The sequence below is a fragment of the Symphodus melops genome (genome assembly GCF_947650265.1).
Source record: "Symphodus melops genome assembly, chromosome: 1".
In the NCBI taxonomy this organism is placed as follows: domain Eukaryota; kingdom Metazoa; phylum Chordata; class Actinopteri; order Labriformes; family Labridae; genus Symphodus; species Symphodus melops.
This window is the reverse complement of record NC_136691.1, coordinates 10,638,419-10,926,776: the sequence shown is the minus strand read 5'-3', so window position 1 is coordinate 10,926,776 and position 288,358 is coordinate 10,638,419. Positions and strand designations below refer to the sequence as shown.

Sequence of the window (288,358 nt, the reverse complement as noted above, 5' to 3'; positions counted from 1 at the left end):
ACTATGTTATTCATTGTGCAATTCAACTCACAGGACTGGAAACGCAGCTTGTATTTACTGATGTTTTGATTGGTTTACTATTTTCACCAGAGCTGTCTCATGTTTAAATTTATGTTCTAAACCAGCATGTTTCATGAAATATGTACAGAGAGTGCATTTCATAAATGCATAACAGTCATTCTTAGTGACTGTCTTCGTTGTGCATACAAAATGCAAGCAGGGTAACCAAAGAAAAACACAAACACTAAAGATGTGGTATCATTGCCATTTTTAGGTCAGATCAAAAATTAATGTCATTTTTAATTTTTCTCACTGCAGCAAAACAAATCAGATCATGAAAAGTAAGAGAAGAAGAGAATCTCGTGTAAATCAGTGACAACGTTTCGAAAGCCAGAAGACGGTAGATTGCATTGTTAAGGGGTCTTTTTGAAATCTTATTCTTTAACATGCTTACTTTAAAACAACTCTTAACATCTGTTGAACTGTCCACTGATTTCAAACCTGTCGTCAAAATCTCATTTTTAAAGCAAACCAAAGGTCTGAAAAAATAAACCTTGACTTAGAGTTGTACTCCTTACCATGCATTGTATTACATGATAAATGGCCTAATTTATTGAAAGTACTTTCATCATTTCAATTGCTGTCATGTTTAACTGTTTTGCCCTGATTATTTATAGTTTCAGATGTTTATTAAGAGAAAAGTCATTCAAACAATATATTTTAAAGATGGGCTGTTTGATCAGGCAGAGGAGGCTGAAAAACAGAAGCTATTTTTCCCTCTTGTTTCAAACAAAAATGTAATTTATCTTTTCAATGAAGACATTAAAAACCTTTTCTTCAATCCAATGCTTGATCACGGTTCAGATGTGTAACCAGCTGGCTCAGCGTGGTGTGGACTAGTCTCGCTCAGGTCACTATTTAATGAGTGAGAGTGTGAGGTGTGACGTGTCTCAGCCGAGTGTGACATGTTTTCCCTCTCAGAGCTGCACTCTGGGAGGGAAAACCTGCCATTTACTACATGAAACATGAAAGGTAAGTAGCTCAGCAGTACCTGCAGAAGTTGGCTAACTTAGTCATTACCAACTAGTACGCTATTTAAGTATATAATGTTACAAGATATAGTGAACCCTTTTCAAGACTAGCATCAGATTCTAGTAAGCCAAGCATAATACAGACATCACATGGACAACAGTTTAAGCTGGCAAATCAATAGTATAGGAGCATAGGAGGCCAAAACTTAACAGTCAACTTACACTATCCTGTCTCTAACATAGGGGCACAGTTGTGTGACTGAATTTAAAAACTTTAAGTGGGACAATTTTACCAAATGTTTAGTGTTTGACAAAATATATCAAGTATGTTAGGTTAAAGCTTAGTTGAAAACAAACAACAACTTTCGGATGAAAGGCTTAAACTATTTTTTATGCTTACTGCAGCTAAATTTATTCCTGCTGTTTAACTGTCTCTGTCAGCTGCAGTACAACAAAAGGCCCAAGCAGAGACAAATACAGTACAAGAGAAATGCTTTGGGACCTCAGGGGAAGGTCGATGCTTATTAATTGTGGAGGAATGCTTTCTTGAACTAAAGCTTTATTCCCCTAAGGCATATTCATTTTGCGATCCTGAGCAATACAATTCATTTTACACTTGTGTCGTGCAAGATAATAAATGTTAGAGTCATTCCTGAGCAGCAGTAACTCTTTTAGTTGATCTCCATTGTTGCAGGTTATACCCATGAACCTTCAGACAAAGCATTAAGGCTACAGCTATGATGAAGAGCCTACATTATCAATGCCTACAGTCCTCCTGAACCAGCATTGTCAGCTTTTTCACAGCTTGCACATGAACACATACAGTTCACAGGTACGGGTCACTGCAATGTCAATTGCTGCTCTTTTGTCAGTCTTGGTGAAACTGGGAGAGCTATCATTAACCTGCGGCTGTTCAGTGTTATAAAGCAATAAAGATCAAGGCTATGAAAGCTGAAATGAATGAATAATGAATTAGAGACTAAAAGAAAACGGCACTAAAGGAATGACACGGTTAACGTGACATCCTGGGACACAAAGTAAAGTGATACGATATGTGGTGAAGGCAGTCAGTGTTTCTGAAATGAAGCTTACAAGGAACTGTGCGCTCAAAAGGTAGCTCGAAGGATTTGTTACATCGAATAACATGACACCAAACATCTTCTCAATTCCTCAATTCAGTATCCCGGGAATAACATACTTAGCATTTTTGCAGTTCAAAATTTGCCAACATTGTTTAAAGGGGAAGAAAATAGTGTTCCTTATGTATAGAATTTCAAAAGTGAATATTAATTTCTTTTAACTACCCTAATCTTTTTTTGATAACCATAAATGTTATTTTTTATGTTTGAGAAAATGTCATTAGAGCTGCATTGAACATAGTTCAGTGTTTAGCAGGTATCATCCTATCTTCATATATTTGCTTATTACCTGCAACCCATCTAACAAAAACACCAACAAATACATCAGATCTACACCAATGTAGGTTTGTTCGCAGCACTCTGGGACAGACCTCGAGCAGTTCTTTCAAAAAAAGATAACAAATTAAAAGGAATACATACTATATGACACTTGAATAATATAATGTCAGTAAAAGCAGAAAGAGGGATATGAAAATATAACTAATCTAAGAAGGCAGAAGAGAATCAAAAGTACAAAAAGCAGCAGTTAAAAAGGGTAGAAAATTGAAACTGAAAAGTTGCAGAAAGCACTCAGATAAACTGGCACTGTGAAAGGGGGAGGCAGGACTTAATATCCCAGGAAAGAGATCAGGTAAGGAAACAGACATGGACAGGAAATAAAGTGTTCTAAATCAGGACAGTATAAAATAATACAAGAAATGAGCTGAATGAAACACAGTCACTAAAACTCAGCGCTCTCTGATACATGTATGCTTCTTTAAGCCCATTGTTTTGGCTTTAGCTCTGATAACTTACACCTTGTTTTAAGCTGCACCAGGTAACAAAACATCTTTAGATATGATGCAATATGCTGGGGCCCATGCAGAAAACAAAGTTAACGACTGTCAGGTAAACATTTAGAATAAAGGCAGGGCTAAAAATCATAAAACGTCAAAACTGCAGTACTTAATTCCTATGATCCTTAAGCAATTTAAAATGTCCCTTTTTTTTTTTTTAAACCAACTGCTGGCTTTTTAAAACAAATTTTTTTAACTTTTTTGGTTTAAAAAACAGTCACCAGCCCACAGTTGACTCCCTGCCCCTCCCTGGCAGCAATGCAGCAGTTCAGTCCAAGCAACAGCCATGCAAAAGGTATTATTAGGAGGATAGAAGCTGTGACGTTATCCCTTAATATTAGTGTGTGTGTGTGTGTGTGTGTGTGTGTGTGTGTGTGTGTGTGTGTGTGTGTGTGTGTGTTTTACAGTCTATGGTGTGTTCACTCTAACTAGCGTGCACTGGGCCCATCAAAAGATCTTGCACTGGGGCCTGTCGTGACTACCTTACACCATTGACACACACAGACACACAACAGATACATAGAACATCACTGTGACTGAGGAAATATAGATCGATAGATAGATAGATAGATAGATAGATAGATAGATAGATAGATAGATAGATAGATAGATAGATAGATAGATAGATAGATAGATAGATAGATAGATAGATAGATAGATAGATAGATAGATACTTTAATGATCCTGAGGGAAATTCAAGGTATACGTTGTAGGCTGTTACAGGTCCCGTCTGTATGACATTATTACAAATAATACAAAAAAAAGGTTTTTAATGTCCAAGATATATGTGCAGCTTCCTAGTGCACAGCAGATTTTGAAAGAAGCTGCCGTTTGAAAAACAAATGGGAAATGTATTATGAATCAGGATCAATTTGAAACATAAATCTTTTTTTCTCCATCAAATCGCGACCTCAAGAATCAAAATTGATTCGACTTACGAGATATTGAAAAATTCACATGTCAAGAGCCAGAGGTTTCCCTGAGGACTGTGGGGAGACCAAAAGCAGAGCTAAACAAAATTGTAATAAACCTAAAGTTCATTCAAAAGGTGGGCACAAACATGACTCAAAGTGATTAAACCATCATGTTTCATGAAGTGATTAAGTCAAATCGATCACTTAAGATGATAGGCTATAATAGAGTCCCAAGTTAAAAAAGAAAAACAACAAAAACTATTCATGTTCAAATAGATAAAGGAGACGGTTCAAAGATAAAATCCTAAAAACCCATACCATACATCCACTGTGCCTCTAAAACCATCATTTAGCAAATCACACAATCAAAGCAGCTTGGCTCATTCAGTCCCTTTGTGTGTCAGCCAAAGCCTTCATTCTAAGTCAGTGTCCTGGCACTCAGCCGTTTGCATATTTACTATGGCCATGGGGAATAATAAGACAGGATCATTTATAGACCACATTGGCGTTCTCCAAGCTGAGCCAAACAGGCACGAGAGATTGAATCGTCTTGAGCTTTCTGACAGCACTCACTTTTTTAATTACTCCCTTTGAGAGCACATCTCTCCTCAATCCTCTGCTGACTGCCTTTTGATCTGCAGGAGTCTACAGAGGTGGATGTGTGTGCGTTTGTGTATCCATAATTAATTAAAAGTGAGTGGGGGACACCTGTATTGAAGCTGTTTATCAATAAATCATCAGAAGAGAGAGAGTTGCCTGAAAGGCTACAGAGCTCGCTGGGTGACTGTGGGATGAATGATGAGAAGAGGTGTTCGGTTAGACTGCGATCTAGCAAAAACAAAAATTAAGCACCATTTGTAGTGCATATTCTCTATAAAATGAGTGAAAAAGAACCTGACAGGATTAGAAAAAAACAGTTTTTTGTGGTCTTCTCCAGGCAAATTGCTCAGTTTTTTGTGAGCTTAAAATCTGAAACAAATTATTCATTCATTCTTCAGTTTGTTTTTAAAGCTCTAGTACTTTCTTTGACTGACATGAGTACAGACTGACAGAGGGCAAAAAAGGGTTTCTGACAGAGGGAGTTATTTTTTGCCTGAGAATAAACATTTAATAAGCAACAAAAAAGTAGAGGAATATTTACCCTAAATTATATTTGGGTGAATAAAGGACATGGAACACTGTTTTTGACGTGCATAGGATTGATTCAGTTTTAAACAGGTTGTCTTGCTTCACATTAACCATAAAATATCTATATCACTAGAATCGTTCAGTTTTCAGTATTTATGACCAAATAGCCCAGGAGTCATAGGCCAGAATCTTAAGCCAAATGTTAACACCAGCATAGTTTGATACTCACAATCAAGGTGCGGAAATCTTGCATAAATAGGTTTCATATTTACCATATTATCTTATTCCCTTATCTCATTATTTATTGAGACAAGATACTGTTTACCTCAGTTGATCAATATCTGTGTGTAGTATGTGTTGGTTAGGACAAAATAGTTTGCACCAGATTTGAACTAAAGGCTAACATCTTTCAAAGTGCTCAACAACAAAAAAGTAAAGCTGATGTCCCAGAGGTTTGTCTGGTTGGATACACTTCCTGGTTGGGTTTAAACTGACTCTGAAACCACTTGCTGGAGTGGAGAAGAAGAAAAGATAGCAGATAATGCACAGTCTCCCAGTGGGAATGTGGTTTGAGATGGACTGAGAAGCACAAAGAAATTAGTGGTATGCATCAGATATCTCTGTAACAACAGCTGAGATAAACATCCAACCAAAGACAATTAAGAGTTCACATCTGCCTGTTATTCATTGTGCAATTCCACTCACAGGACTGGAAACGCAGCTTGTATTTACTGATGTTTTGATTGGTTTACTATTTTCACCAGAGCTTTCTCATGTTTAAATTTATGTTCTAAACCAGCATGTTTCATGAAATATGTACAGAGAGTGCATTTCATGAATGCATAACAGTCATTCTTAGTGACTGTCTTCGTTGTGCATACAAAATGCAAGCAGGGTAACCAAAGAAAAACACAAACACTAAAGATGTGGTATCATTGCCATTTTTAGGTCAGATCAAAAATTAACGTCATTTTTAATTTTCCTCACTGCAGCAAAACAAATCAGATCATGAAAAGTAAGAGAAGAAGAGAATCTCGTGTAAATCAGTGACAACGTTTAGAAAGCCAGAAGAAGGTAGATTGTATTGTGAAGTTTTTTATCTAATCGTTGAGCAGGCTAGTTTGAAAACATTTGGTAATAAAGTGCATCTTACTCAGTGAAAGAACACAACAGCCTTTTTTCTTATGCTAGGCTACGCTTGCTACAGTAAGATAGGGCTATAAGTGCTTAAAGGAAGGCTTGGCTGAGCACTTCATTTTTATTCAACAGTATTTTTATATTCATATGATGTGGACGGTCTTATCCCGTTGTAAGTCATAAGACAGTTTTTAATTATAATAAGATGCTTTTTAATGATAATGATAAAATCTGCACATTTGTACATAACATAAACAATACAAATGTTAGCATTTGGTATTTGTCATATATATCTCTTGTTTTGAGCCTTTAGGACATTGGGAGGCCCTTTTTGACCTGAACAGAATCAGGAAAATGGTTCAGCAAGGGGCCAAAATAAGCATGGGTGGACAAATCAGCTTCCCTCGGGATTTAAAGACCTTTCAGCTCTGGTACATTAGAGAAGTAATCATCATTCACAACTCTGACACACCAGCTAGATTCCCCAAGAGAAAATGCTTTTCATCAGCCCTGACAAGTTGGGTTGGTGGTGAGATCCACTAATCCATACTGAGTAGTGAACTCAGTTACGTCTGTTTTTAGAAAACTGGCTGAAGGGAGCATTTTTTGTTGCCAGAAAATGTAGAAGTGGGGTCATAAAATTTGAAGGTGGAGTTGTTTACAGCAGGGGTACTTAACTGGTGGGTCCGGACCCAAAAGTTGGTCACAGAACTTTTTCAGTGGGTCGCAAATGTATGTCTGGAAAAATGTGTTCTGTCAAAGAGTTTATGGAGATCTTTTTAAAACATGATTGTGATACTCTGTGTTTTTGTTCTATCATGTTTAGGAGCATCATGGTCCGAACCGCCACTTTCTTTAATTAAATAAATCTAATCTGAAATTTGTGTCCCGATTTATCAATAATGAGTTGGTGGTGTGCCCTTAAGCTAGACCAGTTGAGAATGACTGGTATACTGTACAGCATGTTAGAAAAGCACAAAAAAGTGAGAGGCATATTTCTACCAGTCAAGCCAAGCAAGAAGCCCACACAGGTGCACAATTTAGTCAATAAACTAAACCGAAAACAAAGACACAGTGACACCGCCTATGCTGTGGGAGCACCATAATAAAAATAATAATGTCCTCCTTAATAAAACCGGGCTCCACCCTCAGTGCAATCTTTAGCCAAACCAGGAAGTGGAGCAAAGCCACCAGGTAACTCAACGTTATTCTGATTTAATGTATGTGGTTTTGGCGAATCACTGAGACTTTCTTTACAGTCTATTGTGTCTTAAAGTTTTGGTGATGTATTGGAAAAGGCAATTTTACCACAAAGCAGAACCACCAATACTGTTCAGTTTATTTCGTTATAAAAGCACATGCTGCATGTGCTGTCAATAGCTGGAAACTCCATTCACATTTACAAACATGTTGAAAGACAATAAATAAAGTGCATTGGCTGTTATTATTGTTGGTTGGTTTATTTGGTTTTTTTTGATCATATCCTTCACATAAAATGAATTTTCCTTGATGGGACCTTCATCAGTAGAGGTCCATTTTCTTGAGAGTAATTGTGATAAATCAAAAGGGAAAATGTGTTAATATTTCTCAACAAACACTAATGAAAGAAAAAACCTACCAGACTTTCCACATGCTTCTCTGCTAGTACTGTAGGGGAATTTCAACACTTACTAATGTTACTGTGACCTCACAGAAAGAAGGTTATGGGTACAAAGCTGGCTGTCACGTGAGGCCTTTTATTGTAGGTTATCTCTGGGTATGCTGGTTTCCATCCAGTGGAAGAGTGGTGTCCATCTCCATAGCAACCATTAATTTTGGAACATACAGCGAAATGAGATGAGCTATTAACTGCAGCTTTAAACACATGAGCAGACTTTCTGTCTGTGTGTAGTGTTTCTACTATACAGCTCTCTGTTCCTTTGGCAGGATTCATTGCTCTTTTTCATCAATTCTGGATCTCTCTCTCCCTCTCTCTGCCCTAAGCTTGACCTATAGGCCTACTTCAAAACCTTTATAGACATACTCTATTTACTTACATACATACAGTACATTCTTACTTGCTTACGTACCACCTCAGCGAACCTTGGATTTGTTTTAAATTCAAAAGTCATTGAACATCAAGAGCTTTGATTTAAAAGCCTTCTGCAGAAAGATTAGCCTGAGGAACTTGATCTCTGTTTTTTCTTCTTCAACTCGTCCATCATGTTCACATTGTGAACATGCTCTTAATAACCACATTTATCTTTGATGCTCCTCTTTCTTGGTCAGTGTTGAGGTGAAGATTTTGTATTCAATTAGCATAGTGAACTCTATGGTACATTTTAGACAGCCGATGACTAAAATAGTAAATGTGGTGAAGGTAAGGAACATGACTGCAGAGATGTTGAAAAAGTTGCAGAAGTTAAAGTATATAAGTTTGAAAAAAACATGGAAACTGTAAGTACACTCTTGCTATGCTCACAATAATCTGGTCTTCAACCAGCCACAAACCATGTCACTTGAAACCTTAAGAATAATAAATATTAATGCATGAATCTACAGTTTAAGAAAGTATATGTACACAGTGTTAGATTCAGTCCTTAGCGAGGTCTTGCAGAAGAGAAAAGGTTTGAATTGATGTTGATGCCTGCACCTACCTTGACCAAATCCTCCAGCTCAGACGAGTTCACGCAGGCGTGCATGATCAGGAAGTCAAGTTTTTTCCGAAGAATGGCATTCTTCTGCTCTGTCTCATCAGGTTGCTCCAGTGCTTTGAATACTGTTGCCCCAATAATCAAGTAAAGCACCACCAAGAAGAAGATGGCTGACACAGTTTTCCACCTCATGACGGTAGTCCGGGTGTCGCACTCGTCATCATCTGGAGTGTTCAGAACAGCTGGAATGGCCGAGAAGGACAGGCGAGGTTTGGAGTTGTGGGCGGCCGACTTCGGGTCAAGAAGGTCAGGTGCGGCCACTGGGAGGAAGGAAGCCAATTCTGTAAATCATTCATTTTTAGTCCCCACACTTTTATTACAAATAGGCTACATGAAGGTCCAAAGTGATGACTTAAATGTTCAGTTTAGTATTTGAAACAGTTTATCTAACAATCCGGTTTTAACAGAGAGAGCAGCAGAGAGAACTCCCATGATTCCCCGCCAGCAACAATGTCAGCTTTTGTTATGGTAGTTTTGATTGAGAATTTCACATCATGAAACTTTTTGCTTTATAATGATTATGACTTATGATTTATTTCAGTATTTAAGATGTATCACTTGTATGAGGTTATACACTAACCACAAAAATATCTGTATGTATGTATAATCACTATAATAACCCCCCCCACACACACACTTAAAAAAAAAAGCATCTAAAACACTTTAGCTAACACTCCTGTTTGAGATTAGATTAGTTAAGCTAATGGTTTGGTTATAGGAAACAAGTTTGGATAACAGTACAGGCAGGTATTTTTTTTTTTTTTTTACCTAATGGTTTAAGGTGTATTTTACTTCTCAAAACATGTATGCTTTAACCAAATGGTTAAGTTGGTGTAGTGTAACCCTAACAATTTAGTTTTATTCTGAAATAGTTTTCAATTTGGGTCATTTTCTGAACAACAACTATTATTTTACCTTCATGACGGCTTAATGCAGGCCTACAGTAGCCTACACCCATCTGAATTAACACTGTGCACTACAATAAAATATCTCCACAGGTTGGCTATTTTTTAACACAAATTATTGAAGAAAATTGATAACAATTGACTTTTGTGGCTCCTTAGGATCAAATGTGGGTTGCTGTTTTTTTTATCTCATTGGGGATCTTGGGGATAAAATACTCAAACTTATTATGAAATAACAATAATAATAATAATAATAATAATAATAATAATAATATCAATACATTATAAAAGAATAAATAACGTATACGAAAAACGAGAGTTATCCTCATAGAAAAGAGCACAATGACTGAATGAAAGCTCATTAAAAATTTAAAACTTCTTGTCACAATCCTATTTCCACTGAAGCTTGCTTCAGTTGATGCAATTACATAAGCCCCATGAGGTCCAAACATTTAACAGTAAACAACTTACAGAGAGGGTTGCCCAAAAGAAAATGACATAAATCCAGAAGCATGTTTTCCTATGTCTGTATACCTAACTGCACGAGCAATTTCGTAAAGGCTATCTGTCCAGTGTTCCTAAAGTCACATGCAAAAGTGTCGCAATTCTATAATAAAAGATCTACATGCAGCACTAAAAAATATAACAAGACAAAAGAAGAGATGCCACGATAAAATGAACGAGAAAGTACCCAGAAACCAATTTACAAATACAATTCTTGCCTTTTTTTTATTATCACAAATGGATGATAGTTAAGAGCTATAATACAACCCTTGCAACATTGCCATCTTTTTTATCACTGGGATTCTAAACTGAAACAAGTTGTGAGCGCACTTACTTCTCTACCATCTCCCCTGTCTTTGTTTCCTCATTGGCGGATCTTTTTGTCCAAATGAAAGGCGCAAAATATTGTCCCCCTCTCAATGTCGTGTTTCGCCCGCGGTACTCCCAACAAGGGATGTGTCCCTCCTCCACATGGCTCCAGCTAACTGCGCTTCCCTCCACTTTCACACTCTCCGGAGAAAATACATCCAGGACATTTCGTTCCAACGTCGAGATTCGCTACGACGGGGCATACATGGAAGAAGGGGGGGAAATCGCCTCCGTCAAATTGGTGTGTTCATTCGCAGACATGGCTCAGGTTTGGGTGCCTTTGTGGACGGACGCAGATGTGAGTATGTTGTGGTGGAGGTCAGTGGAGCGTCTTCTCCGCCTGCTGCTGTGCACAGCGTGCGCTCCTCTCCTACTGGAGAGAGAGAGAGGGAGATGGTGACAGAGAGAGAGAGAGCGTTCGAGAGAGAGATAGCTTCTTTGCTGCTCAACACCTGCAGCACATTTTCACCTAATAAAGGATGGACATATATGGGGCTCCAACCGCCCTCACATCAAGATGTTTAGGATGCTTTAGATGCACGCTGGTAATATCATGACTCACTCTTGTTCTTTAAGCATCATCCAAGTAGATTTTGCGATTGAGTACTACCTTTCCCTCATCGCCAATAAGGCTCAAAGTGCTTTGTTCGAGATCACATTTCCATATTCACTCATATTTTTTAGTAACAAAGTTACTTAATTTTAAGTTTTAATGATATGACTTTACTGAAGTCAACGCACATAAATGATAAATGATTCTGTAGGTATGTAGGCCTACATTTAACTTAAGATATCTGATAAAGTGTATTCAATATGCGTCCTTGATTTTGTGGCAAAGTAACTTTCAAACAAAACAGTTTGAGATAGTATTTGCTTATTTTGGTTGCATTAATCTTTGTGTTTATGTAACTAAATTAAGAGATTTTTAATGAATCCATGACACCGAATAGAATTAGCTAGTTTCTATTTGAGCACTTTTGTCTGGTCACAAGACAAAGAAAATTTGATTGACAAAGGTAAGGAGAGTTATTTTATACTGTAATGACAACTTGTGGGTGTATGCTATGCGTAATATTTACATATTTAAGTCTGTGATGCTACATTACAAAACGAAATTAGCAAGCAAAGTAATACAGAGAGACAGGGACACAGGAGTGGCAGAAAGGTAAATTATGCATGTTATGTTAATGTAGGCTATGGTGTGATGGTATTACACCAGGACAGAAAAATATCCCAAGTATTTGCACTAAGAAAACAATAAGCTTATTGCCACTGTCATCCTTCGACTGGTTGACATCTTTTATCCAGATGAAGACAAATGCAAGATATATTTGTGGCGTCTCTGCTACCAGCTCTTCACCGTGATATCTACTTAGTATTTTTGTTTAAATTTGGTTCATTTCTTTGTGTGCTTTATTTGAATCTACTCAATTTAAACAGGTTATTCTTTATCAACTGATTTTAGTTACTGTACATTAGCTCAGCTTTAAACAAAAGTTAGATTTAATTGCTAATAAGTAGTAATAAGAAGACTAGTCAAGCTCATGACTGAGAATGTGTATCTCTTTTTACAGTGCATTGCCTTTTTTCATTGTTTGATTACTGTATGCAAAAAGCGAAAGTAAAGCACTGACAATAACTAAATAACTGTATTTTATTGCGTATGAACAAAGCGTTTTCGCCCCTAGCTTCCTGTTGAGCATTGAAGTTTTAGTGTTTGATCTATAAAAGTACATCACATTCACACCAATTCTTAGACTGACATTAGCTCTTTGGAAAGTGTCTGAGTGACCCTCAGACAGGGATGGAATCGTCAGCTTTATGAATAAAACAACAACCTGCTATAGAACGAATGTGATGCACAGAGCCAAAACCAATGGTTCAATAACACACATGCTGCAATTATGCACACTTGGTGACCACTATATTCTTCCTCAAGGGCGTCTTTATATTTGAAGGGGAAAAGAGAGCCTTTTACCTGCAGGATCATTGATTTATACTGGTGACATCCAGTAACAAGCTCACATGTCACAGCCAGGCAGCAGCCAGCTTATCATAAAGAAGGAGCAGACTTCAGGCAGCGGTGGTTCCATCCCCTGAAGGTCGACTGTCAGTTCACTGACTAAATTCATATGAATGGGTGAGACAGTGTGTGTGGTTAATGTCCCTGATAAAACTTATCCTCCACCTTGGCATACAGGTATGACAAATCCCAGACTGACAGAGATTTTCAATTAAACGATTGTCAGCTGTTGTTCAGCCCATTTTTATCTGCTTTGTGTGTGTGTGTGTGTGTGTGTGTGTGTGTGTGTGTGTGTGTGTGTGTGTGTGTGTGTGTGTGTATCCGTGCGGTGGGGGGGGGGGGGGGGGTCCACAATATTGATTTGCATGAGCTCTGCTAATTGAATTGTGAAAGCCTTACACAGCTGTGGTGTAAGTCTGTAGTTCTCTGACACACACATGCACACACTCTGACCCTCCTTGTGTCAATAAATAAAAAATTAGAAAATGTGTCCAAGTGTGACACGAAAGATTTTGGTCAGAAAAGCACATAATCCCCACTTTTGCTGACAATTCAGTCCATTAGAAGCTGTGTGTGCTGGAAAAAAATACAAGACAAATAGATTGTAGTCTGCCAGTTGACACTAATAAAACCATAAACTGCTTTTACAAACACAATGTGCTTCTCCTTTTAAATTGCTTTCAGGGGAATTCATCCAGATTCATACAATAGCTGATTTATCAGTAAGTTTGCACTGACATTTTCCTTTCCTGTATTCACTTCCTACCATCCTTTCCTTTCCAAAGTTGCCCATCTCTTCCTCATTTCAAATTGACAGTGAAGCCTCCAGCCACATAGATTCATTCTATCCTCCACCATGCTAAAAGTGGAATGGGTTCTGCTTTATGGTTAAACCCATTCCCCATAAAAAGTTAAATTTGAAGCTATTTCTTAACCTGCCATGTGATCCAGTAGTTACACGACGACACTAAATAATTTCTGTTGTCAGTTTTGAATTGTAATCAGACACAAGTATAAAAAGAGGCTCTGTTGTGTCATCCATCAGCTCTTCTGTGTCCTATCCTCTCATAACACTGTTGGCCAAGAGATAGAAACTCTTCATTTGTGCACTATTAACTTTAATTTCAACCAAAGACTTTGGATTAGTTCTTTCTAGATGTTGCTATGGTAACAGTGATGCAGTAATGCTCACAATGGATGAGGCTGTTTGATGTCCTGCAAAGCTTTTGGTGTTGGCTTATAGTGTTCTCCCCTCATCAGCAAAACAAAAGTTTAAAGTAAGACAAAAGGACTTTAAAAACACACTGGAGCACTATTTTTTTCCCCTAAGTTAGTGCCTTATATATGTTTTTATTCTAATTTCAGGTCCATTCACATGTTGCAGTTGTTGTTTCTGAATAAACATCTTTTGTACATTATCTGCATTGTTTTGGAGAGAAGTGTTTTTCGTTTTGTCTGTATGTCTAGCACATATGGCAAACAATGACAATGAAGATGACTTTGATATATATTCACATATTAACCTTAAAAAAGGCTCCTTACCTTTGATGTTGTCATACTTTGCAAGTAGTGCTAAATCATTTTGCCATGTGAACTTCATGAATAAAATGATTAAATCATAAAAATGCTCTCATTTTTAGCAATTTTCTCTTCTTACTTTCATGATTATTTCCAAGCGCTGATGAAATTGACTGTCAGACAACACAGTGATAATTCTGAGCAAGGTGAGGAGAGGGAAATATCCATTCAAAAGCACACTTCCATTAAAGAAGCCATTATTGCCTCAGCCATATAGGGTACATACTGTAATCACAGAGGAGGTTTATCTCTAAACTGTCTGCCTGCTCAAGTTTGTTTGCTATCAGTTATTACACTATGTGGTGAGGTTACACACAAGGAAAGAGTTTGATTTGTCAACATAATTATTCGTTAAATAACCTGAATTTTCATTATCTTATAAACCATCTTTTCTTAGCTTGTAATTAAGCCGCTCCTATAAAGATACTTAACTGGACTTTGCCAGAGAAACAGTTTCCATTGCAGATAATGCTAATCTGCATTTTTGTCTTAATGGGAAGTAAACTGGTTATGTCATGTGTTGTGTTGTACTGTCAGTATGAATTTTATGGATGTGTTTTACATCATTTAATGAAATATTGTCAATGAAGATATAGGAAGGGTAGCTATTGTTTAACACAGAATCTAATGGGGATTATAGATAAACAAGTCTTAATTGCGTGGTACTGAATTAAGTGAATTTCGGAGTTTCAATTAAGTTTCCTGTAATGGAAATCTAGGCATTTGTCTAGCTGTCATCTCACTCATAGTTTCATGGTGAAGTAGATCCTGCTCAAGCATGTCTTGTCTAAATCTGTTGACAGTGTCCTTCAAACATGGCAGCACCTGTACTGTAACAAGATCATGTTGCTACATGAAAGTTATCTTATTATCAGTGTCAGGTTTGTATCGATGGACCCATTAGCATAGTCGTGTCCTCTAAAGTGCCAGACGAATGTGTAGTCAACCATTTAAAAAGGTACCTGTAAAATGTTTGACAATAAGGTGCTTACAAAGGGTTTGATTGTTTACCTTTGAAGCTCGGCAAGGCAAGACAATTACCCCGAATCGCTCCCCCTGCTCCGTCAGGGTGTATGCTGTTCGCTGTTCCTGTGGTATATTGCCCCATGGGGATAGAGTTTTTAAAAAAAATGTTTTTAATTATTGGCTTGTCTTCCATTTAGTGGCTACATATTTATATTGAATCTTGTGAACAGAAAGTTAGGGACCAGTTTCTAAACCCTTTAATCTGAGTCATAGACTGAACTGTATAAACTGATGAAGTGACTTATTTGGGACATAAGGTTAGTACTGATCCCTTTAGAATGTGCAACATAACAGCAAGGTAAACATGTGTTGCTCCTTAAGGTACACAGAAAGACAAATCTAAGAGGGGTCCATGTGTCCAGAGAATTTACAAGGAGAGCAGGATGTACGGGAAGGTGTTGACCTGAGTACCAACTGTTGACCTGGGTAATAATTAAAGAAACAGATGTCCTTATATTGCTTTAAGCAATGCTGTATAAATATCAGTCCTTCTGTGCTTGTGAGGGATCACTATAGCCTTGTGACTCTGCACCATGGCAAGCCTGGTTGATGCTGTTCTACTTTGTTATTAAACTCATCATTATACAAGCAAGTCAGTGTCAATGGAGATTTCTTCATCATCTGCACATCCTCTAAGACTAAGAAACTGAACTGACCAATTGGTTTACTGACTATTGTATTTAATCTGCAAGTAAAAGTTTTTGACCTTCAAGGGGTTTGTCTAGAGTCAAAAGTTACATAAAAAAACAGCAAGGAAAACGTCCTTTTTAGAGGCAAAAAGCTTCAGTAAAAAACAGACTCATGATAAACAACAGCCATCTGCTCAAACGGTGTTGGGCTTGTAAAGTGGGATAGAGGGAGATGCAGAACAAACGACATGGATAGAGCTAAACAAAGCAACAACAACCAATAAATAGATTTATAGCTACAATATCAGTGATAATGGTAAGATATGTTTAGTATTGAGTGACAGCTAGGTATGATAATAGACTGATCAGACTAATCTTTACATAGCAACTGTAATGATGTTTAAACAGGGAGTCTGGGTTATGTTAATTATAGAGGTTAAAGTTGAGCAGCTCTAAGATTCACTTTAACATTTAGATAAAGTTAAAAGATATCAGTGATGTTTCCTGGGTTCATTGGGTGTTTCGAGTCATGCAACCTCATACACCTTCGCTCAGGTGACCCAGCCGGGGTTGGTCAAGCCCCGACTTGCATCCCAGCAGCAATAGGCCACAAATCCCTCCTTTTTATCCACAGTCCTCTGGAGGCTTTCTCTGCTGCCTCCATTGCTGTCCTGATGGCTGTTCTCCTTAGTGACCTTCTCAAACCCAGCACGGTGTAGACTCTGTGGAGAGAGCGTCCCGCAAAGCCTCTGCAGGCTACCTCAAGTGGATAACCATTTGCCCTTTACCCTCGTCCTCAAGGAGTCCCTGATATTTGGCCAGCTTCCTTTCAAAAGCCTCCTGAAATGCACAGTGAATTCTATCAGTATTATATATCAGTCTATAGTAATAGTGACAACATATCATACCATAAACACAATAGAAAAAGGTTCAACAACATAAACAATATTAAAAGTTGGGTCACTCTGTCTTAGACTTTATCAATCTGGACTGCCTGTGCCAGCACTGACTTTTCCCCCTGCTGCCTGTAAGAAACATTGCAGATTAAAGGCTTCAGTTTCAGGCTCAAAGGCAAACTCAGTATACAGTCTCAGCTCTCCTTCCAGTTACTAGTCTCTCATGCCGCATTGACAGCAGTGTTGAAAAAAAGTGTTGCAACATCACCAAACAAAAATGCTGAAACTTTTCAAACTTTGTATCGATTACTAGACATACATATTTGATACTCTTGCCTGCAAGCTTGCAAAGTGAGTGTCCAATGTACGACAAATGAAAGCATCTCGACCACAAATCCTGCTGAACCTACCTGGAACATTTCAACTGAGGTTGCAGTTTCCTCACCCTCAGAGAAATACAAGCAGTGCTTTTTTGCCCAATTAAAAAAAAAAGCTTTTAGATGTATCTACCACCTGCACTATAGTGTGCAATTCAGCCCCCCTTGACACTTTGACAAAAGTTTGCCAAAGAGAACACTTTATTGTGAGATTAGTGAATGTTTCTTCAGGCATAAAAAAAGTCTCAATTAATCATATTAGTAAAGAGAGAATCATACTTTTTGTCTTACAGATGTTGGGTCCAGCCAGGATGACAAAGTTCAGGCTGTGTCTCTTTGGAGAACCATGACAAAATACTCTTTATCCCAGCATGCCTTGCAGGTACTCCCAGAAGGCTTTGCCACACAACCAGCCAGGACAACCAGTGTTCTCTCTCTTTCATACGTCGTCTGGCAACGTCCGAGGATATCCCTCTGCTTCCTGTTTCACAGCACGCTTCTCTTTGTTCAAAAGTTTTGGCGCGCAGCTAACCCAAGGCCTTGAAGCATACCGACATCCTGAATTCCGAGCTTAGATCATCCATTTGAACGCATCTCTAAGAAGAGCGTCTTATTTCTCCCGTATTAAAACGGTATTGAGAGAGATTGTAAGGATTACGTCTCATTCCGTCCTGTAAAGAAAGGACATCCACGGAGATCACCTCGCTCGACGGAGGACACCACGGCCCTGCTCAACCCCTTGGACGCGCCACCATCACCATACAACTGCAGGGAGACGGCTAGAGACCGTCCCAGCGAAGGACCCTTTTGTTGCTTCTTTCATCAACCGTGGACAAAACGGTTACAAGTGAGGCTTAGCTAGGTCTGGGCAGTTAGATATAGAGAGTGTGTTTAATAACTGAGTTATTTTTGTGAAACGGTGATAATATTTGCTTGGTGTTTGACCACTGTGTCTTAGGTTTTACCAGAGTAAAATCTCTTTTGTTTCCTTTATTTGGGCCGCTGCATCCCGTGGGTTTCTCTGTGAACTCTTGCGTCATAACCGGGTAATAGACTCACTATCAGAAAGACTAGTGTGAACGCCGTCTGATACAAATTCGGCCACTGGCTTCTGGTAGTGAAGAAAACTATGCTCTGAGTTGTGCGTGAGTTCTAGGCTGCGATTGAGTTTCTGAGGTGCGCTTTTTTTTTCTCTCTCTCTCTCCCCACCTTTTACACGCTCACACAAGCACCTTTCGGCAGACGCACACACATAGATATCTGTGGCTTTCCAGACGCTGCAGAAACATAGATCAGGTAGACAATAGACCAGGTTAGGAGACCTGTATTCAGTGTCCGCCATCACGTGATCACGCGGGGTCACGCTGCCATTTTGATCTCTCTCTCTCTCTCTCTCTCTCTCTCACTCACACACACACACACACACACACACACACACACACACACACACACACTCACACACACACACACACACACACACACACACACACACACACACACACACGTGCCACGCTTGTTTGTTACCTGTAGTTTAGTTTATAATAGTTGTTTGTTTGATTGAGTTTCATTCATTAACTTGATGTTTCTTTGTTAAATAAATTCTGTTATAATTTAAAGAGCAGTTGTTTGTGATTACTGTGTATCTGCTTTGTGACTTAGGCTGGGTGAAAGGGCTTTGTGTTCGGATTTCACACCTTCAATTAAATACAGATTATTAATTATTGATGATATTGGTATTTAATTAAGTATTTTGAGACTGATATTTGTAATATTTTGGTTGTTCCCTGTGTACAGGGTGGTGCTCTGAGGTTCTATTAAACTCAGTTTAATAACAATTATTTATTTATATTAATAATTAAATAAACTTAATTATTAAAATTATTTTGACAACTAAATTTTACATTATAAAATCCAACCTAACCGTTGGTCAGGTATTCGCTCCTGAAAACCCCAACATAATGTTGCCGCCGTGGGAGGTCCCTATACAGAGTAAATAAACAAAGCATTTTGAAGAGTGATTTCTGCCATTAAAATCAATGAATCTGAATGAAATGAGAGCCGATGACAGTTTTATACACTGTTTGCACTTAAATGAGCAGATATCAGATGTTTGTCTGAAGCTTATCTTTTAATATGGTGCATTTGCCAAGGCATTGCATTGCTCTTGAAAAAGTGAAGAAAAGGAACTCAAGCGGCGGAGCACCTGCAAATGCACACACATGCACACAGAACATGAACTCACCCTGGTGCCTGCGATGCTTTGAAGTATAAATGCCTGGGGAGCAGGGGCGAAAATCTTAGAGCAGTTTGTGCTGAAATAGTAAAAACTTGACAGTATTGGATCTGTATCCATCGGGCAACAGAGCCAATTATGATTGTATAAGATAATGATTGAGTTATAGTGAAGGTCAACTGTATTGCTTTTGCATACACAGAATAGTTTCAGGTCATGTCTGATATCCTTCTGACCGCCTGGATTTAATGCATGTAGGTCGTTTCAACTTCAGGGTATGACAGGCAGTATGTAAAGGAAAGCAGCTACTGGCCTTCACATTCAGATTTAATGATTGCCTGTTTGACTTCTGTCTCTGGTGATTCTTATTTTCACTGTAAAAAAATAAGTCACACTGACAGGCTGCACTCCTTACTGCAGCAGAATGAACCAAAATATAAAAGATCTTTTACACCCTTCATATGGTCTGTCTGTATGTGTACGAAAATAAACTTGTTTTATGTTTGCTTTTTTAAAGGAATGAAGTTTGGCTTGATGCTTTCTACTACATTCAATGAAGTCAGAGAAACATTGATTGGCTTTCACAACTTAATCCAAAGCAAAGTTGTAGCTTTATTTTGAACATTTGTTTTTAACCCAATCAAAATGAGGATAACCCAGATTTGACATGTTGTTGTCTTTCGTTGAAAATGCATGTCACCCACTGCAAATTCCTGTCATTCATGTTGACATTGTAGACTTTTGTGATAAATATACTGAAAAATCAATCAACAGTGTGATCTCTGTCTTGACTGATCAAACAGAGATCTCAGAATTTACTGAGAACATAATTCCATTAGAATTTCATTTGAAATAACAAACTTTGATTATTTAAAGTCACTTAAAATGTCAAATTAAAATGTTCCATTAAATTAATGTATGTTTGATCTGTGTTTATGTGCACCTTTTTTTTATTGATTATTTTTGTAATTGTCTGGTCTGAATCAAACAACCAATCAGAGTTAGCGTGCACTTAACTGGACTGTCACAGTAACCCTGTACAAACTTGCATCATCATGCTTTAGGTTTTCATGTAGAACTCCCGTTTTACCTCACGTGCTTTCCCCTCATCTCGGTGGTGCTGAAGGCAACACACTTATTGTTACTTCTTCACTTATTTGAAGTGATTGACTGTCAATGTGTCTGTCATCTGAGTCTGACATAAGTAGACAAGTGAAACAGATAGTTTAGAGTGACAGTGGTTGACATGCATCATTCAGTGGGAGAAGGTTGGTGGTTGGAGAGAAAGAGAGAGATGTGGGACGCTTTATCCATAGAATTCCCATGTTGTTTACTTCCACTTATATCAATCACATATACACTGTACATATTAGCCTTTTAGGCATCACTGTGATATTTGCTTCTATTGTTTCATGCTAATCAAATGAAACTTATAGAGAGGCAAGTATATCTGCATAATATTTGTCGTGGCCAGTCCCATATTTGGACCATAATCAGCAGAAATGTCTAAAAATCTATTAGCAGTAACCCCTTTTCCAAGGTATTTTCTAAAATCATACTAATAAAAAAAAGCTGTGCATTTACGATATTGAACATAAACATATTTCAAAAGTAGAAAATTGACAATAGAAAGTATCTGGGTGTGATCTCAGAAGTGATACCTGCAAAGGCAGGAAAAAGCAGTCAGAGCATGTTTTAACATCAATGATCACACATTTGTTATATTTATGTGTTACTTTCTCGTGGATTCAGTTTGATTCAGAGAGCAGTATCTTGAGTCTCTAAGAAAGAGAAAGAGAGAGAGAGTGCAACACCATCAATGTGTTTTCTGTAGAAATGCTGCAGTGCTTGAAGGGAATAGAATGGATCAAATATTCTACCCAGTCCCACATACTGAAACTTATAAAAGTAAGGGTTACTTCTCTGCTCAATCACTGGATTGGATGTTTTCTTTGTGCTTAGACTCACATTTTCTTTATTCTCCTTTTGCTGTATCAGAATTCAGACTTTAATGTGGAGCACACCACTTTTTTGGTCCCCGAGTTCTTTACCACCTACTGAGATGTCAGTGTCACCCATCCCACCATGTTCTTTCAGACCAGTACGCGACAGCAACAGGAGGCTAATTAAGATTAATGTAGGACCTGCCAAGGATTTTATTGTGCTGACACACATACACACTTTCCTGTCCAAGCTGGTGAGAGGAAACAGACAATAGTTTGTGAGTTGATGCAGAATATAATGATATATATGCATGAGAGAACAATTAAGGGACATTAAAATAAAGTTTAAGTGTAAGATTTCAGAAACTTTCTTTTCATGACTTTGTAGAAAAGGGGTGGTAATTAAAGGCAAGCTAGGTACATTAGACCCATATATAATTGAACTTTGTATTATGTATGAACGCTTTAATTAATGAAATGTTTTTCATCAAATGTCAGTGATGAACGTTTTTCTATAGCTTTGCTCCATGATACACTGCAGTGATACATGTAGGTAAAATTTGCCTGCCATACTAAATGTTAAAATATGTTTCTGTGCAATTTAGCTAATGGGTTATCTCATATGTATTTGTAATTTTCATCAAATTATCTCGACTCATGCTCTTTTCAGTTGCTGAATGACTTGCCAAGGCCTGCCTGAACAGGCGACAGTAGGAACTCTTGACTCTTGTCTTACTCTGTGTTATATTCTGTCTTCTGTGTAAGTGGGACCTGTCTGTTTGGACAGTAAGCTGTGCTGTGAGAAACAATTTCACCATGGGGACAAAAAAGTCAATTCATTCATTCAAATAGCCTGAATTTAAATATTTTGTAACACTGAAATCCTTTTACCAAAGCTTTTGAGCTCATCATGAATATATGATATATAGATATACAGATATAGATGGATGCCATCTTAATATTGTCAATTACCTGATATTTTCCTGTGTGTATATATATATATTTATATATATATATTTATTTATTTTACTATCTTCTTTATTGTCGTTATGGTGTTTGCTTTTTAACTCATACTTTATGCCTTGGCTGTTTTAGGAGTCATTGGGCAAAAGTCATACATTACTCAAAACGTTACTGAACCTGGACTGTGTCTACTATTTTTTAAATAAACACAAGGTAATTGTTCCATGATGAAAGGATAAGCACTCAGTGAAGACACCCCTTAACCCAATCATGCCCCTGTACCCACTGATAAGTTTCATAACCAACCCTATGGCACTTAGTTGCCACAGCAACCCAAACAGCAGTGCCACCTTCAACAGACCCTGGCTCTGTTCATACAAGCTCTAGGTAGTGACAATACAGATACAACCTACCCAAGCACATGGCCCCTTCTGCCCCCCACAACTCAACCATGTAGACTGATGGGCAACAGAAGCCAGTACATCACTGCGGTTGTTTGGGAACCTCCTTTAACCGGTGTTTTTTCCACAACACCTCCGGAGGGCTGGACATGACACTTAGCTCAAACGTCTGAGAGTGAAGCTCTAAAGTAATATTCACCAGACAGCGTAAGACTCCTACCTATTTTAACCAATGACTTTGCTCTTTTCAGCCTTCTCTTCCTACAGCTGAATGCAAGATTATTATGGGATCAGCACTACCTCCTGTCACGAAGAAAATAAGGAGTTTTTCCTCAGGGCTTGTTTGTTTGACAGGTTGGTTTGCAAAATGCCAGCTTTCATATAAACACACACACACACACACACACACACACACACACACAACACACACACACACACACACACACACACACACACACACACACACACACACACACACACACACACACACACACACAGTGCATGTAAGTGCAGAAAACGATGACAGCAGCAGTGATAACAACACAAGCTGAGCTTTAGTACTCTGGGTGGGAGTGAGGCTATTCATAAAACTGACAAAATATCATTACTCTCTAATGGTTTAAATTACTCTTCTGACAGTAAATTATAAGATAAGATAAGATAATCCTTTATTCATCTCCCGAGCGGAGAAATTTACAGTGTTACAGCAGCAAAGCAGGATAGCAGAAGAAAATATATAAAAATATAAGTGTAGAAAAAAAATATGCATCAAAAACAGTAGTCAAGAGCTTGTACGTAAAAGAAATGTGCATCAATTAAAGAGCTATTAAACAACATGCCTCAGAAAGGAACAGTTGAAATGCCAGTTAAAGATGTAAGTCTGTATAAACAGTATGAACACGATCATGCACACAGTGCGTATAAGGATGGAATGTTATTGCACAAATTGTCCCATAAATAAATATTGCAATGCAATCAAATTTAAATAATATCGTAAACTAAGACAGTGTCTTTGGAGCTTAAAAGTGATGGGTTTAATAAGGGTCTGATTTTCTCCAGCTCTTTGACTGACAACTAGATGCTCTACACACTTACACATGGAAGCATTTTGCTTTGCTTATCGTGCACACCTGCCTGAGAACTCAACTCAGTCTTCACAGGCGAGAGAGACAGTGGGATGAGACAGTGACAGACGAATCAATACACCTTGGAGAGATGAATCGGAGGATCCATACAAGGGGATTGGGTTCTCATACTTAACTCTCTCAGCGTTGTTCCCTGGAGACTAAACCACTAAACAATGACAACATCAGCAACCTGCAAGAGATCTTTTGATTACTTCAGACGTGATGTTGCCGTAGAAACAGATAGCTAATGCATATTGGCAAATACTCTTTTTCAATTTCAGGGCAAACCGTTCGGGTTTTTTCCCCTTTTTTAAGGGGAGAGCAAGAGCTTGTTTGAGCTCTTGCCTAAAGACATTAGTATATATGGTGGACTTTGATAAGAAAGCAGAACCCATAAAAGTCCTTCCCTCTCTTCCTATCGCATTGACTTTGTGGTTTTCCATTTCCCAGTTGGAGACTTCAACCAACAGCAGCGGAAAAGCTCATTATCTGTTGGATAACACACTCATCTACTATACATGGAGAACAGTATTCTTATTCATTTATGTGCAATTTTGTTTCATCCTTTCTCGAACCACACCGCATCTTAGAAGATGATGTTTTAAGATGAGCTGAGAGAGTTGCGCAATTCCAACTTGTACTGCAGCAAAGACCAGACAGTTTTATTGTTGCTTTTTAAAACATGCACTTTAAAGAGTCATTGAGCTGCACATCAGTGAGATGCTGTGGGTGTTGGGTCACAGAGCTCCCTGCAATGCACGTCACAACAGATAGCTTACTGTGTCACACAGCCAGAAACAATGAACAAGCTCAAGGGCAGTGTTTGCAGTTAGTCTCCAGGCGTGGTCCTGTGTTGTTGTGTACTCACTCTTATCTCGTTTGAAACAGGTGCCGTCTGTGTGGAAATTATATTGGTATGGTACATGGTGTAAATGTATGCCTGAGGCAGACATCCAAATGTATGCTGATGATGCAATCATTTATACACATGCAACAACAGAACAACAAGCTGTATCTAACTAACAGCAGTTGTGACCGATGTCACACAGTAGCTTGATAAGAGAAGAGTTAGCATTTGTATCTGATTCTAAATGTGTTGGTGTTACACTGGACTCTAATCTCATATTGAAAAACAAACTAAGATGGTGAACAACATATAGTGAAGTTTAATTTTTCAATTTCGCCCCTATCAGAAACGGTCTATTTACTGTAGTAGCAACATTGTACATCCTGTCTGACGAGCTGGACACAGGCCTCCTGCAAATCATTAAAACCAGTGCAGTCAGTATGTCACCAGACTCTTAAAGTGCTCGACAAGAAACCAAGCACTTATCACTATTGTCACTGCCACAGAAATGAAAAGCTACTGAGCTGGAACAATCTCATTACATTTTTAGATGCCTGCCTGGTCTATAACATTCTGCATCTCCTCTGCCTCAAAGGAAGAGAAATATTGTTACCTCTGATTACTGTCCTTGCTTTTAAGTGCCCTATATGTGTTTTGCTTATGTTGAGCTGCTCTTTTGTAACGTATACTTTGTGTGTCCGTGCCAAGGGACTATACAGATGAAAATTAGCCATGATGGCTAAACGTGCACATTACAGAAATGTTATGAATGTGCATTGTCCCTGTAACTGTATTTTTTTTTACTTAATAGGAAGGGAAATTAACCATATGTTACCTTCTATTTACATGAAACAATAATAAATATCAAATTGGACAACAGTCATCTCTTTTTTAACAGCTATAGGAACATACACGATATTAAAGGATGAAGAAACTTCAACAAATCCAGTGAAAACCAAAATTGTTTCTGCACATATTCTGCTCCTAATGCTTGCGTCTGAAAGGAGAACATTTGGGTTGCAGACAGGTTTCAGTGATGATTGGCTAGGATCCATTGCAGTGTCTCCTTGCTTGCATCAAGCAACAGTAGTGTCTTCTGTCTTTACATTAAATGTCAAAGTTTTGGTGCAAAAAACCCCCAAAACCTCAAAGAGATAAGCAATGAAGTCTATCTTTAAGTAGTTTAACTGACTTAATAAAAAAAGAATGATCAAAACAAACGTGAAATAAACCCTGTTGAAAGAGGGCTTACGGAGGTTTGCCTGTTGAGCCCTGTCTCCAAAGAACTAGGCTGTCACATTGCTTTGACTCTGCCTTTTGCAGCATCATAGTCACCATTATGTTTGGTTAGGGTTAGGTTTAGAGCAGGGTCAGAGCTGCTGCTGTTCAGCAATAAAATTTATAGTAACAATGATCGGATTGTAAGAGAGAAAAATATCTAAGCCAAGGCATAAAGCTTATATCTCACAATCCCTTTTTTCTCCTCATGGTATGACTTCTGTTGCACTGCTGAGTTCTTTCAAGTGTTTTGTTTTCTGATGTGAAGCTGATTTAAAGAGCGGGGAAAGGCAGGTTAAGTGTTTAAACCTTACTGTCTGACCTGCGTTTCCTCCATGATGACTGGGACTCAGGCATGAAAGCAAGAAGAAAGCAACTCAATTAGTATATGGCCACTGAGAGCCACCTCTCGCTTCTTCATTACACAAACACACATCATAAGAGTTATCCATGGGAGAAAGGCTTTGACACCGGATCTGTTTACACTTTCAAAGTATTTCTGCATGGTATTATCCACCTGCTGAGGAAGAAGAAGGGATATTACTACTGAGCCTTTCCAGTGGCTGATCTAGAAGCGTGACACTGGAATCCCAACATTTTTGGCAGGTAGCCAAAAACTCAGATTTCCGGAAATGAATGCACCACAAAATTACGCTTCCTGTACTTTTCTGTGATCTCAGTTCCATTCAGCGTCTCTGTTACCACCCTCTCTCTCTCTTTCATTAAATTACACTCCTGTAACCCTGACAGAAGAATCAGCAGCAGGGGAAGGTTGAAGTCTGAATATTTTGCTCTTCTTCAACATGATTGTAGGTGCTGTCGTTAGTGCACCTTTGTTGTATTTTCACACAGCATGCTTTTATTTGCTACAGACAGACAGATGCAAATGAAACACTGAGGAGAGAGAAACACCAACTGAAGACAAAAAAACTATCAAGGAAGAGACTATAGCAGCAGACTGTAACAGGTAAAAACTGCAGACACTGCAGTGCATTACCTTCAGGCTATTTGAAAAATGTATTGGAATAGGCATTTCATAATAGACCCAGTATTGCTTTGCATCAAATATGAGATAGATGTCAAATGATCTTTATAGATGATTACATTTATGTAAATTGCTGCTCAATTCAAAATGCCAATAAAGTGAGCATAGGAACCATACATTTCATTGATAAGTTAAAGCTGGCCGAAAGACATGTTAGGTGACTTTGAGTTGTTTCTTCAAAGATCGACTGTTGGGTATATGTGGGTGATAATTATTATAATTAATAATAATGTACAGTTGGTAATAGTTCTGTTGTTTTGTTAACTGAAAAGAGACACCTTCAAAAATGTGGTTCACAAGCTGTTCTTTCCTTTAAAAAAAATGGGCCAGGGTCTTATGTCGGTCTTTACAGTACCTGGCTCCTCCAAATGACTAAAACCTCTTCTGCCTACGTCGAGGTGTTTACCAGCTAAGTGGCTGAAGGCTTAAGTGAGGTCTTTTCCCCCCATTGTTGAAGTGTGACATGATTGCTGTTTTGAGGGCCTGTCTCCCATAGATTGTGTGTGGGTTTCTGACTTGAACAAACAGCAGAAATAGAAGGCGAACACTTCACGTCATTTCGTTGCAGTTGGTGTGTTTGCATCACAAAGGGTTTCCAGTTTGAATAGCTTAAACACTAAACAATTTTCTCTAAAGATTGGACAATTTATCTTCGACTGTTGCCCATCAGCAAACAGACATTTTGTTTCATGTGTTTCTGAACTAGCAGTGTCTGTAAAGAGGATGGACTGCTTTCTCTCACAATCTCTTCTCGGCACTGTGAAGCAGAAGGGCTGATGTGGGCAAGTGAGTTCTTTTGTTTAAGTTTTCAATTAGGATCCAATGTCCACATTTTAAACAGCAGATTTTCAATATATTGTACACAAAATGATTATTGATTTGAGATTAAATACTGTTGAAAAGTAAAAGACATGAAATTCTATTTTAGCTTTTAAAAGTCCCACAAATTAACAGACTCCCGTTAAAAAAACAAAAACAATATACATTATTCCTGTTGACCAGAGATCTCTTTCATTCATCAGTATTAATGACCTACACCGTTTGAGACTGTTTGCACTGAAGATACCATGAACCATAGACTCAATTAATAGTTGGCCACTGTAATGACGCCCATCTGTTTATCCACTAAACAACAAGGTAAATAGGTTGATAAACAATGTAATGTACTTAGACACATTGTCCATCTATCTTTGTTGGAGTTGTTTATTTTTAAACACTCCTTAAGGTTGTATCAGAGGGAAGAGCAGGTTGTGGTTGTACTGTTGGAAGATTTTCTGCATTGTAAGTGTTTTCCCCCTCTGCACCATTATCATGGCAATCATTCAAATACACAGTTTACTAGTTTTCTGTCATTGAAGTTGAAAGCCACGTGGCAAGCTATTTATGGAAAGTGGCAATTAATCAGACCATCAAAATATTAGAAAAGGTAAGCAATGAAAGGAAGATCAGAGTGCAGCATCAGCAGGCAAACTGATGCATATTAAGAGAGAAAGAGAGAGAAAGGGAAAATAGAGTTAGATGTTTAAATTATGAACACAATCTCATGACTTTAAAGGCTGAAGCATTGGATTCAGGTAGCTTGACTAACAACACACACTGTGGTACATACTGATGAAAGGAACATGCAGTTGCTGCAATAAAAAATGCAACTTTCCATTATTTATGTTACGTAATCCTCTCTCCATATGCACAGTGTTCACATGACAGCCTCTGTAATGAAGAAGACAGAAAGCCTTTCTCACTGACAGTTTATCAATATTAACAAGCTCTGGCTATTCTTAATTAAAAACAGACGCAGAGCACTTATCATTCTTTTATCTGTTATCCCAGCATCTACTAACACATTAGAGCAGCTACGAGTCTACGGGGAGGTAAGAGACTTGCCCTGAGCAGAGATTTCCTGTATTTGTTACCACAAATAACCCCTGTAAATGGATAAATTAAATAACACTTCTCATATGGCTGAAATATATTCCTTGATTTAATTCACAAATGCAATTTTCATTATTTTTGCTCAGGCTTTCAGACGAGGAGGGAGACTCACTGTCTTATAACATTTGATGAAAGCAGAATGAGCACGAACTCTGAGACTTAATGACAACACGCATTATGTGAATCTTTGTCTCCATGGTGGCCTTTGATATCTTCCTGTATAACTGCAGGCTAATCACCAAATACTGCCACAGTGTAAGTTTAAACGCTACCTGCCCAAATGTTGTTCCACATAGTAAAGTATATGTCAACTCTGTGACTAATATATAATCATTTTGTGAAACCTCATCTGGAATATTATGTTTGATGATTACACATCAAAGAACAGAAGATGGGAACATATTCAAAAGCTTTTTAGCTTTAGCATGTACATGATAAATAAATATCCATTAAACAATCCCGTCTTCAAAGAGCTCAGTGACCACAAAGCAGTGAATTAAAACTTTTCATCAATCATTTGACTTTAGTACAAACTTACAGCTCAGCTTAAGCCCTGCACATGGCTTCTTAGCTTTTGTTGTAGATCATGAGAAAAACACGGATTTCAGGATGTTATGTTGCAATCGGCATATTCTCCATAACCATGACCTTAGCTATTTGAGTTTCTGAATTTGGTAAACTACATTTTCCTTGATGTTTTTTAAGGAATTGAAGAGGCATGGAATAATGCAATATGTGGCTTTGATAATCCATCAGTTTGGCAGTTTATATATATATATATATATATATATATATATATATATATATATATATATATACATACATACATACATACATATACTCACTCTGACATGTCAGAGTGTGGCAGCTGCCCCGACTGCAAGTTTTCCCCTGAGCTGGTGGGGGTTTGGTGCCTTTCTCAATGGCACCTTGAGAGGTGGTTTGGCACATGTACAACTACCCGACCAACTTCCATACATTTTTTTTGGGTCCGCATTGGGACTTGAACTGGTTTAATGCTGGTTTTCACTGTACCGGCTGTGTGTACTTTGACTTGCCTGGCTTAATTTTGTGTGGGCATTGCTGGAGAAATGTTTAATCTTTGATTTAGTACTTGGTTCGACTCTGAGACAAATATATCGAGGTGCGGGAAGAAAGTGGATGATGAAATAAATGATAGCATCAGAAGTAGCACTCACCTCTCCTGATGGTTAACAATATCCGTTTGGGTCTAGGCGACTCCTGTTTGACGTCTCTTTCAGCGCTGATATTAACATTATGCTCGTCAACGTCCTTGTCTGTGCAGTTAACACAAATTGAGTCATTAACATCCACTTCATCGAGTAGTGGTACTTTCTCTTCCTCTTATACCATGTCATCTCTATCTGTGGATCTTTGTACAAACTCTCCTTCTGTGTGTGTAGAGAGCGATGTAACAATTCATTATCATAGCTTGGATTAAATTAGCACCTACTTGTTAATAATGATTGCTACAATGTGGACAGTGTGGCGCTGTAAACTGATGCAAATAACCCATTTTAAACCGACAATAAGGTAGATCGAAGTTTGTCTGAAATTGAACAACTGCTTGATTCAGAGCTCATTTTCCATGTTGGAAACTTACATTAAGTATGTATAGGAATATGTATGGGTAATTATTTGATGTAATTTATGTGTTACCTTATTCTCTGCATGTGTAAAAAGCTTCTTTAAAACCTGCACTGACCCGTATGAAAAAGAGGTGAGAGAGGCACTGAACCAAGTGAAGGGATTTATTAACGTAAGCGTCACAAGATACTCACTACATTTGATTATGGTGTTCAGCCACAGTTTGCCCCCTGTCTATGTTTACATGTACTATACCCAATGACCTGAAAAAGTAACAAGCTCATGAGTCACCGAACACCTTCAGGAGATTTTCTCAACTTGAACTGATCCCTTAGTGTATCTGTAAAAACTGTGGGAGTATGTGTGAATTGAGCAGAAAATGTGCCATGGGGCTGATAATATTCAACTCATCACATTTGTTTCCATATGCCAGCTGCACCTACAGAAGCTGAAAATAAACAGATATCCATAGATCATATTTCATGCTTTCACTATAAAAAGAAATGTGTGCTACTCAAACTCAAAAGCTCCCAGCACAAGAAGATTTTTTTTTTCCTTTTTGGAACTCAGAGAATATCCCCCTCAAAGAATAAAACATGGAAAATAATGACCACTGCAAAGAAGAAAATGATAGAAGTGACCTTGCTAGACACAGGACAAGCTCTGATTTAAGATATTAAAAAGCCATTAAGAACAGTTGGACCAAAAGTCTTTGACTGATACTAAATTGATAAATTCATGGCTTCAAGAGAACTTGTTCGTTTAAATCACTTTATCATGAGACGTAAAATAACAGACAAGATCTATGTTTAGATATATTCCTTACAAATCCAATGTGTAGGACGGCAGAGAGCTATGACCTGGCTGACCAGGCGACGAACTTGCTCTCACCTTAGCCTTTCGTCATCCAAAGAATCGTGTTGCACCATGTTTTCATTATGTTCATGCTGGTGGTTGAGTGACAGTGAGAGTCTTAGCAGCTATTGGTTTTGTTGCCATGAAATCCGAGACAGACATTCCTATCTTTTTTAAATAGAGCTTTGATAACTTTTGAAATACCTTCACATTTATCCAAGGTCATCAGAGTCAAACCCTTTACTAGAATGTTTGAATAAATACGTGTAAAAATCCAGCATTTCCGAGCACACTTATCTGCCCTTTGTGTTCAGTGCCAATTGTTGCCTGTTAAAAGCACTAAATCTTTTCAACGTGAGCATATCAAGAGTGCCATTGGCATTCAGTACAAAGCACATCTTGCCTGAGTGCAGCATCAGAGCGCTTAGTATGGTTGCAGAGTATTTGACTTTGTTTTGTTTGTTCATTCTTTAAAAGTTCTGTTCATGATTTGTGTTGGTGGTTGTATTGACTTCTGTGGAATTGGACCTGAACCAAATAAAACAAACTCCTCTCAAGGAAAGGCTTCAAATATTAAAATGATATTTTAATCTTTTATGTAAAACCTTGTTTATTTGTTCTCTTAGTTAGAGATGTTTTAGGATTACCACAGGGAGGATGAGCTCATTTATTTATTTTCACTTACAACATTGCATAATGAATCAGTGGATTTAATGAATGATGAGTCATTCATAGGATTTCTAGCTTTAATTAAGTAAGTAATCCCTCATTGCTTAAAACAGGGAAACCCAGCCTGCTAAATGCATTATTCTCATTAACATAATTCAAATTCAAATGCAAAAAAAGAGGTCATCCCCTTCTGATTAGCACACAAGGTAGGCAGAAAGAGTTCTGAGGTGAAAGGCCAGAGTGGGAGTCTGTCGTTATGGTTCGATATATAGTCTAGGGGATTATGCAAATTCATCAGTAATAAAAGCAGAAAGCTAACATCCATACTTTGTCTTTTCATTTTGTATCCCTTATTTTTTCACCCTCATCTTACTTGGAATGAGACTCTGTTCCTCTCCACAAATGTCTATGCTTTGTTGCCATGGTTACCATGTTAAGTAAGAAAAAAAATGTAATAAGTTGCTTGATATTGCATTTATGAACTGGTAGCACAAGTCTTCTGACAGATTTTGCATTGTGTGTCATATTAGTATATTTTCTGTGTGACTGCAACTATGCATAACGTATTATTAGATGAAATATGTGGCGTGGTCTATTTTTCTGGGTCAGATTGTTTTACATGCTTCTTATAAAAACACCTACATTGGTGATGGACTATCTTATCATGGACAAAATAATACAGTGAACTGGACTGAACATTTGATGATGAAGCTTTTTTGAAAGTCTGCAGAATGTAAAACTATTCTTATTAGGGGCTTTTTAGAGTGTGTGTAGAAAGCAAGATATTGAGAGCCATGACCTTGTTGCTGCAGAACTACAGGTTTGTTCAGTGATTTGAGTTCCGTGAGTGGACACAGTTACAGTGGTGATAGCTGTACCCATGTGCATGCTGTTACTTTTTATTATTATTATTATTTATTTTTTTAAAGAGGAGAATTCCCCAACTGTTCAAAAAGCCACAACATAAATTTCCCACTGGTCATTCTGAACCTCTCTCAGGACAGTAAATCTGACATCTGCTGTCTGCAATTAGCAGTTTACAGTATTTGGCCCATAGAGATTCAACTGTGGTAATTGTGTAAGTAAGTGTGATAAAGCGCTTTCAGTGTGTGATTAAATGCATGATTAAGCATTTTCATTCAGAGTACAAACAAGAACATGACACATGATAACATAAGGCTCTTCGAGTTTGCATTATTGTGGCACATTTGCCTGGATGACTCAAAAACAAAACAAAAAAATGGATTAAACAAATCAAGTGTTGTTTGGGGATTTCACTGAGTTAAAAACACAAAATAGGGAGAGATCTTGAAACTACTGAAAAGCAGAGCTAAGCAGATAAGTGATAGACGAAAAACTATCAATTTTACAGATCCTGTGAGGAGCTTACCTGTTTTCACACATGCACTCCTGAATATATCTCGTCATAACTTTAGGAAGACTTTTTCGGATATTCTCCTGATGTGGCTGCTCACGTATGCATCACACAGCACACAGGAGTGGGGCGGGGGGTCTCATGATGTGAGATGTGACAGAGAAAAAACAATGGGGAAGTAGTGAACGATGCTATAATGAGAATATTTGCCCTAATATCTATGCTACGTGTAGTTCCAATCACAATGCCAACAAAAGAGCAAAGAACAACATACTGACATGTGAGGCAGCGGTTTAATTTCATGCAGCAGTCGCATGCATACACTTTATTCACCGCCTCCAATCACTGGATATAAACGTCATCACTCCCTCCTGCTGGCTCCAGGTAAATTATCTGGACAATATTCTGTGGCATCCTCAAATCAGCTCACTCGGACTGGTGATAGCTGATTGCCAACTTGAATATTTTCTGAGTATATACTTCAAACTTTAACTTATTATTTGCTTTTGAAAATACTCCGGTGCATATAAATGTTTGTGTATTTAATTTATCTGTGAAAATGATAAAGAACACCCTGTACATTATCCCTCCTATTACACTGCTACTCACAACATATTTAATTGGATTAAACTGGTTAAATATAGAAGGGTGGTGATGATCTAGCAGTTAGGTTGGTTCCACATACATGTAAGTTTAAAGCTGGCAGACCTGGTTCAAGTCTGTTCATGCGTGTCATTTCCTCCCTATGTCCCCTATCCACTGTCCTATCTTAATACAGATAAAGCCACAAAATAAACCTTTTTCCGTCACATTTCTTCAGTTTAAGAAATAGTCCAAACCGCTTTGATTTGAAGGGTAAACACTGCAGCATTATTAAATTAAATCACATCTTTTCAGTGGAAACTGTGACATATATTTCATGACAGTTATTAGTGGAGTGTGTCTACTCTCATTGGAGCTCTTTGTTAACATTGAAGCCCCCCTCTCCTCCAGTTTCCTTCCTCTTGCCTCTCTTTCCCCCGGCAGCAGCGAATCTTTGTGTGCAATGCTGGGATGGAGGCAGCCTTTCCCTATCTCAACCATCAGGAGCGGCAGGCGCTGAAAGAGTCAGAATGGATAATGCAATTGTCGGAAAACCACAGTCCCTTTTTACGTCATCAGCAGAGACAGAGGAGGAACACAAAGACTCACACATTCATAAAAAATTGATTCAGCGCGTCACTCTGCTGGAGAGTGGCCACATGCTACGAATGAAGATGTCAGAGACAGATTATGGGGTTAGTAGGGCTACAAAATTATTCATATCAGGTAACTTATTCTGAGTTTAGCTAAATTCAAACACAAAGAAGGATCAACTTTTACGACATTAGATCACTAATGTTTTGTGACTCACTGATTTGATCGCTGTCATTAAGACCTTGAGGGCTCCAGTTTTACATGAAGCTCACATATCAATAACCTCAGTTGTGCTTTAAGTCAATCTGTTTTGGCGTCTTTTGCTGGCAGGGTCTTTGTTCACAGTTGTTTTCGATTATAGTGTTGCCCTTGCGATAATGTTGTTACTTTACAGTATGCCTGCTGGCCCCGGGGCACGTGGACAGACTGAGACAAAAACAACAGCCACCTTATTTAATCAGGAGTCTTAATCCTATTCTCGAAAGGAGCAAAAAATAACGAGAGTAAACATAACCGACTTCTAAGAAATGTAGAAGTTGGGTTGTTCATGTGTTGTTGTTATCGCTAAGCTAACCACGTGGCTATTAAGATGGAGATGAAATATAGCCTACCATATGAACAAGTAATACAGTAAACTGATCTTCAGAAGATTAACTTCAATATATTTGTTGACACATTAACACAGACAGCTTATTCTGATTTTGATACCGTTTATTACACGTCAAGTTTTTGTGTATATCCCATATAATATCCCAATTTCAGAAACGGTGATTAGCCCTTATCCTGATTTAGAGAACTCATCAAAAAAAACTGGATATTTTTGCTTGCATAACCAATAATCTGGTTTCTGAGAGCTGCCAACTACCCGTGCCACCTCAGCAAAGTGAGGTGTAAATTTGAAAAAAGAATTAAATATATTAAAAATGTTTAGATAGCGAAAGCATTATTTAAGTCTGTGATGAATGAAGAAATATTAAGTACGCAATAAGACCCATTGATCTCATTTTCTCAGATTTAAACCTCAGGCGCCTGAGCAAAAAATAATCAGAAACTGTGATAATAGTACTAAACATGTACACCTAGGTATATAAAAAACAAGTATCTCTGTGTGCATGTAAACACCATATTCCGAATATGATCAATATTCAAGTCCATGTAAACACACTCATTGATGGTTCCCAGTGAATGTATCCCACTAACTTTAGTCTGGGTGAGCATGTTAGCATCATTATACCTGCACAGCCTTTGGGTGTGTAGCAGTGGCATCCTGGGTTGCTAGCCTTAATCAAGGTGCTTAGTTCTGTTTCTGATTTTATTTTGTAACTGTTTTCTGTCTCTGTTTCTGTGCTGATCTTTATTTGATCATTTTTTTAACATGTCTTCCAGATGTCTCCCTTGAAAAAACAAAAGCACTTATTGAAGCGATACATTGCAACAGACTCAAGAGCTGCATTTAACAAGACAGGCCAGTTGTTGTGCTTGGGTGCATGTAGAACCAAATATTAAGCCTTCAGAGAAACTTGAAAATGAACATCTGGATTATAGTTCAAACAACAGATGGTCCTCCGCTTGCTTCTGTTTTCTGAAAAGTTAGCAAGCTTGCTGAGTCACTGAACACATTAGGATGAAATGAGACAAAGAGTCTACCAAATATGATTTTGGATTTTAGAACTGTCTTTGAGATAATAATGTATGAAATTAAAATCATTCACATCAAGTGCCTTTATGGCGTATTATCTTTGTTAAGGAAAAGCATCATATCATTTACAGTATTTGAGTGTACCTGTTCATGAACCATTATAGCCTTTATTGAGTGTGCTAGCATAAATCCAGTGTTGCTTCAATGGCGGAAGCACTTATGTTTTCACACTGACGGTCCTGCTGGTGTGCATCATGTTAACACACTCCCCCATTGGCCTGCTGTCCTGTCAGCTGAGTAAGATTACAACTGCATGTGTGAAAAGCTGTTGTTGCCTTGTCAAGTAGAGATGAGGCCAGGTGGTCCTCATGACACAAACAGCATAACCAGATTCAAAGGGAAGATGGATACATCAAGAAAGAGATCTGTTGGGTGTATGATGGGTCTTTATGTGTAAAACACACATAAAAACCACTTATAGCTACAAGAATAAGAAAGAGGGGGGAGGAGTGCACAGATACACATGTACAGCTCAAAAGCAAACAAAAGCAGGTCATTTTTAATTAGAAAGCCTAGAATATTATTACTCCTGTGATGTCAATGAAGCACACTTCAGTCAGCAGTGTCTGTTCAGAGTGACAGATGTCTCATATGAACAAGTCCTGACCAGGTTCAGAATGTTTTGGCAGATCTGCGCAGATGGGCACCTCATGTCAACGCTGCTGATATATGAGCTTGTTTGTGTCGCTTTCTGCATGGCATCTAAAATTTAAATCAGCGCAGAACCAGATATTTTTGGGAGGATCAGCCAGTCACAAATCATAGCCAAACAGGTTTGAATTCAGATTGGTGTTGAATGAATTTCTACACCAGAGAATGCATTTACCAGTTTCCAGTTTTACTCTAATTACTCGAATTAATGCAAAGCGCCAAATGACTCAGCAAAAACAGTTTATTAGCATAGTGAAAAATGAAGCCTTAGAGTTGGTGGAGACCAAAACTGAGCTGAAGGGTTGACTATTAACTTTAATTTAGAAGTATTTCAATCAAACCAGAAATCCACACGCTTTATTTAATGAATTATAAACCTCTGCTTTCTTTAACAGCATGATTATGACCTCATGACGGGGAACAGATTCTGCAAACCTGAAGTTTTCTGGGAATTTGTTCCAGGTATAAGAAACATAGAAGCTGAACGCTGCTTCTTCTTGTTTGGTTCTGACTCTGAGGACAGAGAGCAGACAATGAGTGCTGTGGGTGATGGTGGATACTGCACCAGAAATAGGGGTTTGCATTCTATATTGCTTTAGTGGTCACAGGTATAAAGTACATGTTTTAGAAAAATGTGTAATTTACGGAATTATCCTCTGCAAACAATAGAGAAATGACATTATTAGTACATTACAATAATTATTGTAGGTTTCAATTTGTCTCTATCTTTAACATTTTGTATGCAATCATTTGCATTATTCAAAATACATGATAAAATAACTTTGTGATTTAAAGCTGTCAAATTCGGTAGTCAGAGCACGAAGGATTTCAGCATTTTATAAACACAGAAAAGAAAACATAGTGACTATATCAGATTCCAAAGAAGGGATGGAAAAGTATTCAGATAAAACTCAACAGAACAACAAGGTCCAGCAAAAGGGTAAAAACACAACGTGAAACAATGTAGAAATATCTGCTCAAGAAGCAAGGGCTTAGAAAACAAATTGGCTCATTTTGGGGGGGTTAATTTGAGAAAGGGGAGACAACAGGAGGCGCGGTAAAACAAAAAACAAAAACACAGTTTTGGGAATACAATCAAACAAGTGAGAAGACAGGAATAGCAGCAACAGGTGAGGGAAGAATTAATGACAGAATAAAACATATTTTTACTGAACAGCATCAATATAGATAAGCTTAAACATGACAAAAGCTTACTTTGTAATAATTTAGAGTTTATCCTGTTTGGAATCAAAATTGTTTTGAATTATAATTATAATATACTACTAAACTATAATATTAGTTTCTAATGGAAATAGCTCGTTATAGGGAAAAAACTGTTTTCTTAATGAAAGACATGAATTAACAACATCCTTGTCTCTGCTGTGAGGAAGATTATAGATTAAGTCTCACTACAAGCGAGCCACTGAGACTAATGCAGTGTTGTAATTGATGAATCTGCTAACACGTGACACTGTGCCATGCTAAATGAGGGTCAGAGATGTTTCTGAAGTGCTCTGTAATTAGAGCTAGCTGCAGAGGAAGGTGAAGGCTTCAGGTTGTCCTGATAAATCATTCATACAGAATGTAGCAGAAAATATACTAATGAGAAATGGTATATAAGTTTAAAGCACCTCAATTCATTTCGTTTCAATGCAGTTAGACCGGCCTTCTACTTACTTACATACTCATTTTAGATCAAGTCTGATGTGCCCCTCTAGTGCATTACTGTAGTAAAGGTGACATGATGCATGAAACCAAAGGGAACCAGTGACAAATAGAGCAGATTAACTCTGGTGTCTCCTAAATTTATTAAAGCCAAAAGGCTAAGCGAGACCTTGAAATCTCTATGTGTGCATGTGTGTGTGTGTGTGTGTGTGTGTGTGTGTGTGTGTGTGTGTGTGTGTGTTTGCAGTATGAAGGAAACTGAGGGAGAAATTCGATTGATATGGTTGCAAAGGGATGAGTAACAGCCTAGTGTAATGGCATGCTGCCAGGATAAATATCCTTGCAGAGAATGGTGCTGACGAGTGAGGCATACTGATTGGTATTGACATATTGATTAATACAGATACTCCGAGACTCTCCCTGCTTTCATTGCATTAAAAAACAGGTGAGCGAACCTGTGATCTGCGTTTGAAGGGAAGCTATAACCTAAAGGACTCATATTGGACATCAATAGCTTTAAGTGCAGGTCACAGTATGGGTGGTTCATGGAAACATTCCATCTGTGTGTAAGCAAGGAATTAGTGTTCTTCAATGCTGAATTGCATTCACAAAGACTCCTTCCCCCTCTCTCTTACTGTGTGTGTGTGTGTGTGTGTGTGTGTGTGTGTGTGTGTGTGTGTGTGTGTGTGTTTCTAATTAGTACCTTTATCCATTGTTCCTTTAAAGAAATTGCCACCCACTCAACCAGTCCATTATTCAGCCAGAGAGAAATAAACCAACTGTATACACACACACACACACACACACACACACACACACACACACACACACACACACACATGTTTGAAAGACATACAGCAACATTGAGGTTAAAAAAGCGGTATGAAACAATTATACCAATGCTTCCACGAAGGTGACTGGTATCGTACAGTACAGAGATGAGGATTTGTCGGCAGCATAATGACATAATTTTGAGAATCATTCAGGTGGCAGATAATTTATTATATATTATTATGCTGATAAATATATGGGTCTTAACATATTTGTCAATCAAACATGCTTTCAGGTTTAATTTGTGTTCTTTTTAAGTTGCAGGTTTAATAGTTTAATTAGATGTTACAGTCAGCATGCAAGGCATTCAACTGAAACTATCCACAATGAAATTGATTTATTGGGTCTGTTTTTTTTAAGTGATTAATTTGGCCACTTTAATTAAAACACATACAAATCACATACATCAATCACAACCAATTATCTGCCATTGTAAACATGTCTAGTCAGATTTAAGTATTCTACATGTGTTCCTATAGGCAAATATTACTCACTCGTTTTTAACTTGATACTATTTCCAAGAAAAGCCCTCTCTTAACTGATGCGAAAATAACCTTCTATTATTTAGACTCTTGAAACAAGAAAGTACATGACTTAGAGAAGGGGTGTCCAAAGTGCGGCCCGGGGGCCATTTGTGGCCCTTGAGTGGATTTTTTGTGGCCCTTGACTTCAAATCGAAGAATCAGAAGATTTTGGCCCCAGATGGCATATTTCGTTCTTTTTTTTCTTTTTCATGTTAGCGAGGGAGACCTATAAAAGCCTGACTATTCTTTCCAAAAAATTATGTATATTATTGAATAATTTTGAAGAGGTCAAAATACAAAAGTTCCTTCCAATATTTAAAAAAAACCCCCAAAAAAAAAACCTGTGGCCCGTGAGCGATTCTAACGCAACAATTTTGGCCCGCAAGAAAAAAAGTTTGGACACCACTGACTTAGAGGATGTATAATATGTACAGGGAAATAAAGGAATATTGCACACACAAATGTAAAACACACGGGTAACAAATAATGATAAGCCTATTTATCAAACAGCATGTTGGACCACCAAGGACTGAAAGAGCAGCATTAATGCTAAAGCAGGTATCCTTCCGCCCCATGAAATGCTTCACAGGGGAAGAAACACCATCCTTACAAAATGAAATTCCTTCATTAGGTGTTTTTAAGAAGGATGTTCAGAATGCTGGTCAAATATTTGGGTCCAAAATCTCCCAAAGGCTTATGATCACATGACTGCGAGGGGCATATTTTAATTCATATCACATTTTCAAATAATCCAAATGTACTATAATTTACTCATTTTAGCATTAAATAAAAAGTCATTTACTGAAGCTCTGAATGTTTCTGGTGGTAAAAAGTTTCTGGGATTTTTGAAAAGTCCTATTTCATGCAAAAAATACAGAGCGAACTGTGCCAGATGTAATGAGCGCCATGCTGTGTTCCATTTTGGTAACTTCTTTGTCACTCAACGACACTTTCTTTCCAGGAACAGGCATTTCTTTGAGCCAATTTACATAAAGCCCACAGTCTCAGTAAGTACAAAGTCTTCGTTCTAAATCAGTGCAGAGCAACAGCTGCTTCCTCCTTGGAAACCGTTACATTTCCACTCATACGATGGACATTCAGTCCCTGGTTGAACAGTTCAGCATGTATATGCAAAAACACGCCTTGAGAATGGTGGACTTTAACAACTTCTGTTGTGATAAGGGCACTAATAAGAAAAAAGATTATAGTTCTTGCAGGTATAGTTAGACTTTCAATAAAAGGTACTATTGTTATGAAATCAAACTATGTACACGCGTCATTTTGCCAACACAGGAAATGAAATACCTCCCACTCTGAACTCCTCTCATCCACCTCCTCCTTAAAAGCCTCGCCGTCTGTCCTTCATCCTGTCAATGTGTCACATCACTCAGCCTTAGCTTTTGCTGCATGTCAACATGCTGAACAAGCCATAACATCATGAGAAATGTCACCCTTTCTTTAAAATGATGAATAATTCAGCAAGATGAATTGTTTCAAATCAGAAGAATTAAAGCTTGTGCAGTATTCCACACATAGGCGGGCTGCTCAGGCATATTTGCAAACTATTTTTGCATTTTTCTGTCTTTTACCTGTGTGAGCCATTTACTACATGACCAAAGAGCTGGTGGACAATTGATATTACTCACTCTGCACCCCTATATACATGTAACACAACTGTATGTTCTGCAAGTGAGAGGAGAGAGAGAGAAAGAGAGAGAGAGAGAGAGAGAGAGAGAGAGAGAGGTCCACTGTTAAGTCTTGTGATGCATTGGTTGTAGTGCAATGTCTCTGTTTTAATAATACAGTAGACCACTGATTTAAAATAATGATAATTTAGCATACACATTATGTTACAGTGTCAAAATGATAATTAGAATTAGACCACACTTCATACAGTAGCCTAGCTCATGTTAAGTGTAGATGATACTGACTCAATATCTGTCTGCATTATTTTTTCTTTGTTGGTTACTTTAAAATGGTGTGCACTTTTCCCGCTTCATTATCTTTGATCAATTCCTCTTTTCTGCTTCTCTCAATAAGTTCAGCAGAGGGAGGGCCAATTAATAATTAAGTGGTTACATGCTGCCACCATGTGGTCTATCTCATAAACTTACTCACACAAGTATTCAGCACAGCATCAGGGACCACCGCGGAGCTTTCCTGTGAGGTACAGTTTAAATCCCTGATAGTAAATCTGTGAAATCCAGTTTGCATGCATTAAATAAGGCACGCTTATGCACTCTGTGGTCTTCTGTGTGATGTTGATCCTTTCACATAGTGGATATATTGCTGCAAGGCTTTTATATGCGCAGAGTTCAGTATGAAATAGATACCTCAGGCAGTGTTTTAAATACAGGACACACCGTGAGCTTCAAGAAAGCTCTTTAAAAAAAACTCTGTAAGTGTATTGTAAGTTACATACAAACAAGTAATTAGGTCTTCATTATAGTGTTTTTTATTTACAAGGATCCATGCAAGCTGAGCCAGAGTGGAGGGTATAAAGATGTAAAAAGCAGCTTTGCAACTGTAATAGGATCAGCCCCCCTTGTACTTCCACTCACATTGGGCTTCATTACTGCTTCCTGTGAGCAGGATTACCCTGTTTGTAGATGATGCATATATGTTTTGCTGACGCATGTAATGCCAGTGCATTCAATAACATGCCCCATTTCTACAAATCTGACTTACCTATAGCTGTGTTATTTTGTTTTATTTCTATGATAAATCCTTCCCATGATCAAATTTCTTATTCAAAATATGCAACAAAAGCTTTCTGTCAGTAATTGCAGTATCATCAATATAGGTACCAAAGACAGCAGCAAAATGTAACCATGAACATTTTTTGTAATTAATTAATGTAAGTAACTCAAGACCATTTTTTTTGCACCTTTATTCCTCCCACCTCCTTGATAATTTCATTATTGCTTCCCTAACGGTGTACCTCCCTCCATCCCTCAGTTGTTGTGAATCCTCTTAGAGGTGGATTATGGGACTAAGATGTCTGCAATGAGAGCGAGAGCGAGGGAAAGAGAGAGCATGAGGCATACAGACTGAACGAGGGAGCCAGAAAGGAAAAAGGAGAAGGAGAAGGAGAAAATGGAGGGAACCCCTCAGCCTGAAATGGGCCAGCAACGGGGTAGAAGATGGTCTTCAATCAGGGTGAGTACATGAGGATAAAAATGTAAAAGCAGAGCAACAAGTGCATAGTTCAATTTTTTTATGGTTTTAAAGATACTAAAAACAGTTTATTGCATATTTATTGGTTTCTGTTGAATGTTCATGTGACTTCGTTACAAAGTTAGAAACAAGAGATCTTCTTCCTCATTACGTAAGCTTTGTTCAAGTCAAAATCTGAGTTTGGCACATTTCACTTGAGCACGTTTGTTTGTGTGTTTATTCAGTTACCTGAAGACAAACTAGACTAATGTGATAGACTGAGGTCGTCACCTTCTTCCTAATTAATCTCACTTCCCAAATATTGTGTCAGGTTTGACAGGGTGAACAAGCATGACAGTGTGGGTGAAAAGGTGTCAATGTTTCTCTCTTTTTCCCAGGGAGAAGCAGCAGAGCCTCACATGGTGAAGCACACACTCCTGTGTCCCACCACCTCTCTCACTGACACAGCAGGAAGAGAGTAACCAGGCTGCAGCAGCAGATATGTCTCTCCTCTCTCAAGGCAGCCCTCCCAGACGGGCCTTGTGCTCTGCTCTTTGTTTCCTCATCGTGTTCCTGCCAGAAGCCAAAGCTGACATCCAGAACACGACCACGCAGCGCAACGGTGGGGGAGCTCAGTGTGGGGAGTATACTAACCAGGTGATCATACCCTGAATACTCAACAAAGTCTTAACTTCCTGATGTTTTCACTTTTAACTCCAGAAATGGGACAGCTCTTTGACAGAGCATCTCAGCCCTGCAGAAACCAAGTTCATAAAATTAAAAAAAAAAAAAGGCCTTTACGAATATCGTCAAATATATGTTAAACTATATATAACCAGAGTACAGAATTAATTTGGGTATGTCCACCTATATGCTTATACTACACAAATATATTAAATATATTATAATATATATTAAAAATATAATATTATTCTAAATAATCAAATAACATTTATAATAAACATTTGGTCAAGTTGCAACTAGAAGTATTTCTGATATAGTTTGTTGGTTCAGTCCAATGGATACAAACCTAAATGTCTAGCCCTTCCCCTTAAGCCCTTTTGGCCTTCAACTGTAACTTTTGGTTGGTTGAAACTATTTCATGGCATCGTTCATCAATTTGTTCATGGATAATTTACTAAATCTTCAGAATAATAAATGACTTCCTTTTGCTATGTATTACAGCAGTACAGAAGCAGCACACTGAAATGACAGCCTACCAGTAAGTTAAACTGCAATACAGTATCTAACTAAATGTAATAATTTCCTAAAAATCCAACAAAAAATCAGGTCCTCTGCAACTGTAACAGAAGAACCACCACACAAAATGCACGATTAAAAAATGTGAACATTTAGAATATGCACATTTTTAGACAAGTGTGCAGAGACACAGAATAAGCAGCTATAAGAAGTGTTTGTATCACATCACTTTTTGTGTTTAAATCAACAATGGTGCCCAACGACCGTCGACTGGAGCTATTAGCTGTAGAGTTTACGTACTATATTCTTACTGTCAAAGAACATTAGTGATACTGGAAACTAAACGTCTGTTTGAAATGTAACTGCCGTCTCTGGAGTCTTTCCACTTAATTAGAACATCCAATATTCATTCATGAATGAATTGTATCCACACTTGTCCATGTTGAAAATAAAGAGTTTGACCTACTAAAGTCTTCTCTGTATGTCACGTAAGAGGATGAGGTCAGTTTGGGCCTGTTTTGTAAGGACATGACATTGAAGAACTTTTTTACAAAATGTGCCTTCAGTGGGTAAAATGACATGCAATTAAACTTTCCACTAAAAGTTTATTCCTGAATCTCCTCCAGGTGATGGATGATGGGATGTGTCGCCTGGTGGCCACGCTGCCACAGCTGAACGAGCAGAAGTGCCCTGACATGTTCCGTTGCTCTGACGAAGTTTCCTACTGGCTGAATGAAAACGAGGAACGGAAGCAGCAGATTGTGACCCTCAAGGAGACCATCTCTGAGCTGCAGGAGGAGCTGAGAAACCATCGCCACCGCATCAAGGTCCTCGAGCTGCAGGTGATACTTTACATATCGACTTAGCAGACCTGGGTCAACTTTCAGCAACAATCCTTTCAACTACTTTGAGTGCTTGCTTTAGGGCTCACTGGGTGTTGTGGCTATGTGACAGCTACAGCTACAGACTGTACATGAAAACAGCTCACTTATTTGGACAGTAAACATGCTGTTTTCTGTGTCAGTATCACTAAATCTGTCCTTTCGGGGGCAGACTTTTGATAATTATTTTACTTTCCCTGGCCCATATTTTTTGAGTTTAAAACCAGTGAAACATTACATTAATTCAAAGTGTAATTTGATTTATTTAAGGAACGTTTATTAGGGGTAAACTCTGAATTTCCTGTTTGCAATTTGGTACTATGATTTAGTAGAGAAACACACATTACATTAGTTGTGCACAGTTCTGCAGTTTTAACGTCATGCCTGGTCATCAAGCTGGCTTCCCTCCAACATGTCCTTGACCTCAGTTGCTAACAGGATTAGCCTGCTACTCCTCCACGTGTTGCCTCATACATCTCAGGCAGTGATCTATATGCAAAACACACTCAGCTGGACCAAAGTTGGTTGGTGGAAAGGATTGATGTGTTGCACACAAGATCAGGAAGTGCTCCGGGGTTTGTGTGTTAATGGGAGTTAATGTTATCCTCAATGTCCAGGCTAGGAATAGAGCAAACACTGAAGAGTCTGGCTTTAAGTTTGAGAAGAGAGGGCCTCAGGAGAAGTTGCATATTGTATTTGTATGCATTAAAAAAGACAGTCAGTGTTCATTTTTATTTGTATTGAGGTCAATGTTAAAAAGACAAATAGCACACACTTGGCTCATCCAGATAAACTCAGATGGAGGTGAACGGCAGCACAGTGTGAGTGTGCTCAAATATACTGTACAAGTCAACCATTAAAATGTTTTAATAATAGGTCAACGTTCCACATCATTTGATCATCTGGAGCATCATAACAACACTGCAGAATATGCTGTTATCAATCAATCAATCAATCAATCAATCAATCAATCAATCAAAGTGTATTTCTATAGCACATTTAAAACAACCTTGGTTGACCAAAGTGCTGTGCAGGCAGAAATCACACGATAAAAAAAACCCCAGTAAAAACAATAAAGATACTATAAATAGGAGAATTATATATATTCTTGTAGTCTTCTTCGGACATTTTGGCCCATCTATTAAGTGATATTTTAAAAAAAGGAACAACAAAAAACTCATTCTCACGTTGTTTTTCTATTTTGTTGTGCTTGGGTGCTTCCAGAGTGAAGAGAGGAGCCACTTGAATATTTCTTTGGAGCAGCGTTTTCATGACCTGGAGATTCACCATGTTGAAGCAACCACACTGCTGCATCTGCAGGGCACTTTGATCCTAGACCTCCAGGTAAGAATCACTGTTACTCTGTTTTGGGCCTTTAATGCTGTCGCAACAGTTTTATTTCTCAGATATTTATTTTACAGCAACCTACATTTGAAAACAAAAAACGTTGTTGCTAACAGTTAATGAATTATGAAGGAAGACAAACTTCAAAGTGTATGTGCACTGGTTGGTATTCAACAACTTCACTGCATTTTACTTTAGAGCCAGCTCCAAAATCTGACACTATTAGTGGATAGAGTGAAGAGAAGCCCTGGTTGCATGATCAACATCGTCCGACCTAACTCTCTGATGAATGCTCAAGAAGCATCGCGTCCAGGTATGCTCACATACACATGCACATCACATACTATAAACATCCAGCAGAGGGCGCCAAGCTACAATTTCCTCCTACTCATTCTTGACGTTTCCTTCCTTCCTTCCTTCCTTCCTTCCTTCCTTCCCTCATTCAGAGCATCAGCATGTGCGGAACTGTCCCATTGACTGTGCTTCCATCTACTACAACGGAGTGAGGAGGTCAGGGCTTTACACAGTGGTGCCATCACTGGCAGGCATGCCTGTGGAGGTCTACTGTGATATGGACACAGAAGGTGAGTCACATGGTAGAAAGTTGGTTAAGTATTGACTGAATTTTAACAGGATATTCCAAAGCTAGAGCTAATGTGTTGGTAAGAATTCATCAATCAAGTTTGATGTTATTGGAAAAAAACAAACAAACAAAACAAAACAAAAAACAAACTCTCCAGGTGTGCTGTTCTGCCTTGGCCAAATGGAAACAATCTGATCGGATACAAGAAAAACATTCTTTATGTGAAGGAAAAATACAATACAGTAGGAAAAAAAACATGAAAAATAATGGCACATGAAAGAAAGATATACTAAACACGTAACACTATCCAAAACAATGCAATATGGTAAGCTAGGCACTATGAGATAGGATTAGTTAGATAGATAGATAGATAGATAGATAGATAGATAGATACTTTATTGATCCCGAGGGAAATTCAATATACTCTCTGATACAATGTTTACATACAATAATGTATACACACCTATACATTATTGTCCAACATGATAGTATTTGATAGAAACACCAGACTTTACACTATGATACTATGCATTTCAAGTATCATAACCTATACAAAACTACATAGGCTCACCCTTAATGTTGCAATGCCTTCTTTTCGTCGCAGGTGGGGGCTGGACTGTAATCCAGCGGCGCCTGGACGGCTCAGTGAGCTTTGACCGCAGCTGGAGGGATTACAGGGACGGCTTTGGTGACCTGCAGTCAGAGTTCTGGTTGGGTAACAACCACATACACGAACTGAGCACCCAGGGAGAATACACCCTCCGCATTGACCTGGAAGACTGGAGCAACAAGCACAAACATGCTATCTACCAAAGCTTCAGGTCAGTGTCAGGAGCAAATGCCCAATCCTCTGTGTCTCTAGAATATTTTCCAACTCTTCTTCTTTATTTGTGTTCAGTGTGGAGGATGAAGAGCATCAGTACCGTCTCCATGTGTCAGGATTCAGTGGGACAGCCCAGGACTCTTTCAGCTGGTACCATGATAAGCAGGGCTTCAGCACGCCCGACAGCGGGAACATCTGTGCCGAAATCTCCCATGGCGGCTGGTGGTACAACCAGTGCTTCTATGCCAACCTTAATGGTGTCTACTACAGAGTAAGTGCTAGCATCACATTATTCTTTTAAAGTCAGAAAGAGTGTTTTGTTACAACTTGCTCATCCTGCAGGGAGGCCATTACACACCGAGGAGCCGGGGCCCGCTGGGTCCTGATGGGATCGTTTGGTACTCCTGGAAAGACTCTGATTATTACTCCCTTCGCAAAGTCAGCATGATGATCCGGCCACGCAGCTTCCGAAGCCGTTTGTCACCCTGACCTCCTGCATGAACCACACAGGAGATAGGACTCAATCTCACAGTGACATTGAGGTGATGATGACACCCAGTGATCCTTTCAACTGCGGAGGAAGTGAATGTCAATTTTGTAAACAAGAGCAACAACTCTACCTGCAATTATGAATGACATACTTGATCTTTTCAAAAATGCCGAGTCATTGTTCAGCTACATTTTTTTGTTGTTGTTGAAAAAACACTTTTTAAATAGAGGTTTTTCTTTCAGTCAAGGGAAGTGAGTTCTATATTTTCTACTTGTATTTTGTACGTTTAGTTTGATACATGACATCGGTTGCACTTTTAGAAACCCAGCCAAAGGAAAGGATCGTTTGTATGATGTGTTGACGAAGGAGTTACAGTTTTCCAGGCACATCGTGGAATTTTACTGCCTACTTATTTTATGCTCTGCAAGCGTTGCATGCTTATTGTGTATTTATTAATCTATTGTTATTTTGAATTTCAGCCAAGTAAGAATTTAATGTATTATGAAATATATTTTTGAAATGAGAAGATTTGAGCTCAATCAGTCAGGACATGAGAACATTCAGAAAATGTATATAAATATATAACCGAGTCCTTGACCCTTTGATAAATGCTAGGGTCTTACAGCACTGAGTCAGGCACAGTGGACTGTGTATACATGCATACACTATGTGGTCTGCACAATAAACAATCTGGTATATGTGCTAAATATGGCTCAAAGCGTCTCAATTGAAAAAAACATTTCTAACTGACATGATCAAACCATTTGATAACTCTTGTACAGAGGACATTTTTATCTGTGGCATCCAGAAGGTGATACTCAAATTCAAATTAGGCGGTGTACCAAACGGTTATTTTAAGACTCGAAAACAACCTGATAATAAAAAAACGTTTTACAAGATATTTAAGGCTGAGTAAAAGACTATTATTAATCGCAAAAGTTATATGCTCCCGAATAATGTTCTAACAGTGATCAAAAACTCTTAGAAAATAACTAAAAAGATAAGATAATGCAAGTCTTCCCTGACTGGCTACTTTATGTGGCCGCCACATCCAGATGCACCTAACTGGAGCACGAGCGAGAACGTGAGGTAAAAGAACTCTTTCACATCCTCCACAAACACACTCTTTGACCCTTCGTACAGCCTGCCGACTCATTCTCATTCCTACCCATGTCTACGCAAGAGCCTGCCGAAGCGAATAAGGGCTTTACTGTGAAGCCTGAGAGAGTGTAGTAGTGTGTGGTACACTCTGAGCCTGCAGCTTAGAAGAAGTGGTTTCTTTCAGACACACTCACACAAAGAGATAAAGTCCCAATGAGTACAAATCATTGTTTAATAAATCAAACAGAAATTTTGCTCCTCTTTGAGTTACACTGTATCGCAAATACTTCTATACATAAAATAGTATCCGAGTGACGAGAAGCACCTGATAGGTCATAGAATATATATATTTATAAATGCATATTTTTTTCATACTTCAAGTGATAAGAAAACAAAGGGTGTATAAGATTAGAGACTGATTGAAAGGTGGGCAGTGAAAAGCGAAAGTTTAACTGCATATGTGACATAAACCATGTCTCTCCTTTCAATAAACGTTCTTACACTTAACATTGATACTACACCTTCATATAGAACATCTGGTTGACAAAAAAAAAAAAGGACAAACATTCTTCAGGAGAACCGGCAGACAGAAATCAGGTTTGGCAATAATTGAATTTCCTGACACTTCACATAATGAGCCTCAGCTTGAGTATCCAACTTTTGTGTCTTCTCTCCTGAAATGTAAACTGCAGTGTCATGATACACACACTGGGGATGGCAAAAGTAAGTCATTGATTTTAAATTTTTCCTCAAAGGGATAAGGCACGCGTGCAAGACAGGAAAAGGGTGGCGCTTCCTGTTAGCTTTTGAAGAAGTGCAGTAAGAAAAGAGGGGGCTAAAGACTGCCAGCAGTTTACAGACAGAGGATACAAACTGTTGCAAGAATTAAAAGAGCACTTACTGAAGATGTTTAGCGTCTAAAATGTTAATGGTACTACTTAGAGACAGAAATAACCCAAACATAAATATAATTAGTTTACAAAAAGACTTGAAAGCCCTTGGTTGTTGTCAATGCTGCATCTGAAAATCCCCCGTGTGCTGGAGGAGAGCATGGTTTTGGTTTTTGGTGTCTGGGCCGCACATGCTTTTTTTTGCTGTCCATAAACATCTGAGAGCAACAGATAACGAGGGCAGTAGAGGAAGAGATGAGGTATGCATGAGAGAAAAGGAGAAGTGAAATTTAATTTAAAGGGAGGGTGCAGAATGCAGAAAAGCAAAAATCTTTTGGATGTAGAGCTGTGGGGTTTTTCTTGTCTTGTAGTGGACACTGAAGGCAGCTGCTTTCACATTGTAGTGAACTGACCGTGTGCTTGTCTCAGCTTCTCAGCGATCTGTCAATTGAGAAGAAGAAAAACATGCATGAACACAAAAGTAGCAGGCGGTCTAGGTCATTTCTAAGCACAATGCTCAACATGTAACAACGTAACAGATGGATTGTTACAGAGTCCAGTTAACTCTGATAGATGGTTGAGAAAAGAGCCTTTACCGTCTCGTAAAACTTGACTTGCTCCTCCAGGTACAACTGCATGACCCTGTTGTAGTCATAGATACGGTTGCTATGGAAGTGATTCATCTCGGCTGTGGGAAACAGGAGGGGAAGCTGAATCGGATACGGCGTTATCATGAACACAGAGACTTCAATATTTCTTAGTGAGTGATTTACCTTGTAATGAATAAGACATGACGCTGACTCGTTTGGCCATGGTGGCTTTCTCCTGAGGGGATATTTTACTCGTAGCTACCAGCTTGTCGCCCTCTTTCACCTTGTCTATGGCTGCCTGCAGGGAGTAAAAAAAAAAAAAGATATCTTAACAACACAAGTCGCACATGTTCAATACATTTTCTCTCTCAGAAATCCATGTTTTTTTGGACACATTCATGTAATACATATATCAGTCATTGGTAGAATGTAACTGTAGTAGTCTGGGGCCTCTAAAGCATAGCCTCTATATATACAATGATGTGACGAGAAGATGAACTTATTGCATTAAGTGCATATGTGAAAATAGCTTGTGTATGTATGTATGTATGTATGTATGTATATATATATATATATATATATATATATTTTTTTTTTTTTTTTTTTTAAGAAACCTTTGAGTAACCGTTTTCCTGTGTACCTTATGAACTCCAATGGTGTCTGGGAAGCATCCCAGAAGACCCTTATATTCATTGTTTGTCTCCATGAGGAAGTGGAGGTCTTTCTTGGGCTAAAAAACAAGACAAAAAAAAAAACAGATGGATAAAGTCAACGAGTGATAAATGTTACCTTAACTCGGAATAGAGATAGATCCAAAACAGGAAACATCACACAGGAAAGAGGTCCGAAAGACTAAACGAGAAGGTCAAAACAGTGTAGATAAACATTCAACGACAGGAGCCTCCAGCAGACGGGGTTTCTGCTATTAGGCAGATGTTTGTACATTCTGGAGTTCATACATCTGCCTTTATTTATATAAATGTAACACCTACAATCTCCCCTTATCATCCTGTTAACAAAGGAAAGCTATAAGCAGCCTCTGGTGATGAATACACTGCGTTATAGTCACAGGCAAACATAAACTTCAGCTAACGTCTACAGGAGAAGACGAGTCTGGAGCAGCAAACGCTTACCAGATGAATCCTCCTCCTGGAAGCTGCAGGAACATCAAAAAAAACAAACAAAAAAAAAAACTACTAAGTTTGATTCTAGCATAGCAATGCCACTGATCAGACCACATAGACCCACAGAGACAAGCCACACTTGGAAATACATGAGATTAGTTTTCCTGTGGCTCTTTCCTGATGCTGATACAGACTTCATGCACAGGATGCTTAGTTACAAGGGTCATTGAAAGACCACATCGCGGATGTAAACACTGACGTCAGCAGGAAACGTTCCAACAGCGTCCGATGTGCCGATTACTCAGAGTGAACACACCTGCACTCCTTTTCCCCTGAAACAGGAGCTGACGTTTTGTGTTTTAAAATATATAATAACATGCAAAGTACCTACCTGCTCTGCCACCATGTGAGCTATCTCTTCATAGGTCTTTCCTGCTGCAGTCATGGCATCAGTCAGTGTTGACTCACCTGCATGAACAAAGGGTTCAGCTACGTCATGGCCGTGTTTCTCAATGCTTTCTGTTTGCCAGTTTGTTTCAGAACAGATTTGCCCATAACTTCAAAGAACATGTTGTCGTACCTTGGTATCCACTGCTGGTGAAAACAGATGACAGGTTTTGGAAGGCCTTTCCGATTCGCTGGTACTCTTTTGGCAAAGCTGTGGGAGATTAAAAAAAAAAAGTGCAGTGTGAATGAAATGTTCCTTCAGTTGACAAAATACTCGACATAATGAACCACTGCATTATATAAACAGTAATTAGAGCACACAGTCAAGGTGAGTGGTCTTTGTGTGGTAAATCATTTATTTGGCCTCAGTGCTGTGTTTACATACGGCCTGTACATCTCTTCCAGTGCTCGTTGCCAACAGTGAGGATTTCCTTCACTCCGTCATCCATGGCTTTGGTAAACCTGCTGAACTGCTCGCATTTCTGTTCCCTGTGGACACATTTTACAAACAGGTCAGGCGCCTGGGAGGGATATAGTAAGCCACAAAGTTCATATCTGCACTTTTGTAGCGAAGTGTTTCTTGTACTTCCTGTGGATTAGAGCACATTTGCTTTAGACTCACACTTCCACAGGATCCAGGTCTTGACCTTCGGGTTCTATCGTGGAGAAAATCATGACTCCGACTGTTTCGTCTTTTTCCGCTTTTCTCTTTCCCGTCTTCCAGTCCTGCACCAAGAAGTTATTTATTTGAGTAAAGCCAGGTCTTTAGTGTGTTGACACAGCTGCTTGAGCCCAAATAAGATCTACACATCATCAAATATTACTTCTTCATAATACAAGCAGGAGCTTTCAGTCCTTGCGTACATTTGTCCAAAGCACAGTGCATTCACAACCTCAATGAAGAGGAAGTGGAGGAGGACTCACGTACCTTTTCATCCTTGTAGGTGAGGAAAGTCTGGAATACTTCACTGCAGGAAACAACCGGATGCCTGCACATCCTGGTCATCCAGCCCTGCAATCGCTCCATACGCATCTTAATAAACTCTTCCTCAAACCGCCCTGAGCAGAGAGAAGGGTAGAAAGAGAAATTTGATTATAATGTGAGCGATGCGTCTCTTTTTTCCCCCAGTATCGTACATTTTACGCAACCGGCCACTTACCTGTCACCTGCTTGTCTGGTAAAGAGGGAATGGGGATGGCTGACCCGAATTTGTCCAGCAGCCTCTCATATAACCAATCAAAGTGCTTGTATCTGTGATTGACGGGTCGATTTGTGGTCTGCAAATCAAGAACAAGGAGTTACAGATAATGTAAGTCATTAAGAACTTAGCTTAATTAGCACATCTACTTTATTTAAGAGAGAGCTTTTTTTCCTCTAACGGACTAATGATGAAACACGGTTTCGATTTTATGGATTCTTTTTTTCGATGTCATTGCAGTTATCAAGTTCCATTTTAGTTCAATCCCAAGTTTAAACTAGTGACGGCTAAACGAACCACTGGATACTCACGTTGGGTGTGATTTGGTACTCGATGTAGCTCTTGAGGCCGTACATCTTTGAGCCTTTCTTGGGGTCAGCGACCACGCAGTCGAGCTGACTTTCAGGGTAAGACCACACGGGACCAACTTCTCCAATCTGAACAAAACACACAAAGATTTAAAAAAAAAAAAATCTGCCGCTCTGCATTTATGGCATGGTAACGAATCAAAGACATGGAACCATGTCCAACCAATGACTGCAATGATAGAAAGACTCGAGGAGATGAATCGACCTGTACATGGGCTCATCATTAGTTTATGTGCTAGGATCCTCATATTCTAAGTCAGGCAGGTGAAACTAATGCTCTAACAAGTAAACCCATCTGATGCTAACACAATCAAAAATGGTCTGGATGTTTGGAAATTGCCTACATAGATTGGTAACTTGTCCTTGCTCTTGGCGAGCTGCTTGCACAGGAGGTAGAGCTCTGGACCGGACTTGGAAAACCCAGGAAACCTGCTCGAAGAAAGAGAAAAATGTGATAAGTGACACACTCTCGTTTCGTCTTTCACAGCTTTATGAAGTAGCTAAAGCAGCTCTCTGTGGCTGAGAAGTTTTTTTCAACTCTTGTGAATTTATGCAGCTGTGTTTTCACGACTGGTTGACCATATACAAAGGATGCAACACATTTTTCTGCTAACAGTTTCAACCTATTAACACTGATCTGTAAGTGGTGGAAACACACCAGAAGATGCAACACCGAAGAGAAAGAGAGAAAGGAAGAAGACTTCTTGTGAGTGACTGTGAACATGAACAAAATAAGATGTTCCTTAAAAGGAGGAAATCTATCCATCCACTTTTTATTTCCCCTCAAACTTTGTTATGACCAAAAGGTTCATTTTATTTTTTTGTGGCGATCACTATGTTTTACTGCCTTCACTTTAATAAAATACATACTTGTTGAGGGATATTTTCATGGTGGATGCATGAGCTCCTCCTCTCTGCAGTCCTCCGCCATCTCCAGATTCTGACTCGGCGTAACCTCCAGTAGACTTCACGTCATCCCATTCGTCGTCCCATTCATCGTCCTCTGCTCCTGAGGGCACATATAGAACATAAGTGCATTGTTCTCTTTGTTTTAATCAGAGGTACAGAAAGATCATATTGTCTAAATCGGTAGCCTATTGTACAGCTAAAAAAGTGTACAGCCCAATTCGGCAATGTTTTCATTTTTCCCAGAACAGTTCTTCAACCAACACTTAAATGACTCAATTACCCACGAGACAACTACATGTTGCAGGATGGTCTACCTGGTGTCATCTTAAAAGCATATGAATGAAGCATATGAATGAAACATACATATGAAATATGCTTTATAAGAATATTTTAATGTGAGTGCAAATGTATCAATTTTCTATCTTCATCTCTGGTTTTAAATTGTTTTTTAATCAAATTATAAATAGGCTTCTAAACCTTACTTTGTGATTCTGAACATCCAATTTCCAGAGCTAACAGATGCAACTTGAGGACATGCAGCACTCACATGGAAGCGGACCAAAATACATTGCATTATGTGAGTAAACAGCATGCATCTCTAACAAATGCACCTAACACGTCTATCCTCACATGAAAAAGACAATCTGTCGATGCTGCACAAACGCCTGCACTAACAAGAGTTTAAAGTCATGAGATGGTTTAGTGCATCTGCAAGTATATACACAATAAGGCAAATCAACAATTTTTTTTCGATGTGGGCCCAAAACAGACTGATTCTTGTTTTCCATCCCTAAATGAGACATCAAATAAAAACTGAATTATTCAAAGCATTCTCCTGATTAGAGTCACGCTCAATCAAATGGAGACTGGAGAACACAGATGGACTCAAAAAGTCTGAGGGAGTCTTTAAGACACGATGGTGCAATGCAGATTTACAAAATCGTTTATGAAATATATTTCAACACAGACACAAAAAGCATGCAAGGAGAACGCAGTGAGTTTGCTTCATTTCATTGATTGTAGCACTGTGCAACCTACGCTGTGTGAGAAATAGGCCGGGCTAGCGTTAGCTCATGCTAATTTCAACCACTTATTATCCCACATAAATCAGGGTTTAGCTAAAAAATTAACAATCTTTTAGGCCGTGTCATGAGCCAAGCTAACCATTCCCCTTAACGTTTACTAGCCTACTTTAGTAGAGCAACACAGACTTCCTGTTTCTGAGCCTTGAATCCTTTTGTGTTTATTTATCTGCACTCTTTAAAGGAGGGTGAAATAATCTGACTGCAAGGCACTTTCAAAATAACCCCATCCTGTTTTAAAGTTTGGTTAACAACAGCTGTCAGGCTGCAGAACTCAAACTCATTCTTCCATAATTAGAACTGAAACAAGAGTCTGCAGGACGTCGACACCTTCACAAGTGGGATAAAGAGGTTAGTCACACAAACCTTTTTCAGCTGTCACACAAGAAAGTTAATAAAGTGTCAATACCAAACCACAATGAATGATTCACAGACATGCTTTCAAGACTGCTGATGATTCCCTACAATTCCAAATAAGTATTCACTCCAGTCCACACACAGGAAAAAGCTCCTCAAGGCACCGAACGGGATACCTGTGTAATCGATAAGGTAAGGATACGGGTAGATGTCTTTGGCAAGAGAGAGAAAGGAAAGTCTGTTAATTCTTCTCGTCATCACCATTTATTCCCCAAGTGTTCTTATTTCAATAACAACTGGAAGATTTAAAAACAAAAAAAAAAAAAAAACAGGTCAGTAATCCAACCTTCTGAGTCATGCATGAGGCTAGCTTTTCCATAGTCTGACTAAAACAGAACCCTGACCCAACTGTGCTGGATGATCTGTGGTAAGGAGAGACAGAGTCGGAGCTGAACTGCATCTGGGAAGTCACTCTGCTCCACATCTGTGAAAGAGCTGATTGAACTCGTGTTTGTAAATATACCACCGGGTAAGAAAGGGTTATTGTATAATCTCAACGTGTTTGAATTAGATTCAGTTTTAGCAAGGAAACAAGAGCACCTTGAGTGACATTTTCTAAGCTCAGAGCATCACCATCCACTTCAGCCAACCAGAACTACAGTTTAAAAAGTTAACTATGAGCTAAACAGTGACGCCACCTGCCTATGACCACAATGACACGTCATCATTATAACCTCTCTTTACTGTTTTAGCAGCTCGTTTTCAGCATTGCTGTCCGTTATTTCACCAAATAGTTAGCCTTCATCGAACAAACTTTAAGTTTTCCTCAAAATGTAAATAACATAACTGAGTAACCTCAGTTCAACAACAGCAGAGTGATTTGACTGTGAACTGGCGTACAGAAGTGGTGTGTTTACATCATCAAACACCGTTGTTGTTCCTACCTGGGCCCTGGTAAGCCTGAGGGTGGCCCTGTGATACTGAGCTCCAGGGGTCAGCAGCACCCTTTCCAGTCTGGGTGCCCTCTGGATTGGACGCCCAGTTGTTGTTGTTGGCTCCCCCTGAAGGGTCTGCGTTCCACACCGACCAGGGATCATTCCCGTTACTAGCCTGGAAGAGATGATTTATATTAAAAAAATAATAAAAAGTGAGGGGTAAAAGAAGCAGAGAAATCCCAGTTATGGTATTGGGAGTAGGCTGCCATCTAGTTTTGAGACTCTGACTATACTCATCAAACGACATGCTTTTTTTAAACGCACATGATGCAGGCCTGGGCTGGAGCAGAAAATCTGTTGAGATAGTCAGCTGTACGGTGGCAGTGTGGCTGCTAAATGCTAGCAAACATGGGCAGAAGTTAGACATGTCCATACTGCTTGTTTAAAAAGGCGCATGCTTTTAATGTGTAATATCAAACACGGACACTACTGTTTGTAAGTCTGTACAAAAAAAAGTTTTTTTTCCCCCCTGCAATTCAGAGGAGCTGCATACCATGCTTATAAGGCACAAATACTGTTTAAGACTTCCATCACACACCGGAACATTGCATGCAAGAAACTGTATGCGTTGCCTTTTGTAGGGTGAAGTTCGCTTCATGCTGATTAATCTAACTAATTTAACATGGACGCAGCAGCAGTGAAGCAAGGCATAACGTTTCGAACATTTACCTGCAGATCAACAGGTTAACATTAAATACAGCAGCAGGTCAAAGTGGCAGATTTTATTTGTGAGATTGTAATCATCACCTGGAGGACGTTTTTTTTTGTGTGTTCTGGTCGTGATTATTTGTCTGTGATATCACTGATGTGAGCTAAAGAATCGTTGGCTTCACGACGGCGCTGATTCATACAGGTGTGATCATTTATTGGTGTGGATTGGTTCCATGTGGGTACAAAGCGCGTTTGTACGATGGTGCAAAGTGATGTTATGATCATGCGTTCTGCAGGCAGGAGGGGTAGGAGTAGGAATTTGCAAATCAGAAGCAGTCGGTTCGGAGATTTGGTTGAGGGTGGAGGGTGCATGCCTCTGGCCTCCACCTCGCCTGAACTGTCGGTTACCTCATCAGGGGATGAAAGGTAAGGGGAAACTGGGGTATCGGGGGTCTCCGGCTGGGGACTTAAGCCCCTACCATCCACCTTAAGAGGAAGGAAGGGTGACATCATCACAAAGCGCCAGCAGTGAAGGTTCACACTCAGCAGGTAACGGGTTAAAGTGATGCTGGATAGAAATGTGTGTGTCGAGAGAGAAGAGAGCTGAGGGATGAAGGCTGACACATTTCCTGTGCCCACATTTCTCCTGATCCAGCAGGACAGCTCATAGTTGTGGAACTTCCTGCCTGCTGCCTGAGATTTCACTCTACTCGTTTCCTCTTGCTTGTACTCTCTTTTAAGCTCACACCAGGGTCCGTTATAAATGACATGACCATGATGAACATCTTCCACAGCAGCTGCTCTCACTTCTGCATCTCTGGTGTTCACGCAATGCTGAACAAACGTCCGAGAAACACTGTCATCACTCACTTCTGCTTTTCCCTTCAACATTGACCTTTCGTGCAGTGTTTTCGAGTGGGAGAATGCAAGACGTCTAAACTTCCAGGAAATTAATCAAATCAAATCAAATGCTTTGATGAACTACAGCCAGTAAACGCCTCACTGAAAGAACTCATTTCATTCGATGCGTGGATGGATTTCATAAACTTTCACCAGGTGAGTCTGTTACCTGGTTTTGTGCAGGTGCAGATGGGGGGGCGTAGGCGTCGAAGATGGACAGATCTGGAGCGGCAACATTTCCTAAACTTGGAGGAGCTGCTGTGGGTGCTGCAGCTGGGAACGATGGAAACTGTGAAAAAGGAAGAACAGTCCCATTAGGAGATGAAATCAAGATATTCATGTGTGATTTAATGACTTTTAACAGGTACGGGCTGCGGTGGTAATGTGATCGTGTCTTTGTGACGTTCCCTGGTTTTGCGATCTTGGCTTTTTAACTTTTTCTGTTTATACAAGGCGGATAGAAACCGTCTGGTTGCACATGTGAATCTGCTTAATCATTTTAAATATGAATATGTTTGAACATCTTTTTGCAGATATTTTTATCCAGCAGGGTGCAATAACATACAAGATAGTTTCTTGAGAATCAGACTGTGCCCCTCTGGCTTTCATTAGATATTACAAAAGCTACGAGTGCGTATGTCATCAGTGACTCCGCAACACAATCGAAACCGTACGGGGAGAGCTGGGGAGGTAACTTCAGGTCAGACAAAGACACACATCTACATGAGCTTGTTAGCCAAGTGAAGCAGATGGAAAATATCAACCTCTCTCTTGTTTACAAAGAGCCTGCATTGTTAGGTGATGCAGCTAATGTTGTTCAAACTCAGAGCCAGGCTGAACTGTGAAAAAGCAGTCTGCACAGACTGTTCTGTCTGAATGTCTTCAGGGTGAACCATATCCCCATGATGAAGCCACAGTTACAGGATAAAACTGGACACAAACACCAAAAATACCCTAATAAGTAAAACCCTGAAGGAGGCACATCCTGTTGTAATTTAAATTCAGAGCAAGAGGCGGCACTGCAGGCTGCAGTCGCAGCAGAAACACGTCCTTTCCTATTTCAAATATCTCACTGAGAGAGACACACAGAACAGTGTTTAATGTGTCTGCACTTTTGCTAGTTAGTACATCCTGTTCAATTCGTTAACACAGGGTGGCTGATGAAAAGAATCATGCAAGGGATGTGAGATGGAGGCAGTTAAAACACCATCGAAAACACAAAGTGTATCTCACCTCGATGTAGTCCTCTGGCACAAGTCCAACTTCTCCTCTGGAGTTCTGTGCTTCAATCCAGCCGCCTCCTATACCCTGAAATAGAAGGAGAGCCAGAAGAACAGGAGAAGCAGAAAACAGCTTAGACCAGCCCAAGCCTGCGGCAAGCTCAGAAAGACCACGCTCGACGAAATGTCACATTAATATGCTGCTTTTTAAAGTATTGCTGCAGCTAATCAAAAAAGCTAAAGTCAACTTTTTTTTTTGGTTGCTCTACAAACACCTTTGACATCCATTCAGAAATCAGACTTAGTAAAGTACGTTCAAGTTGAAGTCACATCCATATCCTCACATCGCTCCTCTGCTGCCACATTAAATCTTACTGTAAGTGTAATATAATAAAAGCCTTTGTGCAGCTAATGTGATGGGATTTTTGCAGAAATGCTTGGGGGAATCTGTTTCCATCTAACATTGTTTACATTACTAGTTTCTGCACTTGAATTAAAAAACTGACATGAACGATGTGACCAAAGTATCTGTTAACACAGCTAAAGCTTCCAGGACAAATTCCTGCACAGACAGTTTATCCAATGAGGAAAAAGTGCATGCTGTTGTCGTCCTTACACGGTAGGTCCTGATGGGCTTAACACAAACTTTGATTTGAAAACTATGTAGGTCAGCACACAGTGAGTGACCTTTAAACTGTTGTGACTCGCTTTAATGACATCATGTTCGCTCCCACTCTTTAGTCCTTCCTTCCTCTGTACATGTTTACTCTTCACTTATGGACAACCTGAGATCATGTGAGCCGGGCTGGGCCTGTAGAGGACTGTTAGTTATCAAGAGTGATGTGTTAGTGGAGTCACACTTGACTTTCAGGTTAAAAAAATACAGTAATTAACGTAAGTTACAAAAAAAAAAAAAAAAGACGAGTGTTTGTATGTGTTTACCTGATTCGTGATGGTGACTGTCTCCCCCTCTTTCACTGTCAGCTCGTTGTTTCCCGCCTCAGCAGTGAAGTCATATAGAACTTGTGCCTGAACACAATCAAGAGAAAATAAAAAAACTACTGTATGTTTAATAAACACTTCTACAAGACATGTATGAACACAGAAGAAGCCCCATTATTTGAAGCTTGTGGAGTTAAACAAAGGCTCGGGGAAACAAGACAAACTAGTTCTTCAGGCCATGTTAAGCTGACTCTTTATTTGGGACCAGTATCAACCAAAAACAAGCCATAAATCATCATGTTACCTGATTCACTGAAATACAACAGTCTGCAGTTCTTCACACACTGACCCACATCTACTGCCTCAACAAATCCCCCCCCCGCCCCAAGAAATGAACATGCACACATACACACACTTGCTTCACTTTCCATGATTACTTCACTGATCATCCAACTTCATTGTCATAAATATGACTTTTCAACTTAACTGCGATTGCCTTGCCTGTCCTGCATGCCATGTCAAAACAGTATCAGATACACTGTGTTTGACAAACAAGTTCATTAACCAATGGCATACACTACAGGGAAATTTGTTCTTCCCTGAACAATCATCTATTTTTAGCGTCAGCCTGCAACCTCCCAGGAGTTAAGGAAGCTGGATGTTGTTTTTAACAGGAACTCCGACATGTTTCTTGCCACAGCTCTACTGGCACAGATGCTATATTTTTGTAGTATTAATATAAGTACTTTGTTTGTTATTAAGTCTGCATGGTGGAATGATGAGGTTTTTATAAGTTTCCCTTCAATTTAAAAGAGTCTAAAATGATGGTCATTTATCGAGGTTTGTGACTAGAAAGCCGCTCTGACTAGCTGCCCCCACCCACTCCAAAAAGTCAGCTGTGCCCACCTGAAATCAGACTTCAATAATCCATACCAACAAACGTTTTGACAAAGCAGCTAAGTTGCCAAGCTTTAAGATATGATATAAATGATCTATGTTTTCTTTGAAAAAAGTGCACAAGTGCATGTTTAACATCAATGAATAACCCCTTGCCCCACTGCACACACCTTAAATTGTGATTTAAAAAAAAATAAGCCTCAGGTCTCTATTTCGTGTTAATAGAAAGACTCATGTGCTGCTAGTAAAACTAATGCTTCTGCTCTCAAATAACTCTGTTTAATATTAAAGCCAACTGTGTTAATAATAGATAATTGGTCAATGGAAAAAAAAAAACGTACAATAATGCCTCTAGTTTACACTTAGGCTGTATGGAATGAATGAAATACTAAACGCACGCTAAAGACTACATTTCCCAGCATTCCGCGGATGTACAATGACCCGCACTGGAAAGGTAGTAAAATGTCACAAGACACTTTCTTATGAGGCACATTTTCCATGTACAGCAAACACACAAGCTTTACTTTATCTGAAAGCCAATACAAGTCTCGAGTGGTCATTTCACGCTCTTATAGACAGTATTAAATGTTTTTGAATGTTTAATCTGTAGTTTATCGAGTTGGCTAACTGTGAAACTGTACTCTGCACATCTACAACTACACAACACGTACTACTCATAAAACAGATACGACTGTCGGGAAATTAAACGAAGTTATACGGTTGGTTGGCGTTAAAAATGGCATAGTAGAGTAGTTTGACTTACCTTTACCGCCATTATCGAAGCATTGATCTATCATTAAAAACACAGGCCCTGTGGTTTGCAGGAGTTTTAGTCCTCAGCTGGACATTTCCCCCCAACTGTTTCAACTAAAAGAAGATAATTCCTGCTGGAAGACAGCGACAACTCCCGCGACTTTATTTCGTTACTAAAACCACTATAACGTTCAAAACCTTCACAAAAAAAGCGGTATGAAAAGAGGAGTTCAGTAAGACTGTAAGTTTTGACCGCGTATTGAGCTGCTGTCAGCACGGAGGGAGTGACCTGCACCGCCGAGAGAAACCGGAAAGGTAGTGTCGCTCCGTCACAGCTCTCCAAGACATGACTGAAACAGACTTATGACAAGCTGGAAACTGGCTCACTTCAAGTCAACTTATTTATTATACATACATCATGAAGACTTTATATGTAGTCTGTTTATAGCTTTAAACCATAACCCTAAACCCTCCTCGAAATGTTTATATAATAGGCCCTAACACATCCTTGAAGTATAGGCTATAGTTAATGTCAGTCAAATTGCAAATCTAACACGATTGCAGCCGTCCAAATGAAAGTCATATTTTCTGTTTTTTACATTAACGAATTTTTTACATTTTACATTTGGGTCCTCGGATAAAAAAAATGCGATTACGACATGCTTCCAGTTTTGTATATGCTAAAGAGATCAAGCCATAAAGTTACAGTGTAGCCTATTATTATTATTATTATTATCATCATTATTATTATTATTATTATTATTATTATTATTATCTAAGGGCAGCTATGAAAGCTGACGGCACACGTTTGACTCATTTGACTCAACGGCTGAAAGAGAGGGACCCTGGTTGTCTTTCTTATGGGAAAGTCGGCCTCTGCTGGAGTCAGACTGCTGTTACATTTATGTGCCATCGCCTGTGCATGAATATCAAACGTGTGAAGAACTTATTATAACTTTTCACTTTTGAAACAATGTTTTTAAATTCAGTTAAACTGTCTTACTTCTGAAGGATAAATGACTTGTAAAGATTTCATCTTAGTGCCCTAATAAATTTCTTTTTGTGGGGGTAATAAAATGAAATGATACTTTGGAAATACTCGAAATATTCTAATTGCATGTCAGTGTTCCTCAAGTATGTTCTTCAAATGCAGAAAAGTTATGCAGAAAAAGTGTGCAGCATTGAAGGTGATAATCTTTTGCAAGATGGAGTGCTGCAATACTGGTAACTGCATTCGCTGCATGCTTTCTGCATGCTGAGTGCCTATAAGAAATGGAATTGTGATGTTGTTTTAACACTTCTCTAAGCAGCACTAAGTTATAAACAGATGAATCAACAGCACATCATTGTTTTTTGGTTATCAAATGTACATGCATGATTCCATTTATTGTGCGCTGAGTGAAACGAGTCAGCCCAGTTGGTGCAAAATGTGACTCTGGTTAGAAGCTAGAGAATGGCAAACTATACTATGATGTAAACTAAGGTCAGCACTCCTGGGTTTGGAGTAATACAGTTACAATTCTAAATGCTGTTGCGCTTGTGGAATACTTCTTATCCAATCAAAAACACTGCACAGAAATAACTCAGTTATTGTTAAACTACTAAATATCTGAATACAGCCCCATAACAGATTGCTATATGGGCCATGTTTACATTGCTACAGTATGAGATACAATTGTTTTGGAAAGTAAAAGAGTAAAAAGTATTTAGCTCATTTTGTCCAGAGTCCATACTCTGAAAAACCTGACTTTGGCCATATTGAAAGATAAAACCTCATTCCTGACCCTTCCTCATCACATCCTCATATTTCAAACACCTGGGTCCAGCAGCAGTCTGACTTTTCTGTCAGTGGAAAAGAACCGGTGGAACGGGTTGTTATCAATGGGCTGAGAGGGGGATACAGTTAACTGTTAGTACTATATAGGTGAAGTCCGCTGGCCACCTGACCACGACTTTTGAGACAATCTCACATCAAAGACAGTGAGACTGCAGATTTAACACTCACTTTTTCTTAGAAAAAATCCATACATTTTAATGTGTTTTGAAATTTAGCATAAAATGAAATAAGATCCACAGTGTTGGTTGCTTCACAAGTGCAAATTCTAAAGGATTGAGCGTTCTTTGTTTGTATCACTTCAGTTCATCTAGCAACACAGGTGTGTCGTAGCAGGGTGGGAGGAAAAGAGGGAGGCAGGGTATCAGACAACTCCACATACAATAAGCTCAGTTTCAAGATCGCTACTGTCACACAAACAACATGGGCTCTCTTCAACCTTTCCTCTATCTGCTTATTTTCTGGACAATACAAGCAGAAGCATCAGACCCTGACTTACCTTTCATGGAGTACCTAGACCAGAACCATTTGGTCTGCTTGAAGTGGGGCTTTGATAGCCTGCAGGGGGACATAACATTCAAACTGGTGGTCAACACTACAGGCTGGGTGGGCTTTGGGTTAAGCCCGAATGGAGGAATGCAAGGAGCTGATATCGTCATTGGCGGACTGGGACCAAGTGGAAAGTACTTCCAAGTGAGTTTGTTTTAACATTTGCTCCATTCTAAGAAATATTTGATTATTACATATCCTCCATTTTTCAAAAAGCAGATATCAAGCATACCTAAAGTTTTTCTTTTTTCCAAAGGATTATCATGCCACTGGGAACGTCATGCCTTTGGTGGACGAGAAGCAGAGCTATACTCTCCTCTCCTTAATTGAAAGTGCAGGTCAAACCGTCATGACCTTTCAGAGGGCAATTCAGTCCTGTGATGAGCAAGACTTCCATATCACTGTAAGAAATTCTCTTTTTGAAAGTGTGTTCTACAGGGCTGGTAGGAGTAACATAGATGTGAAGCACCTGCAGCATATTGCATGTGTAATTCCTACTTTTTTTAAAGTAATAGAAAAAAATGTAATAAAATCTATTCAGTTGTAAGTAAGAAATATAATACAAAATGTATAAAAAGAAGAAGACGTCATAGTATCAATTTTAATTAAATAAAAAGAAACAGTTCAAAGTACGAAAAGAAACCATCTGTTTTGAGTACAAATGTATTGAAAAGTAAAACAAGTTCAATCAAAAATGTCAACCCTGTTTTAGGGTTGAAAAATTAACTATATCTAAAAGTAAATATATCAATTTTGATTATTTGACATGGAAACGAGTGAACAAAAACATGGAGAAACCCCAGTTACCACTGTAACTGTTAGTACATTATTCAGTTGAACATCTTTAATTGGTAAAGGCTCATTAAGTTCTGATCATCTTTTCTTTTACCCTGAATGAGTGACAACGTTCTCTGTATGATGTAAATAAAAATCAATTAAACTTTATTTGTATAGCACTTTTCATTCAAAGATGTATCACAAAGTGCTTTTACATCATAATAAATTAAACAACAACACAACTCCCTCCCCTTCCTCACCCCACAATTCAAAAACTAAGGTAAAATAACTAGATTACAACAGGTACTGACGGACCGAGGAAACACTGTCATTAATTCTCAATGAAGAAACACTGGAGGTTAAAAAATGTAATAAAATTAATTGAGATAATTTGAGAGAAATATGTCAAAGGTGTTGCTGTCAGGCTGCTTGTAAATGTACAGCGATGATAACATTGTCTAGGAGGCTGCTGTTGCCATCATAACAATCACATGCCGATGCATACCGTTAATTGTATGGTTACTCACTCTAACACTGTTTGCGTAACGCCATGGAGCTTAAAAAGAATTGAACACTTGATGCATTTTCCCCTTATGCGTCTCATTATTGGTAATGCTATATTCTTTTGTGCTGTGCTCTAATTCTCTCTGTACAGCTCAAGTTTCCTGCATGCACGTTATCTCTGCTATTAGAGTTCTTTTGTTTGGTTCCCCTGACTTTTTCTGTACATTTCTGAGAAATGGGTGTTTTCAGGTCTGAAGACAATGGCAACAACAAAGAGGGGAGATCAAGATTTGGTTTAACATTGAACGCCTGAAATACTATATGATTTTGGAGATTAAACCCTCCATATGTTTTGACAATTATGGTTGTTAAGCTATCTGTAAATGTGCAACATGAAACTTTCTCTGTTCATTAATTTAATTAGTATATTATTGCAATATATATTTATAAAATTGTGCACTATGTCAAAAAAAAATCTCTTCTCCAGGCTAAAGCCATAAAAGTGATCTATGCGTATGGAACAACAGATGACATCAAATATCATGCATCCCAAAGAGGAACCAAGGACGTCAACCTGCTGAACTACGTGCCCAAGTCAACGATAACAGGAACCAACTATTTCATGGCCAGGGTGGATAATGTATGTAAACATTTCCTAACAAGGATGAGTGAGGATGTTTTATGATTCTGTTTTCTTTTTCTATTACTGTTGAGAACTTTTACTGTATAAAGTTTGGATTATTGGATGGATAACTTGTTTAACATGTTATGGTTTAAATACTGTAGTCATCAGAATTAAGGAAATGTCTTCTACTTTTGTTTTACCTTTATTTTTTTCCACAGATCACTGTCCCACAAAATCATACCTACTACCACTGTAAGGTCATGAAGCTTCCAACCTTTAATAAAAAACATCACATATATCTGGTAAGTATGATTTCTTTATTTGTCTCCTCTCTTCCATCACATTTAACTAGAGAAGTCCCAATGACATTTACTCTCCACAATACTGATTCGACATTTTAACTTATCTACCAAGCAGAGTATTCCTCTGATACTGACAGGGTGTAAAGAATACATTATTATTGGTGGATAACCCGGATTCCTTACATTTGGCTTGATTTAACGAACATTGCACCCTTTGCTAGCAACACACTTTTATTGTTTGTTATTGCCACCAGATATTTAACCTTCAATACATTTTTTGGAGGAGGGGCTTAAAAACTATTGTACCAAATCAGTGTAAAGTTATGGTCCTATAGTACAGTAATACTACCTGTAATCAAAATCAGCATTTAAAAACAGCACTTTGCTTGCTAGCAAGACTATGATAAGCTTTTCAGTAAATTGTGGTTTGAAAAGAAAAACAAGCCACCCAAATCTTCAACCAGTCCTGTGGCCTTTGGATCAAGCTTCAAATTGACCATCACCTGGATAACTGACAACTTACACAGACGATCCCCCCAAATGTTTTTACAATACTGTCTTTTCATGTAATTTAAGGAAAGAAAAATAACTTAAAAATGTACAACAGCTTCATGATCATTGCCATATTTTTCATATTCTTTGTTCGCCATTCTTGTACTAAACCTCCTCTGACTTGTTCTCAGATTGAACCAGAGATTGAGCACCTTGACATCGTTCACCACATGCTGCTGTACCGCTGCCCTTCCTTTGTGACAGAACTGTACAACAGCCAGTGCTTCATGGGCGACATTAGTGACGCCTGCTTCGACACAGTGGCTTCATGGGCAGTGGGAGGAGGGGTGAGAGAGATTTTTGAATCCATCTCTGAGTATCTGGTCTATTTTCTGATCTGTGTGCTTCAATATTCAGGTATAGTGCATGTTTAGGTTGATCCAAAGTTTATTTCCTACAACCTCAGGCGTTCGTGCTTCCAGAAAATGTGGGTTTGCCAATTGGAGGGGAGGAGAGTGAAGTTTTTTACAGGCTGGAAATCCACTACAATAATCCAAATGGAGTAAAAGGTTAATACTGTTGATCCCATTACATTGTACTGTATATATTCAAGGATTGTGATATTACATAAGATACTGCACATACATTATTTACAGATAAGATAGTTTTGCTCAAGGGCCACAGAAGACTTTATCCCTTCACATGATATTGATAAAATATTGAGGTTTACTCCGGTTCATTCCCTTTTGACAAGGGGTCTTATCAACAGGCAGAGACAAAAAAAAGCCTGTGGACATTAGAACCAATTGGAACAACAACTAAGCAGCTTTTTACAACATGAAATTCATGACTTCTGATTCTCCAGAATACTCAGACATTTGGTTGATTTGAAAAGACTCCTCACTTGCGTAACAAAAAGTTCTAACAATGTTTAGAATAACCCCAAATAAAAAGAAGAGAAAAAGACCATTTTGTGATTGGCCTGACTTTAAAGCTCTTACTTTACACCATCAGTAAACTAACTTTCATGGTGAAATACCCTTGGTGGAATTTGATGCATTTGCACTGTAGCGCTTTTGCTTTTTGGACAATATTAAACATTTACTATTTGTCAAAGTAGCTGTCCATTAGGTGGCATTTGTTACTCTAAAGCCAGCATTGACTGTGCCTTCACCAGTGTGCAGTATACCCATGCCATGTGCATTGATTCACAGCATGTGTACCATCATGTTGGCCTTTGAACAGTGCACTTATAACAAACTGGATGGTCCCTCTCCCATTCTGCCTAAAACTGGGCATCAAGGATTTCCAAACAGAAAGATCAGACTTTGACTCATCAGATCTCAGGACAATTTTCACCTCAGTCCATTTTAAACATGCCAGATCCCAAAAAGGCATCCACATTCTGGTTTTCTGTTTGCATTGTGGTTTGTCAACTAACATTTGTGAATTCAGCGATAAAAAGACAATCGTTTTTTGAAATATTCATAATCAACTATGTGGTTTTAATCTTGCAAATCATCATATTCTGTTTCATCTACATTTTACACAACAGATATTTTAAGGAATTGATGATGTATAAGCAAAGTATTTCACCATATGTGTTATTTAATTGTGATCTGATTAAAATTCATTATCCTTTAAATTGTGTTTTATGTGTACAGGAAGGACAGACAGCTCAGGACTAAAAATGTATTATACAGACCAGCTCCGGCAGCATGATGGGGCCACCTTGACTGCAGGTTTGCTGCATTTTGATCACATGGATTATATAATCCCCCCAAAAGCCACTAATTTCCACACATATGGCGTGTGTAACACAAGTGTCTTCTCACAGGTCTGTAGTGGCTCGGTACAGATTTCATACTGCAACATTGACTTTTGAAGTAACTGGTGTGTTATTGTAAATAACTGTTTACTTAACTTTGCACATATAGCTTTTGAATCCTTCTCCTGAACTTCATGTGTTCGCTGTGCTGCTTCACACTCACTTGGCTGGGAGGAAACTCAGAGTGGGTCAGTATAGGTAAGAAAGACTGATTCAGGGTCAATGACTGAGCTGGTTTGAAAAGAGATTTATATTTGATGATTTTATGTAAAATCTCAATCACTACTGGTAACTGGAACATAAATAATAACTTGAGGGAAGTTCTGCTTTGTAAAGAAATACTGTTGTTTTGAATAGAGCTTTCTTGATTATTATTATACCATTCTTTCTACTATAAATGGTGTCTTTTATACTGCTTGTTCTCTTTAGAGATGGAAAGCAGATAGACTTCTTGGCTTTGGATGAAAACTACAACTTTGAGTACCAAGAGATCATAAGTTTGGGAAGCATGAAGACCATCAAGCCGGTAAATTTCCATTCAGTCCATGCCCAATTCCAATGCTTATTTCTTAAACACTAAAATGAAAAACTATATGTTTATAACACATTACCTGTCCCCCTTCTACAGGGTGATGAATTACTAGTGGAGTGCACCTACAGTACGAGCAGCCGCACCAAAGTCACTAAAGTGGGTAAATACTGTACAGTAAGACAGTGCATCTGCATGTAAACAGTAAGTATTAAAATCTTCCATTTTCTACATGTTCCTCCTTTAGATGGGGCTAGGAACTACTGATGAAATGTGCCTGGCCTTCCTCCTCTATTACCCTGCAATCAAGATCACCACATGTATCAGCCACCCAAATACACTGCATCCATCGCTGAGCGCAAGCAACCAGTAAGACCTGATGCTTTCCTGGTTTAACCAACAACTTACAGGTTTCATGCAGTATGAATGCACTTCTGTGCAGATGTGTCTTGACGTGCTGAGGTTTTACTAAACTCTTTGCTGTTCTCTCACAGGATGTTTAAGGGGACCACAACTTTAAGCGAGGAGGAAATTGTTGAGTATGAGCGTCTGTTAAAGACTGTACCACAACTTCAGTTGATCTCAGATGTCCAGGTGGGTAAAAGTCTCAACTTTGTCTTTTCATTTCTCCTTTTAATCAATATGAACAATCACTATCTTTGGCGGGGTTTTCTGAAGGGCTTTATGTTTCTCGTTTCAAGTGAGTTTCTCACTCAGTTAAACAGCTGTCCTTAAGCCTAGCTTTACAGAGTAGACACATACCTGTATTATTAAACTATTCATATCCAGCATAGAAACTCAATTCTCGAAAAACAGCTGATTCATGTGTTGCTGTTTTGTTCACTAGCAATCTTTATTTTACAAAGATAATCTCAGACACACTGTTTGGCCTTCAAAAGTTTAATTACAATGTGTCTTTTCCTTTCAGTCTCTCAGTTCTGCCTCTTTTAGTTGTTTTGTGTTGAAGTGTTTTCTTGGCTTTTGTATAGACTAGTTTAAATGATACTAAGAAAATGAGAATATTTTATCTGTCTATTATACGTGTGTCCTATGCTTCAAGGATGTATCCTTCAAAATTGTCACCTTCTTTCCTGCTTTTCATACTCCATTTATAGTTTCAGTATCAAGTGTTAATTTACTGATCTTATGACAACGAACACAAAATCTAAGTCGTATTTTTTGCTGTACACTTTACTTATTTGCTTGTTACTGTCATTTTTTTTTTTTTTCACAGGGTAACTTCTCATTTTATGAAAATGGCATTGTCAGAGACATGAAGACCACACCAACTGTCACTTGTCAGACAGCCAATAGGTCAAACAGACTCTGCACTACCTGGATCATGAGCGCAGCAGGAATCATTCTTTTCTTAATTGCAATAATGTAGATGATCGAATAAGCAAAAGAAGAACACCATCACAATCTTATTAAAGAGGCATGGGTGATACATTTTAGTTACTTTTACCACTTAGATATTCAGCTTAGACGTGATGTAGAATGTTCTTTGTTTTTATTTGCGCTGTTTTAGAATCTCTTACCTCTATTTTTTTTTTATTGAAGTAGTTTACCTTATTTAAACAAAGTTTAAATGAATTCCTGAAAAACTTTAGCATTACACCTTATTATCAAAGTAGCTAAATAAAAGTCAGAAATGTATAATGATTCTGTGATATACTCAAGTAGATAAACAATTTCATTTTCCTCATTCTGTCAATATATGCAATATGCATTTTTGACACTTGCACGTACTGTCCGCACTTATCTGTCCCTCTATTGTGTTGTTTACATGCACTATGAGCCTTATTGCTTATTCTGTTATAATAGTTGTAAAAAGTAATCATTTGATACATCTCACTTAATAAAGTATATCCAAATTAACATTATTCGTCTGATTTTTCAGTTCTTTTACCAGAGGATGTAAATTGGAGTGGCTGGCAGTTTTAGTGTATTTCCTCAGGGGGGCGCTCTAACATATTTGAGCTGCTGTCAGGGGAGTGAATGTGTACGGCTAGCCGGCTGATAGCTTTGGCAATGTTGTCATTATCAGAATGATATCGCAGCGGGACAGAGGAGAATTTGCTCGGTTTTATACTGTCACAGATCCCAAAAAGCATCAGAAAGGATATACAGTATACAAAGTCACCGCAAGGGTAAGTTACAGGGAAGACAGTCTGACAGCAAGGCTAATGCTAAGTGTTGTTGGCTAGCTAGCTATCTATCCATCTTGTGCTAATGATGATGTAAACAACACTTTCGTTACTCCCATTTTATTAGACAATGGTAACTACACTGGTAAACACCGACGTTGTTGCAGAAAAAAACAATCAAATGAATAGTTGTTTTCTTATTCAACACTGTTCATTTAGATTAGCAATGTTAGCTCTACTCATTGAATCCTCCATAAACGATGTATTAACAGCTAACGAGCTAGCATTGTTAATGTTAAAGTGATAGATTAACATTAGATTAGATTAGACAAATGTCACTCTCCTATGACAAGGCTCAAACAATATACACATTTGATAACACATTAAACACTCCTCAAAGTACAAACAGGAGAACATTTGATAATGTATAAAAAGGTTGTTAGGAGGTTAACATTCACTTCATAGTTGGATATACAGCTTTAATATAATATACCCTCAAATATTAACAATACGTGTCGTACAGGATCGTTTTCATGGTTAATGTGCCAAAGCTCGGATGTCCTTTAACAGGCTTCTTGTGGTTTACATCCCGTGTATCTCCCAAAGTCCTGCTGTTTCAAAAACATAGTTCAAGTGAGGTAGATTATATCGAGAGATAAAATCCCAAAGATTCCTCAGCAGTATCAAAAAGTATCGGAGGGCTCGTTTCAGCACGTCTGCCTGCCGTCCTGTTTGTTTTGATTGTTGGTGATATCTCGTGTCTACTCTGAAGTCTTCCCTCATTCACTATAATACGCTCATTGTCACTCTCAGTGTCCCTGCTCAGGCAGCCACACACAAAATAAGTCATTGCTGCTAAACCAGCAGTGACATCTTGTACTTTTAGAAATAAATCACCACCATAGAAGTCAAATAACAAATCATCTCTCTTTGCCACGCAGATCATCTCCAGGAAGAGTCCAGAAGATGTCCAGGAGGTAAGAAGTCAGAGACAATGTGATTGTACAAAGCAGATACTTCAGTTTATCTTTCCTCTGTTTTTTAACTTGTTGAAATATAAGGACTCATATGATTGAAGTATGTTTAATTGCCTTCTGTTACAATATCAAATAACGTTTCAAAATGTGAAATTTTTAACATAACATTTGACAAAAAAATACAGTTGAGTGTTGACACTGGTTGTGAAGTTATTGCTCAGGAGACCACAGTTTGTCTTTAAAGAAGACGTAACAGCACATTTAACTTTCCTCCTTTCCCATGAAACTTTTTATGAACACTCTGGTTAACACACATGCATGCTCTGTTCCACAACGAGGAATGCAGTCTAGTCTGGAACCAGCGCAAATGCAGCAGGCATGATGTCAATTGGAAACACACATACCTCCCTTATTGAACAGTGGTCTTGTTTGGGAGCTCAGTCCAGTTTTCTCACAGTGACTGGCCGGCCAGGATTTTAGCAAAGCGTACTGGAATCTCAGCATTCTGAGGTAGAAAGTTTTTCTTTATCCAACAGGAAGTGCTTTGTTAATGTTGGTGTGTGATGTTAGGACTCATCGCGATAGAAAATGAAGTTGTTTTACATGTTCCAAGTGGAGGTTTTGGAGCAATAGTGGATTTTCCTTTGGATGTTGTTGTGGTTTAATTCGGACGTCTTTTTAAATTGTCATCGTCTTTAACAAGGAAACAAATGTTTTCACGAGTTACAAACTTAAAAAAAAAAAGAAGTTATAACAATCCTTTCTATCAGACAAGTACAAGGTCAAGTTACAAAACGAATTTCACTCACATAGGTATTGATTCTCCATTACACTGTCTCATCAGTCTTCGTCCATTTCACCTCTCTCTCTTCCTGTAGATAACAGTATGGAAGAGGTACAGTGATTTCCGTAAGCTTCATCAAAACCTCTGGCAGCTGCACAAGAATGTATGTAGCCAGTCGGAGCTGTTCCCTCCCTTCGCCAGGGCCAAAGTCTTTGGTAAGAAACCAACTGATTCCAACTGTGTCAAATATTTTAACCAAGAAAAAGACATGTTTATCTTTGATTGATTGAAAATGCTACCTTTAAATATTTCTATTTGTTTAGCATGAGAAACCAACAGCAACATTGAACTCTTGCTGTAGTGCTCAATTTATAAATCCTGATCTTGAATAAATGGATGACAGGTCAGTGTTTCCCCGAGGTTGGAGTTGTAGCAGCGGAGGTGAAGTGGAACAATGGTTTAGTTGCGTGCAATTTAAAAAAAAATTAATTCTCTTTAGAGTAATTATCAACATTTATTGGAAAAAATAATCAATCGACAACCACCCTATTGTTATAACCTGGCTCATGGGTAATAGCAAAAGACGAGAGGAGTCAGAAATGCACCAAAGAAAATGAATAAAGGGGAATTTTCAGCAGCATGTGCACATGGGGTAAACACTGCTGATGACTCTGCCTCCTGGTGGCCGCTCAGTCTTATTGCTTAGTCATCAAGCGCTACCTTCTAATCGCTCTTCGTCTCCATGTATGCAATGTGCAGGTCGTTTTGATGACTCGGTAGTTGAGGAGAGGAGACAGTGCTCTGAGGATCTTCTCCAGTTCTCTGCAAATATCCCTGCTCTTTACAGCAGTGAGCACATACAAGATTTCTTCAAGGTACACAAACATACAGGTTCAGAAAAACCAAAACATATGCTCAGACAGACCCCTGAACACAATCTTTTTCTTTTTTCTTTTTCAAGGGAGGCGAGGTCCATGACGGTTCCGAGCTCATCGGACCAGCTGAGCCCTTTTCTGACTTCCTGGCAGACAGTTTATCAGACTGCAGCTCTGACGGTACTCTCACACACATCAACCCTCTCTCTCCGTCTCTCTCTCTCTCTCTCTCTCTTAATTCATATGACCTGTTCATCTTCGTTCAACATGTTTTTCAGTGCAAAGAGACCTCAGTGGTGCAGATGATTTGACAATCACATCTGAGTATGGAGGTAAGTTTTGGTCAAACACACACATAAAAAAAACATAATGAAAAAACCCTGCAGTCTAAGCTTGTTATGAACGCTTGTATGTAATTATTTATCTGATGACCCCAATTTCCTCCCTCAGGCCCGTCCAGTGACAGCGACCTGACCTCCCTGGCTGTGGATTCAGACTCTCTGACTGGGCTGGATGATGGCATGGCCTCAGGCCGCACCTCCCCAAACCAGCCACAGGGGGGAGCCACCAACATTAGCAGCAGCTGCAGCCCTCGCTTACCCTCTCTGCACGAACCCCGCGCCTCATCTCCTGCCCCTGTCCCTGCCTCCTCAGCTCCAAACCCAGAGGTCAGCTGGCCAGGCCGAACGCCGCTCTTTTCCGGCAGCCTGAAGAAAGCCGCCGCCGGCAACCAGAAGGACGTGAAGTCAGACTACTTAGACAGAGCCAGTGAGCTCATTTGTGTGGCTGTGCAAAAAGAGAAGGAGCAGGACTTCCAAGCAGCCTTCTCCTGCTATCGCAGCGGAGTGGACCTGCTGCTGCAAGGAGTGCAAGGTCAGTGTGGAAGAGAGCGGAGGTTAACTGTTCTGTACTCAGAGTTGAAGAACGAGAAGGGGTAAAAGTACTGATGCAATATTGTGAAAATCAAACACAGTGCTCTTATTCTGTGCTTATAGCTACAAGCCTACATCCAAATCTGCTTTTAACGTTGGTACACATGCAGATGTGAAAAATACAATATGTATGTATTTCTTTATTGAGCAAAGTCCAGAGGTAATATTACTGAAATAGCGGCTCATGTTTGGGCACTAGTTATTGTTGCAACAAGCTATATTACTTAAAAGAATAACCCTGTTTCAGTTTTGAGAACAAAAAAAAATCGTCTAAAAGTGAAGAAAGCGACTTTTTCGTTTGGCACACTCTAACCTCACCACCCGATTATGGAGGGGACTAGCTAAACCGTCACTTTCAGTTTGCATGTTAAAGCTTATTGCTAAAACCATGCGCATGTTATCTGTACACAAGTAAACGCCGGAACAGAAACGTTTAACTCTGCACTTTAAAACCTGCTTTTTGTAAAGAAAACTCTCTGAACCCTCCTCACCTCTTTTCAGGTGAGCCCAGTCCCACGCGGCGAGAGGCCGTGAAGAAAAAGACTGCAGAGTATCTGATGCGAGCCGAACAGATATCTAGTCAGCATCTGAGAAGCAACATGGGTCAGGGGTCAACACAGACGGTGGTGAGTGGGAGGCCTGTATGCTAATATATTTATATGCATGCATCCACCACGGGCCTCGAACCACTTGAGGGAGTACACCAGAGTGCTTCTGGGTTTAATACACATGAAAACTTTGCTGCAAGTCTGTGTGTGAAAATATCATCCCACTTCTTTATTGTGCAGAGAACATTCGCAGAGTAAAATAATCAATATTGGTATCATCACAGTGTATTTATTGGATGATAACTTAAAATGATTGGGGAGTTTATTCGGTCATGTTTTTACTAACCCTAGTTGCTGCTCTGCACAGTGCTTTATGTCTTTGCTCACATTTTATGATAATATTGGTTACCGATTAATCACATGTGATTGTTTTTTTTTTCGTTTTTTTTTCTTGGAAGGCTTTGGGGGCACAGTGCTGCTCATCCGGCGGCAGAGGAAGCCAGCAGAGTCCTTTTGAGGAGCTGAGAGCTTACAGGGTGCTCGGGGTCATTGATAAGGTCAGTTCACTGTTAATCTTGCAGTGTTGGGAGTCTGCTCCAGCGACGTTGTTCTTTTCTGAACTTTAACTGAAAAATGCAACCAACAGACAAAAAAAACAAAACAAATCAGGATATAAAAATTGATGACGAAAATACTCAGGAGGCAAACAAATGCAATGAAGCTACCGATTCGTGCAGCCGGCACTCACCCCAGACGAGATACACTTCTCCCTCTTGTGTCCTTTTCTGTCTTCAACCGTCACTTTGATGAAGCTGTAAAACATAATAGATTTACTAGCTGGTATGGTAAGAGCTGAGTGTGTGTATGTTTTAGCATCAGTTACGTCGACCCCAAGGTCAGTTTAGGTTGCTGGTCCTCTCAACCAGCTGCCGGCGAAGCAACTTCACCACTCAGCCATGAAATGACTTGGCAAGCGGCTGGGAGAATCAATGATGCTCGTCCCCAACACACACACACACACATACACAAACACACACACACACACACACACAAAACTCCAAGGAAAATGTTGACACAACACTAACATGTGTTTCTCAACAGAGGTGCACGCAAAATCCACAATATGTCCCAAACAAACCCGACACACTGCAGGAAAAACACTCCGATAAGTGCATACTGCGCGAACGTGAAATGACCCAGCTATCCTCTCCACCTCCTCCTTCCTCCTTTCACTTTTAATGGGGACAGAGGGGACAGATGGAGAGAGAGAGCTCCTCACCCTGATGCCCCCGCCTGCACCCTCCCCTCCACCTATTCCCCCCTTCCCCCCTTCCCCCCTTCCCTGATGTTTGTGTCTTAATTATATTAGCGCCCTGGCCGCCACCGCCACTCTGTTTACTCACAACTCCATTCATATCCATTTAGCCTGCACCTGTTTGGTCCCCGCCAGGGTCACATGGAGAGAAGGCACTCGCATAATATACGCACGCTGCGCTACCCCGCACACAGGCAGGTTCACACACATATGTTCAGACCCTCCCTGGAGACTGAGGGAGCAGAGGAGCGATGGAGATGTCCGAGAGGAAGAGTAAGAGTGAATCAAGACATCAGGGAGAGGAAGGAAGTGAAAGAGATTTTCGAGATGTTAAAAGTTTATATTTTGTATCAGATTCGAAGAGATGGAGATTAGAGATGGTACTGCTGACAGCTACTTTGTCTACATTTGAGCATTGAAGGTACTAAGAAGACTAGAGGAGAATAAATGCATCTGTAAGAACCTACAGTACAATTTTAACGTGGCTGTTTGGATTTCAGATTTATTGGACGTGTTGCTTAGGGTTCAAAATAAAGATATAAAAACAGATTTTTATCCTATACCTTAGTGGAGTCATAACCAAAAAAAAACATTTCACCATTACCTTCTCTGTCAGATTCTTTCGTTCAAAGAACAACCAAACTTGAATACTTATAATTAATGGTGGTCATGTGGACTTTTATTGTGTGAAGAGTTCTTGTTGTGACTTTAGGCAAGGTAAGGCAAGGTTTATTTAAATAGCACATTTCAACTTTAAAATGATTTGAGAATCCAAGACCTTAATCATTTCTATCGTCATCACTCCTATTACTACAATACTTTTTAAAGAGTAGGTTAACCTTTTTTTCATTGAAGAAATACAGACATTTGATTAAAATTAAAAAAATGTTCAAAAAATGTTCAAAAATAAAAAAAGCACTGAGATGAGCCGTTGGGAAGACAACCCTGCACCCTGTTCCTCTTTGGCACCTTTATCAAATGAAGCAGGGATCCCTGGTCTGGTGAACCGACTTAGTTTTCAGTGATTCATCTCAGTGTGAAGAAAACTTTTACCATGTAGACGATCTCAACTGACAGATGAATACATGACTTTTTACCACAGAGTTCACGTTCCTTAAGTCAGTGTTATGTGACTGATTTAGTTTGGTGCACACGGCAGGATCGGACGTGTTCATGCTAATTTTTTTTGTGAGTGTATAATTTAAGTTGCTACATTTATCTTGCGGTGGCCTTTATGTGTGCTCTGACCCTGTGGTTAAAAAAAAAAAAAAACACTGCTCTGGAGGACATCACCACTACATCATGTCAGACCTTGTATGTCTGTTCATACCGATTAATGGCAATCTTCCATCACAGGTTCTTCTGGTCATGGACAAGAGAACGCAAGAGACGTTCATCCTGAAAGTAAGTGTATAATGTGTGTGTGTGTGTGTTGTGTGGTGTGTGGTGTGTGGTGTGTGTGTGTGTGTGTGTGTGTGTGTGTGTGTGTGTGTGTGTGTGTGTGTGTGTGTGTGTGTGTGTGTGTGTGTGTGTGTGTGTGTGTGTGTGTGTGTGTGTGTGTGTGTGTGTGTGTGTGTGTGTGTGTGTGTGTGTGTGTGTGTGTGTGTGTGTCTGTAACTGTTAGTGTGAAGTGTGCCAGAAGCCCCTGTGTGTGACTGCTCTAATTGATTCTAATGGGCCTGTCCCTGTCAGCTCCTCTGCTCTCAGGTGTGAGACGTGTGCCAGATGCCAACACACGGCGCGGGCACAGATGACTACACACACGCACACACACACACACACACACTCTCTCTGTTGGCCAATGTGAACTATACGTGTAGCGCTGATAGATTTGTGTGGCTCTGTTAAAGTCACGCGCTGTATGTGGCTTGATGAATCAAGTGACTTTGAGTTGCCACGGGGCATAGCTGGCAACTCTTTAATGGGAGGTTTCTCCTTTGCAACACTGCATAATTTTTCTTGACACCTTTATCTTCTCACACATACACACACACACAGACACGCACACTCACTTTCCTTTTGCTCCTTATCACACTCTCCTTTTCTGGGTTAAACTCTGTTTTTAATGGCTACGATGTGTCCCCTCTTCTGCTCCCGTTTGCAGGGTTTAAGGAAGAGCAGCGACTGTGGCCGGATTAAACGGACCATCATGCCTCACTCTGTGCCCCACATGGTGCAGCTGAGGAAGTTCATTGTTTCTGAAGACGTGGTTTTCCTCCTGTTGCAGTACGCTGAAGGTAAAAACAAACCCGTATCTCACACTCGTCACCTTCTTCTTCTTCTTCTTCCCATTTGCCCCCCCCCCCCCCTCCTCCCCTGCATCTCTTCCAGCTGTCTTTCTGCCCTTGTTTCAGACAGATGTTTGATAGAGATGGGTGTGTGTCACAGGTCGTTATTCTGAATACCAGGTGGCACCATGCTTCATTAGCTGTGCCAACACCTGGGCCTCCTTACATCCCACTAACTCCAGGATGTGTGTGTTGCTCACGTGTGTGGGTGAGTGCGTACAGTGAAATGCAGCCATCTTTTTTTAACGCCCTGTAACCTCTTCAATCTGGAGCACTCTATAACCACCCTGCACTAATATTAGTGGACAGTATTAAATATCATGTGGGGCTGTTCAACATGATCTAATAAAGCTAATCAAAGCCAGAGAGAGAGCGTGGGTGAAACACCTGGATTAAAAGAACACAAGGTTTCACTTCATGCTTGTATAGGAGAGTAGAATGATATATATATATATATATATATATATATATATATATACATACATATAGTCTACATCAGCTGACGTGTTTGTAAAGGATAGTCAGGCAGATAAGAGGCGAGGCAGTGACCTGAGTGACATTGGACAAAACAACATGTGGATGTTTTACTTTCTAAGCCATCGAGCTGCCCCGCTATCATTATCATCACTGCAAACTCCCGATCTGTTCTCATCACACACAGCAGATGCTCGCTTCCAATTGCTCACTACAGCTGTGTGTGTGCACACGCGCATTTGTGCATGCGTTTGAGTGAGACAGAAAAGTCAAAACAAGAGTCGCAGTCCCTGATAGTCCAAATGGGGTTTAATAATAACGTTGTTTTTTTTTTTACCTTGGTAAACAAGTCATGATTCTTTAGACTTTTCCAAATAGTCCCAGTAACGAAGGAGCTGCAGAAACGTTTTTTGTTTTTGTTTTTTTGAAGTCTTGATTGCCCACCATGTGGCGCAGTAGTGAATCTGTCCAATGACATCAAGACAATAAGGAAACTCCAAGTTTTTAATGTAGCATGTTTTGGGACTTTGAATGAGTTCAACTCTGTTTGCTTATGTCCAAAACTGAAATCATAAGGGGCCTTAAGGTGCGTTGTCACCCTCTTTAAAGTGCCCAACAAACAAAATCAATTGCTTCAAGAAATGATTCTTCACAGATGTTCACATAAGTGATGTTTAACCCTATTTGATATTTGTATTCATATTTGTTGTATACAAATGTACACACATCCTTTCAGACTTGTGCTTCTTAAGGCACGCATTATTGATGGGCATAAACACGCAGCCACATTTAGAAACGAGCTGAGCCCAGTTGAAATAGGGTTAAAGTCGTATTCATCAGATAAAAATGTTCTTCATGTTTAGGTGGAAAGCTGTGGTCTCACATCGGAAAATACCTGCGTTGTTCCAGCCCAGAGGAGAGCTTTGATATTCCTTTCATCCAGAAGAGCCACACAGCAGCTGTTCATTCTCCAAGACACGCTGTACCAGAGCTGGATGCAGGATCGGCCAGTTCTGGATCTGTGCCGCCTGCTACAGGGCTGCAGAAAGAAGAGGAGAACCTTGTCATAGCTCATCAGAAAAGTGTTCTTCCATCCAGTCTTACCAAACAAATCGGCGCCCACTCGGACTCTGGAGCCACCTCCGAGGAGGAGTGCACCAACAGTTATCTCACACTTTGCAATGAATACGAACAAGATAAAGTAGAACCAGATGCACTAGAAGAGGAGGGGGAGGGGGAGGGGGAGAAGAGCGAACAGGAAATACTGTCGCTGGAGGTGCCCAACGCGACGACCGCCACGTCTTCACACAGCCGCTCGCTGATGAGCAACGACAGCCTCTCGTCTCCCATCAGCTCTCAGGAATGCAGCTTTTTCACTGAGCCCTTGGACAAAAGCGGCCACGCTGCAGACGCCGAGCAATACTGCGGGGATGCCCAGGACAACAGCGAAGTCTTCAGCCCTTTGCCGTCCCCTGCTGCGCCTCTCTCTTTGGACCAGTCCAAGCACACGCCGATGGAGTTCTTCCGTATCGACAGCAAAGACAGCGCGAGTGAGGTGACCTGTCTGGACCTAGCGGAGCAGCGTCCCTCTCACAAGCAGGTCTCTATCTTTTCTACATCCGACCTCGGCTCAGACGCCACTGAGGATCTTCCCGAGCTGGCTCAGGAGGTCAAAAGCCAAGGCTCGGAGCTTTGGGGGTTGGACTGCAGTGATATAGGCTCTAATGAGTCAGTGCCAGTCATTTCCTTCAAAGAGGCTGTAGTCGAGGATGAGGGTCACCCACCAGACCTTTTGGTCAACCTGCCTGAATTGAGCGGGGCAGAAGACTCTTTACAAGAGGAGTTAGAGTCTTCGGGGGTGTGTTTGGGCCTCGAGGTTACAGCTTCTCCTCAGAAACGTAGCCAGCCGGATGTCTTACAGCTTCACAGCCAGCCCGAGGCAGAGGCAGAGGAGGAGGAGGAGGAGACGCTGGAGCAGGAGCTTTCATCTTACTGCACAGCTTCCGCAACCTGTGACACCAGTGTTGCATCTTCCTCCCCCTTTAATTCGCTGTGGGATGACTGCAGCTTGGCGTTTGCACAAGAGGCCTCTGAAAAGATGGGAGTGGATCTCGCATGCCAAAAAAATAGCGTGCCCCTCGACCTTCCAGACATCGACTCACTTAGAAAGAAACTAGAGGCCGGTAAAGGAGTTAATCAAGACTTGATTCCAGATCCCAGTGGTAGAAACGCTGATTCTATCTCAGCCAAAAACGGGAGTGAGGCCTGTGCAGGGGTTGAGAGTTTACCGGGGCTTAGTGGTGAATCACAAAGCGTTATTAATATTAAAGGTGGCAGCGAGTTTGATAAAGACGTATCAAGGCTGTTCAGAGAGCTGGACGAGCTGTCGTTGGCTGCATCGCAAGCGCGTATCCCCGAGGAGTTTGTACGATGCTGGGCCGCGGAGATGGTGACGGCCCTGGACTTCCTGCACCGAGAAGGCATCATCTGTCGAGACCTGAACCCCAACAACATCCTGCTGGACCACCAAGGTGAGGCGTGGGTTATGTTCACAGCTCCTTTTTTTCCCCCAACACTATGTCGATTTTTTTTAAAAAGTGTCGAAATGTTAAGGTAAGTTGTCTCATAGCTCGCGAAGATGAAAAGAAGACAAAAAGACAAAAGAATATGTGAGACGTTTGTGGAGAAAGAGCTGAACATTCAAACTTTAACTGAACTTTTCAAATTCAAATAAAATCAGATTTTAGAGCTGCATGACAGAGCAGCTAGACACACCTGTGGATGAGCAGCTTAAAGCAGAAAACAGCTGTTTCTTTAATGTTCAACGAGGGTAAGAGAACTCAAAGCTCCTCTCTCCTACATGCTACATGTCATTCCTCTCTCTGCCTCAGAGACTTTTTAATCACAAACATAACAGATGTTTTGACGGCAAGACGGCCTGAAACGAATGAACTTAAACAACAAACCCTGTAGCTTTAGGTCAGTTTGATAAAGGATAGTGAAACATAATGTATGATAGGAAAAAAAGGCTGCTGCAGAAAGGTTAGTCATAAACTGCAAAGTATCTCTGATGTGACACTTCAATAAAGGATTTTTAATCTAGCCCAATGCCCATTTGGATTCAACCTTTAATTGCAAAGACCTGGATGACTGAGAAGCAGCTCAGATATCAGCGCTTTGCTTCTAATCATCATTTCTATGATGGGATGCTAAACATCCCGTTAATCTGACTCTTCAATAAATTGTCAATATACTTTTTTTTTTTTTCCCTTCGTTGTCAAGAAAAAGTAGAAGATTGAAGATTCAAGTTCTTTTTTTCTTTCTTACAGGGTCGATCATTTTTGGGGTGTCTCTTGTCAATCAACTGTGATGTCATGTATTTAATCCAATCAGTGCTCCTCAAGAGATAAAAGTGTTGTTGTACCAGGAGGTCACAGATTCCCTCTCAACTTGTTCTTTTGTCATCCTACAATCATCTCTCCCCACCTCGTTATCAACAAGCGTCTAATTAGCTGAGTGGCTGTTTTCGTCTCCCTGCCGGTAATTATTGTTCTAAAGGGCCCATCAACGGTGTAGTGTGGTGCATCAGTCTGGCTAGCCTGGGCTAATGGCCACGGCTACCTAATGACACCATTAGTTCTAATGATAGTGCTAACGGGTAGCCGCTAAACAGGAGTAATCGGTGGGGCCGTGTGCTTCAAGAGCTTGCAGGGAGATGTAGAGAGGCGGAAAAGGAGCAGAGGAAGGAAATGTTGGAAAAGGTGAGTAAACAGTTTGAGAAGCAGCGAGTCGTAGGGACACTTGACTGCGCGAAAGGTGGATCAGACGATCGCATTTTGAGTCGCCTTCCTTTCTGTGTCTCCCTAGGTCACGTTCAGTTTACGTACTTCTGCAGCTGGAGTGACGTCGAGGAGTCCTGTGACAAAGACGCCATTGCCAATATGTACTGTGCACCAGGTACGACATCTCAAACTGAACTGATCCATTGTTTTATCTCTGATTACTCTTACGCATTAATTCTATACTGATTAATTTGGAGCCTGCATTTATACGTGTTTGTGTGTCACTCCGGATGTTCGTGTTGGGTTAATTCTATGCAGGCATGCAGGGCCATAAGTAGGTTACTTTCCCATGGTCACACACCCTTCATTCATGACCAGGCATGAGTAAACAACTCACATGTACACAAACCCCTCAGCAGATTAGAGCGTATTCTTCCTGCCTCTGAAACAAAGAAATCTATAGTTCAATGTCCTCTTTCTGTTTTGTTCTTGCCTAATTATTTATTGTAGTAAAAGGAATCTCATCGGGATGCATGCAGTAATCCTGCTGATAAGTTTGACGACTTCAATGGACGCTCATTTGGTTGATATGTAGGCAATACGTATTTAATCCCTTTTTCTTAAAATCTTGCTGTAACAGTTGTAGGATCTTGGATCTTGTTGCAGTTCTCTAATTGCCCTGTAGAGTTTGCTGTTGTGCAGCTGTGAGCCCGTGGTGCGAGTAACCCCTGTGCATTGCCCCCAGCAGGCTTGTGGCAGCTCTGGCATGCTGTTTACAAGCTGCCGAAAACAAACTGCTGCTAAGACTACAGCGCCATGTCCCCACTTAGCACGTCTGTGTGTATGGGGCATGTGTTTGACATATACTGTAGGTGGGTACGTATTCCAACATGTTGCTACAGCCTCACAGTTGAGTTGTATGTTACTTTTATAGGTGATTGGCTGGTCTATTCTTTATGCAGGATGTAGCCCTGCTAGCTGGATGCACTCTGAGACATTTACACCCGTTCTCTCTCCCACACACTTATATTAAGCTACTCACTCATATTCCAGAAAGGTCACTTCAGATAGATATCCTTCTTGTGACTAAAACATACGTACGCCACTAGTGTAATTCAGCTGAAAGCAACAAATGCTCCAGCCAACATTTGAAGTGTGCGTCAGTTTAATTCCTGGAGCAGCATCCTGTTTGAAAGCCTGATAATGGAAGCACGTAGAGGCATGTGTGGTTGTGACTGGCATGAGATGACCTAAAGACACAGAAGTAAGCGTGAGGATGCTAATGCATTACGAGGCTGGAAATGATAACTGCAAAGTTACTGTGGAAATATTGTGTGAGGAATCTTTGTAAACAGCATCAAGTGACAACGATCGAGTGGATGGTAGGTTTGAACATCACCTGTAATCTTTTCAACAATCCTCTTTAAAGTATATTATATTTTCAGAATTCATAATTCATCATTTTTGAACATATTTCAGTTATAAGGATATTTTAGATTTCTCCAGTTTTTTCCTTTTAGTCTTTAGTTTAGTTATTATAAGTTTATTACACGGAGGAAACGTGTACGTTTTACTAACAGTTATTTTATTTGAGTAATTTATTGACTATTTTTTATGTACCATTTAAAAATTAATGTTTTTCCATCCGCCAGAGAAAAGAACGGACAGACCCGCTTTATAAAATAATTCAAACATTCTCATTGGACCAACTTTCAAATGAGAACGTGATGAAGTGACGGACAAACGTGTTGTTGTTGGATGTCTCTGAAAGCTGGTTCATTTGTCTTTTGAACACGGCGTCATTTAGATGAAGCTGTGTGAGAGGCTGTGAATAACTGCTGACCGCAATGTCTGCGAGTGACTCACACAAAATGTAATTATTTTTACAGCCAAATATTCCCCGTTAAAAAAAAAAAAAAAACATATTTGAAAAGGGTGAGAGAGAAAAGGCATCACCTTTTTGTGAGATGAAGTGGACATGAATCGACCTCAGTCCAGTTGTTTAAGGTCTTGTTAGTTAAACGACTGCTGGGCCTGCGTGGATCGATCCATGTCATACATAGAAGCAGCCAGCAGGGGGTGTATTACCCTTTAGTTGAGCGATAGGAACATAGACGGTCCTCATCAACCAGTGGCAACTTTTTCTCGTTTCTCCTCCGCGTCTTTAATTTCCATCATCTCTGTTGTTTGGCCCGAATGATTTTTACAGAAGAAACTAAATAATGTGTCCTGTTTGTCTTGAGATTCTTTGTTTACAAACCTGTAATAATATGCATGTGCCTGTAGATGTATGTGCTTGTTAACACACACACACACACACACACACACTAACACAGAGGTTAGTGAGTGTGTGCGTCTCTCTCTTGCCCTTGTTATGTATTGCTGTTTATCCAGACAGGGTCAGCTCTAGCGATGGCTTCATTCCTGATGACAGATTTATGACTGTTTGCCAGAAAGCTAGCAGGGGGCCTGCTGTGACCGTGTGTGCGTGTGTACTTATGTCTGTGTGTGTGTGTGTGTGTAAGAAGAAGGAGAGAAACATGTTTTTGAAAGCGCACACATTTCACACCCAGTAAAAAACAGGGGAGTGGACCCTGAAAATACAGCAGTAGGGAATTAATCTATTTATTCTACACTACTGCTTATTTACTTTTCACCATCACGTCATTATTGATAAACATCAGATGGCTCTCGTTTTTTTTCTTTTTTTCTTTTAATAAGAACAAGTACAAGCTGTCGCGTCGCCTGCTGCAGCGTCATAGAGCGGAAAAAGAGGATTGTTTATTGTTCTGTTGAGAGGGAAGCAAGGACAAAACTGATTGTCTTCAACGTCTAAGAAAAGGGAAATGCAGTATTTTCTTCCCCTCTGAGGTAACAAGCCAGTAACTGAGAACTTCATTATTATACCCACCCTTTTTTTTCCTTTGCTGTTTTGCTTGCTCTTTTACCTGCTAAGCCACAGAAAGATGTAAATGAAGATAACATGTAGTTCCCCTTTTCTTTTTTTTCTCCTTTCAACCAAGCTCTCACATTGTTCAGAAAAGTAACAAGTTTCCATTCTGGAGCCGAGGGAAAGGACTTGTTGTTTTGTGTAACTTCTCTTTAAGAGCTCTTAACCTCCAAGATAAATAACTTGTTTAAAAAAAACAAAAACCCGGAGCCCTAACCTTTTCATGAAACGCAAACAGTCTTGGAAGATCATACTCAAATCCTTCCTTACTTCCTACCTGCGTGCAGCCTACTTCCTCTTTTAACAATGACTTTCAGTTAGGTTTTTAGGGAAGTTTTGCTGAGAAGAGAAGAGAGAAAGTTCCTTATGGCCCCCGGGAGAGACGAGATCGAGTGTGATTAAGATACAAAGCAAAAGGGAACTGCGTTGTTGAGGGGAAAGGGAAGAAGAAAAGGCCACAAGGTGAGCGTGTTGTTGTTGTGGCCAATCTGAACTCCTCCTAAGTATCCTCAAAGTAAACTGTCCTTTTTGATTTGAAAGTTTTCTGTGTGCTGTTTAAGAAGTGTGCGTGGAGGTTTTTGGTAAGATGTGAAAGTTTCCCTACCACACAAGTGTAACAGTGAGAGCTCTGAATGACCCATGGCCTCTGGACGCAGTTAATTCTCCCTTCTCATCCTCTTGCTCTCTGTCTCCTCTTCGCCCTGCCTCGCTCTGACAGAGCGGTAAGTGTAGCCAGCTCCACTGTACTCTCCCTGCAGCTCCTTAGACATTAATCCATTGTGATGACATCGACCTTGCTCTGAGATGTGTACGAGTGTGTGTGTGTGTGTGTGTGCGTGTGCGTCTGTGTCCAGAATCACCCCTCCAGCTTATAACTACGCAGGTATCACTAGTCCGTTCAATGACGATCTTCTCTCCTTGGCTGTCAAAACAGTCGTCCTAGGGAGCCCTGAAGACTGGTTGCTCAGTTGGCTGTGCGTTCGTGTGTGTGTGTGTGTGTGTGTATGTGTATCATAACCTCTGCTGCAAGAGAACCTCACTGCCCTCTGGAGTTCCCCTCAGCCTCCAGGAGACGAGGGGGTCTTTGTCTCCGATGCTCCCCCAGCTGAGGAGCCTGGTCTCTGGGCACACACAGCAGTGACCCAGGGGTCCCGGCCCCTCTGGAGAGAGGGAAGCTGAGCGGCACAAGAGGCCATCTGGTACCCAGTGGAGCCAGTTGCACACACACGCACACACACACCCTCTCTCTGTCATACATACACTTTTGACTTTAACAAATGAGTCTCAGGTCTACATTTAAAGCCCTTGTGGAGCTTCATAAGCCTTTCAGAGGGGTCAGAATGTGACACAAGGAGTGGGGCTGGATGTGGTCAGACCTTCGATAAAACACTCACCTTGTGCACAATTTAGTTTGTGTGAATTTCAGGTAACACATGAAGTGACAATAAAGGTGCCAATATGTAAATATTCAGGGCCTGTCATTAGTTGTAGATGCAAATAAAATAAAATAAAAGGCACAATGATGAGGTTAAAACTGGTCATTATTAACAGCCAGTTGTTTTTGAACCAAAGGATTACTGCGTCTCTGTTTTCTTTGTACTGAACATCTCAGGGGTCTGGATGTTTTACGGACAAATAATTCAAAGATGTGTGAAATCTGAAGATAAGGCTGTATACGACTTTTGTTCAGCATGAAAGAAGATTGGAAAGATGCATCCTTACAAGGTGCAAACAAATCAACACGTTTTGAAAAAAAAAAAAAAAAGAAAAGGGAAATAAAAATAATGGAGATGCGTCTGTGTAGTAGTTTTCTTCTGAGGCTTAAAATAGTATCCAGTTAAAGAAAACTGAACAAATATGTGCGCTATTCTTCCTGCTTCCATGTCTTGGTGTGTGTGTGTGTGTGTGTGTGTGTCTATAGCACAAGTGTGTTTGTGTTTGAGGTCAGGTCATGCAGATGGTGTGAAGTTGCAGCAGACGGTTTCCTCAATTTAACTGCTTTTTTATTATGCAAATCGCCCTTTTATGAGACGCACACACTTGTTTGTGTGTGTGTGTGTGTGACTGTGTCCATGTTTCTGTGCACATTTTCAATTGATTGTGTCAATTCAATGAAACATTGAGGTACCCAAGATGTTGTTGTCAAAGTGTGTAATGTCGGGGATTTAAAAGCCAAATGATTCTTTAAAGGGGTTTAACGCACGAGAGATCAAGATCAGAAAGAGAGAGAGGATGTTTTTAATGCTACAAATCTGATTATTTAACGTCTCTTACTGCTTGATCTTCTTTCCTAGGTTCCTACAGCCTCATAAGTTTGTTTATTTATTGATTATTTCAGTGTTTTATTTTTGTTTGTTTTTTGCTCTTGTTCCAGAGGTGGGAGGTATCGGCGAGGAGATGGCAGCATGTGATTGGTGGAGTTTAGGTGCCATCCTGTTCGAGCTACTGACAGGCATGGTGAGTGAGAAAGTAGGAAAAAAAAACAATGTTATCTTTGTTGCGAAGGTGTTGTGGGATGTCTGTAGGTGTCTTGGCTTTCAACTCCCTCACACCCTTTATGGTGCTGCCAGGTTGTGTGTGTGATTCTGCCGCGCGTGTCAGTATATGTCTGAGTAGGAGGAGTTTATTGGGGGGGTTTTTTTTCTTTTTTTCTGTGCGCGTTTGTGGATGTGTGTGAGGTGCGTCTTGGCTGCCGTCTCGTACTCTGGTTCTCGGGGAGTGCCAGGGGTGCCGGTGTGACTTTCTCCCCCAGCCTGAGCTCCATCTGCTGGGCCAGGGGGTCAGCTCTCACCGGGCCTCCTCGCTGGCTCCTGGCGCAGCGCTGAGCTTTGAGCACACTGCTCTGAGGTCGGCGTGGAAGGTGAGGAGCAGGGCGGCTCTCAAGGTGCTGGAACTCGGCTGGTCCAGGATCGGGGACCGTGTTTTAAGACTGGCCTTTTGTTTGGAAGATACAAATCATGCCTGCATACGTGAACTTAAACGCATGCTAATTATAACTTCCAGCTCTCTTGAAGGACAAATACACACACACAGTCGCACGCACACACCCAGTACAGGCTATTAAATTTGAATAAATTCTAACTGCCAGTGATTGCCAGTGGGCATATTTTCATATAAGCTATCAGTGTCTCCCATCAATGGGCCAAAACATGAGTCGGGGGGCTGATATGTTAGTGATATTTTATTGAACGATACACACCCACTTACCTGAGAGAGAGAGGGGGAAAAAAAGGAAAGTCAGTCACACAGATGTCTCGTTTGATGATTATGTCTGGGTACGGCCCTGGCAAGGAAACACACACGCAGGCACACACAGTGTCTCTTGATCCTTGCAGGATAAGATCTCGCCTGGAGCAATCTTGACTGCTGCTAGGAACACAGCCAGAACTCCTGCAGCACGTACAGGAGCGAGCGAGCGAGAGAGAGAGAGAGACAGGCAACGGACCTAACTGATGAAAAAAAAAAACACACACGCACAGATCCCCCAACAGAAGCCGTTTCGTTTTGTTTTTTTTCTGGCTGTACGTTTTCAGCCTCAATGTTTTTCAATTTGTAGTTGTAGATGCACTAAAAGATGTGCTGCAGCAAGATTATTACTGTCAATAATGGAACAATAAGGCGACTTTCTGTGGTCACTTTCATGTCTCGTGCTACCGTTCTCTTGTTTTGAGTTTTATGTGAATGCGACGGCTCCTTTCATCTGACACTGTGACCAGGTCAGATTGTACTGAGTAGACTGCTGCTAGGCTGTCACCTGCTTCCAGCAAAGTTGCAGTGTACAAACATGTTGCATTTGTTCCAAGGAAGAGCAACAGTAGTTCAACCCTGGCCTTGTTGTGGTTGATTTGATCACTGTTGTTTCAGGGGCTCCAGCTCTTTGGTCTCCTCCTATTTATCCAGCCCTGCTGCTCTCACACTGACCCGTAGGCCCTGCGGGTCTCACTGTATTTGTCCTTTTTAGATTCTTTGTTTTGACTGATAGTTATCTGTTCTTTCCACCCCTCCTTCCTCTCCGTTACAGTCTCTGCTGCACTGTCACCCAGCCGGAATCGGTCGCCACACGGCTCTCAACATCCCAGAGTCTGTGTCAGAGGAGGCCAGGTCTCTGCTGGAGCAGGTGAGAGTGGAGCGAACGCTGTGAGCTCTGTCAGCTCAGAACTACCGGCTCATTTGACAAATTTCATGTAAAAGTATTTACTTAGGAGAAATGACTTATAGGTGACTTACTTCTGCAGAGGAAGTTGTTTTTATGTTAAACTACAGCTGCTTAGCCCTAAAAAGAGCTGGCTAAGTCTGGGCTGCTACAGACAATCAAAAGAGTTTTTTCAAACTTTCATTGATTATTAAAAAAAAAAAAAAGGCACAACAATACTAGAAACTATGTGTAATGTACTGTCACTAACAGGTGAGATGGGGTGTACAGTGCATCTGGAAAGTAGTCACAGCGCTTCATGGATTCAGTTTTTTTTTCCTCAACATTCATAATGACAAAGTGAAAAAAAGGTTTTACATGTGTGCTTCTTTATTAAAAATAATGAACAAAGAAATCACACGTACATAAGTATTGACAGCCTCAAAAATAAAGTTCAGGTGCATCCCGATTCCACTGATCATTCTTGGGATTGGAGTCCGTCTGTGGTAAATTCAGTTGATTTGGAAAGGCACGTGCTTGTCTATAAGGTCCCACAGTTGACAGTGCGTTTCATAGCACAAACCAAGCCATGAAGTCGAAGGACTTGTCTGTAGACCTCTGAGACAGGATCGTCTAGAGGCACAGATCTGGGAAGGGTATTCAAACATTTCTGCAGCATTGAATGTCTCAATGAGCACAGTGTCGTCCATCATCTGTCAGTGGAAGAAGTTTGGAAGCTCTTCAGGAATCTTCCTAGAGCTGGGTGCCCGGCCAAACTGAGCGATTGGGGGAGAAGGACCTTTGTCAGGGAGGTGACCCTCGACCCGATGGTCACTCTGACAGAGCTCCGACATTTCTCCGTGGAAAGAGGAGAGCCTTCCAGAAGACAAACCATTTCTGCAGCACTCCACCAATCAGGCCTGTACAGTAGAGTTTACAGAAGCTGAAGCCACTCTTAGTAAATGGCACATTACAACCTGAAGGACAAACAAAAAAGGAAAAACAAACTCTCCGGTCTGATGAAACAAAAGTTAAACTCTTTGGCCCGAATGCCAAGTGTCATGTCTGGAAGAAACCAGGCACCGCTCATCACCTGGCCAATACCCTCCCGACAGTGAAGCATGGTTGGTGGCAGCATCATGCTGTAGGGATGTTTTTCTACAGCAGGTACTGGGAGAGCATTCAGGATCGAGGGAAAGAAAGATGAATGCAGCAATGTAGAGACATCCTTAATGAAAAACTGCTCCAGAGCGCTCTGGACCTACGACTAGGGCGAAGGTTCATCTTTCAACAGGACAACTATCCTAAGCACACAAGATAACCAAGGAGTGGCTACAGGACGACTTAGTAAATGTCCTTGAGTGGCCCAGACTTGAACCAGATCAAACATCTCTGGAGAGATCTGAAAATGGCTGTGCACCGATTCTCCCTATCCAACGTGATGGAGCTTGAGAGCTACTCCAAAGAAGAATGGGAGAAACTGCCCAAAAATAGGTGTGCCAAGCTTGTAGTATCATACACAGTAATACTTGAAGCTGTAATTGGTGCCAAAGGTGCATCAACCAAGTATTGAGAAAAGGCTGTGAATACTTATGTACGCGTGATTTTTTTTCTTTCTTTCTTCTTCTTCATTTTTACTGAAGTAGAGTAGTAAAATCTCATCACTGTGTAGAAGCTGACACTGTGGCATCACTATAATCCACTAGGACTTTCTGTTGAGTACATTTCAATCTTTGTTTGTTACGTCTGGTTTCTTGTGAGATTAAAATGGGTTTGTTTCTGTCTTGGTATCTTTCGCAGTTGCTCCAGTACAATCCAATGGAGAGACTGGGAGCAGGTGTTGGAGGCGTGGATGATATCAAATCCCACCCTTTTTTTGCCAAATTGGACTGGCCCAAATAGCCACTGTGCAATGTGGGACTAAAGAAACCAGAATCGCATTTTTGGGGGGACTAATTGTCCTGGATGAACTACTTTCAGATTGAACAAAAAAATAGAGACGACGTACATAACAATGCAGTTCTGCACATGTCCTAATTTCTGTGCTGCCACCCAATCACCACATTCTCCTTTTTCTTTGTCCTTTTTTTTTTTTTTTTTTACTTAATTTACCAAGAAGCAGTATTCACCTCCTAGTACATTGTGTATTTGTTTACTGTGTAACTTTATTGTTTTCATGCAGGGAACATGTAACATGTGGTGCAATAATTGGCACAGGACGTGCTGGTACTAAGCGACGATCCACGACAGCATTGTTGCTTTAACACTCCTCGTTCATTCGCTCTGAGCCAAAATCTAAGAGCAGCAGGGGGACTTTTTTGTGATTTAGGTTTTTTGCATACCTTAACTCTTGCATGCTGAACATTAAACTGACACCTTTCTTTAGTCACCTTTCATAAAAGATCAATGTGCAATACACTCAGTCTGTGGCGACCTATAACACTTAACATCATTCCCTACCCAGCCCACTGAGATTAGCTATGACTGAGCTCTTGATGTGTGGTTTTATGCTCTGATGAAAAAAACACACCTATCTCTTTAATTACAGCGTCGTACCTTTTTTTTTTTTTTAGCTGCCAAACAGCCCACATACAGTCACAGAGATGGACACTATGCAAGGGGAAGGAACAGGAGTATATTGTTTACGCAGTTGAACAATTCAATTTATATTTACATTTGATTTAATACGTAATTAAGAGATCATGCCTGAAAAGAGGGCTGGTGTATGACAATGACGGTGTGTTTTGTACGTTTTAAAAAATGGAGTGAAGAAAGAAGAGGTTTGAAGAACACAGTTGAGAGTCACTCTTTCAAGGATTTTGATCGTTTTATGAATATCACAACACTGACTTTTATGTAAAATACTAAACGCTCTGAACAAGAAAACTATGGAACAATAACTAATGTGTGTCCTGTAAATATACTGTTTAAAGGACGTTGTGCTGAGCGGAAGGTTCACCCAGGTGTCAAAGCATTATGTTGAATGTGTCAATCACTTCCTGCCACTTCAATCAAATTCCCCTTTTTTTTTTTTTTTGGTAACACATCTACTAACTTATCTCACTGCTTGAATTTCTGATTTTGTCATGTTTACAATGAGTGAATTATATGATGAACATTTTAATTGTTACTTCGGAAACCATTTAAAACAGCTTGTATAACGGGAGGACTTCTTGTCGCATTTATCAAACACATCTTATTGTACTTTACAATAATGTCATCAGATTCTGACAACTACCAGGTCCATTGTCCACTTATTGATCGCTTATTATCAGACTCAAAAATCATATCATACTATTTGTTTTTTTCTGTTGGATGCTCACTCTTGTGTGTGCTTCATGTCTGTACTGGTCTGTCAGTCACTTCGGGAGAAAAAAAAAAAAAACCTACCTGGATGAGTTCATGCTTTAAGGTGTCTTTTTTTTTTTTACCCATAAGGATTGTGTTGTGAGTGTATTTGTACTGAGGCTATAGCCCTCTTGTCAGCAGGACTTGTGATACTCCTAGAAAGCCCCTGTCACCCATACTGAGCCTCACTGTGACAGTAATATGAGCCCACACACACACACACACACACACACACACACACACACACACACACACACACACACACACACACACACACACACACACACACACACACACAGCGGGATTAATCACCAGCACTTATTGATGATACTCATAAGTTGCAGTTTTAATGTTACAAAATAGGCAATAGAAAAGTTTGATTGAACCTAACATTAAACTTTAATACAATTAAAATGATATTTACAGTTTTCCATGGGAAAACACAATCTCAATTAATTGCAAAATTTCAATAAATAACCTTGATCTTCCCATTTCTAATCATTTTTGAAATTCCATTATTTTCCATCTAGATAAAAATGGTTAGTCTTTTATTTATAATGTCAGCTAACCTGAGCTAAGAGTCATTTAAACGCCTAAAGCAGTGATTCAAAACTGGTGTAGCCTCAAGACCCACCACCAACTTCTCTATGAAAGCTGCAACCCAGGTTTCTGATTTTTTTTTTTTTGTTTTGTTTTTTAAGCCATAAGGTTTATTTTCTGATAAAAGATGGTGTGGTTTGGACCTCAGATGTTTAAAAAGCACTTTATGGACTTTTTAACAGATTTTTTTTCAGGCACTCAGTCGCGAACTCACTGAAGACAGCTCTGCGACCCGCTGCAGGGCTGAAGGGAAAAAAACCCCAAAGCATTATTTTAAGAGCTTAAACACTCGTACATAGTCTTGTACATATTGGTCTTAAATTACCTGTTTTCATTTTTAGCTAATTGTTATTATTTAACATTTACATTGTTCATTTGTTCAGTTAAATAAGATCACCTAACATTGTTTTTAATCTAAAATCCTCACAGACACAAAAATAATCAAATCAGAAGATTTTCACATGAAGGGAAATAACATCTCTGCTTGTCTGAATATAAAGTGAACTTAATGCAATGGCTCCATTACCTGAAATGACACAGGCTCATACATACACACACAACACATGCAGGTCGGAGGAGTTGTTAGCAGTGTCAGGGTGTACTCCTTTGTGTCAGACTCACTGCCAAAGGGTCGAGAGTCTGGGCTGATTAGTGCTCGTCACAAGACCTGTCTCTCATTACACACACACTCAGGGCAGGAGGTGCACTTCAACTCAGAGAACAAACCTGTCAATCTCACTTAGTGTACATGTGATGTGCCTTCAATGTGTTCACTAAAACTGAGCCATTCTTCCAAGCAGACTTTATGATGCTTCACATGCAGAAGAAGAAGATCTTCCACTTATGGCTCGAATGCTAAATGTTTGATATTTTTTGATATGGATGGAAAAAGTACATCATGGAAACTTACTATCTACTGTAAATATCAATCAATCCATTTAATAAACAAATGTATAACTCGTTTCATTACAAAAATCACCTCCTAATGACATTAGATTTGGGATGATTAAGTCAATGAAGACCCCAAGCAGACTATAAGTGTAGAGAAAGTTTACTTGTGTTTGCCTGCAGACTGTGAACTAATTAAAGTCTACAAGACTGCAGGACATTTGGATTTAGCGAAACCCTCAAAAACAACCTAAGATACATTAATAACCTGTACCATTTACTAAATAACTGTCAACTTGAAAGCAGTCTGTCAACTTTTCAAAGGTTTTCGCCTTTTTAAAGGTGCTATACAAATACAATTACTATTATTGTTATTAGAAGATTTTTGAGTCCCAACAATCAAGCAGTGTCTATTTGGGGCCTTTTGTTATTCTTTGGATGACTTTGAGTTTTTAGCACACTCACCAAAAAGCAGTTTCCACTCCAGACTTCTCAGGGGATTTCATAACTTTTCGTTCCAACAAAAACTAGATAACCCGTCTTTGATTATCTCACAATCTACAAAACTATTCTGTGTCCATTTAAGGGCCCCAGTTTAGAACTTCTTTTTTGGCTCTGAACAGTTTCCAGTCAAACACGCCTGGGGTTGCAGAAGTTCCTCCACCTAACCATGAAGCAGTATGCTTTTCCATTTGCATTTTTTATTGTTAGCTACGCTGACAATCCGCTAGCCATAGCTTGAAATAAAACAACAGATTTTAGATTGATGTCCTTCATCTCATCTTACTCAACCCAAGAAAGTCAATAAACGAATGTCCTCAAAACTTAAACTCTAAATATCTTAAACTGCTAAATGGTACTGAGTGTTTCTTCCATTGCTGTCCATTTGTCTCCACACACACAAAGAACCAAGGTACAGTACATGTGCTTTATTTTGAGTGTGTGTCTTTGTATGGGTACAAAGCCACAGGGAAGGATCCGTCTGGTCAGAGGCAAGATTAAGAGGACACACCAAGGACTCCGTGATGCAATGTGAGCCACTCTTTCTGAGCCCTGAAAGCGAAACTCGGGCCTGCAGGCTGAATTGACCCCTGAACCCCTTCTGCAACTTCCTGGACCTCCCTCTCTCTTTCTCTGCAGTCTTTTCCCACCTCTCTCATCCCATGCCCGTTTGCGTCCACACACAGGCTGCATCGGGCGGGCAGCAGCCAAATGGCCTGCCCTCTGCTTCATATTGCTGTTGGTCAGGTTTTGTTTTTGTCTTTGACGGTTTGACTTTCGTTCACAAAGCCCAGGAGGACTCCTATAGCCCGGGGACGGACACACAAACACTCACACACTCGCACTTGCGCCAAGCTGAAGAGTTCCGCTCGGAGACCCCAGGCATCTTCTCCAGCTTCTGTCAGAGCCATGATGTCATTATGAAGAGACACAATGCCTCTTCATTATCCCCCCATACACACATGCACCCCTACTGTACCACTTAAAGGACACACGCTTCATGGGGAAAAGCACATGGTAATGTACAGGTAAACAATATTATTAACAGGTTAAGCTTTTACGATTTTGATTTCATCACTTATTCCAGGCTGTTATTTATTCAGTCTCTCGATGTTCTTTATATACTGGTTAATGTGGTTTTGTTGGGAAACATGCAAAAGCAGCTGGTGTTCAGTGTCTTCGCACGTAAAGGCTCCCAACCAAACAATAGCAATAAACAGAAGAAAAGGAGCAAAGGCATAAGCAAAACGCAGAAACTATACAAATCTGCAAAAAATCTAACTGCCTTACACAATGTAATAAAGAACATATATTAACAAAAGTGGTCAGCTCCAGATAAAAATAAAGGTCTAATTAAATCTTCTCTTGGTCTGCCTTTAATTAACTGCTGTAATACTACTTGTCACTGCTGCCTCTGGCTGTCTCACGCCTTAATCTGATCAGATCGTACAAAGCAGCTCTGTCTCTTACCTCCACTCTTCCAACGGGCTGAACAAAATAAAGCTGTGCTGTAGAGATGAGGTAAATGTAAAAGATATGTCATGTGTTGTCAGTAGAATCAGCTTGCGTGTATATCAGAGTCAGTAAACACAACCCCAAAATTAACCACTAATCAGCCTGAAGGGTTTGGTGATCATACTAACAGGTCATTGACCTACAGTTCGCTGGTGCACCTTTATTATCTGTGTGGCTTCTTACTGTAATGCAAAACAGTACAACAGTCAAGGAGAGGTCAGTGGAAACATAGGCCCAGCAGGTCATCGTAAGACATCCCTACACATGTTCTGCTTTATATGTGAGGCCAGCCATAAGTTAGTTTGCCATAGATAAATTAAGTAAAAAAAAAAAAAAAAAAAGTTAAGCAAAAACAAAACTACGGCTCTGTGGAAACGGTGTTTTAGGTGTGAGGATCAAATCATGATCGAGACAAGACCAGGGCCAGGCACATTGTACATGACACAAATGATTAGAGTTACAAAAATGTCATTTCAGAAACAAGTGAACTTATTTATCAAGTAGGCCATTTTAGCATCTAGTCACAGAGATAATGATACAAACCACAAGGTGTATATTTCATTAGTCCTCTTTATTTGAAACTGAGACAAGGCCTTGTAGAAATGACTTTCAGTTTGTGAAGAGGGAGCTCTCCAACATTCATTATTGTCATCTTTTTAAATCCAAGAAGCTTATTAAAAGGAGAGCCATTGTCACATGTTTTCTTTGAGGTATTCCATCTATTTATAATGCTGGATGGACTTGTGTTTTGTTTGTCATGCTTAAAGGCAAAGGTCACTCCCAGTTAATTAGTTATTTAGTTAGATAGAATCACATATAACTCCAAAGAGACAGTTCTGAAATGTTTGAATGGAGAATGGTTTCCCTTTCATGTATTTTACATGCGACAAAATGTGGCTGGCAAGTTTGTGCTTTGTCTGGCACAGTAACAACTCTGTCTGTGTAAGACGATGGAGGCCTAACATATAAGAAGCAGGAAAAGCAAACTACAACTTAAGTTCTCCCTTTTTCTAGCAAGAATTAGCTTAGCAGCATTTTTATTTTTTTAATCAGTGAAAGCCTGTTTCATTTTACAGTTTGTTAAACTGTTACTTAAGTTTAAGATATGGAAAACAATGTCAAGAGAAAGAGAAAAAGTGTTAATGCAGCCCAAATGCCCGAGAGATGACGCTACTCCTTTCAAATCAAATTACCTAAGGTGCCTAGCTGCATACAGCATCCTCTGTATACCTTGATTAGAAGTGTGGGTTATTTTTCCTGCTCTGAGCGCTGGTCTATCTCACCTTCCCTGCCACATTGAATTTAAGCGTCTCTTTATATAACCGACTAGTCTGCGTGTGACTCATGATGATGCGAGAGGCTCAGATGGTAAAGGAGTCCCAACCGGTGCCCAAAAGACGTGTCACTTGTAATACCTCCCCCCCAGACCTGAGGTGTCTCCTTTCATTGTGCTGTAGGCCTCTGTGATCCGTGTGGAAGGGCAGTGCGCCGGGGCCCAGGCATGCCGTTAGCAGCTCACTAACATAGCATTAGCTCCACAGTCATCTCAGTGGGCCTTCGCTGTCTCAACCGTTTCCTCACGCTTGGCTACACACACCTTCTGTGACTACACACCGCTTGTTAGCCGACAACCCCCTCTTCCCTTCCCCCTAACTGTGTCTCTTCCAAGGCCTTTATCATCCCTCCGGTTTTTCTCCTTACTCACTCTGTCCATCCTCCCTTTCCAGGGTTGAGAAGGTATCAGCAGGCGCTCTTGTTAGTACGAACAAACACATGCTAAGAACTCCAACACTTACGGCAAATCCTGCTTTAAAAAAAAAGATAAGGGAAAAAGAACAGAGTGCCATCAGATCACTTTCTCCCCTCCTTGTGTTTGGGGTTGTGGGGTTTGCCGCAGGCGACCTGGAGGGGGATGAGACGCTTGTTAAGGAGTGTTCCTGGGAATGCAGCTTGAATGCCACCCTGGGAGCTAAAATCTACCCACTAATCTGTCTGTTCCTGCGAGGCCGAGTCTTCCTGGCGAGACACGTTCTGTTACAACACACACACACACACAGCACACGTTACAGACCCAGCCAGACTCACTCACCCTCGAGGGAGAGAGCAAAGGAAGAGGTTCAGAGAAAGAGAGAGAGAAAGGGGGAGTCTCTGGGAAGATGGGCTGCAGATTAGGGAGGTAGATGACATCTCACAGGAGGTGTCATAGGGAGGGCATAACACAATTAGGTGGGGCATAACTTTGTGGCAGAGGAGGTGTAGAAATTTTGATGGGATAAAAAGATGAACAGACAGGGGCTAGTTTTAGTTTGGTGTTTTTAACTAGTTTTGGGTGTTATTTTTTTGGGAGCAGGGGAAAAACCAGAATGTCTGAGGGTGAGATGTGAAAAGGGTACAAAGGGGTGAAGGGTGGGGTGAGCAGGGCTGAGAGCAGTGTTCTTGAGGGAGTGTGGAGGATCCTTGGAGTCCTGGCACCTTATGGCATGGCCTGCAGTCAAACAGATGCTGCAGGCCTCGCCAGCCTTGAGCAGGGCACAGATGAGACCGTTTAGAAGCAAAGGAGGGACGTGCCTCGTCTTACAGAGCAGCGTGTGTGTGTGTGTGTGTGTGTGTGTGTGCGTGTGTGCATGTGTGCATGTGTGTGTGACGACCTGTCTTTCAAAGAAAAGAGAGCCTGAGTTGTTTGTTGAAGTTATGCTAATTTGGTTGATTGCACATTCAGTGGTTTCAGATCATGATGGATTTGCAGGTTCACTGTTAACCAAAAGTCAGTTCCTCGTAGTTTCAAGACAAATGTAAATCATTTCCAAAACAAGTACTATACTTTTATATTACTTATGCCTGAACATTTCCATTATTGAAAAGAAAAAAGGTTTTTGTAGTGACACCCAGCGATAAGGAGCTAAACAAAAAAAGGAGACATTGAGATTCAACAAAATAAAGAGAAAAAACAGTTTTTGAAGCCCTTTTTATTACACTTTCTCAAACAGCTTACTTTGAGTAGAATTGTGTTTTCAAGAACTTGAGCCATTCTAGGAACTAAACAGTTTAGTATTTCTGCCTGTAAATGCTAATCAGGCGTAGGTGTCAGACGTAGTACTAAAGCCTATTTTTAGATGTTTCCATGACACAGATACCCAATGTGTGATATTTATGACTGTTAGAAGAAAGCATGATGTTCTTTTTTTTTTCTTCAAAAACACTTCTAACCAACACAGGATAAAATAAGCAAAGAGATAAGAAGTACCACTTTGTCCACAGGGGTTGCCAAACTTAGCCCAAACAAAAAGTCCCCCACTTGAGCTTTAAACGTTTAAAATGTTGTATTTGAAACGTTTAAAGCTCAAGTGGGGTCTCCGACATACAACAGATATCACATATATCCTCTCTGAATACTACATGAGTAATACCTTTATAAAAAAAAGAGTGAACTCAAACTCCCTGGGCTTGATGTCTTTGGCTTTGCGTTCATACAGGATGGGATTGCACTTCCTTCAGCATCTTTGTGTTTTGCTCAGAGGTTTCTTCACTTGAAACTTGAGCTTTTACACCATATGTCACACCTACCCATTCAGACACTGATGGCAGTGGTTGCTATGTAAAGTGACCATCAGAAGTAACTAATTATTTTCATATGCATTAATTTGTCGGTGACAGAGCATCAGTAATTTGTGCGTTCGTAGAGCTGTCGTCTCTCAATCAGAAGGTTGAGGGTTCGTTACCCAGCTCTTGCGAGCAATGTGTCCAATGTGACCTTGGGCGAGACACTTAACCCAGAATTGTTCCCCCTGCTGCGCCAGGGGTGTGTGAATGTGTATGGATTTGTTGTGATGGTCATATACATAACAACCAACGCCATCAGTGTGTGAATGGGTCGGTGTGACATGCGGTGTAAAAGCGCTTTGAGTAGTCAGACGACTAGAAACATGCTATACGAGCTCGGGTAGGGGAGAAGGCAAGCGATCCGCTGAAGGGACAGTTGTGTTTTGGATCAATAATACCAATAGACCAATAATATATATTATACCTTCAAGTATGGCTCCTTTGAGTCTGCCTTTTTAATATTTTGTCATAAATTAAGCAAACATTTTTCGGCTCTGTCACACCAACAAAAAGACTTTTAATGAGGGGATGAGGTACCAGAGGTGTAAGAGAACAGAATCATGGTACAGCCTCCTGCTCAGTTTTCATTTCTGTCTCGCTTCAAACCTGCATTTTTAAGGATAAAGAGACAGGTTAGGGGAAAAAAATCTGTTGTATCTTTACTTGAGAATCTGTGAGTCTGTTTTGGAAAACTACCGACTCTAGTGGGTGGAAGCATAAAGTAAGTGGAAGAAGAGCAGCGCCAACTCGCTCCTCGCTGTCTATTCTCTCTCCTCCATCTCTATTTTTTCAAGTGTAAGTGATAATATCCTCCCTTTTTCTACCTCTCAGCGGCTTGAGTGATTTGCTAAGGCGGTGCGTTCATGTGTGTGTGGACGTGTACATGTGTATGTGTGTGTGTGTCTCACATTAGCCTTTTTCCATTAAAGCAATTTCGCCGCCCATTGTATTCCTGAAGAGGACCTGGGAAGTCACTAATGGTGCCTTGCGTCCACACTTGCGCGTTTACACACACACATACCGGCCTCACATGAACACAGCAGAACATCTCTCAGTGCGTGTGCTATCATCACCTGTCGCCTGATTGCTGTAAAACACACACATTAGCATAGAATGAGACACATTATCACTCCTGATTATGGGACGCTAAGAGGTTTCACAGAAAAAAAAACACCTCACACCTTTTCTCCACAATGCCGCCTGCTAGTGAGATAAATGCATGTTGTCCAACATCTATGACGCTACCGAAACAGCCTGAAGACTAAGCTGATGGATTTAATGGCCTCTTGTTGTTCATGATCATAACTGCTCCGATTTGTCATATCAATTCTAATTTTTTAAATTTGTGGTCCGGCTGCCTCCATCAAAACATGTACTTTGTATGTTTCCTGCTGTTTTGAGAGTGGAGAGAAAAGGCCCACGCTGGTGGTGATTTGAAAGGGTTATTACTTATTTTAGAGGGGAATAACCTAAGTGAGAAAAGAGCACACACACACACACACACACACACAAACACACACTGCGTCCACCGTAACAGAGGTGACAGTGCGTGGTTAGTAAGTGGCCCTCTTTTCCGTGTCTTGATGATTACAGGAAGTGTCAGCCATGTACAGCGGAGGCAGAGGACACTTGTTTGGGTCTAAGGTCACCCATTTCTACACTTTGCAATGTTATTTTAAGTCTTGGGTCCCTGATGACGTTTGACATTTTTGAGAGGCCACACTCATTTAAGGGGTGCAGAACACACAGAAGGAAGTAGGGAAGACATTGTCATTGATGAGTTTTGACTATTTTCTTAAGCATGTCTGTTGTTTTTTTTTTCATCCGCATCCTGGAAACGGAGGAAGGGCCATGTCTGGATCCATATATAGCATGGCAGGGTCACAAGGTGACGGGCAGAGAGCTAAGATGGGAATCCCCCTGTTTTGGAGTCAAAGTTGATGGTGTGTTGAGAAAAGAGACGACTCAAGATGACTCAAAAGGTTAAAAGAAGGATTAAAAATTCCTTGAAGTCGGCGACATTTTAGAAAAGAACAACTGAAAACACAAACAGTTTTGAAGCTTTGGGTTAAAAACGAAAAGTTTTTGCCTACAACCTTTTTCAGACTGCTTTTTTCCCAAAAGGCCATAACTAAGCTCAGCTATCCTCCCATCTTTGTACATTCAAACTGATTCCACGACAGTGTAAGATTGGGCTCCCAGTCTTTGAATTAACATTGCGCTGTGGAAGCACAGTGGGAGCTCTAAATATACACAAAGTCAGAAATGCATTCACACAGCGCTGGCTCTGATGAACAGTCTGGCCTCTGAAAAGCTATTAAACCTCTGCAACATTAGGGTTAGGGTTAGGGTTAGTTAGATTGAAGGCGAAATACACAAGGCTCAAGTAAATATCAGGGCTTCAAACGGAAGTCTGAATAGGGATATTCATTGTCAAGATTTGGATAAGGAGATTGATATATTACTATCTGTTAAATATTTGGCTCCAACAAGCAGCTCACCTTAGCTTGGTGCAAAACCTGATGTGGGAAAGATTTTCCCGGCTCTGTTCAATAGTCAAAAGATTCACCTGCTAGCATCTCTAACACTCACTGATTCACTGTTTATTCTGTAAAAACATCATTGTAAATAATTTTCCAGGGATTATATGTAGGTTCAGTCTGACAGTAAGCCAACACCTCTGTCCATTAAGTTCACCTTCATATTCAACACAAAGACAAAAGCCTGAAAAAATGTTCGAGGAAAGTCTGGAAGAATGAATTAACTAAGATGTTGAGGAGTTTCGTTTAATAAAACAGAACATTTTAAAAGGCCCCTACAGACAGAGAACTCAGTATTAAAAGCGATTTTTAAAATCAACCAAAAATTAAATGTAAGTTCAGATTTCTTTGGCACTTAGCAGCTTCGTTAGCCCACCTGTCATGCAGCACACACACGTACAGAAAACACACACACACACACATACAGACACGTACACATACACACACAGCGAGGTCTGTGATAATGACATAATTGTCCTGGAGCACACAGCCATGCAAATAGGGAAGATGGCTTGTGTTGCCATCCGTAGGTCTCCGCCATCTATTTCCATTATTCTAATGCACTGCTACTGATGACCTCCTCTCACACAATTAACAGTCAGAGAGAGAGAGAGAGAGAGAGAGAGAGAGAGAGAGAGAGAGAGAGAGAGAGAGAGAGAGAGAGAGAGAGAGAGAGAGAGAGAGAATCTGTGGTATTAGAGAAAAGCGTTTTCTGTCCTCATCTTTCTACCCTGATCTCCTGGCCTGTTTTTTTTTTTTTTTTTAAATAGCTTACCATCTGTAACATATGGTACATTTTCCTCTCTCATTTTTTGTTTGACTTTTGTCTACTCTCTACATCCATCCCTGGAGGCAGAGATGGAACTAGTTGGACTAAAAGAATTAAAGTTGAAAATATCACTCATCTCTTTTTTCACATTCCCAAGCCATTCCCTACGCCATATTCTTTTCTGTGTCTCTTCTTCCCTCTTTACGTGTGTGTGCATGGTGTGTGTGTGTGTGTGAGAGAGAGAGAGAGAGAGTGTGCGTGTGTTTGTGTGTGAGAGAGTGTGTGTGTAATTGTGATCTTGGGAGAATGGGCTGTTGATTCTGGTCTGTTCCTTGGCTCCCCGTCTCATGGTCTTGGCCCGGGTCTGATCCCCTCCGATTGGATCGGGGGGCTTTTGTGGTGGCTGATGGGACAGAATTAAGCCAAGTGGCACACACTGAGCACGCTCCGTGGCGGGCAGATGGAGGGAAAGTGAAAGAGCTGTGATTTCTCATTGTGTCCCACCGTCTTTTGGGGTGTGTATGATACCCCTAGAGCACATCGTCCATCCAAGAGCTCTATTCTTCAATCAGTGGCCACCGCTTCCTGGGTCCAGAGACACGCCTCTCTAAGATTTCATCTCAGTATCAGACCACAACTGGGTTGTAAGCAGCTTAGAGAAGAATAATGCAGGATAGCAAGATACAGCAGGTCAGTTTTTGTGTAAGGCTCTGAAGTGTAAAATACACTGACTTGCGCAAGTTATTGGGAATATTGAATATTCTAATGTTTCATATGCAAGAGTTATTTTTAATAAAATGTATTTTTTTGTTTTTGGGTAAAAAACATGTATTGTTTAGAAAATATTGTATGGCAGATTATTGTAAACTTCACAAATTGAAATGACAAAGCCCACTTTGAAATCTCCAAATCCTTCCCTCTCTGATTGAAGCTCTGGGTTCCCTTTCTAATGCATAAACCAAAAGTAAAAAATGTTTATTCGCTTAACACAATACAGTGCACATAAATAGTCCATACATATTCCTACCACTACTTTAAAGACGTTTAAAGTTTAAAGTCAAATGTAAAACTGTTTGTCATGACCTTGTGTCGCCCACCCACAGTAACTTCAGGGACCACCAGGGGGCAATGGCCAACACTTGGGAGTTACTGATTATTGGATAATTTATAAATATATAGTTGTTATTTAAACGAAGTCTCTGCATCAGTGCACTTGCACTTGTGTCCAGCTGTTGACAATGAGCTTGTATGCTCAAGAGATTTGGGGAGTAAACAGATGCCCAAAATGTCTGTTTAAACATGTTCTAAACCCGATTAAAAAGATATAAAAGGGTTAAATGGCCAATGCAGTAAAAGTTCCCACAGATCATATTTAACCTCTTACCTTTGGCGCCCAACCCCTACAGCTTAGCCTCAATGGGATTTACACCACTAGTGTTTCTAATAGTTATTTGACCTACTGCTTTTCTGTACATACATGAGTGTGTTTGGGTGAAAGTGACGATTACAGCAGATTACTTAAACCCATGTTAAAACAGGAATTACTTCCCAATAAGAAGTGCTTACAGGGTCTAAAACATCAAAGATAATCATTTGTGCCAAGTGGAACATCACTCATTGCATCACACGAACACCAACTCTTACCAATGCATGTTTAAAAAGAGTAAATGTGCCAACCTCGCCCTGTCTCCATCCCCTTCATCCCCTCCATCCCTTCCTAAAAGTAGCAAAGTGAGCTGTCAGTGTGGTGCTTAACTGCGTCTATGCTCTGGATATTAACAAGGGGGCTTTGAAGTTTAAAATTGAGGTGGGATAATAATGGAAAGTGAACCAAAAGATTCTGGATGTCGAGAAGGAAAGGTTGAATAAAATGTGTTCTCATCTTCCATCTAGGACTTTGTCGAGCAGAACACTTTGCCCCTGGAAAGATAGAGAGAAAAGAAAGGGATACCACGAGAGATAACAGCAGCAACATTGCGTCGACAGCAAGGGTTGAGGGATCTACTTAAGAGGGCCATGGAAGGCCTGGCCAGCAGAAGCCAGATAGATGCCTGAGCAGGCTGGCCATGGACCAGACACCCCTTTAAATCTGCTACTATGGCTAATCTCTAATCTGGAGATTTACTATATCTGTTCCCCTCTGCTTCTGTTTCTCTTTTTTTCCTCTCCATTCCGACCTCCCTGCATCTATAAATGGAGCAATCTGTGAGTATTTCAAAAATGCATTTATCCCCAAAATGTGTTATTAAAGACTGTCTAATTCCCCGCACATCCCTGGGCTGACCAAGCCCCGCCCTCCCTGCCAAGCACAACAACACACATAAATGCACACACACACACGAACACACACGAACACACACTCAACGTTTTTTGCAGATGGTCAAATAATAAACAATCAGCCAAACAAGTCGGCTGATTTTAGGGAGGAATGTTTGACTCCCTCTCTCCCTTGGAGGGCATCCTTGGTGGACATAGCTTGCTAGAAGCCATTGCTCGCTCTGTGCAGGGAGCTAGCATTGGTCGCAACCAATCCTGTGTCTTCCCTTTACTGGACCAGCTTCCAGGTTTGTCTGAGTAAGACAGTGTAGTTGAATTGGAGCAGGAAAAAGTGAGTCTTGCTTTTCTGTCAGGTGATTAGGACATGCTAAAGCTTGTTAATATGGCAAACAAGTGTCACAATACCAACCATTTATACCAATCATTTTTTAAATTTGCTAATTCAGCTCTAGGTTGAGGAGAATCCTGATTTCAAAGGAAGGATTTAAAATAATCCAAAATAAGTTAAAAAAAAAAAAAAAAAAAGGAGTTTGACAAAGAATCTGCTATTTAACATGGAAATGTATGCAGTCCACTGTGTTTTCTATCAGGCTCGATTCTAGCAATTCTCCCCTTGTTTTGCCTTACCGGTCCGGATTTGTTCAATTCATTGTCACCTTCTCTCTGAATAGGATAGGTGAATGTTCACTGACACTAATGTGTCACGGGTCAAGAGAGGAAGGGTCCCACTTAATGTGCATCTTCTTCCCTGCTCTGCTCTTTGCTGCCGCCAAAAAACAATGCTTCCCTCCTCCCTCAGTCCTGCCTCCCTGTACTTAGGCCCTCGCAGCAATTATGCCCAATCACAGGGCCTCAATAGGAAGCAACCAGGGCTTGTTTGTGCCTCTGCGGTCATTAAGAGGGGGGCGAAGAAAGGAATTAATGACTTAATTGAGGAGGAGAGAAAAGAGGGAAATCACACAGACTCTGGGAGCGGAGGGGAGAGTATGAATGGGGCGCCTGGAACGCTCCTGGAGCAGGGGATTGTGGGATTGCTGAAGTGTGTCAAGATTTTGGTCGTCCTCCAGAGCAGATGGCGGCTTGTCGTTCGCATACCATCTATTCTCCTCTTTGTCAACCCAGAACAGTTTCTTTTGTTCCTCCCCATTGCTTTGCTGCAAAAGTTCATGAGCGAAGGGAAGAAAAAAAGAAAAAGAAACAGCACAACAAAACTGAAACATTGGTCCAGTTTGCTCCAGATTAACAGTCTGAACGTCTCTCTCTCTCTATGCCTCCTAAGTTTTGACCAAATCAGAAAGGATGCTGTGTCTAAAGTGTTGCTGTGCCAGGCTTGGCACATTGCTATTCATTCCTCTCTAATGTGGCAGGGTCCCCTCACTGCCAAGCCTCCACTCCTGCTTCACAGACTCCTGATTACTGTGGATAAACACGCAGGAGGAGATCCCCCTCCTCTCCTCTATCCACACCAACTGAGACTTGAGAGATACGCTACCTCCAGGAAATTTTGGCTCTCGCAAATTCTCTTCTAGTCCAAGATTTCAAATCGATAAAGTAATCAGGAGGAAGTTGAAAAACAGCTTGCTGACTATTCAACACACCTCTGAAATGTTCCACTCTGGTAGTTGCATCAAACAAGTTAAACAAGGATGCACATATCATCGTTAAACCCAAGGGCCCACAGAGCTGATGATGCTAAGCCGAGGCGCCCGAACAGTTTTCTTTTTCTCTTTTTTCTTTCATGTACCTGATTCCTGGAAGCATTCCTTGTGACAACATCGACTGAAAAAACAACTGAAGCTTATTTGAAAAATAGCTAGCACCTTTGCAGGGCTGAATAATTAATGTATGCTAATGCTAAACAATGTATTAGTTATTCAAATGTGATCCTTTTAGACAACAGCACTGTTTACCCCCTATTACTCTCTCTGATCGTCCACTCCAAAAGGGCGGGACATAATGAGAAGAAAGAAGAGGAAGAGAGCCCAGATGAATGTATGTGACACTCGCAGACACCAGCCAACACAACAAAGAAACACAGTGAGATTAGCATGACAGAGAATACCAGCGCTTCAGACATTAATACACAGCATGAACTATAGACACAACCCTCAGGGGCCCGATGCAATATTCATCTCCTCTCCCTCCTCAAATCGTTCTCTTTTCACACCTCGCTGTCATTTTTTTGTAACATTTTCAACCCTCTCTCCAGTCTTTTCTGTTCTTCTACTCATCTCATCTCCCTCTTTTTCCCACCCCTCTGCTCTTTCTCAGTAGACGTCTGAAGGGCCCTTAAACCCAGAGGAGATGGGGACTGGTCTTACCCAGGGCAGGGGGCACTAGGTGGGCGTGGTTTGGATCTCTGTCTGGAGGATGGTTATGTGTCTGAATGTTGGAAGAGAAGGGCCTCCCATTGACAGATTAAGGACCAGGTTGGCTGTACTTGAAGACTATGGTTCTCTATCGCAGGAGGTGAGACTGGAGAGCCAGGTCACACATTAGCATGTGTTTTGTTTGCAGCTCTGCTGTCCCAGAGTCCGTTACTCAGTTGTATCATTAACAACCAGTCGCTGGAAGAGGAGGGTAGATCCACTGTCTGGTTTGCTGAGAGGTATTTGCACAGCCTGTTAGGCTTATGTAAAATATGTTAATCTTTCAAACACACATTCATACTACACAGACTTGGGAGTGTTTAATATTGATACCCCACACTCAGTAGACTTGAGAGTATCCTGTCTGTGTCTAGTAGACCTAAAGTACTAGTTATCCCTGAGTTAAACTAACCTTTCTCAGGAGAGTTTGAAGACTGATGTTGCACACAGTACTAAAAAAAGTGTATTACCAACAGATCATTGATCATTTGGTTAGTCCTTGTTTGAGGACACAACTGAATATAGGCAGGAAGGAAAAGCATGGAAGAAAATATATATAACTCTGTGCATGGGGTCGGAAACAAAACATACTCAAGTCACTAAGTCTATCAGTGCTTACAAGTTTTGTACTCCGACACATGCTGGGCACTGTATTACACTGCACATTACATGTAGAGTTGGCTTCAGAAAGTTCTGCTGCAAGCTAAGATGAAGCCACTTTTGTAAAGATTTCTGGGAGACTGAAGGTAGAATTTCAATATTTAAGCAGGTCTGTATTCTGGGAGCTAGAGGGGAAACGAGGACACGTGTTATCTTTAAGATATGATGGTCAGTAAGAACTTCATTGGTGTTAACAATGATTTTAGATGCTATGATATTCGAAGTGAGCCATCTGACCGTTGATCCTTTGTGCAGGTAAGAGTAGCCATCTGACAGTTACTCAAAATACTGAAAGAAAATTGCATGAATGAAACATACCAGGGAGACAGAGGTTGTGTGGAGCAGTCGCAATATCTTAACTTGGGCCTTTAAAACATATTGTTATGCCAGCTCCCGTCTGAGAGCTGCTTTCATGCGAGCATCAGTGGGGCTAAGAATCGCCTGAAGCAAGCTCCTCAAGTTGAATCAGCCTAGGAATGTCTTTGAACATCCCTAAAGCTACTCCTACCTGCACAAAGGATCAATGTGTCTGTGAAAAGGCAAACACGTCAAAGATGGGTTTTAATTAGGCACAAATGAAGGTATTTCCACAGCCGCCATAAAACAAAAACCACATGATGGGAGAGCTGTGGCGGTTCACTGTTACAAATAATCGCCCACTAACTTCACACATTGTCTCTCAGCAGCAACAAGGTCAAAGATGTGACGCTGACCTGGTTTTCACAAATATGTCACTCAGGACAACTGCGACAATCCCACAAAGCCTTGACAGCTATAGACCCCTCCTCCCTCCCCTCCGCTTGATTATGATATCAGTAATACAGTCTTTTGTGTTTGATAATAGGAGCTGCTATTTTTGATACAGAACAATAATGTATAGCTATTACAGTATCATCTACAGTATGTGGACTGAATAACAAACAACACAAGTTAGCACTGAAAGACATTCTGTAGGTCTGTAATTGTGGGGTTTGATATTGAAGTGGACAGATGTGTTTGGTCAAATGTCCTTGGAGTTATTGTAACTGGGGAAACAATGAAGTCAATTTGGGCTGTTAATCATAGGCTTTCATCCAGAAAAAGTCCTGGTTGTGTCCACACTCTGATAAGTCTGTTCTTATGCTAATTGTACAGTAGCATGACAATTAAGCTAATAATATGGCGCTGTTTGCATGTGAATAGAGAACATGTTCGTCTCTGACTCTTAACGAGTGACTCGAAAGTCAGAAAGTCAAGCTGACTTTTACTTTGATAAATGTCCAGTTGTAAATCCTGAAACGTGGTCATTAAGGAAATAAATATTTCTATGCAGAAACGTTAGTTCAGTTGTTTTCCTCACAGAGATTGACCAACTGATCAACTGTTGCAAATACACTATGTTTTGATAAAGTTATCATTCTGCAGTGTAACTAGCTCAACAAAGATGAAAAAACTTTTGAACAAATTGTCAACTTTGTGTTGCTCGTGTTGCCTGCCAATTTCAATGACTCCAGCTGCGACTGCCAAAACACTGATTCACAATGTGACAGAACTGGATGATGACAAAAAAGGCACATTCTTAACTCAAAACATTATGCCGATGCTTGAGATAGCATTTCTCTCCTTTGTGGGATGGATGATAATAGGTGAAAACAAAGAAGCAGGGTGTAAAATGCTTCAGCTGAGCGTGATTACAGCTGTGGCCGTCATTAGGCAGCCTCTTTAATGTAATTGATGGAGTGGATTCTCATAACAGACCTCAATAGACTGGGCAGGGTCTCCTCGTTCATTTGGACTCATCTGCATTTGGTTTGTGTGTTTGTGCATACGTGTTTATGTGCTTAGACGTGTGTGTGTGTCTATGATGCACGAGATAGAGCCAGAGTGTGCAATAATTACAACTTCACACTCTTCAGACACTTAGAGAAAAGAGCAAAACAAAGCTCAGTAATCAGTGTGTGTGTGTGTGTGCGTGCGCCCGTGTGTGTGCGCCCGTGTGTGTGTGTGTGTGTGTGTGTGTGTGTGTGTGTGTGTGTGTGTGTGTGTGTGTGTGTGTGTGTGTGCGCGCGCGTGCGCGATACATTCTAAGAGCAATTGTGCAAATCTGGTCTCAGTGTCTGCAAGTGTTTGCGAACACACAAAATTGTGAATGTGTGAGGCAACTGCGAACAAGTTAGTCCCATAAGTGTGTGTGTGTGTGTGTGTGTGTGTGTGTGTGTGAGAGAGAGAGAGAGAGAGAGAGAGAGACTGTTTGCATTTGCTCAAGGATCCTGACCCTTCAGAAATGACACGTTTTCTCTATCCACCCCATCCTTTCCCCACACATTAGGTGCTTACAAAAGACAGAGCACTAATGCATCATCTAATTGGCCTAGGCTCCTGCCTCTGCCTCTCCCTCCATCACTCTATTAGCTCAGTAATTACCCATATGCCTCAGCGAGGCGGGCGTCCAGATAATGGCCGCCTCAAGGGCCCTTGAGCGCGGCAGAGAGGGGCCGCAGTCTGTCGCCGCAGGAACACAGCAAGCTCTCCAAACTATCCCAGAATGGCACTGGGAAAAATACAATGGGAAAGGAGTTTGGCAACTTTATCCCAATCTACCCTTATCTCCCCATCCCTTCCCAAAAAAGTGAGGGATTGGAAATGCAAAATGTGGCTTTTTAAATAACCTGATATGTAATTGCGTGTGTGAGTAGACCCCAGACATTCTATTGCATTTCTTCAAAGGAAAGTCAGAATTCAACACCCTGGCAAAGTTTCCTTGCAGTCTTATCAACATTGAATGATGTCTAAATTATAAGTGCTAGAGTCCAGCTGTCGTGCTGGGAGTCATAGGCCTATGTCTTTATGTTCAAGTCTCACAGTCAGTGATATGATTTTAAGATTTTTGAGGTGGAGGAAGTTTGAATTTGGTGACATTCAATCAAGAACAGAGCTAGAACTCATGCACCATTACCTCTGTCTTCCTCTCTATGGTCCTTATTCTTCCTTCTTTCCGAAATCTCTCAATTTTACATCCTTTTTAAAATGCAAATCATAATTCTTCAATCTACAATCTTTAGCCTCTTAATTGAAATCTCATAATCTGTGGCAGAATAGAAACGACTGCCCTCATCCCATCCCCTGATGACGCATCCAAAAAGAGTACAACAAAGAGCTTCTTAAATAATTCCCTTGCTCTCAGCATGATATAATGTGGATTACAGAGCTCTCTCCCTTTTTCTCTCTCTGCACCTCCCACTCTTGCTCCCTAAAGCTGAGATATAGTCTCATCCCTCCATCCTACCTAAGGCAGATTTTGTGACACTCAAACTGACCAGGCAGCATTATCTGTTTGTTAAATCAGATAAATATATAAATAAAGCATCCTGCACTAATGCTAATATTTGCCCTAAGAGGGTCTAAGGCTTCAGATCTGTGGACTTAATCTGGATTTTGGGTAGGTATCTTCCCTTGGCCGTTCAGAGATTTGTGAGATCACTGTCAGTCCTGGGCCGGCTGATTTATCTTTGCGTATTGTGTTAATCTGTTGGCATACAGATTGTGGTGGACTAAGGTTCAAGTGGGAAGGATTAGGGGAGATCTGAGCAAAGCTGATGCATGCAGCCTTCTCAAAAACGCTTCATGCATTCAGGCCCCTCTGCAGGTTTTTTTGAACACTGACCAAAGGGACCACTGAAGCATCGTCTCTCCGCCCCTCTTTCTCGTTCACACTCGCACACAAAGATATGCACAAATCGCCTTCACTCCACCCTCTCCATTCCAGATAATTCCCCTCTTAAAATCTCCCCTCAGACCAACCACTGCGAGTGCAGGACCCAAAATGCAAAAACCAGTGGCCATGCCCACTCCACAAATCCCAAAACCTTTTAGAGCTACTTGACAGAGAGAAATCCATCTGGAGGGGATATCTAGCGTCCATTACTTAGGGACTAATGTCTAGGTTTAACTCAACAGCATTTATTTACATCAAAGCATCTAAATAAAGCACTTTTTGTGCCCCAAACCCCACCACAGTAAAACCTTACTAAGCTGAAGGCTGAACATGGACAAGGTTTTTAAGTTTGTTAATTGTTCGTTGTCAGTTCAATAACCCGGCACTTTGTGTCGGACTCTCCATGATTATCTCTGGAGAGTGATAAAATCACTTCAGGTAAATGAGTGATTGGACTGGAGGACTGCTGAAGTACAACTCAGCAGTCCTTTAGCAGCTTCTGTTTGCTAAATGGAGCCATGGAGTTGGAAGTATGAAGAGGCTGGAGGGGTCAGAGGGGTCTGCATGGACCAGCAATTGGACAACTCTCGAAGGGACGAGCAACCAATCACATCAATCATTCTCTACGAATCCTCGACCTGGAGATCTAGCAGGAGAGCCGAGATTTCATTTCCACCAATCACTTGGCTTCAATGAAAGCTAATTGAACAATTCTTATCTCTCGAATCATTTTATATGGCTTAAGTTCTCAGTGACAGAAATAACAGTGGTTTAGGTGCACTTGTCTTTATGGAAATTTAAGAAAAAATCCACTGATGATTGTTGAGTTGTCCAGGATAAATATATTGCTTGATTCTTAGGAAGACACAAGGAATAATCCACTGACCATCTGACATAGCTCTTGCAAAAAAAAATTACATAAGTAAAAATGGGAGAAAAAAACAAAACAAAATTTAATAAGCCAAGCAATATAAAAGATGTCCTCAGAAAAACTCAGTGTTGTTTGATTTTAAGTAGAGACTAATGAATCTACTTACCAAGACACTATAACAGGGAGAACGCCATTGCATCCGTGTAATTCAATCAACCAATGTCTTCATTTGTGCTCCATCTCACGTTCCTGCTTTATTAGAAGCAAAATCTTCTGTCTTTCTGCCTGCGTTGTTAAGGTTAATAGGTCTCTAATATGGTTATTGTTTGGTCAGGGAGAAAAGAGACCAAAAAATGTTAATTAAGGAGTGAATGACCTTTTTTTTCTCCCCTCGCTTTGTTTGTACTTCAACCCTTGAATTATCTTCCAAATGTCAAGACATCCAGTGAAGTTGTTTTGTCATCTCTCCAATTAAAACCAGCTGACCGTCAGAAGAAGTTGCTGGCTAATTTCTTTTTTGCGTTTGTGATCCATGAGCGAGCAGTAAGGATAATAATAAAGTCTGATTAGCAGCGGCAATAGGACTCCTTGATTGATTCTTTTCTGTTGTTGTTTTCCACAAATATAATTGGGTCTGGAGAATAATGTAGCTCCTTTATTTCATCACTACAGCATCCGTTAGCTCTCTTCATTTTTTTTTTACTAAATGTTCCATAATTACCAATTATTTTGTCCTATTTTCCCCAATAGCTATTTTTCTAAACAAATAAAGAAAATGCATCAGGACGGAAAAAAAAAATCAAGCTGAAAAGAGGGGGGAAATGTGAAACAAATACTTTTAAGTCTGGCGTTGAAGTTACAAAGCAAGACAAAAGCTTGATTAGCAATAAAGTCAAACGATTGAAGCAGGAATATTCATAAAAGAAATATCTTATATGGAGAAAACAGAATGAGACAGACCATTTCTTGGCTGCTAAAGCCTCAGCATTATTCAACCTTTCGTGGCAGAGGGAACAATGTGGCTTTTAAAAACCTATTTTGGAGAGAAGCATCTGGTTGACAATTATATGCCTGTAAGCTGTTTAATAGGTGGTTTGGAATTGGTCTTTAAGATCCTTATTTGGGGCTAGTGATCTGGGCCACAGTGTTTGAGTCATCTCAGAATGTGTGTGTATGGCATGTGTGTGTATGGGATGTGTGTGTATGGGGGGTATGAAAAGGGTTTAGGAAAAGACATAAGACGGAGTGAAAAGAAATGGGGAGAGAGAGAGTTTTAAGCCTGCTAAGCAGATCAGTGTCTTTGTGTGCGGTCAACAGAGGCACTTGAAACTTTTTGCAAACCCAAGTAGTCTGGAGCTAATTCTACCCTTTTTTATAGCTTTTTTTTTTTTTTTGGTAAAGACTGACGAAGGGCATTTATGAAGTGCTTAAAATCTTTTTTATTGTTTGTTCTGCACTTGCTGAAAATGTTACATATCAAGGGATAAGGGTGAATCCGAGTGATCAAGTACATCTGACCTATTAAACTGATTCCTAATATAATTTTCTTTAATGTGAGGTGATACCTAAATTAACAGATGAAATGTCAACTGTTTCTGACCCCTTTTGACTCCTTGGATCAGGCTGTATGTGTTTACAGATTGATTAAAACCGGTAAAAAAGAAACAGTCAATAATCTGTTTTCCCAAACGATTTTTAATCACCCTTTCAAATATTTGTGCCGTCGCTTTCGTGGAGTCGTGTCCTTTAGGATTTGAGATGGCCACAAACAACAGGAGGGGGGGAAAAGGCACAACCAGAAAAAAAGATCAACAAACAGGCGAAGCATAGAGACAGAACAGTTTGAGGATGAACGCTGCTAATCCTGACCTCAGCTAATGCTAATGCAAATGCATGTTTATCAAATATGTAATCGACATTAGTTAGAAAAACAAGGATCTGCCAGCACTCTGCTCTTTGTTCCGTGATTGTGGAAGAGGAGGATTAAGATGGGCTTTAGTGATGCTCAGATGAATGGAAGGAGAGAGGGATGGAGCGACGGCTGGATGCACTTATGCTCACTGTCAAGAAAAGAAATTAACCTTTGCAACTGAATCTGTTTCTTTTTTTTCTCATTTGCATTTTTATCCATGCAATGTTTGCAGTATGGCTCCAGATTTTATTTTAGATTTAGTCTTTCAATAAAATAATCTATAGATTTTTTTTGTCACATTGATTATTAAATGTTACTGCTAATTATTTACAGTTTTTCAGATGTATATATTCTTTCAATAATTTGTTTGTTTTGTAGTATAAGCTACCAGCCTCAGCATGAACATGTCGAATATATTCTTTCCAAAACAATACCTCTAAAACTCAGACATGAAAAAGGTACTTCACAGTTTCAAGGTTATGTTTGGGTAGACTGCTCTTTACTAAAACAATTAGCTTTATCTAAATTTTATTAACCTAAGTGTGCTTTTATGACATTGTCTTTTTATTTTCTGTCTCTTTGTTTTGCCTTTTTTAAGCCATGCACTTTTTGACGATTGCTCTAGAAAGGTGCTGTAATTTGCTTATTTATTTACAAACTATTATTTCAAGCAAATTACATTGGCAAGTCACTTACATTGTATCTCATTCCCCCATGATAGAGGTACATTTTATAACTGTAATTTAATTAAATAATTACAAATACTTTTTGTAAACATAAAGTCAAAGTTTGATTTTGGACGGTGTAAGAGCACTCTGCTGCACATTTATCTTTGTTGTAGGGAAAATGAAGCTTGCCTGGATGCTACCACACTACTTGACCAATAAAATAGCTAAGCTACAGCTGTTTGATTCAGAAAACATTGACACTAACACAATGCTACTGAAGAATCTAATGAAACTACTAATACCGCTATTTGTGGTAAAGTTACAAACCCAACACTGTTCTTTACCTTTGGGCACATGATTACCTTTCATGTGTAGCTACTAATGCTAACCTAAGCTAACCAATAAAACCGTTAATTCGCGAAGGGAGCAGATCACAAAGCACTGCCATATTCCCAAACTAGCACAGACAATGGATCTAAACCTATCCTCGGTAGATGTGACTAATATTAGTTGAAGGTTTGTTGAAAGCTAAGACTGACTGCTCGATTCTACTAAATCCTTAACACTGAACCTTTTAGATGAGCTTATACCTTTTTTATTAACTATCTTTTAGGTGATGATGATGTATTTGTTTCATCAAGGTTTGTGTTTGTTTCAGTACCATACCTTTAATCTAGTTTTCTACATGAATTAACCAGTACAACTACTGTCAACTATTGCTGTCAAGTTAGCATCATTTTTTTCCCATGTGCTAACCTAAATGTTTGCAGACTCCATAAGACTTCAGAAATGTGTGGGTTCTTCTTTATAACCTTTGTAACATCAGCAAACATTTTTACAAAACATATGGTTACTTATGTTTGTGAACGACTAAATCAACTTCTGAAAACATGACGTGATTTGGTGACGACAATGTTTATTATTATTATTATTTGAATATATGTCTCATGACCAGTTAGCTAAAAATGCTCATCATTGTGTACAGATAAAACACATTTTCCGTTACATGTCACACATCGTGCCGTGGTATGAGGGAACAGTTTTGCATGTAGTGTTGCAGGATAGTTTTTGTGGTTAAATATACAGGATGGCACAGGGGCACGACTCATTGCCAGTTTGTGCTTCCCCTGGGCACCAAGAGAAACAGAGGTAACCTATTTTCTTTGGCAAGGTTGAGCAGTCAAACGCAGACTGTGTTTGTGTTGTTTTAATTGCATTGCTCCTTTCGGCTCTCTTACCTTGCTGTCTCCATCTCTCCTTTCATCTCTTCATATCCCTATTTTCTTTGTTTCTCTCTCAGCCCACACTTTCTCCACTTCCTATCATTTCACATCCTTCCACCGTATTAACAGTCACACAGGAATAAAGGAATGGTATTACTGATATATATATATATATATACACACACATATATATATATACACATATACAGTATATACATATATATATGTATATATATACATATATACACACACACACATACACACACACACACACACACACACACACACACACACATATTTACATAGGTCCGATGTTTTTATATTACTATAAAAACACTTTGTACCATGTTACATTCAGACGTTATCTCCTACTTGTATCCATCCTCTCCTAACCTCTTTCCCTCCCCTGGGTGTTTTGGTACATCTCACAGCAGGGTGGAACCTCCAGGCGAGCCTCGGGGCCTTTGGGTCCTCTCTGTGGCATGAGGCCAGATCCCTGATGACACCTGTGAGCCTTGGCAGAGCTCCTGGTTTACAGTAACTGTTAGCAGGCTTTTATGTCAAACAAAACACCAACACAGTCTGTTCTCTCTCCCACTGTAACTCCACAACTCCCCACCCCTGAAATGACTCCAGCCCACTTTCTCCTGCACTCAAAGTGTTTGCAGCTCATTTTGCAGTCATATGCTACTGTAAACATTGCCAGTGAATCAGTCTTTTCTCACCATGTCAACAAGCTTTAATTATTGTTGAATGTCAAGGATGTCTGCTGGGCCCACCTCATTTCTCTCAGAGCCAATCCCCATTTCTTGTGTTGTGTAACATCGTCCCCTATTGTCCAAGCACACTCATAAACATACTTCATACACAGCATCTCTGAAGTGTATTTCATTGTTCCTCAAGTGGGGAGACGAGTGTTGCTGCTCTCCAAATGGACATTGGCACATCTGAAACAATACGGTACAACCACAACACATCACTCACATGCGTTTAAAAACATCGGACCTTGACCACTTACGGCTGGAAAGAAAATTACCTGAGCACAAAGCGGGAGCTCTTGTCTACACCCTAAAACACATCACAGCACTCTTGTCATTGCAAGTGGAGGGTCTATTATAAACAATTATTTTAGCCCTTCACGGACAGTTTGGTCTTTGTGATGCATTATGTTTTGAGCAAAGAAGTACGGGCAGTAATCAATGGAGGAGACGTACGGTCAAGGAAAGGCTGCCGGGTGATCTAAACACATACAATCAGGGGTGGGAGGGAGGGAGAGAGGGAGGGGCTGCAAGATACTGATGTGTTGTTGATTGTATGCATGAAGGCTCAGTTTAGTGAGGAATACTCCGAGCCTCTTCAGTGGAAAACCATCAGACCTTATTTTTTAAACAAAATGCACTGTAGTCAGTGGTTGGAAACAGATAGATAGGATGTAATTTAAAAGTTATTGTTATAAGCCAAGAAATTCCAGTTTATTGAAAAATATAATTGTTTATTGGAGAGTAGTGACTTCATCCAAGCTAGCCAGAGCCTCTAAAAAACTGACGATCGTAAGTTTGATGCTGGGCTGTAGTCACACAAGCATTGGATCAAGCTTGCTCTAGGAGCAGGGTTCGCTTATAAGGTAAAATTACATACTGTAACATCTACATTTGCATTGATGGTGTTTGTTGTGACAGCCAAGTTAACTGTTAACTCAGTTGACTGAGCTGTTTCACACAACCTTAGTGTGACTTTACTCACAGGGAAGAGCCTTGGTTTAGGTTAAACAGGTCCTTCCGACAGCCTCTCCCGCCATCTCATCAACTCACCACCAGGAGGTAATCAGTTGAAAGCTCTGCTCCTCTCTTCACCAGAGTGGCCAAGACGTGGCCATAAATATGATGACACAACTACAAAGTCAGTCATCGATCTTTAGCTTTGGATGTTCTATTACCAGATATACTTACGAAGATCCCTATGCTAAATAAATGTGTATGACCTAGCAAAAACATCCACTAATAGAACATCAATGAATTTCAGATTGGGCAGTCTGTTCTTTCCAATCATCCCCATTCAGATTTCTCCACCCCTGCCCATGTTGAAGTCCATATACAGTCAGTGCCTTACTCCCTGCCACTTGCAGTCGCAGAGAGGCAACCCTTTCATTCACTTGGGAAAACCCCAACACAATGGCACTCAGCTGGGAGTTTGTAAGTATTCCTAAACCTCTGACCTTGGGGGACTGATTTGAGTGTGTGTACATGAGTCCAAAAATGTCTAGTTCTTAGCGCTCTAACTCCAGCACCAGCTCCTTCTCTGCCTGAGAGGTGCTGTTCCATGTTCCAATACCAAGTCTACACTTCCAGGGATCGAAAGCCCAAGACCACCACCTTCTTTAGCTGCCCGGTCTAAATACACCAAACCGTCCTTTCTACAGGATGAACCCTACTGGCTCCCATGGAGGAAAAGCCAGCCACAAGATGCTCGCCAAGGTACATTAAGGTGAGGTTGTTGTGGTCCCCTTCTGCCACTTCATCAGGATTTGAATTTATGTATGACTTGATTTGAATATTACTGTGGGATGACTATTTAAATAACATGTATAAAATCCCAGCAGTTTTTTTGTCTTTGTGAATAAAGAAAATCAAAATAAAACTCAAAAATATATTTTTAAACAAAATGCACTGTATGTATTTATGATGGCAACTCCTCCAGAATACATTATTAAGTCCTTGATAGAAAGGGCAACTTGCAATAGACATGAGAAAGGAAATGTTCATAAGGGCAGATTAGGAATATGAAAGAAAAGAAAGGACAGAGATAAGAGAAAAAAGAGAGGTGTGAGACGTGTGGGTGGACACTGGGCATGGTGGCAATGGGCACAGGGGCTTAATGAGAGGTGAGCCAGAGGAGAAATGGAGCAAGGACAGAGAGAAGGTAGCAGGGAGAGGGAGAGGTGAGAAGGAGGGACTGAGTGATAGATGGTGCAGCAGAAGAGAGGTGGGGGTACAGAGGAAGAGAGCGAGGACGGGACTTTGGAAAACACAAGTAAACAAAAAGCCAAGAATAGAGTCCAGGTGTGAAAAGTGAAGGAACAGGTGAGGGAGACAGGGATAGAAAGGAGAGGACAGAGGAGAACACAGAAGGAGTGTGGCAGGGTCAGCAGGAGGTGTCCTTTGAGTAACAGCCTTGTACTGTAGAAGAGAAAACCAAAGAGAGGCCCGTGGAATTTGTTTTATTTGTCTTTTCATTTCTATACTTTCCTGATAAACAGGCACGTCACAAAAAACAATGAAGAGCCTGGAAATTATGGATGCCTTTCAAGCACTTCTCTTGATTTATGTAGAATTTGGTATTTAAACAAGGAGCCATTGATGAAAAAATAGTTTTGTCCTTCCAGAATGTGGCCAAGAATAAAACACTTAAAAACTGAAATATTTAGTTTTGCAGGATTGATGACAGACTCACAGGGCTAAGCAGGTGAACTACTGTGTTGGACGAGCACAGCGCTTATAAGTTAGTTAACCACAAACGTGCTTTTCCTGTTAGCAGCACAACAGCACAACACATAGAGTATTTCATTTTTCTCTTAACTGTTTCATTTCTTCTTGACATTTTGTCCTTTGGTCGTTACATACAGTAGTTTAATTTGATGATGAGTTTTGCTTAAATGTTGGCTAATTGTTAATAACAAGCAAATAATCACATCCTTAGTTGCTTCTTTATGGAAAAAAATGAAATTGCTTTCAGCGTTTACTTTTCAAAATGCTAGCTTGGCCACAAAAAGGGAATAAGGTTCACAATGTTTGTTACAAATGTACATTTTTACCCTCAACGTCAGTCTTGTTATATTCTTAAAACAGTTCCCCTTTTGTTTCACTGACTGGGATAAGGTCACAGCTAATAAGCTAAGATAACCTACAAAAACTCTGTGACGTCGAAGGTCGACATTAAACAGGCTAATACTACTGCTGCTGTATTTACCCACAACATAAGAATTTAAATAAAGACCTGTCCAGAAAACTGATAATATGAACATCTTTTTAAAAGCAGACGTGGTGGGGTGATAAACAAAGAAAACCCACTTCTCACACAAAGGAAAATGGGAAAGGGACCAGCAGTGACTTGGCTTTGCCCCAACTTGTGAAGGAGTTTGGGACACTACTGCGTCCCCCAACCCCCCCTCTACACCCACATCCCCTCCACCATCACCCCCATAAAGGTGATGTATGACCAGGGGATGGATGTGCCCTTGTCAGAGCCCTGTGTCTGAAAATGCTGATGGATGGAGGGATGGAGAGGAAAAGGCGAAGGAGTAGAAGGAATGCAGGTGATGGGGAGATGACAATGATAAAGAATGGGTTCGCCACACTGCCACATCTCAGACAGCTGTTTAGCGACGGGGGCTAACACTCTAAGTGTGTTTGTGTGTGTGAGGGGGGGGGGGTTTAAAGTGGTACGTACTATATGAATGTGACAAAAAAGAATAAAAATCATGTCAATTCACAGGAGAGTGAGAAGCAAGGCTGCAAGTCAGATCAAAAGCAATTCTTCCTCATCATTCTTTTGCAAACTATTCTCTAGTTTTTGTTTGTTGTTTGATGACTGTTGTTGGCTTGTTGCAGGAGAGAGGTAGCGTCTCTTGTCTGTGTGTCTTTTGTCCTTCAAGGTCTGGCTGTAGCCTCCAGGCAAGCCTCGGGCTCCAAGGGCTCCCTCTGTGTGGCAGGAAACCAGATCGGACTTAGACACACTCAGCTATGGCCCAGGGGCGTTCACTCCTCCCGGAGAATGACACTCAAACTCCCCAGAGCCATATTTAAGAGCCACATAAGTGATTATGTGGGGTGACCAATGTGTCTGTGTGTTTTTCATGTCTGTTACTCTTAGACCACAGCCAGCAAGTTTTCAAGGGCCCTTTCAAATTAGAAACGCGGCGAGGGTAAAGGGTATCATCAGACCCCCCTCTGAGCCTGGTGGGTTTCTGAGAAGGACTTTGGGAATATCAGGGATATATGTCACAGTTGAACACGGCAGAACATCACAGCAGCGGTCATAAATCACACAGCTTGCCTCGCTCATCATCCGACAGTCACAGGTGACACTGTCTGGGCTTTCCTTGAGTACAAATCAGGAATAAAATGTGATAAAGAAGACTGGCATTAAACTGAGCCATCAGGTTAATGTTATATAGACTAAGGGCTAGACTGGTCCTCTCAAATTTCCCCATGGGGTCAATCGACTTTGGGGACAGCATGGTTTTATCTTTCATCTTTTTAGTTTTTTTGTCGTTGTAATTGGACCTGAAACATGAGTGTCAAAACTTTCCCATGAATATGCAACAAAACGTAAATGCATGTGCTTTGAAAGGGAACAAAGAAAATCTGTTATAGCAGTTGTAAGACTGTAAAAACTTTGGCCAATGTCTGTCAAGAGGTACCAATCTGATTAACCAATCACGCTGGCTTTTGAGGGGGCACAGAGGGGACAGGGTGAGAGTAGACGGTCCACTGAGGGAATGCTACTTTTTGAATCATGCTAGTTTTCGAAAATGACCTATACCCTACCTCTAATTAATACATTTATTTTGAAATTAGAATGATTCCTATCAGGATTTTTTAAAAGTTGCTTACTTTACATGTACTTGTACTTAATACAATTGTGAAATACACATGAAAAAGAATTTCTGAAGTCAACATTTTTGCCAAACTAGTATTCAAAACCTTTCTAAACAAACGAGTAACTGAGAAATCAATACTGCCTGCGGTGTGTTAATGAAATTAGTAAAATTGCTTCAGATAAGAATAACAACTTTTCATAGAAAGTTGTCTTCACATGTTCGAAATAAAACATTAAAGTACAATAATAAAATAAGTTACCTCTGTGGGAATAAATGGAGGACATGGTGGTGCAGATTATTGGAGGAATGTAGCGGGGGGGAAAGTGGGGCAAGCTTAATTGAGGACCTGGTAGGCAGGGAATGTTTCGAGGGATACGTTGAGGAGAGGAGAGGGCAGGGGAGAGGTCTGGTTTGGGACAGTGAACTGGAAGTGTGAGTGTGTATGTGTGCAATGTGTGTGTACAAAATGCACTTGTGACACAGAGCAATATTGACAAGCAGGGCTGATGCCCCTGAGAAAACCTTCAGAATTCAATCTCATTGATTCCCACAGAGGAGTGGAGGACGCTGCCTGTGATCCACACACACACACATGCATGCACACACACACACACACACACACACACACACACACACACACAGAGACACACACACACACAGACACACACACACACACACATGTACAGTGCAAAAACTAGAGGGGCACATTTCTTGCCTTCTCACATTCCAGTTTCTCTTTTCATAAAGTATGCAATGTTAAAATTCATCAAGGATTTTATTAAGAACACATCCTTAAGTAAACACTGCTACTGTTTTTGACAAAAGACAGAATTATCAAAGTTTCAAAGAATTTACAAATCCATCCTTTAAAGTTTTTTTTTGTTCTCTACTGCGTGCCACTCCAACTCATTTAAATATCTCCCACACTTAAGACTTTATTAATGGTTTTGTCTTTGTCTAAGTATGTTATTAGACAGAATGCATCAACACCAGTCAAATATATATACATGCATCTTTGAACACCATAAGAGTGAGAGAGAGACATGATGATGAGGAGGAGGTGGAGGAAGAAGAGACATCGGGTGGTGGTGGTGGTGTGGGGGGTGGATGGGTGGGCACAGAGTCCATGTGTTGTATGACCTTGGTCACTGCTGAGGGGACCTAGTTTCTTGCCAAGCCAATCAATAAGCTAAACAGGCGGAGGATGGCTATTTGGAGCATGGGAAGCCAAACTCAAATACTGATAGGTTATCTGCCTGTCCCAGCACCACTTCTGTGCAAATATTGGACCAGCACATTTTTCACGGTGACTTGCATTTGGAAAAAAAAGGAGAGGAGTGGGGGGGGGGGGGGGGGGGGGGAATGTCGAGAACAGACATGGTTGAGCGGATATGTTGCAGAGGGTGAAACCTCCCTCCTCCCTCCATGTCTCTCAGAAGACCCTCTTCTAACCCTCCCCCAAAAGCCTTCAGCCAACAAGTGCATCTCCTCGCTCTTGCTCCTGGGTCAAGTGTAAAAAGCCAAATGCACAGAAACTCAACAAAATTAACAGGAAAAGACAATAGAAGATATAAAACTCGAAAGTGAAATCAATTAAAGTATTATTTCTTACTCTTGGGTCCTTAGTTTCAATCTTGGTGTTTCCTCATAAATTATAATTGACTTGTGTTTCGCACATTTTCTGTTATTTTATGGACCATTTTTTTAAAAGCTGCAATAATATTTTGTGATTTTGCTCCACATATCAACCTATACATCGCTATAACACTTGCAGTCGTGAAAAAAGTATGTTCCCCTCTATTATGACACTTGATCAGACATGCTTACAAGTCATTGATGATGATAACTTTAATCTGCAGTTGCAAATTTTTATTTATTGTTTTTAATTAAACATTTTCCAGAATTACAACTTTTCGTCAGGGTAGGGTGCGATCCTTTGACTGAAAGCATTGGAGGCCTACTCATCCACGGAAGACGTACTGAATATTATATACCCAGCATTGTAATCCAAAAGCTGCATTAATTAGCGGTAGAATGGGTCTGTAAAGATTTAGTTAAAAAAATACAGCATGATAATATCTCTAAAATCTTTTTGTCTTATTTGGTTTCCACATAACTTCATATCTATACATTTCTAATCATCGTCCCACTGTTCATTCATTTGTTGCTGTCAGGGGTAATAAGGCAGCATAAAGTCGCTGTGCAAATCCAAAAGTGTGTGATTCAAGTGTTTATACATTGAATTATTTACTTAAATAAGGTCTACATTATAAAGGCACTGTGCCTTTAAGATAAGTCTTACTCCTCTCTTGTGAACAAAATGAGAATAAATCTCAGGACAATGTCATAGTAGTCCGAGCAAATACAAAGAACTTTGAAATGAAAATGTGACAATAAATTAAGAGTGAATTCAAAGAAACTTAATAAAACAACTAGCAAGTTTTCTTGTGTCATGTTGTGTGTTAGAAAGTGTAAGGCAGGGACAATGGTGAATCTAAGTGATCTGTAGCTCATGGCAGCTGGATCTGATCAATAATGGATGTATGACACATGCCAACCACTGTATCCCAACCACTCTGGAGAGACACCAGACAGTCCAATGTGTGTGTTTCTGTGTGTGTGGGAGAGTGGGTGTAAGTACAAATGTGTGGAAGCAAGAGTGAGACCCCTTTGAGATGTTCAAAAGCTGAGAGGAAGCTGAGAGAAAGTAACAGAGAGACAGATAAATAGGGGAAAGAGGGTGATCTAAGGGGAGCCAGCACAGTGCTTTTCCCATCAGGTGGAGAAGTCAAAGCCAGCTCGCGTTGAGACTGGAACAATGACTTCAAGAGCGGCGTGCAGCAAAACCACATTAATTATTAGAGAGGAGCGATCAAAGCACAACTGTGACATGAAATAAATGAATTAAAGCTGGGAAAAAATGCTGCCATCTGGACGAAGGGTTTCACATCCCAGAATCATCTCATTGCTCGAATGCCTGCCTTTGTGCTTTATCCCTTTAATTTTATGTATTTGCTCATCAGTTGAATATTTGTGCAATATGTAAGCTGAACTGGATGAAACTAATGAATTGTTTGAAATAGTTTTCCTGTTTGTTGATTTTACTGAAAGAACACATTTAAAGGAATTCAAACAACCATCTATTTTGCTGTTGAAACATATGAGGTCCATCATGCCCTCTATTTCTAACAAGAAGTTTGATGTTAATTACATGAACGTTAACTCCAGTGCTGTTGCCAAAGTTTAGCCTAGCTTAGCATAAACATAGGCAGCATGGCAATCCAGTACTTTGGCTTTCTCTGTCCAAAGTAGAAAAATACTTGCATGCCTGTAAAGCTTACTTATCGTGATACCAATAGTTACTTGCCATGTTTGCAAGTTCAGTAAAAGTTTTTTCTATCCATCTAACCCTTCTGCAGGATCTCCTGTTTTAGGCTGCTCAATACATTTTATGGTCACAAGTTCTTGTTTCTGCTTAAACAAACCTTCCAAACCTTGAAAGCAAAGTGAATGCAATACATTTGGAAGCTTTGCAGACTTGTTGTCATTGGCTATAGATAGTAAAGAAATTGTCATTATAAGATAGGTATAATTTTGCACAAATGCATGAAGTTACTTGGCAACCTGTGGACATGTAAAGAGGGATAAACTAACTCCACCTAAAATGAGAAAAGCCATTCTGATAGGTATAGTTTTGTACTGTGGATAGAGCCTAAGTTCTTATTCTAAAGCTAGTTGAAAGCCTCCAAGATTCAGGTCCGTACACAAAACATTCTCACAAAGAAAGTTAGCATCCAAAACACAATAATGTTTCAACCCGCTTACTGTATTACCATCCATACTCTGAAGTACTGGTGAAGGCCATAGCTGAGTGGAGGCATGTGGTTACAGATTTTGCGTGTTTGCTAACAGAGATGGCCCTGTTTTCTGTCTGTCTGCAGCTCTGGCTCGCTGAACTGGTGTGATGTTGTCTTCCTGTTTCTGCTCCTCCACTTGGGTCTGGCTGTCGTCCCTCCTCGTCTCTCTCTTTCCAACTATCTCACTCTCTCTTTATCTTGCTTGCTCTCTCTCTTCCTCTCTCACTGACACTGGGCACTGCTCCCCTCCCTGACCATCTGGGCCTCTCCTCCACGAAAGTGTGTGTGTGTGTGTGTTGGTGTGTTGGTGTGCGTACGTGCATGCGCATGCTAACAGACATGTGCAGATGAGTGTTTGTGGGCAGTTTTATCTCAAGAGGGCATATATGTGCATGTTTGTGTTTGGGTGTGCGTGTTAGTGTTTGTGTGTGTGTCAGTGGAAGGGTCTTCCTTCGCCAGGTGGACAGCTGCTACTTAGTAGCCTTACAGCTCAGCCAGGAAAGTCGGGGATGGTGAGCTGGTGGACTTAACCCTTTATAGTCCAAAACAATGTTGAACATTGACAACGTACTGGAGAGAGAGAGAGAGAGAGAGAGAGAGAGAGAGAGAGAGAGAGAGAGAGAGAGAATGTGTTGTGTGTTGTGAGGCGCCTTGCCTTAATATCAGTTTATTCTTTGTACGTGTCTCGTTGACTGGTTTAATGTTTGTGTGATCTGTTTCAGTGTGTGGTTTTTGATTTGGGTATCCTAAGTATTTTATTTTCTATGATACCATTTACATATCTTGATTTTTATTCAGAAAAGGGTAATGAAAAACAAGACAAAAAGCATAAAATAACTCAAAGTACTCAAATTGCCTCAGAAAGTAAATGCATTAACAGTGTCTATTTGGGTCTTGAGAAGTAACACATTATATTTACGTCATATAGGCTGCCATATAACAAGCAAATCATGTTATAATAATGAATCAGTTAGGATGAGTATAGTGGTGAATTAGGGCTCTTCCTCTGTAACAGGATACTGTAAGTCTAAAGCTGTTATCACACATGCACTCCAGAACAATTAATAGATATTTTTGACCTGTTTGTTCACACATGCTCCTCAAAGTGGTAAACTATCCTGGTCGGTTGAGGAGTGGGGGCGGTGGTTTTTCTAAGGCAAAACATGACGTAAAAAATAATGACGTGGAAGCAACAGAGTCTGCTCGTCAACACTAATGACAATATTTGCTTCTCTACCAATGCTATCAGTTATTTAACAGAATGACAATATCAACAAAACGGCAAAGAAGAACGGCGAACAGAAATCAGTTAAATAACTTGCAAGGAGATGGTTTCATCGATGTGTTTACAGCCTTTAGTTGTGCACCGATCTCAGTGAATAAACGACTCCATCCACGCCCACTGTATTTTCTGATAATATTCTGCTCCTTCACTCGGACGCTCTGTGAAAAATAGGAGTTGCCTAAATTGCTTCCAAATTTTTAAGGAGTGGATTTATGTACATTTCAAAAGAACACATATACAATAGGAAGAATTACAGTGCTGCAGTAGTAACCTAGAAGTCAATATTTCAGAAAGTTTTCTAGCCATACTGTACAGTAATTCAGATGTAATCTGAGTAATATTAACTAAGGTTATGTTTAGGAGTAAACAAGACAATCTGCTGCTGCTGTGTGTGACGTTCTCATCATTACCGGTTGGCTGTGTATTTGTATACAATGTGCACAATCTACATCTGTGTGTTTGTGAGCCTGGCAGTCGGATTTAATACTCTTATCCGTCCCGGCGGTCCTGTCTTTGTTTGGTCCTTAAATGGAGGTTTAGTCTACGCAGTGCAGGCCGAGCTGGATGAGCTTAATCAAACCATTAGAGTCCTGAGCCCTGAGGAGCATCTCACCACCTCCTACTGAGATCTGCTTTAAGACACAGTGGCAACAGCAAACACTCAAACCTCTGGATTAGATCGGCTCTCAGCGACTTAGTGGGGTCCCTCTCGCTCTCTCTCTCTCTCTGTCTCTCTCTCTCTGGCCTCTCTAACTGGCTTTATCTGTCTGTTGGGATAAAAGCATATAGAATCAATCAATCAATTCTTTTTTTAATTCATTTTTTTTGTCAGGGCAACAAAAAAACCACCACCAAAGAAAACTAACTTTGATCCATCATAAGCAAGCACTTTGTAATAGTTGCAAGGAAAACTTTGAACGGACAGAAAACTCCAACATCCCGCGATAGGCTAATGGGTGAACAGCCATCTGCAGCAACTGGATAAAGAAGACTATTGGTAAATGCTAGCATTTATAAATACGCAGTATATCACAGGCATACGTAGAGACATTAAAGTAAACAAGAAATTTACTTAAGAAGAATTTCCAAACCTTTAAAGCACTGAGTGAATAAACTAGATAAGGTTCTTCCACCCAAAAACTTGATTCGAGTTCTTTAATTTGTAAACTTGAATCATAACACTTTACTTGAGTGAAGAATTGACCTCTATGTATCCCAAAAATAAACTCCCATGTCCTTGAATATACAACATTCCCACTTCACAAATATTTGGAACTTAACAGCAATCACATAGACAGTCCCGCACAAAGTGATCCTCTGTACCCATGTTTTCATGGGCTCTTTCCTTAATTGATTTCACAAGCGACAACTGAGGATTGTCTTTCAAAAATGTTCCTCTATGGCTCGTCTGCAAATGACAAGCAGTAACAATGCCAGTTTTGTCCCCGGCCCCTTTTCTTGGCTGCTTGTGTTTCACTGTTCTTGCTTTGATAAGGGGTATCAGAACGCATTCTTCTTCGACCCCAGAGGATGATGGGTATTAGTGTTTTCTGAAGAGTCTGGGTCCACTTCCTTCGTCCAAGAGAGACAAGCATATCAAAATACTTCCCCTCAGTCCAGCTACTGCGCCATGTTTAAAAGATTAGAAATAGAAGCTTAATTTGAAGGGGGAGCTTTGGAAATATCAAGAAGAGACCATCATCCCCTGTGTTTAGTTTGTAGGAAGTGGATAGAGATATCCCCCATTGTAAATCTTTCACTGTGACATTTGTTCGGGAAAAAACGGGAGAGGGGGGAAAGAAAGAAATGGGACATATTCTAAAGCCTTTCTGTGTTACAGGAATTAAACAAACGCAAAAAAGGGATAAAATCGGCTTAGACTGTTGAGACAAGTACATCTAAGAGAAGTCACAAAAGGAGGGGTGTAAAAGGCGGATTCTTCCCTACTAAAAACTTATCAAGCACCGGCTTTGTGCTCAATCCATTTAAGTGAGTCCCTAACACGCCCCTATTGTATGCCTTTAATGGTCGAAAAGTGACTTGTGCAGGGCTATCGCCTCTTCATGGGGATTATAGCTAAGTGCTTAAGTTGTAGTGAAACCCGGATTTACTGATGGCAAAGAGAAAAGGGCCAGGGAGGGAGGGCAGAAAAAAGGACCCTTACCAAGGATTTGTGTCAGGATCGCACTGTTCCCCTCGTCTGTCAGTGGCAGAGTCGAGGGAGGACAACTGGTGCTCACATGCAAGGCGAAACACACACAACAATGCTTTGCACAGCATCCTTTTACTGTTCATATCTGTGTTTTCCTTGTGATCCTTTTCTCTCCCTCCCTCTCCCTCCCTTCCTTTGACCCCCTCTCTTTCCCTGATGCTCCCTCTTACGTTCTGCCTGTGTTTTAATTAATTTCTAGCTGTGCTGCCGTATGAGTCCTGGCCAAGGAAGTGTCTGCTCCTGCAATTTCGGCCCGCTTCTCCTACGGCTGCCAGAAAATGACTCAATGCTCCTTCCGTTTCAAGAAGGAGAGGTACACAAGGCCAGCAAAAGAAGACTTAGACATTCCTTATTGTCGTTCAAATTTGAACTTTGCAGTGCAGAGAAGCACAAATACATGCGTAAAAAAAGAAAACTTTTGGAGTTGTCAGAATTAAAGATATACCTAAATGTCCTTCAGAGATTACTAAAAACATGCTTGCTCAATCATCAAGTGTGTCGTGTCAGGCTGACTGGAACCACATTGTATCATGAAGAAAGCTGGCAACATCTACAGTTTTATATTCAAGCACATGACGCTAGTATCCTTAGAAAGGTTCATGAACAACCACAGAAGACATTCAAAAGCTGTTTTTACAGAATGGTTTTACTCCTCCTTATCAGTAAAGTGAGACTGACAAAATCTGTGGAGTGCCCTTTTTTAAATCAATTGGATAATGGGATTCTAAGATGGGTACAGTGTATTATCTGCATTTTCAATACAGGAAGTGGATGCTTGTCATCTCCCAGCGTTAATAGCCAAGCTGCAAAAGCACCGTCACTTTCAGACGTGAGGGATATGAAACACATGCATTTGAAAGAGAAAGATCCTGATGACACCGCTGATGAACGAGTCGGTGAGAGAACGCTTCTACTTGAGCATTGTGTGTTTGCGTGTATGTGTATCGTGAGCTAACAGACTGCATGAAGGCAAAATCGGGAGCACCTGCCCCTATTGTCATGCTCTCTCCCACCCACAGTCACACACCTTTCCCCTGAGCACACAACACCCAATACTGAGCAAAGATGAAGAAAGGGCCCAGCCCTGCATAAGGCAAAAGGCTGCCCGTTCAAACAAAAACGTTCTTTTCTTTCAATAAGCCTTGATATGTTCCTCAAAGCTACAGAGGCCAATTGTGTGTGTGTGTACCTTTGTTGTCTCGTGTTTAAGCAGGCCGATGATTATAATGATGATGATTATGATGGTAATGATGACAGTGGCTTAAGGAGAAGCAGCTGCTAAGGGGATGGGAGAGACGCAAACAATCGGCATGTTTACTCAAGAAAAGGTACGCTTTGCATGTTCAAAGTGATGCTGCTGAATGCTGACTCTTGCATGAGTGTGTGTGTGTGTGTGTGTGTGTGTGTTGTGGAGGAGGAAAGCCTTGAGGCCCATCTCACAGTCAAACTCTCTGTTTGTCATTTTATTTGGCGCTTAGCATGCACACCATATAAGACATTCAGTGAGTGAAAAAGCCAAGTGGATTTAAAAACTAAATACTTATCTGTAACTCATAGATTTAGTTTATTTTTACATGAGGTTCAAGGTTACAACACGCAGAATTGGTGTCTGTGTATGTGTTTGCAAAACAACAAGCGAGATAAGCTCAGTTTAAGTTTTTCGGATACTTCTTAAATTTATTTCGATACTTCGTGATAGTGGAATGAGCTGTTAACAATGTGCCATTCACACAGTAGACTTCAATCCAATATCTCTTCATCAAGCATTGTTTTGTTCTCTAGATGGAAACATCATATTTAGCTGAGGCTGTCACAAGTTACAGGTAGAGGACAGGGATTAGATTCTCAAAATATTAGACCCTTTTTTGGATGAACATAAAGTTGTGGGGGGAAAAGTAAATATATATTTTTAAAAACAATGGTCTGGAAGTCAAAAAATGCTCTAAGATGCAGTGTTGTGCAACATCTTCAGGCAACGGCTATCACATAACATGTATTTAAGCTTTAACAAAAGCTGCATATTAAGCCATACTTTTTTAAAGTTTCGGGTTTAGGCTTTTGCTGGAATAGGAGAGCTGTAGAGTAACTGAACATTTGGGGAGAGAGAAAGTTGGCGTCAGGATCTGGGGTTGAGCCTACGCTACGAGAACTGTAGCCTTTGTACATGTGGTGTATGCTCAACTGAGCTAAAACAGAGCAAATCTTCTTCATTTACTTTTACTTTTTAATTTGATTTTAAAACACAAACTCACGTTACAATGTCACAAGATCTTATTAAGAGATGTGTGTTCTCCAGCAGCCTCTAAAAGTGTGAGCATCTTCTACATTTGTGTTAGCCTGAGTTGGCCTTCCATCCTCCTGAGTGATTCTATTACTGTGGCGACAGCGATATTTTCGCCCTACTTAAGCTCCAGATGCTGAGAGGCTCCTTGAGCTGGCACTGCTGCAAGAGGGCCAAAGAGGTTAATGCACCAAGGGAGGGAGACGCAACCAGCTGTTGGCCTTCTAATGTTTAAAACCTCCTCCCGTCCATCTAGCCTATTCTTCCTCCCTCCCTCCTCCCCTCAAAGGAAGAGAGCCCAGGCAATAAAAAGCGCTTGAATGGTGAAACATCTGCTGGGAACATTTCAGTGTGGCCAAGAGCATCTTAAGTCCTCAGGAGCCACAATATGAGGAGACATTTTCTGGGCAAGGGGGCATCATGGGCTTAGAAAGAGATAAGAGGAGATAATGGCAGGATGGAGGACTTGGGGCCTGCAAATGCACAATCAGGAGCACAGAGGTGGATGGGGGGGGGGGGATAGAAGGAGGGTCTAAGAGGCCATAGGAAAGTGGTTTTGGTAAACAATGCCTTAGCATTAGTATGATAATCTCAAACATGCCTTTATTTAGATTAAGATGTAGGTTATACTGGGGGAGGAGGTCTGTGCTGTGCAACTGTCTGTGTTTAACTTAAAGAGCTCTGCCTCTTTTTGTGCACATGTGGATACAAGATGCCTTCCAGAAAGTAATAACAAATGCAAAATTACAGATTTAATCAATACTTGTTTACATATATACAAAAGTAAAATAAAACCATGTTTAAAAATGATCATCAGTGTTTTACTTTTTTTTTTTAGTGCAACATAACCCTGAGGACATTACCAGAGATTAATGACATCAGCTGCAGCAAGTCACTTTACACGCCAAGTGTCGTAAATATCAGGACGTATCCAGTATGGATTTGCTCATGTTATTGTTGACAAAGTTCAACATGTTTAATGGGCCATATGCACTTCCAATCCTGAAGCCTGAGAAAATGCTAAAGCACTTGAAAACTAAGCATCCATCACTGGCTGCTGAACCAATAGATAAGAGGTTGCTATTGCGTAGACAAAAATGCCACCCACAATCAGGGACTACCCACTGCTATGGCTATAAGTCAGGCTATGCACAGGATAAAAAGTTGCGGGCTGTGAAGTTTTTGGACCCCTGCTTTAAAGAAATAGTAATCTTGACTTGTGTTATATCACTACAAATATTTTACTGCTCCCAATCTGCACACCAAAAACCTGACTGACGATTAGAGCCAACATGCTCTTCTTCAAGAGCATTAACTATTCCTGTTTTTACTATGAAACAGAACACACAGCAGGAGAATCAGCCGGCAACGTTGATTTGGTGTCGTGTGTAATCAGACAAGTTTCTGTGAAATACTGGACAAGTCGTCTAGTGTGCGTTTGGAGGATTATTATATACAGTCTTCTTATGTCTTTGGTCTCCCACAAGATTTGAAAATGGTCTAGGGTGTATCCAGCTTTAGTTAAACAATTAAACATTATTTCTGCACCAGTTGTTTAAACTAATTATTAATTATTCTGTTAGAACCTACGTCAGGATCCTGTTTGTGGACTTCAGCTCAATAGAATAATCCTGGCCCTGCTCCAGCACAAGCTCTCTCAGCTGAACGTGCCTGACTCCACCTGCAGGTGGATCACAGACTTCCTGTCTGACAGGAGACAGCAGGTGAAGCTGGGGAAGAATGTCTCGGACAGCAGGACCATCAACACTGGCTCCCCTCAAGGCTGCGTTCTTTCTCCTCTGCTCTTCTCCGTGTACACAAACAGCTTCACCTCCAGTCACCAGTCAGTCAAGCTCCTCAAGTTCACAGACGACACCACCCTCATTGGACTCATCTCTGGTGGGGATGAGTCTGCCGACTGGTGGGAGGCTGACCATCTGGTGACCTGGTAAAGCAACAACAACTAAAGCTTAGGTTGGACTTCAGGAAAAACACAGTCCCATCACCACGGAGTCTACTTGCTTGTTCTGTATATAAGATTCTGCATGGACTTGCTCCACCGCCTTTGGATGAGTTCATCATGTTCAGATCCAGCACCAGTGGGAGAATAACCAGAGCCCTCACTAGAGGTGACTGTGCAGTACCACATAGACACACAACCTGTAGTAATCAGGTGTTATCAGTCAAAGGTACTGAGGTCTGGAATGAGATTCCAGCTCCAATAAGAGACTGTACCATGTTGAGCACCTTTACAGTCAATCTGAAAAAGTGTCTGAAAAGAGACCAGATCTGTCAGCACTCATTTTAAATTGAAGCTTTGATGTGTCTTCTCAGTGTTCTTTGCTACTGTCATTGGTGTGTCAGTTGTCCAGTTCTTCTATCGTGTTGTAAGTCTTTTTTGTATTTCTTATTGTGTTGTTGTTATTGTAATTTAATGTGTTATTTCTTCTGACCTGCCAGGGACTGCAGATGGAAAGTAGCCGTTGGCTAATTCTGGCATATTTACATTAATATGTTCATTAATATGCACTGTCCCTTTTAAATAAAATAAATACAAAATACTGTGGAGTCTTTCCGCTTCCCTGGGGAACACCATCGACCAGGACCTCAAATGAGAGCTGAATGTCACCTTCCTCATCAAGAAATGACAGCAGAGGATGTACTTCCTGCGGCAGCTGAAGAAGTTCAACCTGCCAAAGACCATGATGGTGCACTTCTACACTACCATCATCGAGTCCATCCTCTCCTCCATCACAGTCTGATGCCACAGCAAAGGACAAGTGCAGGCTGCAGCGTGTCATTCGCTTTGCAGAAAAGAAAGAAAGACCCGTACACCTCCACCTGAGACGTGCAGGTAGGATCGTGGCCGACCCCTCTCACCCTGCACATGGCCTGTTTAAGACGCTCTCTTCTGGTAAGAGGCTGCAGTCCATCAGGACCAAAACCTCTCGCCACAAGAACAGTTTCTTCCTCTCAGCTGTCTCATGAACAATGACCCTGCACTTCTCCTCCCCCCACATAACACAGACTGTCATCAGCCCCACAGTCAGACAACATCACAGTAATGTGAAGGCTCAAACTGTTTCTTTAGGCTTTACATTAGCGCCCACTAGATTTTAAATGTATTTTCTCTCATGCACCCTTTATACATTTTGTGTTTTTATTATTCTTTATATTTGACTTTTTTTTAAATTCTATTTTATATATTGGTAATTGCTTCTCGTATTTTATGCTATTGCAGTACTTGTTATTTTCGCAAAATTCATCAGGGACTACATACTTTGCATCTTCACATGTAGAGATCACACGATTTTACATCAAAAGAAAAAACCTTTAATTGTGCTGTAATCTAAGTGCGCATACGCATGCACGGCTGTTGCATGTCTGCGTCACATGCTCTTGTACAGTGAAAGTGAGAAGTAGCAACAGCTGAGTTCAGCAATGTGTCTCAGTATCAAGATTGGAGTGTGTGTCCTTAAGTGTATCCATACGTGTAACAGCTTTTTGTCTGACACTGATTATATTTGTGGTCTACATATGTGCATTCAAAGTTTGTGTGTGTGTGTGTGTGTGTGTGTGTGTGTGTGTGTGTGTGTGTGTGTGTGTGTGTGTGTACTAATGTGATTCATTTATATGGTATATGAATGTATAAGTGGTGTGAAAATATGTGTGTCTGTCAGTGCAGGCGCCACTCGCTCTGATAAAAGCCCTTTGACACTCAGCTGTTTAACGGCTCAAACCGACTTTGCTTAGAGGATTAATCACACTCTCACACACTAACACATACAGTACACACAGCTTCAGTGACCTCAGCGGCACCTCTAACACATCCCTCCCAAATTTAACAAGGGGTAACTTGTGAGTTTACACATATGTTTATACGAGCAAACCAAAGCACTTACACACATCTCAAGCAGCCTGCTGAGGGCGTCCTACACCGTCCTGCCCCTCTCCTCTGCAATTTAACACTGTGGGGACAGGTGCTGCTCCAGGGGACAAAAGAGCTCCTTCAGAGCTAGCAGCAGCCTGGCATAAGGAGACAGAAGAAGGGGAGGCATATGCAACTGTGAGTGCATTAGAGTGACACACACACAAAAAAAGAGACTTTAAATCTATTCTGCTCCTTCAGTTTTGGCCAAATTGAAAAGTAAGAATAAGTGGTGTCAAAGAAAGCAAGACAGGCATATGAGATGGTGAGTGAACTTGAGTGCTGAATGGTATGAATGATGTGAAGCTACGCCCTGTTCACCACCCTCTCAGCTCAAAAAAAGTATTAAAAGGCCTTGGTGGAAGTTGTCAGTCAGGTCTATGATTCCACCAGTTTGCAATATGACTCCAAACAAGCTCAAAGACAATACGTAAGGGCCGTTCTGTTTTTGCACCAGGCTAACAATACAAGTCCTTGCTGCCACGTTGGATTCTATGGCCCCCATTCAACATGTTTGGTGGTTTCTGGCAGTGTATTTTTAGTGACAGTGTATGTTTCCTGGGTGAGATCAGAAACAAATAAAATTTCCCATCAGCCTGTGGCTTGTTTCTGAATAAAGTTCACCTTGCCCCACAGCCCCAACCCCTCTCCCTCCAACATAATTCTTAGAAAGCAGTGCTCATGTGCTTGTGAGTGTGTGTGGTCAAAATATCCTTAGTAAATCAGGCCCAGAACAAAGATAGATACAGTGTGTAATAGTAATTACTTTGGTAAAGTTTTAACATTAGTTGGAAAGCTTGTCGAGTACTATTGCTATTTTGGCAAATTGATTTTATTAGAAAAAGGCTATGAAGAGCTTGTGAATATGGAAGTGGTTGTTTCCAGTATCGTAACCAAAACAGCACATCACATCAATGAGTACAACCCCTTCACCACCTTTGCAAACAAACTTTTTGTTCTTATTTGTACATTTCATTAGATTATCCCCATTTCTATTACTGCAAGTTTCTTTTTTCACCATCGTGGAGGTTTGAAACTGCTTTAAATACTACAATCCACATTCTTGGAGAGTCTTAGTACAACACAGGTATCAGGTAAATTTAATAGAACTGCGCTAAATGTAGAAGCATGATTTTGGATGGTCAAGAAGTAGGTTAATTAAACTGAATGTCAGGATTGCTGGTTTTACACAATTTCAGCTGGTTACCATACTAACATTTTTATCACGAAGGCTATCATTATGTTTTGACCTGCTGTAGACTAAACACAAGATTCTCTGTGTTTTACTCAGAGTGTATCAGAATGTAATAACTCGAGGTGTAGCAAATTACTCCTGTCTTAAGGATTCTGTACTGAATTGTCTCTGAAATATATAAAGAAAAAGTCACCTCAAATGCCATATCAAACATTATGTGGTATGTTGCTAATGTGAGAGTCTAATGTTGGTAATATCACCTATGGTTTTGATATGACTACAGTATACTTTCTTACAAATTAGATATCTGTCGGTGGCATCCATTGTGAAATTTGGCCCATCTTGTGTATGGGTGTGCGTGTCTGTATGCTTTCAAGGGAAGGTACAGTGTGTGAACTTGGCATGCCACTGGGGCCAGGTGCAGGGCTGGGTTGTAATCACGAGTACGAGTTCTGGTCAGGATAAACAGGGTCTCTTTCTCAACTCCCCAGGGACCACCATTTCCTGGTACTCTTTGTAATGGGAGGAACACAACATGAAAACAGCAGAGGCGATCAAAGAGTGGTCGTTTGCTGAGTCAGGGTCAAGAAAAACCATTGACTGACTCAAAAACATGCGTGACTGACAGAGATACATCGGTCTAAAAAAAAATGGCAACGAATCAAAAGACAAATCATGCAGGGCTGGTGCCACAAGTGTAATAAATTAAATGTTACACATTTATTATTTAATTTTATGGCAGAGCATGATAAGGAATATTAGTGTAAAATACAGGAGGTAACATGCCACGGTTAGCGAGCATTTCTAACTATCTTCACATCCAGGTAAGATTGCTATATACAGACACCAATATATAATACTCTACAAAAAATGAATACAAAACTTGTTGAAACCTTTTTAAGTTACATATCCTACTCCTAATGTTTGAATCTGTCACTCAACACATATACTTCAAGTTTTTTTAGTCCCACAATGCACCATATTTTGGTGTGTTACTTGTGAAACCATTGACAAACTGTAAGATACAATCTGATGCAGTCTCTGATGTGTCTGACCTTTTTTCAATACTCGTTCTAACCTCTGAGCAAAAACCAGTCTTTATTTTTCTCTCCAGAATTCCCCCTTTATTCCCCCCGTCTGTGATAACCTGCTATCTATCCTTAGCCCCCCCTTCCCTCTTTCTGGGGCAGGAAGCAGCGCAGCTCAGACATACTGTACGGTCCCTCGCGTCTGGGCCGGAACCAGGATGTGTTGCTAGGCTCAGGGATGATTGTGTCAGCACTTGCTGGCCGCTTCGTTTCCTTACAGGTGATCTCCTGAATGGACAATGACAGATATACGTTTCCTGCTATTTTTCACTTCTGCAGGAGGAGGGGGGGGGGTCAGAAAAACACCGGACTCTGTGACCATAGGGCCACCTCTACTAGCAAATTAGCATGCCTCCAAAAGTTAGCAGAGACAAAGACACATTCAAGACCTCATGGTGACCCCCGGACCTCCCACTGATTGAGTCCGTGTTGGCTACAAATGTGGGGGATTTGAGGTGGATGATGAGGAAATATTGAGGAAGCCACTCTTGTTTTCTGACGCGTTAGATGAACTTTGATGAGTAGAAAGGTCGAGGAGGATGAGAGGGTGATGGTGCGGCAGAGGGTGTACAGGGAGGGAGGGGGGGCGGGCAATGGCGTGTGGCAGGATAGCTGAGGTCGTTCTTTTGATTTATGATTTTTTAACTTTGTCTAACTCTGCAGAGTATATGGACAACACAGTAGGGGGGACAGGGGATGGGAAGTGAAGGAGGGATGTGGCGGAGCATTGAAGTGGAGGGGTGGTCACGCTCTTTTGATTTATGACGGGGGTGATTAATGCCCAAGGATATTACCCCTTGGAAAATGTGCTGGCCCCTTGACTGAAGTTTTGTTTTGCTACATGTCTGACAGGCAGGAGCGATTTGGCCTCCTTTTGTTTATTGACGACAATGTTAAGAGGGGTCATCTGCTGTTCATGAGCCAGGAAATTCATTTTTGATTTATTTAAAATGAGTTAAACCAGTTGGGATTATTTTTACTATATTAGAACTTAATTTTTAAAAAATCCAATTTACTGGCATCAGTAGTAAAATGTGTCTAAAAAAATAAGTAACTTATCGCCTGTCTACTTCCAACAATGATATCAGATATGTTGAGAAGCTGTTTCTTAGGATCAGCAGAAGTCATTGAAATGACAGTAAATGCCAAACACAAAGCTAAATATAAATTGTTTTCTATATATAAACAGCTTCCTGTTATTCAGAGTCCTAAACACTGCAGCTTTACGGCTTGACGGTCAGTCTGGAAATACATACAATGCCACAGATCTGGGAATTTTTTTTAGAGACTTCAACTTTATTATGGCGGCAAAGTCGGCACAAGTCAAAATGTGTCTTTACTGATGAATAGATAATTTTTTTCAGCGACAGATTGAGACATTTTAATGCTTAATAATCATTTAGCCACTTTTTTGTTTACTTCAGCCCCCGCTTACACAGAACGAGGTGACAGGAAATACTAAGGGTCAGCCATCCAGTTTTTAGAAGACATAAATCACATGAAATTCACCGGTTCCTCTCCTCTTCAAAGGCCTTTGTTTTACAGAGGTTATCAGCAGGGCAGCGGCAATACTGTGTATAGTGGACCCACTTACACCCCCTGATAAGATGCATTGAGAGGCTGCAACTCTCACTTTAGGTTGTCAATAAAACAAAGGAATCTGTTTGTTTTTACAGCCTTTGAATTATGTCACATAAATGTGACGGCAGCACCTTTTTTCGACGCAGATTTGTCTGCCAATGTAAACCTTTGCAAGGATTGTTTGTGTTCCTGTCTGTGGGTTTCTACAACTGACCCTGTCTGCGTGATTGAATGACTCCATGCTGCAGATTTCAGCGCCACCATCCCCGGCTGGATCAGAAGGTTATACACACACACACACAGGCGAGTACAGTAGATATTGATGTCGTCAATAAAAGTGTCTTGGAGTTATGTCAGTCGACTAGACGCTCCAAGGTTAAGCGGTGTTAAGCACTCCTCCTTCTCCTTGTTAGACATCGTTTGTCTCAGTGTCAATCACAGCATATGTCAGCCGCTTTATGTTTGCTTGTTCGCTTGCAATGACAACTTTTCTTCATGCCCTTCTCCCCTCTACAATGCACACATCTAATAATCGTAGGTCACCCTCACGGTGCTGCGTGTGTTGAACCAAGGAGTGGGGGCATCAGCTATCGCTAATCACTAACACTGATGCTAACAGTACTGCTGTGGAAGCAGTAGCCTTGCAGCCGTGTGATCTCCAGCTAACCTTGCCCACGGGCCTCTTTTGTCTGCACGCCGCACACGGCTGGCTCCATCCTCTCTCTGTTATTGAGCGGGTTTAAAGGGGGGGGGGGGGCTTAATCAATGGCGAATTGCTGGCACTGTTCTCAGGACAGTGACCGAAGCCCAGTCTGTTGCCCCCCTTTGCCTCCCTTCCACCAAATCATCCTGTTTCTTTCTCCTGCCTCCCTCGACCAGTCCTCCACCCCTCATCCAGCGCAGGCTTCCCCCCCCCAACCCTCCTGTCTGATTGACACTTGAAAGGTGGCCGAGGACGGGGCCGGAGGCTATGTTCCACGCTCTGGAACCCTCCGTGCAGGGGAACAGCTGGTGACATCTGCAGAGAGGCCCACAAACGGCAGTTGAAAGCGTGCAATCGCGCCCCCTCCTTCTCTTCTTCCCTTGTCTCCCTCACTCTCTCCTTTTCTGTCTCCCCTCCTCTCACCCCTCTGCTCATTCGCTCTCTTTCATTCTTTCTACTCCTGTCTCCCCCCTCTCACTCTCTTTGCCTTAGATGTCCCCTCTATCTCCTAAGAGCTGGCCCTTTTGTCTAAAACAGCGATACAGGCACCCAAACGCCTTTGAAAAGCATGCTTTAAACTTGAAGAGCGTACGCTGCAGCATGTGTGTCTGAGCAAAACTAAAGAGGGGGGACAAAAAGAAAAAAGGAAAAAAAGAGGGGGGGCAGCAAGTAAACGCCTGCATGTTGTACAACAGCCAAACAGAAACACTTTACTCTCTTTTAAATACACTCCCTCCAGTCATTTCATTTATTTATCTGTCTGCTTCTTCCCTGAGAGTTCGACCAGTGTCTCTGTGTTTGATCTTCTTACATGGAAAACTATCAGTCATATTGATATCCACGTGCACGCTCAGTTAAAAGCTGCCTTTTAAGAGGCCCCATTGTCCCTGTTCAATGGCATTACCCCGGCTCAGCTCACAGTGAGTGCTTGGGAAGCGGAAGGGGGTATCGACTCCCGTTAAAAGAATCCAAGCGCGTTCACTGACGAGACACAAATCGCCCACAGGAATGTCAAACTTCCGACCCGTTTCCCCCCCTCCCTCCCTACCTCTCCATCTTTCTCTCTCATCCCTGCAGTTTCTCTGTCCTAGGGTCAAAGGCTAAATCTTTGTTATCTCTTCTCTGGTGATTGTTTTTTTTTTTTTTTTGGTCTTGTCTTAAATTTATTATTTTTTTAAATTACTGCAAATTTTTCGGGAGACAAAAACTCCTTCAATGTGGCTGTCATTTTTATTGACCGGTGTGATGTGTCCTTCAGTTTTCCATTTAATTAGCTCAAAAGACTCCCTGTAAAGTTGACCAGCTTTTACACACCTGGCCACATCCCACAGTTCCTGCATCCTCCTCCCCTTTCCTCAATCTCCACCTCCTCTCCTCCTCTAAGAATGTAAAGGGGAGGTCAAAAGGCCGGCGTGCTGCAGGTATTAATATTTCAGAGCTGTGTGAATCCCTCCTTTCAGGTAGCCGGCCTTGCTGACTGAAGGTATCTTCAGGACCCAGGGGCCGGCTGACGGACGAGCACAAAGCGCCCGTCAAGTTCTGAGCAGTGCTGTGGCTCACACTGTCCGCGTTTTGTGTGGATGTGTGTTTGTGTGTGGATGTGTGTAAGCGGAAGGCTGGGGCAGCTCCCCTGCGGTCTCCTTTGTTGGGCGAACCTGCTGTTTGAATGAAGCAGGAGCTGTGAGTGACAGAGGAAAGTGTAGCGGGCGGTAAAGTGAGATTTTGACCTCTCAATCGCCGTTGAGGATGAGCAAGGGGAGTAAGGGAGTGTGTGTGAATGTGTGAAAGGGGTGTCGAGCCTTTAAGCTAGTTTGTTGGTCAAGGAAGCAGACCAGGAAGTGCGGCTTTCTTTGAAAGCATGCTTGTGTTTGGATGTAAACTTGTCTCTGAGTGTTCAAAGAGTGAACAGTTCTTCTCAGATGAAGTAATGTTGCACCCAGCTAGCTAACTTAGTCGCTCAGTAACATGACACAAGATTCCCCCCAATGATAATATTCAGTTTCAGCTCTGCCAGCGTGTCCTGTCTGCCCCTGTCCTGAGCCCCTCCAAGACAAAGGGGGAAGGAGCCCGGCGGGGGAACAGTAGCTTCTTGTTATTATGACACACGGTAACATGAACTCCTTGGAAGACTTCTCCTGTCATCCCGGCCTGAGGTCCTCTTTATTCCACCGGCAGGGGAAGTGGAGGTCACGACCTCCTGGACAGATTATGTTGGAACATGCCGCGTTGTGTTGAAACTGACTTGAATAAGTTTATTGGCTAAGCTGCTGACGGCCCTTTGTGCTGACTCCCTCAGGATGCTGAATACAGATTAGTCCAAGGATTGACTATTCATATCAGATTGTGCTCAACCAGAGTTTTTCTCTCATATCGCTCTTCTCAGTGTCTTTACTTATCGAGAGAAAATCTGCTGCAGAACAAACAGAGGAAGACACCATAGCAAATGTATACAATACATTTTATTGTATTTTGTTCTTCTGCTGAAGCCTTTTTTTTCCTCTTTTTTTTATGAGGTTGATGATTATAAATTGTTTTATGTATGTTTGTTTGATTAGATTTAGTAGAATCACAACTGCAGGTTTTATCAGCAATACACTGTCAAGATCTTTTAAAGATATAGTATTAAATTGGTTTGAATAATAGCTCGTAACTCATTTTTATTTGCATTAAGGTCTTAGGTTTTTTTGTTATGTTTATTTGCCAAAGCAAATTTTCCAGCAAAGGTACTTTTAGAATTAGCGGCAGCACTTTTAAGAATTGCTAGCACCTGACACACAAAGAAACACCCACTGTAACCATCTCTGTATTCTCTTTCATTCATCCTTTTTATTTGGATTAGCATCTTGAAGCATTACATTTTAAAATGATTTCATACTAAAATTATATTGTTGTTAAATTGTTAAACTAAATCGCATGAATAATTTGGTAATATAAGATGAAAAGCAGCAAGCCTGACAAAATGCCATTGTCACCTGGCCGCTGACAGAGACATGCTATTTTTAAAGTCTTGTTTGTTGCACTATTAATATTCTCACTCTGTAGTCCATGGCAGGGTTCAAAGGCGCACGCCACGGTGCAGGAGATGACAAGTCTGCAGTGGCACTGGGCGAGCCAAAAGAGTGACAGCGACGTGGCCGCTCGCTCTTGTTAACGAAATAAATAAATGTGCTCTGAAAAGCCAATAAGCGGCAGGCAGGAAGCAGAGCCAAGGATCGCTGCGTCAAAAACAACAGCTCCAACCATTAATCTCTCTAACTCTCTTAGCCCCCCTTCTCACTTTCTCTCTCTTTCTATCACTTTCTCTCTCTCTCTCTCTCTCTCTCTCTCTCTCCTCTGAGAGAATGACCGCCATAGATGTATAATTCACGGCGGTTTGGCTTAGAAGGCAGCGGTTCTGTTGGAAAACACAGTGACAGCCAAGTTAGTGCACCCTCTCATTCAACTCAGCCACCTGTTCACAGGGGAGGGGGCAAAGAGAGACGCTTGATTTATATTTCATCTTTCCTCGCAGTCTAATGACTTTGTTGCGCTGCTGGGGCTGGAAATCGTCTCATGTATTAAAGATGACAACTTAAAGGAATCCAAAAGCCCTGACATGATTGAGCACTTACACCGACACTTTTGCTGTTAGTTGAGATTGCTTGTGTCAAGTTTAACTTGTCAGCTCCCTATTCCTAAGATTGACACTTCATTTCAAGTCCAATGAGTGTCATCAAGTTTAAAAGAATGGTGAAACTTGTATTCATGTCTGATTATGAACATTTTGGTAGCTTTTCCTTTCGAATGGTGAAGAAGATACTGTCTTTTTTTATTTGTGGTGTATGTGTACCTGTGTCTGTGCAGCTGTACGCACGGCGGCCCGTGTCAGTGCCATCTATTAGCATGCCGTGATTTTTGGAGGTGAGGAGGAATAACAAGTTAGAGCTTTGGCAGACGAATGCTCTCGCCCATCTGCGCTGCCCCTGCATCAGTCTCAGGGTTTTCCTCACCGATGATGAGGGCTGTCAGGGGCTTTTTAACCTCCTAACTGGTGCTCCCCACCGGCCCTAATCACACATTAATGACATCAGTAGGACCCCAGGGCTGGCCGCGTTGCTGCCTGCGCAGACAGAGTACTGATGAAGAAGGCAATTACGGAGCAGCAAATAGCATAACCTCCACTGATCTGTACAGGGGTTATGGGCTATTAGTGCACTATTACGCTCAAAAGACACAGCAGAGGCTTAAAGAAGGATCTGCTACTGGGAGTAATTGGGGTGTCGTGTGTGTGTGTATCTTTGCAAGGATGTGTGTGTTCCAAAGAATAGCGGAGAAGGTTATATAATTATTACTAACAAGCAGTTTTCAGTCAATTTGTCCATCTTTTTTAAATTCCTCCTGGATCTGTGGCCAAAATATCACCTTCGCCAAAAAAGCGTGTGATTATTTATTGATATGCAAAAGAAGTATCGCTGTGTAGCACCTCGGAGTGGGAGAACTATTCATATTTCATCAAAATGTCTTTGATTTCAGACACACTACACACTTGCCCCTTCACACACACACACGCTGCGCTCTCAGCCCGGTCCGTTTCCTTGCTCGGAGATGAGTGAGAGTGTTTGTATGAAATATTAACAGGCCATTTGCTCCTCTGCTCCTCTGTTTGAGAGATGGATGTTGGCTCTGTGTCTCTGGTCCCTCTTTGAGGCCATCTGTTGGGTACGGGCACCAGGGAGGTTTTTTCCGGGAGGGGGTCCCTGTCACCCAGGCAGACCAGCCCAGAAAGGAGCACCGCCCTGGGGATCGATACATCCAACCTGCTGGGTGACGGAGCATCAAAGCTCCCCAACCTGCCAGATCACTGTACATGCTACGAGGGCCACTGATATGTAAACGCTGCTGCTTACCATCAGGCCCTCAGGGATCTGCCACAGTCTTTGTGCCACTTCTGAGGGGCTATATTCACTACAATGTATGTGCTATTTATGTTAACCTTTGTAGAAAGACAGTTTGGTCAGAGCTCACTTGACTAAATGCCCAGGATCCCTTTGCAGAGTCTTTCTTCTCTTTGCTGCTTCCGGTGTTTTATAACCACTAAGAGCATAGGTTTTTAAGTCCTCACAATTAAAAAAATAAAGTAAAAAATATGTTCTGAAAAAGATCTTGCAAATTAAGATAATCTTCCTGTAATAATGGCAAGCTTAAATGCATCCCTCAGAGCAGATAAATCAATCACTAACAGTGTAAAAAAAAAACTTTAACACTAACAGCTTTTTACATACAACTGACATAACACTTTTTTTCTAATCACAGAGGCGTGTCAATAATTACTCTCACCGCTTCTTGTACGGCACAGTTATTGTAGCATTTCACTTTCCTCTCATGACATCAATCAATTTAGACAAGTATATACAATCTGTCTAAGTGTGCGTGTGCGTGTGTGTGTGTGTGTGTGTGTGTGTGTGTGTGTGTGTGTGTGTGTGTGTGTGTGTGTGTTTGTTGACATTTGATGTCCTTGTTTTGGGTAATGGATTTGTCCCTGGCACAGAAAGAGGGGCTGGGCCAGAGGCAGTCTTATGAGGCCCCTGGGTTAAGGAGGCTGCATTAGCCCACTGCTAACTGATTACTGATCAGACAGCTGGTGCACACACACACACACACACACACACACACACACACACGCACGCATGCATGCATGAACATGTGTGTATGCATTTGTGCAAACACACATACATGTATGTGCACATTCACTCACATCTGATCTGCTGTATTAACATAATTAAATTCTCTTGAAATTAAAATGCACTGATGTAAACGGTCAGCAGAACAATCAAAAGGGGTTGTATTAGGATTTAAGATGCTCTGTTGTTTTTACCTGAGACAGTGATGCTTCCAAAATATATATTTTTTTATGTTTTTAATACTAATTCACTTTTTCTTACTGATACTAGATGCATTGCATGACCTAAATAAGCCCGATATGAAAGCCCTACAAAAGGATAAAGCAAAGCAAAGATTAGATTTGTAATATAAAGAGATGGATTAGCATTAACATGGGGATATCATTATTACACTTATCTGCATTCCAGACCCAACCTGGCTTTTTCTCAGGAATAATAGACACATAAACACACACATGCAGACATACAAATGACAACAGAACTTGTACACACACACTCCCTCTCAGCCATACAATCCACGTCTTGGCCCTTCTCTGGTTGGTTGGTATGTGCCAGGAGACTGGTGCCATGACTGTGACCATGTGTGACGCTGGCAGCACCTGGGGCCTCACAATAAAAATACAGCCATCATCAGAGGTCTTATTCACAGACCAGCACACCGTTGCCTTTCAAACACAGGAGCACCCGCTATCATCTTTAGACTTCCATCGGATAAGTCAAACAGCACCTGATCATGGTTACAATGAATTAACAAATAATTCTATGTCTAGAAATGTAGGATTTAATGTGTGACTTTGCTTAAACAAAATGCACAAAGTTGGGGTTTGGCTTTCAAACAGAGGATAAAAAAACGTAATGCATAAAGACTGTATCCAGTTACTGCACACAGTGAACTACATTAAAGAGGCTGGAAGCACTAAAGCCACAAATGGCTCGTGGAAGTGTGACGCATTGGAGAAGAATAGATTTGATAGTGTGTTAATGGACAGTTTTAGTGTTGGATTACACCCCATGGGAGCAGCTATACTGTGAAGTGTATAGTCACAATAAGGGTTAAAGGATCTCTCTCTCTCTCGCTCAAACATATGCACACACAATCACACATGTATTTTGTTGCTAAACTTTAGCATGCAGTTTTAAATATTTTGACTGTTTTTACTTTTTAAGGTGATTAAGATGTGTGTGTGTGTGTGTGTGTGTGTGTGTGTGTGTTTGTGTGTGTGTGTGTGTGTGTGTGTGTGTCAAGGCTTACTAAAACATGGGGTGCAAATACTTAAAATGTTGGTCTGCATATGAGAGAGAGAGAGAGAGAGAGAATGCGATACTTAAATAAGGCAGATTGAAGTGTTAACAACATTATTCCATATTTCCTCCTGTGAAATAAAGCATTGTTTCCTCTGTTGCCATCATGAAGGGAATACCATAATCCCTGATTAAAAAGGGATGGGTTCAATGAAACACAATGAGCCTTTTGTGTGTGTGTGTTTGTGTGTGTGTGTGTGTGTGTGTGTGTGTGTGTGTGTGTGTGTGTGTGTGTCTATGTAGAGCGTTATTGTTTACTGTACAGCTTAAACACCTGTGGGAGGGGGAGACATGTTCTCATGCATGCACTTGCAATGTGCAGCTCTCTATGCAACACCAACGGCATCCTCGAAGGTGGACCACTGCTCACAAAACAAAAATAGAGTTGTTCTATTGGATTGAAACAGCAATTTTTGTTGATAGAGGGAGATGAAAATTGTTATGTTTCCCAATAATTTAAATGTGGTCACTTGAATATTCCCACAAGAAAAGCCTTACAGACTCTAATAGATGTTAAAAATGTGATCAGGTTCAGCATTATTTATTATAAGCTTTCATATTGTTATATAATGTAGATTTTACCTAACCATGTCCACATGGGGTCTCCCGGGCCATGAGCAGGGGCTTAAGCCCCCACTAAAACTGTCATAGTTCTGGGTCAGTCATGCAAGAGAATACATGGGTCACCGAATGGGCTTGAAAAAAGCAGCTCACAAGTTGTTCACTGCGACAGATGTCCCGAGGAAGATTTCTCCACCTCAATCCCCTCCTCCCAGCCCTCTCTACCTCCATCATCCAGCCCGCCGTGCTTCTAAGCTGGGAGAGAGCAGCGAGAGGTGATTCCGGCCTGCTTAACCTACTTCCCAAGACCTTGCTCTTAAATTGTGTGTGTGTGTGTGTGTGTGTGTGCGTGCATGCGTGTCTATGTTTAATAACCATAATCAACAGCTAACATTGTCCAAACACCTGCATTCGTGCCTGTGAATACCACACTTAGACATCATGATATCTTCCATGCTTACATATATCTGTCCTACAGACAGTATGTATAAAATAGGTTGCAAGACTGTCAACATTACAATTTGTGGTTTTATCAATTTATCAATTTATATCTGGAAATTGATCAAAGTGAACATTTTCTCGAATGGTTGTTCTTGATTAAATCTAGACCTTCCAGTTAATGGCTAAAAAATTGTTATAGCTCTTTTATTACAGTAGCTTTCTAATTGAGTGTGATAGTCCCTCCCCTGTCCACTGCCAAACCTTATTTTAAATATTTATATTTGGTTGAATATGAATTGCCAAGTCAGAAAATCAAAACTTAATGCCTGGACAATGTCTAATGTGTTTGGATTGTACGTAAAACCAAAATTGGTTTTAATCCAGCACTTCATTTTGACCTCAACTTCATTATAAATTGAAACCAACACCTGACAAATACAGCTGTGGAATTGATTCCAGTTTATGATTTTGACATCAAAAACATTTTTACAAATTTGTTTGAACTAAAATGTATTTTCTGTCCTTTCACATAAGACTGCTACAGCTTATTTTCACTCAGAACAAGCTGTTTATTGGCTTCAGTAGGACAAGGTAATGTTGCTTTGGTCTCAACCAAATGTTGGGTTTTGACTTCAATGAAGTTTGGTTTTGATCCAACATTGGGATTTGGTGTCAAACTTTTGGGGGACCAAAGTCAACATGGTGCTAGGTTTTGTGTAAAGCGTGTTATTTAAAGCAGCTGTCCACAACCTTTTTTGTGCTATGGACCGGTTTAGCGTCACACATTATTTTCATGGACCATTTTCCAAAATAAAACATTGTTCAGACTCTGATAATAAATAAAACGGAAATAATGTAAGTTATTTATTCTTTCTGTGTGGCCAGGTACCGTATGACTCACGGACTGGTACCAGTCTGCGGCCCGGGGGTTGGGGAGCACTGATCTAAAGCACAAGCACAGAGTGATTTAGTAAATGGTAAATGGACTTGAGATTATTTAGCACTTTTCTGGTCTCTGGTCTTCTAACTCTTTTTTTTAAAAGGGTTAAGACAAACATAGTAAATCTACCCAATCAATTTATCAAATGTACTGCTACTGCACGCAAACATTCACACATTGTCTCTTTCCTTTCACTCTGTACAAATACATAAGGTGTGTTTGCTATTTGAAGAGTGTTTCTTCTATGTTATTATTTGATATGACACTTATGAAAGAATTACATTGTTTCAAACACAACAAAAAAAAACCCTCAACCTGAATCATGCAATCCACACAAATGATTTTTGTACCACTAGACTTTTTTCTCTATCAGCAATATTAACCAAGATTGTCATGTATATCATTAATGGAACATGTGCTCCATCTGCCCGGCTACATGTATACGGTAATCAGGAAAAAGATGTAGAATAATTAAAGTTATGACATTTTCTTAGAGTCTTGTAGGCCCTCAAACTGATTGTAACTTTAAAAAACTGTTTAGTGCAATTTGGAAGCATTTTCTCGTAAACAGTTAGTATACGAGAAAACGTTTTGAGTACGGAAAGCTAAAGTCGGCGAAACACTGTATTCTGAGCACACGGTGTTGGATTAGGGACCTCTCAGTAACAAACTTTTCCATGTCATTTACAATGAGACAAAGATCAATCAGATGCAGGCAGGCAGCCATTAGATATAGAGAAATGAACAGAGGGAGGCTGCAGCAAAGGGAGGAGGGAGTCTCTTAAATAAAGAGAAATTAAACAGATGAAGGGATGGTGTCTTTAAATACCGCTCAACCATGGTACGACCTCCCTCATCCTTTAATGTAATGAGAAGAGGCGGAATAAAAGGCTTGGCCCTAGGATAAAAGGTGATGCCGTTTTTTATTCTTCCCTTTTTTTTACTGAGCTGTGAAAGCCTTATCCTAATGTAGATTAGATGTTAAATCTGACAGAAGGATGAAGCATTGGTTAGAGGCTGTTCACCTTGTTTCACTTGGTCGTCTGGCCGAGGGTTACGAGAGCCACATTGTATCATGTTCTGATGAACACAAAAGACAAAAAAGGGCTGCCTTTGTTCAATATGACTTTAAACTTCAAAAGGTGTCTTGTGTGTCATTTCTGGACACTGGTTAAAAAGAAATGTTCTGTTATATGCCAAAAAGAGGGAACGAGTTGTAACACACAACACAAACAATCTCTCTGACGCACACACTGAAGTGTTTCACAGTGTGTGTTCATCGTCACAGCAGTGAATTTGAGGATAAATATCATTTGTTGGTCAAGCAGGTCATTAGTGAGTGACAGAGAAGAAAAAAATCTGTGTGTATGTGTGTGTGTGTGTGTGTGTGTGTGTGTGTGTGTGTGTGTGTGTGTGTGTGTGTGTGTGTGTGTGTGTGTGTGTGCATTTTCTCTGTAATAATAATCCCTATAAAATCCAGATTTCTCAATCCGGTAGCTCAAGCTGACACTTTAAATAAAATCATTCTAATCCCACATGGTAAGAGAAATGAAAATGAGGAGATTAACATGGAGGGGTTAGGAGGGGGAGGGGGGGTGCCCTCCTCCCATGCCCTATCTTTCGCACTCGCCCCTCTCTCCCTGTCTCTACCTTGAAGTCCTGTTGCTTCCTCCATTGAGAAAAGTGAAAGTAGTTTACTGCAGGCCAGGAGCTTATACTCTTTAATTTTCTGTATGAGGAACGTTTGGATTCTGAAACAGTGTCCACTGAAATGTATGAGTGAGTGAGTGTATGACACTAACAGGAACACAGCCAATCAAATGATTGTCTCATTTATCTTACCCACTAACAAATAAAAACAAACTCCCTGTTTCATTCACTTCTATCAAAAAGGAAGTTTGAATGGGTTAGGATTTTAAAACTGTTTGCATTCACTGTAAACACTCAAAGAACACGTAAAGAAGGATACAACACATTTGTTGCAGGTCATACTGGAACCTATCAGACAGATATTTATGAAGACTTCTTGTGAAGGACAATGCATTTATTGAAGGACTGGCTGAATATTGCACAGATAACCTGTGATACGAGCTGTATGAAGATAATCTAGGTAAACACAAAAAAGGGAATTAGATTAAACAGTGGATTGCTAAACACTAACAGTGAAATAAAGGACCTATGTAACATTGCATATGTTTCAAAATCCAATAGTTTAATTGAAAAAAGATTATCATCTTTTTAAAAAATCCTTAAATGTCCAATGGTTTGATCGAAACCCCAAATTAGACAGCAGACCCTTTACCGTAAATGGTCAAACGGCGCACATGGCGTAAATCCTATATTATCGGATGATAGTACCTCTTAGCATGTTCAGCTCATCTGTTTTCATTGGGGCTTTTTAAAGACTCTCAGGTTGTTACTTTCAGCAAATAAGATGCTAAGTCTCACCAGTCCAGCCCCGAATGACAGACACACAAAGTTAGTGGTCAACTCAGTGGACACATTTTAAAAAGACCTCCCTCTGAAGTTGATAGAGACTATTTAATAAAAGAGCGTAATGGGAGTGGAAAATGTACCCAAATTTGTTTGATTGACACAAACTTTACTCCACACAATTGCTCTCGTTTTGATGGTCTGGACTACCTACATGTTTTGCACCAAAACATAATTTTAATTTCTGTTTTTTATGATTAGCCTTTATTGCTGGATATAAGGATAATGTTTATTCCAGCGTCAGACTTTCTTACTGTATGTGTGTTCCCAGTGCTCAGCCTCCTAGGGCCATTTGAAAATGGCACCAATGATAGGCCCGCACACTTGATGAAATGCAATAAAATGTTTTAATTGATCAAAACGTTTTGACCAGAGGTCTTCTTCGGGTGATAATTGTATCAAGTCTTCAACAGGTTTAACAAATATCAACCTCTGGTTGAAAAGCTGTGATTAATTACAACTTTGTGTGGCATTTCAGCAAGTGTGCAGGGTCTACCTTCTCGAAGTCTGCTGGTGTTGCTCCGCCCTAAATGTGATGTGTGTATAACTACCTCCTTTTTCGTCAGTGTTTCAATGAAAACAACTGTTTCACAAACATTCATTGTTTAATAAATCTGTTAATCAGTCTTTACTCTCTGCTGTCTTTTCTACTGTTGGTGTTTGACGAATACAAGTTAGCATTTACGCCCCACTACCCATAAAAAGCAGAGCAGAAGGTCTTCAGTTTGATTAGTGAACACTTCGCAATCCCTGTTGTTACTGCTTAATCCTGCCCTTGTCCTCATCCTTCCTGCTTCCTCCTCTTTTTATCTCTGCATCTCTACATCTCTGTCAACCTTCCTCCGCTCTCTCTCAGGCCCTGTCACCTCACCTATTCTCAGCTTTTCATTTAGAATACAGCATTCCCTCCATGCTATATTCCTCCCCTCGCTTTTTTTGTTAACCCTCACCCACACACACTTTATCTCCATATGATTCATTTACCCTCTTTCTATCTCTCCAACTGTCCTCACAATCTCTCCCTCAATCCACCCCCTCCATATCCACCTCTTAAGCACATCCTTTTTTCTCCTTTTCTCCTCCATCTCCCTTCCTTTTAAAGGATAATCTTCAGCTAAGTGGACAGCACTTCGCTCACTCTCACTCTCTCTTAAGTGAGCGTCTGATAATCTCAGGATTCTCTGTTGAACCCACACACAGAGGGAGGGCGGACGGATCAGGAAGCCCAGAATGAAAGGCCTAAACTGGGTCAAGAAAAGGCCAGCGCCTGGGTCTACTGGGAGCTGATGGGAGCGGATTGGGATGGAGAAACAACTGATGCCAGACAAAATTGGAGAGAGATAATCAGAACAGATGGACATCATCTCTCTTTCTTTCTATATTTCTCACTTCAAGGCTGCAAGGCCTTGACTTTCAAATAGATTGAATTAGAAAAAAGGGAAACGTTTGTTTAAATGCAAATTAAAGAACATGAAATAACTAACATGGGGATATGTTGTAATTTTGGTGTCTGCACACAATACAAAAGGCTGAAAAATGGAGGAAATATGCATCCATGTTGGTGGGGTCGCTTAAAGGACATGACACTGGATGCACATACACAATTTGGCGTGCACACACACACACAGATTTTGCTGATTATACAAGATTGGATGAACCTCCTTACATGAGAGAAAAGAAGCCCTTAGTCAGGTTACACACATATACACACGTACTTGTTTTTTCTTTCTTCCGTTGTCCTCTTTACGGGTCAGCGGATGAATAAAGCCACTGTCACTTTCCTTTGGGAGGCGTCAGTGACAGGCGGTCTGACAACAATAAACTTCCGCACAGGAAGAGGAGATTCCTGCAAGGAAAAGGCCAGGAGGATCAGGAACAGCCCTGGGCATCACTTGTCCTCTGGCTAAGCTAAAGACACTAACAACAAGACCAGCGAGTGTTTGAGTGTGTATTCATGTGTGTACTGTACAGAGGAAAGCTTGAGTAGAGGTTGACCAATACAACAAATACTGTCAAAACAGCTAAACTCAAATGTAGGATTTTAACATGAATAAAACGAATATTCTTTGCTTATCCAATTATAAAACAATACTATAAAGATTCCAAGTGTTTAAAGCAACCTTCCCTGTGTTTGTAACCTATAACTGGTTTACTTCAGGGTTAAAAGAAACCATCTGGGACACCGTCCAAGGACTTTTTCACACAGTCATATGGAAAACTTAGGTTATTTTTTGGCCATTTTTCCTTTTAGTGACAGGAGACAGTAATGAAGTAACGGAGAGTGAGATAAGATGACATGCAGCAAAATGCACCCCACACACAGTGCCTGTATCTAACAAGTAGTAAACCAACACCTGTGAAGATTTTCTAACAAGCGAATATTGGTCTTTGACTTAGAAACCAACCCTGGCAAAAAAATAAGATTTAGGTAGCTATTTTTAGTTGCCTATAGGTCAACAAACAAATGGTTTCTATTCCTACACTTTCTTTTTGAATTTGCAGACTTAGAGTTCATCAAAATAGCTTAAAAAGTGATACCCTAACACATTGACAGTGGGGCTGTTACGCTGCTCTTTGGCGTTGCAGTTCTTCAGCTACATGTTAGCATGCTTAAAGTGACATGTTGATATTAAGCAGGTGTTATGTTTCTTTTTCACCACATATTGTATTATAGTTGTGATTTCCACCAATGCAGAAAATAAGAACTTAGATCTGATTATAGTGCTGGAAATGAGTCTTGCTTTTTTTTTCTCAACCTCATGCTGGCAATAGATGGAGAGTCCAAGGATCACCTAATTCAGTAGAATTTGTACTATAAGAAGAAGCAGCAACCACCTGTCTTGAAAAACTAAGATAAGGCAAAAGTGCAAAAACCTGCAGTCCTCTTGAGGCTGGGTCCCGGAAACCCTGAAAGTCACATACACACAACAGAATAAGCAGTTTTCAAAACATAAATGGAAATGTTGAAAGCCTGGTGTAAAAAAACAAAATAGGTCTGATGTTATTGTCATCATGGGCTATACAGGGAAAGAATGCTCTGTTTTGATTTTAATAACGATGCATGTTATCCACAGCTCTCAGCCTCTCGTTAGGTTGACTAAAAGTTAGTGTCAAAGTGTTTCCAGCATGACGAATGCTGCAGCCAATAAGTCACTGAGGCTTTTTTCCATTAATATTTACAGTCCATATCTGAGAAATTATTGTAAGATTTTTTTTTCCCAGCAATCCAATTACTCAAAAAAAAAAAAAAAAAAATACAGATTATGTTGTTTGGACCAAAGAGAGACCACACTATATTTCATAATGAAGCTTGTGTGACTGAAAACATGTGAATTTCCCTTTTTTCTCCAGGTACTACTCAAGCCTTGTAAAACAAAAGTGGCACAGTCTATCTCAGTCCATCTCAGAACAGCGAGGAGCGGGTATTACTTAGAACAGAGATTCATGGCAGTGGAACAAACGAGACAACATCCTATTATTGTACTTTCCTCTGTCCTGTAGTGCATCTGGACTGGCACAGGTGGAACTGCAGCTCATTTATAGCCAGGTTAGCCCATGGTAAAGACATGGAGCTGTCATGTGGCATTCACACACACATACAGTGAACAACGCTTTTGACTGTATATATTGGATATTACTACTCTGTCTCTTCTACGAACTGCCCAGTGAGCCTTTGTGTCTGTTGGCTAAAGTCTGCTCTGTGTGTGTGTCTGAGAGGGCGTACATTTGCCTATGTGTGTGTGTGTGTGTGTGTGTGTGTGTGTGTGTGTAACAGTGAGATCTTTTATCTCTAGAACAATGACGCCACAAATAGGCACATGCCTCGCTATTCTTGTCCTCTCAAGGCTCCTCTGGTGCTGTGGTGGGTGTACCCAGGCATATGAGGTGTTAAGAGAGATTTGGACCTGAATTTACCAGTGTGTGGTGTACACTCACATCTGTGTGTCATTGTGCTTGTACAACAGTTGTTTTGTAACTACAGGAGCAGTTTTGTTCAAAAATTACTTTTCTGTCTCCTTGCTCCAACAAAATGAGTTTTCAAAATTAAAACACACTGTTGCATATCAGTGGATTTATTGGCACTTCTGGGGGCTTTCATTTAGAAATGAAATTTTAGAGGAGGTGATTTGTGCAGCTGCATGCCAAGCAACACACCGGAGGTTTGATCTTCTCCAGAGTATGTTTTGTTTGTTCGAAAAACTTAAGGAAAATGCCAAGAACCATATGCTGGGGTGTGTGTTTGCTTACTTTCAAACTCCATGGCAATAAAAATCTGAGGAAATACTCATCAGATAAGCCAACACTCCACACATTCTTTATCCTTTGTTCACTTTTATTTCTCAGCCGGGTGGTGAAGCATTTTTACTGGCAGTAAAACACTCTTCTTTTCTATCCAGAAACATTATAAGTCCTCCTCAGGGGGTCATGATGGTCCTTCTCAGCCAACTTGGACACACCCTGAGGTAAAAGTGACAGCGAGATCTAATTGACCCAAAGCACCTGAACAAAGCCGGCACACGACAGGATGAGGGTGTCAGCACCCTCCCTTTAAACGCATTCTTCCTCCTGATGTTTTTCTCCTATTTCTTCCACTCACCCCACTCTTATAACAGGAAGTCATTGGGATGGGGGAAGAAATGTGTTAAATGAAGATGAGGAGGGGGTTTTGTGTCATCCCAAACAAGCCGAGATACCAATTGCCACAGCTAAAATGAATAAAGATTGAGGAATTAGAGAGGTGGAGGAACAATGGCAGAGATGGGATGAGATATGAGATGGAGGAAGGGAGGAGGAGAAGGAGGAGATGAGGGCACAGGGGTGGGGGGGGTCCTCTCTAGGGTCGTGCTCAGAGGGCGTCGGGCAGCACGAGAGGCAGGATGTTATGGTTTATTCAGCCCAGGAGTGGGGGCGATGTGGACAAGGTGTGCCTTGCCCTCAGCAGCAGCCTCAGCGTGATTTATAGCAGCGCTGGCAGACGCGGCTGTCCACGGGGAAGTCTTTGAAAATGCCAGGAGTGATTTGCATGAATTTAGGCCTGTGAATACACACTGAATGTACGTGCACATCGGCTCAATGTTGTATATTTGTGTACTTATAAGTTCACGTTTGTGAGTATAGGCCTTGTTGTTAACCTGTGGGTGAAGAACAATCATGCATGCCCCAACAAAGGACAGATGAAGAGCCCACTCTTGATAATTACAAGCCACAAACATACTTTGCACTGTACCCAACATGCAATGCACAGACATGTAAGAACAATACTCTGACAAAGTGTTGTATTTCGACAGTCAGACACTTTCCTAACATCAAGACTGAATACAGATGAAGGCTTGTCCACAGGTTTATTGACATGTCAAGGAAAGTGAGAAAGAATATACCATAAATAAAGAGTTTTCTTATTTATTTGTTTGTATTAATAGTAGTCAGTAGCTTGCAGTGTGGTAATGAGCTAAATGCATTTAGAGCCCTTTTTACAATCCAAGTGGTACAAAACTCCACATTCACGACACCTTTGTATTTTAGTATTGAGTTCACCACAGCGTAATGTTCATGTCCCAGTAGGTGTACTGACAATGTGTTACAGCGTTGAGATGCACAATATGTAAACACAGTGGCAGCAAGAAATTCCCAAACACTCACCACGCACACAAACAGCACGGTTTTGCCCTGTTGGCACAGATGTTTGAGAGATGCCATTTTGCCCATTATACTTTCATGGGATGAAGACGCTGATTTAACTGAAGGACGGGGTTGACACAAACGGCTGTAGATATCTGGGGCTGAGGGGAAGAAAGGGGCTGATCAAACTGCAAAGACGTGGCAGTGATGGAGAGGTGGAAGGTTGCATGTAGAAGCAACATGAGGGTCTAACAATGAGGGAGGGGAGCAGTGCTATTGGATAGATGGGACCAGATGATGTTAAGAGCGGATGAAAGGTCGTATGAGAATGAACAAAAAAACCCAGCAGAATATTCTTCCTAACTGAAGTTTCACTAGAGCTTTATTAAAACAAATACTTACCAACCATGCACTATAGAAGGCACGAGACATTTATGCAGATGATACTAGATAAACTGCATTTCACTCTGCCACATTGACATATTCTCATTCTTCCTGAAACGGATCACATGACATCACTTCCTGTAATTTACTTCCTGTTGTTCTTTAAGTCAATGGTTATCAACAAGTCTCGCCTCAGGACCCATAATCAATTTCTTTGTTCAAAATTGCGACCCAAATTTTTGATATTTTTGTAACAGAACAAAGAGAACAAAACAAACATGTTCAAAAAGCTCATCATAAACCTTTTCAAATATGCACTCTGAAAAATATCTTGATAATTACAGGATATTCTCTTAACCTGGCTGTTCATATGTGCTCTTCACAACAGAAAACTATCCCTGTCAGACAGGACAGGAGCAGGGGTCTCCTAAGGTAAGACGTGATGTAACAAAACAAAAAAAAACACACAGAAAGAGCAGTTGAAGCAACAGAGTCAGCTAAACGATTCTATAATGCTGCCCTCTCCGCCAAGTCAGCCTTGTGAAAGAGATCTTGATCTCAATGGGTTAATTACCTGGTGAAATAAAGGTTAAATAACTTGAAAAAAAAAAAAGTGACAATAATTTGCTACTGTATGTGTAGTTCAACAGAATCACAGTATCAATAAAAGAGCGGAGAACAACGCAATGATGAACAGAAAGCGTAATGCATCCGTTTAAGTACATGCACAGAGATCATAGCAGGAGCATGCATACACTATGCAGCAGTCAGTTTTTTTGAGTGAGTGGATTTTTCTGATTGGACACTTTTATAATGTGACATACTCTGATGTTGCCTACCCCAACAATCATGTAAGTTTATGAAAAAAGTGTTTAATAATACATTTTACGAAGAGTCTAACTCAAAAATATGAACCAATAGATCTTAGATGAAGTAATTTAAAGTCACCCTTTTAGTAGTAGAAGTATTTCTATGGAACTAGAAACATACATGAAATAAAAAATGTAAATAAGAAGTAATGTAATAATTACAACAAGAGCCAGTGCTGAAGAAATGAAGCTATGTACAAAGCACATTATCGAATAAGTGTAGAGAATTAAAGAAAGTAGCTAAGAACAAGAAGCAGAGTATTGAAGAAGTAAAGCTTAGTGCAGACAAAATTAAACAATATATTGAAAAGTGCAGATTCAACAGTAAGATATTAGAAGAGTATTGCACAGCAGCCTCAGTAAAGCACAGTGTTATTTGATTTTTTTCTTGACCGGTTTACATTTGGATTGCAGTTTAAATAAAAAATGAATAATGGAGGACTCTACAGTCTGTGTGAAGTCATTCAGGGTTCAGAGTGAGTGCTTGACACAGTTGTAAAGTTTGATGGTCACAGACAGGAATGACTTCCTTTGGTGTTCTGTGGTGCATCATGAGGGAATCAGTCTTGAGCTGAATGTGCTGTCCCGTGTCTGACCAGCACATCGTGAAGTGGGTGGTGTAGCAGCATTAATATATACAGTCAACTTTGTTTTCCAGTAATGGAAATGCATAAAGACATTATTTTCATGAATTAAGAAGTTCATTGCTATCTCGGGTATAGCTAAGTGGCTGTACACTGTTCCTGTCCAAAAAAAACCAACAACAACAACAACAAAAAACTTCAACTACATGCGTTGGTTTGTCTGTCTCTCTCAGTGTCTGTGTCTTTAAAGGCCCACTTTACCAGTGTGACCCTCCTCCTGACCTCCCTGAGTCTGTGAACCTCCTCTGGTGTGAGATGTCACTGTGAGGTCAAGAGAGGTCATTAGAGAAAGGCAACTGTAGATGCCAGGTCCAAACACAGCCCCACTGTATGGGAGGGGGGAATGGGGTCAAAGGTTACACAGATACATAAACCAGACAAGAGAGTGCCAACAGGTACAAGACGTGTGAATGTCCACTGCTGTAACAGGAGAGCGGTGTTGCAGAGAGCTAAACTTATAATGTGTGTGGTGAGAGAGGCACTCTAAGGCTACTTAAGCCTTGAAAATGTCACTTCATACCCTATAGATGCCTCTCTTTATGGTATTTGGGGAAGTGCAGAAAGGCTGAAGCACAGATAACTGATCACTAATTACACTTAATTGTTTCAATAAGCTGGAGAAAGCTTGGAGTGAGTGTGTGTGTGTGTGTGTGTGTGTGTTGAGTGTGTGTTTAACAGCTATACAGTAGTAGAAGCTATTAAAAACTCATTAACCTGTGTTTTATTTCAAGTGGCCTGCCCCTGTCCATCAAACCTCTAATGTATTTTCCGTGAGGCTTTTGTCTCTCTTCCAGATTTAATTTAGCTCCTCTTTGATTTTTACAACTTGCCTCTGTTATTGTAGGTTATCTTCTCTCCTTTTCCTTGTAATTTTATTTTATGGCATGGAGTGAGTCTAGTACAATACACCCCCCAGGGAGGACCACTTACCTAAATGCCAACAAATCAGACAACAGACTGCTGCTTATCTGCCGCAGCCTGTTTCTTTTCTCTCTTTTTTCATTTTCAGTTTAGACTAACTGGAAGATCAAACCTGGGTCATATTAACCTGTGCCAAACTCCACTTAAAAACACCTGAAATATGTGTAATGTTTTTTAGGGCAAATCATTATATTTAGGTAGCTATAACCTGAATTAATAAAAAGGCATTAAGTAGCTTACTATGAATGCAACTTTATATCTACTCCCTCTGGCCTCTATCAAATTAGCCTACACAAAAGGAAGGTTATGAGAACAGTGAGAGAAGAAGTATAAGTCTAATTAAGGCACGCGAACCAACCCTGGATATGCAGCCTATTAATAAGGAAATTGTGTCAAAGAATAAGTTCCATCATATAACTCGAAAAATGCAGCAAAAGTTCAACCATATTAAAGTTGTTACTATATTGAACTAAGATTGGCGTGGATTTAAACTCGAGCTCTCAAAGTACCCGGAGAACCAGCTGTGACCGCGGCCTTCCAGTGAGTAAAATCCACCAGAAGTAAACAGCCAAGTCCTTTCGTGTTTACCCAGTAAAGACCTCTGCTCCATGTTGACAGGTGAGAGTCCATAGGACGAAGTTGGTCCCCTCGCGCTGGAGCTGCCAGCCCCTGACAGTGTAACCCCCAAGAAATGGTGAGTGGGTACGCGCGCGTGAGTGTGTCAGACAGAGGCAGAGATAAACATTGAGAGTTGCTGAGGGGGCTCTTTGACTTTGAGCGCATAAGCCCTTATTTCATGGTGCCATTGTTTGTTTAAAGGACGACAGGCTTAATACAGTTCCAGGCGATATCCCAGCATGTCTCTCCGCACAAGCACCTCCAAGGCGCTCTGTGTGAGCACGTGCTGACGTGTGCGCGCGATCCCTATCATTCCTCATGACTTTCGTCTAACTCATAAGCAGCGATTATTTTAGAGCGTTTACTTTCCAAGGTTGTTTACAAGACTTTTTTTTTAAATGAAGTCTGACTTTTTGGAATCAATTGCATCATTTCTGCTATAGAAACGTCACGTGCGCGAATTTCGAGGATTTTACCCAGTGATCAAGAATCACCAATGTGTGGTTTTAATGAGTTTGACTGTTGCATCAGCCACACCATGCAACATCATTTGAAGTGCCTATTATTTCCATCAATGCAGGCCAGATAGGGATTCCTATGTTAAGGTTTTAGCCAACAGGTTTGAAAATATGATTTCTTCAGATCTAGAAAAGTGTTGCAATAACACTCTGGTGGAATGTGTGTGAGGTAACTTTGACGTGGTCTTGAGAAGAAAATGCATGCGTGTAGAAAAAAGAACTCTTTGTGCGAAATGTGTATTTTTACATTCATATGACTCATTTAGATTTTTTTTTTTAACTGTAATTATGTAATGCTTGGTTTGTGCATGATCCAGTTTTACACTTTGACGTTTTTTTCTAGCCCAAGTGGTGTCGAAGAGTGACACCCATTCAAGCAAATAGGCTATATCATATTTAAGTGTGTGTCTCTCGCTCATTCTCTTTCTCTCACACAAGCGCACATGCACGCACACACACAAAAACACACCTTCATAATCACCAGTATTTTTAGGCCGGAAAGAGGGATGTGGGTCATCGGGGGCCACGCGGTTACAGCTATCACAGCCAAAAAAGTAATATCACTAATAACATCAATGCAAAATTTCTATTATTTTTCTATAGACGTTCCTTGTGTGTTGCTCAGGTCACAATGACTGTCTTCTTTTTCGAAATGGGTTTTGCCTGACAGCAGGAACAAGTGTGATGCTCCACATATTTTTCTCATCTTTGCCGGTGAAAGCTGAATACATTAAGTGCCGGACATGAGGCACAACAAGGACTGTAGAGGCTGAGAGAGTCAGACGCCTACTCACTTATACACTCGGAATAATCCTGTCTCCTTCTCTTCTCTCCTCTGTCCTGTCTCCTAAACCTTTTTATTCAGGGACCCGGAGACCTCTCCGGAACAAAACAGCTTTTAGCACTACCATCTCTCCCTGCTTCTGTTTTCGCAAATACCTATCCTCTCTCTCTCTCTCTCTCTTATTCCTCTTAAAACTGTCTGTAAAAGAAATTGAGGTGCTCATCATGTCATTATCCGATTAATGACATTTTGTGACAGCATGCTGCTCAAGAGATAGCACTTTTTTAAACAATCGAATTCAATCTTCCAATACTAATAATCCACGTAACTGCAATGCAGGCGACCTTTGAGGTGACATTTGTTGATTTCCTGTAGGCCTATTTAATTCGATTGAAATAATGCAATTGACGAATTATAACAACAATAATGATGATGATAATAATGATAATAAACACAATTTTGACCTGTCGTTAGTCAAAATGATTGCGGAGGGAAAATAGGCCACTGGCTGTCTGGCATACCATCACCGCGTGCTCGTTTTTATGCTCCCATAATTGAGGTCATCATGTTAAAAAAGTGCCTTTATAACACCTCTGGGAGACATGTTGTTTTCATTTCCTCTCTTCTTTTGCGTTTGGGCCCGGCTGTAATAAATATGTCAATAACTTCAGCCATCAGTGCGCAATGCCAGCGTGCATTGTCAGTCTTGGGCATCGAGGTGTGTCGCTCTCGACCCAAAAAAGAGGGGAGGGGGGGAAAGTGAGTTTGAAATAAATCCCCGGGCCGATCCACCTGGACTTGGTCGCTGATAAGAGCAGCCAGTGTTAAGCAGCACGTTTCCTCTACACCTCATCCGAGTCTTCCTTTTCCAAACACGCGTTTCTTTAATGTCCCGGCCTGTTTTTCCAGCCTGTGTGCGCACCGACGGCACCCAAGGGAGCCGAGGCCAAACCAACCACAGGCCAGAGCAGGGAGCAGGAGGGGGCAGGGACACCTGCTTTGGAAAAGACACTCCAGACATTAAAGTTTGCTGACTTAGTTGCGATTCGTTTTGCCTAAAAAAAAAAAAAAACACTTGCTTGCGACATGGAAAAGGGACTCGCCTTTTCCCTTTTGGCAGCTGACAGACGAGCATATGGAAAATAAGATTTATCGTTAAGTACTTCAGGATCCTGTTTGTGCAGAGGATAAAAAAAGAAGATTCTGCGGGAAACAAATGAATCGAAAGTGTATAAGAAAAAGAAAGATCAAAAGCACGCTGATCTGATAACACCAGTGCATGAGCAGCCATTTCTTTCCTGCCTTAAAATGAATAAATAAGTATGAAAGCATATAAAGTGTAAATACCTGACAATAAATAAATACACACCTCATTATACGTTATTTATTAAAGAAAACAAAGGATTATTTCATGTTTGTATTTCCAATACAATAGTCATATTTGTTGAGAGGCAGATTAAGTTATAAACGTATCGATTAAAATAGTCCAACAGAACAAAAAAATTATTGCCCGATGTATTTTATAAAAAAAATTGCGTGTAGCCGAAACACCTGTTGTATAGGTCGAATTGTTGAGTATTTTCAAAGCGGCAAATTTGCAATGTATTTATATAAAAAGTTAGAATCGGGGAGGATGAAGATGAGCAGCCGTAATCTTTTCATAAATCTAAAGCGTCATCAGGTTTTTCTGCGGACATGATCAAATGTCAGAGTCTGCAGGGTTCAGTCTTACAGGTGGGGTGGCTTCAAAGGGAGGGAGGAAATACATAAATTCATACAAAATCTATATATTTTGTAAATATAAATGTGCATTTTTTTTAAATAGATGAGTTCCATTTAATGATGGACTTTTTTTTCCTCATGACGGTGAGTTCTGTTGTCGCGTGGATATTTCAGTGGCAGCTTGTGGATCCGAGTGACAGACGTTTCGTGATGATATTCGGCTCTTCACTGAGCATTTCACAAAGAAACGTTTAGCTCTTCGCAGATATTGGCTTCCCCGGATAATCTGAATTCCAAAGCAAACCTCAGAGCCTCTGTGCAGCTTTGCTTGTTCATAAATCAGACTTTGCTGCAACCAATGAGAAAACTGTGCACGTTTAATATCTCTACATGCCACTCTCAACCTCCAATACCCAGAGGAGCTCGTAATAGTCATAGTCTATTTGAGAAGCTGTGTTCTAAATATGTAGCTCTTGTGTTTGAGGGACAATGAAAAAAAAACAATAATAATAAACCTGCTTAATAAATAATTAGAAATCGGAGATACTAAGTATTAAATTAGGAAGCGGGTTATCGTTAAAAATTGCTGGGGCTTTAATTGATGTAAATGTGTTTTATTAAAACAAGTACTGGAATTTTACAGCTGCAAGGAAAATTGGTACATTTCTAAAACACTAACTATCCATCTTCAAATTAATGAAATACTGTCGTTCTTTCAATCCTTAATGCAATTAATAAATCAACACGAGGGGAAGCTAATCTCATACAAATATATGAATTTGTAAGCACACATCAGCGTAAAATAGTTCTCTTTTTTGACACACAGATCAGAATAAAGCAATACTTTAACCTTTATTAACTTGATTATTTATTCTAGGAGCCTATATAAAACTTTAACATTACAATAGGCCGACATGTTTAAAAACGTGTAGAATATGTGTTATAATGGTTTCATGTCAAAGTGCGTAATGATTCTTACTCGCGCAGGACGTTGATTTGAGAAGAAAGAGATTAGTAAAAGTGGTATATCCTTTTTTCCTCTCTCTCTCTCTTTAGTTGCATGCTCAAGTCCCATTCCCTGGTCAAGTTCAGTGCGTTGTTCTCCGGACCGGACGGACGCTTCTTATTGGTAGGTAGCGACAGTTACATCACGCCGCTCGTGACGCGCACGTCTTCCTGTTTCCTTCAGCCGCATCTTAAAGTGAATCTTTGTGGCAGAGGAGCGCTCCAGCATCCAGTCCTCTCATCCAGTGCGCCTCGGAGACGCACACACGCAGTCCCTCTCTTTCTCTCTTGCACTCTCTCTATGTCTCTCACTCTTTTAGTCACAGCAGAGGATAGCGAGAGAGAGACCGACGCGCAAGAGCTCTTTTCCATCTTATATATTTTTCCTGTTTTCGTCCTTTTCCTCGCGCCGCTGACTTTATTCCAGCTCTTTCTTCTCTGAGAAATAGTTTTAGTCTCTCTGCATCCAGCAATCCGCTGCGTAAATTCTCTCCTTTTGACGCCGTAGGAGTTCAGGTTATCCCCCTCTTCATCTAAAGGGTAAGTAACCTTGTCCTCGAATACCTCCCTCTCTCTTGTTCGCTTTCTGCCTCGCTTGCGCGCGGTAGGTGGAAAAAAATAAACAAATCAAACATCATTAACGCGCAAATGTATTATGCTGATCAGCAGTTAACCATATGTATACGAAAAACTATTTGCTGTTTCGTTCCCCTTATCTGGACGTGTTGTAAAGAGTTGCTTGTGCAGCCCGTGTTTTGTCGAGGATGATTTGCGGACCATAGCCCAACCTTCCTCATCACGGCGGAGATCAACTTGATTTTAAACTTTACTAAGTAAGTTTGGGAAGCAAGTTTTTTGTTGTTGGTGTTGTTTCAAGGAGGAACTAGATTTAAAAACACGTTGATTTTAGACTGACGCTGAGATTTATATGGGTTTGATCTCTTCTATGAATTTGCTGTTATACCTCATCTTGTCTTTGTCCTGTGGGCTCGGTCTTTCCTCAGCACCTCAAACATGCTTTTTTTTTCATTGACACAAAATCCTTACTCAGGAAGTTAGGAGATTGTCAGTTGTCCTGTTTTAGGAATATGTTCTCTGTCCTGTCCAGCAGCACTTTTGGATCATGGTGATGAAACACTGCCGGTAGTCTTTATTGTTGTGTGTAAATAAGTGTGTGCAACCGTGTCTCTCAGGTTATAAAATCTCATCAGTCTACTGATTATCAAATAGACATTTTTAGTATTAAATGTTGTTGATCTTTTGTTTGACCAAAAAAAAACGTAACTGGAAATGTGTGTTAGGGACCATGTTTCCAGCCTGAACTTTTTTTTTTTTTTTTAATCATTTTGTACTTTGATTACTACTTTTTTAAACTTTGATTTAAAAGCTCTTTCCAGTGAAGATAAAAAAGAGAGCTATGGAACTTGGAGCTCTGTACACATACACTGTTCATAAGGGTTTTAATACAAGAGACAGAGTGCGCATGGGCAATGGATGACAGGTGCACCTTCAGAAAAGACAGGTGCTGGTGACTATTTCAAGCTCATTGTTAAGACTGTTAAGTGATCAAGTCAAGTGTGTGTGTGTGTGTTTTTTTTTTTAGATATATCACCTCTTGTTTGAACTGCTGATATGGCTATGAAGACTTGGACCAAAGCCATTTTTACTTTGCACTTTTTCTCTGTATAAGAAAAGTGTTGGATTTAGATGTGTTTAAATGAAGAAAAAAACTAGCAAACTACCCAAGCGATTCACTTCAACAACTTTTTGCTCCAACAGTTTTATCTTTCAAATCCAGAATGTTTTCATTAGAGTGGAAATTTAACAGTTGTGTGGCATAGCACACTACCCATAGCGTACAACAAGGCCAGCAGCAAAGTTGCATATGTGCGCTCGATAATCAACAATAAGATTATGACAGTTTACTTTAAAAGTTAAAGCAAGAAATTGAGTTTAATTTTTTCTCACTTCGCACTAAAACAGAGCCGTCAAAACAAATATTTAAGATTCATCTTAGAACCCTGAGACAGTGACATTCTTGTTCATAATGAAAATATCAAAAAAATGAATTTCTATTTATATCAAGGTGACAGTTTGCTTTAAAATTTAATTCATGAAAAGAATTTTGTATTTGTTGTTATTTATTGTTTTTTTTGTTTGAGCCGCGGAAAGTTCAAAATGGGAGATGATTTTTTTGGAGTGTGAAAAGAAAAATACAAATGGTTTAAATATCTGCTACTTTTATTCTCTTGTAAAAAAATTCAATTAACAATTTATAAACGTGAATATACATGTAGATATATATTTTTTAAATGAAAACCATTGAGATTGTCTTTGATAATATCACTACATTTGAGATTGCATGCATCTGATAGGGCTGTGACTAAGACACTGCCACTGCTGCTTACATAGCATTAATGATGCAGGCCCGTTCTGACAAAACGTTTTGTTTTCAGAGAGGCATTAGGGTTTTTGTATGAGCGCTTTAAGTTGCTCCTTGCCAGAGTTGACCCTTGCGACCTATTCATTTGAGCAGAATTAACTGCCCTTGCCAGATGAAAAGACAAACAAAAAACACAGAAGTGAGCTCACGCTGGCACCAAAATCAATAGGCCTATTTTGTCTTTCTTTTATGTGTCACCATCCTCATTGCTTACGATATGATAGTCATATTGATAATGTGAACACAAATGTTACATTTTAGAATAGCACTTTTAAAACATGGTGTAAATTTACCATATTTTGTTGATCTTATGCAACCATAGCTCACTTTTTCAACAAGATGTTTAAAGTGTGTATTAGGACAAGCTCTTTTTGCAATTACCCTTCTTTTATGCCACACATTTAAGATAGTCTTAACCTTATTTCTATTAATTTTATTTCGTTAGTTAATAGCTTCTATGTTGGCTCACACCACACAAATATGGAAATGAGGACAAGTACTTAAGTAATTATCATAATTTTATGCAGCTTTGTGTTCCGTGGGAACTGGTTCAGTGTCGCGCGGCGTGTAACAGGGGACAGGATAAAATGTAGGACTTTGTCCTGGAATGTCGAGCCAAGGCCTAACTCTGACCTTATCTTGCCTGTTCACTTTACCCCTTTTTCCTCACAACTTTAGACTTTACATCTAATGTCACTGTTCATAGCAAGACAAATAAGGAGTGATTGCCTTCTCTCAAAACTCTCTGGTGTAATAATATCAGCATTTCTGTAGAGGTTGCTAGATATGATTGTTTTAGTTGACAAAGAACATTTGAAGTGTTCTGGAGGTGTCCTGTCTAAGTGAGTGACTTAGTTTCTGAAAACATTTTTCGTCTTGATGAGTCATAAATGTGTGAATTTTTGCCTACAGGTACTCAAAGGCTTTGATCCTAGAGGACTGGGTTTGTGGGATATGGCCCAATAGCAGCAGCCCGTGATGCCGGACCATGACAGCGAATCCCTCCTGAACAGACAGACCAAGCGAAGACGTGTGGACATCGGTGTAAAGAGGACCGTGGGCAGCACAGCCTCCTCAGCAGCCTCAGCCACAACAACAACCACTGATAACATTGCCCGCGCCAAAGCAGCCATTTTCAGTGCCATGAACTCTCTGAGCTCCCACTCTCACCACGGATCAGACAACGACTCCATGGAGTGCTCTGTAGTGCAGCCACATGGTGGGCCTGGCGTTGTATCAGCCAGCGACAGCGAATCCAAGTCCAATGTACTCCGGAAGCTACTGAAGAGGGCCAACTCATACGAGGACAGCATGATGCCCTTCCCTGGTACCACCATTATCTCCCAGCTTCTAAAGAATAACATGGCTAAAAATGGAGGAGGACCTGAGAGGGGAGAAAGAGGTGACAGAGGTGACAGAGGTGACAGAGGGGACACCGGCTTCCCTGGATCGGGACTGTCCAATGCAAGTTCAGATGCTCATCAGGAGGATGCCTGCAGTAACTCGTCTCAGGATAGCACTCCTCAAGAATGCTTGTCACCGTTTGGTCGTCCACCTGGTCTGGCCGCCTTTGATATTGAACGCCTCAACGATGAACACCTGCGTGCCAAGCGAGCCAGGGTAGAGAACATTATACGTGGTATGAGCCATTCACCCAGCGTTGTGGTACCTGCTGCTTCACGTCACGAGCGCGACCATGAGATTGATGGAGAAAGGGAGATAGAGCTAGACTGTCCACCCCCTCAGTCTCAGCAACAAGCCCCAAGCAGCCCCCGAGGAGGTGAGGTTTGCGGCAGTAACAGCCGAGAGAACAAGCGTAAGCAGCGTCTTCCTCAGCAGCAACAGCAGAGCTTCACCCAGCTGGTGTGCCAGAGGAAGGAACAGAAACAGGAGGAGAGAAGGCAACTGAAGCTTCAGCTGGAAGATATGCAAAAGCAGCTACGTCAGCTGCAGGAGAAGTTCTTTCAGATCTACGACTCAACTGATGACTCAGAGCACAATGACCTCCACAATGACATAGGAAACATGTCCGAGGACAGCCCAGTCAGGTCTGACACTGGTGGGGATGACCGGGGTGGAGATGACTTGCGCTCTGACAATGAGATGTCTGACCTGGACCCTGGCCATTTCCTGGACAGGGCAAGGGCTTTGCTTCAGCAGCAAGCCCTGTTGGCAGATGGAGAGAAGCCAAGGAGAGAGGGGATCGGCCGGAGCAAAGGAACAGGAGGTCCAGGATCCTCCATGCATGCTGAAGGTAAACAACTGGCAGAAACACTGAAGCAAGAACTTAATTCAGCCATGACCCAAGTGGTGGACACAGTGGTTAAGGTGTTTGCCAAGCCTCCACGCCCTTCACCCCAGCAGGCCTTTCCCCCTTTATCCATACCTCCAGAAAGATTCCCCACCGTTGTCAATGGAGACAACCCCAACTTCCACACCGCTAACCAGAGGCTGCAGTGCTTCGGCGATGTCATCATTCCCAATCCACTTGACTCATTTGCAAGCATGCCAGGGATGCCAGGTGCCACCAATGACCAAACCGAGGCACTACCCTTAGTCGTGAGGAAGACCCCCAGTGAGCACCACCACCAGTCCTCAGCTGTGGGTGCTCATGGCGGACACCACCACCCTGCCCTTCACCCCTCCTCACTCTCTGCCTCCATGGGCTTCAGTCCTCCATCCTTTAGACACCCATTTCCACTGCCTCTCATGGGCTACCCTTTCCAGAGTCACCTTGGTGCACCTACAGGTGGCTACCCAGGAAAGGACCGTTCCTCACCAGACTCCATGGACCTGTCCAGGGAGACCACCAGCCTTAGGACCAAGATGGCATCAGGTCATCACCTAGGGCACCACCATCGTTCTCTCTCACCAGCGCACCCTGGCAGCACAGCTGAGGGACTATCCCTGTCCCTTATCAAGTCAGAATGCGGTGACCTCCAGGACATGGCTGACATCTCACCCTACTCAGGCAGCAATGTATCCTTTAAAATATATCTGTAGTGAGTTTGTTTTCTTTGGATAGAAAGGCAATCATAACTAAAAATGTAAGACATTTACCTTGATTTTTTAACTTTGTAAAGCTCAAACTAACTCAGCCAAAGAAAAAAAATCTAGTTTCATGTTGCATGGATATTAGAAACAAGTGTGCCAGGTTTGCATCCGAGCCTCAAAGAGTTAAAAAATCAAATCTTTTTTAGTCTGTTTAAACTAGCCTAAGAATCTGAGAAATTGTTGATGAATCACTTTTCCTCCCACTGCTGTTCTCTTCTCCATTGTACTGCATTGTTGTATTTATTTTTACACTCATACCTCTTCCTTCTCACAGCACCAAACAGCCTTTTCTTCCATCTTCAATCCTAAGTGCCTTAAAAGCTTTCTTGTCACATATCACTTACTTACAAAGATTAGGTCCCCACGACATTTACTGCCCCAGTTCTTTTTACAAAAATGGCCTAAAAGAATAAAGAGGGAGATAGCATCCAGAAACTTGGCACACAATGGTGTTATATAGCTTCCCTTATAGGTTAACTTCTGTGTGCCCCAATCATGCCCTAGAGATAAAGAGGCTATCCCCTATGGGAGGCTCAAATTGAATCCCTCAGAGACTCGGGACAAATAGCTTAAACAGATATATTCTGTCCCTTCTTTGTTTCCCATTTACCTCCTAAGTCCATAAGTATTCAAAACCCTGCAGCCCTTATGAAAGTTTGACATCTTTAAACATGGTTGGTCATAGGAAGTATTGTCCTAAAGTAATAAACATTCATCACTATCTAAAGAAATTAATCCATCCTCTATTTCATCTGTATTTCTTAAAAATACATTAGTATATGTAGAACTTTGGACACCCTTTTGTCTCCTGTTTTTACCTGAGTGCGTAGCCTGTTCAGGTGTGTATGTGCCAGTGTGCGTGTGTATCTTTTGCGTGAGTGCGTGTCACAAAAGGTTCGCCCGAGGACTCAGTAAAGATGTATATTTATGATTGCTTGTGTTTTCTCTTGTGTTCCTCTTATCATCCATCGCTGTTGTAAAAAGCCCACAATCATTGTCGTTTCTTTTCCCTTTTTTTTCATTTCATAAAGATCTGTCAACAGCCCGGGGGGCCCTTTGGCTGTTGCTTGGCAGCCAAATACTTCTTTTTTTGTTTTTCCCTCCTGCAAACCCCCTCCTCCCTGTCTTTTCTTTGAAGCAGACGTTAACAGGTGTTTGCAGCGAGCTGTTTATCTTTCATTACCTCGCCTTGTCTTGTCTTCTGACCCAAGGGTGAATGCTTTCCAGAGATCCATAATCCTTTGCTTCTACGGGTTCCCGATGGAGGGATGAAAAGAGAAAAGTGAGAGAGACACACAGAGACAGAGAGAAAGTAGAAAACAATCAAACAATAACCACATATGCCAGATGCTGTGGCTTTCATAGTAACATTTATAAATTCAGGGCATTAAAAGATGTACTCCCCCAAATGGAAGAAGAACATAGGTGTTTGTTTTAATCTTTTTTTTTTTTGACTCACATAGGTTTATAGTAGCAGTTTTTTTACATTACAATTAGTAAGACTTCTCTGGATTTTTAATCCATTTTTCCCTTTTTTTTTTCTTTTTTTTTTTTTACATTTTTCCGTTAATTTGACAGATATATATATATATAAATATATATTTCTGCAGTTTCCTTTTATTTTCAATCCAATTCAAAAAACTTTATTTGTCCCTAGGGGGCAATTATTGTGTGTCAGAAGCCAGTGACAGTTTGTCAGATATTTTGCAGGTGTGTTCAAGTTCACAAGATTTTTTTAGCGCTACGGAGCAGATGGCTGCAATCAATTTCCCCATTTGTTCTCAGACCGACTCCAAATATTCTTGTCCTTACACCTGGAATTAGGAAGTGGTGCAGCTATTTTCCTCTCATGACTTTGGGCTTTGGGGAAGTGTTGTGAGAATGATGATGTCTTGTCAGATGTGGCAGGCAAACAGTGGGCCAGCTGGTACGAGTGTGCCATCATGACAAAATAATAGCCATGCACGTCACCCCTAAGTCCAATCACAGTTACATTTGCAAGCTGTGAGTGCATTGGAGATGAAAATGACTCATCAGGAGATGTGAAGCTCCTAATTGTCGTCTGAAGGGAGGTGATATTGTGTTTATGGCTTGAGAGGTAAAAAACAGGATGTCTTTGTTTTTAAGTAATTTTTAATTTCAATGATAAGCGGAAACGGATGCTAATCCTAATTGAAACAGAAAAAACTAATTGTGTGAGTGCACAGCTTTCAAATATATCCCACCTTGCCTTCCTGAAAAAGAAGTCTCTTTTTCCCTGCCTCTCTGTCTGAGGATCCATTGTATCCCCTGCACTTGGAGCAGATGGTGTGGTATGGAGAGTGAAGTGCTGCTCTTTTGGCCAGGCCTGACAGAGTAACACCAGTCTGCCAGGGTTTCCCCCACAAGACCCTTGCTGCGTATACAACCAATGCTCTCTCTTTCCCTGAATCAGACAAAGTAGACAGGGTCTTTAAGGAGCCAGCTCAGTGTGGTTCAGCTTTTGCTGGCTTTGCTGTGTAGCCCTGAGGCCAAGGGCAATCCAATCTAGCAGCTGATGCCTTCTTCCCGCTCTATAGTTACAGCTACATCTGGACACTTGACTGATTTTAATGACCACAGCCACCCCTGTAGATCATAAATAATGTCAAGCAATGTATTTTGTCCGCTCAAGTGTAAACAGTCTTCATGAAAACTTGGGATTGTATCTTCTGTGTAATTTAAAGCCCTGTCTTGCAAGCACATGATGGAAACCCTTGCTGAAACAGCCTGAGGTTTTAACAAGCAGCCTGCCCCCCATCCCTGTTCCCTTTTTCAGTGTCTTATCCTCCAGATTGATATTATCAGATGCATTATACGGCCGTTAATTCACCATGGAAATGGCTTGGGCCGTTCAGTGGCGCAGATGTGTTTCAGTCCCCCCCATTGCTGGCTGTGTCCAAAGCCTCAGAGCCCCTCTTCTCCTCCTTCTTTTTGCATCTCCAAGGGTTTGGCAGCGGCAGAGAGGCTGGGGGGCAGGGGTGGAGCAGAGGGAGGAGGAGGGGGATGTAATTGAAGGTTGGAACCATACTATCCCTCAAGGTGCCCCCACCAGCCCATCTCCTTCATCTATGCTGTTCAATCCAGGCGATCCATTAGGAAGACAAGGCCTCTGACATGTATTTTTGAATATGGCCTGTGTGAGTGTGGAGGTTTTCATGTTGCTTGGGCCAGTGTTTGGTACCATCTTCCAGACCTTGTTCTGTCACTGATATGAAGCCAACTTTAGACAGTCATATTCAGGCTTGGCATGTGTTGTCGCCAAGCCATTAGGCCTTCTTGCCTGTCACTGGCGTTAACTGCTGTCTTTGTCTGTGATATGCAAATGTCTTCTTTTTTCTTCTTCCTTTTTTTGGTGGATGTTAGCATGGGGTGTAGGCAAAGGCGTTTGCTTACTTTGACTGTGAAATGAGCCGCCTTATGTAAAAGCATCGGCTGTTGTGCTGGCCAGCGTTTTATTTAGCGTGACGCTCTCACACCTGATACAGATGATGGTAATTGCAAACAAATGGTTTTGCTTTGGTGCACTGTCTTCAGCCCCCCTTGAGCAGTGCCGCATTCATGCCTGAAAGGAAATTTGCTTACCCTTCATCCAAATGATAATTTCTTGCCAAACTACTAACAACCATTAGCCAATCAAATCTTGTATTGTGTTCCTTGATCTTCCTTATGTTCTTTTTTTTTCAAACTCAGTTTGTAAGTTCCTTAATGGCAGAAATGTTCAGATCCAAGAGGGTCTTTCCCCTAATCACCTGAAGAAGGCCAAGCTCATGTTTTTCTACACCCGTTACCCAAGCTCCAATATGCTCAAGATGTTCTTTTCTGATGTCAAGGTAAGTCCAAACATGTTCTTCCTCTTCCTCTTTATTTATACCCTTAACAACAGTTCTCTTTTTGTTTTGGTGTATTTAACTGTCTGGATTTAAAAAGAAATCTATCATTTATAAATCAATATTACGAGCAGTATCAACTTCTAAATGCAGTATCTGGTTTTGCCTAATATGTCAGTAGTTCAATTTTACAACATTAAGACTACTTAAATTTGATTGGTTCAGGTAAATCATGAGAAAAAACCTAGAAAAACTACAACAGTGTAATACCAGCAGAGGTTTTTGTGATTGAAGCTAATGTGTATTTTAACCAATATTAAGTACATTTTATTGGAAACTTCTAATATTCAAGCCTACAAAATGTGAATCCGCATTAGAAAGAAAATAAATGATATCGGATTATCTCTGCACTTAACTTCTTCTTGAAGAAGTGTAAAGATAGGTAGCAATTTGTTGCCTGTTTTCTATTTCCTCTCTGCATTTTCAACTTATTATTATTTGTGATGTGAAAGCTTCAGTTGCCACGAACAGAATCCTTCTCTGTCTTTAAATAGGGCCCTTTCCCTAACTAAGATATGGTTTTATGCAAAAGATGAAAGAAGAGGAAGTTGAATGGGTTTACATGAGGGAGCTGGAGAGCCTATGAGTATTCTAAAGATAAAGACCAGGATGAGTAATGGAGGAGAGTAGAGGGCAGCGAGGAGGATGGATTCTGGAGACGGAGGGGTGATTATTTGAGCAGGTGTAGGGAAAACGGTTTGGAAAAAGAGAGGGAGGAAGAGAATGGAAAATGGCGAGGATGAGCATTAAATTGAAGGGGAGCTTAGAGACGGAAGTTTGGTGAACAAAGCCCAATATGTAAGCTGCACAAAACACAACAACAACAAAACAATAGCCGTTGTAGTGTGCACTGCCCAGTTTGTTTGTGGTGATGTTTGTGTGTGTGTGTGTGCGCCGCTCTCAGACCATACGGAGGGGTAAACACTGTGACATATCCAGGCCATCTTATTCAAATCAGAGATAAAGGTCCCCCTTTTTTCTCCAGCTGCCCTCTCTTGGATGCTTGTGTCACAAAACCAATGTCTGTGGCAGCAGATGATAGGGCAAGTTCAAAAGAGTTTGTCACCTGCAAACACTGATTGGTTACAAAACCCACATTGGTGTAATTTACTGTTAGAACACAGCAACAATTGCCATTTAAGATTACAACCACTTTGTTTCACTGACTAATCATTACTAAGTAGGTGGCCTCTTCATGAATAGCCTCATCAGATACTTAAATAAGGTCAAGATAGTTAAGGGGATTATGAGTCACATTGGTTTGTTTTTGTTTTCAGAGGAAGACAATGGTCTATGGCTTTAAGTTAGTAGACATGTATGGGAATGAGACTGACGATCTAATGAGATTCAGTGAGCTAGGCCTCTTAGAGAGCGGCTGTCCTCAGACTTAAGTCTTGAAGGCTAATCAGGTCTTGACTGTCAAGGACCTAATGAACGTGGGAAGTGGGTTGCCCTTACAACCAGGGGACGCCTTAGCTGTTGTTCTCCTCGACTAAGCTCTTTTTAAGACTAGTCTGACTTTCTTGTGACTTTTGGTGTTTCTGAAATGTTTTGACAGATGCATCATAATACCATTGTTGAAACTGCTGATGACTGTCCAAAGAATCACTATCTGTCTTTAAGAAGTCTCATAATTAGACAAGACATCGCTATAATGAGGGGGGAATATTTATAGTAGATTAAAGAAAAGATTAAAAATATTCGGTCAATTAAAAAAAGTCAGCAAAAGTTAACTGTAAGTTGATTTACGTCATGTTTGGTGTATCTGGCTGTATGGTTTTTAGAAGTAAATTGTTAGCAGAACCAACCCAAGACAAAAACACCTTGCTTCTTTTGTCCATATGTGGCTCTTATCATATTGGGACATGTCATGTGCTGTGGTGTACCAGAGGTCAGGAGGGTTTTCCCCTTTTTCTATATGTCATTCCTTCTCCTTTCTTTTTTTCGCTGATGATGGTGGTGGTGGCGGCATGGTATGTGTGCCCTCAGTGGGGCCGGCGAGAAAGAAAAGCCTGCCGCTGGATTTGAGTCGCTGCAGTAACAAAAGCCCGCTTTCCAGGGCCGCTTTTTGTGTGCAGTCAGCCAATAGGCAGCCGGAGATTATCTCCCACAATTCACCCCTGCGAAAACAGGAAACGTTGGAAAGCCCTGATGACTGTGAAGGGGCTTATGAGCAAGAGCGAGAGAGAGGGAGAAAGAGAGAAAGAGAGTGAGGCCCGTACAGGCTTCTCTGTCTTTCTGCCCTTCTCTTGGGTTGTTCTGGATGTAGCTTAGAACTGTGAGGTCACCTGTGTGCTTTCTGTTCCATTGTTTTGTCACTATGTCAGAGACAAAGTTGGCAAGTGACCCACTTCATCAAAATAAAGCAGAATTTGCATCTGTAACACCAATTTCATTTCATATATTGTAAAAAAAAAAAAAAAAAAGATAAGCGTGTGCAGAACTGCTTAAATACCATGAGCAGGTGAACGAATTTAGTTTAGGCTAAGGAGGCTTGAGTGTTTTCCCGTTCTGGACCTAAGTGTGCGCCTGTGCACGAGCATAACATACGTGCCGTGTGCATGTGTGTGTGCCACCTTCTATCGTACTCTGTTAGCACTAAGCGCTGACCTTTCACAGGCTCTTGAGTGTGAGTGTGAGAAACATGCTCTTGCCGTCGCTCTCTCATCTGGCTCTCAGTCCGATGCGCACACACTAATATGCTAAACACACACAGACGCACATTTTCCTCCCTGCGTCTCATGTCTTTGCTGGCTGACCCCTGCCAGCTCTTATTAAGTTGCTGCAGTTATGTGCTCCTTTGAACCCATTCCCTCCTTTTACGCTGAACACACTCGTCCTTAGCTGCTATCGGGGTCCTCTGACCCCCCCCCCCCCCCCCCCACCAGCAACCTAATGAACCAAGACTGCTGGAAACTGCAGGGGGTGTGTGCCAAAATTGAGTCCCTGAGTGTGCAGATGCAATATAATTCAGTGTATTTACCTACAGTAAATACTGAATCCTTTGTGTGCTGCGCTGCTGTTATTGAGCTGCAGTTCTGTTTACTTGAACAGGAACTAATACATCTTCTCCTGAGCGGTCGGTATAATAAAGTAATCCTTGTCCAAAGTGACAAATCTATCCGTCACTCAGCTGCAGTGACACCAAAGGTCTCTTGCATGAGCGATGGTAACTCTTTCACTGCCTTTAATTTAAGAATGTGGTGCTCAATCTTGCACGCACTCAATAGGCCTGTATACATCAACACATGTCTTAGATGCACAGCTAGCATGATTTTTTTTGTTCTGATATCACACATGGAAAAAAAAAGGTTTAGATGACGCTAACATCTTGCCCAAAATTGTTTTTTTTTTTGTGCTCTGTCACACTCCGACTGTCTGCCTCATTGTGTGTGTTTAAGAATAGCCCGTGCAGCCGGTGTATTTGTAAGTGTCAGTAGTTTGTTTGTTTGACACTCCGATGTCACGACCCCAGCTTGCTGACTGCTCACGTTCCAAACCCTCTTTGCCCCCCCATCCCCACCACTACCACCACCAGCGAAACACCATTGTCCGACAGCACTGACCTGCACCCGTCCTCCTCTCCTCCCTCCCTCATTTCCCTATTTATGCTCACCCTGCACTTTACGACAGCCACCACACCACCCCTCCTCCTTCCAAACGCCCCCCCCCCCCCGCCAAACAATGTCAAGCAGACTTATACTGTTTTCCACTCTGCCATTATGTCATCTATGTATCGCTCCTGAAAGGCACGGCCGCCTCTTTCTCTAACCCGTTCCCCCCTGATTCGCCAACTTGTCTGCCTGTCCTTGCCCTCCCATCCTCATGTGTTTCTTGCTTGCTTTTTTTATTTTTTTTTTTATCTGACTGCGGACTGCAGATCGTGGAGAGTGCGTGTGCATGTTTGTGCGTGGCTGTGTGTGTTATCAAACAATGGCCAGTGCCTAATCTCCATGTCAAAACTGCTCTGCCTCCCCAGTGAGCAGTCTGCTCAGCGTTTAGTAGTGTTTTGTCCCCCCATTCTTCCAGTGCCACAAAAAGAGCAGAGGGGAGGGAGTGACAGCGTGTGTGTGTGTGTGTGTGTGTGTGTGTGTGTATGGTTGTGTATGTGGACGGAGGGAGCGGGTGATGGTAATGAGTATCAAAAATATCACAGGCTATAATTTATCAGAGGTTATATCTGGGTTGACTGCGTAGAGACGGTGTTGTCGTTTTTGAGCTTTTTAGGGATTCAATTAAGACTTTTAGAGGAGTATTTAAGGGTGACTGCACTGGGTTAGTCCTTATCAAGTCTTTTGGATGTTTAGACAGTGTGTTTTCTCTGCTGAAACCAGGCGGAAAAAAGAGCTGCCACCCAGCCGAGCCTCTTAATAGGTTTATCTCCTCCTATTGAATCCAGCCGAGCAGCACAGATCAGATAGCCACAATCTTCTGGTATCTTCCTTTCTTTTTCTTTTTCTTCTCTTCTTTCTTTCTTTCTGCTTGGGAGGGGTGAGGAGAGGGGAGCAGAATCAGGGTGTAATTGGTGAACGGGGTTAAGTACATGTTTGAGCCCCCTGTGGGCCGGGGCGCTTCAGATGATGACTTAATCGTTTTTCTGGTCAATTATGTGTTTGCGGTCTCGCACTATCCCCCCCCCCCCTCCCTCCTTTCCACCTCTCTCTCTCTCTTTCCTTTCTGAGGGTTATGACAGGGGGAGGTCTGCTCCCAGCGGGGAAGATGAACCACACACACACACACACAGACACAGCTCCCCCTTCACTTCTTGCTGGCTGTCTTACTTAATGTCTCTATTATCTTCCCTCTGTCCACAACTTGTAATCTTTCTTGCATTATCTTTTTTTTCTTCTTTTACAACTCTTTTAAGTTCTTCCCTCGCTTCTAAATTTCCCGATGTCAAACTAAGCACTCTCATCCTTTCACGCACACTAACATCTGATGTCTTGATCAGGTTTAGACAATGTTTTTTCCAATTGCATTCCGATGTCTTCGGATCTCAGTAGACTTTTTTTTTTTTTTTTCAAACCGACACTCGATCGTCTTTTCCTTCTCTCATTCCAGTTTAACCGCTGCATAACCTCCCAGCTGATCAAGTGGTTCAGCAACTTCCGGGAGTTCTACTACATTCAGATGGAGAAGTTTGCCCGCCAGTCAATCAACGATGGAGTGACTGGCAACGAGGAGTTGAGCGTCAGCCGCGACTGCGAGCTTTTCCGCGCACTCAACATGCACTACAACAAGGCCAACGACTTCGAGGTAAGCACTGACACTTGAAGCTAATTTAAAGCAGATTAAGTCATACACTGTCTGTTCCCTAATAAGGCAGCAAGTGCACCTCATTTACAGTCTTTATTTTATTGAACCTAACACTTAGGGATGCAGTGACACCAGCTCATTGTGTCCTCTGTGACCGTCTCCATGCCCAGTCTGAGTGTCTTGAAATCCTGCTGTACTCTGCCCACAACTATTATTGTATATATTATTGGTCCTTTAAATTACAAGTCAAGAATAATGAATCCTCAACTGTATTTAGTAATTCACATTCTTTTTCTCCAAACTATGTATTTTAAAGTACTCCTGTGTAAAGATGTGAGGAACTCTCATCTGATGAGGAAGAAAAGTTACCTACGCTTTGTTGGTTTTGCTTCTTCCCCACCGTTGTTTCCCCTGAGTGGTTCTCAGTATTTATGTGTGTGTGTGTGTGTGTGTGTGTGTGTGTGTGTGTGTGTGTGAGAAAGGCTGTTTTTGCGAAACCCTTTTACTTCCCTGTGCTCATTTACCTAATTGTCTGTGGTGAGATGTTTTTGTGTGCCTCCCAGTGTATTGTTATCATTAATATACAGCAGGTCACGTCACCTTTAATACATTTCTTTTCATACACTTCTCCTTTTGCCTCTAAAAGAAGTGTGTGTGTGTGTGTGTGTGTGTGTGTGTGTGTGTGTGTGTGTGTGTGTGTGGTGGGGGGGGGGGGGTGCTTCAGGATTGCCAGTGCTCTCTCAATGTCAGCTGACAATAGACCTTTAAAAGGTTTGGGCTAAGAAGGACCTGGAGTGATCTGGGTTTGTGTGTGTGTGTGTGTGTGTGTGTGTGAATATGTTCTTGTGTGTTTGTGAAAAAGATGGAGTCTATGTATGAGAGCGTATGTGTGTGTTTTTGTGTGCGTGTGTGTGTGTGTGTGTGTGTGTGTATGTGCATGAGTGTTTTGTTGTTGCTGCATTTCCCAGTGTCCTGTTCACCTCGAAGTGTACAGCCGTCCCTTGGACCGGCCTGGCATGCTGGCAAAGCACTTCTCTGGTGTGTGTGTGTGTGTGTGTGTGTGTGTGTGTGTGTCACTTTGAGGGGGGAAAAATCTCACTGTTATCAAGGTTAAGCGTCCTACTGTTTTAGTGAGAGGAAGGGGAGAGAAAGAGGGGGAGAGGGGGAAGAGGGAGATGGATAGATAGGGGATAGAGGGTGAGAGCTCAGAGACAAAGGAGAGAGAGATGAAGGGAGGGAGGGGGGAGGAAGGAGAAAGGGAATCGGGGGGAATGGAAAGGGGAGAAAGAAGGGTATAGGGAGAGAGGGGGAAAGAGAGATGATGTGCAGGAGAGAAGTGCCCTTGCGAGCAGTGGGAGTTTTGCAGTGCTCACATTTAAAGTGGTTCTCCCGCTTTCTCTTTATCTCTCTCTGTCCGTTATTTGTCCACTGGGGCTCCTCTCTGTGCACCCAAACACACACACACACACACTTTGCTACATCCATCTTCATCCCTCTTAAGGGAGGCTTTGAAAAACTCTGGCAGGCAGAAGCACTCGTACATATGAGGTCTCAATCACCCCAAAGTCCATCAGAGCAGAAAAATGACATGACTTCTTCTGCTCAGCAGCTCATGAAGAAACATCTTTTTGGTGAGAAGGAAGACGATTAAATCAAGAAGATAAAAAGGCCTTTACTAGAAACAAAAGTGTAGATTTTAAACCTGGCAAGGTTTAAAAAAAAAAAAAAACTGTAAGGAAAATATGTAAGAGGATAACAGTTATTTTTTTGTATCATTCAATTCAAAAAACTTTATTTGTCCCCCTGGAGCCAATTCAAAGTCACTTTACCCAATGAATGATTTATCATCTTTCAAGAGCTTGTTTCATATCAAACTTTCCCCTGCTCATATTAAAACTCTGGCATGTTCTTAAAGGAAAAGGAAGTCCCTTTAGGGCAAATATCTTTGTTTTTGTCATAAAGGAGATAGGAGATGCATTTTAAGCATGTATTCTTTGACAAAACATTTCAACATAATTCAATCATTTCAACAGCTAAAGCTCACATCTACAAAATCTTCCTTACGTTTTAATCCAGAAAAAATAAGAAGTGATAATCCATCTTCATGGCTTGACAGCAAACTGCTCGACTAAAGACCTCTGTTCCCTTTTAAGTTTCTTCTGAGTGAGAGTTTAACAAAGTTTAAGTTCCTGCCTCATATTTGTAGTTGTGACTTTTAGACACAAGTCACGTATTAAGATCTGTTAAACTCAGGACAAAAAAACTGTCACTCTCTTTTACAGTTTCTCCTGAAAACAATCTTTTATTCTTCTATTGGAAGAAACTGTCCAGTACAAATTTGTGCCTCAACAATAGGCGATTGAATAAGTGTCCTTAAGACTGTCCAAATGTTCCATACGTTCCAATCCAATGTGTTTTTACACTATAAAATGTTATTTACAAGAGTGAAAGAAACAAAAACTTCTGAAGCTTCCATCATATTTTTAACAAAACCTGGCATAAGCCAAGAAGAGAGAGCACTGTCTAAAGTACACAAACATGCTGGCAACACTTTGGTACTGAAACATTGCCAACATATTTGTGCAATTTGGACAGTGTGCAGGAGTTTGCCTGACACTTTGGCGATTACACAGAAAATGTTACGACACATTTCTACATTGTGGTTCTATCGAAACATGTAACAACAACGTTTGATTTTTTGTTTAAATATCTGACATGGTTACTAACCTAAATGTAACTACCAGAGGGGTTTTTGAAGACAGAAAATCCATCCAGTGTTTCTTCGACAAGTGTGCAGGACTCTGTTAACTGGTTGGATAAAACCATGGCAATTACAACCACCACTATGGTTAAAGAAAAAAAAAAAAAAACTTTTTACATGCAGCACTCAACTAAAGTGCAGTGCGTGCGACGTTGCCATCTTTACCCCCCCCCCCTGTGTCTTTCTGAGTCACATCTCAGACAATCCCATCATTCATCTCTTGGCACCAGGAAGCTGCTGTTGAAACAGGCTTGAGGGGAACAGCCTATTTGCATATATAAATGTGAAAATTTGCAAGAAGACAGACAGAGAGGAAAAGAGTGCGGGAGGCCAGGTGAATAAGTCTCCTGTTGGCCGAGGAGGAGGAGGAGGTGCAGCGGTGGTGGAGGAGCGATGGAGGGAGGGGAGGTGTTTTGCATATTAAGGTTTTTTTTTTGCTGGGCAGGTGTCTGAGAGATACAGGAGCTGATTAGAGTTTAGCACAAGGAAAATTTGCCCAGCCATGCAAATTCTAACCCCCCTGACAAACCAACCGCCTTGGTGAGCATGAAGACTCTGTGTGTAAGTGTTTGTGTGTGAGTGTGCGTGCGCGCGTGTGTGTGTGTGTGTGTGTGTGTGTGTGTGTGTGTGTGTGTGGGTGTTATTTGTGTGTGTATGACAGCGTGGGTTTTAGAGTTTTTTGATGTTTGTGTGGGACTGGTGTGTTTGTGTGTGTTACATATGTGCATAGACATATTTGTTATGTCTTTCAGTCTTGTGCGTGCATGTGTGTGTGTGTGTGTGTGTGTGTGTGTGTGTGTGTGTGTGTGTGTGTGTGTGTGTGTGTGTGTGTATGTGTGTGAGTCATAGAGGTAGAAAGATGGAAATGTACTGGATGTGTATCAGGATGCCCCCAAGGCCCTTTTCTGTGGATCTCTCCCCTTTCTCCTCCACCTCCTCCTCCTCCTCCTCCTCCTCCTCTTCCTCCCCTACCTGCCTGCACCACCACTTGAAACATGAGCCTACGCAGATTCAGCAAGCACACAAACACACTCGCACCAAGTTTTCCCTTTGCCAGATTCTGCATCATCAAAGTTCCATCCACCTTGGTGGCGTCTTTGGAATGAATATGTCCTCTGTTTCAGCCATCACACACACAAACATTTACACACACACACACACACACACACACACACACACACACACACACGTCTGTGGCCTTTCTTGTTTGATGCTAATCTGCTCTGTCACTGTGCTGGCCTAATACGCTCCCCATCTCCCTCCCAGCTCCTCTTTTGTCGCGATTGTTTCCCTTTTCCCTTTCATATCCCTCCTCCCTCGCGTCGTTCTCTCTTCCTTCTGTTGCCTCTTTCCTTTCATTCTTTCATCCTCCTCTTTTGCATGTCTTCCGTTATCCCCCCTTTCCTCCTCCTCTCCCTCGCTTTTAGCCCCATTAGGAAGTTTTAATGGCATAATTGTCACATTCCTTCTGGCACAATGAACACCAGCAGTAATTAAAGAGCTCGGCGTTAATTACCTAGACCCCGGCTCTCTACTTTCCTCTTTTCTCAGCCCCCCCTCCGATCCTCCCCTCTCTTCTTCTCTTTCTTCTACGCTTCTCATTCACTCTGTCCGTTGCCCATCAAAGTACTCCGAAAACACACACACACACACACACACACACCGGCCTCCCAAAGCCTTGACTTTGAGCGAGCAGCGCTTTCATGTGAAACTCAAGTGAAAATTCTCGCTTAGTGTCCTTTTCTTTTTTACTTCGGAGCCCCCCTCTGTCTGTCTTTGAACCCCCAATGACAACACACTTCATCTTTCATAAAGACAGGAATGTGTGTGACCTCGTAATGGGTTAGAAGAGAGAGAGAGAGAGAGAGAGAGAGAGAGAGAGAGAGAGAGAGAGAGAGAGAGAGAGAGAGAGAGAGAGAGAGAGAGGCAGTTTTATGATGGCTCTGGGAATCTCTCAGATTTCCATAAGACAGACCAGGCCAAGTTTCTTCTGTCAGTGACCACTCCTCCCACAGAGGACACACACACACACACACACACCTGGGCATTTAAAAGAGGAAGTCCCTATGATCTCCATGTGAGAGGGTGGTACCAGCGAACGTGGTGAGAAGCCTTCATCCACACACACACACACACACACACGCAAGTATTGTGTGTCCTCTCTTATCAGCTGCTCTTTGTCCTTTTGAAAGACATCTCACTCCTTTTGTCCCTCTTCCTCCTTTGTCCATCCATCCGTCTGTCATCCCTCTATTTCAGCCTATTACGCCCTTTCCAAAGACGCCTTGTAGTTTTTCATCTCGTGACCAAACATTAAAGGAAAACATATTCAAGTTCAACTTTTTCTATCCCATTCCCACACCTCGCCGTTTTCCTTTTTCCACTGGATCCTGTCTTCCTCCCTCCTTTCATCCCTCTATCAACCCATGTTCCTCCCTCTGTTTTTCCACATTCTCTCTTTCTCCATATTTTTCTTTTTCATCCAGCTTTTCCTCCCCTTGTCCATCTCCCTCCTTTCTGCTTTCTCTGTGTCCCTCCGACTCTCCATCCATTACCAGAGCCACAGAGAGCTGCGAGCAGATGCTGTCTGTCCAACCGCCTTGCCCCATAGCATTGTGTGCTTCACCTCTCCTTCCCCCTTTGCTCCCTCGTTCCTCCTCTTCATGTCCCTCTCGGGGGCTCCATTTGTTCTCCACCCAGAGAGGCTAATGTCTGTTTTCTCCTCCTCCTCCATCTCCTCCTGATTTTTTCCCCTCCCTGTCTTGCACATCTTCATTTGCTGTCCTTTTTTAGGGAGGGGGATTCAGGAGGGCACAGTGTGTGTGTGTGTGTGTGTGTGTGTGTGTGTGTGTGTGTGTGTGTGTCTGTGTGTGTGTGTGTGTGTGTGTGTGTGTGTGACGCTTGACCGGGGTTCGACCTCGTGGGGGATCTGAGGGGAAAAGGGCACGGCCGTTTGACTTGGTGTAAAATCAAAAGGCGCAGATTTGAAAACAAAGATTTTTGAAACACTTAAGTGTCTAAAAACACACACTTGCACACAGGTGTGATGTTCTCAGAAAAAAAGGCTCTAGGGTTCCCTTTGAAGAGCGATTGAAGACAAAAAGAAGCAGAAGATAGAAGACGAGGGATGAAAAAGTGGGGGGTATAGATTTAGGATCAGAGCTGCCAAAAATACAACCGATACAGCAATTTGCCAGTGGGTTTATTTCAACTACACACACACACACACACACACACATCCGCTAAACTGCTTTCTCCCCCTCATTCCCCTGTTCTCTATCCCTCCTCCTATTAAGACTTTCCTACACCAAACTATCACGCATGCATGTTACACATCATACACAGCAGCAAACAACGAATGAAGTGTCCGCTGTCCTCGTACACGCACCGACACATCCTCAGCGTCCCGCCTCCTCTGAGATGCCACAATTATGGCTGTAATGATGACCTGAGGAGAGGGGCTCACTTCACCTGGTGTGCGCACATTTATCACCTTCAATGGAAACTGAATCAGAAACGGGAAGACAGTCACAAGGCTTGAAATGCTTATGTCGCTTTTTTTCCCTTTGGACCTTAACAACGACTAACTTTGTGGTGTTAAAAAACGTTTTTACTACAACTTGAAAAAAAAAGTGTGAGTGATAGTTTTGGGGGATATTCATCCAGGCTTGGGGATGAGTACTGCTACTGGCCTTGAGTATACTGGTCAGACTTTGGTGCATTCAAAATATTCCAATCAACAAGTCTTTCAAGACACAATTCATGATATGCTTAATGAACCAACACAAATATTGCCCATGCAATCAGCATATTTCAAAGGCAACTCAAAGCAAATGGAATCAAGCCAACATGTTGCCCTCAGGTGTACCATTAACAAGACTCTGACCAATCTTTAGACGTATCTCCTGCGCTCCACTCTGGGCATTATTTCTGACTTGTCTTGGCTTTTTCATTCTTGTAGTGAGAAGAGTAAAGGCAAGAAAAGAAGAGCAAGCAGGATCATCTGCCTCTCTGTGAATAGCCGGGGGCGATTGAGGGCCCCCAGTTGACGTAGCCTGACAGGTCTTTTCTTCAACGCAAAGTGTGTGCATGTGCGTCTGTGTGTGTGTGTGTGTATGCGTGTGTGCATGTAAGAATAAGCCACTTTATTCTGCGCACTGATTAAATGACTGGAGCTGTGTGTGTGTGTGTGTGTGTGTGTGTGTGTGTGTGTGTGTGTGTGTGTGTGTGTGTGTGTGTAAAGCCTGGGGGCACCAGGGGTGGTAAGGAATCACTTAAACATAAAGAACTACATGATCATCTCTCCTTTTCTCACCTGCTCCCTTCTACACACACACACACACGCACACACACACACACACACACACACACACACACAGAAGTTTCCTCTCACTGTGATGGTCCGACACTTGCTTCCCCCTTGCTCAATCCTCTTCCTCTCCCTTCTTCTCCTCTCTCCTTCTGTCCCTGGTCACCTTGTGAGGGGCAGTCTGCTTTGTGGCACAGCTGCTGATTATGTCATTATTCTGGACCATTTTGGTCTCCCTCCGAGTGTGTGTGTGTGTGTGTGTGTGTGTGTGTTCATGTGTGTGTGTGTGTGTGTGTGTGAGTGAGACTAATGAAGCGTGGCAAAGGGACTCATGCCAAAATGACCAGGGTGTACATCAGATCTGCAGATGTGTCCAAGCAACTCCCCCCCTCCCACACACGCTTACACCAAACACACACTTCCCATTTCCCCAACTGATGCCGTACTCTCCCTCCTTCAATCAAATCTGCACGTTTTCCCTTATTTTTCTTTCTTCTGCTGCCATCGTGTTCTCTACTTCCTTTCTCCTTCCATTCATCCACCCGTCTTCCATCCTCCCTCCTTCGCCACAGCTCCTTGCTCGCCATCCTTCATTGTTCCCCCCGCCCACCCACACCCTCCTTCCCCTCCTAGCCTTCTATTCTTCCTCTCCCTCCCTCCCTCCCTCCCTCCCTCGATTCTCCTCCTCTCCAGATGTCCTGTTCCTATCTTCCAGACTCCCTTGCTCCTTTCTTTCCCTTCTGCCTCCTGCTCTCTCCGTCTCTCAGAGCCGGTTTGACTTCCTGACCTCCAGAGGCCCTGTTACAGGACTCCATGAACATACACCCCCCCCTTACCCCCATCCTTTAGATCACTTGCTCAGCCTGTGGCCGCCATACAAGCTCACACAATGAATTTTTTAGACCCGCAATAAGGGGTGAAAAGTGATTTCTTGCTTCCCCTGCTGTTTTCAATTCTTCAGAGTATTTTTTCTGGCGTCCCTCAATTTCTTTAGCTTGATATAAGGCGAGCAACCACTGCCACAACCCCCAATCGCTATAGAACATGGGTAAAGCAAGAGAGGAGGAAAGACATGTCAAAAAGGCCCTGTGTGTGTGTGTGTGTGTGTGTGTGTGTGTGTGTGTGTGTGTGTGTGTGTGTGAGAGAGAGAGAGAGGGGGTTGAGGCAAGTAAAGGTAGAGGGAGGGGTGAGGAAGATGGGATAGGAGAGCGACTTCATCAGCATCTTTGACCCTGTCCCGTCCTTGACTCCCTGGTGGAGGTGCACCTTGAGAAGAGCCCATGTGACTCCAGCTTGCATGCTCACATACGTGTACACACACACACACACACACACACACACACGCACCAGACAGTAAGATACACTCGCAAACACGTACATGGATACACAACAGTCCCTCAAGGCTTCATGTTCTCAAGGCTATCAGTCGAGTGAGGGTGGCTGGTGTTTGCTCAGCTTTAAGGCCTATTTCCCGTCCCAGAAGTCACTTCAGCAAGACGAAAGACAAAGACAAAAAACAAAAACATGCCAATGATGACAAAATTGAGATGAATTTAGGAAAGGTGGAAGACTAAGAACTTAATAAAATGTTGCACTTGGAAAGGAAATGATCCAGCAAAGGATTCTTCCTTTTTACTGTGACTCTTCCTTTCTGTTTCTCTGCTTGTTGGCTGGGCTCTCCTTTTTTTTTTTTTTTTTTTTGGCTTCTTCTTATCAGCAGGAGAAGAGGGGGGCAGGGGACAAGTGCAGCAAGGGGTAGGAAGAAAGGGGACATGGGTTGTGTTTGCCTAAAGTGACAGTCTAGTCCAAGGGCTTATCAAGGCCTTTGTAGATTATTGATCAGAACAGATACGTGAGGCACAGGGGGACGTATGTGAGTGTCAGTTCGAGGTTCGGGAAGCTCTGGCTTGACTCACTGAAATGTCACAACCACGCTCGAATCTTGTTTTTCAAACGTATGTTTCACTGTCAGCAGAACCAAGAATTTTCTTAAGATGCAGTAAATGCAGAGGAACATAACACAAATACATTTCGCAAAGAAATCGATAAATTCTCTTCTCAGACAGACAGAAACCAGACCTTCCAGGATCTTAATACATCACAGACGCAGAGACTAACTCAAGTTATGTTTGTTCCTGCAGTATACCACAAGTTGAGTCTTTGATACGACACAATCCTTAGATCCTTAGATTCTTTGTGCATTGAAAGCTTCAAAAGAAGACCTTCTCATTTTCTAGACGTACTTAGTTTAAACAAAGTCTTCATTAAAAAACGGTTACTGACAACTCTCAGGCCAGTTACAACCTGTTCTGGGTTTTTTTTGCCAAATGATATGTGCCACAAAAAAATTCAAAAATTCAATTCTCTCTAAAAGTTGAAGCAATATAAGACATGTTAGGATGCAACAATAAAAGTTGGAGAAATCCTAAAAAGCCAGACAAGCTGGTACGCTATGGCTGAACATGGATGGGAAGTGTTGGTATTCCCAGGCCCAGTTGGAGTTAGGAATTAACCTGGCCGGCAGCGGGGGCTCATATTGTGTCCCTGCATTTCATCCTTCAAGGCTGCAGCTTGCTCGCAAACACACTGACTTACACACACACACACACACACACACACAGCCTTATCTTCCAGGGTCTCGTCTTGTTTGGCCAACGCTGTGCAAATAGAAGGTGCAATACATCTCCTGACAGTTCCCAAACGCAAAGAGGGAGAAACATGTTGGCCAAACAAACAAGCCAACCCTGAGTCACCAAGAGAGAAGAGATTTCTCAGGCTTTAACCGAAACACACGCAAAGACACACACACACACGCAAAGACACACACACACACACACACAAAGACACACACACGCACACACACACACACTTGCGCCCCGTGTGTGCTTAACAGTAGCCTTTATTCAAGGGCTCGGGCCTCTGGCTACCTTTTTAAACGTTTGTCTAAGCAGTCTTAAGACGGGGGCAGTGGCTGGACTGAATAGCTCCCAGCAAGCCGTCCACAGGCTCCTATTGTCCTCCGTCATATTTTATTATCTCATCAAAAAGCAGGAAATCCGATTCCCTCTCTCTGAAAAAGAGCTTATCCTCCTGTCTCAAAGCAACCTGTCACGAGAGAGGGAGATGGAGAGGTGGAGAGAGTTGTGGGGGAGAAGGGGAGTCAGTGAATACGAGTGATTAACTGCCTCGTCGCTGCCTCTCGTCAGAACAGACCCTTTGCTTTCTTTCTTTCTTTCTTTCTTTCGTCCTTCCTTCTTCACTGATGACAATTACTACATACACGGCACAATGCAAAGGGTAGGATAGTGCGTAGCTTTTTCTCTTTCTCCATCCCCCCCCCCCCCCCACTGTATTATCTCTCGTATTGTGTTACACAGAGCATCAATATCCCTTTTCATGAATGCTTTTGTTTTTGATCCCCTCTTTCAGCCACACACACACTGATTCATTCATTTCACACCTCCTTATAGAGAAAAAAACCCCACTTTTTTTCCCCCCACATGATCAGGGCTTAACATGTCACCAACAGTAGGTTGGTGGCACGTAGTACTTTTCTAAAAAGCCTAGAAAAAGCAGCAGCCATCTGATTGTCTACACTGACGTTGAAACCGAGGTGACCGAAAGTTTTCTACCTAAAATTACTGCCACACAACCTCTCATGACTGAGCGTTTTCCAAAACCATCCCTTTTTTTTTTTTTTTTTACACCCAGACTCACCGCTTACCACACGAGAACAAATATTACCAATAATGTGTGGCCTCACTGTCTGTCACCTTCAGCCCTAACTCGCTCAATAATCCAATCCTTAATCATCCTTCTCCTTCTTCCTGCCTCTTTCCCTCCCTCCATCTCTAGTCCCCTCTTTGTACATCTGTCCTTTAATTTTGCTCTCTACTGAGAAGTTGTTAAAAACCCTATGAAATATGTATGAAGGATTGTGAGCCACGCGATTGGCCCCATTTACTGGACAGCCGAGCAAATGAACGGCCACACTGGATAATCCCCCACAATGCCTCAGGAACAAAGGCCCAACAGCTGACCCTAGAGAGAGAGAGAGAGAGAGAGAGAGAGAGAGGGTGAGGGGAGAAGGGAGGGGTTGCAAACAGTTAAAGGCCCACTGCTTGCTCACATACAAGACTCCGAAAAACAAAGGCTTGTGGGACAGGAATAACTCTCCGTTTGCTGTCGCTCCGCTATCTCTCCTTAGACTCCTTTTCAGCCCCTCCTTCTCCTGCCATTCTCTCCCTCCCTCCCGTTCTCTCTCTCTCTCTCTCTCTCTCTCTCTCTCTCCCCTCGCTCGCTCAGTCAAGAGGATCTGAAATACCAATACCCTTTTCTCCTTGACATTGCTTTCTCCTTGCAGTCAGCGTTTTGCTGTCCTTTTATAGTCAAAACGTCAGGAGAAATTCCATGCAGGAATATTCTTAGTAATGCGGCACTCCCTGCGTCTAACAGCGAGGGCGCCGCGTCGCAACTGGCCGGTTAGAGAGGTCTTCTGGGAAAAGCGACGCATACGCCACAAAGACACAGAGTTGCCCTTACGCTGGGGTCATTGTGCCAGTACTTCAGAGACGTCAACAGCCCAAACAATGAATTATACACACTTCAGAGGGGGATTCAATATTTGGGGAATTGGGTTAGCTTGTGCCTTTTCGCTCTCTCTTTTTGGCACACACACACACACACACGCGCACACACACATAGAAGCTCCTTATTTATGTTTCACCTGTTCTCTTGAGCAGCGGCCGCAGACATGCCCACACACAACACACACACGGGTATCTTAGCCACCATTCATCACCCTGAGGGGGGCGGCTGGCTGTCCCACATGTGCATAAGTGTGTGTGTGTGTGTGTGTGTGTGTGTGTGTGTGTGTGTGTGTATGGGAAGAAGCATGCCTGTGTGTAAATGCCCTGTGTGTGTGTTCCAGTGGCCACTAACCTTGCTGTGTCCTGACACTCCTGATGAGTATCTGCAGGACACTGGAGGAGAGGAGAGGAGCGGAGTGCGCACTGTCAGGCGTTTGGGCAAGCTAACGCTGCTGTATGTGTGTGCGCGTCTCTGAGAGAGTATGTGTGTGTTAGTGTGTGTGTGTGTGTGTGTGTGTGCGAGCATCAAGGGAGGCGGGCAGGGAGACAGTCAGCATTATCCAAGCAGGTGACCCCTGAAGGCTGTGTCGCCCCGGAGCTTTGAGTCGAGGAAACTCAGCCAAACACACCCGGGTATCTATTGTGTGTGTGTGTGTGTGTGTGTGTGTAGGTGTGTGTGTGTGTGTGTGTGTGTGTGTAGCATTATGTCGTACTCTGTAACAGTACAGGATGTGTCATCTCCTTGGCACAAGGAGGTGTGCGCACTGGTGTGTGTGCTCACGCTTGCATGAGTGTGTGTGTGTGTGTGTGTGTGTGTGTGTGTGTGACAGAGTGTTGGCTTGGGGGAAGGTGTCACAGATCTTTGCCAGACTAATCATCTCCATGGTGTCGGTGAACGCTGCTGTCAGGGACACTAAAGAGGCGGCATGTCTCCCCGTTCCCAAAGCATTTAGTACTTCCTCTTTCGCCAGCACCTCTCCGCCGCTCTTCACTCAGCTCCGCTCACTTGTTTGGTCACAGATTTACAGTGGGAGTGGGACTCATAAAGATGTCACCCTCACCCATGTTGTGAGGAGGGGAAGTCAGAGGTGTGAGAAACCTGAGAATTCAGAAGAAGAGACTTTTCTCAGGCCGACAGCTTTTAAGGAAGTACATACTCAAGACCCGGGAGATTTATGGTTTTACATCCACAATGAAAACATGAAAATGTCGTACAAGGGAGAAGGGAAAAGCTCTGCTGTAAAATGATAAAGAGACGCAGGGTAGTATGTCTTTGATGCCTTCAGGGTCACTCTGACCAGAGCTTAAAGAGCAAATGGAAGGTAAACAAGACTAAACCTCGCCTGATAGTGCCTGTTGAATTAGTTATCCTTTATTTTAAATGTTCTAAATACAAAAGGGCTCAATTTTGGAGAGAGAACATTTCTATTATAACATGGAGGGGGGGGTTACTATGGCTCAATGTGCATTGGTAGGGAGTCTGAGCGCTCTCATCATATTGGATTTAGATTGTTTCAATCATCTTACATTTCTTTTTACCATTTGTTCAGAGCCTCGGCGCAGTTCGTGCAGTCGAAGAGACTGGAAATAAGCAGCCATAAAAAATTGGGTCTTTTTGTGTAATGTCAATAAATTTGCTCAACCCACCAGTTAGAAAGCATTGACTCCAGACAAGACAAAAAACAAACAAACAGGGAAGCAGGAGAGAAACCACACAGATTCAGTTAAACGCTCCAAGTAGCGAGGACTTTACACTCAGATTTGTAAAAACATCTCACTCTGGTATCGCACACACACTCAAGTTGAGTATGACGTTGTTGGTTTGCTCGAGAGGGGGAACTGAGATCGAAGCGTGCGAATATACTTTCATATGCAGGGTCTGACCTTCGCTGTATGGCTGTGTTGACTCTCCTACGTTAGGCTCATATGATTTTAAAACACTGTCATCTGTGGCACTCATTCAATTTTTCCTCCTAATCTTGACCTGTTCATGATCTCTTTTAGCACTACTAGCTTCATCATTTAAGCCTGTGGTCAGTCATATGCATTTATAATTTCTTCCTCTTTATTGACAATACTGAAATTTAGATCCATATTTATTAATGTTAAACATAATTTTGGATGTTGAAAAGATAACAGATTTTTTGATTTAAAAAAAACACTGATATATTCATAGGATAGACTAGAAGATAAGAAGCACAACTTTGACCACAGGGGGCACCAAAATCAACTTTAACTGAAGATTCCTCACAGGAGCTTTAAAAGTTTGTCGTCAGTGTACTTCAATAGATGAATAATCTTTTCTTTTCTTTCTTTCTGTCTGTCTGTAAAGGTGCCTGATCGCTTCATAGAGGTGGCAGAGATCACACTGAGGGAATTCTTTAACGCCATCGTGGCCGGCAAAGATGTGGACCCGTCCTGGAAGAAGGCCATCTACAAGGTCATCTGCAAACTGGACAGTGAGGTCCCTGAGATCTTCAAGTCACCCAATTGTCTCCAAGAGCTTCTACACGAGTAATTTTTCCTCCTCCTCCTCGCTTGACACTTTGCGCTTTTTAATTTTCCCTGATTTCATAGCATTTCAAAATGATACTCTCTTTTGTTTTTTCTCTTTTCCCAAACTTTACTTTTGATTTCCTGTTTTTCTTTTTTTTTTTTTGAATGTATGAAAGTTATGAAGTAGCATTCCCAATTTGAAGCCTCCGTGGCAGTTCCTAAATGACCTAGCTATTGTGTTGTTGTTCTTCTATGATAATTATCATGTCGGTTATTATTTGTTCTTTTTTTTTCTATGACTCTAAAATGAAGAGACTCTTCCTGGGTGTTTTTTAGGCAGTCTGAACACTTGGCCTGTTTTTGTTTGTTTTTTTGATCAACAATAACTTAAGCATAGGCTGGGTTCCCTAAAGACTTACAGCACCCTGAGGTGCCCCTCCAACCCACTGGACAAATGAACTGTTCACAAAATGCAAAGTGGGTGCCCAATATACTGTGCTATTAAAGATGTCCCTAAAAAGGACAGTGACACACACACACACACACACACACACACACACGTGCAGACACAAAAACAAGGCCTAGTGAGGTTGTTGACTGGACTTCGACTGGATTCACGGTCCTGAGGTCTTGGGACTTGGACTGGTTTCAAATAGGTATTGAGCTCTACCATGTTTTGAAGTGTGTTTTCCCTGCAAGTAGGGCATTGTGTTAATGGGCTGTACATTATTTTTTGGATGATTATTATTATTATTATTATTAATGTTATTGTTTATGATTATTATTATTTGTCATCACTGCTTGCTGAAGATTGGCACTTCAAGATTTGTTTGTCCCTTGATGACGTTGCATAAAAAAATAAATTATTGCTATCAATATTATTCCACAAGAGTTTAGATTCTGAAATATTTTAACCCCATTTCCCCATCATCTTTTTTTCTACTCTTGTTTTCATTGTCTGAAGTGGACTTGGATTGTGTTTCATTTGACTTTTTCTTTTGGTGGTCAGGCTCTGAAGGCAACCTGCCTGGAAAGTGATTCCATTTAAGGTTTTAATTGAGGACCATTGAAGTGGAGAATAGTGAGCGGCTTGTCCCAAACATAAACACATGAAGTAAACGGTGCTGAAGTATAAAGCTTAGAAATAATAGTAAGGCAGGAGGGTGACCCTCAGGTGCTTAACTCGCAGTTTTAAATGGTGAAACTTAAAAAGCCAGTCCAGCTTTGATTATTAAACTGCTCCCTCTAAACTGTTGTTCCGCTATAAAATAAACTCATTTGAATGAGAACAATTTTCTTCTCTTAATGAACTTCTCTACATAGCTCACATGTGAGATGAAGTCAGCCTGTTAGTATGGCAGGCTTTCAATGCAATAAGCCTATCCAAGATGTAAAGTACATGAAGTTATTTCAATAGCAGTTAATACTTGAACATATAAGAATACTGTGGCTATTGTAAGTACAATACGGCTGAAACAATAGATTTTAAACACATTAAAATAGAAGCATCACAGAGAGAAATATAAATCAAGGAAGGGAAAGAAGGGGGTGAATAGAAAACCGAATTATAAGCTTAATCAATTCTCTGTCAAGAAGGAATCCTCACCCACATATAAGCGCGCACACAAACACAGATCTTTCCTGATGTGCTCACCTGCCTGTGAGTGATCTAGAGCTTACTGCAACAATTCCAGGTCAAAGGTGAGCACTCACCCCAGGGGTAGCTGGAGAAGTTCTCAGCACTACAAAGAGCAGGGGACAAAAAGCCCAGAGTGAGGAGTAAGATGCACCTAAAACCCACTCTGTCCCTCCATCCCAAAACTGGCAGCCTTCAAGACCCAAACTGAGATACTGATGAAGCCACTGTGCCAAGTTTGTTCAAACACTGTTTCGTTCACTTTTATCTGAGAACCTCATCCCAGATTTTCCCACTTAAGGTTAATTGAAAATCTAGAATTGTATTAGTTTTACTCGATCCACCCTCTAAGTTTTTTTAAGAGTTGAAAAGAAGCAGTTAGCATTAGCTTCCCTTAAATGACGCAAGTTTGAAGCAGTGAGAGGACCTGAATACTTGAGCACTAGAGTGCGTGCGAGCCAACTGTTGATCTCGCCTTGGCTACATTAGCTTGTTGTGTATGTATGTGTGTGCTTGTGTGTGTGTGTGTGTGTGTACGATGTGTGTGTCACAAAAGATCAAAAGACGCAGGTTGCTTAACCTGCTGTCTTGCCTAAGCGAGACAAAGCACCTGACAAAAGGAGGTAGAGAAAGACGGAGAGCTACTCCCTTCATTATGTCCCCCAGCTCCTCCGCCCCGGACAGTTTTCTTCTTAAGATCCTGAGAGACTGAGCTGGACGCGTTTCTCACTGAAGGATGGGCTAGGCCCTACACGTTTAGAAGTCTCTCAGCACCAACCAAGGGCTTTAAAGCGCCACAAACAAAGGGAAAGGAAAGGACACTTTTATCTGATGCACAGATTATTATCACTCCCGGCCCCCTCCCCCGTTTCTGAAAAACCCGCCCTGAAATTAAAGAGTTCCTGCGTCTAAAAGGATTCATTCAGGATGATGAAGACTTGTGTGCAAGAAAAATAGAGTGGATTAGCAAGACCTTAATACCGCATTGAAAATATTTTTGTCAAGATATCCTTTTCTGGTGTCGTCTGATTTTAAGAATAACATTATTGAGATTCATATATAGGCTTTTTTAAGAATTGTAAAAGATTAATCTATGGGAAAAAATATATACAGTGAAGGAATATCATTGGAAGGCACTGGAAGAAAATGTTTCAATACAGAAATCTTGAGGATATTTTTAGTGACGGCTTTGTTAAATCTGTATTCTGAATAAGTGACTTGTTGGTAGTTTAGGAGTAATAGTAGTAAGATTTTTGCAGGTTTCGTGACCACTTTTTTCCCTTTTTTTTTTTTGGTTTGTTTTTGTATTGTGCTGAATGGCTGTTCTCTTGACATAGCAAAATGAACTTGGATTAAGTTTTCAGAGTATGGAAATATTGTTGTTGCTACTGTAAATACTGTCAGGATGAAACAAAGAATAGCTGTACAGTTTTTTCTATTCGCTATCGGTTAAAATAAGAAGGGTGAAAAATCTCTCAAAAATGGAGTCATTATTGTCTCCTCGTAAAAAACAAAGGAGATGTTTTTTTCTTTTGTTTTCCCCTGCCATGCCTTTAATGGGGTCCTGTTTCCCATCGGCAGTGCCCTTGAAGTTGCACCAGCATCCATTTCTTTAATTTTTGCTGACATCGATGCATTATGTTAGCGGTAAGGTAATGATGTCATGGAGCGGCCCGTTGGCAGTCTGTAGACCAGGTCTCATCCAAAAAACAAGTGCAGACTGGTTCAGACTAAGCTCTAGATTTGGAGACAGGAACTCAGTGTCATCAGAAGTGTAGTGTCATGGAGGGGGCACATGTACAGTAACATTTTTTTAAAGAGACTGCAGATGGAGAAAAAAAAAAGTGATTTATACCCTTTTTTACCGGGTTCAAACAGTCAGCGAAAGTTTGGACTTTTATGGAAATTCTGTAGGATTTGCATCGTGTGTGTGAGTGTGTGTGTGTGTGTGTGTGTGTGTGTGTGTTTAGATGCATATGACTGTGTCTGTGTGAGAGAAAAGACCGATTATGAGAACCTGTGAACCAGTGAGTGACACAATTCTCAACACTGTAGCCCCTCCCCCGCCCCTGGGAGTACCATCCTGACATGTAAATGATTCTCATTAAGCATTGGCAATGTGTGTTTGGTGTGTGTGTGCGATAATTTCCTCAAATCTGTTTTCTGACCTGTTTGAAAAGGTTTTTGTTTCTCGATGCTTTGAGTAGTAATTCCTTTTTTATTCTTATTATGAAATTGCTCTTTTTTTTCTGTAAATATCAATGATGTGGACTTACAGTGATAAATACTGCCTTTGTGTAACTTAGCAATATGTTATGTAAATAGTGTTTTGTTTATGCTTTTTTGTATGACATTATTACATTTTAGTGCAGTAATTCCAACTGGAACAGCCATGCTTCAAACAAAATGAGTATTACACACAGGTTGTAAAATAAAACTCATGACATGGCTGTTTTTTTTCTGTTATTGGTGTCTTTTTGTCTTGCAGACTTTTGTGTAATTTATTGGTTTAATTTATCCTAATTTATTTGGTGTTGTTTTTTTGTTTTTGTTTTTTTTTCCAAACAGGGAAGGCTGTACCACATTTCATTGAGTAGAACCAATTTACAGATTTTAATCCTAATATACCTAAATTTTGAATTTAAAAAATGACTATTAAATTGAGAAACAGCAACAATTGAGATCTTGGCAGCTAAATGGAACTGGACTTTATTATATTTAAATAATGGTTGTTATGTTTAATTCCAAAACAGGGCCGAGGGTGGGCTGGAAAAGCCGAAACTAGTTTGAAGCAGTTTTGTATTTTCTCTTGAGATTTTTCCCCTTGTATTGCTTTGGCCCAGCCCGAAAAACAACCAGTAGTCAAATTGCCTTTCGTGCCTTCACCCTCTATGAACTGAATGTATGTGCAGTATATATGCAAGCTTGTGCAAAATGAATAAAAATTGGAAATAAAAATGAATAAGAGAGTAAAATATGTCAACTTATGATTTCTCATTTTTATCACTATTGTCCTTTTTCTGTGTGTGGGTGTGCGTGAAAGACGGGATTCATTTTATGTCATGTGAAGATATACCATCCTCGTGTCTCCCATCTTGTTTGTCAGATTTTTTTACTTGCCAATGTACTTACTACAATGTTTGCATTTATTGTAGTGACTCTATACAGTAGGAGTGAATCATCGCTGCTCTGCTCTCTGGGTGACTCAACGCACTAATAAGGGTTTTCACTGGAGAGCAGCAGCTTCCATGTCTAGTTTTCTCCACAGACGACTACTGGTGATGTTTAATGGAACTAGAAGCAACACTCACTATATGCAGGACATACAGACACACACTAGGAAAACATCTTCTCAATATCTTTGGAAATAAAGTGCATGGTTTTCCAAATATTTCTTCAGTCTCTGCTATACGTTCTTTAAATCCAAAAACAACAAAAAAACATCCTATAGCTGGTGGTTGTTTTAAAGTAGAACTGCAACGTACAACTATTTTCATTATCACATAATAATACCTTATAATTACATTGTGTACAAGATGTACAATGCATACAATGTCTGTGTGAAGTTATAAATTAACAAAGTCAACAGAAACTTTAAATACACTTTTATTCAGAGTTCAAATAGCTACATTCATGTTTGACTTAAGGTTTTTTTTTAAATATTATAATGGAAGAAACTGGAAATTATAGTGTTTTTGTATTTCACTAGAAAGCAACCAAACGTGTGAGCTGATGATCATTTTAGTTTTAAATGATTTCTTGGTCAATTCATTTGGTCATTTAAGTTATTTCTCCAGCTCGAACTACAATCCATGAATTGTGTGCATGTCCCTTTGTTGTTTAATGATAGTAATTAATATTTCAGCTAAGATGTAAAAGAAAATACTGAAAACATTTTGACAAATTTCATCTTCTCTATTTCAACTACTCTTCTCTCTCTATTCTGATGAGTGAGGGGTTCTCTCAAGGAAAATACAAGACTATTTTGAAAAGGCTCAGTGTGTTCTCTCTGCGTCATTTTGCGGTTTTCTCATCATGACCTCTGTTGTACTTTCAACCACGCCTGCACGTTCCTCTGTTCCTTTTCTTCCTTTTGTTCTTGCCTCTCTGCTTTTCATTCCTTTTTCTTTGATGCTCATTTTTGGAGTTGCTTCTTTTGTGCCTTTCTTTCTTGCTTGCTGGCTTTTATATTTTTTTTTTCTCCCTTCACTCTCTCTAAAGTGTTTCTTTTCCCTCTCGTCCTTTGCCTGGCTCCCTCCGCTCGCCTTAACCGGAGGCTACAGCTCCTTAGGTTGGGCTGAGACAGCATCTTTGTACAACACCGACCGTCTGCTCTGTAATCAAATACCATCTGTCGCTACATCTGAAGACTCACTCTCCCGCTCACACACACACACACACACACGTAGGCACACACACCACATCTGTGCCTCCCACTCTTGAACAATGTGTGTGTGTTTTATGTACAATGACCCGTGTACTTACAATCATTCCACCTGATTCATTCTTGGCCTGCAGGGAGGAAGTCACAGGAGTCACTTTCACCACTTCCTGTTTTTTTTCCACCTCTCCCACTGGGGATTCAAAGGTCATTGTCTTCAGGTATATCCATGTTTATTCTGCAGCTCTGTGTGTCAGCCAGACCTTGGCTGCTGTATCAGACAGGAGATAGTGGACTTTAACTCCTCAGTCTTAGATCAACGGTACTATCTCAAAGGCTGCCAGTCTTTCCCAATGTTTGCCCAATGTTTGTCCCTGCTCCGGCACAGAAAACGTTGACACTGTCCCCAAGGTCTCCGAGTCCCTCCTCCATTCGTTTGTCAGCTGTTATCACACACTCAGGTTCAAGAACATTTTCCATTAAGTGTTAAGAGTGTGTGTGTGTGTGTGTGTGTGTGTGTGTGTTTTTAAGCTGAAGTTGGTGGGATTTTTAAGCTTTAACATTAGAGGAAAGGTGGTGGCGATGAGGTATTTACAGCACGCCAACCTAGCAACAAACAGATTTTTTTTTTTTTTCTTCCTGCAAACATCACCACACACTTGCACTGATGTAACTCCCCATGCCCAGGAACCTTTGTGACGAAGAAAAACAAGGACCTCGTTTCGATTTCTTCTCTGTACGATCCTCCTACCACCGTTTGAACCACTTTGACACCTACTCCTGCAAAATGACTGTGGGCTTGAAAAATAAAACTGCAGAATACTATTGAAGTTCTTACCATGAAAAAAACAAAAGACTTGTGTTTACCGCAGAGGGCAATGGGTTTGCATCTGTGCATCTCCTTTTATTTTGCCTAACAGAACATTCATTTCATGACTGCACTCAGAATTAACCTTTTCACACCAAAATGACTCCGGTTCCAATCGAAAAACCATGAAAACAGATTTTAATACTGCACAAATTGATGGATTCATTCTGCATGTGTTAGTAATTAAACACTGGGATTCATCTCTTGTGGATGGAGCAACACTTAGGCTCCGGAGCCAGTGGCACACTGTGGGATTAACTCTGTGTTGTCCACATTTGGCATCAGGGATAGGGACACCTAGTGGTCAGTGTGTGCAGCTTATACTCTGTGTGTGCTGTTTTGGACATCTTCTTCATATCCATCTGATGCATTTTCTGCACCTTTATATTCTTGATCATTTGTGAGTTCTTTCTTTCTCGGCGACATCCTTTCTTTTCCATCTCCACATGACTTGCGTGTATGTGTGTGTGCATTTGTTTTGTGCAATTGGAAGATTCCGGTTGGACAGATCATTGTGCCCCCTTTTCCTCACAGCCTCTTTCTCGCTCTCGCTCTCTCTCCTCTCTCTCTCTCTCTCTCTCTGGAAGCCTCCAACGCAACTGGAGCCTCAGAGGCTCAAGAGAGGAGCCTGGGAAAGGAGGAACAAAGGGCCGTCCATCTGCAGCCATCACCACTTTGCAGCTCCTCTCCTCTCTCCCCCCCCCCCCCCCTCCCTCTACCAGTTCTTCCCTCCCTTGGTCCCCTCGCCTCTCTTCCCTCTCCCCACTGGCCAGCGCTCCAAATTAAGACTTCAGACAAGAAAATGGGCTCAGTAAAAAAGAGAGAGACAGCGACAGCGAGAGAAAAAGAGAGAAAGAGTGAGAGAGATAGAAAGAGAGAAGGAAGGAAGTCCATAACAAGCCAAGAAGAGCAGAGTGACAAAGCCTCTGTTGTTGGATGGCAAGGCCCCTCTGTCGCTCCGCGAGGAACTGTCACAGTGTCAACTTGGAGGCCTTGTCGCGAGAAACACAAACACAAACCATAATGAACACACGGGGAAAAAAAACAACCAGACACGCATATGGCAGAAATATGCTGCAGTGAACACAGATCACACACTAAAAACAGGCCGTATGATGAGACAACGGTGTGAAAACTCGCATTCACAAGCACGTGCAAATCATGCCAAGCACATACTGAAACTCCAAAATGAGTATAGACAGTACAGGTGAGAAGACAGCAGGAGTGAATCCCCACAGAAAACCTTCACTTTTAACTGCCAAGATGAGGTTAGCCGGGGGTAGAAAGTGAGGACAGAAGAACTTCCTTTTAGAACTGAATAAAAGGAAAGGTGTGGGCACACGAGAATGTGTTGAAGGTAGACAATAGCAGGATAAATGATATATAAATTACACCAGGACATCCATTGATAAAAAAAAAGCCTTAAACCTGCATCGAGGGCCCAAAGGGCAAACACCTGTTTTAAGGTCACAAAAACGGCTTACACTCAGACAAATGTTTGTATGAGCCATAAACTTTTCAAAAGAAGATCAAAGAACTGCTTTTCATACATCCGCAATTTCAAACTCAAAATGCACTTCAATGGAGGATGTGGTCACAGGAGGTGTGTGTGCGCGCGCGTGTGTGTACATGTGTGTGCATGTGTGTACGTGCTTGTGTGATAGTTTACCAGTGCATCAGGGGCAGCGATAGAGACTGCACTGGTTTGGCTTCTTCCAGTCTAAACTGGGTCTAGTGGGTCCAAGACAGATGGCACTCAGGGCAAAGCCGGTCTGGGGCTCTCTCCATCGCTTTCTCTCTCTCTCTCCCTCTCTCTCTCTCTCTCACACACACACACACACACACACACACACACACACACACACACACACATCTCTTTTAATAGCCATTATTGGCATCCTTTGCAACTTCCAGATCCCTGAATCAGAAATCACAGAGGCCCATTATATTTCCTATTGACCCATTTGGCAAGATGGCTGGAGCATCGAGTGCTGGATTAAATCGAAAGCAGTTTATAATCCAGTAATTCTGATGTTTTAATTACTTAGATGAACAGGAGGTGTTTGAGCAAAGGCTAATCTCTGAGACATAAGGGGGGAATAGAGAAGGGGGGGGGGGGGGGGGCGCAGAGAGAGAGGCAGGACGAGATTTGCCTTTCTCCTTTGCAACACACGCACTGGTATACTGGTGGAATATTAGCGGCGTATTAAAGTTTATCACCTGTTATTAACACAGATTAAAAGATTCACTGACTTTATGATTCATATTAAGGATAAGGCCCACATAAAGGAGGTGCAAAACTGTTAGCAAGCTTAGATGAAGCTTAGCTGAAACTGTGTGTCGGTATGTAATTAACATTAGCAGGAGATTTGTTTTTATGCACTCTTTTGTGATTGAAATAACTGTAATTCAAGGTCAAACGTGCTACATTATCACAAGTATCTTTACTGAAAGAGAGATACTGAATCTTGAGTGACATCCATGGATGTATCAGATCCCACAATTGTCTTTGATAGCCACCCCTCCCGTCAATCAGGCCGCAGGACAAAGGCTGCTAAACCAAGGATGATGACCTCATGCCTGGGGTCTGGTCCATACCGAAGGGGTCTTAACGGCATTCAACGTGCCTTTTGTGTCTGGAGCCATTTTTCAGATGCTGTAGAGTACCGTGAATCGCCTATCTCTCAAGGCTTGGAATCATGCATGCACACACACACACACACACACACAAACAAACACACACGCATATGTGCAGTTGAGCCAGGAGTGAGCCTTAAGACAAGGAGTGACAACCGGGACAGCTGCAGGGGCTGGAAGCCAGTCTTAGCCTCCTTGCCCACCCCCTTCCACCCCCTTCCACCACCTCCCATACTGCCACCAGCCAGCCAAACAAGCCATTGTTTCTGGCCAGGGCCTTTGGTATTTCATTTGTCATGAAATGGATATGGACACGGGACTAGCATGAGGCTCATTCTCTAAAAAAGAAGCCGCTGCTGCTGAGCCCTGTTTGTTAACTCCCCTCATCCTTAACCTTCTGGTGGAGTTTGCCCCAAGCACCCTGCTCTGAACTATTAATAAACCTGCTTTTTTCAAGGTAGATTTGTAGGGAGGGGGTAGTACAAGGGCTATTGTTCTCCAAAAGGATGTATGAAGTCATCCTTCAAGATAGTCATTTCTCAGGTTTCTCAGAGGTCAAAGGTAGGTAAGGCCTGTAGGCCTGTGAGCATGGTAGGTCACCATTTCCTTCATAGCTGTTGTCAACCTCGGCTGAGATTGAGTTTGGTTTTGAGGGTATTACAACAGAGAGGCCACATCAGCTTCCCAATTATTGAGAAAACTTTACACATTCAGAAGGCTGCTGGATGCTAAGCTCCTCATGCATACCACGTATCAGAGCAACTTTCAACACGTAGTTAAGGAGGAACTGACAATGTACGTACAGCTGCACTTCTCTGGATGTTAATGTAAACGGTTAAGTCGCCGAGACGTTCATCACCCTTGCAGCTCCATCAGCCCAAGTCCGAAAGAGTTCACGGACATAAAAACAATGCCACTTCATCTCCGTCAAGGGCATTCCTTGGCACAACAATAGGACCCCCCCTTATTTTCCTTTCCTCCCCTCCCTCCTCATTCTCCAGCCTCTCCATCAAAGAGCATACCAGCTCCAGAGCCCCCTTAAGCCCTTCACTCTGGGCCTGTCCATGTGACACGGCACACAGACAGTCATCTTTAAGAATTGATTCACTCTGGTATCCAAAGCCTATGGAGCCTGGCTGCCAAGATACCCAGCATAGGCGCCGCTGATGGGGTCCAGGTACCCGACAGCTGCTTCGCAACAATAAAGGCAAAAAATGGGAGGCACTCAGGGGGAAGATGCATCCCTAACCTCCCTCTCAAGCCTGGACTGGTCACCTTGAGCCAGTTGTTGCCTGCCTGGCTGCCTCCAAAAATGACAACGGATTGGGTCCAACTTTGGGAAGAGGTAGCTTGAAAGGGGATGTCCAAAGAAACACTAACTCACAATAAAACTGGCAAGAGAAATGTCCTTTTACTTGCTTGATGACAGCCTATTTGTCTTCAGAAATAAAACAACTAAGTTGGTCCAACTTTGGAATGAGGACAGTGGATGGAGATGTCCTTAGAAAGACAATTACTTGCAATCAAAATGTTAAGTGGAGCAAGGAAGAAATATATTTCCCTATCCCTGTTGACAGTCTGCTGGCCTACCAAAGATAGGGTTCAACTTCTCGATGAGGTCGGTGGAAGGGGATGTCCATTAAAAGGCACTTTAAAACAAAGAGGAAAGGACCCATGTCTTTTCTTTTCCTTGACAGAAGCAAGCATGCAAATCTATGCTACAAAGACAGTAGAGTGCCACCTCGAAGACCATAAATAAGACGATGGCATGTTGTTTTCTTCTGGGGCACATTGGGTAGTAGCTTAAAGGTCAAGTAAAGGAGATCCAAGCCAATTCCACAAACCTTACACACACAAATGAAGTAGCACAACGTACGTCGTGATACCACATATAGAGATCACAAATCATACCGAAGGAGACAGGAGAGATATTACCTCACCTGAAGTGTTTCCATAAACGGCAGTGTACCAAAGCCTTGGGAAGTGGTATCACTATTCAAGCAGGTCCTGACCCACACGCACAGTGATTTATGATGATACAATCTGGCACATCATCCATCATAAAGGAGATTAAATGAAGAGACTAAGGCTGTGTATATAACAACACTATCCTCAGAAATTGTGTGTACTGTTTCGCCATTGTGAAGTCAACAAAAGTAAGATAAAAAATTCCAGGAATGAGAGAAGAGAAGAAACAGGGAAATGCTAGGGCGAGCGACAGAAAAAAGAGAAAGCAGGGGACATGGAGAGGAAGATGGGGACATAGAGGAACTTGGCATCAAGAGTCTTCTTGTTTAAACAGAAACAGGGAGAAGAGGGAAAGCTAGATAGCCTGTGAGTCGGGGAGATGGGGCGAATTTACCAAAGCAGCTCAGGAGGGCCCTCATTACGATATTAAACAAGATTTAATAAGTGAGAGTGATTTGATGAGGTGATTATCCTGGTCCATTAATCAAGCAGGCTTCTGGCCTCGCTGTAATATGGCCCAACTTTCCCCCTGCACCAAAGCCTCTTTAGATGCTGAGCTCCTTACTGCACTAACGCCGCTTCAGAAACAACACCAGGCCAAAAAAATAAAAGGCACATTACGTCTCATCTCTCAAGCCTGCGGGTATTTCCGATGCGCACTCATCCCTCCACCTCCCCATCCGCTCTTCTGTTGCATCTGGTAAATTGAACTCCTTAACATCTGGGTCAGAAAGTAAAGTCTTATCAGAGGGAGCTAAGAGTGATAACTGGCAATGATAACGAGAAAGCATCTGTTGGCTTTAAGGCTTTTGGTTTGAGAACAGAAGGAAGTTGTACGGATTTCACTGGATTGTTTGGTGTTTTAGAGCAGTGGGGAAACCAAGTGTTTTTGTGTTTGTGTGTGGGTAACTGTGCTTGGAAGGGCTGAATCACAGAATGCTTCTTAGGAAATGAGGCACAAGTTGCATGAGGCACAATCTGTTATTTTTGACCATCTCATAACAGAGTACTATGACTAACATTGGTGGACCCTTGTGCACAATTTCCTCTGCAACAAGTGATTATTTTTTCTCTTGATGAGCGTGTTCATTTTTCATCGCAAGTTTGTTTTCTGTTGTTTGAAATGTCAGCAAATAGGAACAGACCCATTTCTATTTCCTGTAACCCAAAATGAAATATTCAAATTACTTAAAATGGCTCAAGATGGTCAATTTGAAATGATATTAAAGGTCAAAGTAAAAGTAGATAAGTAGATTACACCACTTACACATGATCAAAATAGGTGGTGTGTTTTCCAGTAAGAGCAAGAAAAATATACTAACATAAGATATGAATTTCATCCCATGCATAGTGTATTGTGTTTTGTAAAGTACAGCAGCTTTCACAAGAAGAATCTTGTCAAAAATGAAAAAAATTCTTTAAAGAGCTACCTGTGATATTTTTTAAGTTTTTCTGTGTGTCAATTTGGTGCCCCCCTGTGGACAAAGCTACACTCCTTTGCCAATCTGTTTTGCTAATCTTGGTGTGTACCTGTGTAAGTATGGTTTTCATATTTAAAAACATGTCCTCCTGTTGTGTTTTTAATATCGCTCACTGTGAATCTTAGCAGGGGAACAAACACTGTTTCACAAGCATGTTGTTTAGCTCCTCTTCTGACACCTACCCTAGAAAGACATAAGCAAGAAAAATAAGCAATCATGTCGCTTATGGCCTTGTTTTCTTCTGTGGGTCATAAAGAGTCATCGGTATTAATTCAATTCTGTATTACCAGCTAAAGTGTCTTACAGGAGCTTTAATCCCGATGTGAAGTCTCTCTAACCCTAACCCCCAATTCCAAATCTTTTCTTGATATTACTGATTTGAGACAACAATGATTAATGATGTAAAATCCATTAATTTACAACATCAATCCTCAGGAATAAAAATGTCTTGATCTCTACAAGACTAAAGTTCTCACAAGCTGACAACCAGCTGATTTGTGCTATTTTACAATAAAGGAAACGATTTAAGGCTTTTACGTATAACACTCAACACCAGACGGAGCAAAGCAGATGCAGATTTTTATTAAAGGTATAATGTACTATATTGATGGGACAATAAAGTATAAGACGAGGTTAAGTCTAGCCTCAAGAGTCGGAGAGAATATGTTCTATAAAGGCAAACAACCTCCTCCCCCCTCCCCCAAAAAACATTTTAAAAGCTCAAGTGGAAGAAGATTACCTTAAAGCAGGGATGGGACGAAGCTTTCTCAGAACTGCCTGAGAGTATTAATACAATAAGCACAGAAAATATAATACAAGAATGTTTTTTTCAACGTAATCCGGAGAGATGAGGCCGAAAACCTGAAAAATAATCCCAAGGAGAAGGTCCCCTGGTTATCGGTCATCTGGGACACACACATGCAAACACACTTTCAGAGACACGTTCATACACAGCAGACTTCATACAATCAACAGATAATCTTCAGGAGGATGTCTGTCCCTTCAGTTCCAACTTTACCGTGTTGAGGGTGGAAAGGTTAACCTGTGGGTTTAAGCTCGCTTGGCTGTGTTTCCTGATATTGCATTATTATTTGGACCCTGAAGAGGTTGTTTGTAAAGTCTCTGTTTGATTAAGGCTAAATGGAACTCATGCAGTTTCCTTATTGGCAATTTAAAAGTAAAACCTGGTCTGTGTGGCTATGTATCCCAGAGTAGCTTACAATACATGATCAATGGGATTGATTTTTCAGTTGTGTCATGTCGCGTTCAGTGGGTGATGGCGGCTGCACTTGTGGTAATGGCAGTGCGTTTGTCAGCATTTTATACTGCATAAGGGTCGCAGCCAACCTTTGAGAAGAAACAGTAGAATCAGAATCAGAAAAAAAAGATTTAATTTAATTTGGCTTTTTGTGCATTTTGTAAAGAGAGTAGATGTTGGAAGTCAGGGAAAGATGTGCAGGAAAGGGGCCAAAGGTCAGATTTGAACCGATCCTGCTTACATGGAGCGCACACAGTAATCACTACCTGTCAGAACGCCCCACACAGCTCCTGGTACAGGCTCTTCTATCACGCATTGACTACTGCAACTCTCCACTGGCAGGTCTTCCTACATGCACTATCAAACCCCTGCAGGTGATACAAAATGCAGCAGCACGACTGGTCTTCAACCTCCCTGAAAGAGTAAATGTGACACAGCTGTTCCATCCCCTTCCACTGGCTCTCAGTGACTGCTCGAATCAAATTTCAAACTCTGCTGCTCGCTTACAAAAAGGGCTCATCCTTACCTACGCTACGTTCCATTTACCTCGGACCTGGGAAGTCGCAGCAGGGAATGACGTCACACCCGAGTTGAGCGTGTTTCAGTTCCAGTTGCATGTCGGAAAAGCAACATGGACACCTTCCAGGAGGAGGAGGAGGACTTTTGTTCGCTATTTCCAGATGATAACGACACACTATGTGATAGTTTGTGCAAGAAAAATAACATTTCCACAGATAGAACTTGCACAATGCTATCAGTTGATTGATTCAATCAAACAATAAACATTATAGGCATAGCTTTAACGCATGGTTAATGCACGTAGCAGCCATGTTGGATTCTAACGGGCTACTCCAGCACTTGGCTGGTGTTGGTTTCGGAAGCCGTTACTACGATTTTTAAAATATCGAACTGTGACAACTTGGAATCGATGTTTAACTGCCTCACAATTCATCTTTACATTTCTAATGTTCATATTATAAATTATTTTGTACTGTTACATCTTCTTTCATTTCTTCAAGAGGTCATCGTTTTCATTTCTTACTCGACAAATTCAACATTTGAAAAAACTTGATAAAAGAATAATGAGGTCCTTTTGTGCAACACAACGTCCAACAGTGTGACACACGTATTTTATTGCATTATTGCATTCATTCCAAACAGGCATAATTTCAAACAGTTTTAAAAAAAAAACTTAAAATATATTGTTCCACTCCGGATTTATCCACAACTAATTTAAAGCTTTGGGGTTGTCTCCTTTTTTTTTTTTTTTTTTTTTTTTTTAAAGGTGCAAAGACAATTCACTGCCATCATAATAAAACAGTTTAACATTTACGACGAAATACAGCTGTATGAGTGACAGTGAGGAAGAGCTCTATAAAGAGAGCGGTTGTGACTTGAAGGACAGAACAGATACAGAATTTGGTAGCTGACACTCACGGCTGTAAGACAATGTCGCCTTAGCATGTAACTTTCTCTCTCTCTCTCTCTCTCGCCCCTCTCTCTCTCTCTCTCTGTCCCTCAGTGTATCTAAGCAGCATAATTTGAGTAAATGACAGGGGAACATCTGCTGTGCATAAGAGAGAGGCCAACACTTTAACATGCAGATGTCTCTCTCCATCTGCATTAATTCAATAATTACCGCAATGGAGGGAGGGGAAAAAATCTTTTTTATAGCTTAAGACAATGTTATCTGTGCCAGTTGGTATGAGGGGGGGTGTTGAAAGGGAGGGGAGTGATGAGTGTGTGTGTGTGTGTGTGTGTGTGTGTGTGTGTGTGTGTGTGTGTGTGTGTGGGTATGTGCTGCTGGAGGTTTGCGAGAGGAGGGGTAGATTATTACACCATTTAGCCAGAGCAAGCTGTCACATTGCGGAGAATCTCACTAATTCCATTGTGCCCTTGGTGAGTCACTGACAGACTCCAAGTGGCCGATGATGCCTCAACGCCACCACTTGGTCACAGGACGACAGACCCGCTTCACTCCGGGCTGCGTCTGTGTGTGTCGGACGACTAACTTGTGTGTTGTGGTTTTTTGGAAAGCGTACGTGAGCGTGTTGCACCTGCAGAAAAAACAACCTGCGTTTGTCTAATGAGTGTAAAGTGATTTCAACACCGTGGCCAGTGGTCGAGGCTTTGATTTGCTCCTGAATCAGTCCTTGGAACGTTGGAAAAGTCAGGCCGTCATATTTTGGCTGGCACCATCGGTTAAAATCACAATTCTGGTTCAAGGAGAGCATTCATGTGTTACAGTTTCCAATCAAATAAAGCTTATTAGTCTATTAAAAAGGTGGGCGACAATATCTCATGTCCATTCAAACTATCTTGAAAGCAATCAGACAAATGTGATTATAATGTCCACGTTAAATTAATGAATGACATTTAACAACTTTGGAACGATAGTTGGAGGTTACTTTCGGGCACTTTAAAAACACAGCGTTTAAACTTGGGAGTTTTCGTCTCCTCGTGGGGTAACGACACAGGCGGGCTGACCAAAAGATGTGAACGTCTTCCAATGCAGTGACAACCTGTGAAGCCACATGGCTTCTCGAATAAAAGGTCACACTGTCAATGAGTGGATTACAGTCACACTCTCACAGACACGCAAACAATTAAAGGATGTATCAGTGTACATATATGATTACATATATAAATAAACATTAAACCTGACATAATACCTAAGAGCATGCACATGCTCACACAGCCACACGCATAAATAACATTTGCATGCTTGCTAAAGTTAGGGACAAAGGAAAATATCTGTATAGCTCGCAGGCCAACTTCCTTTGATTGCAGCAGAGCGGGTGTAGGAAACAATGCACAGGCACTATTAATAAACCAAGGAGAAAGAGAATTCCTCTTAGAGGAAAGCTCAAAGGAGCCAGCAGCTTGGCTATTTACAGACCCACTGACTGATTGGATGACTGACTGCACAATACTTACTGTAGTCTCCGCATCTTGTCTTACTCTGTTCTTTTTTGTCTGCAAGGACTCAGACATTGTGACACATAGTTGAGGGGAAGTGATGCAGTCTCTTATTTTGTTACATCCCGCTGACTGTTCTGGTGAGGAAAGTTGCCGAGCACAAACACAAACACCAAATTGAATTGCGATACATGAAAATGTATTTCTTCCTCTTCTGTATCCCAAAAAGCCTCGTGTGTGTGACATATGACTGTTGGTAAATAGCCGCCTGGCCGCACTTGTGATCGCTTCTCATTTTCTAAAAGTGCCCAGTTAAAGAGCATCAAATCCCCATCCACTAAACCCACACAAGCCCAACCTTCATTAGCATAGCTAACAAACTCCCTAAAAGAGCAACAGTGAACGGAGAGAACAATGGCAGTCTATTAAAGGGGGAGATGAGGGGGATGAGAGGAGAGGGAGGGAAGCTATTGTTGTGGTCTGATTTAGCCTTTGGTGTCACCGTGCAACTGTTGTCACTTCTAAGTTTAGCCCGACTGCTTAAGAGGACAGTAAGGAGAGAAGGAGAAGGCAAGGCAGGGAGAGGAGGAAAAGGAGGAGGGAGGACAGAGGGTGGGAGGGAGGAAGACGAGATGATGAAGGAGGATAAAGTTGATAATATCCTTTAAAAAGCAATGAAAATGTGTTATACTGTGTGTTTAACTTCTATTTCATTATGAATTGATGGAATACATGCTCATCACAGGTAGACATTAACATGAAGGTGAATTCAACACAGAAAGGAGTTTTGGATATTGACTTAGTAGAATGACTTTAGAGAAGTTTTTCCAAAGACGTCTTTAATAAAATGTAACCTGGAAAAACCAGGAGCAAACTTTCACCCTCGAGCTCAAATGTCCTACTCAGTCATTCAAAGAAAATGTCGCAAACAGAGAGTCTGGAGTGTCTGTGGACAGTGGAAACAGCGACAGCAGTGTCTGTGTTTGAAAGTCACGAGAGCAAACGAGACTACAAATAGACAACCGAAGGAGCCAAAAGCCAAGACCCAAGGAGAGAGAAAACAGGGAGAGCGAGGAGGGAAGAGGGAGACAGATTAGCCCAGCTGTCTGCTCATAAAGCTGCCGAGGGGTGAGGCGCTAAGCCCTCCAGTGAAAGCAGAGCTTAGGTGGGTGACACAGGGCAACGGACCCCACTCAGCCCACAGTGGCCTACGGCGTACAGTCTGAGCCAAAGCAAAGACACATGGATAAACAGTGGAAGATGAATCTCTGTGCCTGCAAAGCCCACAGGGCTAAGACGGCAGAGCGGGCGGGCAGGCGTCACATCCCCCCCCCCACCCAACCCTCAGCCAGGAGTGGAGACATGGGGGGTTAAGGCTTAAGGCTTGGCTCTCTAACTGGCCGACAAGGGACAAGGCATGACGGCAGACATTGTCTCAGTCAGTCACTTCATCAGACAGAATGTGGATTTATGTACGTTGCCTGGGCTAAGCTCAGTAGAATAAATGGACAATTACATAGGGTCTTGGCATGCAACCCCCTCCAACAAACACCGCCCCGAATTATCAATTACTCCATCCCCACTCCACTGGACCCACACACACAGCCCCCTCCACCTCTCAAACTCTGCCCTACTGATGACCCATAGTTAGCACGGCAGCCCGGCAGCAGCATGTGATGACGAGGTCATGAGTACGAGGTGAGGAGGCCTCTATCCAGCACCACAAGTAGCACAGGGCTCTTTAACCACTCTGGATTTCACACACAACCCTCATCCGCGACCTTGTGGCAGCGAGGCATTAGCAGCTGCCATTTTATGAGCTCCACAATGTGACAATGTTGTGTGTATATCCATCAACACCTTCGCAATAACTTACACATACAGTGTGTTCAGAGGGTGTCCGAACAGACGGCGAGAGGGTGTCCTTAAAGAGGTCTTGTCCGTAGCTCAGAACAACATGCCGATAAATTATAAGACGGTAAATCTCGACGGTAGTGGACATGGCTGTGTGAACTAAAGAGTTGGACTGCGGAGCAATTATTGTTGGCAATTATAGTTTCCAAGGAGATGAAGACAGAGTCACGAGTTGCACGCTCCTTTTTTCACACATCAGTCTTTGTGTTTTTCAGTCTTTTATTTTTTTCCGCCTAATAACACCTCTACCTTACCAACCGTTGGAAGGTATCAGGTTTTTCATTTAAATCCTTCTCGGGTCAGAGACATCACAGGGGGCAAGCAGGCCGGCCAGCATTTCCTCAAGGCTAAAGCAGCGTAGAAGCACTACAGTCCACACCTTGATAAAAGTGATGATTTGAAAAAGAGACAAAAAAAGGCGAGATCACGAGCGCCAAATTGTTCAATAAGTGTGCGACCGCAAATTGATGTTAAATGTGTTTTTGAGAGCTGCAGATATTACAAACTGAGTGTTGAATCATCATCCAAAAAAATCCTAAAATGTATGAAATTAAAAAAAAAAAACATGAACTTTAAGTGTTGAATAAATCCAGATAAACTGCAGAAACAACTCATTCTGAACCAACACCAGCGCTCTGATGGGTTGATGTAAATTTGGGTTTGAAAGACAAAAAGAAAAGCCGAAGTTCTCTCTCAGAGCAAACAGGTCAGGCTGACTGTATCTATTTAATACCTCTGTCCTGTCTCTTATTCTGTTGATTTTTCCCTAACAGGGTTTCCTTGAGAACTAAATCTACTTAGGATTTATTGTTTCTTATTATTTCTAGTCATTGGAAATTATAATCCTTTCACCTAATCCGCCCTCCCTTCCTCTCTTTCAGATCATATTCATCAAGATCATCCCCTCTGACAAAGCAAGAAATCAGCACAGTGGCTCGGTCTAAAGAGAGTGCATACCGAAACAGGGGGTTTCTTCCTAATCAAATCAGGTTCCTGTGATGTAATCAAGACGAGACGCCAAAGACGACCACATAATCTCCCTGGTACATGCCTCGCTTGCTTGCACATTATTAAAAAACGAGGAGGAACAAATCTTTAGATTGAAAGACTGAAAAAAATGGAATTATAATAAATCGGGGGAAACTGGGGCAAGGTTGGATAAAGGCTTCAGATACAAATGAGGGACAAATCTTCACGTGTGGTTTGTGCTTGTTTGTATTTATGTGTGTGTGTGTGTGTGTGTGTGTGAGAGAGAGAGAGAGAGAGAGGTAGAGGGAGGGAGCAGCAGTGTGCGTGAGCTTTGTTACTGTTCAATTTACTCAAGATCAAGTCCCTGACCTGATCTTCCCTTTTTATAAAGAAAAAAACAGTCTTGATAGTTGTGGTCATCCAATAAAACTGACTAAGTGTTGTCAGATAATCTGTCTGTTTCTGAGGTGACCGGGGGACTGATGCATCATGGATGGGATTCCCAATTATCAGAGACTGCACTTTCAATGAAGAACCACACGATGGCACAATATGACAAAATGGTCACCGGCTGAAAACTTGAAAGGCTCATCCTACCAGTCTGACCTGATCTTAAATCTTCATGGTGAATACAGAATGTATAGTGTAAACAGTGCTGCAGCTTTCATGGTTAAATATTGCACTACTATGTTATTAATAAGGGTAAGGAAACCTCAAAATACTACACTGTGCATTGTTTCCTACACTTACACTGTTTTGGTATTCTATTCTATTTCTGACAACTAATTCACAATAAAAAAAAAAAAAAGTTCCCAGCCTATCTGTAGCTGTAGTGCTTTCAATGGGAAACATTCATATTGGGAATTGGGGTAAGAAACGCAGGAGAGAAACAAAACAAAGATTCAGCTAAGAGCTACAACGTCCTGAGAAGTAAACACACAGTGACTTATAAACATTTTCTCTGCTCTGATTACCTGGACACACAGGTATGTATACTTAAAGTATTATCTATGGAATTCAATCTTACAATCTTAGCTCACAATGAAAATTCACTGCACCTTTAAGAGGGATCCCCAAATCTCAGTCAAGACACAGTCAAGCTGAATCGGAAGCTCCTTGTTGGAGAATGGAAAGCAACAGTTCTCCCTCTCTCGAGCCTTTGGTTCACTCGGTTAAGTGTCGGGGCAGCCTTTGAAGAATGAACATACAGCACAGCAGACCAGCTAGACTTTAAACAAACCTTGCTATTAATGGTGCAGCTGCAGCAGATATTCTCAACCTAACAGGTTTCTCAGGCATTCTGTCGTTTGAGTGCAAACGCTCGTCCATCCCAGCTCAGCAGAGTCCAGATTCAGGATCAGATACTCACTCCTCCATCACAGCCTCCATTCCTCTCCACCACCACCAGGGTCTACACTCCATCAGGGGGGGTATCCTATAGTGCTGTTGGTGTTTTTATTGGGTCAGTTCCTTTGACTTTCAATGATAGTGTTATCCTCTAGCATTGTTCGCAATCATTTACTGTTTTGTGTTGTTGTGAAACATGTGAAATAACTATACAATTTTTGGTTGAAACAAATATATTCCACTTGATTCATTTATTGAGTTCCCTGACATACCGTACAGGCACACCGCTGCCACAACGCAGTGAATGAAAATGCTCAATAGCTGCTGAGTCATTATTGAACTTCGCCACCAGATGGCCTTATTAACCTGCAGCAGAAAATAGCAACACTGTGGAGGTTCACTGCAGAGTAGTCACACAGATAAACAAAGAGACTAAACATTTTTGGTGTGTGCGTCACATGTTTTTTGGAGATTTTTATTTTTTTGCCTCAGGATGTCTCAGAGGCCGTGTGCTCAAACATTTTGGGACAAATTAAAAGAAATCACAGGTCAATGCCTCGTGGTGGCTTGGAGTTTAAGGTGATGAGCACAGTTTGAGACTGGCTAGGATTAAATGTGGCTTGTCATTCACTTACTTATCTCCCCTGATATTTAGTAATCTGGTTACTGTCCACTTTCTTAAGATGCACCAGTTTGAAATCGGACGTAAACTAAGTCAAGAGTTTCAGATTTATGTGTCACGTTAAATCAGATCAAAAAGGCAAAGCAATACAGCTCTAACAGCAACATTTCACAAAATGTTTAAAGCATATATTACAGTAGAACAAAGGTGAAACTTGTCAGATGTGCTGATTAAATACTACACATATTATTACATAACACAACTGGCTCTCTGCTGCTGTGAACACCTGAGACTTATTAAACACAAGCGTTAATACTGCAGGCTGCAGCATTACTGTGACAAACACACAGATACAGGGACAACCAGGAATCTGAAGCTTCTGGAGACAATCAGCGACATAATGTGGACATAAACATGTACAAAAGGAGAGGTTCATCTTACTTACATTATTTGATCTTTTCATGGAGATGCACTCCCTCTGTACCTGTTGCTATTAACTCTGTAAAGTAAAAAAAAAAAAAAAAAACAGTTTAAAAACACTGCTCATAAATTGATGGGAGAGTTAGCTTGCTAGCGAACAATCACAGACTTTAAAGTTAACAACTTGGCACATGAACACAAAACAGCTCCTGTCATTAGCGATGCTTGGATACAAGCTAACAAACTTTACAGGTTTTTATTTTATCTTTGTTTAAAGGAGACAAAGTAAAACTGACCTTAACCTCAGGCGTTATAAGTATTTTATGGACCAATTTACTGTCTAAAAGGGACGTAGTGACCACATTAATTAGCAGTTTTCTTAATGTTACAAGCTGGAGAGTGAAAGACACATGATCGCCATTAGGGGGCGCTGTATCACTTAAACCACAGTCTATGCTTAAACCCATCAATTTATTTACCTTCTACGGGGTTTAATGGCCATTTATACTGCACAATGACTGTATTAATTAATTAATCAATTAAATTTCTATTCTTTTTTTATTGATAATTAATTAATTTAATGAATTAATTAGATTAAATTACTTAATTTATAACTAATAATTAAAAACGTTGGCATGACAGTGCCAACGTTAAGCTATGGCTTATAACTTGTCCTTGATGGTAAATGTAGGCTATTCCCATTGTAGTTGAAACATATAAAACCATCCTTAAAATATTTCAAATTCGAAAAAGAAGTTGGCTTTATGATAAACATGGTAATGGTATATATCCGAATCAGAACTGTTTTTATTGCAAGGTACGAGTAACTCATCTTGGTGTATTGGTGTGGGTTAACAAAAGTTTGTCTGGCACGAAAATACAGAAAGTCTTTACAGTATGTATGAAACAGCCAGCAGGCTCATCCTTTGCCTTTGAATGCCCCTGTAGACTATTTGGGGAGCGTTACGCCCCATCACTTAGCTGGGGTGCCACATCCCACTTCTTCTCTCCCGGGTCCTCCAGAGTCAGGGATCATTGTAGGAGGAAGACGACCTGAAAGAGGTAGCCTACCATGACGGGTGGTAATGGCATCGCAGGGGTCGAGAGGTTTGAAAGTCCAGGAAAAGGGCGAGGACTTCGCGTAACCAGAGCCTTTAAACTGGGAGAGCTGCTGTTCTCTTGCAAGGCTTACTCCTATGTGCTGTCAGTGAAGGAGAGAGGCAGCTACTGTGAATGCTGCCTCACCAGGTAGGTCACCGCACAGTTACACTATCTCAGCATAGCAATGAAGCCTTCTAAGCTGCATGTGATATTTGAGCTATTTATGGACCAAATGAGTTTAATTACTGAGTTCCTTATACTGACCACCTAATAGCCCAAACCACCAAATTCCAAACCAGTCTTTGTCATACATGCATCGCTCCTTCAAATCTATTTTGGTGATGTAGGACCAGCTCATATTTCTGAATGGAGCTTCATGTATATCATATTCCACATAGGCTAGCTCTTCCCCAAAGTGAATGCTGCACATGGGAAATTGATTTTGTTGTCAGACTGGCATCATGGCAACTCAATAGAATGTATTTCAAGTCTGGCTGTGGTTTTGATTGGTAAATTGATCATGCATTACAATTCATATGTCACTAAATCTGCCATCACACATGCCATATTAAAACAGATAAATGGACATAGAATAGACTTTATTGAGCTTGAAACAGATACTGTGTAAGAAATGCTGACAAACGTGAAGTTAGTTATAGTGTTTATCCAGCAAGCTTGAAATATCCTGAAATGAAGTAAGAAAACTATTAATTAGCTTTTCCATCCTGCCTTTTCAATTATAACAACGAACCACCACAATTGCATACTGTTTCTGTCCTGTGCAAAGTAGTTCACCACATTTTTTCCCATAGTTACATTTTTGAAAACATATTACATATTTAGATGAATAATAATCTTTTATCTTTAAAGTATATTTATCTGGGTAGAGCTGCATCATGCAGATCTACAACAGATGCGTTTCAGCACAAGGACTTCACTTAATTAATGAGAGCTTCAGCTCCTTCATCTGTCACTGCATGTAGAACTGGGTACAGACACCTGCACTTCACATCAGGCAGTGGTTTCACCTTCACCAACCACGAGGCAGTATTGGACCTGGCACACCTGTAGGGGTCCCTACTTTTTGAGGGATTGAAATTTTGGATTGCTTTACTGTTTCAGTGTGGTATAAAGACAGCTGGTTAGTAACGAGGTCAGCTCTATTAATACCACAGAGTGTTTTAAAGGTCTCCATTGCTATCAGTTTCGACAGGCCACCACCAACTGCTGCTTCTTGTAACAGAGCTAGATTTTTCACACCAATCAGTATCATGAGTGGTTTGTTTGTGTCTGGGGAAATATATAAGGGTGGGTAAGGATTTCAGGAACTTTTTAATCCAGCTCTGGTCATTATCCATAATCTAATAAGATGTTTTGTTGTTTTTAGGAAAGAGCACTTGGCAAGATGTGGGAAGTGCAAGAAAGCCTTCTACTGCAATGTGAAATGTCAGGTAGGAAACTGTGCTTCTGTTTCCTTTCCTATTAACAGACAACTTCTGGTGACAATGAGAGAATATTCAGAATGTTAAGTAGTATGTTAGGGAGTATGTTATGGAGGAAGCCCATGACTTCAACAGTTTTGGCCCAAGGACTCATTCAAATTTGCACATTTTGTTATTTTTAATTTTTCATGTTAGCAAGAGCTGAAAACATTCCTAAATATATTATTATTATATATTATTATAATATTCAGTACAATGTTTAAATTTTTTGTCATTTTTTTAAACTATTTTCCAAATGTTTTTGTTAACTATAAAAATAAACCTTTGCACAATGCTTGTAAACACGCAGTCTGTTGATTAACCATTTAATAACCTGAGCTAAGTACAAAAAGCTTTTACTAAAACATGAACCACTTTACAGGTTTGATTATGCAAAAAAAAAATAAAGTAGAACAAAGTGTATGTTTTTCCCTATTAAAATATTTCTTTTGTGAGCCTTTTGATTCTGATTTACAAAGACTTTATTTTTAAAAAATATAGAAAATAATAGTTTCTCACTGTAAATGTGGCCAGCAAGCGATTCCAATGTGACAATTTTGGCTTTAGGCTACAAAGTTTCTTTTTTCTAAGCTGCTGGTTTTAATATTTAGAAATCAGACTGGGCCATGCACAAGCTGGAGTGCTCTGCCATGACTGCATTCGGAGAGAACTGGTGCCCGTCAGAGATGTCCCGCCTGGTGGCTCGTATCTTAGCAAAGAAGGTTGGACAAGCAGTGTACCTCTGAAGTCTCTTACATACTGTGAAGTTGACTCAGATCATTTCTGTCAACCTCGCCTGTTTTTTTTCCCGCAGAAAACTCAGAAAGAAAGGAGTGATTCCGAGAAGATTTTGCTAATAGGAGAGATGCAATCACGTGAGTATTCTCATACTGCAACTCACACATAAAAGAACATCTTATTTTTGTTTTTCTTTTTTTGGTCTCTTTTTGGGGCCATCTTAAAAAAACTTCTGTGGAATGTGTAGATTCAGAGACTCTATGTCTGTGCTTCAGTTCTAAGTGTCCTGAGATATGCCTCTTAAAAAAGCACAGCCCATTCAGATAAGAATCACAACCCCCCTGTTCTCATCTATATATATCATATAGATGTGGGTCCATCGGCCATTAGTCAACATAACAAGTGTCACAACTTGAACAAGATGCAGCAGCACTTTAGACTAACACACACAGAGCTGACTGCATGAGTACCTGTTTGTCAAATGAAGTTGGATGTAGTTGATGGTATTAAAATAATTTATAGTTATAGTTTAAATCAGTGGTTTTCAACTGGTGGGTCGGGACCAAGAGATGAGCCGCAGAGCCATTTTTAGGTCACAAATGTGTGCCTGGGAAAAAAACGTGCTGAAAAAGTTTGTGAAGCAGTTTTTAAATAAAGCTGAATAATTGACAATTTCAGGAGAGCAGATAGGCCGACCAATCAGATGAGACTCGGCACACGTAAAGACCCTTTTTTTAATTTTTTAGTGGGGGATTGAGCGTTAGAAAGATGAGAAGGCCTGCATGGAGCGGCAGTACATGAAAACAGACACTTTTTCCGAACATTAGCAATTGTGAACTTACCTTTGCAGACACATAAATGAACACCTAAAGGGGCAGAATATGGGACCTACAAACCAAATCTTCATAGATAATCAAACATATGATTGGAATTGCCGTGTACTGTATGTATACTCCACCTTTGGTTTCAGATAGAAGTTCTATTTTAAACGGTATGTGAGAAATAAAGTAAAAAGTCTTTAAGTGCTTAATACAAGAAAATAACTAAACTTTAAAAGAGGGGATGGGAAGTTAGAAATATTAGACTTTCAAGACTTCTCTAGCCGTTTTATTATCTTAGAATGAAGCTAGCAGCTATGGGCTACATTAGCCACTGCTAACACACATAAATCTCTTACCAAAGTATTGGCAGTTTATAAATATGCTTTTTTTTTTTTTTATGCAAAGAGGGGATACACCCATCAGGACTGCTTAGCTTCCTTTTCACCTGTTTTATATTAAAGAGACTCAGTGTCTAACTTAACGTGAAGAGTAGATTTAATTTTACTCCAGTACAACTGCTGTATAGTGAGAGGGTAAAATACAAAGTCATAAATTAAAATGTCTCCTTTTGATCCAACAGACGTGGAGGATGTGGACAATGAGAAAAGAGAGATGAACGAGGCAGATGTTGCTGGACTGCATCGTTATTTCTCCAAACATTTGGACCTGCCTGACCATAAAGACCTGCTCACACTCTTCTCACAGGTACTTATATCTACTCACTTGAATGTCTGGTGATGATAGTATCTGTTGAGTCTTACTCTGCTATCTGATCCTTGTGTGGTATGTAAAGTTTGTGTAATCCTGACAATGTGGCTGTCTCTTATTTACCAGTAAAAAAAGACATTGAGAGTTATATAAAACTTTATGCTAAACAAACAAAGTTTTTTGAGAAGTTTTCTCCCCCTCCGCTTTGTCTCTTACTCATCAGGTTGCCTGTAATGGTTTCACTATAGAGGATGAAGAACTGTCCCACATGGGTACTGCAGTCTACCCAGAGTAAGTAAGGAAAAATCAGGAGCACATTTTCACTCTGTACGTTTGCGGTAAAAGTACAGAATAGTGAATGTTTCATTTTCTCCTCTTTACACTTCTCGTTTTAATTGAAGTTCTTCTTTTCTTTCATAGAACTACTTTGTTGTCTTTGGCTACTTTCCATGAACTAGAAAACACACCAACCAGAACATGTTTGAATTCCAAACTAAAGAAAGCCATTTGAAGCCATTGAAATTGCGTTGAGTTTTTTTATTTTTTTTAAGTTCAGTAATATGCAACAGTTATCTGCACGGCACATTATCAGTTCCCAACTAAACAACTCTTCTTCACCTGTTGGTCATTTGGTTCAAATCTCCTGCTGTGGCCATTAAGTAAGAAGGTACATTTGCCCTCAAAGCTTTATTTAAGCTATTTTGAGCCTGCCACCCAGGTAATAAAGAGGTCTGTAAGTTCTGTTGATCCATGGTGCTAGTACCCCTTAATATAAAATGGTTATGTGCACAAATATGTTTGTACTTTTCTCACTGCTACAACTTAATGCGTCTTAAGAAAAGATTTAAAAAATGTTAATCCTGTCTCTCTTCCTGTGTCTGTCTCCACAGTGTGGCTCTCATTAACCACAGCTGTCTTCCCAGTGTCATAGTCACATATAACGGCTCGTCAGCTGAGATTCGGGCTGTAAAGGACATGAAGCCTGGAGATGAAGTGAGGAAAGGGGACAGCTGCTGTCAGAAGGGGTCGGGTCGTTTATTTTTTTATTTTTTATTTTCAAGCAAGTCTGTGTGCGTGTGTGTTAGTGTACTGTGTGTCTGTGTGTGAATAAACAAAAAAAGTGAATTCATCCACTTTTAAATAACTGCAAGCAGAATGGTTGTGTCATTTAAGTACTGGTGGAGAACTGTCAGAAAAATCTGTCCTTAGTAATTGTAGCCAAATCTGACTGGAAACATAATTTAAATAAGTAAACAACAAATATTCCTACTAGCACCTCTAAAGCTAAAAAACTATTTATAGTAGATAAAAACACATCATAATTTATCTGTAAAAAAAAAAAAAAAAGTTAAAACAACCTGTCATGGTTTCACAGGGGATCGTTTACGCCACTTCCTTTCAGTCAGGTTAAGTTAGTTCTTGGAGCCTTGCCAGATTTGTGATGTTGCCAGGCAACCAGAAGAGACAGGTTACTATCCAAAGAGGTCATGTTGTTACTTTTCAATGGCTTTTACTATTACCTAATGCTAGGCTTAGCTCAAAGGCTGCTCGTGTTTTCTTTGTGTTAACCATAAAAGATGAGAGTGCTATCAATCATTTCATCCAACTCTCTGCAAGAGAGCAAATAACCACATTTTCCAAAATTTAAATTAACTCTCCATTTTCCAAACAATTTTTACTGGTTGTGGTCTCTCCCTCCACACAGTATGGAGAGTATAAAAGATTAGCTTAAAAAAGAAAGGTCTGTGAGACTTGACCTTCAGATTGTGAGACTTAAAAGCACAGTCAGGCGTGTGAAGGCTTTGGCATGAGCACAGTGTTACACGTTGGTACCAGGTCAATGACTTTTACTCGTCAGTGCTGTCGAGACTGGGTGCAGTTGGGAGGAAGGGACTGCAGCAGCTGATTTAAGAGGCTGTTGGGGCTATTCCTAGACTGACCTTTGAACCTGCACACTAGAAGCTTCCATCAGCAGGAAGCACGAAAGCTAGGGAGAGCATGATTTTGAAATCTCATGTGTCATGTGTTTGGATGTTACTTCCACCTGCAGGTTCTCATCAGCTACATCGACCTCCTCTACCCGACAGACGACCGCAACAACAGGCTAAGAGAGTCCTACTACTTCACCTGTGACTGCCAGGAGTGTAAGAGCAGGTCCAAGGTAAAAACATCAAGGCTCGATAGGGTATGACGTATGTAGAAGCAGCATTTTTCAACATGCTCCGTGTGTCAACCCCAACTTTAGGATAAGGTGAAGATAAAAGTACGAAAGCAGAGCGACCCCATTGAGCCAGACGTCATCAACAACATGGTGCGCTACGCAAGGAAAACCATCAGAGAGTTCAGAGTCTTCAAGAACATCAAAAATATCCTTTAATTTGATATCAATCACACCTGCTGGGATATATCAGGGGGAAATTGTTCCAACAGTTCAGTGATTCGATTTTTTGTGATTGTTTAGTGATTCGACATCTCCTAGATCAAAAAGTCACACATTCTTCCTTTAAACCGTTTTGTCAGAGTAAAGCAAGACAACACTCCGGTCGCACAAGCTCACTGAGTATTCTCTGACCCATCTCACATCCTCCAAGCTAAGTGGGATACAACACTGAACCATTTTAGCCAGTGCAATATAAGGTAATAGTGGTTTGTTACATTCTGGTATATGAGGTAATTAGGTTGGTTTCAGTACAGACATTTCAGCTCATGTAGATGCAGCCTTGACTCTTAAGCACCCCCTGGTGAGCTGCTGGAGATGTGTGAGCAGAGCCTGGAGGAGATGGGAGCCGTCTTTGACGACTCTAACGTCTACATGCTCCACATGATGTACCAGGCCATGGGGGTTTGTCTCTACATGCAGGATGCAGACGGAGCCATCAGATACGGAGAGAAGATCCTCAAACCGTACTGGTGTGTCTTATTAACAAACAGATTTTTATACATTTTTTCAGAAATGTCTGAGTTTTCCATGTGCTGCATTTCATGTGCTAGCAGTTTTTTTTTCCTTTCTACACTTTCTTTTGATTGATTATGGGAATTGTAGGCTCCTGTTTGACCAATACTAGAAACTAAAAGTCAGGATTAGTTCTGCCTCTGTCTAATTAGTGTCTCTTTGAAACTCTGGAGAGTTGTTGCTGCAGGTGATCTGTGCAGGAAGAATTTAGTAAAGAAAAAAAAGAAAAAAAAAGGCATGACATACTTTGTGGAGATATTTTGTATAATTTCATCATAAAACTCCTTCAAATTGTGAAAGGAATGTTTACTGTAAATGTAATCATTATGTGTGATCTCTTTTCAATGCAGTCAGCTGTATCCACCGTTCTCCCTTAATGTGTCCTCCATGTACCTGAAGCTGGGCAGACTGTACATGGCGTTGGAAAGCTACTCAAAGGGTGTTAGCGCTCTCAAGAAGGTAACATGACCTGCTGAACTACTACATTAGACTTCCACACACAAATACATGTGTGGATTTTTGATCCAAGGCAACAACAGTTCAAAGTGTTCTGAAAATCCTGAGCAAATACAATGCCTAGAAATAATTTGACATTTTTCTGTTATAGTAAAACATACATGTCACTATTCTTTTTAACTTCCATCTTTAAATTAAAAAGGTCGGCATTACTCAAATAACTATTGATGTCTTCACAGAGGCATCTCTTTTGATCAATGAGGTGCAATACACCAAGAACTAGGAATCATGTTTCTTTGTTCTCACACAGGCTATGGCCATCATGGAGGTGGCTCATGGGAAGGATCACTTGTACTTGACGGAGCTGCGCAAAGAAATGGCCCAAAAATAAAGAGAATGGAAAAACCACCACAGCTGACCTTTAGTAACTGCATCAGCTCCTCTAAGAAGGAGCCTTAGGCACTTTCTATTCCTTTTGGTACTAAAGAATGTATTACTTTGGTACACTTTTTTTCCTGGGGGGGGGGGGGGGGGGGGGATAAAACTTTTTTGTATGTATACAAACTTTTTTGTATGTAAGAACTTCAGATTTTCTTGAATGTGATTTTTTTGTAACATGCATTTTGGACACCGGCATCCAACTGAGTCAAGTTGTTTACATTAGTGTGTAGGGTTAAAGCTATAAAATCCAATCAGGACAGCTGCCTCCCCACAAGGGGTCTGTCTGATGGCAGACTGTGCCACTCACCATTGACAGCTGGGATGAAACAATGGGTTTGTATTAAATGTTAAACACAATGATAAATACAACTTACAGAAAAATGTTTTAAAACTTACACATACATGACCTGGGGCCACATTATTAAAGAAAATAAGGCTTTATTGCATAATAAGCAAGTATGACAGCTTCATACATGTCTGGGGAGAGAAAAACAAAAAGACTTGATGCACTGAAAACGCATATACAAAACATATGTACACATACTTTGAAACGTTTTTTGGGAGTTATGCCACAAAAAAGGAAAAATTAAATATAAACAAACAGTGGAATGCCATGTGAGGAAATACTGTCACAAAGAGAACAGAAGTGCAACAAAACACTTATATATCAAGAGAGCATGACGCTTATACTTATTTGAGAATATATACATTGAAATATAAAATGCATGCATAGTTTATTATGTTGCGGTATTTGTATGGTACCAAGTCAAAAAAGAGAGGCTATATAAAATATTTGTAGAAATCTTTTCTTACATGTACATAGTTACTTTGGACATGGCAGAATTTGAATAACAAAAAAAATAAAAAAGGAATATTCAAAATATGTGAAATGAAATCTTTAGAACTATTTGTCTATAAACGCGCATTAATCAAGGGAAATGGCAACATTGTTTACAGCTGTGTTTGGAGCAGATCATTAAAAATGGCTGCTTTTTTAATTAAAGCCCATTGTGTGTGTTACTTCCATATTACCTTTCAAAATAAAATCAAGACATCGGTGCTCTCCTGCCAACAAATCCTTACCTGAGAGTTAGGTTAAAGATCTGAAATGTTACTGTTGATTTAATATCAAAACAAAGACTATAAAATACTGCTTTACAGATTTAATCTTTGAAGGTTAAAAATAGATGAACTTCTCTCCTTGTTTTTAGTGTTTCAATAAGGCACATGACGTTATCTACGTCGATAATACGCAATTATCTATTGCATTTACAAAACAGATTAAAAAAAATACTGGATAGTTCTTGAATCTTGAAATGTTGTAGTTAAAAACGTAGTAAGACACTGGATTGGAAGGGACTGTGATTCTAGGAAATGTCTCTGTATGTGCAGGAGGGACCTCAATAGAAATGTATAGAATGAAAAAAAATAGGAATCAACCCTTTGAAATTTAAACAGAAGGCTTTTAGAAAAATACAGTTAACATTAAGACTGAATGCTAAAAGCAACAAAAAAGAAACAAGCAAAGAATCAATGCGCTGCTCCTCCTATTTGATGGCAGAGGTGACCACAATCTTAAAAGAAATAAATAAAACATTTGTTACAATGTTGAAGATAATGTTTGCTGTATTTAACAAAACCCTGTCAGAAATGAAGAGACATTTTCTGTGATTTAATGAATACTTTTGTTTGGCGAACTCTTTTAGAGAAAATAGTCATAATACTGCTCCCACCTACTGGTCATGCAACGTACTGCCATTTGAAGAGATGGCTGAAAAAAAGAACGCGATATGTAGCAGGAAGGCAATCTTTCAAACTGACATCAGATGTCTTAAGATATTCCTGTCAAAGTCAGACACTGCGAATAAAAAACAACAAGTGGAAAAACATCTGAATACACTGATTAGGACAAACGCTCGTCAATTTGTATACAGGCCTACACAAATTATTCCCTCCCTTGAGGCAAGTTTGAATGAAAATCCACAAGAATTTATCATAAACTGTCACGAGTCGCAGGATGAATCTCTGAATCTGCGTCCAACCATGTTGTGCTGTACGTGTGGCAATCTTAAGTACCGTACTCGTAAGGGTCAAAAGTCACGATCCCAGTCTTAAATGAGCCGGGAGTTCTTGAGGAACTGGATGAGGACCTGGTAGACGAACTTGTACTGGTTGATGGTCTGCACCATCAGCATCCTCTGCTGCCTCAGCCCTGACAACATGGTGGGAACCTCCACTGGCTGAAGGGTAGGAAGAAGAAAAACACCAAATGTGTTTATTAAAAAACAAAAAATACATCCATAAAACAAAGACAGTAAAAAAGGAATCGTTACTTGAATGTTTGTTATACTTAGTATACTGTTATTAAAGGATCAGTTAAATTATTAAAATAGATCAATTAAAATAGTTTAATAATCTTTAAAAACACTGTGTTTCCAATTTTCCTGGAGCTTCCTACGATGTTGTTGATTAGAGATGGAATAAAAATGCTCTGATAAAAACTTGAAAGTCATGTCCTTGGTTACATTTTGCATCTTCTTAAAAAACTTTATTTCAACAAAAAAGTTTTAAAAAACCCAGAAATATTTTAAGAGAGCTAATACACAAATGTTAGAAAACTGGCAGCACTATGGTGCATTGGAAAGACATACAGTAAGGTATGGTGGCTGGGAAGTGTGAACCAAAACCAGTGTGACCTTGAGTGTGTGCCTCGAGATGATTTCTGGCAAGATTCTGTCGGTTCTGTCTTTAAAATTGTTCAGCCACTTGTAAATGTGTCTCAGTGCTTGTTTAAGTGTTTCACAGTTTTTAATCTTGGATTGTACTTCCCAGCCACCGTACTCAGATGTTCCCCCAGTTTTCAACATTCAAATCCCATCGAACACACTCACTTATCTATGTGATGATGCTTTAGATAAATACACTTAAAAATACTGTTTTAATTTAACCTTTTATTTATAGGATTAAAATTATTAATATTTATGAATGAATATGTACCCCTGACTGCTAACCTGTAAGACCCCCTGTCACCCACCTCATTGTGCTCCAGGCAGCTGATCATGAGCTCAGTCAGGATGACCACTCCTGTGCGACCCACCCCCGCACTACAGTGCACCACCACAGGGGGGTTGAGGCTCTTTGAGGTGTCCAGCATGGAGTTGGTGTGTCTCCTCACAGACTGGATCTCCTCTAGGTAGGCTACAAGAGAAAAGAGGGAGAATATGTGAGGGGTTTTTTTTAGGTTGAAAAAAAAAAAAAAAAGGAGGATTTAAAGCTTGGTTAGCTTAACGTAGTGAAAAGCGAGAAGAAAGGGTCCTGCACAAAATACAGAACTACAATCTACATTTTTCCCTTTGATACAATAATTAAATTACAAAAAAAAAAGACTTGAAACATATTCCAATACCATTAAAACAGTCCAAAAACTCCAGGGCACAAAACATAACAGAACATAAAATATGTCAATCAGATTTTGTGGCAGCTAACTATTGAATGTAACAGAAACAGATTATGACAATAGCAACACAATCCCACTTACCCAGGAATCCATGGACATCTTCAGGACAGCCTTGCTCAGGCCAGTCAGTATACTGCAGGTGCCAGACCGTCCTCTCCTGGCCCGACAGCAGGTGTTTGACCTTTAACCCTGTGGTGGCGTAGCAGCCTGAGTCAGTGCGGAACTTGGTGGTCACCTTGAACTTGCCGTGAGTGGCTGAGTTGTGTTTGGAGCCCAGTTTGGGCCAGTAGCGGTGACTCTTGGACCTGCCACACTCCTGGATTGAAAAGAGGGTGAAGGTGGAAAAAAGACAAAGGGGTATTGGGTGAGTAAAAAAGTTACACTTTCATTTTTACAATTAAACACAAAGTGATATTAACAAACACGCTGACACATTTATATACATAGATGCTTTCTGTCCACAGCTTAGAAGAAACCACAACTGTGTGTGCCATGTGAGTCTGTCTATGTATGAATGAGTACCTCTTCAGCTGTAACCATGGCGATGACGTTGACCCCCTGCTCCCAAACCATCTGCCAGAAGTCAGCACAGGTATTGGCTAGCGGGCCCTGGGTGGCTATGTAGTGCCACTCCTCCCCTCTGATCATCACCTAAGAAACCCCCAACCATAAACACACATACGTGCACACACACACAAACACACAGAAAGAGGTTTCAGTTATTGAATTCCACAATCATAGACCTAAGCATGTTGAAACACACATTTAGTTGACTTAAATACAAAAGTAATCCGCCCCCTAAATTCTCAGGTTAGAATTTGATGTTCACATAAATAAACAATTATCTCTTTCACCACTGGAGGGCAGTATTAACATCGTTTTAAATTTTCCCTTATTTGTAAAACCAACAAACTTCATCCACCTTTTCCCTTATTAATAATCAAAGACAACACACTTCAAAGGACTTCAAAATGTCCTATCTTCAACACCCCCCAGACTTCTGGCTGCCATTACATAACTTCCCAGCTAATTCCTGAGACCACCTCGTGGCTGTAAACACTGTATTAAGAGATGGATGAGGGGAACAAACAGAGCCTTTTGTTCTGCTGCAGCTACCTTAAATGAAGGGAAGGGGAAGTAAGAGGGTTACATGGTGATAGGCAGCGATTCAGTACCGCTTTGGTGATCGTTCTCACACAGCAGACTGCAATTAGGCAAACACATGAAATGCAAAGTCATGCATACACGCTGTTTGTAAGCATGAATAGAGGGCTAGTGAGAGCAGCTCAGGTTGACTTAAGAGGGTTTGGAGTTTGGACCACATTCTTTGGGAATTCCTCTGCAAGCTTAAAGGGCCAAACAGCCTTCAGCAGCTGCCTTTCATCCATCCCTCAGAGCTGTACGCTGCTTAGGAAAGACCACAACAAAGGCTAGCAGAGGGCTGAATAATTCAGGTTTAAGCTTTTTGTTTTTATTCTTCCAGTGTGAAAAGTGTTGCAAAGCATTCTGACACTGTAGCTGTTATTAAGATTTGTGTATAAACTTGAATGATATAAAGAATTTAGGACGCAATGTTATTGTTTTCCTCAATATACTGTAAGTTTGCACAGAAAGAGTTTGTTTAGTCTGACTCTTGGTTTTCATTTTCATTTTCTAGTTCACGTTAAATGTTTGGATATGGCTCATACATAGAGTAGATTCCAAATTGTTTGGTTCTTTTCCTGCTACCCGGAGCGCAGCCTCAGATCATCAGGCAGGGTTCATTTTCTTTGTTTTCTTAGTTAACATTTACAAAAAAATAATAATTATATAGAGATAGGTGCTTTTTAATTTTATTTAATTATTATTTTTTTAAAGCCGATGCTGCATCATTTGATGAAGACACCCAGGAAATGGGGGAAGAGATAGATGACCTGCAGCAAAGAGCCGAGGCTTTCTGTCCTACCAGGGGGCCGATGCTTAAAAGTAGCTCGGTCTTGGTACAACTGTAACATTATACCTCTGACCTCTAGTGCACACCTTAATATGAGAGGCATTGATGTAGCCTGTGTTGTTCTCCTTGTTTGGTACAAGCTCGACCCGATTCTCTTCGTACGGAATGACGTCACGGAAGCGGTTGCGCTCGGTGTTTTCAGGCAGAGTCGCAGTGGTGAGAACACAATCCGTCCTTTTCTTGGGAACTTGCTCGTACTCAGTGAAGACCCGCTCCTCTTCCAGCTTCAACTCCAAGGTCTTGCACTGCAGAGACAGAGAGACAAAGAAAGAGAAAGGGCTGTTTGTTAATTGGACTCCAAGCAACACATCACTCAGAGGTCCCTCTTTCAGTCTCAAAGAGGGTCTTTTTTTTCATTTGCATACCACCAAACCGCAGACTATTCACACCGCGCGAATCCAAAAATATCATTATAGTAAACGCCCACACCTCTTAACTTTCATTATCACTCACTCTGAATAACTACTGGAGTACGGACAAGGAATCAACAAAGGTGTAAAAGAGCTAAATGTACAGCTGTGGTATTCGACCATGTTTATTAGGCCAGTCATGTACACATGAGAGGGCGGCATCTTTCTGTCTTCCTCTCTCTCGCTCTGTCTATCACTCTTTTCTGTGGGGTTTGCTCGCTCACTCTCGGGTCACATTCTTAACATACCAATGGGCCTAGAGGCGATAAGCACCACCATGCCACGCGTTCCACAGCCCACTTAGTGCTTGCCCCGGTAAGCTTAGCAACGGTCGGGACAAAGGCTGGGTTTCACACTTCCACATTCAAAAAGCAGCGGACAGACAGTACTGGTGAAATGCAATGCATCAAAAAAAAGTGTGATCATTAGATCATTAGTTGAGTTTTACAGTGACCTATCTGCAGCCAGGCTTTCTTATTACAGCTGAGAAATGATCAAAAAGCAGGTTTTGAAAATCTATAATTGGATGAGAAAAATGTAATTGAGATTACCAGCAGTTGTGTGATTGTAGGATTAACATACTTCCAGTCTGACACCGCTTGTTCACATTGCTTTAAAGAATTTAATAAACAATGCTGCAATGAAATGTTGTTTTTTTTTCTCTTTTGTGCCGTAAAAATGTACATGAATAAAGCTCAATTGTCAAGTCCACAATTCATCCTTGAAAGATATGATGGCATCCAATGTACAGTAGTTGCAAAACAAAAGTTGTAATCATAACATGGGAAAAAAACGAGGAAACATTTGCCTGAACTCAAAACACCTTTGAAACACAGTTTTAAAAAAAAAAAATGATATCAGAAACCTCATGCAACTCGACCCACTTTTGTAAAGCAAGGGAGGACGTCTTACCCTTTCATCAGTCGCAGCCTTGGCAGCATCCTCTGCAGGACTCTCTGGGACAGGCATGCGGGCCACGTAGAGGCCGTTGAGGGCGGCCATCATCAGCGGCCTCTTCATGGAGTCCACCGACATCTTCTGTCGTTCCAGCGTCTTTAGGAAAGAGGAAAATCCTGGTGTCAATGATACAGGTACAGACAGCATTTATAAGACTGGCTGGCCTGCAACGACTTCAAAACAGAGAGCCTGCACATATGTGTGTTGAAGTGGGCGGGGAGACATTGGTGTACATTTAAGTGTGTGTGTGAATTAGCTGTTTGTGAATGATTTTGTTTGTGCATGTGTGTGTGGGAGAGTGTGTGTGTGTGTGTGTGTGTGTGTGTAGGACAAACCTGGCTGTACCAATCCTCCTGCATTCTGTCCAAAGGTGTGAACTAACAAGCGCCGTACACAAAGCCTATTAAAAGCGGACTTGCAGCTCCTGATCCGTCTCACTTCGCCCTCATTTCATTCTGTTGCTTTCATACTGATTTTGTCCTTCCCCAAATATTTTTCATTCTCTCAGTCCTTTGTGTATTCCCACCTACCTCTTTGGGCTCCTTCTCCTCACAGAACACACACTCCCTCCGTCTTTTTCTTCCTCTCTAGCCAAACTCTGACCCACATTGAACGGTCCCTCCTTCCTCCAAGGATTACCTCTCTTAATCTGATGCTATTAAACCTCCAGGACAGCTCCACCCTTTACCTCCACACCTCCTTTATCCCCCGCCTGACAGTCATAACAACAGCTTGGGGTGGTCTCTAGGTATGAGATAAACCAGCTGGTATAAATAAGGGATAACAGCTTTGGAGTGTGGCATGGAAGTTACTCCAATATGTTTTCAAGTCACAACAATTTGTTTCGTGAGAGAGAGGTTTACTGCAACAAAGTCAGACTGTTACACTTTTTAACTTTGCCTGGACTCTGGTGCCCTGTCCAACAGTTGTGTATTAGAGCGCCAAAGAGCCGAGATCCACGACAACACCCAACGAAAAGAGTCATCTGAGGGACTTCTAATGGTTTTAAATGCCTAGTAGGATTCAGAGCCTGGAGCTACCCTCTCAGGTACTGAACCCCGGATTAGCCATGAAAGTAGCAAACAAACAACAGACTGGTGTGTCTGAAACAATATGGTAGACTTGTGTTCAGTACAGGGGGATGTTCTGTGTTCATGATGGATGACTTTAATCTTGAAAATATCACAAATATACAATATAGCACAATCAAGTCAGTTAACAGAAATACTGACTAGACAATGGAGTATTTCAGTTCTTGATTACTTTTCTTCATTCGAGTTAAGTTAGACATTTAAAAAAAATGATAACGATACATCCTGAGATATAAACTTGAGGAAGAAATTATTAGCCTCCTTGTTAAAAGGTCTCTTTTTTGTATTTCCCAAGTGCTATTAAACAATATACTTATACTACTAAACAATAACAACATACTTTTTAACACAGCTTTTTCAAACATCCTAGTTTTATTTTGGATTCTTACAATATTTTACTGATTATATTTTACTGCACAAAAAAACAACCTTATTTCACAAAAAAACTAAAAGTACCCGAAACTGATTTCAAAATGATTAGCCCCCCTGATGCTAATGGTCAATATGGTATGCTTTCTGCTGGATAACAGCGTGCAGTGGTTTGTTGTAATTTAAGAACAAGTCTCTGACACTTCTCCTGAGGAATCCCAGTTGGGTTTGGGTTATGCACCTCTCCCTTATTTTTCTCCAAACATAAGCAATGTCTCTATGGCCAGAGATCTCTATTTGTGTTTCATGCTGCTTGTATGCATAATAACCTAACCCCCTTCTTCAGGTTGCCCTTAGCATACTTAAGTTTGTCTTTTAGGTGTCTCTTCTGCAGAGTTTTTTGGTCTGCAACCTCACATTCTATTCCTGTGCAGAGCTCTAGTGAAAGTCTTCTTTGAAACTACATTTTCCGACTTGGCTAAGTCATTCACTCGTTTTCTTGGCAGTTGTTCTTGGGTCTTTAGACACATCTCTCACTAGTTTTCTTTCCAGAGTCTTTCAAATCTTTCGCTTCCTACCTCTCTCTCAGGCTTGTTCTGTCCTGTGTGGCTCCCTTTGAATTTCTCGATGATACTTCTCACTCCAGTTGACACTCCTTGACTCTTGGAACCGCTATGATATCTTTGTATCACCTTCTCCTGCTTTGTGAGCATCCGCAATTCTTTTTCTCAAATCTAAACGGATTTCTGTTGTTTTTGGTGTGATGCTTTCTCGAGCTCAACCCCTCCTGAAGTGTTTTTTATACTTGTAAACTGAGAAATAACCCCCAGTTCTATCTTGATGTTACAAGCTTTGAGCATTACAAAGACAAAGCACATGATTGAACAATTCAGTTCAATAAAAAGGTCCGTTCGTCAGGGGAGTTTTGAACCAGGTCGTTTTTGGTTTTCATGAAGTAATTCTGTTTTTTGTGTGCAAAGCAAACAAATAATGTAAGCATCCAAAATAAAACTAGGATGTTTGAAAAAGCTGTGACAAAAAAATCTTTGCTCTGTTTCATTGCACTTGGAAAATACTGTCTAAAAAGTGACATTTTCATAGGGGAGCTAATTATTTCATCCTCATGTGTAGTCATCATCTTATAATCCCCTTTAAAACACAAAGATGACTTGATGGCAGACACAAGATACAATTCAAAATTATCTAAGAAAGAAAAAAGGGAGCAGACCTGAATGTTCACAGATTTAAGTTGACATGTCTGTATTGCTCTCAATCATTCAAGCACTAATAAATGCTGTAAAAACCAAGTAAATAATAAGAGGATGGTGACCTTTTATGTTGTTTCTGGACTGTCTTTTCTTTTTTTCTGGCTAAAAGAAACATAAAATATAAAATCATATAAAATAGATGACAGACTGATTGTCTTACCCTCTGGGCGATCTCCCTCTCCACGATGCTGTCCTCTAAGGAGAACATCTCTGAAACAGGCCTCTCTTTGACTGGCTCCTTCCTCACCCTCTCCTTCACACTGGTCAGGTCCGGTTCTGAAATGGAAGGGCCCAAAACGGCTCCGTTCACTCCACCCTGGTCCCCTCGGGTCAGTGTCCCACCAGCACCTGCACCACCAACACCACTACTTCCAGGCCCACCGCCTCCTGAGCTCTGCCCAGCTTTGAGCGCTCGTCCCAGAGCTTGGCTTGGGTCCATAGCTCCCTGGTGGCTGCTCTGCTGCCCTTGGTTGTGGTTGTGGTGGTGGGTGTGGTTGTGATTGTGAGGATGGGTGCGGATTTGAGTGTTGCTAGGAGGTCTAGGTGGACCAGGGTACTCAGGAGGGGGTTTGTTGGGCAGCTTGGCCAGAGCAGCCTGAAGCTGAGCACTGATATTGATGTCCTCATTGAGACTCGGGATCTGAACGTCCAATTCGGGCCTCTCCTCTTCCTCTTCCTCCTCCTCTTCCTCACTCTCACTGCTGTGTATGAGCATGGTAGCATTGGAGAGAGTCTTTTGATGCTGGTAGGCCACTGGGGCAGGTGGTGATACAGAAGCCTTAGGGGCTTTCTGAGGAGGCATCTGGATGGGCAGCTCCTGGGGTTGCTGAGGTGGCGGCTGAGGTTGAGGAGTTTGGGGTTGAGGAACAGATTGAGGCTGAGGGGGCATCACATGCTCTCTGAGAGTGTTCCTCCGATGAAGTGGTGGGTTTATCCCCTTCATCACCAGGCCCTCCATCCCTCCTCCTCCACCTCCCCTCATGCTGCTGATCACCTCCATGCTATGTCTCTTCCCTAGGGTGGAGCGATGCTTGGCAGCTGCAGTTAGCGGTTCACTCACCTCCTGCAGAGACTGGTGCACTACAGCTGAGCTGTCCGGCTGAAAAGTCTTCACAGACAGCTGCACCATGCGGGTCACCAGCTCTGGACTGCTGCCCCCAATACAACGGTGACGGTGGCTGGCAAGGTCAGGGGTGCTGGTGGCTGGGCGGAAAGAGTTAGAAGGGTAAGGTGGAGGTGGCCGAGACATGTGGTTTCTCAGCATGTTAGCTGTAGCTGCATAGCTCCCGGCGTTGGTCCCCTGCTGTTTGGTATTAGCCAGCTCGGGTGTGCTGACAGTGTGAGAGATGGAGTTTCCTACACCTCCAACTACGCCACTGCCTCCACCTCCATTAACACAGGGTGAGTGACAGGGGCCCTGGCTGCTGGCAGGTCCTCCCTGATGGGGGCCATGAGACACTGGCTTACTGTAGCTGATCTGCAAGGTGAACATAGACAAGAAACAGAGTGAGGTGCAGTAAAGCGCAAGAATTTAAAAGAAAGAATCAAAGACAGGGCGTCCACCTATACCTGTGGTGTGTATGGCCCGGGGCTGGGCCCCAGGCCATGATAAGGGCCCCTCTCCCTCATTTCTGGCTGGCTGTACACCAGAGCCTCAGGCTGGCGGTACGCACATGCATTACTGATGTTCAGGCTGCGCAGAGATTGGCTGTGGAGGTCATGGTGAGCAGGGAGCATGCGCCGCTTCTGCCGCATGACAGCATCGTACTCAGGCGTGGGCCGGTAGGACGGAGCGATTATGGCGCTGTGGCGGTGGCTGGGGATGTAGTCTGGCCGCATGAGCTCACTGCCAGGGATGCTGAGGTTGGAAGACATGGGGGATGGCGGTACAAAAGTCTGAGAATGATTGAGGGAGCTGAGGCTGGGGCTGCTGTACATGCTGCCGTTTGGCACAGTGCCATTTCTGAAGGGAAAGTCCACCTGGCAGTGGTCCAGACTGGTTTCTGACTTGTAGTAGGGTTCTTCATGGAAGATGCTGTCTAAAGATGGAAGGAAAATAACGAAACATTAGCTAGGATAGAAGATCATTTTAATCAAGATGTTTTACGCTATATATATTGTTTAACTATCTCTAACAAGCAGTATGCAGAGTGGCATGCTTCTGTTTCCTTAAAATCAAGAAATTACAATGGATATAAGATGATGATGAAACCTTTGTTGTTGTTGTTTCAGTACAAATATCAGGACCAATACTGGACTAAAATACTCTATTGGGAATTAGAAAGTTGGCCATTCAATGAATGGGACTGATAACGTCATTTGTTTGCCGCCCTATAAAATCGAACAGGTTTTAGCCAAATTGGCATGGTATGATAGAAGAGAGTAAAGGGTAGACAACCGGTTTAGAGTACAGTGTGAACGTTTGCAATTACGTTTTTGGAACAATGTATGAGTTATGCATGAGAGAAAAAAAACAACATTTTGAGATGTGATGAAGGCTCTATGCTGAAACGTGTGCTGTTGGGTACAGTGCTGCTTGGCTCATATTAAAAGACTGTAAGGACATCGAGTGTGCTGATTATTCTGCTTTTTGTAACGTCTTGAGATCCTCAGAGTAGCCAGGAAAACATTTTGCTCTGATCGGAGAGAATGGTCTAAATGACACAGAACAAAGAAGGAACACATCTTGTATGAAAACAGAATGAACAACGACAATTTATGGAAAGAAACGAGCAGGGACCCTATTTTCTCAAAATCCTAAAGTTTTTTCTTTAGAGCCAGAGACTGTGATTATTTAAAGTGAAGGAGACCAAACTATTGGCCACTATTGTACTTAAGTTGTTCCTAGTGTTTTCAAGTGTGAGTTTAATTTTGTGCTGATAATGAGTATTTAGCAAAAGGTATAACTTGCAGCACCCTCAAGCTGTTAGCAATCTTAACTGATAGATTTTGAGTGCATTGTAGTAAACCCTTTCACTGGTAGTTCTTTGGACAAAACTGATTTAGAATCACTTCTTCCCACCGTGTTGAAGGCAACTGTGGTATGCATACTATTCCTCTTTGTTTCTCACACAAGAGGATTCTCTCGTGTGAAACTATCTCAAGCCCACAAGCAGACATACACACATAATCTCCATCCACACAATCCAAGTGTGAAGCCTGAGGTCACACGACAGAATGATCTCCCACCCACGCATAGCAGCACACCCTAAATGTTTTTCCACTAGCTCTGTTTTTCTGTGAGTCAAACTTTCGGATTATAAGGCCGACCGAGTGTGTGAACGTGTCAATGAAAGAGTGGAGCACAAATGAGGTCACCGCTCTGCACCCCAAATGTTGGGCTCTAATTGGCTGGGAGATTGTTAAACGTATAAATGGGGTGTGAGTCACACGCCTGATGGGAAAGGCACAATTAGCTCCATTCAAAATCTTCTGTCACACTGTGGTTAACGAGTGAACTAAGGGAGTTGGGACAACTTTTAAAGTGTGTGCTTGTGTGTGTGTGTGTAGTTTTTTAACGCTTACCTTGAGAGCTTTGTGTGTCCTGATAATGCTCTCCATACTGGGAATGCATTGACTGGAAGTTACAGGACTGCGGACGTGGCTGCAACACAGTTAAAACAAAAACTTGAAAGGATGCAATACAGTCTTTTCTTTATAAACATACTTCATCATGATTTATTGTGTGGCCACAGTCTTTAGTTGAACAATAAATTGCACGTGTCCTCAATATGTTCTTCTTCTCTATGCTTTAAGATTTAAAAATAATCTACTCTCTTTCTGTTTTACACAACTGATGACCTACTCAGATTTACTCTAGTGCCCCAGAGTTGTCAACCGCCAAAGCCTGCGGTTCTCCACACAGACATCTGGGTGAATTTCGAGCACTCTGGTGGACCAACTGTACAGCTATTGTGCCACATTTAGCCGAGCCATTGTCTGGCCAGCAGGGAGGGAGACGCACAAATCACTGCCTTCATTGTTGCACCGGAAATCAGTTCCAAGCAACACCCTTGCAAACTTTCCAACAACACCCACTGCACCACCAACGCGCGTTAAAACCAAAGGCTCCATGGCACAATTAAGAGCTGCCCTGAGTGGGAGAGCAAGGTCAAATCTCTAACCACGACCGGTTCTGTCTTCCCTCCCAAATTCTCCATCTGTATCCTGGCTAATGGTGTCGTTTACACAGGCCAGAGGAAAATAATAAACAGGCCTCTGTCAAACCACAGAGGAAAAACAAGTCTCAGTTAACTTTATCAAAGCAAGACAATTTGTCTGACGTTACCAAAGATAGACGGTGGGTCCAGGTGGGTCTCCTCCTGATTGGTGCAGGTGAATGAGTGGGCCTAAAGAGAAACAAACAAATGGGCATTAAGAAAATATTGACAAACTAAAAAAATACTAAACACTCTTTCACAATTTAAAGGTTAATGTTGCAAAGTTTATCTTGCTGTAAATTGTTTTACACAACCTTCAAAAGGTTGCTGCACTTCATTTGAGAAAGTAAATGACAGATAAGACTGGATATACAGTATCTGATGGCCTCGACACTCACTCTGCACAGATCTTGTTCTGTTTGTAAAATTTGTGCCTGGCCGTGAAAAGACGAGCGATGTACTTGGCCATTTCCATATCCTCCTGCGAAAACAAAAACAGTGTTTAGAGAAAATCAAGAGCAACATTGCCTCTGTATTAGTCTCTTTGCAGGGATATCTGGTAACATTTCTGTTTTGAACTTCCCACCAGAGAACCTTGCATTAAGCATGTGTTTGTGCTGAGGCCCCCTGCAGACACAACACTCACTGTGTGAAAAATGATGGTGTCGTCTCGACTTGTTATCTCCACTGTGATGGCTGACTTGTTGTGTGCTATGGTGCCAATGTCCTTCCACCTTTGAAAAAAACATGGAACCACACAAAATGTGTGAAATAATTTATATTTTTCCCCACACATAGTTCATAATATTTCCTTGTTGATTCATTTATTTGTATAAACTGCACTTCCCATGAACAGATGGTTGCACACAAGCAAGAAAAAACAGACAAACACGGGAGAGTTTGGGACATACTTGTGGAGCATGATGGATCTGCCATTTCTGTGTTTGACAAACACTCCAATGAAGGACACGCCAATGAAAATATCATTAGTGTAGTTGTCCTGCAGCAGAAGAATGAATTTAATAAGAAAAGTCTTTTCACAATAAAATACATTTGTAACTTTTTAGAGTGTTTGTTTTGGAGTGCTACCTACCTTTGCAGCGAAGCTCTCCTGGCCAAAGAAGTCCAGTTTTTCCACTTCCTTGATGTACAGCAGCTCTGCTTCAGCCGTCTGCATTCGACTGGAAAGTACAGACACATATAGTACCAGGTACAAGGAATTTCATTTGCACTCCATCTCTCTTTCACATGTTCACATGAGTGCAATCAGAAACACATTAAGTGAACAGTACCAGTGGCTCTTGTGCTCTTCAGCAACTTTCTGGGTCCACTCCTCTTGCACCTCATCTCCATTTGGCCAGTTCTGAGAGGCAAATAAGAAAAAAGGAGGATTAAGGATGATGTTGACACAATATAAAGGTGAAGAAAAAAAAACACCACTTCCTCCTCCTTTTTCCAACTCCTATCAAATGTATAAATGATAGTCATTGGCTTAGCAACAACCAATGAACCAACAAAAATAAAAATAAAATTGTTATCCACTCCAACACAACTTTATCCTTCCGATGCCAATTCTCGCATATTACTTCTCCTTTTTCTGCCTGTCAATCAGCTGTGCAGAGGGAGGTGGTGCCACAGGTGACACAAAAATGCACACAAATATTTAAACAGTGAAGATTTGAGAACTTACCACTGGGAAGAGCACATACTGCCTGAGAAAGTCCTGAGACATAAACTGGGTAAAGTCTCCAAAGTCAGCTAAAACATACAAAAGACATACGTTTAACTGTGATAACAAAAATCATTTCTATTAATATTGTATTTTTAATTCACACAAACACTTCGCCATTGTGTAAAAAAAATAGAACATATGTTGTTCAAAATAAACATTTGTTTCCTTCAGCTTGTTTTGTCTACTTAACTCATTGATATGGCAAAAATATGTTTTAATAAAAATCTCCAGTTAATAAGACTGTTAACGCTATTTTCCAATTAAAAAGTCCCATTGCATTTTTTCCAAGATCCAACAGTAAATAACAATAACAACACGTTTCCCTTGTTCTATGTATGATATTTTTGGTCTTGAAGTATGTAATCTACAATTTCACTCAACAAGCTCCATGTTGCTTGGCGTAAAACACGACTAGGAATGACAGTTACATGGGTGCCATATTTGATTGCTTGTATTTTTCTTTTGTTGGCTAATAGCAAGATGTTTTTAAGTGTTGAGCTGTTTCCTGATTATTATTTTTTTCCCATTCACATTAGCTCCGAAACTGGTCACATTTCTACACCTTACTGTAATAACCCAGAGAGAAAACATGTTGACAGGAAACCTATATCCCCACCTAAACCACATCTTCACAGCATCCTCAGGTCTCTAGAGAGATTCAGTGAATGTGTGCTAAGTACTGTTCTGTTGTCTGTCGCAGGAAAGGAAGTTACTGAAGCAAAGGATTCTTGCCTCCTGAAAGATAAGAGTCTTCCTGGTGCTAACCTTGGAACTAGTGATAAGGTAACTATCTGTTTACATTCCCCCTGAGACACAGACAGCACCCAGAAGACAGAGGAGATGGAGTATGGTTGTGCGTATCATGCGTGTGTGTGTGTGTGTGTGTGTGTGTGTGTGTGTGTGTGTTTTAAGACTGATACCATAGGAACTCAAGTAGACTGGGCTCTGCCATTGGTATGCAGCCATATTAGGAAGTAAAGTCAAGATGACCCTAGAAAGTGCTAGTTTGTGCACGGTCTTTTTCTCTTGTACAGCCTGTCTCCCTCTAGTAGATTATTCACAGAGAATTTGTCATGCACGTGTGTGTGTGTGTGTGTGTGTGTGTGTGTGTGTGTGTGTGTGTGTGTGTGTGTGTGTGTGTGTGTGTGTGTGTGTGTGTGTGTGTGTGTGTGTGTGTGTGTCTTACCTTGTACTGCTAGGCCAGCTAGTCTGATGCCCTGTTCAACTGTGCAGTGGAGACGTCCATCCAACACTTCCTTCTTCACCTGCAGGTAATACTGATACCTTGAAAGGAAGAAGCAAGAGGAACAGAAAAAAACAAAGAAAGAATGTAGAAAGAAAGGAATGATTATTAGAATGAGACACTCTTTAGTGTGAGATGCTGCACTTTTACCCTGAAAAAACATGTAGGCCTACTTGTTTCTAAATGCTAAAAGCTAGCAGACTGTGGGCAAGCTTATACTTTAATACAAATCAGTCAGTCAAACACTTTGGTCCAATATTACAACATTTATTAGAAGCATTCTGGAATTTTATAAACATGAGTGGCACCAACTACCAAGATGAAAGAAGCTTATAAATCTGGATGATTGTCTGCCTTTCTCCTTTAGCCCATTATTGTTACTTATATATTAACCACCTTCTCCCCAGTCACTAGCATATTTGCTAAAGTTAGCATGTTTATACACTAACCGTTTTTCACTTTGACAGACAGTTTTTTGGGGGGGTGATTCATTGTTTATAAAAAAAAAAGAAAGAAAACAGGCAGAGGCTGACCTGAAAAAGGCTAAAGAGACATGCAAAAAAAAATAAAAAAACGGTGACATGTTGGAAATGCCTGCATTGCTGTAACCATTTAGCTCACAAGGCTATTTGTTAACATTATTCTATATTAGCACACATTAATCACTACTGATTAGCCCACTGATGTTGCAGTAGCTTTTGAACCACTGTAGTGTTGTAGCTAAATTCAGGCCTGCTAGCATGCATTAACTCTCAGCGTTGTTTGGGCTTTCATAAGCTAAATTTTAGTTCATCAATAAAAAATTTCCAAACTCACCAAAATTTGTTTGGTGGTTAAAATCATTTTCCAGCTCACCATAATAAACACCAATTACATGAAAGTGAGTCGGAAAACATACTCATTTCAGTTCAACGCATTTATCATAAAAGGGTAAGAAGAGCTGACTTCATGGCGTTTCATCTTGGCAACTAAAGGATTGCAAAATATCCATTGAGAAACCACAGAGAGACTTATTCTTCTGCTTTTGGTTTATGCAACAGAAAGTATGCGTCAGGACAGTACTGGCAACAGCATTAACTGGATAAAACATACCAGAGAAGCCTGTTGCAGGATCCTTGTGAGGAATTAGTGAATCACCTCTATTTGAAATACCACTGACTCACTCCTGGCTAGAGAGGAATCCCAAATGTATACCAGTAAAGGAATAATATGGTTCATTGTTCTGGACAATTTTGACTATACAGCATGTATGCTACATGGAGCTAACAAAAAAAGAATTGAGTTAAAAAAACATATGTCCATGCCTACAAGCTAGATGAAAGCAGAACATTGCAATAGCAGTGTGAAATGAAGGTAAACTCAGCAAAATGTGACTTTAGGCTGTGCTGGTTTTGCTTAACTTAAACTGATATGAGGACACAGTTCAGATTGTTAAGCCAACTTGTTGTTTTCACAAAACGTGGTAAAAGCCCCAAAACCAAGAGGCTAATACTGAAATACTCAGCTCTCCAAATGTGTCCACTTTCTGTCTACTTTTGTCCACTTTTAGCTGTGGTCCCACTGGATGTTTGTCTTCTGAAGAATGGAGTGGCCACACAGGGGGAAAGAGAGGAACTGTCAGGCTCAACTGCACAAAAACCTTGCACAAGGTTTCCTGTTTGTTGTTATGGTGACTGTGGACGGAGTCTTTCCAATGTGGGGTTTGTGAGACACCTTTTCTGTATTGCAAACACACACTTGCACACTTATACACACTCAGAGAGACCTTTGTGTACTCTGGAATCCTCTCCAAGCTCTATGAGAAACCTCTGAGCTATACATGCTTAGTCATTCACACAGATTTTATCTCTCTCATGCAACACACATCATTTAGACTTAATTCCTCAATTGTCTTTTTTTTTTTTTCCATCTCTGTTCTAAAAACAGCCCTCCTTTATCTCCCCGCATATTTCATGCTCATAGTCTTCCTCAAATCCTTCCCCACTTCTCCTTCTTTTCTTTTTTGAGCTCCCCTCTGCATACTCCAGGGTCTATAATCTGACCCCGCCCTCCTCCCTCACCCTGTCATTACACCCGTTGGCTAAGCTGCCATTCCGTTCCCGTGGCAACCCTCTAATTAGCCAACCCCAACCGCCGCGGCTGCAGCAAGGGGGAGGGGCTTGATGCGGTCTGGAGGGGAGGGGCCTTGCTGAACACAAAACCCTTCAAATGGTTGTGAACTTTGTTTTTACAAACTCACCATGTTTTCCCAACGCTCTCTCTGTATGCGGTCCGGGGAAATGTTGTGGTTGACACTGATTGGTGCTCAGGCTGATTTTAACGGTCACAACATGATCATGTTTATACATATGAGAGGCCAGTGGAGGAGAGGCAGATGATATAATGTTGGATACCAGGAACAAGTGAAAGCGAGATGGTGACTGTCAGTAAAAAGAAGTCTCAGAGTGTTCTTAATTGGAGAGCCACAGTTGAACAAAAGAGCCGATGAACAATGGTTCTCAATCTTCTGACAACATTTTATTAAGTTGGTCTTAAAGTGATAAATTGTCAAAAGCTCATTTTTAAATTCAGTTTAAGTCCAATGTCAAATTATACAGGCCCTGTGAAATTGTGAAGCTTAAAACAATATGACAGGTGTCTGGATATTGTGGGAAATTATCTGGGACACATTAAGTCTTAATTGTTGCATAATTAGGATTTTAATGGCAGTAAGATATACAACCATTCTATGTTGAGCATAACAACTACTTCAAAATAAATATTTCTATGTTTAGAAAAAATCCCACACTGACGCTGTCAAGATTAATCGTGAGGCAATGAAAAAACAATTCAAAGTTTTCAAGATTCACATTTGTACTCTGGGGTTTGCAGCCCCACTCGCCCATACAAGTGCGAGAGCCAAAGAGATGCATCAAAATTAAAGAAATCTTTTTCACTCATCTCCTAATTTGTCTCTAGTCTCATTTAGTAAAATAAATCGTGAGAGAATCGTATCGTGAACCCAGTATCATGAATTGTAAGCTATCACACTTTAATCAGTTACAGCTACTTTTAATTTAATGTTGCAATGTTCTCCATCTTGTTAATACATTAAGTTAGTTACCATTGAATACTAGATTAAAAACTGCTCATACAATACATGACCACAAAGATGTAATTTAGGTGGCACACATCTAGCACATATGTCATTATGACATCACTCTGCTATTTAAGCAGGTAAACATACATATCCAGATGTGAGGTAAAGGTTTCCTAACAGGGTGACTTGTGACTTCCAGCATGGTGGAGTGAGTAGTCTGCTGGAACTCCAGGCCGCCTCACAGACACAAAGAGCCTTTCATATGCCCACGCATGTTCAAACCCTGCTTACGACATGCTGCCAGATGTCCAAACGGCCTGGACATCATGTCTGTGAGCATATGTGAAGCATGCATGCTTGACTGTGTGTGTGTTAGTGTGTGTGCACATGTGTGTCCACCCCCTCCCCTTCTGCAGTGGTATGACCCCAACCACCCCCGCAACCCTGGATGAGTCCAGGCAGCTTGTGTGGGGCTAAGGATTTTCATTTTAAAATGTGTTGAATCAGTGTGTGTGTGTTGAATCAGAGTGTGAGTGTGTGTCATCGAGAGACATTTGAACTGTGCACTGTGTTTGACCCCCCAACTTATCCCATACCACCACATGATTTTATATTACTCACTATTTGACTAGTTAAACGTCCTGTAATAAGTGTCACACTCTAAAAATAATTTCTTTGCAAGAAAACATTTTTTTTAACACAAACATCTTGAAGAAGGTCGTCTTCCTCTCCAATATGAATGTGGGAACAATGCGGCCCAGAGAGAGAGAGTGAAGGACCTAAACAGAGAGCACTTGACTGGATAAAAGCCAGCTGGTCTCAGCAGCCCTCCCAAGGCTAAGGGCAACAACAGCCTTGAAATGCTAGCTTTGTTCAGCTAGTTGTGGCTAACAGACAGAGTTTGGTTGTGAATGAGCATTAATGTGAATAAGTACAGTATATTACTCTTATTAACAGGTGTACATGCTCAAATAAAAAAAAAAAAACATACTTCAGATTCGGTCACAAATTCAAAGCTCATCCTTCAAATCTGAACACAGGTTGCAGATGGACAGATATGAAAGAAACATACTTGAGAGGTGAAGCAATTTTTGAAAAATATTTTGAGGAACAGGATCAGATTTGTTTTGCCAAAGAACTACATACTGTAGAGTCTACACGGGCTACAACGTTATTGAATTAGCCATGTAATTGCTTTTTAATTGGATTATTGGTGTGTATGTAGCAAGTACACACACACACACACACACACACACACACACACACACACACACACACACACACACACACACACACACACACACACACACACACACACACACACACACACACACACACACACACACACACACACACACACACACACACACACACACACACACACACACACACACACACACACACACACACAGTAATTTTCACAGCTGTGTGAAGGGAGGGAAGGAGAAACAAATGAATGGATGGACAGGAAGAAAGGGAGATGTAGTTTCAGGTTTCACATCAGTCAAACACTGAACTTCAAAGCCATACATTAGTTTTACTCAGAGGAGACAAAGTCAACGGTCTGTTTTTGTGGTTTATAGGCAACAAGTTACGATCATTTGATTTTTAAAATCACTGTTTAAATAAGCTCTTTAAATCTGTGTTATTTATATTAGTTGTATACTTAAACTTTGATGTAGTGAAAGTAGGATCTGATCATTCATTTCCAAAAAGGGTTTTGTGGCCACGGTGTCCTAAAAACTTTAATGTTTGGACCCATATCCAGTATAAGTGAAGGTTTGCACAAAACACAGTGAGCTGGAGCCATATAAATAAAAAGGTAGAAATCAAAAGTCAAGCCTCCATTGCAAACTTTTACTTTCTTTGTTCCTACTTGTCTCCCTTTTCTTTTCCCCAAGTTCAGCTCTTCTGTTCTTCTTCAGACCAGGTGAATAGAAAATGCCAAGATCTGCCTCAATGGATGTGACCCTAAAAAATCTCCAGTCAACAAACTGTCTATGTTTCAAAAGAAGGCTGATTGATTGTGGTCTAAAAGCAGGGTAGAGACTGTGTAAGAACACAACATACTTTGATTGATTTTTTACCCTTTGATAAAACCTGGGTTGTAAAAAAACGTCTTTGAACTTCATCATAAAAGTTGTGAAGATAGTTTTTGACTTGATTGGTAAAAAAAAAAGGACGGTGCTTTCAGAAAAGCTTGCCTCAGGGCGCGTGTATGTTCTTACAATGTGGTGTATTGTGACTAACTCCTCTGACAGTGCTGCAGCTGGCTTCTGAGAGGATTCCTGGAGGAGTGTGCGAGGTGTGCGAGGTGAGAGAGTGTGAGTGTGTGCGTGTTTTGTAAACCAGACATCCCCCCCACCCCCCACCCCTTTACCCCCAGCACTTCTGCTGGGAGGAATGTGTGGTCCGCCTCCTACGCTGGACGGTTGTGCCAACATTCCTGACTGACAGAGAGGGAAAAAGAGGGAGAGAGAAAAAGGAGGACCAGTAGAAGGAGATTAAAAATGAGGGAGTAGATTGATGAAGAGATGTACTCTTGATAAAAAAAAGAACCCTGGTTGACACTTTGTACAGGGATGTTTGAAAAAGTAGTGGGGGCTTGAGGAAAAAAAAGTGACCATTGTTCCCTAAATTGCCCCTAAGGCCCCATCATAACCCCTTCAACCCTATAACCCCTGTATAAACACACAGAAATAAAAAGCCTGCAGGGGTTTCCTGGAATACCATCCCTCTACTAGAGCAGTATTTATTTTGTTTCCACTAAACTAACATGGTGTGTGTATAATGCCAGTTGCTAACATGAATATTTTATAGTGTTCACTGTCTGGGCATGATTCTCAAAAATACTCAACACGTAAATGCTTCACACACTCGTACACCAACACACCTTAGAACTGACTCGCATGTCAATCTATGACCAGCATTTGACCTTTCCCACATCCAACCGAGGAGAAGCCCCAAATTCTGCAGCTCAGTGCGATGCAGACCTGCAGATTGTGTGCTTTCGTGAGAGGGAATCTGAGATGGCAGACTGTCCACAACACACTGACCCCTGGATGCCCCGTTCACAGCTAGCTTACAGACTTCAGACTCTTTCTCCCACACATTAAATCTCAGGCTGATTTAAGGAGAACATGGCTGCTGTTGAGGATAAAAATACACCTTAGCTCGTTTGTGATCACCAGACTGAAAAGGCAGCAGTCTCGTGTGTGTCATTCTCATGCATGCTTCGTTTTGTGCTGTTCCTTAAAATGACTGTAATGAATGAAAGCCATACGCACGTGACTGTGTGACTGCTTGTCCAACCAATGAAAGGTGTCCTCTGTAGAGACATTGCTCAACATATAGCACACATGGGCAACACACACAAGGCTTGAAAGCACAGTGTGTAACACACTGTAACTAGCTTTAGAGGCTTACAGTACAGATAGTTACACTGATACTATGCATACCTTTAGTGAGTGTTTACAGACAAATTGGATTTTAAGCCCAAAATTTCCTTTTTTCTTTTTATTTATGTGCAAATTAGATTTTATTGTGTTTTAGAGAAAATGAGAAAATATTAAACTCAATAGAAACCTTTGGCTAACTCTGTTCTGTTCCTACTTTGCCCTTCTCCAGTTGAGACATGCTGGTAGTTAATGTAACACCCTTGGATGCAAATGTTGGACATGTTTTAAACTGACAATCGTTTTTGTTGAAAGACTACTATTTTAAGCTGAATTTTTTGGGGTAATAGAAATGGAATCCACTTGTGAAAAGCTGTAGGACAAAAACTGTGGCAGACTGACTGAACTGACGAACAGGTAACAGCATATGGTGTGTGACAGTAACAGTAAGAGGGGTTTGTACCTGGTGGCTTCTTGCTCCAGTCTGGACACACTGGGCACGTAGAACATGACTCCAAAGAAGAGCAGTGGCTCATTGCCAAACTTGTCCAGCTGCTTCTTCAGGGGTTTCTCAAGCTCCACCCAGCGCTGGGCCGGGGTCTGGGCCTTTCCTTGGAACCACAGTCCGAAGTAATGGGTCTGAAGATGGGAGAAAGATGGTGGGAGAGTTCGGTGAACAATCAAAGAAAAGTAAATAGGACAATAAGTTGAGGACAGGATAAAAGAAAGGGGAGATGGGTTGAGGAGATGTGACCAAACAAGAAGCTATGTAAGCTGGATGGAGAGAGATCAAGAAAAAACATTCAGAGAAACTAGATGAGTCAAAGTATGGAGAGGGTAAATGGCGATTGATGAAGAATAGTGGATTGTGTAGGAGAGAGGGAAATAAGTGGAAATAATAAATACATTCAGGAACATTACACAGAAGAAGATTTCATTTAAAACCCTGATTTAACAGTTGATGCTAGTCGTGTAATTCTATCAGCATGAATATTAGTTAAAACCCATTGGACAGAACAGGCAATGAACCTCAATGATGGAAAACAAAGATTAGTCCCATGCCATTAATTAGTAGATTAGGATCTTATTAAAGAACACAGTTCAGATGATTTACTTTGGTTTTTTTCAACAGAAAAATGAAAAGGCTATTTATTAGATCTCAGACAGTTTTCAACATTCAGCAATTTTGTATTGTAAGTATAAATTTTTTCCTGTCACCCGAACTATGATTCTTTTCTTCAATCAAAATCATTCATTAAAACTACGCACAGACATGAAACATTTTTGAACCATGACATATGAGGTTAGTGTTTCTAGGCAGCAATGCTCAGTTGACTTTTTTTTCCCTGAAGAACGATCCTGCTAAACAATTCAAAACTCAAAATAGCTTTACTGTACTTCATTGTGAGTGAACAACACATTTAGCTTCTGCAGATTCGCCCAGCAGGAAGCTACATGATGAAACGCGTTGTTCGCTTTAAGCATTATTGTGTACAGTTTCAGGCTCTTTAGATTACGACTGATGGCTTACCCCATAATTTATTAAACATAATGATCTTTAATTGGTTTTGTGTGCAAGTGTTCATTTTATTAAGTATCACAATGACGAGGTGAGCACACCTGGTTCATCTGCTTTGTGGTATACCACTGTAAAGAAAGTCATAAAAGATGCAAGCTGCAGCTGCAAGGGCACACACACACACACACACACACACACACACACACACACACACACACACACACACACACACACACACACACACACACACACACACACACACACACACACACACACACACACACACACACACACACACACACACACACACACACACACACACACACACACACACACACACACACACACACACACACACACACACACACACACACACACACACACACACACACACACACACACACACACACACACACCCTCCTCCCTCACATGTAAACATGCACAAATAAGGTGTCTGGTACAGCAATACTGTTAAAATTCAGGCACAAACACTCACTTATCTGGCTTGCATACAAAAAAGGAGCAGACGCCACAACACATTATTTATATCATCACTGACACCTGGCAAATACCACAACACCGTGTGAGGACGTACAAATGCACCGCCCCTCTCACTCACTTTGTCAGGCCAGTCGGACACTCGTGTTCATCAAACACAAATCAGTCGTTAACTAAACACACACATTCTTTCTCCGATGTGTGAACAAATTGTCCCGTCAGTAGTCAAACAATCCCACATCACAAACAATACACTCCTGGCCTGTAGTAAGGCTCTATAGGTGGATGTAAGAGGAAATGGTGGATGTGATGGCAGAATAAAAGGGACAAGAGAGACAAACAGAAGAGAGAGAGAGAGGGGGGGGGTGGAGAACGAGAGGGGGATGAGCTGTATCTCTTTCTTCTGCAGGGAAAAGGGGTAAGAGGTAGCCACGCTTCGTTAGAGATGGACAAGAACCCTGCAGGAGAGAGACAGCAGAGGGCAGGCAGACACACACAGGGCATAGGGAGAGGCGTGTGGCGATTAACACACACACACACACACACACACACACACCTACACACACAATCTGCTGCGGCATTCATTCAGGTTTTTAAGTGTGAGGGTCAATATTAAACTGTGTATATTTCTGATATGGGTGATCAGTGTGAGGTGGGTAATATAATTAAATGTCAGTTTTACCAATTGTAAGAGATTAATATCAATAAAAGGGAGAAGTGTTATCTGGGGACGGGCACAGCTAGACTACCTTGTGTTTAAAAAAAAAAGTAAGACTGTTCACTGCTTAATCTTTCTCATCCCGCTTTTTGCAACAACTTGTTGAAGAACTCAGATTTACTACAGGAGAATTAATTAGCATTTAAATTAGAAATCGTGGGGGAAAAAGAAATTACACTTGAGACAGATTTCCTGGAAAGCAAAATATCAGCTGACATCTGAGTCAAACAGGGGGAGGATGGCAACATAAAAGACTCATCCTTACCTCCCGGAGCTCCAGCCTTTGGGCCACCGCCTCCAGACATTCCTGTCCCGTACTCTCCACTGACAAAGTGCATTCAATCATCGTGCTGTCCAGCAGGCGAATCCGTGTCACAAAGTAGTTCTTGCTCAGGACGTTGTAGCGCCTTGTGCGCCGCAGCTTCAGCCGGAAGGGCATGGCTGGCTGGAGGTCACGGCGGAGTCAAAAGGTCAAAAGTCAAAATCCAAGCAAGCGGAGAGAGACGGATGGGCGGGCTCTACGACCTGGCCGCTGCCCTCCTCACTCTCGCACGGCGCCGGCCACACCACCGGGTGGAAAGAGGCACCCTGGCAAGGCGCTGGCCCATTCCCAAAGATGGAGAGGAGGAGGACGAGGACAAGGACGATGAGGAGAAGGGGAAGACCAGTTGCTGTAGGGAAAGACGAAAAAAACAACAATGAGTTTTCAACACATAGTTTGGTGGGGAAACGAAACATGCAAAAACTACACGTTGCTGTTGTCAGTAAACATTTGTCCTAACAAAGCCTCCCACTTCATATTTTACAGTACATTCATCGAGTCTGCCTCCCATAAACAAGCACACAAAAGAAAGCAGGCGAGACTGTCAGTATCACCGGGGATAACAGCAGCAGCAGCAGCGGTGCCACAACGTGCGCCGAGGCAGGAATCACACGGTAGCAGACAGCTTTACCCTGTAGTTATGGCAGCTGCAGCTCTCTGCATGCCCCGTGAGGCCCAGCGTCAGGCAAAGCCGGGAGACAGAGGCAGAGATGTGAGGCTTCGGATGAATGGACATCAAACATCCGAGCACAGACATCCATCTGAACCCAAGCAGCTGGCTTTGAGGAGCTAATGGAGCTTCTAAGTCTCATATCTGCCTGCGTGGGAGGCCTTTCCTTTCCTTTTTATCTCCCCTCTCCCCCCTTCTCTCTGCCCCGCTGCAGCCCAGTGCCAGACATTGTTGCGTACAGTGAGGCAGTGTGTAAGATCACACACACGTGTAATGGTGGCACATGTGCTTACAAGGACACACTTCTTGTTCGCCGCAAAACACAAATATTGTTGTCGTCGGGAAACGTCTAAATCGTTTTAACTATGCGGAGGAATAAGTGTTTCAATCTGAGGATGATAACACACACACACACACACACACAAACACAAACACACACACTGTGGTTTTAAGGTTGAGACAGTTCTTCAGGGAGCCTTTGAATACATCTCTTAGTCAGTCATCAGTTATAAGCTTTCATGTTTGTAATGAGGAAAGAGCTTTGATGTTGGGAGAGACACAAAAGGACATGTATTAGTACTCCATACATTCACGCCTGCAGTGTACTTCAAGGCAAACGTAAAACCCGTTTAATCAAGGTAAAAATGCAGGGAAACTTGGGTAACTTGGTCATCAAAGGATCTCCTCCTTCCACGGAATAACTCAACCCTGATTTGATTGAAACAGCTAAAAGCAGAGTCCTTTGAAAGGTGGCGGCGTGTAGAAGCCGTGTTTGACTGGAGCTAGACGGAGTTGGAAAATAGCACCCCTTTTCATTTTGAGTGCAGTTGTGGGTGAATTTGCTCAAGCGATCGGCAACGGTGGCGGTTAAATGAAGTGAACGTAACGTAAGAGTGATTTGAGACAGAAAAAAAAGCTTGTTTTGTGCCGACTTTAAGAGAAGAGCACAGCAGCATCCCGTCGTCCGAGCGCGTGTCCGTGCTTACAATGATCTGCTGGAATGGATGCTGGTGGTGACCCTTGAGTGTAGCGCTGCACAGATTTGTATAACAACAGGTCTAGGTTTAGTCTTATGTCTCATAGGCTCGGGGGTTATAAGACAAAAGGTATAGTTTTCATTTTAAAGTTACCGCTTTATATGTCATTGCTTTAATTGTTAAACAGCCGTATCAAGATAGAAGGTTTTTTTCAGCAGCTTCACACAAGTCAGACATCTGAAATATAAACACAGGAAAGAAACAAAAAACCTCAAATCAAGCAGATTCAGATGGAGGCTACATTAGGAGTTAAAATAAAGTAAACTAGTCAAAAAAAAATGGCTGGTTGGTTTTTGTGGCAGACAGTTGAAAAAGTTCATTTCCAACCCCCTGAAAATTCATGAAGACCCAAAACTAAAGAAAAGGCTCCACGCCTCGATAGCAGGAACAGCAAACGTGCACACAAAAACACTTAACAAAAGCCACAAAAAAAAACCAGGCAACACTTTCTAACATCTTCAGGAAAAAGCAGAAAAGTGTTAATGAAAGGAATTCAAATTGAAGCACGGATAAACTGGAAGAATAAACACACCGGAAAGAAAGAATGCAAGGACCAAAAGCCTGCAGAACAATGCTCCAGTGAATATGAGGAGAGAAAAGTGGGGGAGGAGTGGAGAGTGAGAAGGAGGAGTAAAGATGGAGGGGATGTGTTGCTTCTTGTCCTGGGCTCTGGGCAATGTGCTGTTGATAGTCAGCTTGGACCCCAGCCCAGATTCTTCTCTACCCTGACTGGAAAAACAGAGCACACCTGACACAAGTATGCACCACAAGGAAGGTGTGTGTGTGTGTGTGTATGTACATCCCAGTGTGTGTGTGTGTGTGTGAGACAAGGCTGAGTGAGTTGAAGAGAAAGACACTAGGAAGGCGGGGGGGAAGAAGCTACAAACTGCTGACTTAAGTATAGCCTTGTTGTTTGCTACGGATTGAATCACACTTGCTTCACACTTGTTTTTTTGTAACAGCCGTGCCCCATTTGGGAGCTGTAACACATTCCTGAGTCCTGAATTCGTCCAAGACAGCTCACTTTATTCTGGCATCATTTAATTCATGCTTTTTTTTTTCTTTTCTTTTTTTTTGTAGGGCGTCCATGCGAACAAAAAAAAAAAAAAAAAAGAACATCCAGCAATAAAACGCCACAGTAAGTGAATATCTGAAATTCACCACATTCCTATTGTTGCTATTTTCATTTGATTTCACAATCAGGGTGGGAAGTGCATGTTTTGTAATATTGTCATATTGCTGTGTTCCTGTCGGGAATAGAATAAATCATAGCATCTCAGTTGACAAGGCAATAAAAAAAAACAATGGGCTACATTTGAAACAATATAACTTGTTATCTAGCACCTTTAATGACACTTTAACAATAAGTAACATCAATATTATTATTGGTGGTATACTGCTAGTATTAGCTGTGGTAGCCTATGTCATCAAATGTTGAGTTAAGTTAAGTTGAGTTTCGAAGGGCTATAGACACCTCTTGGGTCAGAGTTAATAAAATCACTAGTTAATAATAATTAAACTTGAAATCTGGCCGTTTGTCCATACACATTTCTTTTTGCATCAGGACGCAGTGATATGATAAAGGATTTCAGATTCCTTACACATATGCAGGAGTATGTCAAGAGCGGTGGCCAATTTGATTGTCCAACCTTGATGCCCCCTATGACTAAACTATGATTGGCTTTTGGCTGTGTGGACTTTTATTCAGTTGTGCTGCAACAGACTGCTCGTAGATTTGCATTTCAAGTCGGCACATATCTTTGAGTTAGTTCTTCAAATTATGACTTTGCACCTCTTTTTGAGTTTGACGCAATAAACTAAGACTAAGCTTAAAGTGTTCCTTTGAAGAATTATACACAGAATATGACATCTGTATGATGCTTCAATGTTAATAGTTAAAGTAGATATGAATAGTGCAGAAAGGGTAAATATATGCTATTTATAGTATGTCTATGTGCACACATACAGTACTTTGTGCCACCTGTACATAAGTCCGTACCTCAGACAAAAAAGAGGACACACACGCCCCTGTATACATGTGTTTTTCAGGAATAGGCTGAAGAATAACATCTGAGCTGCTCAGTCTGAGCCTCAGAGAAAATGGCCGCTTTGTGAGTGGTCATTTGGAGAGTAAATCAGGATGTGTGGTCACAGTGACCCCAGTCCTACACCTAAACCACACACACACACCCTCTCCTCTGACCCTCCCCACAGCCTCAGTTTAAAAGGAAGTGACATCGCAGGTTGTTGGAATGAGGGCCCAAAATATTCCTCTAAAAGAAATTTCCCACACAGGCCTCTGCAAGAACACTGACACTAAGTACACAAAGAAGCACACAAAGACACAAATAAAGTCTACATACTTTCACTGTGTAGTGTACAAACATAGACGTGCATGAACAGGGCACACCACAAACACACAGAATCACAAACACGCCCACCAGGTTCTCCTCAGGTTAGCCAAAGGACCAGACAGCAGTTAGAGCAATTCTAAACTAGCAATCAGTGGCATGGTTAAGAGTGTGTGGTTGAGTAAAGCCCAACACACAGACAGACAATAGATTGGACTGAACCCAACAGCTTGACACAAATAAATTTAAAAAAAAAAAACTCTGCTACAGTTCTCTCTTGACCGTCGTGTTTTTTTTCCAGCGCGCAAAAACAGCACACGTTTATGAATTTGCACATAGTCATTTTGTGGCAGGGAGAAAACGAGAGGGAAAACCGAGGGAAGAGGTTGTTGTTTTTTTTCCTTTTTCAGGGAACCAAGCACGAGCTAAATATACATGAAACATTGCCATCTTTGTTGTGTTTTCTCGTTATCCCCCAACACGAGTGGTGAAGGGAAAATAATGTTCAAAAGGTGACATTTCTTTTCAGTGCACGCTTCATAGGAGTAAGCAGAAGGATTGGATTTAGCCCGGAACAATTCAGTCTGACTTTACAAAGATTATAAATCAGTAGTGTGTGTATCCACATGTCTGTCCATACAAGGTTGGTGCAATAGGCCATGTGAAATCACACCAGCACCAGTACATCATAATCCGGTGTAATAATCCAACACTTTAGCACTGTAATACTACACTTCACCTCCCGTAGCAGCACTTTAAGCACTTTTACTACAAAGGTCACTTCATTCTGGATTGATCAGAACAACATTGCACACTTCTGACGCTTGCTGTAAGTGTCAACTAATCTACAGTTTATGTGAACCACCAATCTGCAAATGGACTACAGAGGGAAATTAGTCCATGGCTACAACATGGCACGTTTATGTTCATTAATATACACCGTCTCTTTCTTTGGTCAGTCAAACAGGGCTGGTTAAAGCACCAAATAATTCATTTTGTCATAATGTAAAATATTTAAAGATATTTTTAAAGTGTTTTATATTGAATTCGCTGTCAACAATAAAAAGTCAGCAACTGATGTTGTTTTTCCATCAACTCGTGGCACTAACGTTGGCTTCATTAGCCTTGTCATTTGAAATGACAAGGCTAATTAAATGGTAGAATATTGCATAGTCTGCGTCAATGTGTTTGACACGAACGGCCTATCGGTGTTATCATTGTAAACTGCATAATGTGCCATGTGGGAATGGAAAGCTCGACAGGTGCAGCAACAGTTATAATGGGGGTCGAGTTTGGCTAACAATTTGTTGATGCCGTGTGTTAACAGCTGACAAAAGAAGGATATAAAAAACCTGTTTAAAAAGCAATGTTGACACAGGTTTCCCCCACGAGAGGCTGTGTTTTCTCTCTTCACCCACACAGGTGTAGATTTTTAACTCCCTGAGAATTAAAACCAAACCATAACAAGCTGTGACAAACGCTGGAGTCATGCTGGCAACATTACACATCCTAACCACAACCAGACGGATGCATGTCGGTGCAGGAATGTAGGCCGGGGCAAAACAGTATATCACAATAAAAACTTAAAACGCTTCATTTTACTTTTGCTTATTTATTTTTATAAGCTGTCAATATAAAAAAAAATAAAAAATCTAAATTCCACCAGTATATTAGCTGTTGTTCTGTGAGCTGCTCTTATGCTCTCTCTCGCTCCTTCTCTCTGTCTCTCTGTCTCTCTCTCTCTCAGGGCAGCACGTCTATCACATTCGGGACGGGCGCCATTCACATCCACACAATAGCAGGAACAAAACAGCACTTTGTCGCCTACTGCTAAGACCATTAGACGCAGACTACCAAGAACTGAGGACACAAGTGTAGCGTGTGTAACTCAATCAATCTGATCTCTGTTGCTCGTCTCTGTCTGAAATACCAACACCGCCCCTCCTCCTCCTCCCTTCCTGTTACACATGAGCGCTGTAGCAAAACAAACGGGTTAAGTGCTTCACAGCTCGTAACTGGTCTTTTCACTGGCGTACTTTTTTTTCTTCTCTGCACCCAATTCTACGATACTAAACCAGACGTGGATCACAAAGTGGGAGTTCAAAACAAGTCGTTTTTATGGGGCTCAGGGTGCTTCAAATGAAATGTTAAAATAGCATTGAGCTTAAACTGGATACGATTGCTTTTGTCAATCTGCAGATTACATTCTCCAAAGATACTTCGGTTTTCCAAGATGTCAAGTAATATTGACATTAGAGAGGATGGAATAGGGATACTTTTGGCATTGTCTTAAAAAAAGCAATTTAAAAAAGGAATCAAATGTTCTCATAGACACCACAACCATACTAAAATTCATTAAAATCAAAATCAACGTACAGTCTACTAAATAGTCAAAACATGGTTTTCAAAATAGCTTTTTACGTCCAACCCACCATTAAAAAAACGTGTGTTCAACTGAGCTAATTCTCACATTTTAGAAGAACAAACCAGGAAATCGTTGGCATGTGTATCATTGGTTTAAAGATGAATCCATTCAAATGAACCATGACCAATGAGTGAGAAGACAAAGACTCCTCGCTTTATTTTAAGGAGTTTTCTTGCGTATGCATCTGACTGGTTTATTTATTGTTCAGTCAGGAAGCTACTGTAAGTTTCTCAGTGCAGTGTTCAATGATGAACAGAACTACAAATCACAAAAACATCTGTTACAAAACACACAGGTTTAGTTTCATATTCCAAAATCTTCTTAGGGACTTTGATCCTCTTTTGCGCCACTGGCTTACCATGGAGCTGAGACAGGCTCTGGAGTGAGATGTTTTGGGGGAAACACAGCTCTCAAGTCTGTTGGTATTCCCAGACGCATACAGCCTGAGTCTGAGAGCAGCAGCTGCTCCGAACTGACCCTGGATCAGACTTCATCCTGCTGCTGCTGCTGCTGCACAAAAAAACAACCTGATTGAACTTTGCTGCCCAACATAAAGAGCACTATTTGTTATTTGCAATATTAAAAAAAGGGCACATAGTGTAGGGGGGAACATTCATGCATGCTACACATTCAGCAATTTAGTCCGTGCATGCCTGAGGAACAGTTGGACACACACAATGAGACTCTTTGTTGTCCGACTTGTGTTATTCGTCAGAGTGTGTTTCTGCCTGACCATAAGCATTTCAAAATGTGTCTTTGTGTTTCCTCACCTTGAAACAATGAACTTAATAATACACTCCACAGTGTACAGTATGTACAGCATGGTCACACACAGAGACACACACACACACACATACCGTCTGTCACACACACAATAACAGCTGCAAACAGATGGTGGAGCCGAGCGGCCAGACAGTGTGCGTTTCGAACAAGCGCATCTGCTTCTTCACTTTCCAGCCCCCCCCCCCAACACACACACACACACACACACACACACACACACACCCCTCCTGCACTCAAGCTCAATCTCGGAGACAAGTGTTTGTCTCCACTACATGACAGGGCAGGGTTTGAGACAAAGTCATGCGTGTTCACAGAAAGGTGACATCCAGACAGTCAAAGAGCTTTGTCTGTAGCTTGACACAGCCCAACACACTCTCTCATGCCCCGTCTATCCCTCAATGTGACACACGCAGACAAACACACACATGTACAAACACATACAAATACACATACACACTCACACATACACGCTCTGCAAAAATCAGTGATGGAAATTGAATTAAAAGCAAAAGAAATTCTAAAATTGAACTTCATTAAAATATACAATCACTGCTGGAGAGAGAGAAACAGAAGCGAGGAGTATCTGCTCTAACATCAGCTCCAGCATGAAGATTTAGTCTGACATCCATTACGCCTGAAATCTCGATTCAAAGTTTTGAGCATGCCCAGATTCTTTAGACATTCCTTGTACCATCCTGTGCAACAAGAGCCATCTGTCAACATCTGCAAATAAACCTCCGGGTCTGTTTCTTTATGCATGGAGATGTTCATTTGTGAACACCTGCTGCATTGTGGTTATAGTTGGGCTGGGTTAAGTGTGCAGACAGATGTAGGAGACATGATAGAGTGCAAGACAGACTGTCAACAAACAGTTATCATTAAAAGTGTCCAGAGCACATTCTCATCCTGAGCACCTCTGTGTTACAGGTGGAATCAAACACTGATAGCTGATATTTGGATCGCTTTGACTAACATCGCATTCTGCCACTCTGTTGTGAATGTTGTCACTTAATAAATGACCAAAAACTATATTTGAAGTAGTAATTGTAAGAAAGTGGTGAACTAAATTGCATACCTGCCAATAACACATTTAAAAGTACATAAACTCACCAAAACCAATATTTGGATCAGAATCTATATTGGTATTTTTATTGGAATATCTTGAAGAATTATAGTAAAAGATTTAACTTAAGTTAATTCATGTCATTTCCCTGCTTGTGATTATCAATAGTGTATCCATACAGCTTGACACAACAGCGTCTATACACATCTTGTGTATAGACGTCTTGAACGCTCATCATCGTGCATCAGGCAACATCTAACCTGTGAAACCAGAAAACAAAGATCACAGTGGGATGCAGAACTATACAGCATCAATGATGAAGCTTCGCACCAGGGCTGTGACAATTTGATCCCATCACAATTCTTAAGTGCCTTTCTGATTTATATGAAGTATTGATATTTCAATAGAGCTGATTATTTTTGATTTTTTTGTATTTTTAAACAGAATTTTCTTATCATACAATGTGGGGTGGGGAGTAGAATATCATGACTAACATTTCCAAAAAAACAAACAATACACATCCCAGGTCAGTTAATCTGTCTTTGCATTTGTATGTTTGTATCTTCTCTCAGCATGTATCAAACACTCTGCTTCAACATTCAGGCAACCTGCTCCCCCTAAATGTACCTTTCCTGGGACGCGAGGAGGAGCCGAGTGCCTGAAGCGGCAGAAAAAACATCAGACGAAACACCTCGACAACCTGAAACAAATGCCCACAGTTTACTATATCCCAGGCTATAAATACTATATACAGGCGTTTGTGGATGGCGGCTGAAGTTTTCAAGTATTTCCTTCACACAAAATGTCCTTTTCTGAAGCTCATAAGCCAAGTAACAGATTATTAGCTTATTCCTTCCCTGATAAATCTTTGTTGCATTATGAGTCGGTTTAGTCAGAAACTGATGGTGAATGACACAAAGTCATAGCTTTGTTGACAACCTAAAACCCTTTTCAGAAAACAAGGCATACATTGCTATCTTTCTCATTCGCGTGCTCTCTGCTCACGTCGATTTTATTTCTGTAAACAAATAAAACGTCGCAATAATCAATCCCAATAAATACAAAAATGAGGTTATCAATGTTTTTCCCATCCCTACTTTATTCAGAATATTGGGATAGCTGACGTGAAGGACAGTGTGACTGCGACTCTTCTGACAGCACTGAAACTGTTTATGACTCCCATCACCTGACTGAGAAAATAAGATAAGTGAGGAAGAAGAGATGTGACACTGCTGGTTCTCAGGCTCTTATCGTGTTGATACAGTTGGTCAGAGGGAGGAGGGAAGGGGGGGAAGCGAGGTGAGGTAAAGGGGGTGACGATGGAGGGAAGGGGTGAGTAAACACGGACAGTGAGGCTGATAGCAGCGACTCTTTCCACATCAACAAACACAAATGTCGGACCATCAGTCGTCCGCCGCCGCCGCCGCGTCCTTTCCAGCCAAACCACAGTCCTGTTCACATTTTCCATGAACCCCACCCCCTTCCCCTGGTCCTGGGAACCACATCACACACACACACACACACACGTACACACACACACAAATCCAAATCCAAGCACACACACATTCTCAATTACCAAAAAGAAGCCACTGAGTGTTTCCTCACAGCTGAACCCTGAGGCACAGCCAGCTCAATAGAGTTTACAGGCCCATGAAAGCAGTAACACTTTGAGTTTGCTACTGCTTACATCCGTCTGTAGCTAACAAACATAATGACTGCAAGGAAGGAAAACTTCACACAAACGTTCAACTTGAGATCAAATGGAAAATTGCTCTGCTTGAAGCTCTATAAGGAGAAAAAAATGACACACACTTCCGCACGCAATTTCATGAAAAAAAAAAAAAGTCACATGTTTGTAAATGTTTGGGCTAATGGGAATGAACTGTAATAGGGATGGGGATGGGGATGGGGGGGGGGGGGCAAGCTGTGATTGACAACTCAGCCTTCACACCTGGAAGGAGCCCTTTAGGTGGAGTGTGGGAGAGTTGGGCAGGTTGCAGCCTGCACTCTTTGCCCTGTTGTTTTCTGACGGCAGCCAGAGAGCACGACACTTACTCAACTCCCAATCGTCTGACTAAAGCATCTCGACAACACATTTATACAAACACACACACACTGATACACACACACACACACACACACATACACACACTACTGCTCATAAGCACATACACCAAGTGTATGTGTGTAAAATATCATTATATTATTATACAATGTAAGTGGAATAATTATACTTACTGTTTTAACTAATGGTCAGATGGTAATTCAAACTAATCTTTTTTTTTTTTTCAAATCAGTCACACCCTGCTAAACGCTATGGCTAACTCTTAGACTTAGTAGAATGCCAAACGGAGCAACAAGAAATTCAGCCCTTCATACAGATGACTGGAGAAGATCCTGAAGTATGCATATAAAAAAAAAAGACTTTGAATCGTTTTGAAAATTTTAAAAATTGTGAATCAAATTTTCACCTCAAGAGTCGATATATCGAATCATGAGACAACCAAAGATTCCCAGCCCGATAAACTATGGAGTTGTAGTACATCCTTTGCAGACGAACTATGATAACACATCCTCTTTAAGTGGGATTTTGAGTGCATGTTCTGTAAAGGAGTTCTTATGTAGACAAATATCTGAAGCGTATAAGATGAGCAAACACTGATACATCCTTGATGGCTTGAAATATCAACCTAGGATATATTTGTCAAGTGTTGAAGTATTGTTTGATAAATAACAAATTGTCAACAAAATAACAAATCAATTTCAATTTGACTAATCATTTCGAGACTTGATATCTTCTTCCCTGAAGGACTCAATACAAATGGTCTGCGGATATTTAGTAAATATTTCATCTCAATCTTTGATGAAGAAGCCTGAGTAAAATAAAGCAACTTATTACCTCTGAATGTTATTCACATGTCAAAGCAAAGACTGAGGTCGTCTTCACCCTCATTTTTGTCTTTTTCATATAACCATGGAACAGCTGTTTTTCTTCAGAATAACAAGTGAACCTCTGGATGGTTTTACATTTTTCTGCCCACGATTAAAACTGCTACAACAACAACAACAACAGCAACTTCTCTTTCCTCCCTTTCTCCCTGCACACAGCGTGAACATTCGACCAAAATTACAGGTGTGCTGGCCCGCATGACAACTTGAATTGCCTTCAGACTCAACTGACTGGTGGCTACACCGACAATAGTTACTTTCCCTTTTACATGCAGAATTGCATTGTGCAGTAAATACCTATTAAAGATTGCTGACATTAATTGAAACATACCTTTGGTCCTTAACACTTGTGGAGCACAAAATGCTTTTATTTTGAAATATTTTGGAGCAAATACAATCTGAGATAAAATTGGCACTACCCTTGTTGGTCAGCACTCAGAAACATAAATTACATTAAAAGTTTGTTTTGCTGATTACAAGTAAATGAAGGATGAAGGTGGAAACCTACTACTCTGACCTTAAGTCCCTTAAATCCTCTACCAGTGTTTGAAAAAGTGCTGTGTACTCCCAGGCAACTTGCTATGGCACCATATAATTTACACAGCATGCCATTGGGCTTATAAAGACAGCCAGATGTGTGTGTGTGTGTGTGTGTGTGTGTGTGTGTGTGTGTGTGTGTGTGTGTGTGTGTATGGCCTACGCCTCCTGATGCTATATTATAGCTATGCTATATTTGCCTTCACAGAACTCTCCCCTTTTCTACAGTGATGCTTGCAGTCCAAGGTGCGAGTCCAGGCACATCTTCTGCATACACTGACACAAACATGTGCAGGAGAAGTGTGAGAAAACAGCTCAACAACAAAGTGATCATGTCATCAAGGCCAGGTTGAAGAGGGGACGTGCACACACATGAAAACACACACACCTTGTTATCAATCATGGCCACAAAAAGCTTCTGTATATACAACACAGTTTTAGTGGAAACTTGTCATCTTTCTGTGCAATATGAGAAAGCAGAATCTGTGATTTATGTATCAGTTGCATCCCTTGAAAGAAGTCCAACCTGGATCCTTAAGGCTCTCCTACAGGGAGCTCAATAAAATCTATCCAGCCAAGAGTAAAAATAAAATGTCAGCATTACCTCACTGACTTTGGTTGATGTTGTTAGCTGATTTGATTAGGTGTTCTTATAGGCTACAATTATTTACCTCCATACGAAATCGCAACCAAGGGTAGTCCATATCATCGTATATGAAGTGTAAATGAGAACTTGGGGATCTGTATTTTAATTCATGTTTATCTTGTGGAGGAGGTGGGAGTGGGGTTACAGTGATTTTTTTTTCTTTTTTTTTTGGGATCCCCTGTCTGCACTACGTGGCCAAGCCATTTGGCCTACATTTTAACCCTGCTGTCTAGCCCCCTTTTTAAAAGTCTTTTTTTTTTTTCAAATGTAGTTATGTCTCGGCGTATGGACACAATAAGAAAGCACAAAAAAATGGCCCTATTGACAATGTTTTTTTCTGCAAGACAACTTACCTTCGCTCCTGCGCTACATGCCTTTCTGTTCGCCGCTGGAGAAACTCCTCAGTACTCGACGGCCTTAAATCTCAAAGCAAAAGGGTAATCCTCATATAGTTTTTATTCACTTGACCCTTTTAATGCTCTCTTTGTAAAAAAAAAAAAAATGAACATGTAAAATCTTGAGAGACTCTGGACTTGTACTTTCAGAACTAAAAGTCGCGAGCTCAGTGGTGCCTGTTGCTGCTTCAAATCCCGACTGTTTTTTGTTTTTTTTGTCAATTTACAGAGTTTTCCTCTCGGCAGAAAAAAAAGCATGAAAAATATCACATAGGTTCCCAAACTTGCTCGTATAAAACTACGACGTGGTCTTCGTCTCTCGCAGGGACTCTGGGTATGTTTATAGAAGTGGTCCCTCTGGTCCAATGGAGGCGTTCAGGACAGGAGAGAGAGGAGCAGATGCTGCATTCACGTACTGCATAAAAAAATTGGAATCACGAGGGTTTAGTTTGGACGTCCTATTAGGCGGTATAAAGCCTTGGTTCGGGACCCTCGCAAAAGGTCGTGAGATCCCTATAAGATGTCGTGATCAGTTGCTAATCCAGAGTTTGTTTTGGCCCTGAGGCAAGAATCAATTGGGGGCCTTCAATCCATTATTCATCACTGTCAGCCATGACAGTGCCCTCTTCGATTTTATTTGTTGACTTTCACTGACAAACTTTAATTTTCTCAGCAATAAAGCATGCCGCGTTAAGCATGAAAAGGGAGTGAGTGTTGTCAGATGGTGCCCATTTAGGAAGGTTCCCGATACTGTCATTGCAAAAACTGCTTATTATTGGCCGCTGCTTTGGTTGAAAGTTTCTCCTCAGGGTTGCCTGCCTTGCCTGTTGGTATACAGCACCCCGAGTCGTGATAGGATTGAAAAGATAAAAAGGCATAATAAACGCATTCCTCCTGTACCAAATGATGTAGACTAAGCTTATTTCCCATTCACTTTTCTATAAACTCTTTATTTTCCCCACATTAATTAATGAATACGTTTTTAGCTATAGGTCCCGATGTACAAAGGTTGGACTGTTGCAAAGAAAACAAATGCTGATGGTAAACATAACAAATCACAAAGTATATCAGTTTGTAACAGTCCCAATATATTGATAGTACCGCATAGCGCCACAAGGTGGTGTCTGTTTTGTTAAGTATCTGTGAGACTGTTTTTTTTTTGTATGCTGATAAAAGATGGACTCAATAAAAACAACTCTGGTAACAACAGCGTTACAAGTTCAACACTATGGGGTTTAGCCTTGTTTAGACTGCTAAACAGAGCAGATTATAACTTTACTCTTTAGTTTCTCCAAATATAACCAACCACCTTTTTAATTAAATGAGTTGTATATGCGCTGAAAAGTGGATTTTGTCATAACCCTGCTAGTTACTTCCAGTCTTTCTGTAGTAGACTAATTAAATTCAATAAGAAAAAAAACGCCCCCCTGGGGGCAATTCAAGGGCACACAGAGCAGTAAATGAACGACAGTACAGGTATACTCAAATTTGACCAAAAAAATAAAAATAACTACCCTGCTGGAGGCTGTAATGTGGTTTGCAGACAGACATCAGAGCACTCAAAACTGAGTAAAATGAAATACAAATAAAGATGTGTTCCTGATTACCAGTCCTGCACACAGTGAACCTCCAATCTCGCAGCCTTGGTGGGGGACTTGAAGGCATCACTGGGTCCAGATGCCGTCCCCTCTGCTCTGACATCAGACCGGAGGAATCTAAGGAATTCCGGGCTCCTGGGAGAAGTCCTGCTCGCTTAATGGTTTTCCAGGGGCCACAGAGGTGACTAAACGACGAACAAAGGAGGTCCCCTCACATATTTTGTCCCCCCCTTTTTGCCTTTTAGCCTGGGATGAGTTACAGCCTCAGTGGGGCAATTTATTTGCATAACCTACATCTTTACAACATGTAGCTCAGGATTTAGGCACATTTAGACATTATTTCACACAATAAGGAACACATTTATAGTATTTATCCCAAATTAGACATCTCACCAATTAACAAATAGTTTATAAAAAATATTTTTAATTAAAACAAGTGTCCAAAAGTCTACGGTACTAAAGTTACATGTATGAGTTGCTGTATCTCTCTATTCATTTGTTTAAATCATTCTACAAATTATTACAAATAAAGTCCATTTGGTAAGAGTCTATTTCACTTGTTTATTTTTTGTTTTATTTGTATGTATTTGTTACTTCAGGCAGTCAGTCAGTCTATTGATATGGTGTATGTATGCAATAAAACATGTTAACTGCTCTATAGTCTTAACTGTTTTTCTGCTTTTTCTGCTGCTATCTCATCAACTCCCCGCTGTTCCACTGCTATTAGCTCTGGTGACCAGACTTATGACATCCTACAAAAAAATTATGTATTTCAAGAACAACAAAGGAACATTTAATTACATGAAAGGAGTGCAACAATCATTTATCCTTTATTGTTTACATGCACTATAGCACACAAAGGATTTATTTAGCAGTATGTAAAAAAAACTGGTAAAAAAAAAAAAATCAGCTCTCAGAAGAAATAATACACCCTTCTTATTTGTAACTCAATTGCAGCCTCTTGTGGTGAATATGAAACTTACAGCTGCAGGCAATAAAAAAAAATATTATTATCGGTATTATATGAAAGTACAGTATATTCATTTGATTGGAATTATTATAAAAGCTCTTCAGTATTATCCTGCATTTTACTGACAAAGTGAAAGAAACATTATTTGACCAATGAACTTGTAGACTGTGTGTATTACATTTCAGGCCATTTTCTCTGGATGTTTGTTTTTCTTTCTAAATAATGATGAACTTTTACGTTCAAATTGACATAACAAAAAGGACAAAGGGTTGACCAACAATGAAGTGAAGGTTAACTTCAGTATTTCATCATGGCATGCATGAAGACAATAAAAAAAATACGAGGCAAAGAGAGAAATGTGTTTACTGTGGCCTCTACTCTATAACAAAAGTTGCAGCCAATAAAAATATTTTGTTTTTATTGCGATAAATATGCATGCCGATACTGCAATGTGAAAACTTTGCAGCTGCTGAGCTTCTGTCCAAAAAAATTGTTGTCAACTAAAGTAGAGCCCATGATCCAAGAGAAACAATGTTTCTTGTATTCTATTTGACTTATTCTGAAAAAGGCTTGAGGACTGAGCTTTTTTTTTTTAGGACTGTGAAAGACTTTATGGGAGTTTGAAACACAGTCATTGCTGTTGTAAGACTGAAATCCAATCAGTTGTACTAATTTATTAAATTGAAGGTGGATTCAGAGGTTCTCCCATGGGTCCAAATTTTTAGGAGCATGTTAGTAAACCTTTGATAAGTGGTTTTCAGTTACAAGAGAAATTGTGACCTTAATCCTAAAAACTGTCATTGAAATGGATAATTGGCTCTGATTGGCTCTCAGATTTAGGATGGGGAGCCACCAAGGGGGAGGTCATGTGGGGTCAGTCTGTGTGTGTACTGCATATATGCATATTTTCTTGAACTGAAATATTACTCTGTTTATGTTAGGTTTTTTGCTAGAACACCAGATAAAGCAGGAATTCTGAAGAGAGTAGGAAATGATGCATTGGGAAAGGAGACACAGGCATGACCCAAACCTGGGCCACCCAGCCTGTGCACATGGGGTGCGATCCAAAGCCCTGTTTGGGTCATAATAAAGCTTGTGGTGTGGATAAGAATTATCTGCATAATTATAGTTTCTGAGGTGACTATATGCTTTGAAGCATAATAATAATTATTATTATTATTAGTAGCAGTAGTATTTTTATTATTACCATTATTATATTGGAAGTAAGTAACACAGACAGGGGAAAAGACAAATGCAAAATCTCCAAGAGGAGGCTGAGCAAGCATTTTTGACTTTATTTTGGCTGAACAGAACAAACACTTACTGCAACCCAGAGGCCATATGGAGGTTAAATGGGTTAAGAGGGACTCTGGCACGTATCCTTGAGGAGAAAACAGAATTATTCTCCCACATCCGACTGTCCATGTTCAAGTGCTGAATCTTATTTCTCCCTTAATTTTTTAACAATCCTAAATCTGTGACCGTCATCATCTAAGACATTGGATTTAACGCTCATGTCCTTGAAGACATTGGATTGCTTCGGTTAATTCTGCAACTGATGCCTGTTGTTTTGGAGGCAACAAAAGACCAAAGATCAAACAACGACAAGGCAACAAAACTGATTACATGTTCATGTATTTATGCCTTTCTTGTATGCATTTTTTTATTATTATTATTCATAGTTTGGATCTGTGTTATTTATAAAATCTGTACTAGGTGACCCAAGACCTTGGTCATATCATGATGCAGCAATCCTGCAATAATTGATACATTGCATGACAATGATAGAATTATGCAACATGATTTCTGGTAAACTGAAGAATACAAAAGGCCCCTAAAAGACAAGGTGTAGGATGAAAGTGTTGTTTCTTCTTCTTCTTCTTCTTCTTCTTCTTCTTCTTCTTCTTCTTCTTCTTCTTCTTCAACCAACCATCATGTGACATGCACAGTGAGTGCCATATATATTGAAATTACAATATCTGCAGCTGGTAATTGGACAATTGGCTCACACAAGGCAGGACAACGCTGCAATGACTTTCCCAAGAAGACAATGAAGTGTTATTTAAAAAAAAAAAAAAAATTGCGACAGAACAATGTGTGGATGATATTCTGAAAATCTACATTTCATTATTTTAAAAATCAAGCAGGTGAAAAGGTCTACATGGAGGTAATATGCAGAGGTAAAATCTGACTCAAGAGCATTATCATGAGGTCAGCTATATCATGTTATTCAGTTAAATAGAAAACACTGACATGCCAGAGAAAACATATCTTTATGACATCCCAAGGTTTAAAAGAAAACTGTAAACCTCCTAAACTATGATATTATAATTAGAGGGAACATTCCTGTGGTGTCCTGTGTGTTTTATTTCAGGCATTCTTTTTATTATTATTTCTACAAGATCAGCTGATGAGCAGGATCCAAACTGTCTGGTTGGTCATTTTAGCTTTAATGTATGTCAGTTTGTGTATCGTAAGGTCACAGAAAGGCAAAGGGTTGAACAGGAAATGACACTTGTTAAGAAAAATACCCTTTTCTGGGAACTTCACATTTTTGTCCGGGGAGAACTTTAATTTGAGACACTCCCTTAGCATTCCAATGAGATATCCATTACTATGAGCTGTTATGTTATAGCCATTAGACTGCAGATGATTATCAAATAATGTAAAACATTTTTAATAGATGTTGTTATTCTGTTTGATTCATATGGTCCCAAATACCAGAATGGAAGTGGGTGTTCTCATTAAACGGGCCTCGTGGAACAGGATGATTTGTAGGGTCACGATGCAATTCCCCCGACATCCTAAGTCGTAAAAATAAAAAACCAAACAGTTTTTGTGTGTCTTCTTTCAAATAGCTCATTTCTTCTGTAAATCACATAGAAGGAATGTTGTAAACAAACTGTTTCTTTTTTACCAAAACCAATAACCATTGTTATTTGTTATGTCTGCTACCTGACCAGCCTACAGAATAAAGGTTTAATAGTCAAAGGAATGTGGATTCTCGCCTTTAAATCATCTGTCACGTTTGGCATCCAGACATGATTGTAGGCTAAGGCATTTCCTCCAATCAACAAGTGGTCAACATGTCTGCATTCCTGGAAAGAAGCAGAAAACTCCACAGCAAGCCTTAAATCTGCACAGCACAGGGACTACTGAAATGCAACAACATACAGGAAGCTGGTGATGAAGTGGTAAGCCACCATGCACAGAGGCTGTAGTCCTCAAAGAGGGTGACCTGGATTTGATTCTGGTCTGTGGCTATACCGCTATCTCTGATTTCTAACTCTATCCCTATCAAGAAGGACAAAAATCCCCAACATTTAGAAGAAAAAAAACGAATAGAGGAAACACTTGTTGTTCACAAAAGACTGTTTAAACAATCGAGATAGTGTGTTATCTTGTGCACATCTAATTTGACAACCCCAGAGCAGAGCAGATGAGCCCATGATCTAGGTCATAGTTCCAAAGCCAGTGATTACACATTCTGATCACGAGTCAGGATGGAGGTTTTCCAACATACAGAAAAACTTACTGTGTACTTGTTGCACATTTATTTGAAAGCAAAATAAGCTTGAACCTTGAACTTACAGCTATATGCACATATGTACAGGGAGCTTGTCTGTCAATTCTGTTAAAGCTGTGTTTCTCAACTGGTCGGTCTGGACCCAAAAGTGATTTTGAATGGCATCCAAGATAACAAAAAGTATTTCTCACACCTCAGCAGGCTTCTAATACTGGGCAGTTGTTATGTTTCATATGTTTCACCTTGAACCTTTGAAGACAATGCAGTTCTGTTAAATTATCACAGCGTGACTCATTATGTATGTTTTCATACACTACGCTTTTGTGTGTTATGTGAATAAAAAAAAATTTAAATTCAGAAAAATTGCTTCATTACTTCACCAGTACTTTCTGCATACCTCCCCGAGGTCTTTTCTAACATTTGATTCTGTTATTTAATCCTTTTCAAGACAAAGTGAATGAAGAATGAATGAACAGAAAAATGACCAATTTTCAGTCTTTAAAAAGAGATACAAACTAAAATATGGGAGAAGTTTATCATAAAGGAAATCAATGAATGAGTGTCTCTTACAGCAAGACGACAATGTACTTCATCTGTTCTGTATATTTCATCCTTGTGTTCCATTCTTGCAATAAATCGATACCCCAAGGAGCAAGCACAGAACCAGATGTGTACAGTACTTGCCTTAAAGAGCATATTGCAGGTCAAAGACAAAACTTAACTAATCATAGGAAAATACGTTAACAATACTGTTTTTAAAGAAATTCTGAAATTAATAACCCACAGTGCACACACGCGCACGCTCTCTTGCAACAGAGTTGGATTTATAATAAATCGTATGACTACATATATTAATACAGACTGTCCGGTGTCTATTACGCGCAAACTAGAGAATATAACAGAGGATTCCAGCAGATCAAATCATTAAACGCTGCGTATATAATATTTTATGTTAAACACCCAGAGATTTAAATCATTAATAAGGAAACGCTTTTGTGTCTGATGCCGAAATATTCAACGTGTCTGTTCATCGTTTCTGAGGTTGTGGGAATAATTCACCAAAACACACTATGAATAATCAAGCCACTTACACTGTGCGCCCGAATGTGTGCCGCGCAACTATTGCAGGGAGGCATCCTGTCTGTTCTCACTCACTACCACGTATCATTACTCCTCTTTAATCATGTTTTAGCCTGTTTTTTTGTGCTTTAATTCTTTTGTGCTGCCTTCTAAATGTTTGTTTGTAAAGTGTTTTATGCTCTCGGTGCAAGACAAGTTCCCCCAGGGGCAATAAAGGCTTCATTCATTCATTCATACACATATGCATAAAGCCGATCAAAGCAGAGTGACAGAACACGACTCCCTTACGTTACGTCATATGACGCGTTGTTGGAAAAAAAAGCGAGTTCTAAACAGCGATGCTAAAAACAGCCACTTTCTCCTCTAAATTAGAGCACTTATGTGTTGAAGAATATACTGAAAATCGATGTACTTATTCTACAGCCCTTATCTGACAACATGAAGTGTTAATCTCAACTTTTTTTTAACCTGCAATATGCTCTTTAAACAGGTGAAAGGGGGAGTGATTTTCTTTAACTATATCCTTTTATAGAGCTCTCGGTGTGTTGGTTTGTGTGTATTTTCTCCATTGGAGGTGTCATCGTGACGTCTCACCGGTGAGTCAGATCTTTCTAATGAAGTTTCCATGCAGGAAAACATGCACACCTTGTAAAACAGAACGATCAAAAAAGGATCCGATCACTCAAATTGATTTGCACACTTCTGTCACTTTTGGAGGAGATTGCGCTCAGCATTAACATGTTAGTAATTTTCACTGACCTTTCACGGATTTAGAGTCTGTATTGACAAGATAACACTAATGAAGTGTGTCTGTTTGGACCAAAGCGTCACTGGAAGAACCAATGATTACTTATTAGTGATAGTTTAAAGATCCAGACAAAAAGCAAGTTAACTATAGTTTTGCTAAGGCTTCACCTGTTGTCCACTGACGTGAGCTCTGCCACATTGATTAAAAAGTGTGTGGGTGGCCTTTATACCGAGCATTTAACACACAAACACGAACACACATCCCCATCCAGAGAGGAGCAGGAGACCCCTTACCTCAATCACACCCAGAGGCCTTGAAACTCTCAGCTCCACATGTCTATAAAAAGAGCCTCTCCTTCACTGAGGAAGCAACAGAGAGACCTTTTTCTCCTGCTGAGCAGTTTCATCGAGGAGCAGAGAGAAGGCAGAAGAGGAGGAAGAGAGGGATCACAGCGAAGAAAATCTGTGAAGAGACAGAGGGAGGAAAAACGAGAGGAGGAAAGAACAAGCCATTGAAGAAGGTAAGAACATGTTTTTTTTTTCTTGAAGTTTGGCTTGAAAATTGTCTTTAATTGTAGTGAGAGTCTTGTTTTCAGTATGAATTTGAAGGTTTGAAGGTTTTTCTGACATTTTCTGACATTTACAGCTTTACGTAATCCTTCAATTTGTTTTATTTTGAGAGTTTCAACTCAGCTTCTGAAATATATGCATGTTCTCTTAAATGGCATTTGTATTGCATTCTGGTTAAATACACCTGAAGAAACTCATCTATTTAACGGATCCTTTAAATATCTCTTTATGTGATCAGCACATAAGACTTTAGTCTATTTTGATAGCAGCTCTCAGGCATCTTATTATCAGTGTGTCTGCAGAGAGCAGAGCTCAGCTGAGTGAGTCATACCCAGTGAGGGAGAATGGAGACAAGTCTCTAACAGAGTTGCAAAGGCGGTGGCCCACCAAGGACTCACTCCTTGTAACAATGAGGAAGGGAGGGAGAAATAACAAAGATGTTCCAACAAAGGAAAGAAAATAACCTCAGCCTGTGTTGAATGATAAATCTAATGTGGAAAATGATTTTTTAAAGAATGCCGGGAGGTGGTTTTTCTTCTGTTGACAAAGTGGAAGAAGGTCAAAAGGGAGCATTTATCTATTCAAAGAGTTCCTTTGTACAGCTTCCTCAATTAAGAATGAATACAGCGATTCTGAACTGTGTGGAGCCTCCATGAATCTTTCCTCCTGCAACATGTACTCGTAGCTGTGCATTGATCACCGTCCCTGAACTAAGGGACACTTAAAACACAAAGGGACTCGACAATCAAGTGACCTCACTGACCTTTTGATTCTTGGCTGCAGATCAATATGAATGTTCAATAGGGTAGTAAAGGAGAAGAAAGCCGTAGTCTAACTGTACTGACGTCAACAACGACTTCATCATAAACTGATAATCAACTGAAAATGGAGCTCCATGTTGACAGAATGTCTCTAAATATAAACCCAGCGCTACTGAATGAAGGCGTTTATATACTGCACTCATTTTTACTGCACTAGAATAAATACTAAAAGTTTTATACTACAGCAGTCCCCTGAATAGCTGAAAAGCAGCTGATGTCTCTTAGAACCAGCCAAACCAAATCACATCACATTGTTTGAACAAATAACTTAGTCATAAGTCATTGGTTCAAATAATGTGATTTGATTTGGTTTGGCTGCCTTTTTTAAATCACATAATGACAGACCACTGTCTGATCTCATGCTTGGCATTGCACAATTCTTTTCCTATTGAACGGTTCACATTAGCTTTTTTTTTTTGTTCTCTTGCATTACCCCGTGTAAAAGTAGAAATCTAACTTCTGACATTAAGCTCTACAGTTGATTTTGTCTAGTTGTAAATGTAGTGGACAGGTGTTGAGAATTAGCCTGTGCACTAAAACACTCAAACACTGCATCTGGTTCGTCCAATGTATCTGTGATGTCCACCCCAAATAAAGTCTATCTATCTTAAGCCAGGGATCTAAAGAATTAAACAGTAGACAATGAGGCAGATGCAAGTAAGAGCAAGCCCATACAGCTTGTATCTTATGAATCCCTTGTGTGTGCAATAAGATAAAGATCAGATAAACACTTAAACTGGGGAAAATCATTCAAGTAGTACACAACCCTTTTCTAAACCCATGCATGTCTGTTTCTAATCATTTGGAGACAGTCCCTTGGTGTTAAAAAAGATTAATCTTCAACAACCCACTTTTGTGAACTCTGTCAAAGAGTCACATTCCCTGCCATTTTTGCTGTCTGCCTCTTTTAAAAGAGATGAATGTGAGTCTGTTAAAACGAAACCGCCTGTTAAAAAACATGTAATGTTTCAAGAGGAATGTTAATTCACAGTTTTCACACATAAATTGACAGTTGTAATTCAGCCATGACACACAGCTCTACAAATCATGTATCTCACAGTGCTGAACCCCAGCAAGTTATATAAGGAAGAGATGAAGTGTTATGCAAGTGCAATGAGTGACACCTACTGTGTGTATTACCTCCCCAAAGAGCCAACTTTCTCCAGTTTGACAGTAATTTAGTGAACACTTGAGTTAGAGGGGAATTACGTTTCATTGCAGTCTTTGAGCTTTCAAATACTTTTCCACTTAAAACCTCATTGGGTTTTTTTTTGTCATCCACACCAGGTTGAAGATGGTGTGTGTGTGTTGCTTCTTCGTGATGCTGATGGCATGCATGTGCGTCTCTGGGTTTGGGTCGCTATGCTTGGATGGCTCTATCTGCAACAGCCTTAGTAACAAGGGGAACATAATGGTAGGTCAAAATGTCTTATCTGTACTTGAGCATGTTCTTTTTAGCTCTCGTTTCCTTCTGTTACAATTCAAGGAGACAGCGACATTTTATTGCACAGGTCATTTGAAGTGGTTGAATTACAAGGCAGCAAACTAAAAGAAGAACATAATCAGTAATTCACTCTTAAATGTTAATGTTGTAATTGTTGTCCCAGCTATCTCTCAATACAATATGTCCACTCTCATTTGGTAATACTGATTGAGTAAAAAGCTCATTTGTGTTTTGTCTTTTTGCAACGATTTCATTACTGATAACAGAAGATTCTAAATGTTTTCTATATATTCTTCTCCCACAGGACTGTATTCACCTCTGCATGTCTGTGGTACAGACTGAATTCCCAGAGCTTCATCCATCAGGCATGCAGGGCAATGACGATAAAGACCTTTTACTCAAAATCATTCTGTCCAAAATAGTCTCTGAAGACAAGATCTCAGAGCGTCACAGTAACCAGCGACGCTCCTATTCTATGGAGCATTTCCGCTGGGGCAAACCCACTGGCCGTAAACGTCGACCTGTAAAGGTTTATGCCACTTCTCCGGAAGGAGGGAGCTCTTTCGAGGATATTTTCCCCTTTCAAGTCCGCAGGCAGCTGAGCATAAATGAGGAGGAAGCAAAGGGAGGCCCTAATGGAGAAAGTCAACAAAACCAGGTTTTGCTGAGTGCAAGGGTAGCCTCCAAACCAAAGACTCAGTTGAGTGCCCAGCACAGAAAGGATGGTACCTATCGGATGAGTCACTTCAGATGGGGCAGCCCACCCGTCTCTAAACGTAACAACAGCTTGATGAAAACATGGGAGAAGAAACCTCAGAGGCATCTTGCTCAGCTCTTGAGTATTTCTGACGTGAATGCACAGAGAATAATGCAATGAATTCAAGAGGAAGAGGAGAAGTAGGGGGGAGGCCGGGTAGTTACAAAGTGTCTAATAGGTGTTGCATGTTAGTTTCCACAGGTCTTACTTTTTAATCTACAGAAATGTGTCATTATCATCAGCATGTAGTTCAATGTTTTTTAGCCAACAATTTGTCTCAATAAAACAAACTGAACATAAGAGACAAGGCAGTTTTATGCTAAATAAAAACCTCAATGCACGCACTGACTGCTTTGTCTTCTTTGCCCAACACGAAGGCTTCCTTTGGGGAACTTTGTGTATAAAATCAAAAAGAGCTTTTTTACCCTGAAATCATGCAGAGGTGAGAACTTTAAATGCAGTTATATTTTACTGCTTTAAGCAGTAAAGACGTTGGTATTTGGTAGTATCAGTAACTTCCTTCTAGACTTTAACTTCATGTAAAAAAGGAACAAAGATTTTTCAGTAGCCTTTTTGTGCAACAAAGTGCAAGCTGATCGTCAAACAATATATTTTTCTTTCATTTTTTTATCGCATTTTATTCTTTCCATAATGGGTTTATTTTGAACACAACTGAATAAAATTGAGTAAACTTTAGTTTCTCCATCATGATGATCAAAATAGAACCAGACACAGATCAGACTGATAATGTTTACAGACAAATTTATTGTACATCACATCAACACTACTAGCATGCAAAGTCAGGTATGGCACTCATAAGGCATTTTCTCCATGTAAAAGCTGCCTTTGTCACTAGGTTATCCAGTTTTTAAAGTGCAAAGTTCACAGAATGAATAGATTTGACCTACAGCACTACTTTGTAAACAGATCTATCAACCAGACATGTAATGACAAAAGTAAGCATGGATTACCGTCAGTTAATATTACATTACGCTATGCAGTGACGACGAGCACACTGGTAGATTTACAGGTCTTCACCGCGAAGTTGCAAGATGCTGAAAAAGACAATTTGACACACGAGGTGTCAGTGGAAGGTTTAGACAGCTGCATGTTGCTTTTACTCAGCTCGCTCTTTACAAATGTGGTCGCACAAAAACTGTAAACTGTGTTTGACGAGTTTGGTCATGGATATTGATGGTACAGTTTTTCAAATAGACGTGGACACACACACACCTGCAATGACAACAAGGGTAAACATGGAGACAATCGGATACACTGGCATGTGTGAACATAAATATGCATACACGGGTAATTGCAATCGTAAGAAAGAATACAAATAAAACAAAGTGGACTGTAACACTTGACAATCAGGGACAAACCAGACAGACTTTTTACTTAAAACAAGATGCTTGAGACACGTTCACATGAAATGCCGTTATTTCACAGAAGCTCAGGAGCAAAAAAGGAGGGGCTTTTTCTCGCAACTTAACAAAACTGAACCGTCACAGCACAGAAGGTACAAGTTCAAACACATAAAAGCATCTGCTACTAACGGTTGGGCTATAAGCCAGACTAGTGCCAAATTATTGCCATGGTACTTCTCTTTATATGTGTATCTGTGTGTGTGTGTGTGATTTGTGTGTACATGCACACAAAATGGCTTTTAGACTTATTCATGTTTCTGAATGACAAAGATGGACAGTTTGGAGGCTGCGGCCGTAGCAGTGTGGCGCAAAAAAGAGTGCAAAGTTCTTGCAGAAGGACTTCGTGTGTGACGTCGTCAATCAAAGTCATGACTGTGGCGCTGTCTTAAAATTTCCTTTTTTTCTTCAAAGATTGGTAAATTCATACTTGAGCAGGATGCTTTCAGCCTTCACTAGTGTTATGTACTGGCCTCGAGATGATTAAGGCCTCTGCTGTGAGCTGTTCACACCGTTGAGAATTCACCTTTTGATTGATGAGGTGCTTGTTAAATCATTTACGGACAAATTTGAATTCTAACTACATAACATTTTTCTCATTATTCATGGAAACAATCAGTGCAGAGGCAGTCTAAAATTAGAATTAATATATATATAGAGAGAGAGATATATACACATCAAAACAACCCTACACTGTACATCAGCTTCAAGATTTATATAGTTCTCTGTATATACACATTTATATGGAAAGAAGAAAAATAAAGGATACTTGGTTATCTCCTAGTGTTTCTGGTAAACATGATGGTAGACACTTCAGCAGTTTAGTAACCGGACGTGACAGGTGCAGTGTATGGTAGTTTTTTAACTTGAGTCACCTGTAAGGCACACTCACTTTGGGAGGATAGCACACAGATCGACGGTTATCCCTCATTGAATTAGCAGCCGATAAAAAAAAATAAAAATAGATCTATAAATAATTAAAAGAAAACTAAATAGGTGCAAGAAATAAATACCGGTCAGAAAAGAAAAAAGCACTTTTGGCTAATGCTAAAAAGGCAAAACAGTAAAACATGAAAGCATTAAAACACTGAAGAAATTTTTTCCAGAGTGTGGTAACAAGAGGAACGAAAAAAATAGTATCATATTTAAATAGATCTATCATTATTTCAATTAAATGAACACAAAAATACACTATCACGTTCATTTAGACCCACCTAATTCATACACTCTCTTTCTGGTCATAAAGTCAACCAAACAATAGAACAGAGTTTAACATATCAAAGACACATGAATAGGATTGGTTTATCTTGTTTGTTATCAAGTGTGTCACTATGGTAACCTTTAAGGGGAGGTAAGGGGGGGGGGGGGGGGGGGGGACAGGATACAAAACATACAAATCAAGTATCTTTCTAAAACCTAAGAAGTAACTTCCAGTTCTGCCACCTTTATCCACATAACTCCCTGCAACTTTTAATTTGAAAATCCAACCAGTGGAATTTCTACAGACATCTAACGAGGGAAGAGTTAAAATGAAAGTTTGTTGTTCTACTGCTTTGTTGGCAAGCTTGTTTTGGACGCATTCAGAAGATTAATTAGCGATTGTTTCATTCAGTTTAGTTGATCAGGGCGTGTTCTTCAGTCTGCTGTTTTTCTATTTAATGGTCAGGATGACTTTACAGTGAATATCAGTTCCACCCCCTTTGCCAAAATCCCGTTCCTGTCCTCAAATGTTCAGTAGGTTTGAAATGGATTTTCAAGTCTAATACACACAAAGGTCAGGAAACTTCATCTCGTAGATGGGCACAGAGCGACTCTGGGTTTGGCCATAACCTGATGAAATGGTTCCAGACGGGCTTGGCGGGGGTCTGAAAGAGAAGAGTAACCAGAAGTCAATGATTGTAGTCAGTGTCATTAACGCCCATCATAAACTGTTAAGCCATTAAGTGTGTATTTTATATGTCAAAGGCAACATCCCTCACCTGATTGTAATCTCAAAGATCTGATTGAGTTTGCTCTGCAGTAGTGTAGCCTAGAAGGGAGAAAATACATCATATTAGAAGACAGCGTAAGCTTGAATGTATTAAAACAATAAAAGAAAGAAAACCAAACGGTGAAAGGGAAACTTAAAATAATGTACCCTGGCACCGCAGTGGGCAGCTATCTCCTCGAAGGGGGCCTTCTGAAACTTCTCCACCACTTGTCTTCTCCGCTCCCTCTCCTGCTCCTCCATACCCACACTGTCCACTAGAGGGAGACACAAACAACATTATAATGATGCATGATGCTCTAGTCTCCTGCATTTGAAGATCCACGATTTATTTTTGGTTTTTTATTGGTTTTATTTTGGGGCAGTAAAAAAAATGGGTGTAGTAGAAAAGTAATAAGTCAATGGGTTTTCTTTGGCTTTCCTTTAGTATGGTGAGCTAGATATATATATTTTTGTCTTAATTTTGTTTCGGAATAAAAAAAATCAATCAAACCTATATGAAACAGGTAAATGTCAAGTTGAATGAAGTGTGCGCTGAATAAAAGTTAGAGAACATACCGATTGCGTTTTTCAGGGTTTCAAATGTGATCTCCTCTGCTGGGGTCCGCTGCACAACAGATAAACATAAATAATATTTTGATGCAGTTAAGATCTCTGAGCCGTATCTGCTGAAGTGTGAAACTTCCTTATCGAGTGTGGTATTTTTGTAAATGCTTTTTGCATCTTTACCTCCTCTTTCTCTGGACTGTTTCGGGACTCTACTTCCACTTGTAGCGAGATGGTCTCCCCGATACTTTTCCTCTTGGACAGTCGGTCCTCATCTGGAAAGAAAAGGGTTTAATCTTTAACTTTCCAGTCAAACGATTTACAATTAGTCACGTGAAACAGAGACACTTTGTTGGTTTGACGATCTGACAAAAGCCAGGCGTAGGAATGTCTGCCAAAGCTTGAGGATCGTCCTCTAACTCAGTGACGTTGGCTCAAGCGTTCCCCCCGTGAGAAAAGTGCCACTCAAAAAACAAAAAACAAATCCCAACCAGCTCTGAGAGAGTATTTTAGCTCTAAGCATCTATTTCCAAACAGGAATCAATAAAGTATCCAGAAAACGCTGTAACACTCTGGTAAGTCAATGAACATGATCAATATTTGCTTAGAGAGTGCACATCAGTCACTTTGGGAATTCCTCCACTGAGTTGACAAAGCTTTAAGACTTTCTGAACTCCGTGCTACATCCCAACACAAGAGACCGTTTGTTGGAGCTCCTCACCAGTAAACTGCGGGACATAAGGTGTAGCCAGTCTCTCCGTGTTATAGCCACTGCCTCCGAGAACCTCGGTGATCTTTGATTGGAGAAACAAAACATCCCCTTCCACCTTCTCTAGCGAAGAAGGCAGCCTGAGAAAAACAAAATTGTCGTGATTCAATAAAATAAAAGTCAAAAGAAGGCTTAAACCATAAAATGAATTGTATAGTTTGGAAGGAAGGAGCAGTGACTGCTGGGACATACTTTGGATTGTCAATGAAGACGTCTTCAGGCAAAAGATGGGGACATTCTTTCTGTCTCACCTCGATCACCTGGAGGGCAGAGGGAGGAGTTTATTAAAAAGAGCTTCTTGGGATTTCAGTCCCACAGACGTATTTGACAGAGCAGCTCAGGGTCAGACCTCGTGGATGTGCTGGCAGAAGGCTGGCACGGTGGTGAGCTGGCAGATGAGGTTGAGGTAGGCGGCGGCCAGAGCATGAACAGCACAGCGGTTATAAACAGGCAGAGCCTCGTCCGTGGAGAGCGCCAGATCCTGCACAAAACACAGAGCACTGTCAGCAAGGAGAGCTTGTTCGTGCGCTCAGGCTGCAGGCTTCACACTGAATCTGAAGAAGTCCGATTTACCTTTGATCTCTGAAACTTTCCATTGTATCCCTCTTTCTTTTATAGATATTTTGTTATACTTGTTGAATAGCAATCTTTTAAAAGAATTTTTGGGTCTGGGATCAACATGACATTATTTCCTACCACAATGATTCAGACGAGGCAAGTTTATTATATATTATTTATAGGGCACATTTCAACTACGAGTGCTTTACACAAGACATCAAAAAGCATCATGACAGCAAAGGAAAGAAACATTAAAATAGAAAATGTAGAAATCACTGAAATGTTTAAAATATGTTCAAATAAAGTTAACTGTAGCTTTTGACTCTTTTTATATTCTTACTTCAGAGAGATTAAACAGGTAAATGTAACTTTTCACATGCATCAGTACCTGCAAGGCGAGTGCCAGGCGAATCAGGTCGACCACCACCTCTTCGACGGCCAGCTCAACGCTCAGAAGACCCAGCAGAGTGAAGAGGGTCTCGTAGTGCCGCCGACCGCTGCTCTGCTCCTTACAACCCAGGTAGATGTGTCGATACAGCTGCTGTCCATGCTGGGAGAAGAAAGCAAGAGGGTGATGATAAGGCAGAACAGACAGGGAGCCAAGGGAACTTTGCAAGACAAAACATCCTCCTGGTGCTGTATTGTTTTTATACTATCGCTTAAAAGTTAAAGATTTTTTTTAAACAGTATGGTGGCTACAGTGATACACAACTTGAAATACCATGTAGTGCAAGTTTAATGTAGAAGTTTCACCTTTTTCATGAACAAGTTGTCCTGCCTGGAACATTTGTCGACTTTGAGTTTGAGCACAGAGATGTCTGCGAGGATGCTGAGTAGAAAGACGATCCGATTATTTACACAATTTGTCCCTTGAGTTCACTGAAGTCTATCCAAGACCCCAAAAAAAATCTCTAAAATACACGCACAAAAAAACCACCCTGTCCCTGCAGAAACACCCCCGATATAACACACCTGATGTTGGAGAACTTGGCCGTGTTTTCGTGCCGGTCGATCAGACTGAGAAGGATCTGGAGCACCAGCATCCGAACCTCCGGATCCTCTGTTAGAGAGAAGGACAGCAGAGGCTCCAGGAAGGAGCTGGGCAGCGCTGTGAGCATGTTGGTGGTCTGGTAACCTGCTGTCACCTGAGATATTAAAAGAGAATGTTACATCTGAGAGCGAGAACTTTCTGATGAACTAACTACATCACTTGATACACTTAATTAAGAGAAACAAGATGTCTGATTGAGTCTTTGCCACCACCTGGATGGATGGATGTGTTTTCGGGAGCTCAGGTCTGTTTTATTTATAGCTAACTAGTAGCCTCGCTGCATAAAAAAAAAAAATCCTTAGAAAATGGGAAGACGAGTGTGGAGCCAACAAAAAGATGAAAGAATATCAAAAGGAGAAAAAAAAAAAAAAAAGGACTGTGATGTTTATATTCACAGAAGAGTGTGTCTTAAGAGCTGTATGTTCTGGTAAAGTTTGATGGACCGCAGCTGAAACGTCTACTTTAAAACAATGCAGACATAAGAATAATAAAAGGATGAAGGTTTACCTGGACCAAGGACTTTAGTAACATAACCTGAATCATCCTGGTGCTTTCAGGCCTGCAGAGGAAATCAAATACAGGAACTGATTCAAACCTTTTGATTCCAGTTGTCTGATTAATATTAGATTGCACATGTAGTTGGGAACATGTTTGTTAGATTTGTGAGAAAGTTACCGAGAGCCTATGGAGGTCAGAGCTGGGTGAACCCCAGGCACAGGGATCTTGCCCATGATGAAGAGCATGACCTCAGACCTCTGGTATGTTGGAAGAGTGTTTGCAAAAGAACCTGAAAAAGATGGAAGCAGAGCGTAGAGTGAGACATGAGCATCAGAAAGAAGGAAGATTAAAACAAGGAGTTAAAAAAAAAACTACCACAAGTTCACACTTAAGAGACGCAAGTGAGATGAACACACAGACACACACACACACACACACACACACACACTTACCGATGGTTCTGATGACGGCCTCCTGCAGCTGCCTCTCCTCGTGGGCTTTGATGATCTTTGTGCCGATGTTGGTGCTGCCGTCGTAAGAGCCGGTGAGCTCGTAATCGACGCTCAGACGGAGCTGCCGCAGCAGAGTGTTAAACACCTCCAGCACTGTGGGACCTGCATGCAAACAGAGAATAATCAAAACCCCAGGAGTGAAGGCGTCTGATGGGTTGAATAATATAACTGTCCCTAAAACTGAATCTATCAACAGACTGGATTGTACTCATGCAGCATGTCACGGCCGTGGTTCTATTCTGACAGATACACTGAGACGCTGTGCAGGCTGAGAAAATAGACAACTTTATTAGTCGTTGCAGAGCCCTTATATACTGTTCAACAGATGTCACAAATTCCTTCCCACTTTAGATACTTCTGTACATGGTATGAAGAAACACATGACCTTTACTCTTCACATGTCAGACCTATATTTGAGGAACAGTTCATCCTCTCTTCCCATATGGTCATAGCTTCTCCAAATAGATCATAGTCTGCTAACAGCAAAGTCACCTCTACAAAGTGTATCCAAACTGAACGTATTCACAGAAATTCGTACTATCAGCGTCCCAACATCTGACGACACATGCATCCCATCCTACCTACGACAACTCAGCTGGTGTGTGTGTGTGCGTGTGTGTGCGTGTGTGTGTTTGTCATTCCTCTCACCTACAGAGCCGCTGGCTGCTATGGCGGCTGCCTCCAGCAACACTTCCACTATCCCGGCTCGCACTGTGGCTGAATTCTTGCTGTTTGCATCCAGGTGACCGAGAAGCTGCTGGATTACCAGATGAGAGTGCTGGGACTAAAGAGGAGGAAGAAACAAATCAAAGAAAACACATGAGCACACAGAGAGAAGAAAAATGAGAGGTTGGAAGTAACATTTAATCTTTTAAACAATCGAGAAAATCTGAGCTAAAACAAACCAATGATGCATTTTTTTCATTCAAAATCTTTAATTGTCAGCTGTATTGTGGCTGTAAATGAGTGACAACTGTTTTATGCACTGAATTCTGAAAAACACTTTCACGTTGAAAAACACAGCACTGTGTCAGTGACTCTATGTGCTGCACTCGGCCCTGGATGTTAGGCTGCCGGAGTGAAAGTGTAAGAGAGAAAAACAAGTTGAGGTCTTGTTTATTTGTTGGACACGTCTCGCTCACCTGTATGGAGTACATAATGATTTTGAAGCAACGCACTGCAAAGGTCTTGCCCTCCCATAGAGAGTGGTTATCTAAGTGCCTGGAGGAGAGACACAGACAGGAGCAGGGAGATAAAGATGAGATAAAGTAGCAGTAATCAGAAGGACATTATAAAGCCAAAAAGCCCTTATGTTAGGACTCCATCTTTTCACTTTGAAGAATAATGCTACATAATAACACATCACTGGTATTAGAAATGTGCTGCAGCACTAACTAAAGAATGAATCTGTAATGTAAGGGCAATCCATATATACAGAAACCAAACGATTCATGCTCTGTAACTGAAAGACTGGAGAATATCAGAAACAGTGACGGATGGACGACAGCAAGTTCCTCAAGAGAGAGAAGGGTACATTCAGAGCAAGCTGAAAAGAGAGAGTGATCAAAAGAACTGCACGTCTTCTCAACAATGCACAGGAAAATGCTCGATAGAGTAGCACTCAGAGTACCAAAAAAAAAAAAATCAATAAAAGCATTAGGGGCTTACAAGCCTCTGATATTGTGTTGATACAACTCTGCTCTGCCTTTATGGGGGAAATGCTTGAGGAAAAATAGCCTTAAAATTCCACTCTGTAAATATGAGTGCCCTTTATTATTATTATTATTATTATTATTATTATTATTATATCAAAATGCATTCCTGAATTCATAAGACACATGCATGATATACTTAATCCAAAGGAGATTTGGGAATTTCACAAAATTTGACGTTGAATGAAAAACAGCTCAGCCTGATTCTCAGACATGCCCTGAGCGTCTGTGCAATAAACAGCCTGGTGAGTGAGTACAAACACTTCCTCAGACGCAAGGAGGCACAGACATGCAAGGTATAGGTGTACATTCAATAGATACAAAATCATGAGGAAGGGGCTGAAATGTGTAAGTCACAGAGATTTAGACACATGAGCACACAGCTGAGATATTCAACAATAAATGAGAGGAAGTGATTTTAATTAATAAAGGACGAGATGTAAAGAAAAACAAACCCTTATTATTATTATTGATATAAAACCCTTCTTGGAGGGAGTCATAGAGACTGCAAATGTTCGATGAAGCTAAAATGAGATGATTTGATTGAATGATTGTGTGTTATTATTGTTATGCATTATTAAGCTTATCGAAGGTGGGAAAGGCAGCAGGAGAAGCAGGGAGTCCGTCTGATCGAGCAAACTCTGACCATAATGGAATAACAAGCTTCCAGGACGGAGCGAAAGCAGAAATGAAGTAAATATTCAGACTGCAAATCATGCACTCGGATCTCTGCTGCAACAACAACAACAACAACAACTCTGTAACCTTGCCTTGACCTTGTTTCATTTGTCATGCCAATCAGTGCGCAGAAATGACACTGCAACATTGCGCTGACGTGCAGCTTCCCTTCAGCTTCAGTCAAAAAACTATTCACAAAGACGGGTTCGATCATATGCATGGAGGAGTTTAGAGGGTTGTCTCACATCAGCACGGGCGTGACGGCGTTCTTGATGTTTCCATAGGCGGCTCGTCCCAGCAGCTCCCTGAAGCAGCGCTCCGTCAGCTCAACTGGGCTTTCCTTCTCCTTCTCCGACGCCTGCAGCGGAGACGGGGAGCGGCTGGTAGCGAGCGATGCAGGTGAGGAGGCAGAAAAGAGGCAGAGGAGGAAGGGGGGGAGCAGGGAGGAGGCGAGGGAAGGGGAGGGCGAGTCGAGGGAGAGGGGGGGAGAGAGAGGGAGAGAGAGAGAGAGAGAGAGAGAGAGAGGTGCAGACGGACAGAAAGAGAGTGAGAGAATGAGTTGAAATTGAGTCAATAACATCTCCACAAAAGGCTCAATCCTTGACACAAAAACACTCTGCAGGCTTTTGTTCCCTCCTGAGGGGACTTTCCCCTCTGCAGTAAGAACAACGTGACTGTGTGAGGATTCATGTGTGTATACATGTTTGTATTACACATCTGTTTTGAGTGCTGGATATATATATATATATATATATATGTGGCTACATTTCAATGTGTGTCAAAGTGTAGGAAAACTCAGATAGGGTCCTAGCCTTTCTTTGTTCTCATGCATAGTTAAAAACCTCCGCCACAACTCTATCTTGGTCATGACTGGCCTCGGGTGGTCCACCAATGATGACATTATTTATTAACA

The 288,358-nt window shown here is 41.0% G+C and overlaps 9 protein-coding genes and 1 long non-coding RNA gene across 15 annotated transcripts in view; 5 read left to right on the top strand and 5 right to left on the bottom strand.

Annotated features, from left to right (window-relative positions):
- LOC306829261 (potassium channel subfamily K member 2-like) overlaps positions 1–11,037 on the bottom strand; it is a 27,719-nt gene extending 16,682 nt beyond the window's left edge. Inside the window, exons 1-2 of the mRNA XM_079352229.1 lie at positions 10,622–11,037; positions 8,822–9,138 (exon numbers count right to left, since the gene is read on the bottom strand). Of these exons, the coding sequence (XP_079208355.1) occupies positions 8,822–9,138; position 10,622 (318 nt within the window). The 5' untranslated portion in view covers positions 10,623–11,037. The remainder of the gene's footprint in view (positions 1–8,821; positions 9,139–10,621) is intronic.
- Positions 11,038–43,035: 31,998 nt separating this feature from the next.
- Positions 43,036–49,171, top strand: LOC306838772 (fibroleukin). Its single transcript, XM_079367128.1, has 9 exons — positions 43,036–43,166; positions 43,562–43,820; positions 44,990–45,205; positions 46,469–46,588; positions 46,787–46,901; positions 47,035–47,172; positions 47,776–47,992; positions 48,070–48,265; positions 48,337–49,171. The coding sequence occupies exons 2-9, from the start codon at positions 43,665–43,667 to the stop codon at positions 48,481–48,483; spliced, it is 1,305 nt and encodes a 434-aa protein (XP_079223254.1). The 5' UTR covers positions 43,036–43,166; positions 43,562–43,664; the 3' UTR covers positions 48,484–49,171.
- A 628-nt stretch (positions 49,172–49,799) lies between these two features.
- On the bottom strand, positions 49,800–63,260 carry snx9b (sorting nexin 9b). 2 transcript variants are annotated; one of them, XM_079361822.1, is made up of 18 exons: positions 62,920–63,260; positions 61,260–61,346; positions 60,331–60,405; positions 59,267–59,386; positions 57,496–57,661; positions 55,074–55,212; positions 54,548–54,635; positions 54,147–54,272; positions 53,797–53,914; positions 53,565–53,695; positions 53,259–53,362; positions 53,022–53,125; positions 52,770–52,847; positions 52,581–52,657; positions 51,706–51,795; positions 51,249–51,363; positions 51,072–51,163; positions 49,800–50,916 (listed from the first exon to the last, which is right to left on the bottom strand). In XM_079361822.1, the coding sequence occupies exons 1-18, from the start codon at positions 62,929–62,931 to the stop codon at positions 50,869–50,871; spliced, it is 1,770 nt and encodes a 589-aa protein (XP_079217948.1). In that variant the 5' UTR covers positions 62,932–63,260; the 3' UTR covers positions 49,800–50,868. The 2 variants fall into 2 exon arrangements, with proteins under 2 accessions (XP_079217948.1, XP_079217949.1); XM_079361823.1 differs by having other exon boundaries at positions 54,548–54,632.
- A 1,804-nt stretch (positions 63,261–65,064) lies between these two features.
- Positions 65,065–72,167, top strand: moxd1l (monooxygenase, DBH-like 1, like). The gene is made up of 13 exons (XM_079365665.1): positions 65,065–65,436; positions 65,549–65,695; positions 67,061–67,213; positions 67,417–67,500; positions 68,184–68,339; positions 68,459–68,561; positions 69,657–69,829; positions 69,930–70,018; positions 70,250–70,346; positions 70,449–70,508; positions 70,597–70,718; positions 70,844–70,943; positions 71,584–72,167. Exons 1-13 carry the CDS (start codon positions 65,167–65,169, stop codon positions 71,734–71,736), a joined length of 1,707 nt encoding a protein of 568 aa, XP_079221791.1. The 5' UTR covers positions 65,065–65,166; the 3' UTR covers positions 71,737–72,167.
- Positions 72,168–72,302: 135 nt separating this feature from the next.
- Positions 72,303–94,747, top strand: rps6kc1 (ribosomal protein S6 kinase polypeptide 1). The gene is made up of 16 exons (XM_079365653.1): positions 72,303–72,499; positions 73,438–73,473; positions 74,352–74,472; positions 75,017–75,132; positions 75,219–75,312; positions 75,411–75,464; positions 75,583–76,005; positions 76,566–76,690; positions 77,071–77,169; positions 79,284–79,331; positions 80,032–80,164; positions 81,553–83,220; positions 84,557–84,646; positions 89,796–89,878; positions 91,443–91,538; positions 93,354–94,747. The coding sequence occupies exons 1-16, from the start codon at positions 72,398–72,400 to the stop codon at positions 93,453–93,455; spliced, it is 3,390 nt and encodes a 1,129-aa protein (XP_079221779.1). The 5' UTR covers positions 72,303–72,397; the 3' UTR covers positions 93,456–94,747.
- Positions 94,748–138,130: 43,383 nt separating this feature from the next.
- Positions 138,131–218,819, bottom strand: LOC306824010. 2 transcript variants are annotated; one of them, XR_013779083.1, is made up of 4 exons: positions 218,731–218,819; positions 218,460–218,513; positions 173,879–173,942; positions 138,131–138,248 (listed from the first exon to the last, which is right to left on the bottom strand). It is a non-coding gene; the product is annotated as an uncharacterized lncRNA (long non-coding RNA). The 2 variants fall into 2 exon arrangements; XR_013779084.1 differs by lacking the exon at positions 138,131–138,248 and adding an exon at positions 155,844–155,960.
- Positions 166,708–196,895, top strand: LOC306823999 (prospero homeobox protein 1-like). Its single transcript, XM_079343957.1, has 5 exons — positions 166,708–167,738; positions 170,554–172,620; positions 176,439–176,546; positions 181,665–181,859; positions 195,851–196,895. Exons 2-5 carry the CDS (start codon positions 170,620–170,622, stop codon positions 196,034–196,036), a joined length of 2,490 nt encoding a protein of 829 aa, XP_079200083.1. The 5' UTR covers positions 166,708–167,738; positions 170,554–170,619; the 3' UTR covers positions 196,037–196,895.
- A 540-nt stretch (positions 218,820–219,359) lies between the features above and the next one.
- On the top strand, positions 219,360–227,207 carry smyd2b (SET and MYND domain containing 2b). The gene is made up of 12 exons (XM_079359994.1): positions 219,360–219,682; positions 220,923–220,986; positions 221,628–221,738; positions 221,831–221,891; positions 223,156–223,280; positions 223,507–223,574; positions 224,174–224,276; positions 225,334–225,444; positions 225,529–225,649; positions 226,019–226,193; positions 226,587–226,695; positions 227,003–227,207. The coding sequence occupies exons 1-12, from the start codon at positions 219,507–219,509 to the stop codon at positions 227,081–227,083; spliced, it is 1,305 nt and encodes a 434-aa protein (XP_079216120.1). The 5' UTR covers positions 219,360–219,506; the 3' UTR covers positions 227,084–227,207.
- Positions 227,208–227,551: 344 nt separating this feature from the next.
- LOC306822211 (tyrosine-protein phosphatase non-receptor type 14-like) lies at positions 227,552–266,597 on the bottom strand. 2 transcript variants are annotated; one of them, XM_079341073.1, is made up of 20 exons: positions 266,159–266,597; positions 253,288–253,693; positions 250,751–250,926; positions 243,757–243,854; positions 242,529–242,596; positions 242,131–242,201; positions 241,932–242,019; positions 241,750–241,838; positions 241,485–241,572; positions 241,237–241,319; positions 240,967–241,027; positions 240,204–240,282; positions 238,248–238,717; positions 236,839–238,155; positions 233,906–234,046; positions 232,610–232,828; positions 231,113–231,241; positions 230,672–230,906; positions 230,168–230,331; positions 227,552–229,373 (listed from the first exon to the last, which is right to left on the bottom strand). In XM_079341073.1, the coding sequence occupies exons 2-20, from the start codon at positions 253,459–253,461 to the stop codon at positions 229,245–229,247; spliced, it is 3,879 nt and encodes a 1,292-aa protein (XP_079197199.1). In that variant the 5' UTR covers positions 253,462–253,693; positions 266,159–266,597; the 3' UTR covers positions 227,552–229,244. The 2 variants fall into 2 exon arrangements, with proteins under 2 accessions (XP_079197199.1, XP_079197200.1); XM_079341074.1 differs by lacking the exon at positions 266,159–266,597 and adding an exon at positions 260,186–260,320.
- An 11,861-nt stretch (positions 266,598–278,458) lies between these two features.
- LOC306837748 (protein EFR3 homolog B) overlaps positions 278,459–288,358 on the bottom strand; it is a 31,466-nt gene continuing 21,566 nt past the window's right edge. For all 3 annotated transcript variants that reach the window (XM_079365501.1, XM_079365500.1, XM_079365502.1), the window contains 17 exons: positions 287,691–287,825; positions 286,198–286,276; positions 285,704–285,839; positions 284,996–285,157; positions 284,721–284,832; positions 284,553–284,604; positions 283,967–284,139; positions 283,748–283,823; positions 283,383–283,544; positions 282,786–282,917; positions 282,629–282,696; positions 282,389–282,516; positions 281,851–281,942; positions 281,680–281,728; positions 281,272–281,378; positions 281,114–281,163; positions 278,459–280,999 (listed from right to left, as the gene is read on the bottom strand). In XM_079365501.1, the coding sequence (XP_079221627.1) occupies positions 280,894–280,999; positions 281,114–281,163; positions 281,272–281,378; positions 281,680–281,728; positions 281,851–281,942; positions 282,389–282,516; positions 282,629–282,696; positions 282,786–282,917; positions 283,383–283,544; positions 283,748–283,823; positions 283,967–284,139; positions 284,553–284,604; positions 284,721–284,832; positions 284,996–285,157; positions 285,704–285,839; positions 286,198–286,276; positions 287,691–287,825 (1,819 nt within the window). In that variant the 3' untranslated portion in view covers positions 278,459–280,893. The remainder of the gene's footprint in view (positions 281,000–281,113; positions 281,164–281,271; positions 281,379–281,679; positions 281,729–281,850; positions 281,943–282,388; positions 282,517–282,628; positions 282,697–282,785; positions 282,918–283,382; positions 283,545–283,747; positions 283,824–283,966; positions 284,140–284,552; positions 284,605–284,720; positions 284,833–284,995; positions 285,158–285,703; positions 285,840–286,197; positions 286,277–287,690; positions 287,826–288,358) is intronic.

Excerpts from the sequence above, each read along its gene's own strand:
- LOC306838772 (XM_079367128.1), top strand. The coding sequence starts at position 43,665 with ATGTCTCTCCTCTCTCAAGGCAGCCCTCCCAGACGGGCCTTGTGCTCT. Across the intron at positions 43,821-44,989 it reads GTGGGGAGTATACTAACCAG|GTGATGGATGATGGGATGTG; the intron begins GTGATCATACCC and ends AATCTCCTCCAG. Across the intron at positions 46,902-47,034 it reads TCAAGAAGCATCGCGTCCAG|AGCATCAGCATGTGCGGAAC; the intron begins GTATGCTCACAT and ends TCCCTCATTCAG.
- snx9b (XM_079361822.1), bottom strand. Across the intron at positions 53,126-53,258 it reads GACCTGGATCCTGTGGAAGT|GGAACAGAAATGCGAGCAGT; the intron begins GTGAGTCTAAAG and ends ATGTGTCCACAG. Across the intron at positions 51,796-52,580 it reads CTCACATGGTGGCAGAGCAG|CCCAAGAAAGACCTCCACTT; the intron begins GTAGGTACTTTG and ends CTTGTTTTTTAG.
- moxd1l (XM_079365665.1), top strand. The coding sequence starts at position 65,167 with ATGGGCTCTCTTCAACCTTTCCTCTATCTGCTTATTTTCTGGACAATA. Across the intron at positions 67,501-68,183 it reads AAAAACATCACATATATCTG|ATTGAACCAGAGATTGAGCA; the intron begins GTAAGTATGATT and ends ACTTGTTCTCAG. Across the intron at positions 69,830-69,929 it reads ACACAAGTGTCTTCTCACAG|CTTTTGAATCCTTCTCCTGA; the intron begins GTCTGTAGTGGC and ends TTGCACATATAG.
- rps6kc1 (XM_079365653.1), top strand. The coding sequence starts at position 72,398 with ATGATATCGCAGCGGGACAGAGGAGAATTTGCTCGGTTTTATACTGTC. Across the intron at positions 75,133-75,218 it reads ACATACAAGATTTCTTCAAG|GGAGGCGAGGTCCATGACGG; the intron begins GTACACAAACAT and ends TTCTTTTTCAAG. Across the intron at positions 76,691-77,070 it reads AGGGGTCAACACAGACGGTG|GCTTTGGGGGCACAGTGCTG; the intron begins GTGAGTGGGAGG and ends TTTTCTTGGAAG.
- LOC306823999 (XM_079343957.1), top strand. The coding sequence starts at position 170,620 with ATGCCGGACCATGACAGCGAATCCCTCCTGAACAGACAGACCAAGCGA. Across the intron at positions 172,621-176,438 it reads CACCCTACTCAGGCAGCAAT|ATCCAAGAGGGTCTTTCCCC; the intron begins GTATCCTTTAAA and ends AGAAATGTTCAG. Across the intron at positions 176,547-181,664 it reads TGTTCTTTTCTGATGTCAAG|TTTAACCGCTGCATAACCTC; the intron begins GTAAGTCCAAAC and ends CTCTCATTCCAG.
- smyd2b (XM_079359994.1), top strand. The coding sequence starts at position 219,507 with ATGACGGGTGGTAATGGCATCGCAGGGGTCGAGAGGTTTGAAAGTCCA. Across the intron at positions 226,194-226,586 it reads AAGATCCTCAAACCGTACTG|TCAGCTGTATCCACCGTTCT; the intron begins GTGTGTCTTATT and ends TTTTCAATGCAG. Across the intron at positions 226,696-227,002 it reads GTGTTAGCGCTCTCAAGAAG|GCTATGGCCATCATGGAGGT; the intron begins GTAACATGACCT and ends GTTCTCACACAG.
- LOC306822211 (XM_079341073.1), bottom strand. The coding sequence starts at position 253,461 with ATGCCCTTCCGGCTGAAGCTGCGGCGCACAAGGCGCTACAACGTCCTG. Across the intron at positions 241,028-241,236 it reads CAGAACAAGATCTGTGCAGA|GCCCACTCATTCACCTGCAC; the intron begins GTGAGTGTCGAG and ends GTTTCTCTTTAG. Across the intron at positions 231,242-232,609 it reads TCAATGCCTCTCATATTAAG|GTGATGATCAGAGGGGAGGA; the intron begins GTGTGCACTAGA and ends GGGGTTTCTTAG.